The sequence below is a fragment of the Anabrus simplex genome, chromosome 1, assembly GCF_040414725.1.
Source record: "Anabrus simplex isolate iqAnaSimp1 chromosome 1, ASM4041472v1, whole genome shotgun sequence".
In the NCBI taxonomy this organism is placed as follows: domain Eukaryota; kingdom Metazoa; phylum Arthropoda; class Insecta; order Orthoptera; family Tettigoniidae; genus Anabrus; species Anabrus simplex.
Window position 1 is genome coordinate 587,334,331 of NC_090265.1, and position 270,112 is coordinate 587,604,442.

Sequence of the window (270,112 nt, forward strand, 5' to 3'; positions counted from 1 at the left end):
CCATGACTCAGAATATGTCCGAGATGCCCACTCCCATTCCATAGCAACTGGTATCCCGACTCTCAGGACCACTTACTAGGCCACTCAGCCGTTGCCCATGGTTCACGAACTAGAACGTGACTACAGTAACCCACAAACATGTTGCTTTATTTTTAAAGGAGATTCTAAATTCCATTTTTACATCTATAAACTTTTAAAGTTTTCAAATGTAGATACACACATCTTAAAAATTTACCCCCCTTTTCACCCACCATTATTTGGATTTTCCAAAAACGAAAAAATACCTGTTTCTTTATCTTTAAAGTAGATCCCGAATACCAATTTTAAGGTCTGTAATATCTTCGGGTTCTGAAATATAAGTAGCCTCATTAAAGGCATTCAATCCATTTTCACCCTTTTCCACCCTTCGTATTGGGATTTTCCGAAAACATAAAATACGCGTTTCTTTATTTTAAGGGAGTTTCTAAATACCAATTTTTACATCTATAAACTTTAAAAGTTTTGAGATAAATATACACTCATTTTAAATATTCGCCCCCTTTTTAACCCCCCATTAATTGGATTTTCCAAAAACAAGAAATACGTGTTTCTTTATTTTTAAGGGAGACCCCAAGTACCAATTTTCAGGTCTGTAATATCTTCAGTTTCTGAGATATAAGTATCCTAATTAAAGGCATTCAACCATTTTTTCACCCGTTATCACCCCTCCTATTGGGATTTTCCGAAAACAAAAACATACATGTTTCTTTATTCTTAATGAAGATTCTAAATACCAATTTTTACATCTGTAAACTTTCAAAGTTTTGAGATATAGATGAACTCATTTTAAAAAGTCACCCCCTTTTCACCCTCCCATTACTTGGGTTTTCCAAAAAAATACGTGTTTCTTTATTTGTAAAAGAAATCAAAAGTACCAATTTTCAGGTCTGTAATATCTTCAGTTTCTGAGATATAAGTACCGGTATCCTGATTAAAGGCATTCAACTCCTTTTTCACCCCTCCTATTGGGATTTTCTGAAAACAAGAAAATACGTGTGTTTCCTTATTTTTGAAGAAGATTCTATATAACAATTTTTACATCTGAGATATAGATTCACTCATTTTAAAATTTCACCCCTTAACGACGGAATATCAAAAAATTCTCTCTTAGCGAGCACCTACATCTTAATATGAATATATCCCCAAAATTTCATTTCTTTATGCCGAGTAGTTTTGGCTCGGCGATGATGAAACTTTCAGTCAGTCAGTCAGTCAGTCAGTCAGTCAGTCAGTCAGTCAGTCAGTCAGTCAGTCAGTCAGTCAGTCAGTCAGTCAGTCAGGACAAGTTATCTATATATATAAAACTAGCAAGATACCCGTGCTTCGCTACGGTATTATACTGAAATTTAGAATTGAATGCTTATTGTTTTATATATAATCCGCCGAAATCCGTGATCTGACTCGTTTTGTGAGAGAATCCGCCAAAATCCGCGATCTGACTCGTTTTCTAATAGATTACGGCAAGTTTCCTCACACTTTTCAATCTTTCTTTCCAGCAATCGAAATCGTACTTTCCAGGCTAGGTACAGGTATTCCACCCGGTCAGTTGGGTCCCTAAATCCTTGCCATCTTTTCCTATAAGCATTTTTAATATGGATCAAATCTTTCAGGAGATTCAGCGTGGTGTCGTCTTGGATGCCTTGGCGGTACTGAACCCCCGGCCGGACTGCATTCTTAGTCATTACCCGTCCAGGACCCGTTACCAACACGGTCCGCACATTTGACGACGGTCCAGAACATTATTATTATTATTATTATTATTATTATTATTATTATTATTATTATTATTATTATTATTATTATTATTATTATTGTTCTGGCCCCCACAGCAAGATGCAAGACCGCTACTTGGCGGTAAATTGCATCTGCTGCCGTCGTCAGTGTAGAGAATGTGACCAGCACCATTGTCGCGCGCAGGCAAGTGTGCGGGATTTCTGGCGATACTACTGACATACTTCCGTGCATTATTGGCCTTATTATAGAGGTGAACAATTGGACGGTCAGTCTCATTCCTATCGTTTATTTCAAATGTGTTTAAATTTTTATTTATATGCCAGGAGAATCTGCTGTAATCTAAGAACGTTCTCCGAAGGAAAAGATGGCTCTTGAAAACGAGCCCAGGAAACATAAAAAATGATCGGTTTATGATCAGAATAAGTTCATCGAAAATCTACAGCCTGTTTCCAGTCATTCGACAGGGTCAGGAATGGATAGAATAAAGCCCCCATCTAGCGGCGACAATAGGAATTCTGACGGCTGCCGAAACTGTCACTCCTCTGGGGCAATGATTACTGAATGACAAATGAAATGAAATTATATGGGATAGTGTTGCTGGAATGAATGATGACAGGAAAAACCGGAGTATTCGGAGAAAAACCTGTCCCGCCTCCGTTTTGTCCAGCACGAATGTCACATGGGGGGACCGGGATTTGAACCACTGAACCAAGCTGTGAGCGGCCGGCGCGCTGCCGCCGGAGTAACAGAGGCTCCTTATAAATACATTATGAACAGTAAAATCAATTGGTCTCACCTCCTTTTACACCCCACCACTGGTAAGTTTATTTACCCCCCTCCCCCCCCAAAAAAACAAAAGGAGGCGTGTTTCTTTATGTTTAAAGGAGATTCCAAACACCAATGTTCACGTCTATTACCTTCAGTTTTGAGATAAAAATAATTCACTCTTTTTCACTTTCACACTCCCCCCCTAAGTGAATTTTCAGGCAAAAAAGTACTTGTCTCTTGAATAGTAAAGGAACTTCTAAATACCAATTATCACGACTCTAAGTTCTTCAGTTTTTGATTTATGTGTCCTCATGAAAGGAATTCAACTTCTTTTCACTCCCGCCCCCCAAGATGATTTCGCCAAAAACGGGATTTTCTTTGATTTTAAAGGAGATCCAAATACCAATTTTCACGTCTGTAGGCCCTAACAACTTTAGTTCTTATTAGATGTAAGTATTCTCATACAATTAAGTCAATTAATTTTTCAATTCTTTCACCTCCCCCCCCCCATTCATTGGATTTTCCGAGAATGCATGTGTCTTTATTTTTAAACCAGATTCCAAATATCAAATTTCACGTCTGTACATCTTCATTTTTGAGATGGCAGTAGCCTAATTAAAAGAATTCAACACCATTTTGCCAATGGCCGTAGCCGTGTTGAAACACCGGATCCCGTGAGGTCTCCGAAGTTAAGCAACATTGGGCGTGGTCAGGAGTTCGATGGATTGCCACGCGCTGTTGGTGGGGGGTAAGAGAATGGAGGAGCGGAAAGGAACTGGCCACCCTACCGCACGTAAACTCCGGCTCAGGAACACCTCTGCGGAGGTTCGGACCTGCCTTCGGGCAGAACAACCCTTACCTTACCTTAACACCATTTTCAGTCACTTTTACACCCCCCCCCTCCACCCAAGTGGTATTTCCGAAAACTAAAAATACACGTTTCTTTATTTTTAAGAGAGATAAAAAATACCATTTTTCACTTCTGTAACATGTTAAGGTTTTTTTAGATATACTGTATAAATTCTCATTTTAAAATTACACCCCCTTTTTAGTTTCCAAAAACAAATCACCTATGTTCCTTTACATTTACAGGAGATTCAAAATACCACTTTTTACGTCTGTAACATTCTACGTTTAACAGATATTCTGTAGATATAGTCTTTCAAAAAATCATCCCAATTTATCACCCCTGTTTAACCGCCATTAGTTGGATTTACCAAAAACAAAAAAAAAAAATTGTTTCTTTATTTTTAAAGATCCATGTACAAATTTTCAGTTCTGTTATATCTTCAGTTTCTGAGATATATGTATCTCATTAAAGGGATTCAATCCATTATTCATCCTTTTACACCCTTCCTATTGGGATTTACAGAAAAAAAATACGTGTTCCTTTATTTTTAAAGGAGATTCTAAATATCAATTTTTACATGTGCAAACTTGTAAAGTTTTGATATATATATATATATACATTCATTTTAAAAATCCACCTTTTCAACCCAGTCCAACTATTTGGATTTTCCAAAAGCAAAAGAAAAGTTTCTTTTTGAAGGAGATCCCAAATACCAATTTTCGGGTTCTGAGATTTAAGTTTCCTCATTAAAGGCATTCAACCCCTTTTTCATCCCTCCTATTGGGATTTTCCGAAAACAAAAAATACATGTATCTGTATTTTTAAAGGAGATTCTAAATACCAATTTTTACATCTGTATACTTTAAAAGTTTTAAGATGCAGATACACCCATTTTAAAAATTCACCTCTTTTTTCACCCCCCATTATTTGGATTTTCCAAAAACGAAAAAAATACCTGTTTCTTTATTTTTAAAGTTGATCCCAAATAACAATTTCCAGGTCTGTAAGAACTTCAGGTTCTGAAATATAAGTAGCCTCATTAAAGGCATTCAACACATTTTCACCCTTTTCCACCCTTACTATTGGGATTTTCCGAAAACAAAAAATACGTGTTCCCTTATTTTTAAAGAAGATTCTAAATACTAATTTTTACATCCATAAACTTTAAAGGTTTTGAGATATAGATACACTCATGTTAACAATTCACCCCCTCTTCAACCCCCCCTTAATTATATTTTTTAAACAAAAGAATACGTGTTTCTTTATTTTTAAAGATCTAAAACACCTATTTTCAGACCTGTAATACATACAGTTTCTGAGATATAAGCATCCTCATTAAAGGCATTCAACCCGTTTTCACCCGTTTTCACCCCTTTTCACCCCTCCTATTGGGATTTTCCGAAAACAAAAAAATACGTGTTTCTTTATTTTTCATGATTCTAAATACCGATTTTTACATCTGTAAACTTTCACAAAGATTTGAGATATAGATACACTCATTTTAAAAATTCATCCCCTTTTCACCCTCATATTAATTCGATTTTCCAAAAAAAAAGTTACGTGTTTCTTTATTTTTAAAGGAGATCCCAAATACCAATTTTCAGGTCTGTGATTATTTCAGCTTCTGAGATATAAGTATCCTCATTAAATATATTCAACCCATTTTTCACCCTTTTTCACCCCTCCTATTGGGATTTCCCAAAAACAAAAGAACACGTGTTTCCTTATATTTAAAGAAGATTCTAAATACCAATTTTTACATCTGTATACTTTTAAAGTTTTGAGATATAGATACACTCATTTTAAAATTTCACCCCCCTTTTCACCCTCTTAGCGACGGAATATTAAAAAATCCTCTCTTAGCGAGCGAGCACTTACATGTTAATATGAATGTATACACAAAATTTAATTTCTTTATGTCCAGTAGTTTTGGCTCGGCGATGATGAATCAGTCTGTCCGGAAAAGTTACTTTATATATATAAATATAACACTGCCCTTGAGGTGGTAGAGGTAGGATCCCTCGCCGAGTCCGAGGGAAAAACCAACCCTGGAGTGTAAGGAGATTAAGAAGATATTGTCCTAAATAATAAAAACTAGCATTTTTTCATTCCTCTTGAGAAAAAAATGCTTCCTCGACAAACCACCATGATATTAATATAGAACTTCGGAAAAATCAAATTTTGTTTTTTGAAAATAGATTTGTTTGTGGTTTCTCGCCTATAGCATCTTCATTTTTTTAAACGTGACATTCTGGTTAATCCTCAATTACTACATCTAAAAATATAAGCAAAATATTAAGTGAATTATCCAATTAGGTTCTGAAAAATGAGGTCAGAATAAATTTTGTGTATTAATTGGCTAAGAAAGTACAGTAAATAATGCAATTCGAACAACAAACGTAATGCAAGGACCAAGCTTTTTGACTGAAGAGCAATTATTAAAAATAATATAGAAAGCTTCTGGAAATGTTTGCATGAAAACTGATACAGAGTTGAAGGAAGATATAATTCATCAGTTGGATCTAAAAATTAAAAAAGAAGATTTTATTTATTGCACAAAACCCTGTAACTTGCTGTAACTCCCCATGAATCATCCTGTAACAGTTGTTTTGGGTATCCCTAACAGAATCGAACGAACCCGACCACCTCATATTATACGTTCTTTGATGCTCTTTTCTATGTGTCCTGGAGAGATAAATCCAAGTGCCATACAATGTTGGTCGCAATCTTGACTTGGCAGGGCAAACATGGACATCTGGCGATACAAAGTTCAAAAGGACGGACGGCAGAGCGCTCGAGTGTAAAGCCTAGGGGAGGTTTTTGTGAAGGTTGCGCTTCATGTTTACTGAACATAACGAGCACCGGGGGATGAATACAACACGTGGAGAGGTGGAACTCATTAGAGACCCTGCTATTATATTCCAGAAGGTAATCCGGGCATCACAAGCACGTAACGTCATGTCATCCTACTGCTACAAGACATCCTCCTTGAATTCATTATTTAAGACTGCTCAAAAACTGGGCGTCTTTGTTGCGTTCTTTAGCATACTTTACACGTCCTGTTGCCTATTTGTTTATTTATTTATTTATTTATTTATTTATTTATTTATTTATTTATTTATTTATTTATTTTGCTAGTACTTTTCTGAGGTTTAAATTATTTTAGTTATTAACATCGTAGGTATACATAAATATATAAAACCTGTAGTTTTAAGAGGAAGTAGTGGTGGTGGTGATTATTGTTTTAAGAAGAAGTACAACTGGGCAATCATCCTCTAGTAATACTAATTAAAGGGGAAAAATGAATCGATCCAACACTTCGAAAAATGAAGGTATCTGCCAAAGAAAGACTAGTGCCTCGAAGGGCGTGAAAATGAAAGACTCCCTAGACCTCGAATGTTCTGATACCCTCAGAGTCGGAAAAGAACAAGAGTTGACCAAGGGAGGTCGGATAGGATAGATGAAAGTGAGGAGAATGACACAAGTAAGTGGAAGCAACGCCAGGACTCAGCTAAGGGCCTCGTGGTCACCAACCACTGCTACCAAGTTAAGAGCCCCTGGAGCCCGTTTTAGTCGCCTCTTACGACAGGCAGGGTATACCGCGAATGTGTTCTACCGCCCCCATTCACGGGAGGAGATTGGAGGAGAATCGGTTAACTATGAGAATAATGATCTCGGCCATGGAGTGGATTGAGACCAAGGTGAAGGTAGGCAGATTCGGTTTTTAATGATTCTACGCCGGGCTGAGTGGTGGTGGTGGTGGTGGTGATTATTGTTTTAAGAGGAAGTACAACTAGGCAACCATCCTCTATATAACACTAATCAGGGAAAATATTGAAGGGGTCCGCCACTTCGAAAAATGAAGATATCGGCCGAAGGAAGGCAAGGGCCACGAAGGGCGTGAAAATGAAAGACTCCCTAGCCCTCGCAAACCTAATAGCGTCGGGGTCGGAAGAGAACAAGAGCTGGCCAAGGGAGGTCGGATAGGATAGATTAAAGTTAGGAGCCTGACACAAGTTAGTGGAAGCAATGCCAGGACTCAGCTGTGGGCCCGTGGTAGCAAACCCACGCTTCAAAGTGGCTCAGACGGTTAAGGAGCTGGCCTTCTAACCCCGACTTGGCAGGTTCGATCCTGGCTCAACCCTGTAAGGCTCAAGTCCGGTGCTCAAATACATCAGTCTCGTGTTGGTAGATTTACATACATGCATACATACATACATCATCATTATAGACCGTTATGCCTTTCAGTGTTCAGTCTGCAAGCCTCTGCGAATTTACTACACGTCGCCACAATCCTCGATTTGCAACTAGTGCTGTGGCTTCATTTAGTTCCATACCTCTTATCTTTAAATCATTAGAAACTGAGTCTAACCATCGACGTATTGGTCTCCCTCTACTTCTCTTACCCTCCATAACAGAGTCCATTATTCCCCTAGGTAACCTATCCTCCTCTATTCGCCTCACATGACCCCAACACCTAACTCGGTTTAGGCGTACAGCTTCATCCATCGCGTTCATTCCTAACTTAGCCTTCATCTCCTCATGCCGGGTACCCTCCTGCCATTGTTCCCACCCATATTTACCAGCAATCGTTCTTGCTACTTTCATGTCTGTTACTTCTAACTTAAGAACAAGATATCCTAAGTCCACTCAGCTTTCGCTACCGTAAAGCAAAATTGGTCTGAAAACAGACCGATGTAAAGATTGTTTCGTCCGGGAGCTGACTTCCTTCTTACAGAATACCGCTGTTGATCTCAACTGCGAGCTCACTAGTGATGGGACATTCGATTCATTTGACTTAATCGATTCATTTGATTCCGTTCACGTTATTGCATCGATACAGTGATCCGATTCACGGCACATTAGTCACCGCTCCTACTGCATCAGTGTAGTATGTGCTGGTAAGACAGCAGCAACAGCATTCAGTGCTCGCAGCTGCCATCTGGTCTTCATACTATGAACTTCTTTCTTAGAAAAAATGCTAGTCACTCTAATACATCGAAGGTGTCCGGCGACGCAGGGTGGGAAAGGTTAGGATTAGGAAGGTAGCAGCCATGGCCTGAATTAAGGTACAGTCCCAGCATTTCCTGGTGTGAAAATGGGGAAACTACGGAAAACCATCTTAACGGCTGCCGACGGGGGATCCGAACCCATCATCCGCCGAATGCAAGCGCATAGCTACGCGATACTAACCGCACGACAACTCGCTCAGTCATTTTTGAAAATATGTATTTTTCTATCAGCTGTGGATTTTTTTTTAATCGTCATATTTTGTATAGGCTACCCGAGATGTACAGTAGTCCGCTGGTTTTTGATTCAACATACTGTTGGTTAAGTTACTGCGTCTGTCCACATATGATTGAAGTCTTGTGCAACGATGTGACATATGAACTGAGAGAATACTGAGTCGTTCTTCCCAATATAAAACAGGTACTTTTGAGTGGTCATGAGCATGACTCATAGTCATAGGGCAGGCTAGAGTCGAGTTTAATTGTCAAATGTCAACTATGTTATAATACTAAGATTCATTAAACTAATAAATAGTATAACCTAATAGCCTACCTACTTAATAGCTACTTCAGAATTATGATTGACTACCTTTTTAACACTCCAAATAAATCCATCTATTATTTAAACCTCCCTGTAAGAAGAGGATGAATGCAAATAGGTATTATTTTCAAATGAGCTAAGCTCGAGAGTCCATTATAGCATACGATTCTTTCAGGTGTAGCATGGCTCACTGTATGTCTCGCTGCAGCGGAAGCTCGGCTCTCCGTCATTGTCCAGTGAGCCGATAAGGAGTCGTGTGTATCTTGTGTCTCACTGAGCCACGCTCGTTCACTATTCTTTCGATTTGCCATGATTCACTGTATGTCTCGCTGCAGCGGAAGCTCGGCTCTCCACCAATGTCCAATGAGCCGATAAGGAGCTGTGTGTATCTTGTGTCTCACTGAGCCGCGCTCGTTCACGATTCTTTCGATGTACCATGATTCACTGTCTCGCTGCAGCGGAAGCTCGGCTCCCCGTCAACGTCCAGTGAGTGCGCCACTCTGCACTGTCCGCTGGGAGTAAGCTGAATCGTGTGCCGTGAGCTCGCCGTTCGTGTGAATCGATTCACTCGGACACTTGAATGAATCGATACACTGCTTCGAATCATGCATTCAGTAGCCAACACTAGAGCTCACTGCATTAGCATTACTGCACCTTGATTCAATCTCACTTACTATATTACCACCCTGGAAGAACACATAACCTAAATACTTAAAATTATCTACCTGTTCCAGCTTTGTATCACTAATCTGACATTCAATTCTGTTGAATTTCTTACCTACCGACATCAGTTTAGACTTCGAAAGGCTAATTTTCATACCATACTCATTGCACCTATTTTCAAGTTCTAAGATATTAGTCTGCAGGCTTTCAGCACAATCTGCCATTCAGACCAAGTCGTCAGCATAGGCCAGACTGCTTACTACATTTCCACCTAACTGAATCCCTCCCGGCCACTTCATACCTTTCAGCAGATGATCCAGGTGAAAGATTACAGCTTAGTGTCTCCCCTTACACGAAGATTACAGCTTTGTCTAAACTTTATAAGTACCCTGAACCAGGAACTCATTCTACCATCAATTCTCACTGCAGTCCAATTGTCAACATAAATACATTTGATTGATTTTTATAATCTACCCTTAATTCCATGGTCCCCCAATATGTCGAACATCTTTTCCTTCAGTACCCTGTCATATGCTTTCTCTAGATCTAAGAAACATAAACGCAAGTGTCTATTCCTCTCGTAACACTTTTCAATTACCTGCTGCAAACTGAAAATCTGATCCTGACTGCCCCTCTGTGGCCTGAAACCATACTGGTTTTCATCCAGCTTCCTCTCAACCACTGATCGCACCCTCGCTTCCAAGATGCCAGTGAATACTTTGCCTGGTATACTAATCAATGAGATACCTCGATAGTTGTTGCAATCCTTCCTGTTCCCTTGCTTATAGATAGGTGCAATTACTGCTTTTGTCGTCCGACTCGTTGGCTGAATGGTCAGCGTTCTGGCCTTCGGTTCAGAGGGTCCCGGGTTCGATTCCCGGCCGGGTCGGGGATTTTAACCTTAATTGGTTAATTCCAATGGCCCGGGGGCTGGGTGTTTGTGCTGTCCCCAACATCCCTGCAACTCACACACCACACATAACACTATCCTCCACCACAATAACACGCAGTTACCTACAAATGGCAGATGCCGCCCACCCTCATCGGAGGGTCTGCCTTACAAGGGCTGCACTCGGCTAGAAATAGCCACACGAAATTATTATTTTACTGCTTTTGTCCAATCTGAAGGTACCTTACCAACACTCCACGCTAATTTTACTACTCTATGAAGCCATTTCATCCCTACCTTTCCACTATACTTCATTTCAGGTCTAATTTCATATATTCCTGCTGCTTTATGACAATGGAGTTTATTTACCATCCTATCCACTTCCTCAAGCGTAATTTCACCAACATCATTTTCCTCCTCCCCATGAGCTCCGTGTTTCGTGACACCACCAGGAACATTTCACTTTACGGTGAGAAGATTTTCAAAATGTTCCCTCCGCCTGTCCAGTGATTCCCTGGGATCCATTATGATATCACCTGAATTACCCACAACACTGTTCATTTCCTTTTCCCCTCCCTTACTAAGAATCTTTATTACTGTACAGAAAGGTTTCCCTGCTGCTTGACCTAGGATTTCCAGGTTATTACCAAAATCTTCCCATGACTTCTTTTTGGATTCAACAACTATTCGTTTCGCTCTGTTTCTTCCATCTGCGTACAGTTCCCTGTCTGCATCGACCCTTGTTTGGAGCCATTTCTGATAAACCTTCTTTTTACGTTTACAAGCTGCTACTTCATCATTCGCCAAGACGTTCGATACACGCTTGCATGTGACACAGTCTATGACAGTGGTTCCCAACCTTTTGCGGCCCATCTCCCCTTTCTGGAGGTTAACTGACACCTATCGCCCCTTTTAATTTTCATTGTATGTCTAATTTTAATTTGAAGTAATGTGTAAATAATAAAGCAGTTTTATAATTTTAAACAATTTTACTACCATATATAAAAGTCACCAAAGCAGTTTTATCCGGTCACTCTGAAATACAATAGAAAAAATAAAATGTACATTTTTACAGAGTTTTAAGAACAAAGAAGTGAAATAATTAACTAAGATCATTGACGTGCATTTAAAAAATAGGGGTACATGTTTTCATTTTTAAATTGGAATCTGGAAAATTTGGGAAAGTTGACAGTTAAATTTGAAAAAATAAATAAAAGTTTGAAAACATTGTTATTGTTTTATTTTACCTTTTCAATGGCTGCCTTGTGCTTGGTGGATTTCAGTTAAAGCTTGAATATCCGGCTTTATGTTCGTCAAGTTCAGGCGCAAGTCTCCTTTGAGGCAAATGTCCGACGTATAGCTTTGTTTTGTGAGGAGCCGGAAAACAGAACTAAATCCTTTTTCAACTGAGAATGTTGACGGGAACGAAATGAAAAGTGATTCAGTTTTTCCCCACAGTTGTGGATAAGTGTCCATAAACTTCACTCAGGCTAACTCGTAACCGCTCTGCTTGAAAATGATTTTCGCCTCACAGCCATACTTGTGATCTAGAAACTCCGTCTGTAAAGAGTTATCAAGCTTATTCACAGCTTCAAACGAGAATGGATCTAGAATCTAATCCGGAATTTGTAACTTGGTCAAATATTCAATTCTTTATTCCATGTCAGTTTTTAACTGGTCAAGGTGATCAGTAAGAATTAGGATTTTGTCTTCTGGGAGTTCAGGAGTCTCGTTATTTGACACTGAACACCTTCTAAGGGTCAGAAACTGAATCAGCTCTTTACGACCAATATTTACCTTGTGAATATCAAACTTGGCGATGAATGATGAAATAATTCCGTTGGCCTTGATAAGGTTCATCTTGTTTCCTTGATGCCTTATAATGACTTCGTTCATTTTTTCAAATATATCTGTAAAGTACGCAAGTTCCAACTTGCGTTGCTTCAAATTCTCAATCAAAACAGGATCAGACGTATCGAGAAATTCAGTAACCGTATCAAATAATTCGAAGAAACGACGCAAACAGTTTCCTTTGGTATCACGGCCGTATGTAGAAGCAAGCGTTCGAATTCCTCGCCATTTTCATGGCAAAGTTGTCGGAACAGACGATCACTGAGAGAATTAGCTTTGATATTGTTGACTCCAGTAATAACCAGTTGTAGGGTTTCATGCAGGACATCACTCAACTTATTCGCAGCTAAATGTTGACGATGAATCACAGAGTGAATAGTCATGACCTCTGGCACTTCTTTCTTGAGGTGGGCTTGAAACCAAGCATGGCGACCTGACATGGCACGAGCACCGTCTGTTGCACAAGCGTTCCCGTTTGTTAGGGGAATCTCTTTTTCCTCAAAATAATCTTGCACCACTTCAAAAATCGACGATGCCTTCGTATCAGTGGTCAAAGATCTAGCAAACAACATTTCCTAGGTAATTTCCTTTTGTACATTGATAAACCTCACGTAAGATCATTAAATACAATTGCTTTGTTATCAATCTATGGCCCTGAGGTTCACTCAGTCTACACCAAAAATGAGTACCAGGTTAATTCCTGGGGGCGAAGGCGGCCGGGCGTAGAGCTAACCACTCTACCCCATCACGTGCCGCGGTTAACAATGGTGGAAGCCTTTACCTTCCACTCCTCCAAGGGCCTTCATGGTCTGTACGGAGGTGACTTTGTCTTTGCTTTTTTTTTTTATCAATCACAGTTGATTCAACAATCTGCAATGCAAATTTACTTTTTTCAACAAATTGGTCAGTTTGGATTCAACGTCCGTGGTCATTTCGTCAATTCGCCTGGAACCAGTATTGTTGCTCAAAGGAACCGATTGACGTATTACTAGGGCCTTCGCCTAACACGATTTCAACCATTTTTTTGGTACAGCACTATTTTAATTCCCCCCTTTAAATACTCATCGCCCCCCAATCGCCCCCCACTTATTTATTGCCCCCATGACAACCCAAATCGCCCACTCGGGGGCGATCGCCCCCAGGTTGGGAACCACTGGTCTATGAGTACGATGAAGAGACAGGGTTAGCTAAAGAACAGGGAAGAGAAAATCAGCAGTTCATCCGGAGGAAAAACGCCTGATTTTTTCGCAGCTTCCGTTATTCAGTCTCAGACAAAAAAGTGTCATAAAATGGCGCAAATAATTCCATATTATGTTAATCCAAGGTGTGTTCTACACTTGGGTATTAGGGATGCACGTAACAGTGTAATCTATTCGTCATAACGCACCCTTTTTTTTCAGTACAATACATTTTTAATATTTTTCAGTTTTCCTTGGTTTCCAGATAATTACTAAAAATATTTAATTTAAAACATTCAGCCATGTAATCAATGTGTTCAAATTAGATTTCTAGAGTATGAAATTAGCACGCTGTTAATATCCGAGACATTAAATCGCCAACACCTAAAGGTTGCGTAGGCCTACTTTGACTTCACACTCTTCTTCGTGGCGTCGTTTATTTCCACACATAGAATCATTAATAATGTTATTGTTTTTACAGTCCCACTAACTAATTTTGACGATGCGCCGGAATTTTGTCCCGCAGGAGTTCTTTTACGTGGTGTGGGTTACTGTAGCCACGTCCTAGTTCGTGAACCATGCGTAACGGCTGAGTCTGAGTGTCGCGATACCAGTTGGTACGGAATGGGAGTGGGCATCTCGGACATATTCTGAGTCATGGCCCTCCTATGATCAGGCGACTAGGACTATACAATCCACCGGTGGTCCATAACCCTTTAGAGGAGAGAATCTCACATGGACTATGTGTAAGTAGGATAGCATCCTGCTTAATGAATTTACCGAGCTCAAAACATTTTAAGCAAGCCTTGGTCCTATGGGAGTAACGGAGTTCCATTCACATTTGCCAGGCGACGGACTCCTTGGAAAGTCCCCCTATGGGTGGGGGCGGTAGAATAACACCGACGGTATCCCCTGCCTAACATCGAGGTCATCGCCTGTCGTAAGAGGCGACTAAAAGGGACCCCAGGGGCTCTAAAACTTCGTGGGTTGGCGACCGCGGGGCCCTTAGCTGAGTCCTGACATTGCTTCCACTTACCTGTGCCAGGCTCCTCACTTTCATCTACCCTATCTGACCTCTATTGGTCAACTCTTGTTCTTTTCCGACCCCGACGCTGTTAGGTTTGCGAAGGCTAGGGAGACTTTCATTTTCACGTCCTTCGTGGCCCTTATCTTTCTTTGGACGATATCTTCAATTTTGAAGTGTCGGTTCCCTTCCATTTTTCCCTTTGATTAGTGTTATATAGAGAATGGTTGCATAGGTGTACTTCCTCTTTAAACAATAATCGGGTCGAACTTAAAGTGGCTTTAACCTGTTTGGGAGTCACCCATATCTTACATTTCCATGAAGTCTTCAGCGATGTGTCTGGTGGTGGTGATGGTGGTTATTGCTTTAAGGGGGAGTACAACTAGGCAATTATCCTCTCTCATGCCATACTGTGACGGAATGTTCCGTCGAACGAGTGAAAGGTGCAAACATACTTTGACGGACACTTCCGTCCCGCGCACAGACTACATACAGTCGAACATTTACGTTACCGAGCCAGCGAGGTTTGATCTATAAGTTTTAAAATGTACCCATGTACTTCATTTTTATATCATAAACGGTTAACTTGCTCCTGGAATAAGGAAAATGAAACGCACCTCACCGCGTGTTATTTGTAAACAAATATGGTAGCGGCCTGGAGTGGCGCGGATGATATTATTCATGACTGGCTTGAGAATATTGATGTTGAGATTCACAATGAAATAATGCGAAGTGAAAATAATTCATCTTCGTATGATAATGGTGAAGGTGAATCTGATTCTATTTCCAGAGAGCAAGCGCTAACGGATAATTCAAGATTTGCACAAGATGCAACATCAGCAGGCAGGAACGTCAGTAATGATTCAATCAATCAATACTGATCTGCATTTAGGGCAGTCGCCCAGGTGGCAGATTCCCTATCTGTTGCTTTCCTAGCCTTTTCCGAAATGATTTCAAAGAAATTGGAAATTTATTGAACATCTCCCTTGGTAAGTTATTCCAATCCCTAACTCCCCTTCCTATAAATGAATATTTGCCCCAGTTTGTCCTCTTGAATTCCATCTTTAGCTTCATATTGTGATCTTTCCTACTTTTATAAACGCCTTTCAAACTTATTCATCTACTAATGTCATTCCACGCCATCTCTCCGCTGACAGCTCGGAACATACCACTTAGTCGAGCAGCTCTTCTTCTTTCTCTCAATTCTTCCCAAACCAAACATTGCAACATTTTTGTAACTCTACTCTTTTGTCGGAAATCACTCAGAACAAATCGAGCTGCTTTTCTTTGGATTTTTTCCAGTTCTTGAATCAGGTAATCCTGGTGAGGGTCCCATACACTGGAACCATACTCTACTTGGGGTCTTACCAGAGACGTATATGCCCTCTCCTTTACATCCTTACTACAACCCCTAAACACCCTCATAACCATGTGCAGAGATCGGTACCCTTTATATACAATCCCATTTATGTGATTACCCCAATGAAGATCTTTCCTTATGTTAACACCTAGATACTTACAATGATCCCCAAAAGTATCAACGCAGTAATTAAAACTGAGAGGACTTTTCCTATTTGTGAAACTCACAACCTGACTTTTACCCCGTTTATCAACATCCCATTGCCTGCTGTCCATCTCACAACATTTTCGAGATCACGTTGCAGTTGCTCACAATCTTGTAACTTATTTATCACTCTATAGAGAATAACATCATCCGCAAAAAGCCTTACCTCCGATTCCACTCCTTTACTCATATCATTTATATATATAAGAAAACATAAAGGTCCTATAACACTGCCCTGAGGAACTCCCCTCTCAACTATTGCAGGGTCAGACAAAACTTCACCTACTCTAACTCTCTGAGATCTATTTTCTAGAAATATAGCAACCCATTCAGTCACTCTTTTGTCTAGTCCAATTGCACTCATTTTTGCCAGTAGTCTCCCATGATCCACCCTATCAAATGCTTTAGACAGGTCAATCGCGATACAGTCCATTTGACCTCCAGAATCCAAGATATCTGCTATATCTTGCTGGAATCCTACAAGTTGAGCTTCAGTGGAATAATCTTTCCTAAAACCGAATTGCCTTCTATCGAACCAGTTATTAATTTCACAAACATGTCTAATATAATCAGAAAGAATGCCTTCCCAAAGCTTACATACAATGCATGTCAAACTTACTGGCCTGTAATTTTTAGCTTTATGTCTATCACCCTTTCCTTTATACACAGGGGCTACTATAGCAACTCTCCATTCATCTGGTATAGCTCCTCCGACCAAACAATAATCAAATAAGTACTTCAGATATGATACTATATCCCAACCCATTGTCTTTAGTATATCCCCAGAAATCTGATCAATTCCAGCCGCTTTTCTAGTTTTCAACTTTTGTATCTTATTGTAAATGTCATTGTTATCATATGTAAATTTTATTACTTCTTTGGCCTTAGTCTCCTCCTCTATCTCGACATTATCCTTGAAACCAACAATCTTTACATACTGCTGACTGAATACTTCTGCCTTTTGAAGATCTTCACATACACACTCCCCTTGTTCATTAATTATTCCTGGAATGTCCTTCTTGGAACCTGTTTCTGCCTTAAAATACCTATACATACCCTTGCATTTTTCACTAAAATTTGTATGACTGCCAATTATGCTTGCCATCATGTTATCCTTAGCTGTCTTCTTTGCTAGATTCAATTTTCTAGTAAGTTCCTTCAATTTCTCCTTACTTCCACAGCCATTTCTAACTCTATTTCTTTCCAGTCTGCACCTTCTTCTTAGTCTCTTTATTTCTCTATTATAATAGGGTGGGTCTTTACCATTCCTTACCACCCTTAAAGGTACAAACCTGTTTTCGCATTCCTCAACAATTTCTTTAAACCCATCCCAGAGTCTGTTTACATTTTTATTTACCGTTTTCCACCGATCATAGTTACTTTTTAGAAACTGCCTCATGCCTTCTTTATCAGCCATATGGTACTGCCTAACAGTCCTACTTTTAAGACCTTCCTTTCTATCACATTTATTTTTAACTACCACAAAAACAGCTTCATGATCACTAATACCATCTATAGAGCTCATCTGGTTTTATCAGCACCACATCCAGGATATTTTTCCTCTGGTTGGTTCCATCACTTTGTAATTGGGAACTTGAAAGTTAATAATCCTACTGATGTTACATGTAAGTCAGTTTATGAAATCCACTCTGTGGTAAAGAGAAGGTTAGGAGATAAGCCAACAGAACTGTAAGTGGTCAATTTCTACCCCACAATGCTTAGCTCTGTAAATATCTTCAAATATTTTCCATATTTCTCTCACACTGTTAATATACGCTTGACACCTCAGGGACGATATACTCACTACTCCCCATCAAAACTAACTCCAACTCAGAAGAAATTATAGCCATCCTGGCGATGCAGAGTGGTGCAACACGGGGATTCTGCAAGGATACCTCATTAGAAAACCTCAAATGAGAGGTTGCTTTGTATGTAGACACCTACTTTTTTAGTTAGTGTTTCATACATAACTTCTCGAAACCATAAATGTAAGGTAGAATGCTAAAAAAGTTATTTCTATGTGTGTAACATTCGCGTGTATATTGGTCAGCATTTCCATAAAATGACTAAAAAATAAATAGTATTAAGGGCACAATTTTTCCTAAAACATTTTAGGTCAAAGGGTTAACACTAATCAGAAGAGAGAAAATTACGATATCCACAAAAAAAGGAAGCGCCACGAAGGGCGTGAAAATGAAAGAATCCCTAGGCCTCGCAAAGATACTGGAATCCAGAAATGAGTCCAAGGGAGATACTCAGTTTCTTTGGTAGAATCAACAGAAATGGTCAGCTACCTTCCTATATTGAGAAGTTTTACAACCATATAGGAAAATTCACAGAGTTCATCAGATGTGTTGGAGTGTTTAGTACTGGAGATATTCTAGAAGAAATCATGCTGCATACTACTGCGAAAACCCCATAACACCAACAAACTTTCTCTGATCAACAGTGCACTCATCTGAGATCTACGGATGTCGGTGAGCTCAGTTTTCTTTAAATTCTGTATTTTGCTGCAATTTTTAATAATGAAATAAATCCTTTTCCACACTCATGTTCAAACTGGCATGATTTGCAACACAACGATACTATTTACGATATAAAACAATTCATAATACCATTTTTAACAAATCTTGACACGCAGAAAAGATAACATTCTCGTTAGTTTCCTAGGAAACGTTTGGAACAATTTAAATTGATATTGGCCTCGGAATTATTGCTGGGCGATGTAGTGGTGGTGGTGATTATTGTTTTAAGAGGAAGTACAACTAGGCAACCATCCTCTATATAACACTAATCAGAGAGGAAAAATGGAAGGGATCCGACACTTCGAAAAATGAAGGTATCAGCCAAAGAAAGACAAGGGCCACGAAGGGCGTGAAAAAATGAAATGTCGTATGGCTTTTAGTGCCGGGATATCCCAGGACGGGTTTGGCTCGCCAGGTGCAGGTCTTTCTATTTGACACTCGTAGGCGACCTGCGCGTAGTGATGAGGATGAAGAGGTGATGAAGACAACACATACACCCAACCCCCGTGCCATTGGAATTAACCAATTAAGGTTAACATCCCCGACCCGGCCGGGAATCGAACCCAGGACCATCTGAACCGAAGGCCAGTACGCTGACCGTTCAGCCAACGAGTTGGACACGAAGGGCGTGAAAATGAAATACTCCATAGCCCTCGGAAACCTAATAGCGTCGGGGTCGGAAAAGAACAAGAGTTGACCAAGGAAGGTCGGGTAGGATAGATGAGAGTGAGGAGCCTGGCATAAGTTAGTGGAAGCAATGCCCGGACTCAGCTAAGGGCCCCGTAATCGCCAACCCATGCTCCAACGTTCAGAGCTCCTGGGCGATGGAGATTATGAACTAATTATGCTTACCTTTCGTGGGGTCTAATAAAGGGTAACAACGTAATTATATTAAAAGAAAGTATTTTGAGTAACTTTAAGGTTAGGTAGTTAATTCTTCATAATTATTATCAGCAAACGCTGAATGGCTTTACTACATTGAATTTTGAAGGAAATCATAACATTCAGTATTATACAACTGCATTTACTTTACAGTTGAGAAATGAAAGACTAGAAATTATCTTTCTGCTTACCCTCCAGGGTTGGCTTTTCCCTCGGACTCAGCGAGGGATCCCACCTCTACCGCCTCGTGGGCAGTGTCCTGGACCTTCAGACTCTAGGTCGGGGATACAACTGGGGAGGATGACCAGTACCTCGCCCAGGCGGCCTCACCTGCAGTGCTGAACAGGGGTCTTGCGGGGGGATGGGAAGATTGGAAGGGATAGACAAAGAAGAAGGAAGGAAGCGGCCGTGGCCTTAAGTTAGGTAACTTTTTTTTTTTTGCTAGTTGCTTTACGTCGCACCGACACAGATAGGTCTTATGGCGACGATGGGACAGGAAAGGGCTAGGAGTGGGAAGGAAGCGGCCGTGGCCTTAATTAAGGTACAGCCCCAGCATTTGCCTGGTGTGAAAATGGGAAACCACGGAAAACCATTTTCAGGGCTGCCGACAGTGGGATTCGAACCTACTATCTCCCGAATACTGGATACTGCCCGCACTTCAGCGACTGCAGCTATCGAGCTCGGTAGTTAGGTTACTATCCCGGCATGTGCCTGGAGGGGAAGTGGAAAACCACGGAAAACCACTTCCAGGATGGCTGAGGTGGGAATCGAACCCACCTCTACTCGACCTCTCGAGGCTGAGTGAACCCCGTTCCAGTCCTCGTACCACTTTTCAAAATTTCGTGGCAGAGCCGGGAATCGAACCCGGACCTCCGGGGGTGGCAGCTAATCACACTAACCACTACACCACAGAGGCGGACTAGAAATTATCTACGAAATAAAAATACGCCAAGTTGATTTTTTTCTTTCTTTCTTTTCTGATACTTAACGTATCGAAGTAGCAAATGTACCATTGTCATGTGGTTCTGTTATCTGTACAGTCCACACCACGGCAGCATGAGAAATAGGCTCTTCAGTGGACTGTGATAAAGCATGTCTCTAAGGGCCTACGAAGCATCATACCAACTGGAGTGTATTGCGTTATGTGTTAAAACATTTCCGCTTCTCCACGTCGACATTACGCTGTTCTGTGAGGCATTGGTGGTGGTCATTGAGCCATGTCAGCAAGGTGGTTACGTTCCTGTAACCTACCTCGTTTGGCTACTACAGTAGAATTCCATTAGTCCGGCATCCCATAGTCCGGAACACCCGATGATCCGGCACCACCATTCCAGGATTTTTAATATTATTATCTCTTAATAATGATCTCTCCTGAACAATTTGTTGCATTTGTCGAAACCATTGGAAGTGTATTTTTCATTATTTCAAACTAAATAGTGCAAATGTATCTGATACAATCCAGTTGTTATGCACTGACTTACTTAAATATCTCTATCTCTGGATATATTCAGTCTGGAAGGCTGTGTGCTACACCGAGTACTGGAAAGCCAATCATATGGTAAAAAACCAGATTTTAAAAAATTGAATGTATGGGCCACGTTCAAAAACGGATGGGAACATGCCTTCAAAAATTGAAGCGGGCAGAAGGAAAAGAGAAGTTGTAGATGGAAAGTCTCTAAATGGTAAAGGAAGACTTACAGATAAAAATATCGATGAATTTCGGCATTATCATGGAATGACAATAAGAAACAACACGATTGAAAAGAGGAGTGTGTTATTAAACTAATGATTCTGCTGATCAACATTTTACTGCAAAACGCGGTGTTAGAGCTGTTTTCACTGTACGCCTTAACCTACATCGTAGTAAGAGGTACCGCCCGATAGTCCGACATTTTCGGTAATTCGGCACCGGGCCGGTCCCGATCGTGCCGGACTATCGGACTTCTACTGTATTCGATTTTGTCGTCCAGCACACTCTCACGGTGGCCTGAATGTGAAGATGGACTTTTCATTTACTTGAGTGTCTTGAACTGTGAACTTCATCAAGATGTGTGAGCCATCGTTGTGTGACAGCAGTCTCGAGGTGATTATTGACTTCCCAGATACTAAACTGTACATCCGGCATTGCCGTGCCATACTGAAGCAGGTCCGTCAAGGGGGAGAAAGAGTACAGAGTGGCTCAGCTAATTGTTTCACCTCAAATATCTTCTGTCAGTGACCGAGCGAGTTGGCCACGTGGTTAAGGTCGAGCAGCTGTGAGCTTGCATTCGGGGGATACTGGGTTCGAACCCCACCGTCGGCAGTCCTGAAGATGGTTTTCGTGGTTCCCATTTTCACACGAGGCTGTACCTTAATTAAGGCCACGGCCGCTTGCTTCCCACTCCCACTCCCAGCCCTTTCCTATCCCATCGTCACCATAAGGCCTATCTGTATCGGTGCGACGTAAAGCAAATTGTAATTGTATTCTTCTGACCGAGCGAGTTGGCCGCGCGGTTAAGGTCGCGTAGATGTGTGCTTGTATTTGGGAAACGATGGGTTCTAAATGCACCGTCGATAGCCCTGAAAATGGTTTTCCGTGTTTTTCCATTTTCACACCAGGCAAATGCTGGAGCTGTATAGTACCTTAATGAAGGCCACGGCCGCAACCTTCCCATTCCTAACCATGTGCTATTCTTGCGTCACTGAAAACCTTCGATGTTTTAGCGCAAGCTTGAAATCACTACTGTAGTATATACATGCTGACTTGTTGAAGATCGCGCAGCTGTGAGCCTGCATTCAGGAGATGGTGAGTTCGAATCCCACCGTCTACAGCCCTGAAGATGGTTTTCAGTGTTTTCCCATTTTCACACCAGGTAAATAGGGCTGTAGCTTAATTAAGGCCATAGCTGTTATCTTCCCCAGTCCTAGCCCTTTCCCATCCTTCCGTCACCGAAAACCTTCGATATGTTAGTTCCACCTTAAACCACTACGAAGAAAACTTATTGAAGATATAGTGACAGACGGTTTTCACATAGGTGAATGACCATGAGGGGCACATGGAAGGACGTGCAGTGCATGTCCCATGCTTTAAGAAGTAACGAAGCAGCAATACCAAGTTGCTTTTCTTAAATGGAACTATAGCTATTTTTTATTATTTTTTACAATTGACTTTACGTCGCACCGATATCCATCGGTCTTCTGGCGACAGTGGGATAGGAGAGGACTAGGAGTGGGAAGCAAGCGGCAATGGCATTAATTAAGCTACAACGCTATCTGCCTGGTGTGAACATGGGAAACCATGGACAACTATCTTCAGGGCTACTGACAGTGGGGTTCGAACTCACTATCTCCCGAATGAAAGCTCACAGTTGCGCGACCCTAACCGCACGGCCAATTCTCTGGGTAATTAGAGTTAAGACGGGGCGGTTCCCTAATTGTACTTCCTCTTACAACAATAACTACCAAATGTTTTCATTCCTCCCCTGAAGGGGGAGGTGGGCCTCCTAGACGGTGACGCCGTCTCTCAAGGGCAGGAGATTTGTATCGGAGAAGGTGATGCGCGGAGAAAATGAGGGCTCGCGGCCGTGGCCTATGCTGGGAACTGTCCCGGCATTCGCTTTAGTGCAAGAGAATGGAAAACATCGGAAAACCAGTCGCACGCCGGTCGGAGTGCACAGCTCTCGGACCATGGACCAGCCGTGGCCACTTGTGGACTGAGACCCACCCTGCATCCGCCGACCCAACAACAACAATCACCACCACTTTATCTCGTGTGCTGGTAGTCTGTCTTATAGTGTTCCAGTTAACTGGGGCTTTTATTGGGAAATAAAACGATCTCAGCTTAAATATTGAGTACTATCTGGACACCGGGCGAGTTAGCAGTGCATCCGGGAGATAGTGGGTTAGAATCCCACTGTTGGCAGCCCTGCATATGGTTTCCGTGGCTTCCCGTGGTTTCCCATTTTCACGCCAGGCAAATGCTGGTGCTGTATCTTAATTAAGGCAACGACCACTTCCTTCCAACTCCTAGGCCTTTCCTATCCCCTATCCCATCGTCGCCATAAGACCTATCTTTGTCGGTGCGACGTAAAGCCAATAGCAAAAACAAAACAAAACCATCTGGACAGTCGTTCAGGGCTGAAACGGAAAAATTAGATCGGCTTCAAGAATGGTCCGAATCCATTTTTCTTTCCAGTTTTCTCAAGAGGCTTACCGAAGGCCTTTCCAGTGCTGCAAACTGGTCTGAACTTGACTATCTTCCAGAAGGAGGCAGTTTTCAAAACCTCCGGAGAGTGGAGGAATATCTCGTGGTATTTTAACCTCAAAAGGGGAGCCTGGCCGAGGCGGAAGGACGTGGGTTCGAATCCCCGTCAGGAAGTCGTAAAATTTAAGAAATGAGATTTTCACTTCCGGAGGTGCATATGGCCCTGAGGTTCACTCAGCCTACACCAAAAATGAGTACCAGGTTAATTCCTGGGGGCAAAGGCGGCCGGGCGTAGGGCCAACCACTATACCCCCATCAATTACCGAGGTTACGGATAGTGGAAGCCTTTACCTTCCACCCCTCCAAGGGCCTTCATGGCTTGTTCGGAGAAGACTTTGCTTTGCTTTGCTTTTTATTTTAACCTTAAAACAGTTACCAATACTGCCACACCAACACCACCATCACCACCACCACGACTTCTTTTGTGAGAAACTCTTGTACCTTTCTTTACGAATGGTAGAACATCAATAATGTGTAAAGGTGTAGCCGTTGCTAAGTAACGGTCGTTTGGTCGACATGGCCGTATCAAGCCGTGTTGACTTAGTACTGTATGAGTGAACACACTGTTAACAGATAGCAAAATTCACAGAAGACTGTCAAGAGCGTGATCAGACGTCACGTTAGGAAAATGATAACTTCACACAGTGCTTCTGGGAGCTAGAATGTCAAGTCGCCAAGTCAAGTACACCATCTAGCGACTGGATCACTATTGACAGGTGAGCTGACTTTCGACACTAATCAAACTATTTGCGGTGAGAGTTATATTCTTCTCATATTCACATGGACTTGGCTTGGGAATTTTAATGTTGGATCCCCTTCTAGCCACCACATACTGCTCCTGGTGAACTTTCCATCAGAGGCACTGTGCTGGGAGCTAGGAATGTTAGGTGCTAAATTTGGGTCAAAAAGGTACAAAAAGGACGCAATACTTTAGTTATAAAAAGTGAAAATTTTAAATGTAAATATTACAAATTGTACCAAAACCAATAACATTACATATTAGGACATAAATTCACACCTGTATTCAAAAGGCGGCCTAAGAAAAAACACATACCGAGTTCGATAGCTGCAGTCGCTTAAGTGCGGCCAGTATCCAGTATTCGGGAGATAGTAGGTTCGAACTCCACTGTCGGCAGCCCTGAAAATGGTTTTCCGTGGTTTCCCATTTTCACACCAGGCAAATGCTGGGGCTGTACCTTAATTAAGGCCACGGCCGCTTCCTTCCCACTCCTAGCCCTTCCCTGTCCCATCGTCGCCGTAAGACCTATCTGAGTCGGTGCGACGTAAAGCAAAAAAACAAAAACAATAGAACGTACGCATTGTTGAAATTTTGCAATACACTGGCATTGTCTGTTTTGTTCAGAAAGCAAGTTAAAAGCACGAGCTTCACTTGCTGTCCTTTTAGTGGTGTTATTAAATGTTCAAAACATATCTGTTTTGCCTATCAGCGGTTTCATCTAGGAAAAAGATATGCTGGATTATTTGATTCTACTTGCCTGATCTGTTTTCATTCTTTCATGATGATTTTCGTAAGGTGCTCTTATCTGGAATAGACTTCCCTGTAAATTGCTGCAAATACGATTTCATAATATGTTGTAAAGCTTCAGAAATGTCTTTACAGTATTAGTAACAAACTCACTCTTGTTTCTTGAATTTGAAGGGACCAGTGCTTTACCAATAAACTGATATCGCAGTCCACCTGCACTACATTGTAGTTCCTTATTTTTCACCTGTATGCATTTTGATGGAATTACGTTCGCGTTTTTCATCAATTGTTATTGAAATATCACAAACATTGCAACTCAGAACGGACCAATCACTTTGAATATCATCTGTATTAAACTGTTTAACATACTGTAATCACGCATTTCTCCAGCGTTCGTTTTCTGTTCTGGCGTGCTGAATATTAACAACAAAGCAGAATGACAAAGACACCACCCTCTAGCCAAAGTGTACTCTGGACTGAAAAAGTACAAAAGTTTAAATTATTTTACCACTCCAGTACTGATTAACGGGATTGCTACGCAGCTGGTCAATTTGACTTCATCTTCCTCCTTTTCTTCCTGACCATTCAAGACTGCGCTGAAGCAAAAGTAATGTGATACCACTCTGAAGACAGTAAACTCTCACAAAAACATACAGAAGTAGAAGATTTGTCATTTTTTTTAAAGTCAACGGGAGAAAAATAGTTCGGCCTGGTGTCGGTAGATTTTCTGGCATGTAAAAGAACTCCTGCGGGTCTAAATCTCGGCACCTGGGTGTCTCCGAAAATCGTAAAAGTAGTTAGTGGGACGTTAAGCCAATAACATTACTATTATTATGGTAACTAAGGCTACACCATTCTTCTTCTTAGATTATTATTATTATTATTATTATTATTATTATTATTATTATTATTATTATTATTAGAGACCGGAAGTTAGACAAAATTCCCTTTTTTATATCTGGGTAGATACATCGAAGTGTCACATATGTACAAAAAATGTCTCCGTGCGTTTGGGAACGGTAGGACCATTTATTATTTTGCCTTTTTTGCCTACTTTAGATTCCACACACTATTTGATAGTTTAATGTCCATTTTTGCCTTTTTTAGTTGTTGCGGATATTTTTTTGCTGTTATTTACGTATTAAAATTAATCAATGGAAAGAAAAAAATATATAATTCCAATGCACTGTATTAATAATAGAGAAAAATCATTTTAACTTAAGAGATAAAAAATAATGTTTACACAAAACATATTTTCATATTACACACATTTGCAACTGTACTGAAATCTCCACAAGTCAAATGGTCGAGAGGGTTGCGAGGTCCCGTCTTACTTATGTAAAATTAAGTGCTGGTGGTGATTATTGTTTTAAGAGGAAGAACAACTTGGTAACCATCCTCTATTAACACTAATGAGAGGGGAAAAGGGAAGAGGAAAAATGAAGGTATCGGCCAAAGAAAGGGAAGGTCAATGAACAGCGTACAAATGAAAGACTCCCTAGGCATCGAAAATCTAATACCGTCGGGGTCGGTAAAGAACAAGAGTTAACCAATAGAGGTCAGACAGGAAAGGTAAAAGCGAGGAATCTGATACAAGTAAGTAGTAAGTGGAAGCAACGCCAGACTCAGCTAGGGGAACAGTCGTTGCCAACCCACACTCCCAAGTTGAGAGACCCCGGTCCCCACTTTAGTCGCCTGCTCTTACGACAGGAAAGGAATGCTTTGACGTTATTCTATAATCCCCGCCCACAGGGAGATGTAAGATTTAAGTACTAAAATTGATGCAGATGTTTGTTACGTAGTTTAAAGCATCTTTATTATTTTAGTGCCCATTTTTATCGTTATAAATGTCTATTTTAATTATTTTACTGCGTATTTCATAAATTTTAAGTGCTTATTTGCCTGCCTATTTTAGGAAAAATAAGTGTCTGAACTTCCGGGCTATTATTATTATTATTATTATTATTATTATTATTATTATTATTATTATTATTGCATACAAAAGTCGAAATTGTGTTCAGTTCAATTATTGTGTCAACTTGTCTGTTTTCTTTTGTAACTACACCACGAGCCGAGTTGTGCACGACTAGTATACAGCGGTGTAGTAAAAAAAAAAAGGGGTCCAAAACAGGAAATATCAAAATTTCTCCCTTAATATTAGCTGTATCGAAACACTACAGTCTGCACAAAACATTATTTTTTAATGTACAGTATATTTCATGCGTTTTACTTCACGATGAATAATAACGGATATATTCACGATTATTAGGTTTTTCACAAACTCTGAAATAACTCCGGAGATATTAGTTCAATAACCCTTCGCTGACAGCTAGATTTTTTTTTAGAAAAAAATGTTTGATGATATTGTAATCCTCACAAGGCAAGTGTCACATTCTTCATACCGAAACCTACCTTGCTACTTTGGTGATATAACCGAGAAGAACACATGCACAAATTTAGCGGCGTGTTTCTACTTAAAAGCTCCGAAATAAACCGCTAAATTACGCGTATAAGCAATAGGAAAGTGATACTATTCGCTACAGGTTGGATTGTACAGTTCTCGTGGTGGGAAAGCCAGCAGTGGAGCGGTGAGCATAAAACCGTGAATCAAGGTCCACACAACTCGCTAGCAAGGCAGGGATGTCCAGCTGCACCGCATTACCGTCTCGCCACATTAGATTCCAGTTTCGATTTCGGGACCTTGCTATGGAAACAGGCAGCGAATTTTTTCGAGTGGTCCTCTCGCAGCACGTCGTTTATGTCACCGAAGTTTCAAGCTAGGGGATGTGATACTTCCCTGTAGGACCGGAAGAAGATGGGGTTTCTCAACTTAATTATTATGAAAGCAAATCCACAGCCTGTTTCCAGTCAACGATCGGGTCAGGAATGGAATGAATGAAGCTCCCATCTAGCGGCGAGGATAGGAATTGTACCGGCTGCCGAAGCGTGTCATACTCCTCTGTGGCAATGATTATATAATGACTGACAGATGAAATGTAGTATCAAAGACCACAGGGAAAACTGGAGTACCCGGAGAAAAACCTGTCCCACCTCCGCTTAGTCCAGAACAAGTCTTACATGGAATGACCGGGATTTGAATCACGGAACCCAGCGATGAGAGGTCAGCACGCTGCCGCTTGAGCCGCGGAAGCTCTTTGGATTATACTCGTATCATATATTATTTTTCTATAACTTCAATTTTAAGATGATGGACAGTTCCATAGAAAATCTTTATAGAAAACCGTGGAAAGAGCGCCTATAGAACCATCCAATTCTGAAATTAAATTTCTATTTCAATAATAATCGTAAATAATCGTATGGCCTCAGCTACTATGTTGTAGACATTTTTATTTGTCTGCGTGTCAGTTTCGACGTTGCCGTTGATTCTACCAGACGGACGAGAAACTGGAATTCATTTGAGCGATTTATGGCTGAGTTTAAAATTTAATCAGGTAAACAAAAATTTGACACATATTCAATCGAGAGCCGAATAGATATGCAGAGACATTGTTTTATCTATGACGGGGATTATCATTCGCCCGGTCGCCAGGGCTGCGATCTTGTCTCCCGCCAAGCACTTTGCCGCAATGCGCTCCTCGGTGCCACAGGTTCCCCTCCCTTTGCAGTCTGCTGAGAGCTTTATCAGTGTAAGGTTCAGTTTAGTCAAGTGTTCACGTGTTTACTGCTCAGTGTGTTGTTCCAATGCCATTTTCATTACGTGAGCGTGTGTATACATAATATCTTCATAAAGTACAGGAAACTTGTGCGAAAACACACTATGACTCAGTGCCGGTCGAGCGCTGGCCGCATTACGGCAAAGTGCTTTGCGGGAGATAGGCTTGCACTGCAGGTGGCCGGACGAGTGACAATTCCCGTCATAGATACCACAGTGTCCCTGTATATTTCACCCCCTTCAAAATCCAATTACTCCTGCCGGGATTGAACCCGCGATCTTGACATTCGGACGCCGATACTTTACCACTGATCCGCAGAGGGAGCTAACATTTGTATACAACATTGCAAATGTCAGTAACAAGAATGTGCCCATGAATATATCACAACACAAACATTATTTTACTGGACAAATCAAGACTCTACAAAACAAACTACACTCAACTCTCGATTAACCGGAATAATGTAGGGTTAAGGCTTCCCGGATAAGTAAAATCGCGGTTAATCCGTAAAAAGTTTAAAATAGAACAGGCGTACTGAAAGTACAGTTAAAATGATAATAAACTATACTACTGTATTGTTTTTATTAACTTACCCAATACGTTGCAGTAAAAGTAGCACTTAGCGGAATATAGAAATGGAAAAATAAACAGCACTTTCAGTGAAACTAATAAGGCAAAGACAAATATTCACACTACCTAACATCAACGTCGCGCCATCCCTGCTACTATTACGATTCGGCAATATTATCCCGACCCTTTGTAATTCTGTATTACTGTAACTCATAACACTCGTGCATTTTTAGTGTATTTGATATCGCGGTTAAGCCGCAACGCAGTTGATCCGATTACGGTAAATCGAGAGTTGAGTGTACACTCATATACACTGACTGACAGAGCAAATGCAACACCAAGAAGGAGTGGTTCGAAAGGGATGAAAGTTGGGGAAAAAACAGAGACGGCACGGACGATTAATTGATGTTTATTTCAAACCGATATGCAGGTTACACAATGCGCACGGCATCGACTCAGTAGGATGTAGGACCACCGCGAGCGGCGATGCACGCAGAAACACGTCGAGGTACAGAGTCAATAAGAGTGCGGATGGTGTCCTGAGGGATGGTTCTCCATTCTCTGTCAACCATTTGCCACAGTTGGTCGTCCGTACGAGGCTGGGGCAGAGTTTGCAAACGGCGTCCAATGAGATCACACACGTGTTCGATTGGTGAGAGATCCGGAGAGTACGCTGGCCACGGAAGCATCTGTACACCTCGTAGAGCCTGTTGGGAGATGCGAGCAGTGTGTGGGCGGGCATTATCCTGCTGAAACAGAGCATTGGGCAGCCCCTGAAGGTACGGGAGTGCCACCGGCCGCAGCACATGCTGCACGTAGCGGTGGGCATTTAACGTGCCTTGAATACACACTAGAGGTGACGTGGAATCATACGCAATAGCGCCCCAAACCATGATGCCGCGTTGTCTAGCGGTAGGGCGCTCCACAGTTACTGCCGGATTTGACCTTTCTCCATGCCGACGCCACACTCGTCTGCGGTGACTATCACTGACAGAACAGAAGCGTGACTCATCGGAGAACACGACGTTCCGCCATTCCCTCATCCAAGTCGCTCTAGCCCGGCACCATGCCAGGCGTGCACGTCTATGCTGTGGAGTCAATGGTAGTCTTCTGAGCGGACGCCGGGAGTGCAGGCCTCCTTCAACCAATCGACGGGAAATTGTTCTGGTCGATATTGGAACAGCCAGGGTGTGTTGCACATGCTGAAGAATGGCGGTTGACGTGGCGTGCGGGGCTGCCACCGCTTGGCGGCGGATGCGCCGATCCTCGCGTGCTGACGTCACTCGGGCTGGGCTGCGCCTGGACCCCTCGCACGTGCCACATGTCCCTGCGCCAACCATCTTCGCCACAGGCGCTGCACCGTGGACACATCCCTATGGGTATCGGCTGCGATTTGACGAAGCGACCAACCTGCCCTTCTCAGCCCGATCACCATACCCCTCGTAAAGTCGTCTGTCTGCTGGAAATGCCTCCGTTGACGGCGGCCTGGCATTCTTAGCTATACACGTGTCCTGTGGCACACGACAACACGTTCTACAATGACTGTCGGCTGAGAAATCATGGTACGAAGTGGGCCATTCGCCAACACCGTGTCCCATTTATCGTTCGCTACGTGCGCAGCACAGCGGCGCATTTCACATCATGAGCATACCTCAGTGACGTCAGTCTACCCTGCAATTGGCATAAAGTTCTGACCACTCCTTCTTGGTGTTGCATTTGCTCTGTCAGTCAGTGTATATCTATTTATAAAGGGTGATACAGAAGTGACGGTAAAACAACGAGCGAGTAGGCAACGCGGTTCTCGTCACGTAACTGTGAGCTGGCATTCGGAAGTTGGGTTCGAACCCCACCATCGACAGCCCTGAAGATGTTTTTCCGTGGTTTTTCATTTTCACATCAGGCTGCACTTTTCTGAAGGTCAACTCCTTCCATCCCAGGACAAGCCCTGTCCTATCCCATCGTTGCCAAAAGACCTGTCTGAGCCGGTGCGAGGTTAAACCATTAGCAAAATAGTTGATGGTAAAACAGATAAGGATGAAACCTATGCAGTAGTAAGTACAATCAAGTGTCGGCAAACAAGGATCCTCATATGAACCGTTTGCGAGATACAAGCGAATTTTGGGCTGGCAATCCCGTTGGTTCGGCCTTATAGCAGCAATACCATGCGAATGGGAAGCTCCGCTACTGCCTTGTGTGTCTATACCCAAACTTATCGTGCCCTTTACACCTACCACTGCCATCCCGTGTGTTCTCATTTTTGAGAGCATGGTGTAACGACCACAGTGTCCTTAAATGAGTCTGGAATTACTTCTACTGTGCCAGCCTTCTCATTTTAACTTTTCTATCCGACCTCCCGCGTCAACTCTTGTTCTCTTCCGACCCCTATGGTGTTAGATTTACGAGGTCTAGTCAGTCTTTCACATTCACACCTTTCGTGATCTTTTTGTTTTGACGTAAAATAATCTATAGTTAGGGAACAGTACTTGAGCCAATGGCCGTTAAAAAACCGTGAAATTTTTAAGATCGAAATAGTTTCTAATGAACATATGCAATGGCAATGTTCAATAGCTCATCGATCGTAAAGAGGAAAGGCCATTGTACCTAGTAACAAGTTTTTTTTTTTTTTTTTTGCTAGTTGCTTTACGTCGCACCGACATAGATAGGTCTTATGGCGACGATAGGACAGGAAAGGCCTAGGATTAGAAGGAAACGGCTGTGGCCTTAATTAAGGTACAGCCCCAGCGTTTGCCTGGTGTGAAAATGGGAAAATACGGAAAACCATCTTCAGGTCTGCCGATAGTGGGGTTCGAACCCACTATCTCCCGGATGCGAGCTCACAGCTGCGCGCTCCTAACCACACGGCCAACTCGCCCGGTAACAAGAGTTTGACCTAGGTATAACTTCAGCTGGTGATGCAATAGTGCCGACATTTAATATAGTCTACAAAATCGCCGTGCCGCGCGGCTATCAATTAGTGTAGTTCTGGACTCCGGCGCGGTAGTATGTTGCGTACGGTATAATTTGATTCTTGTCAGTGAGTCCTAGAAGTAAATGGGAAAACAAATTAATAGTGAACATTTGAGAAAATTGTGGTGCGAAGAAGCGCGAAAAATGTATTTTTCGGAAAATATCGTGACATATAAAAAGAACGGCTTCATAAGTATCAAAAGGCATTGGGGAGGTTACAGTGGATTATGATAACTCCAAAAGTCCAAAATCACCAATGTCGAGCGTCAGAAGGCTTCTCACGATTCCCTCAATCTTCGAAGTGTCGGATCCCTGGTGTCGTATGAGTTGCGCCGAGTAAAAGTTGTGCCGTGTTAAAATCAGTAAAACTTGGGCCGTGGTCATTAATCATTCTAGGAACTAGAGGTCTTGTTTGGGAATTCCATAGGGAATGAAACAACGCTGATAGAATGAACATTTGCGACGGAAAACTGTAAATTTCAGTTATTGTTAAGATTAAAAAAGCTTCTTCATGACGCTGATGGAACGTGCTTCCCATCACTGCTCCGGGGGTTAAATCTACGATCACTTTAGATAGCGTTTGCTGGAAAAAGCTGGCGTTCAAAATATTATTTCTGATTTCTTCATATTTATATCAGCATCACTGTTTGAAACAATTTCATTTGTCATTTATTAATCTTTTATACCCAGGGGAATGCGACAGGCCTCGCCAGGGCACACAATTTCCTTTCTTTGGCAGTAGTTATGGTTCATTCTTGAGCCCTATCACTTCAGAAGGGGTGCATGTCGGGGAAATGTAGGGAGAGACAGTTTTTTTCTTTTCTGTTTTCACTGGTCATTCTTTATTCAACAAATTCGCTACATTTCATTTGCCATCCATTAACCTTTGTCCGCATAAGCACGTCAGATCTCGCATTCGGCAGTATTTTCTTCCTTTAGCGGTATTTCATTCTTCATTCATTCTATTCCTGACCCTGTCAGTTAGCTACAAACAGGCTGTGGATATTCTTCATAAGACTGAAAGACTGATTCCATGTTTCACACACTTGGTTTGTAAATTAAGTCAAACTACGTAGTTATACACATTTCACACACTGATATAAATACGATGCAGGTTTTCTAAATGTGGAAGAAACCAACATTGATAGAGTGAATACCGAGCTCGATAGCTGCAGTCGCTTAAGTGCGGCCAGTATCCAGTATTCGGGAGATAGTAGGTTCGAACCCCACTGTCCGCAGCCCTGAAAATGGTTTTCCGTGGTTTCCCATTTTCACACCAGGCAAATACTGGGGATGTGCCTTAATTAAGGCCACGGCCGCTTCCTTCCCACTCCTAGCCCTTTCCTGTCCCATCGTCGCCGTAAGACCTATCTGTGTCGGTGCGACGTAAAACAACTAGCAAAAAAAAAAAAAATAGAGTGAATAATATTTTTTATATATTAATTTCAAAATCTCAGTACTACAGATATTCACAGACATTTCTTGAACTTGGAAATAAGCCCCTGCGGTGCAGCGCAGGTAGCAGTTGGTTAAGACAGCTGTCAAACCACTTCTACTCCCGGCGGGGAATCTCCACGGCGCAAATTTTACTCGGCGCAACTTTTACTCGGCGCAACTCATACAGAACCGGATCCCTTTCCTTTTCCCTTCTGATTACCGATATTTTCATTCTTCGAAGTGCCGGGCCTCTTCCGCTTTCCCTTTGGATTAATGTTAAGAGAGGATGGTTGATTAGTTGTACTTCTCTTAAAACTTTCCCTTAACAACTGTATGATTTGCAATCAATATTGTCTGAATAGTTTTACTTCTACCTTTGTGTATTTCGTTTTAATATGCATTGCGCTTGTTATTTACTTATTTCACGCGATCAAGCCCAACAGACCACGCGCCTCTGCAAGTCTCCTCTTCCATCGTGTTTTATCCATCGTTGTCAATCGTCATCCGTTTATACCGGTATATATATCGCTGACTGTTGCATGTCCTCGTGGAGGCCATCACTCCACCTCCTCGGCCTACCGGACGGTCTCCTTCCTATGGGGATGAAATTCAGGAGCTTCCGTGGCCATCTGAAGTCTTCTATCCTAGCCACATGTCCAGTCCACTGCAGTCGCTTGCTTCTGATGGTCGCAGCTATGCTGGCATGTTGCTACAGTTCCTCTAGCTCACGATTGCGTCTGATACTCCATTTACTCGTATTTGCGTCTAAAACATCGAAGCAAAGATCTTTCGTCAAACGTTTCTCTCAAAAACGAAGAGTTTATTGAAGTCCTGCTTTCAGATACTTCATGTCTCACAGCCATATCTTGAACCCGAATCTTCCGTCTGGTTACCGCACCTTATAGAAGCTTCTTCCACCTCTTCTAGAAGTCATCTTGGATCTTTAACCTCAGTTTTCCTTTTTTCCCCCCTCAGATCTGCATGGACGCTAGGTTCTGGACCCTTGGATAGTGTTGTTAATCGTCCCACGTGACTTAGTGTCAGATACGTTGGGACCGTCTTGTCTGCTGTTGATGGCGGCTTCTATTCCTGCCAGTATCGTCCTCAGACTTTCCTCGTCCACTTGAGACGTGCCTGATACTTTTCTCAAGCATCGTTTTGATGTGCCCACCATTCGTTCCCACCGACCTCCCCACGAAGCCGCCCGTGGAACGTGGATGTAAACAAGCGTTTTCTTTATTATACTTCACTTCATACAAAGAGAAAAAAATAGTTAGGTCAATAGTTAGAATTCATACGCAGAGAAAATAAAACGGCATCGTTAATCCTCCGCAAAATCGTGTTCCTAACTGGACTCTGGTGTTGATTTACGCTTTGCATGACGAGTCCTCATTGAAAAGCACCCACAGGTATTTGAATTTGCGGACTCTCCTATAGGACTGATCTCCCACCCGCAGTGACTGTAGCTGTCGAGCAACTTGACCTTGCCTTCGAGTGATAACACTTGTGCATTTAATTTCTGGATGATTTTGGAGTAGTTGAGAACAATTATAATTTATAGTATAAAAATACTGTCGAGTATAAGGATGCATAAATACGTCGGTTTAAAGAAGCTATCCGAATACTGATCATTAGCAACTTGACATGAGACTTGCAACAATTTATTAAGCCATTATACGATTCCCTGTGAGTATCTATTCAATAGCATTCTTCCTGCTTTACTCTTGCAACTGTCGTAAAATATCCCCCTGTGGGTGGGGTAGGTAGAATAACATCCACGGTAGCCTGTCGTAAGTGGTGACTAAAAGGGGCCCCAGTGGATCTCAACTTGGGAGCGTGGGTTGGTGACCACGGGGCCCTACCATTTCATCCACTCGTGCCAGGCTCCTCACTTTCATTCACGGTATCCTATTCGACCTCCCTTGGTCAATTCTTGTTCTTTTCCGACCCCGACGGTATTAGATTTACGTGGCCTAGGGAGTCTTTCATTTTCAAGCCCTTCGTCGCCCTTGTCTTCCTTAGGCCGATTTTTCTTTAATTTTTCGAAGTGTCGGACCCCTTCCATGTTACCCCTCTGATTAGTCCCCCTGTGGGTGCGGGCGGTAGAATAACATCCACGGTATTCCCTGTCTGTCGTAAGAGGTGACCAAAATGGGCCCAATGGACTCTCAACTTGGGAGCGTGAGTTGGAGGTCAAACGGCCCTTAGCTGATTCTGGCATTGTTTCCGCTTACTTGTGCCTGGCTCCTGACTTTCATCTCTAATATCCGACCTCTCTTGGTCAACTCTTGTTCTTTACCGAACCCATCTGTATTACGTATGAAGGCCTAGGGAGTATTTCATTTTCACGCCTTTCGTGGCCCTTGTTTTTCTTTGGCCGATACCTTCATTTTTTGAACTGTCGGACCCCCTTCCATTTTTTTCGCTCTGATTGGTGTTAGTAGAGGATGGTTGAATATTTGTAGGTTACTTCCTCTACCGGGCGAGTTGGCTGTGCGGTAACGGGCGCGAAGTTGTGAGCTTGCATCCGTGAAATAGTGGGTTTGAGCCCCTCTGTCGGCAGCCCTCAAGATGGTTTTCCATGGTTTGCCATTTTCACATCAGGCAAATGCTGGAGCTGTACCTTAATTAAGACCACGACCATCGTCGCCGCAGGACCTGTCTGTGTCGGTGTGACGTAAAGCAAGTTGTAAAATATACTTACTCTTAAAACAATAATCACCACCACCAGCTGTCGTAAAATACCAGTTTGAACGTGTACGTCATTTCATTAGTAGAGAGTAGGCCTAGTATTAATCTGCTAATGTATTGGATAAACGCACGCAGGCATATTTCAGCTACCTCTCATGAGGGGCTTCCCCTTGCCAACATTTCTTTGTTATTTTCATCCCATCGTTATTTTCCCTACCCCTGTATACATTCAGTTTGTTTCCTTTCTTTCAGAAAACGGTGAAAGCAGAACAGCGGGAACTGTGCAATGTACTGTGATTTGTCTGGGGGAATTTAACGACCTATTCTGCGTGAAAGAGGGGGAAGATTTGTTCCGTTTGGTTGGCATAAGGGTGGAAATACCGTCATGGATTTCTATATTTAGCATGAGAAATTAGCTAATGATCTGGTAGAAGACGCGTGCAGTTACGGTTTATTATCCCCACCTTAGTCTCGAGACCCCCATTTAGATCCATTTAGAAACACACTGAACAGACGAGCACTCTACGAGAAGGGGGAAAATCTTTTTTGCCTGTCTGTGTTATTTATCCATAAAATAAGTAAAAAAATATCATCCCTAAAATGTAACATATTTCGTTAAAAGTAATTAGAAATTCAGTTCAGAGGCAATTCATTCTACAGTTTGATTCTCTCAGAAAAGAAATACATGACTCCAGTTTTGGTAGCAGTGAATAAAATGGTCGCTCGCTTGTTTCCTATTGGTTGTTAGGCGACAGAGTTGCCAGCTTGTATTACTGGAATCAGATGTGCCAAAGGCCTATGATATGAACACTTCGTAGTTTCAAACGTTATTATTTACTGAGAAATATACAGGTTGTCCGGAAAATAGTAGAGGAAGCTGATTTTGCTGTACGGGAGTGAAAGATGGCTAGACTCAGGATATCTTAATCATAAGTTAGAATTAAGACATGGCACTATCGAGAATGGTTGCTGGTAGAAACAAGTGGAAAGAATGGCAGGAGGATACTCAAAATGAGGAAATAAAGACGAAGTTAGGAATAAACTGAATGGATGAAACTCTACGTATCAACCGGCTTCGACGGTGGGGTTAAGTGAGGCGAATGGAGGAGGATAGATTACCAAAGAGAATGATGGACTGAACCTTGGAGGGTAAGAGAAGTAGAGGGAGACCAAGGTGACGATGGTTAGTCTCAGTTTTATTGATTTAATTACAATAGATGTGCAACTAAATAATGGGTACACTCTGCTTCAAGATACTGACCTGAAAATGAATTTGCGGAATTCTTTTTTTAAAAATTGCCTAATAGTTTAAAATGAGGCGTTGTCGCCTCATTTCTCGCCCAGTCGCACCGAACTACTGGACCAAATGAGTTGAAATTAAGTATGGATATACCGGTACCTCAAGTATTCAATTCAAATACAAGCCTATTTTAAATTTTCAATAATTAACTTTCTCTAAACGACGCCCATTAGTATGTGGATATTTACTGAATTTGTGCACGTTCCACTATAAACATAAATAATGAGCAGAATGTTTAGTCATACCACCAAATATAGGCCCGCGTGAGTACTTCAAATTCACTCTTCAGTTTCTTTGTAACTCTAAAGGTTCTCTAGGAATTCGCCTTCATGGGCTGAAGCACGCGTTCGAGGGCACCCGCTGGCCGAGCACTGTTCGCCTATAATAGGTATTTGGCCCGTTCTTGGTAGATCCCGCTAATTCAGACTAGACACCAGAGCGTGCGAATGTTGCTGCTTAAAAATTACACGTCAATGAAGAGTACAACTATCGTGCTGTCAACGACGGGTACATTCTCCTAGATATTGTATAGAGAGGTGAGTGTTCTCGGAGGACTTACCATGCCCTGGAGATTTCTCTCAACGTGACACCTGACTCAATGGACTATCCAAGGAACCTGGATATTAGTATATGAGTTGTGTGTATGTATTTTTCTGTGTACATACTGTAATAACAATACCAATAATAATAATAATAATAATAATAATAATAATAATAATAATAATAATAATAATAATAATAATAATAATAATAATAATAATAATTGTACCGGGCGGTACACCTCCACTCCGCTAATTTAAAATGTGCGCCAGTTGAAACTCCTCTGCTGGAGGAAGTCTGAACTTTATCTACGCTATTAATTCTCTACTTTCTCAGAAGATGTCACCACGTGGAAAATTTTGAGTTTTTGAACTGTGTCATTTTTGATGTGGTTTTGTTTCGCTTGAAGTAAGAAGTGTGAACTTTCTCTTCTAGAGGACACTACTGAAGATCAACAATAGTGCAACCTAGTGCGGAGTCAAAGAACTATTTTGTTGGAGAAATTTTTATTTCAAATGTTTGTTCTTTGCTAAATTTTTTTCAGTCTTTGGTTAAGTTGGCAATATTAACCCCTTCTTTCCCCTTGTTTTAAATCTAGCCTATCCCGAATTTCTTGAATTAATTTTCCACCAATTATGTGTTTCTTCTTAGTATTGTGTAGGGGGTTTATTGATCTACCAATAAAATCATCGCGGGAGGGTGTTTTCATTCCCCTAACGCCTAGAACCTTCTGCGAGAGTATTTAAACTGCTGATTTTAGGGTCTCCGGGCCACTTCTGTTCCATCTTTCAGTGTATAAAGTACATAGCAGGAGGCGGGAAGCGCCTCTTTCCTCGGCAGCGGTCATCAATAAGGTAATGGCCGATTAATAAATTCTTTCTTTGCTAGCTCAGCAGTTTAACTCTCGGGGCGGGTGCGAAGCGTTCCTCCATGTAACCTTTTCCTAAAATGTAACGATCTTTTCTTCTATTCTCTTTTAAGCTGCATATTGGGATAGAGAGTGCTAACCCTCTCGAGCTCCCACTCACATTGTCTTGAGGTGAACTTATTTTCTCAACCTATTCTTCGTTAATGTAAAACAAATTGCTCTTTTCTAAAGTCACCTCGGTAGTATGGGATTAGCCCTCGCATTAGTGGCCTAGAGCCAGATTAGGTTTTTAAAAACAAGTGTATTAGGAGTGCAAGATCGCCTCCTCTCAAATTGTTATTTTAGAGATCATGTAATTGCCCATTTTTATTTAATAGACCTCAGTAGGTTGGGTATTTTACCCCTGTGTCTATGTCCAGTGAGGACAACTTGAAGGTGGAGTTTGGTGTGGCCTGGGAGAGGCTTAAATTTTGAGAGCGAGTGGCTCTTTTGAAAATTGAGTGTTGTATGCCTCGTGGAGGCTTTTCTGTGTAATTTGGAGCAAGGGCTCCTAGGTATGAATGGGGTTTTCTGCCCCTCTGTTAAAACTCGTGTTTGGGGTAAAACTGAGCTGATTGCCCAAGCAGTGTAAAATCAGGGCGCGAAGCCCAATTCCTGTAAATATTGTAACTACCCTTTTTGATTTGCTACTTTGTACCTGCCATGCTTGTTATTTCTTTGTTTTTGAAAAGAAAATATAACCTTGTTAAATTTTAAATTAATTTTGCTTTCGTAGCTGGAGACCTATTCACACCCGCACCTTCTTTCACCTCTACCTACCACGGAAAACTCCGTAACAAGTGGTAGCAGAGCGTGGTTGAATGGGTCTCAATTTAGCCCCTTTTGACGGCTAAACATGGTTTGTTCCGAACTCTAACTATTTTCCCAGTTGCTGGAATTTTTTGAGTATTTCAAAATTGTTCTATCACCATGCCCGGCCCTCGCGATGTTCTCCATCTTAACTATTTGCGCAAGGAGGAGTTGATCTATGAATTGACTATTAGAAATGTACAATCTGGAGGCACGGTTGCAGTAGACACAAACAAGCTTAGAGAGTCCCTAGATTTGCCCATTTCCATCCCCAATTTGGGAGAGAAAGAAATTGACGACTCTCTTTCCACGATTACGGAGAATATTACTGGGCTAGCTTCTGTAGTTAGTTTTTTTGATGAAAATGATCCTTCTCCTAATCAAATTAAGCGTGTGCAAGCTAGGCTATATCATTTTTCGAATAGGGTTAACGATCTGTTGTCTCTAAAGTTGAATGACGTTCAGAAGAAGGAAGCTAGTACGCTGCTTGAAAATATGTCTGAATTATCTAGCAAGGTCACTCAATTGTTAACAGGGGAGGTTCCTCCCAAAAGCGATATACCCACCACAGTGAATGCAGGTAGTGAGGAAGCGCCTCCCAACGGAGAAGTTAATAGGATAACCGTTGCTGCTCAAACTATCCCTGCCCCATTGGACAACGAATCTGAACGTCGTGCATCATTGAGTAACATCCGTTCTGAATTAACTTCCTTGCCATTGAAACCTTTACCTACTATGTCACCCGGGTTTAGCAGCTTGCCTCATCCATTGGCAATGTTGCTCAGAGGTATCTCTAAGTTTTCCGTTAATACCACCAGTGATGTAATTTCTTTTTTAAGATTTCTAGTTGAATTTCAGGATCATGCCCTTGTGTTTTCTCTTTCTCCATGTCAAATTTTGCAAATTATCTATCCGTATGCTATTGGTATTCTCTCAGATAAAATCGTAAGAGCCATTGCCGAGCAATCATCTATTGAGGATTTCCATGCCCATTTGCTAGCTAACTTCATCCCGGCTAGGGCCAGGTCCTCCCTTATTCAGAAGTACTATTACCGTGTACAACGCTTGGATGAAAACTTGGCTGATTTCATACAGGACATTAAGTTTTATACTAGGGTGTTTGCTCTTCATTTCCCTGAGGATCAGATTGTACAAGCTATTGTGGAAGGGATTTCACCACCCTACAGGTCATATTTGTGTTTCGCGGCGTGCCCGCAAACTTTCTCTGAACTTGAAGCATTGGCCGTCTCAGCGGAAGGAGTTAGATACGCCGATTCTTTGCGTGTCGCGAAAGAACCCCCGCCTTCCTTTAGTAATACTCGGCCTCCACCTCGCCGACCAGTCAATCCCCGTAAATGTTATGCTTGCGGGTCGCCTGACCATCTGCGCAACAAGTGTCCACTGATCAAGTCAAGTGGGACAAGGAATGGAGCCGGGTCATCACAAGGCTGTTTTAAATGTGGGGCTTTCTCACATATCGCCAAGAATTGTCCCAATTCGAATAGCACCCCCTCCTGCTCAACTTCTGGTGCAAATTCCACCTATGCCAATAATAAAAAGTGACTAGTGGCTTCGGCTGAGTCGACTAATCCATCTTCCCGAGACTCAGCCCCGGGTAAACAGGTTGTAACTTCAGGGAACGAGCAATTTTCAAATTCATCTTTTGAAGGTCCCAAAGAGTGTCTTAGGATTGCGACGGATTCCCCCGCACCGGTCCCCTTTCTCAAAATTGAGTTAAATAACGAGCCTATAACAGCTCTCTTAGATTCAGGTAGTGTTTGTTCTATTATTTCGGCTGATTGGTATTCAAAATTGAAATCTGTTTGTAAGCTTCCTAACTATTGTTTGTTGGCGATCCAATACGTTTCGGCTAATTCCTCTCCATTAGAAATTCTCGGTTCCTTATATGTCAAAATTCGTATTTTTCAATTCACATGGAAAGTTAAATTGTTTGTGGCCAAGCATTTGTCTTCCCCCATTATATTGGGAGCGGACTTTATTTCTCACACTGGTCTTGTGCTCGATCTTCAGAGTAGGTCTTGCACTTTCAAATTTGCCTCTAATTGTAATATCCCTCTATTAAAGTGTAATTCTGCATCATGTTCTTCTATTTCGCCTACCCAGGATGAGATGTTGTTAGACCTTAGACATCTACCTGAGGAGCAGGCTGATAGTATTCGCAAATTGTGTCAGTCGTTTCCCGAGGTGTTCTCTGATACTCTTGGTGTTACTGACCTTATTGAATACAAAATTGAGGTCATGGATTCGATTCCTGTCCGTTTTCCACCTTATAGGCTATCTCCACCTAAAATGAAGGCTCTAAAAGAAATCATCGATCAGATGTTGAAGGACGGTATTATTAGGCCCTCTAAGTCAGCGTATTCTTCGCCTATTTTTTTAGTCCCGAAACCCCAAGGAGGCTTCAGGTCTGTCATTGATTACAGGGCTCTCAATCGGAAGGTGGTGTTACAATCTGTGCCCCTTCCCGACCTTCATTCTTGTTTTTCATGGTTTCGTAAGGCCAAGTTCTTTACTATCTTGGACTTGAATCAGGCCTATAATCAAATTCCCCTTGCCGAAGAGTCTAAACATCTTACAGCGTTTGCCACGGACTGGAATTTATACGAACATAACCGCGTGCCTTTCGGGCTCCCCACGGGAGCAGCTGTACTCACTAGGCTACTAGATAGGGTCTTCTCTGACATCAAATTTGAGTACTTATATCACTACTTGGACGATGTCGTCGTATTTTCAGAGACTTTTGAAGAACATCTAGATCATCTGCGAGAAGTTCTCGATCGCCTTCGTAAGGCTGGGTTAACTGTTAAGTTGTCCAAGGTTGCCTTTGCTAAGCCCTCTATGTCTTTCCTAGGGCATATTGTGTCACCGGATGGTGTAGCAGTCGATCATTCTAGAACACAGGCCATCCGTGATTTTAAACCTCCCAAGGACATTAAAGGTATCGCCAGGTTCATTGGTATGGTGAATTTCTTCAGGAAGTTTATTCCTAACTTCGCTAATAGAGCGGCGCCCTTAAACCTTCTTCGTAGGAAAGGCATCAAATTCGAGTGGGGACCTTCTCAACAAGCCGCTTTTGAAGATTTTAAATTAGCTCTTTGTAATGCCCCTGTACTTGCTATGCCTGATTTCTCGAAGAAATTCATTGTCCAAACCGACGCATCGTCGTCAGCGGTAGCTGCAGTCCTTCTTCAAGAGACTGAACTAGGGAGGCGCCCCATCGCCTATGCGTCTAGGACATTGTCGGCTCAAGAAGCCAAGTATTCCATCTATGAGCTCGAAGGTTTGGCAGTCTTATTCGCCTTAGAGAAATTCCGTCTCTATCTGGAACATGTCAAATTCGACCTGGAGACAGATAATCAAGCCTTAAGCTGGGTCTTAGGTAGGCCGCGTCGTACTGGTCGTATAGCCCGCTGGGCCATCCGTATTTCTGCCTTCCAGTTTGATGTTAGACATATCAGAGGTACCGAAAATGTTGTTGCTGATGGACTCAGCCGTATGTTTTCTAACGACGTCAAGACCCACGAACCGGTCGACAGTTCATCACCTTCCGAGTCCATACTATCTAAGGTTAATGCCATCCTAACAGATGCTCCCATGCTCTTTAGGGATATCGAGAAATACCAACGTGAAGATCCGACGCTGGCTCCGATAATGGAATCCCTTTCTTCTGGGGAACATGTTGTCCCTTATGTTCTGAGGAATGGTGTTCTATGTTGCCCTTCGAGGCATGATAAGATGATGAAAGTTGTTGTTCCAGCGGTTCTTGTACCTATGATCTTCAAGTATTATCATGAGACCCCATTAGGAGGACATCTTGGTATCTTTAAAACTCGTGAAAAGATTCGTGAAATGTTCATCTGGAAAGGTATGGACGGTGAAATCCGTAAACTAGTAAAGGCTTGTAAATCCTGTTTGCTTAGTAAACCGACCATGTCCACCAAGGTAGGCCTCTTGTCTTCTCAGCAAGCGTCGCGCCCCATGGAACGCCTGTATATTGATTATGTAGGACCATTCCCCCAGTCAAAGGGTAATGCCAACAAGTTCATCCTTATGTGTGTAGATGGTTTTACCAGATTTTCTTGCTTATTTCCGACTAAGCTGGCTACCGCTCAGTCTACCATTACTTGCTTAAATTCTATTTTTGCTTCTTTTGGTCCGTGCCAATATATTGTATCTGATAATGCTAAGGCTTTTACATCTAATTTATTTCGTAAATTCTGTTTTGACTTATCCATCTCTCATGTAACTACTTCTGCTTATTACCCTCAACCATCTCTGGCTGAACGGGTTAATCGTAATCTCAGGTCCGCACTTATTGCCTATCATCATGAAGATCATTCCAGGTGGGACACGTCCCTGCATTGGTTAGCTTTTGCTTTGAATTCGGCGGTTCATGAATCTCATAAGTTCACTCCAGCTTCCTTGATGTTCAAGTTTGTTCCCAACACGCCGCTCTCTAACCTTTGGTCTCTGAGTGACATTCTACCCGAGACAATAGATCCGGATAATATTAAAGATCTTTGGAAGAAGGCTAAAGCCAATCTTAAGGTATCTCATGAAAAGGTTAGGGAAAAGTATGATCGTGGACGGAGACCCACCACTTTGAAGGTAGGTGACCAGGTGATGGTCAAGAATTTTGTTCCCGCGGGCAAGCTTGCCCCCAGATTTCATGGGCCATGCATCATTCTCGATTTTCTTACGCCGGTTACATTGTTAGTAAGCAATCCAGCCACCGAGAGGATATTTAGGGTTCACCTGTCCCAGGTGAAACCGGTGTAAATTTTGTGTCAACTTGCTTCATATAATTTGATAGGAATATGAAGGTTATATTTTTTTTTGAGTTCCACTCTTAAGGCATTCTGCTCCTTCTATTTTATTTTATATGTAAGCATTTCTGTGAAACCTCCCCCGATTTGTTAAACTGCCATCCTGTCCTTGCCACGGCCATTACCACGCTCCCGTCTCCTGCTCCACTACACACAGTGGCTGACTTAGATGAAATGCCATGGATATCTGCACGCCGCTGGCCCCTCAATCTCTCTACATGCCTGTGCCCTCAAAAGAAACATGATGGTCCAACACAATTCTGCCGCCTAGCTTTAATGTTTCAGTGCCCCCGCAGCCGCGCGGCGCCGCGCCGCAACTGGGTTTGAGGAAGGGCCCCCTCGGCCCCAGCGAGGACGACATGTGCACGGCGAGCCGGAGCTCTCCTCCCGGCCAAGGCTGATGTGCGGCGCACGACCTGCTACTTGCCCGCAGCCTGTATATGTTCACCGCGGGCGCGGCGTGTTTCAACACCTCTGCTCCCCTCATAGTGCGGGCGAGCGGTATCTCAGGGTACTTGAGGGGTCCGAGCGGCCTCCTTTGGACGCAAGCTGCAACGGCTGGTCTGGCCACCCAACTTCATCAACCTCAACTACATGGACAGTTACGATAAGCAATGACTACACTCGGGAATTCAACAGCAATATTTGGTGGACATTGCAAAATTTTTCATCACTTTTAAGTATTAAAAGTTTATCCTCAGAATTCTACTTCTACAAACTTAAAAACTATTCTTCATCTGCAACAACAAAATTTTGAAACTAAATCAAACCAAATTAAGAAAATCTTATAAATTTTTTTTGGCAATTAATCTCCATATCTACATCTAAACTTGGACCTTGTTTTCAAACAATTTCATGTGTCACCCCGGGAGGAACTTTTGGGGGGGGGGGGAGGTCTGTACCGGGCGGTACACCTCCACTCCGCTAATTTAAAATGTGCGCCAGTTGAAACTCCTCTGCTGGAGGAAGTCTGAACTTTATCTACGCTATTAATTCTCTACTTTCTCAGAAGATGTCACCACGTGGAAAATTTTGAGTTTTTGAACTGTGTCATTTTTGATGTGGTTTTGTTTCGCTTGAAGTAAGAAGTGTGAACTTTCTCTTCTAGAGGACACTACTGAAGATCAACAATAGTGCAACCTAGTGCGGAGTCAAAGAACTATTTTGTTGGAGAAATTTTTATTTCAAATGTTTGTTCTTTGCTAAATTTTTTTCAGTCTTTGGTTAAGTTGGCAATATTAACCCCTTCTTTCCTCTTGTTTTAAATCTAGCCTATCCCGAATTTCTTGAATTAATTTTCCACCAATTATGTGTTTCTTTTTAGTATTGTGTAGGGGGTTTATTGATCTACCAATAAAATCATCGCGGGAGGGTGTTTTCATTCCCCTAACGCCTAGAACCTTCTGCGAGAGTATTTAAACTGCTGATTTTAGGGTCTCCGGGCCACTTCTGTTCCATCTTTCAGTGTATAAAGTACATAGCAGGAGGCGGGAAGCGCCTCTTTCCTCGGCAGCGGTCATCAATAAGGTAATGGCCGATTAATAAATTCTTTCTTTGCTAGCTCAGCAGTTTAACTCTCGGGGCGGGTGCGAAGCGTTCCTCCATGTAACCTTTTCCTAAAATGTAACGATCTTTTCTTCTATTCTCTTTTAAGCTGCATATTGGGATAGAGAGTGCTAACCCTCTCGAGCTCCCACTCACATTGTCTTGAGGTGAACTTATTTTCTCAACCTATTCTTCGTTAATGTAAAACAAATTGCTCTTTTCTAAAGTCACCTCGGTAGTATGGGATTAGCCCTCGCATTAGTGGCCTAGAGCCAGATTAGGTTTTTAAAAACAAGTGTATTAGGAGTGCAAGATCGCCTCCTCTCAAATTGTTATTTTAGAGATCATGTAATTGCCCATTTTTATTTAATAGACCTCAGTAGGTTGGGTATTTTACCCCTGTGTCTATGTCCAGTGAGGACAACTTGAAGGTGGAGTTTGGTGTGGCCTGGGAGAGGCTTAAATTTTGAGAGCGAGTGGCTCTTTTGAAAATTGAGTGTTGTATGCCTCGTGGAGGCTTTTCTGTGTAATTTGGAGCAAGGGCTCCTAGGTATGAATGGGGTTTTCTGCCCCTCTGTTAAAACTCGTGTTTGGGGTAAAACTGAGCTGATTGCCCAAGCAGTGTAAATCAGGGCGCGAAGCCCAATTCCTGTAAATATTGTAACTACCCTTTTTGATTTGCTACTTTGTACCTGCCATGCTTGTTATTTCTTTGTTTTTGAAAAGAAAATATAACCTTGTTAAATTTTAAATTAATTTTGCTTTCGTAGCTGGAGACCTATTCACACCCGCACCTTCTTTCACCTCTACCTACCACGGAAAACTCCGTAACAATAATAATAATAATAATAATAATAATAATAATAATAATAATAATAATAATAATAATAATAATAATAATAATATTTTTACAATTTCCTTTACGTCGCACCTAGGTGGTGGTGGTTATTATTGTTTTAGGCAACCACCCCCTATTAACATGAATCAGAGGGGAAAAATAAAAGGGACTCGACACTTCGAAAAATGAAGGTATCGGCCAAAAAAAGACAAGGGCCACGAAAGGCCTGAAAATGAAAGATTCCCTAAGCCTCGCAACGTAATACCGTCGGGTCGGAAATGAAAAAGAGTTGACCAAGGGACGTCGGATAGGATAGAAGGAAATGAGGAGCATCGCACAAGTAAGTGGGAATCATGACAGGACTCAGCTAAGGGTTCCATGGTCGCCAACCCACGCTCCCAAGTTAAGAGCCCCTGGAACTCCTTTTAGTCGCCTCTTACGACAGGTAGGGGATACCGTGGGGGGGGGATTACGTCGCTCCGACATAGTCAGGTCTTATGGCGACGATGGGACAGGAAAGCGCTAGTAGTGGGAAGCAATCGATCGTGGTCTTTATTAAGGTTACATCCCCCCGGCCCCGCGGTGTAGGGGGCAACGCGTCCGCCTGTCACCCGGCGGCCCCGGGTTCGATTCCCGGCCAAGTCAGGGGTTTTTAATTGTAAATGATTAATATCCCTGGCATGGGGACTGGGTGTTTGTGTCGTCCTTAACGTTCCTTTCCTCACATTCAACACTCTACACTTCCGCAATTCCACTTATACGCAGGTTCCTATCATATGTAGTGGCAAAAGATCTACAGAGGTCGACGCCACGAACAAATATATATATTTAAAAATGTACATCCTCAGCATTTGCCTGGTATGAAAATGGGAAACCAGGGAAATCCATCTTCAGATGTGTTGACAGTGGGATTCGAATCCACTAAATAATAATAATATATTATTGCGTTCTACAATATAAAGGACTAATATCTCAAATTCAAAAGATCAGTCTTGTGAAGAGCATCTCATGGATCACTTGAACGTGTTCAAAAAGCTATTTCTTCCTTGAATTGTACTGCAGGCGCGGGAGAAGAGTAAATGAACGTTAGAAAAAGTGTTCAAATCGAACCCAGGACTAAAGAGTATCCAGTTAATTACTGGTCTTAGGGAATCTTTTCTAGGTGAATGCTCCGAACATTTGGTACCAGATTCCAAACATTGCCCAATCACGTCAGATGACGAATACGATACTTCTCAGCCTAAAAACTAATTTTGACGTGGATTGCGTCCACAAAACATGAGAGACTTCTAGTTTCCTAATGTGATGCCACTTTTCGCAGTGAATGACACATGCAAATAGGTGAGTGCATAAAATTACATGATTTTAAGTGCATATTTCTTTAATTTTTGTGCATAATTTTCACATTTTTAGTGTATAATTGCACGGCTACTTGAAGCACTTTAGAGCATGAACATCCGAGCCCCACTTATAATACAATTTATTGGATGTGTGGGGGGGAGGAAGTCGTTGAGCACCCTACATCTGGACCTGGTAAAGTGCAACAATAAAGGATAATACGACTACTGGTAGGAGGGCATCAAGGCAATACTGGAAATATTACGCAGTGGATCCATGTATAGTTGTTGTTGTAGGATGAGACTGCGTATTCGATATAGTTTTTCCAGCTCTTTCTTGGTCCTGTCAGCTGACCTGCATACCAAGGCCAACTTGATGCAGTATATTTTCGGGCATTTGGCACCCGCAGAAGTTTGTTTGGACCGGTGCCTGTCGTGACCACAGCGCTTAAGAATGTTTATCTGGCGCCCTGGAGGATGTCAACAAGGTGAATATTTCCTTCACCCATCTTTATAGCCGTGTGTTCTTCTTCTAAAGAGCATTGTTATTATTTTATTGCTAGTTGCTTTACGTCGCTCCGACACAGATATGTCTTATGGCGACGATGGGATAGGAAAGGCCTAGGAGTTGGAAGGAAGCGGCCGTGGCCTTAATTAAGGTACAGCCCCAGCATTTGCATGTTGTGAAAATGGGAAACCACGGAAAAACCATTTTCAGGGCTGCCGATAGTGGGATTCGAATCTACTATCTCCCGGATGCAAGCTCACAGCCGCGCGCCTCTACGCGCACGGCCAACTCGCCCGGTCTTCTAAAGAGCACATGGCAACTTAGTTCTAGTCTCCGTATGACTTCAATCACTGTTCTTGGATTGCTTCTTTCCATTACGGTATTCCCAAGAATATTCTGAGACAGTACTGTACTTTACTTCGAATTCTGTGAACCATACCTAGTCGTAGTCCCATACTTCAAGCTATCCACAACAATACGGCCTATCTGAGCTGAGTTAGTGCACTATTCAAATTAAGAGCCTATTATTCCTAGAGTGAGTTCTGATATGTGTATGGAATACTGGACTGCATTTCAGTCGTGTGGTGTAGTTCCTGGCGTGTAATCGCTACGGTGAGTTGGTTGGCGTGAGTTATACTCTAGCAGCCATTATAATAAACCAGGGAATGTTCGTAATTTCGTTCCCCTTCATTATGTTTGTTATTTATGAAGTTTATTATTATTTTCATATGGGAAAACGCAAGCAGTGGGCTAAGGAGGCTATGAAAAAGGCTGTTAAGGCAGAATTTTTCACAATTTTCTTTATGTCGCACAGACACAGACAGGTCTTATGGCGACGATGGGATAGGAAAGGCCTAGAAGTGAAAAGGAAGCGGTGGTGATAGTGATCACTGTTTTAAGAGGAAGTACAACTAGGCAACCGTTCTCTATATAAGACAACGGGATTAGGCTAAACATTAAGTACCAACCGTGCAAACTGGAAATCCCGAGGGGGACAAAATTAGGTGCGGGGACGGAATTTGGCCCCCCTATCTAAGTTATTTTTGGATAGTTCACCATCGTCACCAAAAGTGCGCAAATTAAGTCTGACTTCAACTCGGGCGGAGCCTCGGGAAAAGTTAGTATTTTATTAAAGTAACTCAATTTCGAATGCAATTTCGGTGGATGTGGTAGTGGGAAGGCATTATGGAACATTAAACCTTCCCAAAATCTGGCATCTCATCACAGATTACTCTACGTTCTGAGGGGCATCATGCGAAGCTACTTTACTGTTCACGATATGTCGAGCGTTGTGTTGTAGTTGAGTGGTTTGATGGAAGGCGAAGCAGCTCATCCCTTGTAACCTAAAACCACAAACTTCCCTTAGCTGTATCGAGTTCATGAGGCAAGCAATTAAGGTTGACAGGGTGACATGTGAAGCGTATCTTTGTTTCAAGGGCGTCTCTACCTGAAATAACCTGCTCTAGGTGAAGATCGTTGTAAATATAGCGCCATCTCGGCGGCATGTCACTCCTAGAGTACTGCTGCGTCCAGTAACTTCGAGATTGAAACAGGATATAGCAGTTTCGTACATGTATATAAACAAAATTGTACTATATAACAAAATTTTCGTTTTTTCTCGGATTAGGTATCCTCTAAAGACTCAAGGCCAAATTTAGACATTAAAACAATTTTTTGTGTTTAACGGGCTCTTAGATAGTAAAACATGATAAATCTGAAAATATAATATTTTAGGTGGGGGTGGACTTTTGAAGGTTCTGTGGGGGGAGATTTTGACATTAATTTCTTTTCTGTTCAGTTTGATCTTATGGGACAAAATACGACATACGTGTAAAAAAGTTATTTTTGGAATATGATGATGTTCCTTGTTGTTTAAAGGAGCCTGACATCTAGGTCACCGGCCCCATTTTTGGAAAAGTTTGGAGATGGGTTCTAGGATTATTTTTGGTTTTATGTATAATACGCCCGGGACTACAGTATACCAAGTTTTGACATTTACACCGTGCAACCACCTATACCTTGTAATAGAAGAAGACATACCGGGCGAGTTGGCCGTGCGTGTAGAGGCGCGCGGCTGTGAGCTTGCATCCGGGAGATAGTAGGTTCGAATCCCACTATCGGCAGCCCTGAAGATGGTTTTCCGTGGTTTCCCATTTTCACAGCAGGCAAATGCTGGGGCTGTACCTTAATTAAGGCCACGGCCGCTTCCTTCCAAATCCTATGCCTTTCCTATCCCATCGTCGCCATAAGACCTATCTGTGTCGGTGCGACGAAAAGCCCCTAGCAAAAAAAAAGAAGAAGACATAACAATTATAAACACAAAAAGCAGAATGTATCATGCATGATACAAAAGGTCACCACTAGTTACACTAATTGTCTAAGCCAGGAAAAGATAAAACACATGACGTATCATTTATGATACATAGGGTCCCTAGCGGGTAAACAAAACACCTACTACCATTTCTTTATGGATGCAGTACTTTTGCATCCATCTCTTGGCACAGGCCAAAGCAAAACGTACCTTCCACCGATGTCCCAGTCTCATCCATGGCTGTGACTGTATGGAAGCTGCTGAGTAATGACATTCGGAGCAAAACCAGTGCGCCTGAGTGTTATGAAAGGTGTTGCTCATAGGGTGCTGCAATATCACTTTGTGGCCCAGTCAGGAAAGCAATGGCAAACTACATCACTCCTCATCTTGCCCTAAGTAGGCCTCATTTTGGCGCCACCATCGATTGTTGTGGTTTTCCCGTAACTGCGTAACCTTTGGTGGTGTTACTTGAGGATCCAGGTAGCCTCTGGGCTGATGACTTAACAGACACAGGTATACAAAAATCAAAATTAGTTTCAGTTCAATGTTTGTTTGTTTGTTTCAGTGTTTGTTTTGTTTTGACATCACGGGAAATCGGTCCAAGAGAATTTCTCGAATGTATTTAAGTTCTCGGATATTCGAGTGGTGCACTAGGCTTGATTAGCATACAGGGGCATAGTGGCTCAAAACAAGGAATGTCACATTTCTCCGTTACCATTAGCTTAATCGGAGCACTGTGCATGAAAAAAATTGTGCAAGATATAATTTCCTACATTTTACGTTACGATAATTATATGTTTTGAAGAACTTCCATAAATATCCCTTCAAACACTATTTCTATCTAAAAATAGCGCATAGCGAAAGTTATTTAAAACAGCTTTCAGTATTTTATATCAGGTATATTTTTACTCTGCTTTTGCTGGTGAGAACTACTGTATCTGCTGGTAGCACTTGGCCCTGGGTTCATTTAGCCTACACAAAAAAAAAAAAAGTACTAGGTTAATTCCTGAGGGCAAAGATGGCCGGACTTAGAGCTAATCAATCTAGCCCACTAAGTTTTGAGTTACGGATGGTGGAAGCCTTTACCTTCCACCCCTCCAAGGGTCTTTGTCCGGAGATGACTTTGCTTTACTGTATCTCCTGGTACTGGCTAGAATATACACTGAGAGGCCAAAAGTCACGAGAAGGGGTGTCCCATTAGAACATGTGCCCTGTATGATCCCTGAGTGTTGCTTCTAGCTGCGGGGTAGCTGAGAAGTCTGTCACAGACACCAGTGTCGTGAAGATGGCAACACGTCGCGAGTTAACCGACTCTGAACGTGGGATGATCATCAGCGCATTGCGGGGATTACAACCGAATTCGGGTTTCCGAGATCAACAGTGTCGAAGATGGATCTTCAATATCGCAGAGAGAATGTTACCACCCGCGTAAACCGCCGCACGGGGAGACCACAGGTGTTTAACGAACGGACATCACGTCGCCTCCGTAGAAACATACTGGCGCTCGACGGGCTACTGTCAGTCAGATCATGGCCCAATTGAATGTTGGGACACAGGAATCCATTTCTACCAGGAAGGTAAGGAGGCAACTGCACCGCATAGGCTTCACCAGGCGACGACCAACTCGTGTCCCTTTGCTGACACCTCGACATAGAGCTCAACGACGTGCATGGGCCCGCGAACATCGGCAATGAACAATGGAACAGTGACGGCGTGTGATATGGTCCGATGAATCCCGCTTCCAGTTGTATCCAGCTGATGGTCGCGTGAGAGTGTGGCGTATGTCCCATGAAGCTATGGATCTTGCGTGTCAACAAGGTGGTGTCCGGGCGGTTATGGTCTGGGCGGCATTCTCATGATCGCAATTAGGCCCCATTGTCCGGCTGCAGAGAACGTTGACAGGTGCACGTTATGTGGGCATTCTTTCAGATCATCTGCATCCCTTTGTGGCCCTAGCGTACCCTGATGGAGATGCCATGTTTCAACAGGACAATGCGTCATGTCACCGCTCTGTGGTGGCACGTAGGTGGGTGGAGGAGCACTCCAGTGAAGTTACGACCATGGATTCTTCCTCTAGTTCCCCCGATCTTAACCCAATCGATAATTTATGGGATGCTGTCGATGCTGGTATACGCTCCATGAATCCCACACCAACTACACAAGACCAATTGTGGGTAGCAGTGCAAGATTCGTGGGTTCCAGAATGATTCCAATACCTTGTAGAGTCGAAGCCTCACCGTATTGCTGTTGTTTTGAGGGCTCGCGGAGGAGGAACTCGTTGTTAACATCACACTCAGTGTCTTCCCATGACTTTTGGCCATTCAGTGTATATATTTTACAAGTTGCTTTACTTTTTACGTCGCACCGACACATATAGGTCTTATGGTGACGATGGGATAGGAAAGGGGGAGGAGTGGAAAAAAGCGGCCGTAGCCTTAATTAAGGTACTTCCCCAGCAGTTGCCTAATGTGAAAATGGGAAACCACGGAAAGCCATCTTCAAGGTTGCAACAGAGGTATTCGAACCCACCATCTTCCGAATCCAACACTCGCTTGGTCTGTATAATTTGCGTTGCTAAGTAAGTCAACAACTTTCAGGCAGGAGCAAGTTAATGTATCCTCATAGAGGTAAGGAAGTTCCTCACGGGGGTGAATTCCTACAACTTTTCTTCCTAACCACCTCCCAGCTGCACCTAATTCGTTCGAAGCCATCTTGGCAGGATCGGATTCTCCGGAACTATTTTTTTAGGATGCCCAGAAGTGCTTTATTAATTCATGTAAATTTTCATTTACATACTTACCTTTATACATCGCTTTATTTCGACTTCCGTTTATTAGCGTAGATTTAGGTCTATGCCGTGTGAATGTTATTGCTGTTATTATAATGGTTCACTGAATCATCATCATCATCTGTTTACCCTCCAGGGTCGGCTTTTCCCTCGGACTCAGCGAGGGATCCCACCTCTACCGCCTCAGGGGCAGTGTCCTGGAGTTTCAGACTCTTGGTCGGGGATACAACTGGGGAGAATGACCAATACCTCGCCCAGGCGGCCTCACCTGCTATGCTGAACAGGGGCCTGGTGGAGGGATGGGAAGTTTGGAAGGGATAGACAAGGAAGAGGGAAGGAATCGGCCGTGGCCTTAAGTTAGGTACCATCCCGGCATTTGCCTGGAGGAGAAGTGGGAAACCACGGAAAACCACTTCCAGGATGGCTGAGGTGGGAATCGAACCCATCTCTACTCAGTTGACCTCCCGAGGCTGAGTGGACCCCGTTCCAGCCCTCGTACCACTTTTCAAATTTCGTGGCAGAGCCGGGAATCGAACCCGGGCCTCCAGGGGTGGCAGCTAATCATACTAACCACTACACCACAGAGGCGGACATGGGTCACTGAATACAATTATTATTATTATTATTATTATTATTATTATTATTATTATTATTATTATTATTATTATTGTTATTATTATTATTGTTACCGTGTTTTAGCGGCAGTTATGCGTAGAAGAAGGTGCGGGTGTGAATGGGTTTCAAGCTACGAAATTATAGTGCATGTAAAATTAATTTAAAATTTAACAAAGTTATATTTTCTTTTCAAAAACAAAGCAATAACAGACATGGCAGGTACAATGTAGCAAAACAAGGGGAGTTACAATATTTACAGGTTTTGGGCTTCACGCCCTGACTTCAGCGATCAGCTCAGTTTTACCACAAACACAAGTTTTAACAGAGGGGCAGAAAACCCCATTCATCCCTAGGAGCCCCTGGCTCCGAATTACACAGAAAAGCCTCCATGAGGCATATGACACTCCATTTCCAAAAGAGCGATCCGCTCTCAAAATTTAAGCCTCTCAAAGGCCACACCAAACTCTACCTTCAAGCTGTCCACTAAGGACGTATTCACAGGGGTAAAATACCCAACCTACTGAGGTCTATTACATGAAAAGAAGGTTGATTACCTGACCTCTAAAATAACAATTTGAGAGGAGGCTAACCGCACTCCTGATACACTTTGTTTAAGACCTACTTGGCACTAGGCCGTTAATACAAGGGCTAATCCCATACTACAGAGGTGACTTAAGAAAATAACAATTTACATTACATCACGGAAGAATGGGTTTGAGAAAATAAGTTCACCTCAAAACCATATGAGTGGGAACTCGAGAGGGTTAGCACTCTCTATCCCAGTATGTAGTTTAGAAGATAGGATAGGTACCAGTAGTCTTTACATTTTAAAGGAAGGTTACATGGTGGAAGGCCTAGAACCCGCCCCGAAAGTTAAACTGCTGAGCAAGCAAAGAAAGAAGTTATTACTTGGCCATTACCTTGTTGTAGACGCCGCCGAAGAAAGAGGCGCTTCCCGCCTCCTGCTATGTACTTAATACACTGAAAGATGGAACAGAAGTGGCCCCGAGACCCTAAAATCAGCAGTTTATATCCTCTCGCGGAAGATTCTAGGCGTTAGGGGAAAGAAAACACCCTCCCACAAAAATTTTATTGGCTAGGGAAAAGAAACCCCTACATAGAGGAAGAAGAAACACATTATTGGTGGAAAATTAATTAAAGAAATTCGGGATTGGCTAGATCCAAAATAAGGGGAAAAAGAGGGGTATACAGCCAACTTAAACAATGACAGAAAGAAATTTAACAAGGAACAAACTCTTGAAATAAAAATTTCTCCAACAAAATAGTTCTTTGATTCCGCACTAGGTCGCACTATTGTTGATCTTCAGTAGTGTCCTCTAGAAGAGAAAGTTCACACTTCTTACTTCAAGCGAAACAAAAACACATCAAAAATGACACAGTTCACAAACTCAAAAATTTCCAGGTAGTGACATCTTCTGAGAAATTAGTAGATTAATAGTGTAGATAAAGTTCAGACTTCCTCCAGAAGAGGAGTTTCAACTGGCGCAACTTTTAAATAAACAGAGTAGAGGTGTACCGCCCGGTACAGACCTCCCCCCCCAAAAGTTCCTCCAGGGGTGACACATGAAATCAGTTTGAAACAAGTTCCAAGTTATAAGGTGAATATGAAAATAGATTACAAGATTTTCAGAATGTTGTGTGATTCAGTTTCACAATTTGTTGTTGCAGGTGAAGCAAAGTCTTTCAGTTTGTAGAAGTTGAATTTTTGAAGATAAACTTTTAATACTTGAAAGTGATGAAAAATTTGGCAATGTCCACCAAATATTGTTGTTGAATTCCCAAGTGTAATCATTACTTATAGTAACTGTTCATGTAGTTGATGTTGATGAAGTGAGGTGGCCAGACCGGCCGTTGCAGCTTGCGTCCAAAGGAGGCCGCTCGGACCCCCCAAGTACCCTGAGATACCGCTCGCCCGCACTATGAGGGGAGCAGAGGAGTTGAAACACGCCGCGCCCGCGGTGAACATATACAGGCTGCGGGCAAGTAGCAGGTCGTGCGCCGCACATCAGCCTTGGCCGGGAGGAGAGCTCCGGCTCGCCGGACACATGTCGTCTTCGCTGGAGAGGAGGGGGCCCATCCCCCTCCCCAGTCGCTGCACGGCGCTGCGCGGCTGCGGGGGCGCTGAAACATTAAAGCTAGGCGGCAGAATTGTGTTGGACTATCATCTTCTTTGAGGGTACAGGCTTGTAGAGAGATTGAGGGGCCAGCGGCGTGCAGATATTCATGGTATTCATTAAGCCACTGTGTAGAGTGGAGCAGGAGACGGGAGCGTGGTAATGGCCGTGGCAAAGACAGGATGGCAGTTTAATGGGTCGGGGCAGGTTTCACAAACATGCTTACATAAGAAACAAAATCCTATAGAAGGGGCAGAATGCCTAGAATTTGGAAACTCAAAAAAAAAAAATATAACCTTCATATTCCTTTCAAAATAATATGAAGCAAGTTAACACGTAAATTACACCGGTTTCACCTGTGACAGGTGAACCCTAAATATCCTCTCGGTGGCTGGATTGCTAACTAACAACGTAACTGGCGTAAGAAAATCGAGAATGATACAAGGCCCATGAAATCTGGGGGCAAGCTTGCCCGCGGGAACAAAATTCTTGACCATTACTTGGTCGCCTACCTTCAAAGGGGTGGGTCTCCGTCCACGATCATACCTTTCCCTAACCTTTTCATGAGACACTTTAAGATTGGCTTTAGCCTTCTTCCAAAGATTTTTAATGCTGTCCGGATCTATTGTCTCGGGTAGAATGTCATTCAGAGACCAGAGGTTAGAGAGCGGCGAGTTGGGAACAAACTTAAACATCAAAGAAGCTGGAGTAAACTTGTGAGATTCATGAACCGCCGAATTCAAAGCAAAAGCTATCCAATGCAGGGACGTGTCCCACCTGGACGGATCTTCATGATGATAGGCAATGAGTGCGGACCTGAGATTACGGTTAACCCGTTCAGCCAGAGATGGTTGAGGGTAATAAGCAGAAGTAGTTACATGAGAGATGGACAAGTCAAAACAGAATTTACGAAATAAATTTGATGTGAACGCCTTAGCATTATCAGATACAATATATTGACACGGACCAAAAGAAGCAAAAATAGAATTTAAGCAGGTAATGGTAGACTGAGCGGTAGCCAGTTTAGTCGGAAATAACCAAGAAAATCTTTTAAAACCATCTACACATACAAAGATGAACTTATTAGCATTACCCTTTGACTGGGGGAAGGGTCCTACATAATCGATATACAGGCGTTCCATGGGGCGCGACGCTTGATGCGAAGACAAAAGGCCTACCTTGGTGGACATGGTGGGTTTACTAAGCAAACAAGATTTACAAGCTTTTACAAGTTCACGGATTTCACCGTCCATACCTTTCCAGATGAACATTTCACGAATCTTTTCACGAGTTTTAAAGATACCCAGGTGCCCCCCCCAATGGGGTCTCATGATAGTATTTGAAGATCATAGGCACAAGAACCGCTGGAACGACAACCTTCATCATCTTATCATGCCTCGAAGGGCAACATAAAACACCATTCCTCAGAACATAAGGGATAACATGTTCCCCAGAAGAAAGGGTTTCCATTATCGGAGCCAGCGTCGGATCTTCACGTTGGTATTTCTCGATATCCCTAAAAAGCATGGGGGCATCTGTTAAGATGGCATTAACCTCAGATAGTATGGACTCGGGAGGTGATGAACTGTCGGCCGGTTCCTGGGTCTCGACGTCGTTAGAAAGCATACGGCTGAGTCCATCAGCCACAACATTTTCAGTACCTCTGATATGCCGTACATCGAATTGGAAGGCAGAAATACGGATGGCCCAACGGGCTATACGACCTGTACGACGCGGCCTACCTAAGACCCAGCTTAAGGCTTGATTATCTGTCTCCAGATCGAATTTGACGTGTTCCAGATAGAGACGGAACTTTTCTAAGGCGAATAAGACTGCCAAACCTTCAAGCTCATATATGGAGTACTTTGCTTCTTGAGCTGACAATGTCCTAGACGCATAGGCGATGGGTCGCCTCCCTCGTTCAGTCTCTTGAAGAAGGACTGCAGCTACCGCCGACGACGACGCGTCGGTTTGGACGATGAATTTCTTCGAGAAATCAGGCATAGCAAGTACAGGGGCATTACAGAGAGCTAATTTAAGGTCTTCAAAAGCGGCTTGTTGAGAAGGTCCCCACTCAAATTTGATGCCTTTCCTACGTAGAAGGTTTAGGGGCGCCGCTCTATTAGCAAAATTAGGAATGAACTTCCTGAAGAAATTCACCATACCGATGAACCTGGCGATACCTTTAATGTCCTTGGGAGGTTTAAAATCACGGATGGCCTGTGTTCTAGAATGATCGACTGCTACTCCATCGGGTGACACAATATGCCCTAGGAATGACATAGAGGGCTTAGCAAAGGCAACCTTGGACAACTTAACAGTTAACCCAGCCTTACGAAGGCGATCGAGAACTTCTCGCAGATGATCTAGATGTTCTTCAAAAGTCTCTGAAAATACGACGACATCATCTAAGTAGTGATATAAGTACTCGAATTTGATGTCGGAGAAGACCCTATCTAGCAGCCTAGTGAGTACAGCTGCTCCCGTAGGGAGCCCGAAAGGCACGCGGTTGTATTCATATAAATTCCAGTCCGTGGCAAACGCTGTAAGATGTTTAGACTCTTCGGCAAGGGGAATTTGATTATAGGCCTGATTTAAGTCCAAGATGGTGAAGAACTTGGCCTTACGAAACCATGAAAAACAAGAATGAAGGTCGGGAAGGGGCACAGATTGCAACACCACCTTCCGATTGAGAGCCCTGTAATCAATGACAGGCCTGAAGCCTCCTTGGGGTTTCGGGACTAGAAAAATAGGCGAAGAATACGCTGACTTAGAGGGCCTAATAATACCATCCTTCAACATCTGATCGATGATTTCTTTCAGAGCTTTCATTTTAGGAGGAGACAGCCTATAAGGTGGAAAGCGAACAGGAATCGAATCCGTGACCTCAATTTTGTATTCAATAAGGTCAGTAACACCAAGAGTATCAGAGAACACCTCGGGAAACGACTGACACAATTTGCGAATACTATCAGCCTGCTCCTCAGGTAGATGTCTAAGGTCTAACAACATCTCATCCTGGGTAGGCGAAATAGATGAACATGATGCAGAATTACACTTTAATAGAGGGATTTTACAATTAGAGGCAAATTTGAATGTGCACGACTTACTCTGAAGATCGAGCACAAGACCAGTGTGCGACATGAAGTCCGCTCCCAGTATGATGGGGCAAGACAAATGCTTGGCCACAAACAATTTGATTTTCCATGTAAATTTAAAAACACGAATTTTGACATGTAAGGAACCTAGAATTTCTAATGGAGATGAATTAGCCGAAACATATTTAACAGGAGATGAGTCATAGTCAGGGAGTTTACAAACAGATTTCAATTTAGAATACCAATCAGCCGAAATAATGGAACAAACACTGCCTGAATCTAAGAGAGCCGTTATAGGCTCGTTATTTAACTCAATCTTAAGAAAAGGAACAGGTGCGGGGGTATCCGCCGCAATCCTAAGACACTCTCTGGGGCATTCAAAAAAAGAATTTGAAGATTGCTCATTCCCTGAATTCTCGACCTTTTTGCCCGGGGCTGAGCCTTGGAAAGCAGAATTAGTCGACTCAGCCGAAGCCGCTAGTCACTTTTTATTATTGGCATATGTGGAATTTGCACCAGAAGTTGAGCAGGAGGGGGTGCTATTTGAGTTTGGGCAATTCTTGGCGATATGTGAGAAAGCCCCACATTTAAAGCAGCCTTGTGATGAACCAGCTCCATTCCTAGTCCCACTTGGCTTGATCAGTGGACACTTGTTGCGCAGATGGTCAGGCGACCCGCAAGCATAACATTTACGGGGATTGACTGGTCGGCGAGGTGGAGGCCGAGTGTTACTAAAGGAAGGCGGGGGTTCTTTCGCGACACGCAAAGAATCGGCGTATCTAACTCCTTCCGCTGAGACGGCCAATGCTTCAAGTTCAGAGAAGGTTTGCGGACACGCCGCGAAACACAAATATGACCTGTAGGATGGCGAAATACCTTCTACAATAGCCTGCACAATCTGATCTTCAGGAAAGTGCAGAGCAAACACCCTAGTGTAGAATTTGATATCTTGTATGAAATCAGCCAAGTTTTCATCCAAGCGCTGTACACGGTAATAGTACTTCTGAATCAGGGAGGACCTGGCCCTAGCCGGGATGAAGTTAGCTAGCAAATGGGCATGGAAATCCTCAATAGATGATTGCTCGGCAATGGCTCTTACGATTTTATCAGAAAGAATACCAATAGCATACGGATAGATAATTTGCAAAATTTGACATGGCGAAAGAGAAAAAACAAGAGCATGATCCTGAAATTCCACTAGAAATCTTAAAAATGAAATTACATCACTGGTGGTGTTGACGGAAAACTTAGAGATACCTCTAAGCAACATTGCCAATGGATGAGGCAAGCTACTGAACCCAGGTGACATAGTCGTTAAAGGTTTCAATGGCAAAGAAGTTAATTCAGAGCGGATGTTACCCAATGACGCACGGCGTTCAGATTCGTTGTTCGATGGGGCAGAGATAGTTTGAGCAGCAACGGTTACCCTATTGACTTCTCCCTGAGAAGGCTCTTCATCACTACCTACATTCACTGTGGCGGGTTGATCACTTTTGGGAGGAACTTCGCCGGTTAGCAATTGAGTGACCTTATTAGACAATTCCGACATAGTTTCAAGGAGCGTATTAGCGTCCTTCCTCTGAACGTCATTCACCTTTAGAGACAACAGATCATTAACTCTATTTGCAAAGTGATACAGCCTGCCTTGCACACGCTTAATTTGATTAGGAGACGGATCGTTTTCATCAAAAAAGCTGACTACAGATGCTAGCCCAGTAATATTCTCGACGATCGTGGAAAGAGAATCATCAATTTCTTTCTCTCCCAAATTGGGGATGGAAATGGGCAAATCAAGGGACTCTCTAAGCTTGTTGGTGTCGATTGCAACCGTGCCTCCAGATTGCACATTTCTGATAGTTAACTCGTAGATCAACTCCTCTTTGCGCAAATAGTTAAGGAGGAGAACATCGCGAGGGCCGGGCATGATGACAGAACAATTTTGAAAAACTCAAAAAATTCCAGCAACTGAGAAAATTGTTAGAGTTCGAATCAAAGCAATGTTTAGCCGTCAAAAGGGGCTAAATTGAGACCCATTCAACCACGCTCTGCTACCACTTGTTACCGTGTTTTAGCGGTAGTTATGCGTAGAAGAAGGTGCGGGTGTGAATGGGTTTCAAGCTACGAAATTATAGTGCATGTAAAATTAATTTAAAATTTAACAAAGTTATATTTTCTTTTCAAAAACAAAGCAATAACAGACATGGCAGGTACAATGTAGCAAAACAAGGGGAGTTACAATATTTACAGGTTTTGGGCTTCACGCCCTGACTTCAGCGATCAGCTCAGTTTTACCACAAACACAAGTTTTAACAGAGGGGCAGAAAACCCCATTCATCCCTAGGAGCCCCTGGCTCCGAATTACACAGAAAAGCCTCCATGAGGCATATGACACTCCATTTCCAAAAGAGCGATCCGCTCTCAAAATTTAAGCCTCTCAAAGGCCACACCAAACTCTACCTTCAAGCTGTCCACTAAGGACGTATTCACAGGGGTAAAATACCCAACCTACTGAGGTCTATTACATGAAAAGAAGGTTGATTACCTGACCTCTAAAATAACAATTTGAGAGGAGGCTAACCGCACTCCTGATACACTTTGTTTAAGACCTACTTGGCACTAGGCCGTTAATACAAGGGCTAATCCCATACTACAGAGGTGACTTAAGAAAATAACAATTTACATTACATCACGGAAGAATGGGTTTGAGAAAATAAGTTCACCTCAAAACCATATGAGTGGGAACTCGAGAGGGTTAGCACTCTCTATCCCAGTATGTAGTTTAGAAGATAGGATAGGTACCAGTAGTCTTTACATTTTAAAGGAAGGTTACATGGTGGAAGGCCTAGAACCCGCCCCGAAAGTTAAACTGCTGAGCAAGCAAAGAAAGAAGTTATTACTTGGCCATTACCTTGTTGTAGACGCCGCCGAAGAAAGAGGCGCTTCCCGCCTCCTGCTATGTACTTAATACACTGAAAGATGGAACAGAAGTGGCCCCGAGACCCTAAAATCAGCAGTTTATATCCTCTCGCGGAAGATTCTAGGCGTTAGGGGAAAGAAAACACCCTCCCACAAAAATTTTATTGGCTAGGGAAAAGAAACCCCTACATAGAGGAAGAAGAAACACATTATTGGTGGAAAATTAATTAAAGAAATTCGGGATTGGCTAGATCCAAAATAAGGGGAAAAAGAGGGGTATACAGCCAACTTAAACAATGACAGAAAGAAATTTAACAAGGAACAAACTCTTGAAATAAAAATTTCTCCAACAAAATAGTTCTTTGATTCCGCACTAGGTCGCACTATTGTTGATCTTCAGTAGTGTCCTCTAGAAGAGAAAGTTCACACTTCTTACTTCAAGCGAAACAAAAACACATCAAAAATGACACAGTTCACAAACTCAAAAATTTCCAGGTAGTGACATCTTCTGAGAAATTAGTAGATTAATAGTGTAGATAAAGTTCAGACTTCCTCCAGAAGAGGAGTTTCAACTGGCGCAACTTTTAAATAAACAGAGTAGAGGTGTACCGCCCGGTACAATTATTATTATTATTATTATTATTATTATTATTATTATTATTATTAAGGGGCTGCCTGGCCGAGGCGGTAAAGGCTTGCTCTGTGCGTCCGGAAGGACGTGGGTTCGAATCCCCGTCAGGAAGTCGTAAAATGTAAGAAACGAGATTTCAGCTTCCGGAGGTGCATATGGCCCTGAGGTTCACTCAGCCTACACCAAAAATGAGTCAATTCCTGGGGGCAAAGGCGGCCGGGCGTAGAGCTAACCACTCTACCCCATCACGTGCCGAGGTTAACAATGGTGGAAGCCTTTACCTTCCACTCCTCCAAGGGCCAGCATGGCCTGTACGGAGGTGAGTTTGCTTTGCTATTATTATTGTTATTATGTGCGTATGGACCCAATGGATCACGCAAAGCTCTAACGATTTTGTTTTCTGAGTTGCCAAACAGCTCTCAACCTTACTCCGTGGATCCTTTTTCGTTCTTCTGTCCACTTTGCTCCAGTCTTCTTTTTCAATTCGTTCTCTGATTGCACTTTCCATCCGTTAATTATTTTTCTATAGAGGCTTCTGTCCGCGGTGTCAGTTGAGTTCATCTTGGCTTTTTCCAGATCCTTCTTCACTTCCAGATTATTATTATTATTATTATTATTATTATTATTATTATTATTATTATTATTATTATTATTATTATTATTATTTACAGATCGCTTTACGTCGCACCGACACAGTTAGGTCTTAAGGCGACGATGGGATAGGAAGGTGCTAGGAGTGGTAAGGAAGAGGCCATGGCCTTAGTTAAGGTACATTCCCAGCAATTGCCTCGTGTGAAAATGGAAACCACGGAGAACATTCTTCAGGGTTGCCGACAGTGGAGTTCGAACCCACTATCTCCTGAATTCAAGCTCACAGCTGCGCGCCCCTAACCGCACGGCCAAACGGCCAATGTGGTCGGTACCAATTAGAAGCAGTTTTCACTGTCTCCTTTTGTCATTATAGCTCAGTGATACTCTATGCTCGGGAGCTAAGATGCCACACGATACGTTGATTTTTCTTTCTGAGCCATAGTCATTTGGGACTACAATGTGGTAAGTATTGATTTGACGGCGACGCACTGAGCACTAGGAATGGAGTGGGAGAACATGCCTCCGAATTTATTACTATGTTAAATTTTCATGGCACGAGCAAAGAACAACAAGAGTAAAAGAAAATCAATGGTAGTAATATTATCCCGAGGCTGAGCACCTGATCACAACTCACGGATTCTTTCCTTGTATAGTCACTCGAAAAAAGAATGAGCTCATGATATTGCATGTTCCCCACATTTAATATTTTATCAGAATTTCAATTATTATCTTAATACAATTCACCTCCCGTTTTGATACAAGCATTGTGGATGCCCACAGCAAACACAGCTATAGGTAAAGTTGTTTGTGAGAAAAATGAAGCTGGAAAAACTCACAATCTAAATCTAAAAATAGCCTTCAAAATCCCTTAAGGGCTTTGGCCTCCTGCCTAAGCAGGGACTTCGCTCGATTATACTCGTTAGGTAAGCAGTCCTAAGAAGTGCGAAAACACCTTCTGATGAACTTGTCTTGCCTTTTTTTTACAAGTTGCTTTACGCCGCACCGACACAGATAAGGTAGATACTCTGTCGGTGCGACGTAAGGCAAATTTAAAAAAATACTCGGTGCGCAGAGGTAATCCTATCTATCGGAGATGTGGGGCAACAGAAGACAAAGCGCATCACAACAAACAATGGTCAATGTAATGTTATTGTTGATCAATTTTATGAGCTTTCTATATTGTAGGCCTTCACATGTAGTTTTCTTTTGACTCTGTAATATTAGGGCGTCTTATAAAATTATTTATAGCGTAGACTCTAAGTTTCTTATTCTCCGTCTTTACATATCGATTTTAATTACATTTTGTTTACCCATTTTTCTCGTGATTCGGCGCTGATATGGAGTTATTAACAAAAATCCAAATTCAAGAATATCTCTGTGATCCTAGCCGATACGATAACAATGTATAAGACATAAATTGTCGGAAATATAATACTATATAAATTGAGTTATATAGTATCGATAAGACCACTAATAACAAATATTACTGATAATTAAATTTTAGGGCTTACCCTAAACTACCATTTCACTCAGCATGAATACAATTACTTACGGCCTAGATTACAGCGACTTATTCCCCGACTTTGCATACCGATTTTCATTAAGATAGGGCTACTAATAACATAGATATTTGAGAATTAAATTTTAGGCCTTCCCCTAAACTACCATTTTTCTCAGCGTGAATACAATTATTTATGACGTAGATTGTAGCGACGTATTACCCAACTTCGCCTACTATTTTCGTTAAGATATGACCACTAATAACATAAATATTTGACAATTTTTAGGCCTTCCCCTAAACTACCATTTCTGTCGCCGTGAACACAATTATTTATGGTCCAGATTATACCGACTTTGCCTACCGATTTTCATTAAGATACGACCACGAATAACATAAATATTTGAGAATTAAATTTTTGGCCTTCCCCTAAACTACCATTTTACTCATCGTGACTAAAATTATGTATAGCTTAGATTATAGCGACTTATTCCCTGACTTTGCATACCGATTTTCATTAAATTCTATTCAGCCGTTTCCTCGTGATGCGTGTACAGACAGACAGACAGACAGACAGACAGACAGACAGACAGACAGACAGACAGACAGACAGACAGACAGACAGACAGACAGACAGACAGACAGACAGACAGACAGACAGACAGACAGACAGACAGACAGACAGACAGACAGACAGACAGACAGACATTACGGAAAATTAAAAAGTGCGTTTCCTTGTTACTGTGGACACGACTGATACAGAAATACCATCCCTTTTAAATTCTGAACAATGTACAGACAAAACTCTTATTTTATATTTTATATAGATTTACAAAGCATTGTCATCTACGTTTCTTTTTCACTTGCCTTATTGCAAGCGTTCTGACGGCTGCCAAGAAGAAGGTAGAGTCGCAACAGGGTGGTATGTGGTTTGCTAAGTTTGTCCCAGTACTGCATTCTATTATCAACCACAACAATGTGCGTATTCCCGAACTTGTTTTCCTGCACATAGCTCAAGCAAGCTTGTAGTTTCAAGTGACTGTTGAAATCGTGATCATAGCCACACGGCATCCAGATTTACGTGGAGACCAAACCCCGACATGTTCTTACCAAAACCCACATGAATTGGCCGCGATTGAAACCATGGCCACCTTGGTGAGAAACCAGTGACTAGACCACTTGGCTATCAAGCCCCCTCGCAAATAACTCCGTTGCAGGTGACATGAAAACCTTCAATGTGTTAGTGCGACTTTAAACCACTAGAAAACAAATGTTGTAATAGACTGCAATATTATATCACGCAGAGGGATGAAAAACTATGGTACATACGATTGAAGCCAGTACATTAAAGCTAATATTGTAAAAAAAAAAAAAAAAAAAAAAAAAAAAAACCAGAACGTAATTAGAAGGAAGGGATTCAGATGTAGAAATCACAATCAGAACTGGCACTGCAAGAAGTGTGCTTCTGAAATTAAAACATCTTGAATGATGCAACCACAGCCTTCCATTCGAAACTCGCTGGCGTGTTGTGTTAAGGGGTGCTAATTTACGATGTCGAAATATGTATGTTAATGGCTTTATCATAAACCTACTGCAGGTCTTTGAAATGGGGATGACCGAGCAAGTTGGCTACGTGGTTCGGCTCACGTGAGCTTGCATTCCGGAGATTGTGGGTTTGAACTCTACCGTCGGTAGCCCTGAAGATAGTTATTCGTGGTTTCACATTTTCACACCAGACAAAACTACAGCTTAATTGAATCGCTTCATTCAGAAAGGGCCTCGGTCCAAAACAGTCATTTTTCGGGCAAACATAAAAACATTCCCCAGTTGTAGCCCTTCAGGCAAGCAACTCATTGTTGAAAACATCCTAGGGACATGAGCTACGAATTTTAGGTAAATATAATAAAGTATGAGAATATTATATTCTTTATTTATTCCTAAAAATTACAATCCTTGTATTAATCATTATCCGGTCGATTAGATTATCAGTTTGCATTTTTCTACCACTACGAGCGCCAATGTGAGTCAATGCAGAATTTGACCTAAGGCCTTATAACTACATTCGGTGTGAGCATTTTTCAAAAAACGCCAGAGGGTATTGAACCAAGGAACATATTACAGAAAGGATTATGTAAATAAGTTAATTTGGCTAGGATTTTAATTAAAAAGAAGACGAGTAAAGAAACAAGCGATTTTAGGATGTTTTCCGGAACTGCATTTATGCAGGAAGTGATATTAGAATTTTTTTTTAGTTTGACAGAGAATCACAATTCGAAACGTTTCCGGACCCTTTAGCCCTTCAACTCTCAGTAAAATTGAAGAAAATGCTTAATTTTACGTGTTTCGTAGTACGGGGGAACCTTACACTGTCTGCTAAGACACGCTTTCAACATTAATAATACTTTGAACCAATATATCACCCAAATCACATTAAAAATAACTGAGCAAGTGGCCGTGCAGTTAGGGTCACACAGCTGTGAGCTTGCATTCGAGAGATAGTGGGTTCGAACACCACTGTCGGCAGCCCTGAAGGTAGTTTTCCGTGGTTTCCTATGTTCTCACCTGGCAAACGATAGGGCTGTACCTTAATTAAGGCCACGGCCACTTCCTTCCCAATCCTATCCCTTTCTTATCCCATCGTCGCCATAAGATCTGTCTGTGTAGGTGCGGTGTAAAACAAATTAAAAAAAGAAAAACATTTAAAATACGTACTTTAGGTAGGTTACAACTCAGTTATGGATTGTGTAAGAGCATGCAGATGTGCAGTTATGTAATTTCCATCTGGGGCTGTAAAATCCTCTGCACCTAGGCCCCTTCTGCACAAATCACAAATATTTATCGGCAAAGTGCAAAAATATTAGAAACATGTCAAGATTAACACAATCATGTATTTTAAAATGCTAATCAGATATATTAAATATGATTCACAGCTACAGTTATTAATTACTGTAAGCTCTGAACTTGCCTGAGTCCATGGACTGAGGCCCCATCTGAACAAATCACGAACATTTATAGGCTAACAATGAAAGTATTACAAAAATATCTGGGTTAACAGAATATTGTATTTTAAAATGTTAAGCAGTATAAAGTATGTTTCACAACTACAGTTATAAGCTGGAATGCCTGATTGGGGTATGCCTTACACAGCTATCAATAAATGGAGAAGTAACAATTGTAGTGGGATATTGTACCTAATCTCAGTGGCGCCAATTTTTTTTTGGGGGGGGGGGGGGTAGAAAGTACCGCTCACCAATGTCTTAGGGGGCAGAGTACTATTTTTCCTCCGCCCCATAAAAGTGGAATTTGGTAGTCTTCGCAGGCTGCTAAGGCGTTAAATCTGAAGAAGGTGGTAGATGGGTTTATATCAAGAAATGAGATTAGAAAGCGGGTATTCCTTCAGAGAACTACATTTCCCAGTGGAAACTGTACATGCCGTACATCTGGTAGTAGAGCTTTTCACATTTCGTATCATGAAATGCATTAATTGCGTGTGGCTATTTCTAGCCGAGTGCAGCTCTTGTAAGGCAGACCCTCCGGTGAGGGTGGGCGGCATTTGCCATGTGTAGGTAACTGCGTGTTAATGTGGTGGAGGATAGTGTTATGTATGTGTGGTGTGTGAGTTGCAGGAATGTTGGGGACAGCACAAACACCCAGCCCCCGGGCCATTGGAATTAACCAATGAAGGTTAAATCCCCGAACCGGCCGGGAATCGAACCCGGGACCCTCTGAACCGAAGGCCAGTACGCTGACCATTCAGCCAACGAGTCGGACATGAAATGCATAATATATCGGTACAGTAATAGGACATTTATTAAGAAAATGTTTTATGAAGCAAGTTCTATTTTTTTTACTTGTGGTTATTTTTGATCGCTCCCCATATAAAACATTCCTTTAAAATATTTGCTGTATTGATGAATCAAGTTTTATTTTTCTGTTTACTTGTGAATATTATTGAAAATTCCGTACATAAGACACGTTCAAAAATGCATTTGAGAAACAAACTCTATTGTTCTGATTTTTCTGTTTGTTTGTGAATATTGTTATTATGTAGAAATGTTTGCATTAATCGTTATTCCTTCTGTGTTCATGTTAATCATGCCCCCCTCCCCACATTAATTACCTAAAATCGGTGCGCCTGCCTAATCTGTTGTGGTTGAACAAAGTAATATATTACAATCAGTTACTAGTGTGTACATCCACCAATAGATTGCAGCATCCTGGTTTTATTGAGAACAGGCTTGAGTTTGTGACTGAGGGCCTTTTCCATTGAATGGTGCTCATCGACTCTTCGTTTGCTGACTGCCATGAAGCCGGACGGAAGCCCCTTCAGCATGAATACATGCATTTAGGAGTTTACAAAAGGCTGATATGAAAATGTTTCGTAAAAGGAAATGTGGACTGAGGCTCCATCTGGGAGAAGCGTTTCAATTGAGACCTTACCCGCCTTCTACCCAGTCCTAGCCTTTTCTTATCTCATCGTCACCAAAAGACCTATCTGTGTCGGTGCGACGTAAAGCAAATTAAAAAGAAAAGAAGTTCCCAAGACTCTGGAGTACTAATATAGATTTAACTTTCGCCTGTAATATTGTCGTCAATCTCTTACCATATTACCATGTTATCACTCACATTACGGACTCATTATACAGGTACACCCACTTTTCCTGGAAGATGTGTAAATAGGTCTACAATTAAGAAATGTCACCAGTAAAATATTAACACTATACTAACTAGATAGTTTACTGAGTGGACTGCTCGTTACGCCTATGGAGCCAAGCTCTGCATTCGGGAGATGCATGGGTTCGAATCCCACCGTCGGCTGTTCTGAGAATGGTTTTCTGTGGTTTACCATTTTCTCTTCCAGGCAAATCGCAAGACAGTTCCTATTCATAGGCCACAGCCGATTCCTTCAATCCCCTTATCCAATTTCATTCGCCATCATTAATTTTATCTTCATTAGCTCCTCGACTGAGGTTGACATCAGGAAGGGGATCCGGCCAGAAGAAATATGCCAGATAAATTCATATCACCTCATCCCCGACCCCGTATCAAGAAAAGGACTAAGGAGTAGACAGACAATACCTATCACCTGGTACGTATTCTACTCAAAACGTGGGGCCGTGACCCCGACACAGCACTGTTCGAATTTCCTTTTGATTTTAGAGGATGTAGGAGGATGCTGAGATGCTTCGAGTTTCTTAGGCTTGTTGTCTTCTTTCTTTCTCAATCCATTTTCGGTCAAGAATTGTTCTTTTCCTCGGATTCAGCGAGGAATCCCACCTCTAACGCCTCAAGGGTGGTGTCGTGGAACGTGACACTTTGGGTTGGGGATACAGCGGAAGAGGAGGACCAGTACCTCGCCCAGGCGACATCAGCTGCTCTGCTGAACAGGGGACCTTGTGGGGGGATGGGAAGATTGGAAGGGATAGATAAGGCAGAGGGAAGGAAGCGGCCATTGCCTTAAGATAGGTACCATCCCGGCATTTGCCTGGAGAAGAAGTGGGAAAATACGGAAAACCACTTGGAAGATGGCTGAGATGGGAATCGAACCCTCTTCTGTTCAGCTGACCTCTCGAGGTTGAGTGGGACCCGTTCCAGCCTTCGTTCCACTTTTCCAATTTCGTGGCAGAGCCGGGAATGGCAGCTAATCATACTAACCACTGCACCACAGATATGCCTGTTATACACCATCATTTTTTTCTTTCATTTCAGTACTTCACAAGACAAGCTGTCAAATCTTCTCAAAGTTCGTTCAACATTGCTGAAGGTTTGACAAGATTTGAAACGGTTTGGCAAGGTTCGATAACATTTTGTTTTAACATGGAGGAAAGACAAACAGAAGTTCTGGTTCTTGGACTAGCAGAGGGATATACTCTTAAAACGAAGAGAATCGTGCAACAAAACAATTTTCATGGGAAAAATTTTAATGCGGTTATTTCCAACATAATATATTCAATGCTTTTACTGCCATAACGTAATTTCCAGAGGTTATGTTATATTATATTTACTCACATTAATTGAATAAGAAATATAGCAATGCAACGGAAATTCATGTTATTACATGAAAACCTATTAGGAATTCCATAATCTTTCTTTATTAGTGCCAGAAGTACCAACTTTCTTTCTTCTTCTTCTTTTTTCTACCGCTTATCCCACACCTGTGGGGTCGCGGGTGCGAACTGTGTCGCACATGTGGATTTGGCCCTGTTTTACGGCCGGATGCCCTTCCTGACGCCAACCCTATATGAAGGGATGTAATCACTATTGCGTGTTTCTGTGGTGGTTGGTAGTGTATTGTGTTGTGTGAATATGAAGAGGAAAGTGTTGGGACAAACACAAACACCCAGTCCCCGGGCTAGAAGAATTAATCAGAGACGATTAAAATCCCCGACCCGGCCGGGAATCGAACCCGGGACCCTCTGAACCGAAGGCCAGTACGCTGACCGTTCAGCCAACGAGTCGGACCCAGAAGTACCAACTTTACATACAGATATTTAAAAAACATGATATCTATATTCCTACTATACAAATATACAGGTCTATTATACAAACAATCACAGATAAAGCAACGATTCGAGAGGTAGATGAATCTTGCCCAGTATTGGGCGACGTCAATAACGTTGGGGGAAGCCGCAATCAATTCTTTGATAGTGCACATTCAAAGACATAAAACACACTGATATATATGTTGGATCGTCTGCTGCTCTCCGCAATCACAAAGTGATGAATCGCTTGAGGAACCCCACTTCTGCAAATTTACTTTTGTTCTGCCGATTTCTGCATGGAGTCTGTTAAGGGCTTTCCGGATTGTCCACTTCTCCTGGTGTCCACATGGAAGACTTTCTTTTGGCTCTATCCAGTTGGAAAGGTGGTTGATTCTTTCCACGTTTGGATCCTAGCATTCTCTGCTTTCCCCTCAATCTTAAATGATGTGCGGAGAAAACGTTTTCTAGATTTTATCCCCTGTGGTATCCATAGAGAGGATGTGCTTCTGAAGTAGATGATTGATGTCTTTCTTTGTTAGCTGCTTCCCTACGGATCTCACCGGGAGCAATACCAGCTAAAAGTTGGATCTTCTCAATGGGTGTAGGTTTCAAGCATCCAGTAATGATCGTGCAACTTTTGTTGAGAGCGGCGTCGACCTGCTTTGTATGGGCTGACCTGTACCAAACCGGATAGGCATATTCTCCAGCAGAGTAGCATAGAGCTAGAGCTGATCTAATTGTTTGCGGTTGTGTTCCCCAACTTGTTCCTGACAATTTGCGTAGAATGTTGTTTCTAGCAACTATCTTTTGTTTTAAGTTTCGGCAATGTTTCTTATATGTTAATGTGTGATCCAGCATAACTCCCAGGTGCATTGGTGTAAACCAGTGTTCCAGTAAGTTCCCTTTCCATAGTACTTTGAGTTTCTGAGAGGCTTCTGCATGCCGCAGATGGAACGCACAAATTTGAGTCTTAGATGGATTTCGTTTCAGTTGGTTTTTCTCATAATAGGTACCAAGCTTTTCTAATGCAGCAATTAAAGAGATCTCTGCTTCATCAAAGGTATCAGTTTGAGTAGAAAGTGCAAGGTCATCGGCATAGATAAAGCTTTTAGTATTTTCTGGTAATGGCCGGACGTTAGTGTAATTGTTGAAAAGAATAGATGCCAGTACACTGCCTTGAGGTAGTCCATTCCTTTGATTTCTCCATCTGCTTCGGCGTCCTTGGAGTTAAACAAAAAGCGACGATTTTTCAGGAAAGTAGCCATCATCTTGGTTACCTTGATGTCTGTAATCATTCCATAAAACTTGTGTAATAATACCCTGTGATTTATTGTATCGTAGGCGGTTGAGAGATCCACAAAAGCCACCCCAGTGATCTTCTTCATTTCAAATCCGTCCTCATTGGGCTGGGTTAGAAATAGAATCTGTGTTGTGCAACTGTGCAGCTCTTTCCTGGGCAGACCATATTGATGAGGGATTAGGAACTACTCCCATTAAGCGACTGAGCAACATTTTTTCCCATTATTTTGTATAAGTGGTAGAGTGATGAGGGTAGGTCTGAAATTTTTGGGGTTCGTAGGTTCCTTTCCAGGTTTCAGAAATGCGATCACTCTGGATTTTTTCTATATTAATGGAATTTTCAGGGAAGTAAAACAGTTGCTAAAGAAGCAAAGGTGGATCATTCCTTCTATTTAATATTGTATATTTCTCTATTCAATACGGAAAAATCATGACATTTTTAACTTTAAAAATTGCTGAAGAAGTTCAAAAGCCATGCCTGTTTGGTTGAACTGAAGTGTTTTATTTGCTCAATAATAATAATAATAATAATAATAATAATAATAATAATAATAATAATAATAATAATAATAATAATAATAATAATAATAATAATAATAATAATAATAATAATAATAATTGTTCCGGGGTTATCTGTGGAACGCAGAGGTGAAAGAAGGTGCCGGGGTGAATGGGTCTAACTACAAAGCCGAGATATGAATTAAAATTTCATTAAAGGTTATATTTTCGAAAATGGAAAAACTTAACAATTTTCAGCATAGAATTTCAAAATTTAACAAAAAACAACAAGTCAACAAATAACCGACAATCAGGTACAAGACCAGGAAAAGCCAAGATTCAGAACAATTCTAGGCCTTTACGCCCCTCGCTTTACAATTCCCTTGAGCTCCTAGCTCGAATATACCCAGCACAACACTTTCAAGGGCAGAAAACCCCTTCATTCAAGGAGCACCTGCTCCAAATTACAATATCAGGCCTCCCAGAGGCACTTTTACCACACAAGAAAAGAGCTGACACGCTCTCAGTTTTTCAAGCCTCTTCAAGGCAATAGCAGACTTTACAATTGCTTGCCAACAAGGCACAACTTACAAAAATGAAACCGGGGTACCTCGTACCCAACCTACTGGGCCTTAGAAAAAGAACAGGTTAAGTAAATGGCCCGAAAAACCAAAATGAATGGAGGCGAGTGTTTGCACTCCTACACATGCACTCTTAAAACCTAAAAGGCACTAGGCCTATGACACAGGGGCTATTCCCAACCTATGGAGGTGACCCGTATAAGAAAGAAATTTAAACATTACGGAAAAGAAAAATTCAGTTACCAAAACGTAGTCACCTCAAACCAAAATAAAGGGGAGCTCGAGAGGGTAAATCACTCTATATCCCCGAATTACAGTTACAAATTTAATTCAGTTTTTACATAAGCTGGCAGAAAATTACATATTTAAGAAATTAGGTTACATAGTAAAGGTTTCAGACCTTTCCCGCGGGTTAAACTGCTGAGCTAGCAAGAAATAAAGATGTTAAAAGGCCATTACCTTACAGAAGACCTGCTGCCTGATGAAAGAGGCACCTCCCGCCTCCTGCTACTCGTCCATACACTAGGTTAGATGTTAATCAAGTGGCCACGAGACGTGAAAATCAGCAGTTTATAAACCCTCGGGAAAGGTTCGAGACCTTTCATTAATAATCAAGCCACGCCCTCTTACTTTATTGGTCAATCTTGAAGGTATACTCCAAGTCGAAGAAGAAATACATGATTGGTGGGAAATTAATTACAGAAATTCGGGATTGGCTAAATTCAAAACTGGCGGAAAGAAAAGATAAATATTGCCAACCTACAAACGAATGAACGAAATTTAGTAAAAAAAAAACTTATGAGTACAGAATTTCTTCAAAAACGTTCCTTTACTTCGCACCAGGGTGCATGATCATAGTTTTTTAGCAGAGACATCTATGAGAGAATGTTCATACTTCTTGCTAAACGGGAAACAAAACAAGTAGAAAGGTACACAGTTCAGGAAACTTCACCAGAACAAAAAATTTTAGTGGCGCCATCTTCAGAGAAAATTTATAAGTTAGTCCAGTTTTAAGTTCAGAGTTTCTCCTGTAGAGGAGGTTTTATTGGCGCAAGATTTAAACGTGCGGCGTAAAGGTGTACCTCCTGCTACAATGATAATAATAATATGCGAAGGTCGTCGTAAATCGAAGATTGCTGACAGTATTTACTTATAGGTTACCACACGGTGAGAAACATAAAAGATGTCCATTTCCTTGAGATATTTATCTTGCGATCTCCTCGTATGATGCCGTTTTATTGTGGTACTCGTCGGAGTCTAATGAATATAGACAGGAATGCGCCTCTAACTTAACAATTAATGTACACACAACATCCCTCGGTAGCCTCCATGGCTCAGGCGGCAGCGCGCCGGCCTCTCACCGCTGGGTTCCGTGGTTCAAATCCGTGTCACTTCATGTGAGATTTGTGCTGGACAAAGCGGAGGCGAGGCAGGTTTTTCTCCGGGTACTCCGGTTTTCCCTGTCAACTTTGAGTCCATCAATATTCTCCAATATCATTTCATTTCATCTTTCAGTCACTAATCATTGCCCCAGAGGAGTGCGACAGGCTTCGGCAGCCGACACAATTCCTATACTCGCCGCTAGATGGAGGCTTCATTCATTTCATTCCTGACCCGGTCGAATGACTGGAAACAGGCTGTGGATTTTTCTACTGTACAACATCCCTCAGTCATGAAGAGGAAGCTAATTTTGTTGTATTGATTCCCAACATTCCCAGCGGCCTAGCATACACCGCTGATACTCAAATTCCATTGATCTATTCTGTCAAAGACTTGGCAATTCTTTGATCGATTAGAACATGTTCTAATTTCAAGATATTTGAATATTTCTCAAGTATTGAAAGCGATTTGACAAGTAAACATTTTAAGTATTGAAATGTCTTGTGAAGTCATGAATGTGACAAAAAATTGATCGTGTACAACAGGCTTTAGCGAGTCACAGGGGGTACGCGGGTTGAAAACTATTGTGAGCCCCTGGCTGAGTCGCAGCGCGCTCGTCCATGGAGGCGTGTTTGCAAGAAAATTTTGGACCATATTTATTTTTACGAAATGCCTTAATATTCTGTTGTAGGATGGAGTTGGACAGAACACCGTCCGCCCCTCTAGAAGAGCCGGTCACCACCAGGGATCTGCCCCTCACCAGGGCGCTGAACAAAGACAAGTGGCGCATCAAGGAGCGGGTAAAAGCCCCCAGCATTCTACAGTGTATATTCGGACAGAGGAATTGCGCGCGTTCAGTCTACTACTTCACTACTGGCCGGAAGGTGGACAAGAACAAGGTGACTGCATTATAATCATTATAGAATAAGTCTTAGACTTATCACAGTTTCTGGGTATGTTATAATTAGATATCAGATATGTATGCAAATTAATATTTTATTTGCCGGTATGTATAGTTCCAAACTCCACAAGGAAGTGAGTTTGAAGGTGAAATTGGACGAATTATTAAGTTTAATAGTGCATATACACTGAGTGGCCAAAAGTAATAGGAAGGCACTGAATGTGATGTTAATAACGAGTTGCTCCTCCGCGAGCCCTCAAAACGGCAGAAGTATGGTGAGCCATCGACTCTACAAGGTGTTTGAATCGTTCTTGAGGGATCTGGACCCACGCATCGTGCACTGCTACCCGCAATAGGTCTTGTGTATCTGGTGCAGTGTTCATGGAGCGTACACCAGTATCGACAGCATCCAATACATGCTCGATTGGATTAAGATCGGGAGATCTGGAGGGCCATTCCAGGGTCGTAAATTCACTGGAGTGCTCCTCCAGCCACCTGCGTGCTACCACAGAGCGGTGACATGGCGCATTTTCCTTTTGAATCATGGCATTTACATCAGAGCACTAGGGCCAGAAAGGGATGCAGATGGTCGGAAGGAATGTCCACATAATGTGCACCTGTCAGCGATCCCTGCAGTCGGACAATGGGGCCTAATTGTGACCATGAGAACGCCGCCCAGACCAGAACTGAGCCACCTCCTGCCTGGACACAACCTTGTTGACATGCAGGATCCATAGCTTCATGGAGTATACGCCACACTCTCACGCGCCAATCAGCTCGATACAACTGGAACCGGAATTCATCAGACCATACCACCCACCGCCACTATTCCATGGTCCATTGCTGATGTTCGCGGCTCTATGCACGTCGTTGAGTTCTGTGTCGAGATGTCAGCAAAGAGGCATGAGTTGGCCATCGGCTGGTGAAGCCTATGCGGTGCAGTTGACTCCTTACCGTCCTGGTAGAAATGGATTCCTGACTCCCAACATTCAATTGGGCGGTGATCTGACTCACAGTACCCCGTCGAGCGCCCAGTATGTTTCTACATAATGATGTTCAAGATCCACCCTCGACACTGTTGACCTCGGGCACCCGAATTCGGGTGTAATCGCCGCATTGCTATGACCCATGCTCCGTGCGCGATGATCATCTCATGTTCAAAGTCGGTTAACTCGCGACGTGTTGCCATCTTCACTACACTAGTGTCCCAGACTGCTCAGCTACGCCGCAGCTAGCCGCAACGCTTAGGGGTCATATACGGCACAGTTTCTAATGGGGCACCCCTTCCCGTGACTTTTGGCCACTCAGTGTATATGCATATTTGTATATATCTGAGATAAGTGCATACATTTCAAATTTCAGATTTATTGTGCATGTTTTCGACTTTAATTATGCACGTGTTTTACAAGCGGTCTTCAAGAAAATGTAAAGTAATAAATGCCATGAACTTTGCGATTACAAGAATGATTTCAAGGAAAATCAAGACAAGACCAACCGGATGGGCCCCGAATTCTAGTACTGTCCCATCACATCCGTCGATCTAGAGAGATCATTCTCCGCATTGAAGCTAATTTTAACAGATAAACGCCACAGATTTATCCATGAAAACTTGGTGAAGAATAAAGAGGAATTTGTATTTAAGTGTGTTTCTTCACGTTTGTGTTTTCCTACACGGTTTTCTTACAGCCATGCTAATTATGATTTAACATGTGTATTGATTAATACACTGTGGCCCAGTTTCTTCAACGAATGTTAAGTGTTAACACTGCTGTTAAGGAGACTTCACACATAATTTAAACAAAATGGTCGTCTCATCAAGAATTGTTAGCTCTAACAAATTGTTAATACTTGTGTTAAATTAAAATGGCTGCAGCCCTGTGTTAAACCTCTTAACAACTGCTAAAATGTCAAAATGAAGGCATGAAGAAGACGTAAGTTTGAAGCTTCTCTGATGTATGAAGACTATTTATAAACTGAAGAAGACAAATAACAACCCATACTAAGAAAAAACGACTTTTTAGACTTGTCAGAAGAAAGATTTCTACAAAGATACTAATTACCAAACCCATAATGAACAAGGTACTAGATGAAATTGAAAATAGGTTGGAGTTTCCAACAGATTGAAACTTATCAGTGTCTCCAGTGGATAATAGTTTTTATAAGGAGAGGTCAGACCCTGCGTCCAATCGTTAACGTGCTAATAAATGTACCCGTTGGGGGACACTCAACAGTAACTCGTGTATAAGGGTTTAGGTCAATACGCTTTCGTTTTCGAAAAAACTGAGGACAAGTGTCGTGAGGCAGGATCCACTTCGGACCAAGTGGAGGTGATAGAACACTTAAAGGCGAATACATTTCACTTAAACATGTTAGGTCCGCAACCTAATAATTTCCGAAAAATTGATGAATCCACAGATTCCAATGCAGAGCGCATATACTTGAAGAGCGCTTTATGTAATGAAACAAAAGACGCTCACTGCCAAACGCGTTCAGAAATTTCACGGAAATGTTTTAATTTGTCTTTAACAATTGTTTCTTAACAAGTGTTGGAAATGTGTTCGTGAAACAGGGGATTTTTAACCGAAGTGTTAAAATAATAACAGTTGTTAGTTAACATTTGCTAAGTCAAATTTAACACAGAGTTGGAGAAACCGGGTCTGTGTCTTATATGGCAGACGTATGCATATGTTTTAACAGTGAACACTAAGAGATACGTCTCACAAACTATGCACGGATTGTTTGTGCCAGTGGAACAGCTGCAGCTGTAAGTAGAGTGCGTTTTTTTTTGCTTTTCATTCAATTGTTTATTCATGATCATGATTTTACAGTATATTGGTGTGACAGAATTGCGTTAGTCTAGTAAAAGAGTGTTACATTTACATTTCATAATTAGTGTTTAATAGCATGAAAATAAGTGCATATTTCACCACTTTTTGCAGCATAGTTGCATGCTTATATCGGTGATTTATCTTTCTTTCTTTCTCAATCTGTTTACCCTTTAGGGTTGGTTTTTCCTTCGGATTCAGCGAGGGATCCCATCTCTACCGCCTCAAGGGCAGTGTCCTGGAGCTTCAGACTCTGGGTCGGGAGGTACAACTGGGGAGAATAACCAGTACCTCGCCCAGGCGGTCTCACTTGCTGTGCTGAACAGGGGCCTTGTGAAGGGATGGGAAGATTGGAAGGGATAGACAAGGAAGAGGGAAGGAAGCGGCCGTGGCCTTAAGTTAGATACCATCCCAGCATTTGCCTCGAGGAGAAGTGGGGAAACCACGGAAAACCCCTTCCAGGATGGCTGAGGTGGGAATTGAACCCACCGCAACTCAGTTGACCTCCCGAGGCTGAGTGGACCCCGTTCCAGCCCTCGTACCACTTTTCAAATTTCGTGGCAGAGCCGGGAATCAAACCCGTGCATCCGGGGTTGGCAGCTAATCACACTACCCACTACACCACAGAGGCGGACTTGGTGATTTATACAGCATATAAATCCGATATCTAGTTATAAGAAGACCTTGTATTTTAGGCAAAAACCTATTTTGTTCCTGAAGAGATAATTTAAAATGAAGTTATTTACACTTTTCAATTATTTATAAGTTTATAGTGCCTAAAATGCCTAAACTATTGCTAGAACTTGTTATTGCCTATATTCCTATAATTCATATGTTTATTCCTAAATCAATTAAAAGACAAACTTAAAATCGGAAAACTGTAAACCACACTTCCCGGAAGTCTTTTAGTAACCTCCTGCAATAAACACGCCCGTAGTCTGTATGTCACAGTCTCCATTGACCTGCTGGAAACAAAACTCTTCATTTCGTTCTGTGGGAATTTTGCAATGTTTACATTTGTTCAGTGGTGAATTTTGCCAAAAGCGTCAGCTTCCAAGTTGTCTTTAAACAGTAATTCAAGAGTGTCCTCATTTCACATCGGATGATAAAATAATATTCAGTGACGTTTGCAGCAAAGATGTGAGGGAAATTTGTTATATTTCCCGTAACGAGTCATTCCTTTAGCAAATAGAATTTTTAATTTATTGAGTGGCTCAGACGGTTGAGGCGCCGATCCTGGCTCATTGTCAGTCCCGTGGTATTTGAAGGTGCTGGAGTACGTCACCCTCGCGTAGGTAGATTTACTGGCACGTAAAGGAACTCTTGAGGGACTAAATTCCGGTACCTCGGCGTCTCTGAAAACCGTAAAAGTAGGTAGTGTGACGTAAAGCTAATAACATTATTATTGAAGCTGCCTATAATCTGTTTTTAAAACCTATTTTTTCATATTTGAGAGCCTATTTAGGCACTTAAAACAACACTTTAGCACCTAAAATTCCGAGGTATACTTATAACATTTTCCTCCATGGCAGGAAGATTGAAAAGACCTAATGTTTACACAATATCTTGAATATTTTCTATTTTATCTGGTTTTACTTTAAGGTTTTTAAGGTTTTCAGTCTGTTGAACACGAATATACAGTTATACTTTGAACAATTAATTGTTCATTTTTACAGGAACCGGTATTGTATAGTGTTCTAAATGTTAAATACTTTTTTAAATATTTTTGTTATTGGTTTAACGTTGTACTAACACAACGAAGGGTTTAGGAGAGGGAAGGAAGCGGAATATACAGCTCCCAGCATTTTCCTGGAATGAAAATTGGAAATAATGATAAACCATCTTCAGGGCTGCTGACGGTGTGATTTGAACTCACCATCTCCCGAATCCAAGCTCACAGCTACGCGACCCAGACCGCACGGCTATCTCGGTCGGTGGGTAAATCTCTTATTACGACATATAACGTTATAACGTCCTCTTGGTAGAATGTATAACTCTTTATCTTCTTTCTAAAGTATTTTTTCTCCATTTCATGCTTTCTAACAACGTATAGACTACGTCTTCTACCATGAACATTTTCAATGTGTCTACATCAAACATACCATGCACCCCGTATTTGATGTGTATGCAAGGAGGTATCCTCTGTCTGTCATCGTGGTCGTCTGAAAGCATGACATTCGTCATGCTGAAATGGAAGACTGCCGAGGGGCTCTGAGTTTGGGTGGGTGAGCTGGCGGGGGATGTTGAGTTTGGCCCACGGTCAGTGATGTCCATAAAAAGGTGGGTTGAGTTGGGCCCAGGGTCAGTTCGGAGTGCGGGTCGAATTGCCCCCCATGGAGCTGCCCCCAGTAGTCACAACTTTTGGAAATCGATTAAAATATACAGTTACAACAATAGGTTTAGGAAATCCGTTAAAATATACAGTTAAAATAAGTTTTGATTGTGGTGCAGAGTCCGTACTCAAAACTAGGTTAGGTTAGGTTTAGTTAATGAGTAATGCTTTAATCAAAAATGAATTTAAAAAAACCTTATTTCATGTTTGTTAAAAGGGCGTTTTAATTAAGACGTCATTATGGTAATCATTGAGTGGGGATGTAATAATTTCAATGCTTTTAATTGTTACTAAAATGTAATTTTGATGCTAGTTAATATTAAGGAGATTCAAATGAAAACGAGCTGCCGAACATTAACAAATGGAGACACCTACTCAACTGAACAGGGGCGCAACTAGACCCCGACTCTTCGAGGATCAACGGTGATACGCAGGGGAATGTTTTAACTGTGGGCCCAATTCGACCTCTTACAGTACTTCTGCCAGTTTCCTAACTTGTTTCTTCTTCAAAGATATTGGCGACCACATGCACAGTCCGAGCAGAGTCGACAGTAAGTAGCCCTGTCCACTCCTTTATATTGTGTAGCCACTACATCCTTCTTCGCCCTTTTCCTATTTTACCTTCGACTTTCCCTTCTATAATCATCTGTAGAAGGTAATACACTGATGGAAAATGAAATCCCAACACCAAGAAGATATTATTTTAGAGGAATGAAGTTTAGGCTTAGCAATTCTAGGTAACATATTTATTTGTTTACAGTTTCAATGTCACAGGGTAATTTCGCCCTCCATCGAGCTGTAGCTTGACGCTACTGGAAGTTGCAGAGAGCAGTGATTCGAAGTTAATGTGATGAACGCCACAGGACGTCTGGCTCGGAGCTGTCACTCAAGTAATCGATTTGTTACAGTTCGCTGTGTGACGCTGGTGTCGACTGAAACTCCAATGGGTGCGGCAGATGCAGTATGATCCACCACAGTCATGCGACGAATACGGCGGTCTTCCCTCTCCGTAGAGGCCTGTGTGCGGCCGGACTCCGGTTTTCTTGAGACAGTGCCTTCCCGTGACCATTGTTGCAAACACCGATGCACTGTGGATACATTCCTACCAAGTCTTTCTGCAATATCGTAAAAAGAGGATCCACCTTCTCGTGGCCCTGTTACCCAGCCTCGTTCAAACTCGGTAAGCTGCTAATATTGCCTTCTTCGTTTCCTTTAAGGTACATCTGACACACACGTACCTCACGTCAACACCGGACGATGACTGATGCTCACGAAGTGTCCAGTGCGTATTTAAAGCAGGGTGATAGTGGCGCTACTAGCACAACTCTTGACGACTAGAGCGCAAATTTGAATAGACGTCATCTTTCTGGCGTGAAAGAATTTTGCTTATTTAGCACAACTCCTTCTTGGTGTTGGGATTTCATTTTTTCGCCAGTGTATCTGGAATTCGGCAACATATGTCCCGGGTATACGTTTTCCCTTTAACTGTAAATAGCAGATCTCTATTCATACATATCACGACTTCTTCAATAGTCACTCCTGCAATCCACGGTGGTTTAAACATCCTGCAGTAATCCCTAAGCTAAAAGACGTCGATCTACTTCGTTTTAGCCATTTTAGCATCCATTTTTCAACACCATCTCATCACTTTCGCGTTTTCATGTCTATCCAACCTGTCAACTTTTGTTCTCTTTTGACTGCGACGGTATAACATTTGCGAAGGCTAGGGAGTTTTTACATGTTTGCGTCCTCCTTGGTCCTACTCTTTCACGGAAACCTATTCAACTCATTCCCTGTAGGATGAAGCTCTGAGGTTTCATCTTGGACACGTTACGTCGATGACCGTTTGAATCCAAATCCAATATCAGTAGATATACATTTTCAACTGCTCTTTTTCAATCCGTACATGCTTTAGTAAATTTTCTTTGATCCAGATCCGCGATGTTGGACAAGAGCCTTCACCGTTCTGGTACCCACCAGACACGGAACAGTTCTGCTACAAGGTGCTGGAGACCTCGTGGCGGCAGCAGATCCGTGATAAGGAGAAGAATCTGAAGTACTTCGAGCGACCCAACTACCGCACGAGGCAGAAAGAGGACCTCCTAGAGCGACTGTACATTCCCGAGGAGAAGGTTGATAAGATCGCTCACCCGGCGATGCTCGACATAGACCCTGACTTCTTCAGGATTATTGAAGGACGTCCAGAGCGACTGGAGAAGTTCGACATACACAAGTACATTGAAGATGTGCGTCAGTGTTTGAAGACCAAGTTACAGACAGGTGAGTACTGGAGACTTGTATTGTAGAATATTTCAGAAAGAAAATATACATACTGGAAATTTATGATTATTACTGTACTTGGAGGTGTCCGCCTCTGTGGTGTAGTGGTTAGCGTGATTAGCTGCCACCCCCGGAGGTCCGGGTTCGATTACCGGCTCTGCCACGAAATTTGAGAAGTGGTACGAGGGCTGGAACGGGGTCCACTCAGCCTCGGGAGGTCAACTGAGTAGAAGTGGGTTCGATTCCCACCTCAGCCATCCTGGAAGTGGTTTTCCGTGGTTTCCCACTTCTCCTCCAGGCAAATGCCGGGATGGTACCTAACTTAAGGCCACGGCCGCTTCCTTCCCTCTTCCTTGTCTATCCCTTCCAATCTTCCCCATCCCCTGCAAGGCCCCTGTTCAGCATAGCAGGTGCGGCCGCCTGGGCGAGGTACTGGTCATTCTCCCCAGTTGTATCCCCCGACCAAGAGTCTGAAACTCCAGGACACTGCCCTTGAGGCGGTAGAGGTGGGATCCCTCGCTGAGTCCGAGGGAAAAACCGAACCTGGAGGGTAAACAGATGATGATGATGATGATGACTGTACTTGGATTTTTATGAGACCAATCCATATTGAGATGTGGTTAGAATGTTTACGACCAGTTTGCTTTCCGTATGCCACCCTTCCTCCTTTCTCATGAAGGCTTGAGGCAGGCAATAGTTCTTTACATGCAGGGCTTGACTAGAATGGAAAGTACCCGAAGTGGGAACTCCATATGGCCAAGCGCATAGAAAATAAAAATAAAAATAAAAATATTGACGCGGCTCTCGCACCGTATAAGTCACTTACGTAAGTGCGAATGCCGAGCAGTGTTTGGCGTAGCGGTAAGAGCTCGGACTAGTAATTCGGTGGTCGTGGGCTCGGCACCCCGCATGAAGACTTCCTTTTTTCTATGGAGACGTTGAAACGACGATGTGGTTGTAAAACTGCGGCATTTATGACTTGTGCTAGATGCAGAAATAATTATTGTTTCCCCTGTTTCTACGATAAATATCATCCCGACACATGTAAAGCATCGAATGACAATGAATAAGTTTTGAATTTTCATGTACAAAGTATTTTCGTCATCATCATCATCATCTTCATCATCTGTTTACCCTCCAGGTTCGGTTTTTCCCTCGGACTCAGCGAGGGATTCCACCTCTACCGCCTCAAGGGCAGTGTCCTGGAGCTTCAGACTCTTGGTCTGGGATACAACTGGGGAGAATGACCAGTACCTCACCCAGGCGGCCTCACCTGCTATGCTGAACAGGGGCCTTGTGGAGGGATGGGAAGATCGGATGGAATAGGCAAGGAAGAGGGAAGGAAACGGCCGTGGCCTTAAGTTAGGTACCATCCCGGCATTCGCCTGGAGGAGAAGTGGGAAACCACGGAAAACCACATCCAGGATGGCTGAGGTGGGAATCGAACCCACCTCTACTCAGTTGACCTCCCGAGGCTGAGTGGACCCCGTTCCAGCCCTCGTACCACTTTTCAAATTTCGTGGCGGAGCCGGGAATCGAACCCGGACCTCCGGGGGTGGCAGCTAATCACGCTAATCACTACACCACAGAGGCGGATAAGTCTTTTCGTACTCGCTTTAATTACAATCCCTTGTTGAAAAGTCTGACAATGAAATTCCAAATTTTTACCTTTTCTGTGCCTTTTGAGTATAAATAAATAAATAAATAAAATGAATTATTCACCTCTTTGCTTAATTCGAAAATGAATAATATAAAAGTTGAGAGGAAAAATAAGAAGTCTCCACACAGAGAGTCGAACCCAGTAGTCCGAGCTCTTACTGCTACGCCAACTACTACTCGGCGTGCGCACTAACGTAAGTGGCTTATACGGTGCGAGAGCTGCGTCAACATTTTTATTTTTATTTCATTTTCTATACGCTTGGCCATCTGGAGTTCCCACTTCGGTTACTTTCATTTCTAGCCAAGCCCTGCATGTTCTATAAATTTGAGCGAAATCCGTGGTGACAAGTAGGGAATGCCCCCTTGTGAGCTCGATAGCTGCAGTCGTTTAAGTGCGGTCAGTATCCAGTATTCGGGAGATAGTGGGTTCGAACCACACTGTCGCCAGTCCTGAAGGTCGTTTTCTGTGGTTTCCCCATTTTCACAACAAGCAAATGCTGGGACTGTACCTTAATTAAGACCACGGCCGATTCCTATACACTCTTAGCCCTTTCCTATTCCATCATCGCAATAAGACCTATCTGTGTCGGTTCGACGTAAAGCCAATTGTAAGGAATATTCCTGTGCTGATTCTGCTAGGGATTCAAGACAGGATGTACTGAAGGAAAGTGATCGCAGAATCTGATGCCATTTAACCGAGAAAAGACGTGGATTATTATTATTTTGCACACTTTTGTGGTAATGATATTCAAGCAATTGTACAGATTTTAAGAAATCAAAGCACAATCAACCCTAATTTACACTACATTCTTACGCAGAATTTGAATCCATAAATTTCCGAACAATTCTAGTCGTGGCAATAACCACCGTCTTCTGCATGGTCTCGTAGATGTTGATGTTGACATCCAACTTCTTCAGTCCTTCCACCAGGATTTTAGGTATAGCAGCGGTAGTCGAAAGAATGTTTGGTACAATTATCACCTCTTCATAGTGCCATAGTCTTTGAATATGTCCTGCTAATTGTTTATACTTGTTGATTTTCTCGGTGTACTTTTCATGGAGGTTTCCGGTGTTCGGGATAGCTATGCCGATTTGAACGGCACCTTTTTTCCCTTCTCTAACACCATATATCCGGTCTGTTGTGGATAGTCGTCTTATCCGTGATAATTGTTCGGCCCCAGTACATTTTAATCCCGTCATTTTCGAGTACAGTTTGAGGGCTGAACTTACGGTAGGGAGGGCCAATGACCTAGATGTTAGGTCCCTTTAAACAACAAGCATCATTTTACAGTAGGGAAGTCTTTCATTAACGAGTCAGTATTCAATGGCAATTTCTTGGTGCAAAATCTTGGCAACCGAGTCGTGGCGTTCATTTTACTCCCTTCCTGAGAAGTGTGAGCATCCGGAAGTAATATGGTGGATGGTTTCTTGCGTTTGGCAGCGATATCGGCACGAGTCCCTCATAGCTGTTGGTCCTCTCACCACGTTTTTCAAATAGCTTCTGGTTGGATTGACTTGGTCTTATATAGCCAACATAAAACCTGCTGTTTCGGAGAACATTCGCCCTGCAGTCGGCCAGAAGTTCCATTATTATTATTATTATTATTATTATTATTATTATTATTATTATTATTATTATTGTGCAATGTACATGCTACCTCCGTTATATATAATGTCCTGTGGGTATGTTTTCTAAGTTGGTGCTGTTGTGAAACATTATGTCAGTTAAATTCTGACAGTTACTGAAGATGAATGTGGGCCAAATTAATCCGAAAGAGTCATACAATTGCTTTAAGATTTTAATGGACTAACAAAAATGGTGAGGGAACTGAGTCTAAATATATATTGTGAGGTCATAGAGTGCTGCGGGTGTCGACAGGAGAGGATTTCTAACTTTTAGTGAGAAGGAGCTTGGATTGTATCAGAATACTCTTCAATAGAAACAGGATTGCGATCACAAAATATCTGTAAATTCTCATTTTTGCAGTTTTAAAGAAATCTGCCATGAATTTTTTTGGGTACACATTTCCAAACTAAACTCGTATGATATTAGGTTTCATTTTCAAGGTCCTTCATGTTTATGCCTTAGATGTGTAATTGTTTAATTTATTTACGTAGTATATTAGTGATCTGAAGCAACAATAGCTACTTCCCTATTGGCCGAATATTTGAAAATAATGTAAATGGATGAAAACCAGAGCTTTTCTCTCAAAAGAATGTTTCATGGGTACTCACAGTTGTAGTCGACAAAACATCACGATCTTACAATTTTCGGCAATTATACACACTACGGTTATCACTTTTCGGGCTGACATTTATATAGAAAAATTGTATTATGCTATTTTATTTGTGGTCAACATGTCAAGGTGGTAACTGCACTCAGTATTTCTAATAATTTTACATTTTAAAATTAAGTGAACAAACACATCAGTAGGAACACTGTGGTAGTGTCTCATTTTGCTGACCTGCTTACAGTAAATTCCACACTGGTAAAAGGAGCTGATCACTGTCATCTTCACGCTTCCTCTCCTTGATTTTCGTGTCGGTCGCCGGATGTCTTCCTTTCAGGAACCATGAATTCACGTAATGCACAGGTTTGAAAATTCTTCGTGGAGGGTCAACCAACTTGCTACTGTATTCAGATGCAATGACGCTCTTGTTGGATTACATAAAATCAGCTTCATGGTCCGTATCGCACTTACACAGATTCACAACTAAGTCTTTTTTTATTTTCCACCTTGTCAATACACTAAATTTCTTAAGGCAACTTATTGGTTAAAAGTGGTACATGTTTCGTATATTATAAACATCTTCAGCCACATAACACTGTTTAGATGAAAAATTCATATAATGACAAAGTATCAATGCTTTAGAGGAACTACGAATCATGTACCACTTTTAACCAATAAGTTGCCTCAATCAATTTAGTGTATTGACAAGGTGGAAAATAGTAGTTGTGAAGCTCTTGTTGGAGTCATGATCAAGTTCATTTGTGAGGAGCCCCGGGGCTATACCTTAATTAAGGCCACGGCCGCTTCCTTCCCATTCCTAGGCCTTTCCTGTCCCATCGTCGTCATAAGACCTATCTGTGTCGGAGCGACGTAAAGCCACTAGCAATAAACAAAGATTAATATCTAGCACAATTAACAACAGAACATCGTTTTCTTTATACTGAACCACAATTCACACCATCATTCTTTCAGTCAGTATCAAACATAACATGCAGAACCATCAGAGTTAAATATATAACCCAATACTGTTTCAAGTACGAAGAAAACAATTTCCCCATATGTTTTGAAGTACGGAACACAAGTAGAATAAGAGCTAATAGATCAAACGAAATATATCTATATACATTGTACCTGTCCCGGGCATCGACATAGTGCCAAGTACAAAAATTATGCCTCACAAATATCTTATGGATGAAGAACCTCGGAGAATCAAACCCGGGCATCGAGGTCTCATCCTCTCTACTTTCATTACCGAGCTCGATAGCTGCAGTCGCTTAAGTGCGGCCAGGATCCAGTATTCGGGAGATAGTAGGTTCGAACCCCACTGTCGGCAGCCTTGAAAATGGTTTTCCGTGGTTTCCCATTTTCACACCAGGCAAATGCTGGGGCTGTACCTTAATTAAGGCCACGGCCGCTTCCTTCCTACTCCTAGCCCTTCTCTGTCCCATCGTCGCCACAAGACCTACCTGTGTCGGTGCGACGTAAAGCAAGTAGCAAAAAAAAAAAAAAAAAAAAAAAGTAAGTTTACTTTCATTCCGAGCAACGACTTCGCTCAAGAGCATATGGGTCACGGTCCTGTCCGACGAAAATAAAGTGGGCATGTAAAATAAATATCTTGAAAGTAGGGCACTATAGTGAGAGAAATACATTAATCTAATAAAGAATAAGAATGGATTTTTACATAGTTCAAATATAATTCTATTCACCGAGAGACCCTCTATGAAAAATCCTGTACATACATGAAATGCCAATTAAGTTGTCTGCATGGCAATTTTGAGATATGCTACTCTTGACTTATCGCATGGGTAATACCATCCAATGTCTTTATGAGTTAGTTATTCACTCTTGAATTACATTTTTTACATTCCAAAGTCAAACCCACTCAACTTCGCATATATTTCAGATTCACTGATAAATATTAGCGACTCTTCATTTCCAGTTTGATAATTATATCATTTGGATATTCACACTTCATTACAGAGGTCAATGACCCTGTTTGCCTCTATGGCAGATATACCATCGCCCTCCAATTATTACCGTAAAAGAAAACATAAATTACACAAATACAATACAATATGTCTAATTCTTAACCACTGTTGTATCATTGAATTTTCTGATGGTTCTTCGTATTTCCGAGAGTACGGTATTTAATATGTACGTTCCACATGAATCATTAAACTACCTAATCATGAAAACCCTGCAGTCGCCTAATAATAATGGTTCCCATACTATCTAATTACAAATTACTATACTACCACACATGTCTCTCCGGGACGACAGAACTTGTTACTAGTATTTACAATGTGGACATTACAACGCTGGTGAGCCTGTAACTTCAGAAATGAATCTCCAAAACAATTACATAGGACACAAACAATAAGATACATAATACGGTGGAACATATCTCCTGTAAACAAAGACAAATAAACTCAATGTTCTCCGGAGTCGGTGACCCCAGAAAGATCTTCTGGTATGGGCCCAAGAACTTCGGTACTAATCAGGTATCGAACCACGCCGTTCCGACTCGACGTATTAGCAAACATTCCCTAACTACGAATTTATTGTATAATAATACCCTACTTGGGAAGGGATCGCTATGCTACTGACTCATTAATATACACAGCCCTTCGATGATAACAACAAATTACTTCCAAGTGAATATTCCTGGACGAGGCGAGATATTCCATACTTCAGGCCCAAGCCAGCAAAAAATAAAAATACATGCGGAGGAGGTGAGAGACATCGCTTTCCCGTCATTTATCTCAAGAGGGTCATATGCCTCAGTCCACTGAGTGGACTTGCACAGCACTTTAGCAAAACAGCTGAGCGGCTACACATATCACCTCCAGAGCGAGCAGCTTAAATTCATTTCTATAGCGACCCTACTCTGGCAAATTATCCTCAACGGACATCATTCACGTAGCCTTATAATTCACTTTCTTCAGCAACTCCTTGCGCAATCGGCATAACTTTCCACTGGCCTATATTATAACTTATTATCATCCAGCCTCGTCTACTACGTAATTCTTATATTTTTCCCTACCACCGTCCACAACGCACATGTGATTCTAATATTCACCCTAATCAAATGCCTTTAGAGTATATCTAGATGATCCTTATCAATGGGAGACTCTGTTATAGCACTAACATACCCGCAACCTATCTAGGCCAAGTTCATACCCAGAGTCGTACATCTTCTGTCTTCTCATAACAGCCATCCTTACACTACAGGTGGACACTACCATGATGTAAATTTAATCTGTAAAGTACCAGGTCTCTGTTCATCACAACGTGATAATTGAATTTTAGGAAGACCTTAACAATTTACTTAATAGAAATACAATGGGAATCTACCCACTTATTTGAATTTCCCTCCTACTAGTACTTCACTAGTACATATAGCAACATATAAGACACTAATTTAATTTTAAATCATGCAGATCTCCAGAATAAATTCAGTGATTGTCTGAGAAATCACTCTGAAGACAAGCGATAAAAAACAAACCACACCACCGAGCTCGATAGCTGCAATCGCTTAAGTGCGGCCAGTATCCAGTATTCGGGAGATAGTGGGTTCGAACCCCACTGTCGGCAGCCCTGAAGATGGTTTTCCGTGGCTTCACACCCGGCAAAGGCCACGGACGCTTCCTTCCCACTCCTAGCTCTCTCCTGTCCCATCGTCGCCATAAGACCTATCTGTGTCGGTGCAAAAAAAAAAAAAAAAAAAAAAAAAAAAAAAAAAAAAAAAAAAAACCCTTTGAGACGTGCGTCTCTCATCATATACCTGCTATCATGAAATCGAAATGCATGCTGGCAAATTTATATACACGTTAAATAATCATATAAAAGCGACCATAAGGGTTTTTCATGCTTAAGACTATTGGATTGTATTTATCGTTAGGTTTATAACCTGCCATCATCCAGAGGCTACCATCAGTATGTTACTGTTTCATGACTGCCATCCCGCCAATAGAGAGTCCTGAATCCGTCTGGAGTCGTGCTGTCTTCATGATGAACTGGAACGTTGTCTTCTTACAGATCGCCAAACCGCCGAACTTCCGCGACGTCTTCTTAATTCTGGAATATCGCAGGCACTTAGACGCGTTCCCGGTGTCCGTCGTCTGGTCTTGGGTTCAAAGGGCACTCAGATGCATGTGAACAAATGATATACTTTGTATGGTATTATTTAAAGGTACTGTTTATTGACTTCAAAATACTGCATGATATGGTATCGGAGGGGTCTCTTCATATGTTCAGGAGGTAGACTACCCCGAATAGCGAGTATTGTCCTTAGAGGTTACTATTCAAGCCCTATTCATCATTGACGGCGTTCCCGATAATTCAGCTATCAACACACAAAATTCACTCCTTCATTTTCGTCTCTAGCTAGTACGATTAAGTTTATTTGGTTCTATAACCACTGGTAGCTTCATACGAGCTCACTATAACACTATGGTATTTTGTTCTCACTAAACACGGTATCAATTGCACACTGGCAAGCACAAATAGCGTGACCCGATCTATAACTGATGCCCATTTGCTTAGCCTGTTTAGAATATCAGTTGCAATAATCTTTTATGCTCATTCCTTCACAAGAAGGGCACTGATCACACGTAGTACTGCCGATACCACACACATATCAAACAATGATTATAGATATGCACACAAAGAAGCCACGCATCTGCGATGCACTTAATCTGCACCGTGACTTGATTCACACAAACCATGACATAGAGCCTAAGCCGAAATGTGCGAGGTGAAGTTCCTTAAATAGCTAACTAGTGGAGCTCGCTAGGGAAAGGGAACGCCCCTCTCACATTTACATATTCGGTCCGTTCGTAGTCATCTTTCAAAATCGAATGAATACTCAATTTGTAGTTCTTTACACACCCTATCTAATAAACTATTTTCATTCAAATCTGATCGTGCGTTTCAAAGTAATTACGAATGCATCTTTTGAATTTTAGGCGCGCGCTGTGGTGGTGACGGGGAATCCCCAGCTCTGAGTTAAGAAACCCCCAAGGGTCATCTTGTATTTATCACTGCAATGCAGCTCTAAGTGGCGTCATTAAAACTGCATCGAGAAGTAAACTACATTTTTACATCATTGGATAGTGCAAATTATGCGAAGTTTATTTATCCTTCTTATGTAGTTTTCCTGGGCTTGTGGCGAATTATCAATATTATTATTATTAATGATCTCGCCTAGCGTCGTTCGTATCCCGGACAGGGCAAAAATGCTATTTACAACGAAATACTTCACAAACTGATGCGGAAAACAGCACATATAACTTACTAGGCTTCCCAACATGTCTATTAACGTAGTATACTTGTGATTATGCTTGTTGTTTAAAGGGGCTTAACATCTAGGTCATCGGCCCAATATGGTATTGAACGGTTTCAATATTTATACTGGATGGTAGGAAACAACGTGAACCGTGTATATGAGCGTTAGAGGGTTGGTCATACTGATACATATTTTGAAAAATAAATTCGATATCTCACACCGTTGTCATTTTCTTAGCTGCTGAAATTAGCCAATCAGATCGCTTCACAGGCAAATTCAAATGGGCTTTGTGAGGCGGTGATGCTAAATTTGCAATTAGTTTAGACTGGCTTGAGAGCCATACCAAGAAATGAGCATCAAACACAAATATACCGTGAGTTTCAGCTGGCGTCATCGTACCGTACTTACTATGGCTCGATCCTGTCACCTCGGAATCTTTGTTCATATCTCTCCCATGGCGAAGTTCTTTTTTCTCCGCTGGTGTCGAATGGGCTTTCTTCCACCGTTCCAAAATCCGACGTCACCCTTTTAATGCACAGCATGGTAACCAAGTGATATTGTCACGGGTTTTCAAAAAGGCGACAGTGATTCGAATCCTGGTCATTGTATGTGAGAGTTTGAAATGAAGAAGCACATTCTTCTGTTTTTGATTTCACATACACTGGAGAAGCATAGATCGACAGAACCGGTCTAGAAAGCCAAGAATAACGGCCGAGAGGATTTGTCGTGCTGACCACACGACACCTTGTAATCTGCAGGCCTTCGGGCTGAGCGGCGGTCACTTGGTAGGCTATGGCCCTTCAGGGCTGTAATAGCATGGGGTTAGGTTAGATCGACAGAAAGTTAAATGAAGACATTAAAATTAGACAGATGATCTTCACCAATCAGAAAAGTAGTTCGCTTAGACAGACGTACTATTGAACACAAGTTATTTACTTCGAACACAGTAAGATTTACTAGGTAATATTTGTTACTCTGTTGACATTCAACACACAGTACCTTATTTCCGAATAATTTCAACTCTAGGAATCGAGTCTGAGTGTGGGGCGGCCGGCAATAATGCCAGTGAGAGATGATAATCGCGATGCGGTGGTGACAATGTGAACGCGACCAGTAGCCAGCAAAACAATAGCGTCGGCGAATTGTTGAGGTTCGCGATAAGGAAGCTCCTAGAAGAAGCTGGAAGCAATGGGCCAGGCACCCAGAATGATCTAGGAAGTGTAAATTTAACAAAGAGAGCAACCAGCGCACGCCAGTCAGTCTCCAGTGAGTCACTTTAGAGTGCGTCAATCACGAGTGAAGTAGTATGAGTCGGTCTATACACACCAAATCGCTACCCTTTAAATCCGGCGTTTAGAGATTTAAAAATGGCGTTAGGGAAAAACTGATAACGGGATTTGAAAGAGAAAGATTTCAGGGATTTTTTAAGGTTAAATTGAAAATTCGACTTTTTTTTGTCATAAATAGCAACTTTTCAGTCAGGACTCCCCTCAAGGACACCGATAATCCGCCACATATGTTAGATGAGAATTTTAGTGAAATCAATAGATTTTTAAGGTGACTAAGCATTTGAACGGAGTGGCGGCTTCGGTGGTGGGGCCACGTGAGGTGAATGAATGAGGACAGGTTACCTAAGAGAATAATGGGCTCGGTCATGGAGGGTAGGAGAAGCAAAGGGTGACCGAGGTGACGATGGTTAGACTCAGTTTTTGATTAAGTATGGAAGATATGTGTGTAACTAAAGGAGGCCTCAGGGCTAGTTTAAAACAGAGGATTGTTGGCGCTTAGAGTTTTGCAGTCCGAACACTGAAAGGCACAAGAGTGTACGAGGGTTGGAAGTTAAATAGTGGCAACACTGCTGTAGAGACGCTATGCAACGGAAAATAATATTGTCGCTGATTGCACGCGTTGGTTACATACCTACCTTACCTCGGAGCAAACGAACTCGCCCTTCCAACATCACCTGCGTGCGCACAAGCGAGAGAAACACAGTCAGTTGTGAGCTAGCGATCTAACGTAACGTTGTCACTATGTTTTCCAAACAGGAACAACGGAGTTGGATCAAGATTGAATGTGCCAGAGGTCGTACAGCACGACAGTGTCACCAAGGTCTTCAAGAGGCTTGCGGGGAATCTGCATTGCCTTGCAGAACAGTGGCACGTTGGGAGAAAGCCTTCAACGATGGTCGGCAAATTGCGGCGGACATTCATCGGGCAGGTCGTCCTACGAGTGAAGAAGAAGTGCATGCTCTTGCCGCGTTACTGGACAGTGATCGAAAGCAGACGATTCGTGAGCTTGCCCAAGATCCCATTGTCATGCAATTTTTCGTATGCCCAGGCGTTTCTTAAGGATGAGAAGCACAGTCATATGCGCTAATCCGGATTCTGTTTGTTCCTGTTTGGAAAATATAGTGACAACGTTACGTTAGATCTCTAGCTCACACGTGATTGTGTTTCTCTTGCTTGTGCGCAAGCAGGTGATGTGGGAAGGGCGAGTCCATTTGCTCTGAGGTAAGGTATCAATCAATCACTACTGATCTGCATTTAGGGCAGTCGCCCAGGTGGCAGATTCCCTATCTGTTGTTTTCCTAGCCTTTTCTTAAATGATCGCAAAGAAATTGGAAAATTGTTGAACGTTTCCCTTGGTAAGTTGTTCCAATCCCTAACTCCCCTTCCTATAAATGAATATTTGTCCCAATTTGTCCTCTTGAATTCCAACTTTATCTTCATATTGTGATCTTTCGTACTTTTAAAGACACCACTCAACCTTATTCGTTTACTGATGTCCTCCCACGCCATCTCTCCACTGACAGCTCGGAACATACCACTTAATCGAGCAGCTCGTCTCCTTTCTCCCAAATCTTTCCAGCCCAAACTTTGCAACATTTTTGTAACGCTACTCTTTTGTCGAAAATCACCCAGAACAAATCGAGCTGCTTTTCTTTCGATTTTTTCCAGTTCTTGAATCAAGTAATCCTGGTGAGGGTCCCCTATACTGGAACCATACTCTAGTTGGGGTCTTACCAGAGACTTATATGCCCTCTCCTTTACATCGTTACTACAATCCCTAAATACCCTCATAACCATGTGCAGAGATCTGTACCGGTACCCTTTATTAACAATCATATTTATGTGATTATCCCAATGAAGGTCTTTTCTAATAATAATACATAGGTACTTACAATGGTCCCCAAAAGGAACGTTCACCCCATCAACGCAGTAATTAAAACTGAGAGGACTTTTCCTAATTGTGATACTCACAACCTGATTCTTAACCCCATTTATCATCATACCATTGCCCACCGTCCATCTCACAACACTATCGAGGTCACCCTGCAGCCGCTCACAATCTTGTAACTTATTTATCTGTACAGAATAACGTCATCTGCAAACAGCCTTATCTCTGATTCCACTTCTGTACACATATCATTGATATATATAAGAAAACATAAAGGTCCAATAATGCTGCCTTGAGAAATTCCCCTCTTAATTATTACAGGGTCAGATAAAGCTTCACCTACTCTAATTCTCTGAGTTCTATTTTCTAGAAATGTAGCCACCCGTTCAGTCACTCTTTTGTCAAGTCGAATTGCACTAATTTTTGCCAGTAGTCTTCCATGATCTACCCTATCAAATGCCTTAGATAGATCAATCGCAATACTGTCCATTTGGCCTCCTGAATCCAGGATATCTGCTATATCTTGCTGAAATGATACAAGCTGGGCTTCAGTCGAATAACCTTTTACTAAACCCAAACTTCCTTCTGTCAAACCAGTTATTAATTTCACAAACATGTCCAATATAATCAGAAAGAATGCTTTCCCAAAGCTTACATACAATGCATGTCAAACTGACTGGCCTGTAATTTTCAGCTTTATGTCTATCACCCTTTCCTTTATACACAGGGGCTACTATAGCACTATAGCAACTCTCCATTCATTTGGTATAGCTCCTTCAACCAAACAATAATCAAATAAGTATTTCAGATATGGTACTATATCCCAACCCATTGCCTTTAGTATATCCCCAGAAATCTTATCAATTCCAGCTGCTTTTCTAGTTTTCAACTTTTGTATCTTACAGTAAATGTCATTGTTATCATAGGTAAATTTTAATACTTCTTTAGTATTACTCACATCCCCTATCTGGACATTATCCTTGTAACCATCAATCTTTACATACTGCTGACTGAATACTCCTGCCTTTTGAAGATCCTCGCATACACACTCCCCTTGTTCATTAATTATTCCTGGAATGTCCTTCTTTGAACCTGTTTCTGCCTTAAAGTACCTATACATACTCTTCTATTTTTCACTAAAATTTGTATGACCGCCAGTTATGCTTGCCATCATGTTATCCTTAGCTGACTTCCTTGCTAGATTCAATGTCCTAGTAAGTTCCTTCAATTTCTCCTTACTTCAACTGCCATTTCTAACTATTTCTTTCCAACCTGCACCTCAGTCTCTTTCCTTCTCTGTTATAATATAGTGGATCTTTACCATCCTTTACCATCTTTGAAGGTACAAACCTATTTTCACATTCCTCAATAATTGCTTTAAACCCATCCCAGAGTCTGTTTACATTTTTATTTTCCATTTTCCACCGATCATAGTTCCTTTTTAAATCTCCCTCATGCCTTGTTTTATCAGCCATATGGTACTGCCTAATAGTCCTACTTTTAAAACCTTCCTTTATATCACATTTATTTTTAACTACGACAAAAACAGCTTCGTGATCACTAATACCATCTATTACTTCGGTTTCTCTATAGAGCTCATCTGGTTTTATCAGCACCACATCCAAAATATTCTTCCCTCTAGTTGGTTCCAGCACTTTCTGAATCATCTGCCCTTCCCATATTAACTTATTTGCCATTTGTTGGCCATGCTTCCTGTCGTTCGCATTACCTTCCCAATTGACATTTGGTAAATTGAGATCACCTGCTACTATCACATTCCTTTCCATATCATTTCGAACATAGCTGATTATCTTATCAAATAATTCAGGATCATCGTCAGCGCTACCCTTTCGCGGCCTGTACACTCCAAAGACATCAAGTTGCCTATTATCTTTAGAGAAGAGCCTTACACACAGAATTTCATGTTTTTCATCCTTAACGTTTTCGTAGCTTATAAATTCTTCTTTCACCAGAATGAATACTCCCCCTCCAACCATTCTTATCCTATCTCTACGATACACACTCCAGTTCCATGAGAATATTTCTGCATCCATCATTATATCATTTCTCAGCCATGATTCAACTCCTATTACAATATCTGGTAAGTATATATCTATTAAATTACTTAATTCGATTCCTTTGTTTACAATGCTTCTACAGTTGTAAACCAACGTGTGATATCAGCGACAATATTAGATTCCGTTGCATGGTGTATCAAAACTATACCGAAACAAAAATCAGGGATGCTCAGCGTGTTATATTAAGAACGATGGCGCAGTCGGATTGGCGGACAACATTTTTCTTTTCGAGGAAATGTTAGACTTTTACATCCGAGCGCGCGATTCAAATTGACGAACTCACCGTATTAGCTATGTCAATGCACAAGACGCTGCCGTGCTTCAGGGGATATAAGGGGAAGGAGAGAGAGAGAATGCTCCGCGCGTATGCACAAGTTTTCTCGTTCGACTCGCACAGTATTGTCCTTATCTCTTACAGGCAATAACCACAGTTCGTTTATTAAACAGCCGAAACTGCACACATGGCACTAATTAAGACACACTTGCCAGTCAAGGAACGCACCAGATCGTTTCTTCTCTCGTTTGTTGGTCGCAGTAACGTTCTTTAATACAGTATTTAACATTCTTGAAGATGCAATGCTGCGGCCCCACGATTGTGTATTCCTTCACTCACAATATTGCAAATAGAATTAAATACTGAAGGAAGGAAACAATACGCCCAATGGTTTGATTACAATAGATGTTCAATATGCCCCCCTCCTACAGTTCACAACGGTGTAGTAGTGACCTTTGGACTCTGTTCAGGATGTGTGGTGTGTCGCGAACGACCTGAAAAGTTGTCTGTATGCTTAGTACAAGTTCATCTTCTCTTTCTACGGGGTTTGCATAGTAGTCAGTTTGTGTAGAACGAATTGTACACTGCCTACTGTGGCTGGGAAGCGACTATGCGAAACGAAGCAGAAACTTGTGCATTCGCATCGAGCATTACCTCTGTTCCCCTCCCTTCCCGTGCCTCCTCTGACGCACAGCAGCAGGCAGCGGCTGGCTCTCTGGCATAGCAAATATGGCAAGTTCGTCAAATTGAATCGGGCGCCCGAAAGTAATAAAGTAGCCCCATTTTTTTAAGACAAAGTTTTCTCCACCAATCCGATAGCACCATCTTTCTTAACAAAGCACGAACAGCATCCCTGATTTTCTTGTTGATATAGTTCTGATACACCCCCTATACCCATATGTTTTAATGTATACTATTATTATTATTATTATTATTATTATTATTATTATTATTATTATTATTATTATTATTATTATTATTATTATTATTATTATTATTATTATTATTTCAGGTTATTTCGAGGATGAAACATTTAAAATCGATGAGCGCTTTGAAGAAGAACAGAAGAAGATTGACAAAATTAAAGCGACCCACCTGCTATACGTAAAGAGTTTTGAAGAATTTCTTGCTAAAGATCATGAAGATGCCATGGCAGTCTTGAGGAAAGCAGATCGTGTTGCTCGCACTACTGAGGCTCTGGAACAAGAGTATTATTCAATGGTTCAAGAGTTTAACGGCTTAAGTAGTCGAATTTACGTATTGCATGACGATTGGCGTGATGTCAAATTATGTCAGAGATTTGTTTATCTGATAGGTCCTATTAAATGGCGTATGGAATACGACTACATTAACAGATCGGAGGGAGGAGAGCTTGAGTTACTTGGTGAGGGGAGTATCTCTTTCTTATGGGTCTACAAAGAGACTATGACTGACATAGGGTGTTCTCTTGAAGATCTTATTGATAAGTTTACTGAGGATATGGAGAACTCTGAGCCCCCGCAAATGCACTGGCTGAGCCCGGCCGAGGTGTTAAAAAAGATGGAGACTTTGGAGGAAAGGTGTCTGCAGGCTAATAAATACAGAATAAAACATGGAGACCCAATAGAAGAAGCCGAACAGAGACTAGAGATGGCGGAAAAGAAATTCCAAAAGATTCTGGATAGCACAATGTATAAGGTAAGTGGGCTAAAAATGAACATCTCTGAGGCTCACAGCTCATTTGGGTGGAGAGTTGGTGGGTAAAACTCATTCACAATATACTCTGCCTATCGTAAGAGGCGACTAAACGAGCTATTTCCGTGGGGCTCCGAAATTGAATTCGTGGGTTGGTGACCGCAAGGCCTCTAGCTGAGCCTGAAATTGTTTCAAGTAACTTGTGCCAGGTTCCTTACTTTTGGTTCCCTTAGTAATCTCTTGTTCGCTTTTCACTCTGACGGTATTAGGTTTGCAAGTCCACAGATTCTTAAGCTTTCATGATCGTCCCCTTTCTTTCTTCTACGAATGTTCAGATCTCTCTTTTTCCTCTTACATTAAGAGAAGATAATTTTCCAGTTGTACTTCTTAAAGTAATCTCCACCATAACCACCACCACAACCACCACCACAACCATTTTTAATGAGGTGAATTTTTTGAACAGATAAACTGAGTCTTAGGAAAGTTTACAGTATAGTTCCACAGATCTGCAAGAATTTAAATTTTATATGTGAAGCTAGACCCAAACTTTCTTGGTCCTATGCATGTTAAAAATAATTTTGAAATATTAAAATGAAGACAAACTGGTTTATACCGCTGACAAGATTTTAATGACAGTATTGAAAACTTTCACTGTGATTAATTGGAATTAAGAGTGTAGTGAGTATCGTACGGAAATCAGGCTTTTCAAGATCAAAGTAATGTCGATCGGGTAGAAACCTTAGATGATTGAGGCAGGTCAACGATTTCAAAGAATTCGATCTTATTTCATTTTCAGGGTGGCAGAATAGTGAGAGAATAATAAAATTTAGGATAGTGAGTTCGTAGACCAAGTTATCTTTATATCGCTCTGTTTGCAGATCGATCGATATAGTCGTATGAGAGTGAAACCTGTAGTCTGATACGTTGTACATTAGCTTAAGGAATGTACAGTCGCTCCAAAAAAGATGAGCGCATGTTATTATATGTTTTAATTATCAAAATATAATTCCCCTGTGAATACCCACAATAAACTTAAATCTATAGTTTCACAGATAGGTCTTATGGCAACAATGGGATAGGAAAGGTCTAGGAATGGGAAGGAAGTGGCCGTGGCCTTTATTAAGGTACAGCCCCAGCATTTGCCTGGTGTGAAAATGGTAAATCACGGAAAACTATCTTCAGGGCTGGGGCTCACAGCTGCGTGACCCTAACCGCATGGCCAACTCGCTCAGTCTGAGTAAAATATATCTGCGAGGAACTTATACAATATAATTCGCTCATTCTTTTATTTTATCGACTGTGCCTAAAGTCAGTCAGTGGCGGCTGGTGAGTGTTCTATAAGTAGTGCCAACGAATTCAAAATCTGTAAACAAATATTTGGAACTTGCAAGTACAGACAGTGCATATTTGCCTATGCAATGCTACATTAAATCACGTTATTTAACTGTGATATTTTTACAAGACAGTTCTTTTAATGAAGTGTCAATTGAAAAGAATGTATACGAGGATTGGGGCAATTTTTTTTTCTTGAAGATATGTGAGCGGATCACAAACTGTTATTTGTACCGCACCTCATTATCTTCATATCTTACTTTACTGATATCGCATTCCTTACGATGTCATAGATCAGTCAGTTGTGACTGGTTAGTATTCTATCTGCCTAACTTGACGTGTAGTTCATCCCGAACAGACAGATGGCACCTCATGTAACGGATGATTGCCCAAGCATTTCTTTCTAGCTTATCTTTGACTCATGTGATCTCTGATCTGGGACAATAATGGCTTCGATAAAAAAAATATGGAGACGTTAGTCTACGAGATGATTTTCATCTCATATAAATGGTATTTCAAAAAGATTCATACTTCACCTTGTATGGCTCTCTCAGTTCAGAGTCAATAAATATGATTACTTAGAATCAATTCAATTGATTTCTTCAATCTCCAGGTATTTATCCTATTTATCCTTCCTTGGCTTGCCATAGTTATGCTGGTTTTGTTTACTGAGAGATCCCTGTTCTGTGTATTATTCTTTTATTTATTTGCTGCAGACTTATTTCAGTGTCCTTCCTTTTTCTTCATGTCTGCTTATTATGTTATCCTTCCTACGTTCAGCGAAAGGTAGCACTAATCTGATTGTTTCATATGTGTGATGAGTTTGTTTGTGGTTTTTGATTGGAGACCTTTTACTTCTCTTCGGCTTCGACTTCTGGCTTGAGCTTATGTTCTGTAATATGGTTTAATGCTGATGCTGTACGATTTATGTTCGCCTTGATGTGCGATATGAATGCGTTCATGCGGCGTGTAAGTTATTTTGGTTATGGTGTCGACTGGATGAGCAAGGCCTATTTGCGGTGACCCAGATATCTGATCTGTGCTCTCAGATCAAGTTCATGAGCCATTGACTGATTCTTGTCATACTGTTACGATTCTTATCGTAACGTGTCTTGATTTATATTATTAATTGTGTTTCGCATATTTGGTCTCTGAGTGTGTGTGGGTGTGTAGTATGGTTATCGAACCTGTGTTATTCTTCAGTATCTTATCGATATTTGTTTTTATCATTATTCTTACTTTATCTTGCTATTGTTTCAGGCTTGCTCAGCCGGTTTACGTTCTTATTTCGGGATTTTACTCTCATTTTACTTGTTTCATTTGACTCACGTTTATTTGTTTCCGTAACTATGGCAACTCCTTTTTAACCTCCTTGTGTCCCATATTTGTTTTCTTTTCTGCCAGCATTGCTTCACTGGCGTTTTCGATTTCTGGGGATACAGTCTCTATGCAGATTGTTGAGAGCCATGTTTCTTTTTATAAAAGCCTTGACTTTATCTGGGGAGCCGTGATAATATTTTCTTGTTTGAAAGCTGCTACTTTCACCTCTTTATGACATCTGGCCCCTAAGAAATAAATACTGTGGAACACGTTTTAATTACTATTGATGGAAATGATTGAATACAATGGTATCACTTTTCACGATACCTCTGTTGCGACAGTGTAAAATTTCATGAGATCCAATTTGATTAGTCAAACGACTCGATTGCGATTGATATATCTTCACGAAATATGTACGTAAGTATTCGACTCCCTGTGTTTCCCATTTTGCTTGTTCTATGCCCATATCTTAATATTTTCTTGCCAAGCTTATGTTAATAAACTTATTCCTTTTTAGTTGACCTCTGCTCTACGTTATTGTCTCTCTGCTTTGGGGACATGCCTTTTAAACTTTGTTTCTCTAGTCGAAGAGGTCCAGATTCAGCACCTGGCAGTTTCTAGCCAGTTTCGACTGATCCACAGTAAATAAGTAGGTAGGTAGGTAGATGTATATTTGTCGCTAGGATGCTTATGGAGGCATAGTGTGTATATCGTGCGAGATGGAAGTACCCGTGTTGAGCAACGCGCATACAACAAAATAGCCGTCCTCCGGGGGGAGAATTGCGAAAGAATTTCACAGTGAATTGGCGGAAGCCTTTGGGAATAATGCCCTTCCATACCGTAAAGTAGCATGAGTGGTAGGAATGTTTCGGCAAGGACGTGTGGCAACCGGTGATCAGCATCGTCAGGGACGACCTGTCCGTGTGCGGACCGACGTGGCACGTGCTGTCATCGAGCAGCTCCTGGAGGAAGACAGACGATGGGCGCTAATGGTATTAGAGAGGGCATGTGGCATCGAGAAACGCACCATCTATAGGATAATGCGGACAGAGCTACACTTGTGCAAAATCTCATCGCGGTGGGTACCGTAGGCACTACGGAAGTTCAACAGTGGATGTGATATGCAACATGCTGCGACCACCTAGCACGCTGGCAACAGGACGGCGACCACTTCCTGGCACAAATAATCGCCTTCAATGAATTTTTGGGCCAGGGCATACGAACCGGAACTCAAACGTCAGTCCGCGGAGTGGCAACATGCCGAAACACCAAGGCGGCAGAGGTTCCATTAGAATCCTTCCTGCCGGGCAAGTTGGCCGTGCGGCTAGGGGTACGCAGCTGTGAGCTTGGATCCGGGAGATAGTAGGTTCGAATTCCACTGTCGGCAGCCCTGAAGATGATTTTCCGTGTTTTCCCATTTTCACACCAGGCAAATGCTGGGGCTGTACCTTAATTAAGGCCACAGCCGCTTCCTTCCCGGGCCGATGACCTTCGATCTTAGGCCCCTTAAAACAAGCAAGCAAGCAAGCTTCCTTCCCATTCCCAGGCCTTTCCTATCCCATCGTCGCCATATGACCTATCTGTGTCGGTGCGACATAAAGCAAATAGCAAGAAAAGAATCCTTCCTCCGTGAAATTGGTGGTGCTCGTCGCGTATGACGTCAGGGGATCATTGTGTGCCACTTCGTTACACATGACGGAACAGTGAGCGCAGATTACTACAGGGACTTTCTGGTACGACAGCTACGACGTGGCGGTCGAGAGAAACGTCCGGATCTTGTGGAGAGTGCAATCATACTGCACGACAACGCAAAACCTTATAACGCACAGTGTGTACGGCCGCAACTGCGGCCCTGGGGATGGAGAGAATTTGAGTAGCCGCCGTACTCTCCTGACTTTTCCCCTGTGACTTTCATTTTATACGGAAGGTAAAGGAACCACTATGTGGTAGGCGGTTTGCAACACGAGAGGACATTGTCAATGTTGTGCGACAACAGATGACCCGATTTACACATGGTGCGGCAAATGGTGATGCAAATGGTATTCATTGCCTCTCCCACATGGTTGGCAGCGTATGGTGAACGTTGCAGGGGACTACTCCTTGTCCTCAGACCCAGTTTTGTCATGTCAACTGTATGTGTGCTGTGCTGTGCTGTAGTATAGAAGGTGTGCTTGGCTGTAATTATTTTGCACCATGAAACCATTATTGTCCTGTACACTTACCGTTTTACATATGCAAGGACAATGTTCCCGTGTTCTTCAGTGTCCACACATGTAGTTCCCATGTTGTCCTTTCATCTTTATATGTCATATTTTCCAATCAGGCTGTTACCTGCAAGAAAGAAAATGGTTGCAATGACTTTTGCCCCGACCCTCGTAACTTGAGAAACTAATATAAACATTATTTTAATTAACATGCATTTTCTAAAAATTCCAATTTTAAGAAAATTATTGACCAAATTAACAATTTCTCAGAAAAAATAAATTATGAAGAAAACATATGTAGGGCCTGCTCACTGCGCCCCTCTGCTATTTAGATAAATACGGTACGTGGTTGTGCTAGACCAGCCTATGCTATTCTTCTCGCATTCCGACGGCAGGGTTCGGCACGATGAGCACCGAGGAATAAATAAGTGGAAACATAACATATACACAGGTAGAAAGATATCGAATAGAAACAAAATCAATGGAAGCTCCTATCAACCAGAGGTAACGGGGTGATAAATGAACACTTATCTACCATAGTTTGCGTGGACCGAATCGAAAATGACCAGAAACAAGAGTCATGAACTGAACTCGTGCCTTTATAATCCAAAGGGTTAAGATTTAAAAGGCTGCCCCTCCTACTCCTTCAATAACTGCGCCTAGTAGGAAACATTATTTATTAAATGTTTAAAAATATTTATTAAATAAACATTAGATCAAAATGATATCAATGGCCACACGAAAATCAGAAACCAATAAAATAATGAAAGAAAACAGGCCTCGAGATATAAATACAAAGGCCTATATACCTATGCACAACCATCATAGCGTCATTCCTACCCATAACATGATTCAGCCAACAGGTTCAACCTTCATAAATAAAAATATACAGAATATAGGTAAAGAAATTGTTGCCTTAGGAACAAAATAGACTTGTTGCATTACGCAGACCTCGGCCCAAAGCAATGTATAAGTTTCATATCCATATCAACAGGACGAGTATTTACAGATTACGACAAACGGTCATAAAATAGAAAGCAGCTCACAACAACAGTTTCCAACGAACTTCAACAAAAGATGGAAAGAAAAAATATGGCCGGACCAAAGATCAAAAGAAAGGGAGGGTCACGCGCAAGCATGGCGCCGGCGATAAGGTATACACAAGGAGTTGCTTAAGAAACACACACATACACACACAAAATTGCAAGTGGCCAAGAAAATGCAAAGATAAGAACAAACAAACATCACAACTAGGTAATGTGATATGTGTCCTACATATCTCACATTCGAACACTCACGCAATAGGTTAAAAGGGTCCAAGGAATAGGGAACGTATAACAGAGAACAAGGGTCAGAAAACAACAGCAAAAAATATGAAAGTACGGTTCATTAATGACCGTCTCGCACGGATATGCGAAGCCAAACCCACACATGATCGGAGGCCCAATTCACATCATCAATACGTATCTCCTCCCATTTACTACCTACACTTGCAATTAACATGCCTGTTTTTGTTGTGGTATATGGAGATGTTATATAAAAGAAAGCTGGTCTAGGGCTCTAATGTACGGGATGGCCACTATACACTGGTCTTATGGATGTAACTCTAGGGTGCTGGCACGCGACACCCGTGCAAGAGATGACCTGTTCTACGAGTAATAAGCGACCATCTACTGACGTAAGAGGCAACTAAAAGGGACCTAAGGGGCTCTTAACTTGGGAGAGTGGGTTAGCGACCACGAGGCCCTTAGCTGACTTCTGGCATTACTTCCACTTGTGCCAGGCTCCTTACTTTCATCTATCTTATCCGGCCTACCTTTGTCGACTCTTTTTATCTTTTCCGACCCCGAAGGTATTAAAATATTCGAGGACTAGGAAGTCTTTCATTTTCACGTCCTTCGTGGCCCTTGTATTCCATTTGGCCCATACCTTCATTTTCTGAAGTGTCGGATCCCTTCCATTCCCCCCCCCCCTCCGATTAGTGTTAATAGACGATGTGATGGGCTATTACTCGCTGACGAGTATGATTGTCTTCTTTAAAACTCAGTTTTATGGGTTCTCAGATGGCTGTAGAGGCTAATCCTGGAGCCGCAGATTCTACCTCATTGATGACATATATTTGGTCTGGCGGGGGCTAATCTTGTTCCCTAAGCCTTTCCTATCCCATCGTCGCCATAAGACCTATCTGTGTCGGCGCGACGTAAAGCCCCTAGCAAAAAAAATCTTGTTCCCCTCGACTTCCTCTTACGACAGTAATCACCACCACCAATATTTCCATTAAAAAGGCAACTTAATGTCGCTAACTCAGTACTTATTTAAACATGGGATACATACTTTCATGTCTGCCCCTTTGTTATGCATCTTGGTGAAAACTGTCTACCACTGGCTTCGACTATTCAGCAGCTATTTGAGGTGAAAAACTTAGGAAGGCCACCTTGTATACAGATATTTATTCATTTATTTATTTGCGTATTTATTTATTCTTACGAACAGAACTAACTAAATAAATAAATAATTCATAACTAAACTGTAGCCAGCTTAAGCATTTGAGTTTCCCATGTCTCACACTATTCAACAGAATATGGAGTGAGGGAGTGTTTCCATCTCGATGGCGTGAGGGAATTGTAATACCAATTTCCAAGCCAAGTAAAGATCCAAAACTTCTAGATAGATATAGGTCAATATGCCGTACAAATAACCTTTTTAAGCTATTTGAAAGGGTGCTTAACCGGCGTCTCGTGTTGGCCATCGAAAAGGAAGATGTCTTCTCTATCTAAAAGTGTGGTTTTCGCTCTCATCGGTCTGCCACCGATCATCTGGTCAGCTGCTGGGCCCGCAGTCGTTCCACCGCTCTATGTAGACGATTTAGCTTTATATTACAGCCCCGGAAGGGTGGCGTTTGCTGAGAGACAGCTACAGCAAGCTATTAATCCAGTCGATAGATGGGTCCTGCAAGATGGTTTTCGATTTTTAGCGGCGAAAACCTCAGTTGTATACTTCTGTCGACGTCGGCTTGTGCACCCTGAACCAGAGCTCCGCTTGCGAAACGTGTTTTACCAGTGGTAGATTCCTACAGATTCCTTTGTCTCCATTTTGATAAGGGACTAACGTAGCAGCACCACATAACTTAGAGGAAGGTTGCCTGCATGAAGAGACTTAACATGCTTAAGTTTCTCAGCGGCACTTCGTGGGGTGCAGACCGTGCGGTGCTGCTACGTTTCTACACGGCAACGGTGCTCTCCCGAATGGACGATGGTAGTGCGGTTTATGGCTTAGCATCAAAATCTACGCTAAGCCTTTTAAACGGTGTTCACCATAGTGGAATTAGGCTGACAACGGGAGCTTTCCGTACTAGCCCCATTCCAGCCTACTCGCTGAAGCGGGAGTTCCGTCTTTACGAATAAGGAGGCAGCAGTTATTTCTCACGTACGCTGCCAAAATTCGTGGAATGTCACTACATCCAAGCTATCAACGCATCCTTAGTACCCAATACCACCGGAGGTACCAAGACTGGCCGTATGCCATACGGATTTCGAACTGATAGCTTGTGTCGTGAATTAAATATAGATATCGGTGATTGTCTTGAATAGACTTTTGGCGAGGTACCTCCGTGGTTAGTTTCACGACCGGATATATGTCTAGATCTACTCCGTGGGCCCAAGGTGAACACGGATTCCTCCGTGTGTCGGAGGTGTTTCCAGGACTTCGTTCAACAGTATCCGGCCGCAAGACATATCTTCACGGATGGTTCTAATATCGGAGAAAATGTTGGTTGCTCTTTCGTCACCAATGATATGATCATGAAGATCTCGCTTCCTTGTGTATGTAGCGTGTATACTGCAGAGCTTTGCGCCATCTTAGAAGCTCTGCAATTTGCACTGGGTAACGAAAGAAACCATTTTCTTATGTGTGCCGACTCGTTAAGTTCTCTGCAATCTATTGAAACGTGTTTCTCGCAACACCCACTGGTGCAGCAGATTCTTGACCTATTAACCAGGTTAAGTGATGCTGGCACCAGAATCACTTTGGCGTGGCTTCCAAGCCACATTGAGATTGCGGGAAATGAACTTGCAGATGAGGGTGCAAAGGAAGCGGCACTTTTACCTCCAAGACTTATGAATGTACCTGCTAAAGATACTTCTTCTCAGCTACGTCGAACCATCTTGGCGTCCTGGGAATCGGAGTGGCTAGCTATCCGAACTCCTAACAAGCTGAGAGCAAATAAGATGACAACCACCGTGTGGCGGTCCTCTTTCCGGCCTTCACGGAGAGAGGACATAGTATTATATAGGCCGAGGATAGGTCACGGAAGATCTACGCACTCTTATATCCTAAAGAGGGAAGTCCCCTCTCACCCAGTGTGTTCTTGTGGTGCCGACTTCACCGTGGCCCACATCCTCACAGAGTGCGCCTATCTCTCTGGTCTAAGACGAAGCCTCGGCCAGCAGGAAACACTCGAACGCATATTAGCCGATGGCACGACTACTGCTGATCTCGTCATCCGCTGTATGTGCGACAGTGGATTAATCAAGGGTATGTTAACTAGAAGTGTTCTGTTCCTCAGGGAACGCAGATTACCTTTTGATTCGTTAGTGATTTTTCGGCTTATTTCAATAATTTTTTGCTTTATTTGGTGCTTTTTTTCAAAATTCCTTCGTTATATATATTTCTTTTAATTTTAAATTTCTTTCCCACTTGATTTATTCATAGAGGATGATTACCTAGTTGTAGTTCCTCTTAAAACAAAAGTCACCACCACCACCTTACAACCCATTTAGAGGCTTGTCCTTCCATGATGACTGCTGCCGAACCGGAGGGCTGATCAGTGCGAAGCCATCCCCAGCCGTATTCTTTGGATTTCTTGATTGGGTTCCCTAAATATTACCCAACTTAGTCCTTCCATAAATCTTGACTTAATACTCTCTTGATTTTTCCAGCTTGAAGGCATCAAAAAAGCTATTTTGGCGGACGAGCAACGTATGGAATACTTTGAAGAATCTTGTCAGAGACTCATAGATCTGTATACAGCAAGAATTGTGGCGGACGATGATACCACTAACATGTACAGTTTCGTGGAGAATGCCTACGAGGCAACAGTAGCAAAGAACGAACAAAAAATTGGGATGCTAGAGATGATGGATGCAATAAGCGATAAGTTTTATAGCTTGCTAGAAAAGTACACAGATCTGCCTCCGGTCATTGTATGGGACATTAAGACTCTGGTCTTCACGAACAGAGATAAAGCAGCTGAACGTGCGATGGACTACTACGACAAGCTACTACTGAGGCAGCGGCTCATGGAACAGTTCCACCGTGCTTTAGAACCTCCGCGGCAGAGAGTATCCACGAAGCCAGTCAAGTTTATCGCACCACTTCCGAGGCCAAAGCGCCCGCCTGCCGAGAAGGACATCACGCAAGATGATTTCTTCTTCCTAGAGCATTTTACAGACTACGTCCCGGGCGTGCATAATCCTAGAACATGGCTTGAAAGGGAGCAGAACTTGCGAGATCTTCTGGATGGATTGACAACTCATGGACGTAAAGAGGAGGAAGAAGAAGAACTGCCCAGGATACCACTTGTTACTACACGGGACCAAGTAAAGCCCAAAGGCAAGAAGAAGAAGAAAAAGAAGAAGAAATAAAGTAGTCATAGTAGCACAGAATTGTGTCGGGACCAAGACCTCGATCAAGGACAAATTTTCAATTGTTTCGTGGAAACAAATCTATTATCAGAACGATATGGAGCCAGGTAAGATCAACCTCCAGTGCAAACGATTACGCCACAAACATTATTTTCATAAAAGGAAATAGTCAACTAATTTCCTGTGCAATATTCCACAGTAATGGAAATAAGTTTGATAAAGAATAGACTATAAATAGGAAGGGGATAGTTGTTTACACGGGGGCTTCTCGTACTGAAGTTCTACATTTCAAAACTGAAGTCACGTACTGAATTCCAAACACTTCCTTAAAGTTCTTCTTTTACTAGAACGAGGCGTATATATACTAGAGCAAAGTCCTTAAAAAGTCAATTAGATTTTTGACACAGTCGGTTACACCAACCAAATCAGAGAATGGTCTGTTTTTGAGTCCATTTTCAAGAGGAAAGAAGGTAATATTTATTGTTGGTATCTACGGGTCATTGTCAATTATTTAGTAGACTTTTTATCGTGGTTGGAATGCCGGTGATGTATTGTTATTAATTTCCCCAAACAACTCGCTGCCATTTCTCTGCACGGACCTTTTGGAGAGGAGAATCTTCGGTAACACATGAATACTTATTCTTACTAGATGAAATTCTCAATCTCTTACGAACGCGCTCCCTTCCTCTGAAACTGTGAAGTTGTTTGGAATCCAAAGTTTAAATTATTGAATTCTAAATATATGAGTTAAAAGAAGATGATAAACATGAATCTTTGCGTCCATGTATTTAGGAGAGACAAGTTCGATTATGGTTAAAAATTACTTCTCTCATTATGGGAGTAATTTCTCAAAATTACAAGGAACCCTAGAAGTGTCACGACTGTGGTCTGAATAGTTTATTAACTGCCCTAAATTCTCCAAACGAACAGTACGTCACAAATTGTCACGATACGCCGTTATATTTGGGAATACACCAACTGATTAAATAATTACCATTTATTCCTCCTTGAAGATCAGAAAAACTGCTTGGTTGTGTTTTACGTATGTCAGTGTTTAGTCTCTTTTTCAGTTAATAAAATGTCTTAATTTTGTCTATTTTCCATTCTTTTCCATGTTGAGAAAACATAGACATACAAAAATAGGTAAAGGTTTATACCATATTTACATCTTGTGCAATGCTATCATCATCTTCTTCGTCAACCACATACCCATACTGCTGGAGTCACGGATGCGAAAGGGTCGTCCTTTTGTTTAAAGGCCAGATACATTTTCTGATGCCAATCCTATGTGGAGAATAGTATTCACCATTGCATGTATTTATGGAGGCTGTTAGTGTGATATATTGTGTGTATATCAAGAGCTGCGTGTTAAGAGGAATTACTGAGACGCGACTAAAGTCGCCGACCTACCCGCGAATCGAATCTTTCAACCGGAGTTCACAACTCTGATCATTCAGCCAGATAGTCAGCCGATCTTCTTCAAAGAAATATGGTTCTAAAAGGTATGTATTTATGTATGTATGTCCAAACCTTGTCCCTTATCTCTACGGCGCCGGGTATGAAGTGAGATGAACCTTCGTAGCGAGTTTTTACGACGAGATGCCCTTCCTGACGTCAACCTAATCAGAGGAGTTAATGAGATGACTACGCGGTCATGGTTCTAACAGGTGAAATATGATATTTAGATAGAAAATGGGTCCCGAATTCGATAAATTCGCACCGAGGAATTTGGCCTGTTAGGCCCCTTTAAACAACAAGCACCAAGCGCTGATATAGCTGAGACGGGCAACGCGTACCCAGCGGCATCCAAACAGTTCGGCAAACGTTTGATCTCGCTGGCCACACACTGGCCTAGCAGGGGGTAATTTATGACGGTAGTGGGCTTTAAACGGAACTTCGCATTCCCCTTCAGAAATCCTCACAGCTCTGTTGCCAATGCACCTCTTGTTAAATACAAGTCAGTCTCTTTTTTCAGCTCAGACAATTCGCACTTGCTTTGTTCTCTGTTTGAAAGTTTTGGATCAGAAGATACCGCGTGGGTATGCATTGAGCGTCAGGACTATATTCTGAGCTCAAGTTGGCTGGGTTGAATTAGGCTCAATCCGGTGGAATTTCAAAGTGTTCAAATACGCCAGCCTCATGTCGGTAGATTTGCCGCCAGGTAAAAGAACTCCTGCACGACACATGATTATTATTATTATTATTATTATTATTATTATTATTATTATTATTATTATTATTATTATCAGAAACGTGCAAAAGTGAATACATCCTACCTCATAGGCATGGTTCCAGAAAGGCCATCCGGTCGTAAAACTGAACAAAGTCTACATGTACAGCCGTACCAGAGCGATTGGAAAAAGGCCACAAAGAAGAGTGTTGTTTGACTCATCAGTCCATAGACTGGTTTGATGCAACCCTCCATGTCACCCTATCCTATACTACCTTATCATTTATACGTAACTACTACATTCATCCTATATCTATTCTAATCTGTGTGTCATATTCATGCCTTGGTCTACCTCTTTCTTATCGCCTGAGCTTCCTTCAAAGGCTAACTGAACAAGTTCTGGGTGTCTTAGTGTCTTATCATTCTTGTTGATTAAATTTCGCCAAATAATTTTTCTCTCATCAAATCTATCCAGTATCTCTCTATTCGTGATTCGATCTACCATCTCACCTTCAGCATTCTTCCGTAACACCTCATTTGAAAAGCTTATATTTTCTTCCTTTCTGAGCTGATTATTGTCTATGTCTCACTTTCACACAATGCCACGCTCCAGACGAAAGTCTTCAAAAACATATTTCTAATTCCTATACTTTATCAATGTTCGAACTGAGCAAATTCCTTCCTTGCTTATGTTATTCTGTTTTCTTTTATGGCTTCCTGAATTCTGCCATCGTTATTATACTACCCAAGTAACAATAATCATCTACTTCCTTTAAGACTTCATTCTCTAATCTAATATTTCCTGCATCACCTGACTTCGTTCGACTGCACTTCATTATTTGTGTTCTGGATTTATTTTCATCTTGTAGTCCTTCTCCTAGACTGTGTTCATACCATCCAGTATTTTCTCGCGATGTTCTGCAGACACAGATAAAATAACAGTATCATTGGAAAATCTCCGAGGTTTGATTTCCTTATCTTGAATTGTGATTCCCTATCCAAAATCTTCAACCCTTCTTTCTCGGTATCTGATCCCGGTCACATCTAGAATAGTAGGTGAGGGAGTAGGAAGAGTATGTAAGTGAGAAGAGCAGACTGGAAGATACATGATGGGGAATGCGAGATATAAGAGGTGAAAGGGTGGGGTGGGACTGACCCACCCCAACGTAATAAAGATTAAGCATGTCCGCACGCGGGGAAAGAGGAGAAGCAAGGATGGGTATGGGCAATGTGAAAGAAAGGTGACTCGTATACAACAGGCTGGACAGAAGATAAGAATGTGGCGGGTCACATGATGGACTGGCTTCCGCCTCATGTGATCTGCCACGCAAAGAATGGGAGGAAAACACATTGTCAGCTAGTTGCCTGTGGGGTTCGATATCTGACCACACGAGGCGGGGCTAGTAGTGGTGTCTACGGGTTGGACGGGCAGTTTTCCTTACCAGGGGAGATACCACTACCAGCCAGTTATTTTAATTTAGTTTCAGGTAGTAGAATAAGCTAGTTAGGATGTTAGTGTAGATTGTAGTTAATGGTACACGTGGTACTGGATATCCGCGCATGTGTGGGATGCTACAGAGTAGATTAAATAGATTGTAAATTTAGACATAGGGGGCAGCAGTGGCTTGTTACGTAACCGATGGTGTGCACTATGGTGGAAATAAAGTTATGTATGTATGTACGTATGACCCCGGTCACCATCAGAATCTCAAATAGCTCGGTCCAATCAATATTACTGAATGTCTTCTAAATCTACGAATGCCATGTACATGGGCTTGTCTTTCATAGTTCGATCCTCTTCTGAAGCCAAACTGATCGTCTCTCAACTCAGCTGTATATCCGAGGTGGTAAAGGTGTACTCGGTTCATCGGAAAGGATGTGGGTTCGATTCTCCGCCAGGAAGTCGAAACATTTGAGACATGAGATTTCAGTTTCTGGAGCGGCACATAGCCCTGGTTTCTGGATAATTTAGGCTCTGTGATGCTATTTACATTTAGTAACCATTTTTGAAGCATAACGTCCTGTGGGTATGGGCGATAGAGTACATCCACGGTGTACCATGTCTGTCGTAAAAGGTGACTAAAAGGGGGACCTCAGTGGCTCTCAACTCAGAAGCGTGTGTTGGTGACTACGAGACCGCTATCCCAGTCTATCGTTGCTTTTACTTGTGCCAGGCTCCTCGCTGTCATCTTTCCTATCGTCCGGCTCCATGGCTAAATGGTTAGAGTGTTTGCCTTTGGTCCAAGGGATCCTGGGTTCGATTCCCGGTCGGGTCGGCGATTTTCACCTTAATCAGTTAAGTTCGATAGCTCGGGAGCATTAGACGCGCAGGTCGCAATATGAGTCAACTCGAAAGACTTGCACTAGACCACTCTGGATGCCGCAACCACATTATCTAACCTCCCTTGGTCAACTCCTGTTCCCTTCCGACTCCAATGGCTTTAGGTATGCAAGAGTTAGGGTATCCTGCATTTTCATGCACTTCAAGGCCCTTCCGGGATTTTTTCGATAACTTCCTTCTTCGAAGCATCGGAACTATGATTAGTGTTAAGAGAGGATGATTACCCAATCACTCTTCCTCTTCAAAAATTAATCACCATCATCATCATCATAGTCACCATCTTCAGAAATGTTATCTTCAGTAATCGTTCAAGGAAGAAAATATAAAAATGCAGATGTACAAATTATGGGTAACATAATAAATGTCGATCATTCGCTCTAAATCAGAAGTAGTCATTGTTCTCTAACGTTTTTACAATATTAAAACAGTTTCTAGTTTCTTTGTTTTCATAGTAACACATTTGTCAGAGAGAAACCTCTTCATTCACCGCTTCATAATATAGTCAACCATGAGATTATTTACGTAGGCTAATTATATTCATTTTCACTTCTTTTATACCAGGCGAGTTGGCCGTGCGGTTAGGGTCGCGTAGCTGTGAGCTTGAATCCGGGAGATGGTACGTTCGAATCCCACTGTCGGCAGCCCTGAAGATGGTTTTCCATGGTTTCCCATTTTCGCACCAGGCAAATGCTGGGGGGCTATACCTTTATTAAGGCCACGGCCGCTTCCCTCCCTCTTCTAGACCTTTCCTAGAGCATCGTCGCCATAAGATCTGTGTCTGAGCGACGTAAAGCAAATAGAAAAAATTAAAAAAATCACTGCTTTTATAAACGGTATTCGAATTATCATATTGGCTATCTGAAGTGCTGTCAAACCCTTTGATGTGCTGCCATCCTAAGTAACTGACTCAATGGAAATATAAAAGAACACACCGCTGTCCATGGACGAGAAAAAACGGGTAGGTTTTAAAACATAAATACATGCAATGGACGGGAATTAATTGAAACTTTGTTTTCAAAAATCTGTTGCTTTCTTACGCGCGTGCGTTACCCCATAATTACATGTACGACATAGTTCTTAATAAACGTTGTGCTTGTTACGTCTACTAATAGCTAGTTTGTTAATAGTTCAACGTCACACAAACATATTTTAGATTTTCATCGACGCAGGGATGGGAAAGGTTCAGGATCGACAAAGAAGCGTCCGTGGCCTTAATTTATGCACAGCCACAAAATGTTCCTGGTGTGTAAATGGTTAACCAGAGAAAACAAACTTCAGAGCTGCCGACAGGGTGTTTCGAACACACTACCTCGCGAATGTATGCTCTCGTACACACTACATAAGAGATTAGCCAACTCATGCGGTATTTCTACTTGAAACCACAAGATTATAACAATTCCTGTGTGTTATTAGAAATTCAATCTTTAAATTTAATTAATGTGTTAATGTGGCCAAAAAACTAAAAATGGATAAATATGCAGTAATATGCGGTATATGAGTATTTTATATAAGTAACGGCGTCCGAAGCTGGAGGAAATGAAGAAAGGAAGGAACATAAGGAGATGAGATAAAAATAAGTTGAAGAAAAGGAGAGTTGCCAAAAAATAAATGAAAAGGCTGAAAGAAACACAATAGATGAAGAGTGGACAATCGTGAAGAATGAGATTCGTAATGCTAAGGAAGAAAGGCAAGATCAAGTAAGAATCGGTGGATAACTCAGTAGATACCAGACCTGATTGAAGAACGGCGAAAGTACCGGAATGTAAAAAATGAGGACAGAAAACAATAGAGGCGATTGAAGAATAAAGTAAATAGAAAATGCAGGATAGCTAACAAAATCCAGACTTCGAGAGAGCTTTGAGAGACCTATCAGGAACAAGGCGCCTGGAATTGATGACATGCCTCAGAATTACTGACTGCCTTAGGAGAAACCGGCACTGCGAGCTTATTTCATTTATTGTGTAAGATGTATGATGCAGGAGAAGTGCCGATTTTGGACAGTGAGAGATTTGGCCGTGCGGTTAGGAGCGTGCAGCTGTGAGCTTGCATTCGGGAGATTGTGGGTTCGAACCCCACTGTTGGGATCCCTGAAGATGGTTTTCCGTGGTTTCCATTTTCATTCCAGGCAAATACCGGGGCTGTATCTTAATTAAGGCCACGGTCACCTCCTTCCTACTCCTAGACCTTTCCTATCACATCGTCGCCACAAGACCTGTCGGTACGACGTAAAGCAAATAGTAAAAACAAATGTTGTAGACAGATATACCTAATCCCAAGAAAGTAGGCGCTGACAAGTGTGAAATCTACCGCACCATTAGTTTAGTATCTCACGTTTGCGTATTATTTACAGAAGATTGGAAAGGAAAGTTGAAGCTGAGTTGAGACAATATCAGTTTGACTTTAGAAGAACACGTGAAGTAATCCTGAAGTTACGTCAGATCTTAAAGGATCGAGTTAAGAAGTACAAGCGAACGTACATAGTATTCGTAGATCTAGAAAAGACATTCGATAATGTCGATTGGACCAAACTATTAGAGACTCTGGTGGTGATCGGGATCAGATACCGAGTAAGAAGGGTTACAATCTGTAATAAATTTAGTTTGCGGTGATAAGAAATGAGAGCTATAAATAAACAATCAGCAATCCACATAGGATTGAGGCAAGGCTGCATTTTGTCCTCTCTCCTTTCCACTGTTTATATAGAACAGAACTTGTATAGGGAATCACAATTCAAGGAAAGGAAATCAAAAGTTTGAGATTTTCCAACGATATTGTTATGTTATCTGAGTCTGTGGAAGAAATTTCTGGATGGTATGGTCACAGTCTTAGAGGAGTACAAGATGAAAAATAAATCGAAGACAAAAGAAATGGAGAGCAGTCGAACGAAGGCAGGTGATGCAGAACATACTAGATTAGGAAAAGAAAAAAAGAGATGCATATTGTTGCTTGGGTTGTGGAATAACTAACGATGGTTAGGGCATAAAAGTCAGGCTAGCATAAGCAAGGGAGGCTTTTCATTAGCAAATATATTTGCTCACTTTGAACATTGATATAGGAATTAGATGTTTTTGAAGACATTCGTCTGGAGCGTGGCATTGTATGGAAGTGAAACATGGACAGTAACGAGCTCAGAAAGAAACAGTAGCTTTAGAAATGTAGTGTTACATAAGAATGCTGAAGGTGTGATGTGTAGATCTAATCATGAATGAAGAGATACTGAATCGAATTGGTGTGAGGAGAACGATTTGCCAAATTTCACCAAAAGAAGACATACAATGATGGGACACACCCATAACTTGTTCACTTAGTCCTTGACGTACGTGGAGGCGGTAAGAATGGTAGGGGTAGACCAGGGCACGTATATGATAAGCAGGTTAGAGTAGATGTAGGATGTATCAATTACGAAAAGTGTAGCACAGTATAGGGTGGCATGGAAAGTTGCTTCAAACCAGTCTATGGATAAGGCACAAATGTGACAGACTCATATTCATTAATATAATTTACCGACAATGTTAATATTTTGATGGATACAAACACTTTCCATCAGATTCTGGAAATCTGTAGTTCTGGAGAGAGGGAATCTGTTCATGCGAGATTCCATTCACTCGTTTGCATTCTTTTCACGTGTGACAAGAAAAGTATTTCAATTTCTTTGCCTCTTCCCCAATGTTTTGGGGTCGGTACTTTGGATGGAATTCGCCCAGTCTTTACGGCCGGATACTCTTCTTGAGGCCAAAGTCTATGTGGAGGTATGTGATCACTATTGCGTGTTTCTATCATGTCTGGTAGTGTGATATGTTGTGTTTAAATGAAGAGATGTATATTGAGACAAACAAAAACACCCTGTCTTCGAGCAAGAAGAATTAACGATACAAACTCGCCAGGCTGGGAATCGCACTCGGAGCCCTCTGAACCGAAGACCAATACAGTGACCATTCAGCCAAGGAGCCAGGTATGCTATTTATACTATCTGATATTAATTCAAAACCTATTTTTTAATGGTTCATGGGTTACAAAGCAATTGTACCGAGCTTGATAGATGCAACCGCTTAAGTGCGGCCAGTATCGCGTATTCGGGAGACAGTGGGTTCGTACCCTATTGTCGGTAACCTTGAAGATGGTGTTCCATGGTTTCCCATTTTCACGCCAGACAAATGTTGGTACTGTACCTTAATTAAGGCCACGGATGCTTCCTTCTCCTAACGCTTTCCCGTCCCATCGTCGCCATAAGACCTGTGTCTGTGCGACGCTAGCCGCAATGAGTGGCTCAGACAGTTGAGGCGCTGGCCTTCTGACCCCAACTTGGCAGGTTTCATCCTGGATCAGTCCAGTGTTATTTGAGGTTCTCAGATACGTCAGCCTCGTGTCGGTAGATCTACTTGTGCGTAAAAGAGCTCTTGTGGGACTCAATTCCAGCACCTCGGCTTCTCCGAAAACTGTACTAGTAGTTAGTGGGGCGTAAAGCCAATAATAATATTATTAAAACAATTGTAATAATATCGTCTATGTTGAATCTTAGTTTTGTACAAGAACAGCAACAGCTATAAGGAAGTGTGGCGCGCAATTTCTTGTCCCATCCGATGTTTGTACACTCCTTGTCACAAAATGTGGTCAGATGAATATTTTCAAGAATCCAAGTGCAAGTACGCTTCTAAGGAAGGAGGGCTCCATGAAATATCTCGAGAGTCTGGAGCTCAAGATGTATTTATTTTTACTCTTTAGCCAATATCTGCAAAATTAAATGTAATGATAACAAATGTGCATAAATATAAAAACAGATCAAACACATCGGTGTTCATATCAAAACATTAATCACGTAACTGTTTTATTTTTGACCAGCAGCCTCCCAATATGTCGACTATCGGGTTCATCAGAATAACACAGTTACGTGCTGTGATTGTGCGGTCTATGATCGAATATATTACTGAAGATGTTTCAGTGTACTTTTCTGATACATAAAATCAAGCACACGCAAGTGCGATAAAATAACATTAAAACGACAAAATTGTAGCGATAGACAGCTGTTGATTGGTTGGGGTTCCTGACATTCTTAGCGCCTATATCGGATTACAGTAAGCTAAATATTCAGAGAGATTTCTCCGATAGTTAATACACGGGGCTTTATTAATACATTAGCAATAAAAGGACGTACTGTGATGGCTTGAGAAAGAGTTTAAATAACAATCCTTGCAAATCACATCACCTTCCTCACATAATAGAGGTTTTGCAAAAAGATGGACCAAATTTAATAAATTTGTGTTTTACAAAATATACATTGGACGTGAACAATCTTCATACCAATGAACAATGGAAGGTTCAAAGTTTTGTTGACCACCACCGCTTGGGCGGTGATAGTTGCGTACACGACTGCTAGGGTGATAGTTACGTACACTACCGCTAGGCTGATAGTTGCGTACACTACCGCTAGGCTGATAGTTGCGTACACGACTGCTAGGCTGATAGTTGCGTACACTACCGCTAGGCTGATAGTTGCGTACACTACCGCTAGGGTGATAGTTGCGTCAAACGGCCGCTGAGTAATCGCGCTGTCTCGCTTCACCATCAGTTGTGAATAAGATGGCTACTATGCAGCATAAGGTTTTCTGCGTTCTCGAGTTTGCAAAATGTGAGTCGGTAGTTACAGTACAGCGGGCTTTTAATCTCCGATTCGGCATTGAACCACCAACTAGGAAAAGCATGAATCGATGGGTTGTGCCAAATCACGATACTGGATGTCTCTGCAAAAGAAAAAGCCCGGGCCGACAGGGTGTGTCAGAGAATGATGTCAGACGAATAGAAGAAGGTTATGTTCGTAGTCCACGTAAGTCAATTGTCAGAGCTGGCAGATAACTATGAATATCCCCAACAACTGTATGGCGTGTTTTAAGACGGCGTTTGGTGTACAATCCATACCGCTTACAACTTGTGCATACTCTTCATCCGAATGAGAAAACCAAGCGTATTGAATTTTGTGGTGATATGCTAGAAATGATGGTAGACTACGTGTTTCTTTCGCGGATAATTTCTAGCGATGAAGCTACGTTCCGTCTTAGTGGACACGTGAATAAGCACAATACCCGCATATGGAGTCTGGAAAATGCTCATGTATCAATCGAACACGAGAGATACTCGCCGAAGCTAAACGTGGTCTGTGCCTTATCACGAACAAAAGTGTATGGACTATTCTTTTTTGCGGAACGCACTGTAAGAGGAATAACGTACCTGGATATGTTGGATGAACAGCTTTTTCCTCATCTTACCGAAGATCCACAAGGCTTAATTTTCCAACAGGATGGAGCTCGCCGCATTGTCACCTTGATGTCCAGGGACTGTTAAATAAATCCCTTCCTCGGCGATGGATAGGTCGCATAGGAAAGGAAGAAGTTTACACTTCTGGCCACCGAGATCACCCGATCTCACGCCATGTGACTTTTTTTTTCCAATAGGGCTATAGGACACGGTTTACGTCCCACTTCTACTAACTACTCGGGCCGACCTACGGAACCGTATCACTGCTGGGCTGCACTCAATAACACGAGACGTGCTTTCTCGCGTGTGGGACGAGTTTGGCTACCGCTTAGATGTTTGGTGTGCAGCACAGGGGGACACATTAAACATTTATAACCTGTAGTCAACAAAACTTTGAAACTTGCACTGTTCATTGGTATCTAGATTGTTCATATCCAATGTATATTTCGTGAAATACAAATGAATTAAATTGGGTCCAATATTTTAGTAACCCTGAAGAACTACGTTGATTCTTCCGTACAAAATTCCGCTTAGATTTTGTGACGGGAAGTGTACACCAGCGCTTATCCCACCTCATAAAGAGTATTTTTTCACTTTAATACAGTAAATGTTTCCTTCAGTGCCATATACCCGCAAAGTTTCGGACAGTGCTTATTCTTAACACCATTAAATTAGACTGACAAAGGAACATTTCCACGTCTTTAATTGTGAAATTGATTTCACTCTGGCCACTAAAAGTGTGTACAATTTCCTTACCAGAGAAAGAATCTTAATCCACCCGATTTTACCCTCTTCAGATCCAACGCTGTGTGCAGAAACAGGTTAAATTTTATTTCCTGGCTAACAATGCAATTCGAATTTCCAAACAGATTCACTTACCATGCACTCTGCACGCTTGTCTTCATGATCTCATCATCAATATTCTCCTTGGTGGCATACGAGCAGGGCTGAGAAGAGGGCAATGCTTATGTATCCTGCAGTTCCTGGTGCACCGAATGCATCAGATACATACTCCACAGTATTTGGGGTTGCCGCATTACGCAGGTGCGCACTCGTATTACAAATTCCTAGACCAAACAAAACAGACTTTTTAACAGTTAATAGTTTTTGCAACAGCCCCAAAAGGCCATGGCCTACCAAGCGGCCGCTGCTCAGCCCGAAGATCTGCAGATTACGAGGAGTCGTGTGGTCGGCACGACGAATCCTATCGGTCGCTATTCTTTGCTTTCTAGAACAGCACCGTCTCGAACCTGGTCTATGGATCTGGGCTTGTACAACTGACCACCGTCGATTAACATCGGCACACTGCGAAACGTGTGCAGCAATCTATCGATATATCAATTTCGCCTCGCGAAGTCCCACGATGCGACCACTCTCAAACAGCTGTACGAGGCACGACTGAAGCTTGACTATTACACACGCAAACATTCTACTCTCCAAGTGCACACGATAGTGTTTGGTGTGTGGCTGAACACGGCATAACGAAGTAAATGATACTGCGCCATCTGTAGGCCGATGAAATGTTCTTCAACTTCGATCCTCCAGCGTGCCACTATTGTATCCATGTTGACTCTTTAGCGTGTTGCAATTTCTTTCCGGCTTCAACTTCGATCCTCCAGCGTGCCGCTATTGTATCCATGTTGACTCTTTAGCGTGTTGCAATTTCTTTCCGGCTTCAACTTCGATCCTCCAGCGTGCCGCTATTGTATCCATGCTGACTCTTTAGCGTGTTGCAATTTCTTTCCGGCTTCAACTTCGATCCTCCAGCGTGCCGCTATTGTATCCATGTTGACTCTTTAGCGTGTTGCAATTTCTTTCCGGCTTCAACTTCGATCCTCCAGCGTGCCACTATTGTATCCATGTTGACTCTTTAGCGTGTTGCAATTTCTTTCCGGCTTCAACTTCGATCCTCCAGCGTGCCGCTATTGTATCCATGTTGACTCTTTAGCGTGTTGCAATTTCTTTCCGGCTTCAACTTCGATCCTCCAGCGTGCCGCTATTGTATCCATGTTGACTCTTTAGCGTATTGCAATTTCTTTCCGGCGTGTATCAATGTAATGTTTATATGTACAGCGTGTGTGTGCGTGCAATATTTGTATGTATGTACTGTATGTATATACAGAGTGTCCCAGGAGAAATGGTAAATATTTAGGAATATGACAGGAACGATAATGTGACGCAAAAACTTCATATGGACATATGCCGTATTACGAATGGTTTCCGAGATAGAACATATTTAATATACATTTGTTCTTGGGATAGCGGCGCGCACGTATGTGTCTTACCCACCCAACCTCTTTGATGTTTTATTCTAGCCCAACGTACCTCGTTTCTTTCAACCTCTTTCCTCGAGATCTCTTTCTACCATTAAACTAGCCCGTTGAACGCCCAGTTGTCCATAGTGTGAAGTAGTGCGAATAATTGAGAATGTATCAGAGAGAAACATCGGTTAACTGTGTTTTTACACGCGCTGGCTAAAATGCCGCACTTCTAAACTTGTATGTTTACGGTTTCTGTGATGGTAATGCTGCTGCTGCTGTCGGGGAATAGCGTCGACACTTTCCGACATGTCGAATTCCTTATCGTAGAGTGTTTTGCAGAGTTTTCAGCACATTGCGTGAAACAGGTATTCGTCCAAGTTCAACAACCTTTGCAGGAACAGCAACACATTGTTGAAATGGTGTAGCGTAGTCCTACTACCAGCACACGGTGACTTTCTGCACGTATCAATGTCACACGAACACGTGTATGGCGAACATTACATGCGGAAAACTTGTAGCCATTTCAAAACGTCAAAGAGGTTGGGTGGGTAAAACACATACGTGCGCGCCACTAGCCAAAAATCAAATGCATATTAAAATCTTTGAATATTCACCATTCTTCCTGGGACAACCTGTATACACACTATATATATATATTTGTATTAAAAGGACCAATCAAAATCAGGATTGTTGATGTGTTATTTTCTTCATTCTTCCAGATCGAGAGCATCAAGAAAGCTGTTGTGATCGACGAGAAACGTTTGACACGCATTGACAATGCTTGTAAGAATGTTATAGATCGGCATGTATCAAGATCTGTCGCGAACGACGATGCCCTTAAGCTGTACAGCATCGTGGAGAATGCATACGAGGCGACAATAGCAAAGAACGATCAAAATATAGGGATGTTAGATATGGCGATTGCAATAAATGAAAAGTTGTATAGTTTGTTACAGCAGTTTAGGGAAATGCCACCACATATAGTGTCGGAGGTAAAGACTGCGGTATTCTCAGCCAGAGAAGAAGCAATGCATCGTGCGATGAGGGCCACTAAACAGCTGAAGTACAGAAAGCGGCTCCTCAACAGACTGCAGCGTGCTTTAGAACCTCCGCCACCTCGGCGGACTACGAAGCCGGTCATGTTTAGGGCCCCATTACCGAAGAAAAAGGACAAAGCCGTCGAAGGAATAGAAGTCACAAAAGAAGATTTGTTATTCCTGGAAAATTTCACCGACTTCATTCCGGGTGTGCATAATCCTAGAGAATGGCTTGAAAAGGAGCAGAGTTTGCGTAATCTTTTGGAACCAAAAGAGAAGCCGCCTGAAACGGACGAAGTTGATTTGCCAAGAATACCACTGGTTACTACAAAGGGAAAAAGACAGATGAGAAGTAAAAAGGGGAAAGGATTGAAATAGTAAATTTCGTTACGGCTGAAATATAGGGTGGTCAGAGTTGCTCGAGTAAACTTGGCGTGAAAGCTAGCACCGAATTTAGCATAATTAAGATAGGAACAAATACTCTATCGTCATATCTGTCACCTCGGTTACCGGTATTGCGTTCTGAACCCGAACTGTTTACATTCCTCATTTTGTAGGAAACGTGTACGTCATCTACAACAGGTATAACAGCAACGGTTATTCGATATGTTCTCTTATTTCAAGAATACCTCCATACGGTAATTAAAGATCCATTCAGTGTACAAGGGTACACTACCGATAATTCTTTTTCGTTATGTGTGGTTCACACCTAGCTGGCCCTTATCTACAAACTACTGTCAACAAAATTCTCTTTCATGTCCAGACATTTCTTCTTGGTACATTCCTATCACCCCATATATCAGTATCATAAATAGAGACAGGCAAAATATATTTTATACTCTAATCATGGGTGCTAGCGTTATGGGACAAATGCATTTACGATTTGCAGTGTGTAGAATTTGTACAGAAGGCATCAATTTCTACGATTTTGTAGACACATAACGACGCTAAACCCAGATCATGTTCGATATTTATAAAATACGAAGCATTTATTGCGACGGTCAGTTTAATAACAACATTTCTAAGGTCGGTGGTGTATAGAAAGCAGGTATAGGCCTGAGGTAAACTGGCAAGAGTGCCAATCTCTGCTACTGAACGCATTCGAATTGTAACTTTGTTTCAAGATGGGAGGTGGCAAGTGGATGTCACCAATCGTTCTGGAGTCAAAGTGATGTCTCCAAAATTTAGAAAAATTCAGGGAGACACAAACTGTTGCTGACTGACAAAGGATAGGATGCTCACGCAAAATAGCTCTCAAGGAGGATCGGCATTTGCTACTTTCGGCACGTTGTGGGCCCACTGCTCTGCTATATCGTCCCACCAAGATCTTCGAAGGGCTACTGGCGTGAATGTGTCATATCTATGAGTACGAAATCGGCTGCACATAGCAGGAGGCATGTGCCAAAATCTCCTCTTAAACCACATCATAGGGCAGCTCGTGTGAGGTGGACAACAACTCATAACCCATGGCATCAGGAACGGTGGAAGTGTACTCTCTCCTTATGAGGTTGCCATAAGCTTGCACCCATAAACCAGGAGCAACTGGAGTCTGGAGATGATCTAGTAACAGATGGAGTCCATCACGCACATAGTCTTTCCTTAAATAATTTGAAAGTATTTGGAAATGTATCGAACATCTCCGTTGTTAAACTATTCCAGTTCCTAACTCATCTTCTTATTAACAAATATTTGCCTCAAATTTTCCTCTTGAATTCCAATTTTACCTTCATTTCATGATCTTTTCCTACTGCCTTTCAAATATCCCATTTAAGTTTATTTGTCTACTATTGTCATCCCATGTGGACTTCCGGCTGACAGCTCGAAACACACTCTTAGTCGAGCAGTTTTCCTCCTTTCTCCCAAATCTTCCCCGCCGAAAATTTGCAACATTTTCGTAATTCAACTGTTTAGTTGGGAATCATTCAAACAAATCGAGCTGCTTTGGATTTTTTTGCAATTCTCGAATCAAGCAATCTTTGTGATGGTCCCATACACTGGAACCATACTCTAATTGTAATCTTACCAGAGACTTAGATGCCCTATCATTTACTACAACCCCTATTACCTTCATACCAATATGAAGAGATCTGCAAATTTAACAGTATTTACAATCCAGTTTATGTGATTACCCTAATGAGATCTCTTTATATTAATACCTATGTACTTAGTCGTATCCTACATCTAAAACATTTCAGAAACACAATCGGAAACCTAAATCCATCCCCGAAACGTATTTTCTGCTAATTCCGAAGGTTAAAACATATTTCGAGACAGAGGCGAGCATGTAAGTAAATTCTGATTTTTATATATGAAATGTTGCGTATTTAGCGGTTAAAAATTAGTCGGTAATCGATCAAATGAACAAGAATGGTTTTCGAACTGGCCTTCCTTTTTATTTACTATAGGAAAGAATGTGTTTACGGCAAGGCCCGATATGTATGTTTATGTACATAACATTTTGGGAAGCATTTTTCACTTATTTTAATATCGTATAATAGCAAGTTCCCCTATGCTAAATTAATACATTGTTACGTAGAATTATTTACGGCTTTTCAAGTGGCTGTGACTGAACCACAATGCTACTCTTACCGTTGCAAGTCGATTGAGTGGCTCTCGGCAGAACAAAACACATCAAGAATTAGAGATCTGTTTCGAAGAGAGACTATTTTGAAGTGAAGATGGGGAAGAACAAATCATAACATAAGCATATCTTGTGGTGCAACTTATATTATAACATGCGCATTGCGGGACCTGATAAAGTCAAATTTAGATGACTGTTTTACACCAAGTAGTTCAGTGTATTCTACTATGTTGTATGTATTCATATTTATATCTGTCATGCCTTTATTATCAATAAACGACTTTGTAAAATTTTGCTTACACTGCTTCTAATTTGAATAAATATCTTCTTCTTCTTCTTCTTTTTGTGAACTATGAACAGACGAGAGACTTATATTAACAGGGTATCATTTACCACATAGCAATGGTTTACTGTAAGATGTTGGGATGTAAAAGATCTCTGGTGACACATTCGGTGTTTACCCGACAAAATTCATTAAATCTCAGCCATAGACGCCCAGGAGAGTTTCGGTTTACTCGGTCTGCCATCTAGTGGGGCTAGAGCAAAACGGAACGTCGAAATTGACGAGCAGACATCCAGATGGCGTCAAACTAAAATGTCTGCACACGGTAGCTGAGGCCATACGATTATTATTATTATTATTATTATTATTATTATTATTATTATTATTATTATTATTATTATTATCATTATTATTATTATTATTACTGTATGAGAAGAAATATCGATAAAATTGGCTACGCGATTTGGATCAAGTAGGTGTGAGCTGAGGATAGTTTCCTGTGGTTTGCCATTTTCACACCAGGCTATAACTTAACTAAGTCCAGAATCGCTTCCTTCCCAACCATATCCCATGTTTATTTTTATGCAAAATATGATCATTATTTAATTCCTTTTATCTTCAGTTTGAAACCGCTTCTACAGGGTCTTTCACTCAAAGTGGGGCCGGCCGGCCGGCGCAGCGCAGCGGGTAGGTGGGCGAGCTGGTCAGGCGAGCACATGGCAACTCGCTGAGCTTGGGGGTAGGAGAGAGCCCATATGAATCGCACGTACATGACAAGCACACATAATAACGCACAATCGTCCGCCTCCGTAGCGTAACGGTTAGTGTTATTAGCTGCCGTCCTCGGGGGCCCGGGTTCGATTCCCGGTACTGCCAGAAATTTAAGAATGGCAGGAGGGCTGGTATGTGGTTGAAATGGTACACGCAGCTCACCTCCAATGGGGGTGTGCCTGAAAAGGGCTGCACCACCTCAGGATGAGGACACGAGTTTACTTTAACGCACAATCAAAGTAAAATAATTTCTCACTTTGTCACAGAAGATGTTGAAAATGTCCTCCACCTGAATCTACACATTTCTGGCTTCATGTAAGGAAATTTTCATTCATACGCATTATTTCAGCTACCGAGATAGCCTCAAATTCTCTCGTGATATTTTGTTTGATTTCATCTAGAGTGTGAAAATTGGAGTGTTGACGGCAGTAACTGCAGACAGGATAATAGGGCCAATAGGTTTTGAAACCACAATCACTGGCCAGAGATATAGGAATGACATTCTCGTACCATTTTTTAACAATTGACGGACAATGAATGCCAATCTGGATATTTCCAGCAAGACTCGCCAACCGCGCATACGGCCAACGAGTCATTAAGTTTTATTGAGGAAATTTTTGACAACAGGGTAATTAGTAAACCATTGTGGCGCGCAAGAACCCCAGATATTACGGTGTGCGATTTTTATTTATGGGGATAACACTCTAAAATGCTAGCTGAAAATCAGCGACTGTATATTTCTTCTCAATTCACTTTTTTTTTCATAACTTCGCAACTTAAATACACGTTGGAAATTCTTTCTTTTTATTCCAGTAAACCACACAATAAAATTAATAGATCATTTGTGGTGACCGGCGCCAGATAATGGAATTCCCTGCCAGCTCAGGTCAAAGAAACTACCTCTTTATCAAGTTTTAAGGCCACCTACCGAGACTACCTGCTGAGGACAGCTGACTGAATTGTAGAAGTATGAATGTGTGCATGCCGGAGGATTAGTCAGTTTTAAGAGTTTTTTATATTAATTTGTTTTAATATTAACTTATAGTTAGTAATGCATTTAAATTCATTTTAATTATATTAATTTATGTAGTTTTAACCATTTTAAGTATCAGCATTTTATTTAAGATTTTAATTAGTATGCAGATAAGTGTAAGAGAGGGCCTCGAGTCCTAACTTCGCCGCTGAAAAACGGCAAAAATAAATAAATAAAATAAATAAATAAATAAATAAATAAATAAATAAATAAATAAATAAATAAACAAATAAATAAATAAATAACTCTTGTAATCATTTTGAAAATGTTTCCGACTGAAACAATAATACTTTGCGAATATTTGTTTTTGGAAATGAACATCTGACAAATTTTGTGTCCAAAAGCATTATCCAGGTTTGTCTGTATGCTTCCTAGAATCTGTTATGAGATCAAACGCAAACCTTTAAATATCTCAAAACTGAAAATAAACTGGAAATAAACGTTTCATTTGAGAAAAGGAAGAGAGAAGAAAGTTTAATATCCAGTCTCGGCAAAATCACAGACACGTAAACAGAATGGAAGCCAAACTATTACCGAAGCACGTGTGGAAAGCACATTCAGGGGGACTTGGGAAAAGGAAGCCCAGAGGAAGGTCATGTGGAACTTGGAACGGTACTAAGCAAGAAGGCGAGCGGAAATGAAAAGGTTGGCCGTCCGATCTAACACAAGATGTTTGGAGAAGAAGACGCCAAATATTAACTGTAAGACAAAGAAATATGTTTGAGTAAAATTCAGAGTATTGTATGGGGCAGAAATATGGAGTATTGAGCAAGTAAGTAAATAACTAGATGTAATATTAACAAGTTCTGGAAAATAATAATGGGTCTACCAGAATGCAAGATAATAACGGAGTTAGAATTCTATGTAAAGAATAAATATACTACAAAAAGATACAGGTAAAGACTTATTAATTCTTGTCTAAGATTAAAGAGGGGAAACGGGAAGGAAATATTGAACTTAGCGTTCCAATATCAGATGAAACATCTACAGATGATTACTGGGAAAAGAATATTAGAAGGATGCTAGACAGAATAGGAATGGGATGCTGCTGGGATGAATAGATCCAGAATGAAGAAAATATGTTGAATAGGAAGGTAACTGCAAGAATAGATGATAATGAGAAAAAGAACGTAAGAATAAAAGAACATTAATATAATTTTGTGAAATTATCAGAAGATTTACAATAAAGATAAAAGACTTGCAGATAAAGAAGTAAGATGTGGTTAATGAGTATGTACAAGAACGAAGGACAAAGAGAAAAGTATGACAAGATTCATTGTTTAATGTGCGGTGAAACAGTGGAAGAGGCACATTATGCTACTTAGGTTCCAAAATGGGTAAAAAATTTATTTGCAATAATTGCAATGTAAATTTTAATCTTATACCAGTTGTGTGCCTTTGCTGGCGGGACCTAGTGTTTACAGTGCACTATGTCTTCCGGTATGGGCTAGAGCAATTGTGTTACTTTCATTGATCTGTCTCAGCTTTATCCTTGGCTTTGACAAAATGAAAGTGACTGAGGTATGAGTGATACTAGCAATGCCATTCCTTCTGCAGCCAGTCCCTGCTATGAATGGTGTGAAAATATTGCTCATAGGGTCGGTTGGTGCATGCATTTCAGTGGGCTTGGCAGACTGATATGTAATAGCAACTTCTGGCTCGGCGAGGAAAGCAACGGGAAACTACCTCGCTCCTCATTTCCCTAGTACGCCTCTTCAGTGATGCCTAGGCCATCTATGACAGCTGATGGCGGAGCTGTTGAGGATCCAACCAGACTTCGGGCTGAGGACTAAACATACATACCAGTTGTATAGTATTATCTGAAGTAATTCCACATACTGTATATGAGTTGACTATGTTTGTAAGTACAGGAGATATTATAAGTAGAATTTTGTAAACAATATAAATTTATTAAGGATGAGCTGTGTGTTTGATAGAAAAAAATTGTTAGCGTAAATTGTATAATAATTTATTCTAGAAAAAAAATTCTTCTTCTCTTGTTAATTTAAAATTTAGTGCTTGACAATAATGTATTTTAGTGTACCATTTGCCACCGAGGTAGACACCTCATTTGCAAATAAAAATATTTTGATTTGATTTGACCTGTTAAGAGTTTGCAGGGAGACAGAATCACTTAGAATCAAAGGTCACCCATCCCAGGGAATAACAAGATAAGTCAAAGAATTAAAGTTCTCAGGGTAAACGTTTTTTTGCTCTTAAACAATATGAAATCACGGATTCACCAAATTTTGTCAAACTATTCTGCGTTATATGAAACAGCTTTTTAAATAATGTTTTTGGTTTGATTTTGATTAATTCAAAATAGTAATGAAGTACCTGCTTTGGATCGCGAATGAAAGTGACTTGTCCTATGTTGACGAAACATTATTTTCTGATGTGCACCAGTCAAAACCAAAGTGGTGTAAGACACATTTGTGAATTGTTACTTAGTAAGATTTAACAGTTCTATATAACGAAGGCAGCTGCGTAAATTCACTACCAATAATTCATTTACAATACAATATTGTCCACGTCCACAATAATAACAGAAAATATACTACACTTAAGATAAACTGACTTATCTGGTTGAATCCATTTTTAATAACAATATTCAGAACATTAACAAGATAACTCATCTGGTTCTTACCGGTGACTGTTTTGTGTTCGTAAATAATATGGAAGTAAAATTAGCCTGTTTTTCAGTATTATGACGAAATGACTTATTTCGTTAGTGTCAAAGAATAGAGAGCATTGACCTTAGTAGGTTACTGCAAAAATTGATTGTAATCTAAGCTTAAAATAGAGAAAGAGAAACAGAACTCCACATAATTGTCAAAGTATTGAACAAAGAGTGAGTGGATCGCACCGGGAAAGACAGAAAATTATTTTTATTATAAAAATGTGGCGAAGAAAAACCAATAAACACAATGTAAACATGAATGTACTTAATAAAACGGAGGATATATTTTTGTCGTAGAATATAAACTCGTTTAAAATCTAGGAATTAAAAATCTAATAATGTGTAAAGTGGGTATAAAACTATTTTGGATATGATTATAATACCGATATTTAATGTAGTTATAAGCAAACTAATTGCGATAAAGATTATTTAATACGCATGTATCAAACTGTTACAATAAACGAATACTCACTCCTTAGTTTCTGGTGATCCGGAACTACTGGAAGATTTTTCTTTTTTGTTGAGAGCAGGTATATGAGAACCCCAGGGCGAAAACTATGCCCTCTTCCTCATCCATGCCCGAGAAATACCGTACCGGATGAGTCGGAAAATCTCCATTGTGCTGCACTGGTGGGGGATAAAACAATCTGTCATGGAGGCGGTATGTGTCCCCATGTCAGAAAATAAGCCCCCTTATCGCTAATAAAATAGTAAAGATGACTGAATATAAAATCCTCCTTAGTCTGTCTAACGACCGAGGTATCCTACTCTCAAAACGGGTCGTAAGGACCACGAAACCAAACACTCGTTTCAAAGTTCGACCTGTTTTAAGTGGTTAACTCCCCATTTCGGCCAATTCCAAATTCAAGAGATACTCTCACTAATTAATACCAAAATTGAATCCCCGAACAGGCCAGTTTCTTACGAAGGTTAGCTTTACCCCATTCCCTCTCTTTAGTTACTAAATTTATTAACACCATTTGAATTTCAAAATTATTAGCTACGGGAAAAGAGAGTATTCTATTCTACTAATCACTAATGTCTGGTGAGCCGGAACCTGTAATGCAAAAGAACCAAGAAACTATCTTTAAAGAAAATAGTGCACTCTCCGCAAAACTTTGACATAGGATAGTAAAAGAGGACTGGATTATGCACGTATTTAGTCCACTTTGGAAGACTGTAAATTTATTAACTGTTGAAACGTTAATTCAAATACTGGCTGTCAAGTTTTCATACAATTGCAGTGGTAATGCCATCTTGTGGAGAGAAGTGGAAGCGAAAGAGAGAGAGAGTACATCTCATTTGACAACACTCAGTAAAATGTTAGTGTTAATGAAGTGTATGGTCTTAAACGTTGTAGGCCATCGTATTTAGTTTCTTTTCGGGTCGGCGATATCACGGCATTAGAGGTCAAGGGAGTCCTTCATTTACACCCCTCTTCATGACCCAAAAACCAAACTCCATGGCGCAACAGACCCGAAGGGCCATGGCCTACCAAGCGACCACTGCTCTGCCCGAAGGTCTGCAGATTACGAAGTGTCATGTGTCAGCACGACGAATCCTCACGACCATCATTCTTGGCTTTCTAGACCGGGGCCGCCAAATCACCGTCAAATAGGTCCTCAATTGTAATCACATAGGCTGAGTGAACCTCCTACCAGTCCTCAGATTCAAGTAAAAATCCCTGTTCTGGCCGGGAATTGGACTCAGCGCCTCCGGGTAAGAGGCAGACTACACCACGGGGCCGGCCCCTTCATGACGACTTTTTGGTATTATTTTTCTTTGCATATCCTTTCTTTTCCATTTCCATGGTTAACTTAATTAATACTACCTTCCTGATCTATTTGGTCTGATGATCACGCGATATTGTGCCTTATAGAAACAATCATGACAACGACCATCATCGTCATTTAACTCGTTACCATCACGACTGAACAATATTTCTATTTTAACGATGGGCTTTGCACTGAAAATTACGCCAATATCTCTGTTTGCATAGTCCAAGTGCTAAATATATATGACATAAATAATCGAAGCTTGTAGTGTTTATAAGTTTTGTTGCGTACAGTCTTAGAAGGAACCAATATTTCCTGAGATATTTGTAAGTTTGTGAAAAATGTTATTATAATAATATGTAATAATTCCTAAGTTGAAAGTGCATAAAATATAAAAGATAAGAAATTAAATTTTGCACAATTTACATTATGTACAATTTTCTGTACAGTTAATATTGACGGATATATTAGTCATTTCCTGTTTTGTTCCCCTTAGTATTGCTACACCACTCTGCATAGTAAAATAATCTATTGTACTCTCCGGATAACCCTGGACACAAATACTAAGTTTCAAGAAATTCTGTCAAGCTGTTTTCCAGTGATGTTCGCACAAACATACAAACAATCAAACAAAAATTGGACTGAACTTGTTTTCGACTTTTGTATAGGGCCTATCCAAACCGATATAAAAACGAAGTATGAAAATATGAAGTGTACAGACTGAATTGTAATTTTATTTTTATAGATTGCAGATGCCAAAGTGTACCAAGGGAAGAAACTGCAATAGATTAACATTCCTTCAAAGTTTCGCTATAATACAAATGACCACTTACTTGTACGCCTAAAAGTACCAACGTACTTTGTGAGTAATGTAGCCCGTTTCTGAAGAAAATAATTGGAGAAGGTATTACGTTTACGTAAGAGAAGATGCCCCGACCTTCATCTGTTTTCCATTACGTTCGTCACTCTGCATTCTTCTCTTTTATTTCTTTTGCTATTTGCTTTATGTCGCACCGACAGAGATAGGTCTTATGGCGACGATGGGACAGGAAAGGTCTACGAATGGGAAAGAAGCGGCCGTGGCCTTAATTAAGGTACAGCCCCAGCATTTTCCCCTAACCGCACGGCCAACTCGCCCGGCACTTTGCATTCTGTATTCCTTCATTGACTGCCGTTGTTCTCAGTCATCACAGCAGTTACATCCAACTCCAGAAGTCTTCAAGTTATTGACGTCCTGGTGTTCTACCGTGCAGGCCTTATCATCATATAGAATCGAGGTTATAAACGACTATTCAACGAGAATTAACTGAGTGACTTTTGTCAAAATGTTTGGAACTGCCCTGTACATTACTAAAATAATTATGTATTTTAGAGTATTTATTTAAAACTATGAAACTATGAAATGTAAATATTAATCTATTTTCTATAAAAAAGCATACATCTATATATATAAAATAACATGTCCTGACTGACTCACTCACTCACTGATTGACTGATTCATCATAGCCGAGCCAAAACTACTGGACATAAATAAATGCAATTTTGAGGATACATTTATATTAGGGTGTAGGTGCTCACTAAGGGAGCATTTTTGGATATTCAGGCGCTAAAGGGGTGAAAAGGGGGTGAATTTTTAAAATGAGGACATCTATATCTCAAAAACTTTAAAGTTCACAGACGTAAAAATTGGTATTTGGAATCTTGTTTAAAAGTAAAGAAACACGTACTTTTTTGCTTTCGGAGAATCCTATTAAGGGGGGTGAAAGATAGGGGAAAAGGGGTTGAACACCTTTTATGAGGAGACATATCTCAAACACTGAAGATGTTACAGACATAAAAACTGTATTTGGAATCTCCCTTGAAAATAAAGAAACACGTATTTTCGTGTTTTTGGATGATCCTATGAATGGGCGGTGAACAGGAGTGACAAATGGGGTGAATTTAAAAAAAAAGACTATATCTGCAACTTATCTCAGACACGTAACATATTACAGATTTGAAAACTGGTATTTGGAATTTCGTGTAAAAGTAAAGAAACATGATTTTTTTTTCGGAAAATCCCCTTAAGGGGAACTGACAAAGGGGGTGAATTTTTAAAATTAGCATATCTACAGTATATTTCAAGCACTTACCATGTTGCAGACGTGAAAATTGGTGTTAGGAATCTCCTTTAAAAATAAAGAAACACGTATTCTTTTGTTTTCGGAAAAACCCTTAAGGGAGTGGGAGGGGTGAAAGAATTGAAAAATTAGTTGAATTATTTGTATGAATATATATATATGCCGGCCCCGTGGTGTAGGGGTAGCGTGCCTGCCTCTTACCCGGAGGCCCCGGGTTCGATTCCCGGCCAGGTCAGGGATTTTTACCTGTACCTGAGGGCTGGTTCGAGGTCCACTCAGCCTACGTGATTAGAATTGAGGAGCTATCTGACGGTGAGATGGCGGCCCCGGTCTAGAAAGCCAAGATTAACGGCCGAGAGGATTCGTCGTGCTGACCACACGACCCCTCGTAATCTGCAGGCCTTCGGGCTGAGCAGCGGTCGCTTGGTAGGCCAAGGCCCTTCAAGGGCTGTAGTGCCATGGGGTTTGGGGGTTTGGATATATATATATATATATATATACACCGGTACCAAAAATCTACAGATGTTACAAACGTGAAAATTGGTATTTGGAATCTCCTTTAAAAATAAAGAAACACGCATTTTGGGGGGGGGGGAATCAACTTGGTAAGGGGGGGGGTGAATTCCTTTTACGAGGATACATCTCAAAAACTGAAGATGTTACAGTGGTGATAATTCGTATTTGGAAGCTCTTTTAAAGAAACGGGTACTGTTTATTTTTGGAAAATTCACTTGAATGGGGAGTGTGAAAGGAAGTGAAAAAAATGAATTCTTTTTCTGGAGAAACTTATATCTCAAAACTGAAGGTTACAGACGCGGAAATTGGTATTTGGAATCTCCTTTAAAAATAAAGAATCACGCATTTTTTGGAGGGAGGGATCAACTTAATGGCTTGGCGTGAAAAATGTTTTGATTTATTTTTATGAGGATACTTATATCTCAAAAACTGAAGATGTTAGAGATATGAACGTTTGTATTTGGAATCTCCTTTCAAAGTAAAGAAACACGTTTTCTTTTGTCTTCGGAAAATCCACTTAAGAGGGGTGAATGAATGAAAAAATTAGTTGAATTCTTTGTATGATAATACTTACATCTCAAGAACTAAAGATGTTAAAGACGTGAACATTGGTATTTGTAATCCTCTTTAAAAATAAAGAAACATGTATTTTTGTTTTCGGAAAATACACTTAAATGGGGATGGGGTTGGGGAAGGACCAATCAAGGATTTGAATTCTTTTTATGGGGATACTTATGTATATCTCAAAAACTGAAGATGTTACAGATGTTTGAACAGGTATTTGGAATCTCCTTTAAAAATAAAGAAACATGTATTTATTTTTTCGACTCACATGTACAGTTCTATGTCGCATGCTCGTCTTAGCCCCAAAAGGCAATACCAAAAACATAGTTTAAAAATAATTTCTGGGGTAAATGAAACTCAAATTTTGGGGTGAGTTTTTATACTTTACGAATTACGGTTAATGTCTTAAGTACAGTGCCGAGGAACGATCACTTTGATCAAATTACGAAATCCACGCGAGCGAAGCCGCGGGTAATTGCTAGTAAATAATATAATCCACATCTTATAAATAAAGTTGTAGGGGACCCGCTGGCTGTAATGTAATTTATTTCACGATATTTTGATACATGTATCCGTTTTAGGTCAACTCGAGATTGTACCAGTAGCTTTTAGTTTTCGTTTCTGTTTCTTTGTTTGTCTGTTTACTTTTTGGTTGGTTTGTTTGTTTGTTTTTGTTTTTGTTTGTTTGTTTGTTTGTTTGTTTGTTTGTTTGTTTGTTTGTTTGTTTGTTTGTTTGTATCACCATCATGGACAAACAGCTGAATACATCTCGACCAGACTTCATATTTAGTGTCCACTTATCCAGGAGCAGGTTTCGATATGTATTTCATTTATAAATCGCTGATCAGACTGAGGATTTTTACGAAAACTAGAAGAGCTTCTTCAATTTTCTCTTACACTATTAACTACATCTCGACCAAAATTCATATTTAAATTCCACTCAGTCAGGATCAGGTTTTGATACGCATATAATTTAAAAATCACTGAATAGAGTGGGGGCTTATTCGAAAACCAAATTTAATATTTAGAGTTTACTCATCCAAGAGAAGGTTTCGATATGCACGTAATTTAAAAATCACTGAGCAAACTGGGGTTTATAGGAAGGCTAGAAGATTTTTTTTTCAATTTTCTCTTATACTATTGATTATATGTAAAATCCGTAGATTATATGTGAAACAGTCCTGCAATTTAAATAATTTTTGTTATGTACATAATTTCACTTGCTCTTCAAATGACGGAGAAAATTACTATTTCCTTCGGGCTTCATGCTCTACAGCCAATGACGGACACCCTCGCAGACCTGCAGTTATTTGAAGGATCCATAAGAGGAGAAAGTCAGAGTATACATCATATTTCGCTCGGCTTGAAAATTAACTCCACCTAATGTAACTGAACACCGAGGAAACGTAAGGTAGAAATTTTCTCTTTGGTGGCAGTTTGTTTGTCTGGTTATATATCTGTTTGTATATTCCTAAATGTGGAAAAGTGCTGGAATTACTTCAGCCAAACTATGTATTTGGTATCTACTCACTCAGAACTGTGTTATCAGGTGCATATGGTATCATGGTAAGCATATGGAGTTGGTATTTGTAGGAAAATCATTCTCAAATATTTTCTTTAACATTACGTCTATCAAAAGTCTGTGTATAACAAACGTTTGAGAATATGTTATTTCCGTTATTTATACCATATACGTATTTATCGTACAACGGATAAAAATGCAGATGATTACGAAAAATTGAATTTTAGTCCATGTCCTGTGAGACATGTCGTGGATGTCACTTCAAGGTGGGTAACGGGAACAACTAAAGAGCCATTTTATTCTTTTCGATAGAACATATATTAAGGGAGGTATCATCAACGTCAGAGCGCCACGCAGTGGTGAGAGATGCAATATGCAACCTGAGAACCACGGAGAATTTCGCACAACTTCGGACCAGGAACTGTACCGTAAAATAACTTCGGAAATCGTTCTCATTCTCTCTCTCGAATTTGTTCAGCTTCTTCTTATTTCAAGTTACTGTCGCGCGTTTTTCGTAGGAAAATATAATTTTAACATGCCACATTAAACGTGTGAATAGAGCTATGTTACTTCGCATAAATTCCTGAAGGAAACATGTTATCCACTACAAATTCCCGTGCGAAGAACGGGTACAAATGCTAGTAGCTAAATAATTTTTTTGGATATAGTTAAATTTATTTATTTTTATCTATTTTAGTGGTATTCTATTTTGTATGCGCCCATTCAATTTTAAAGACCTAATCTCGAAGCACCGGGCGAGTTGGCCGTGCGGTCAGGGGCACGCGGCTGTGGGCTTGCATCCGGGAGATAGTGGGTTCGAATCCCACTGTCGGCAGCCCTGAAGATGGTTTTCCGTGGTTTCTCATTTTCACACCAGGCAAATGCTGGGGCTGTACCTTGATTAAGGCCACGGCCGCTTCCTTCCAACTCCTAGGCCTTTCCTATTCCATCGTCGCAATAAGACCTATCTGTGTCGGTGCGACGTAAAGCAACTAGCAAAAAAAAAAAAATTCTCGAGTTACGGAGTGATAAGGAGCCGTCTTGTCTTCAATTTGCATGTGATGTGGGGCCTGACGCACTCATGGCGTACAAGAGAAACAGGTTAAAGGTTATCTTGTTAGGCCGTCGGTCTGTGTGATCAAGTTGAGATACTGGCGCCAAGAAAATCTACTCGCTATTTGCTCTGGAAGCTATTGAACATGTTATAACATTAGGAGCACTAGAGCATGAGTGGTAAGCCGCTTATGAAAGATCGTGGTGTCTCCCTTAATGAAAGGTTTAACTCGATTACACTCTAATCCGCTTCCACACTAATTCCAGCTAGCCTGGCCACGGGACGAACAAAGGGCCATCCACCCCCTTTCATAATCTCTTGACATCCATTCGCAACGATTTTAAAGCTATGTTTGTCAATGTTTAGGACCACCCAGTAATGATGAACAAATGGTTCATGTCAACAGCCTCTGTTCTACCTTTTACGGAAAACATTGCAACGTGTGTCCAATATCATTAAGGCAGCTTTTCACAAAACTAATTACATTTTAGTAATTATGGAATAGACATTTAAAATTTAGCAACGAGTTATCAATATTATGATTATTAGCGCTGGGGTCTCTAGTTTTACGTGGAATCTGAATGACAAAAACATGGCTTTTCGAAGCGAAAAATCCCACAAGGGTTGGCCAGGTCTCAAACAGCAACCGACTTGATGAGATGTCTGTGACGATATATTGGTAATTCAATCATCAAGTACCCACATGTTAAAAATATACATTTATCAAATTACACCTCTGGTTAAAAGACTTTTAAAATATGTTTTAATTTAATTTTCAGGGCAATATTTCGTATTATTACAAGTGGAGTTACCCATTCTTTGTACTGTATTTTTTAAATTTGTTAATGAAGCTCATGCGGTAAGGAAACAATTTGCCTCCTGCCATCAGTTCACAGACTGTGCCAAACATGTTAGGTCTACGCATCACATCAAGTATTCAGCCTTGCTCTTATAGGGATCAACAGTCAGTGTTATAGAAGAGGGCTTGAACCGACACCGGTTGGAAGATACTCTAAAATTCTTGGTTAAGCTTGTTTGTGTAGTGAATTAAATAAGAAGAAAGCTAGGAGGAAAAACAACTGCATTTGCCAGGTGTGAAAATGGGAAACCACGGAAAACCATCTTGAGCGCTGCCGACGGTGGCATTCGAACCACTATCTCCCGAATGCAAGCTCACATCTGCGCTCCCCTAACCACACAGCCAAATCGCTCGGTAATAATAATAATAATAATAATAATAATAATAATAATAATAATAATAATAATAATAATAATAATAATAATAATAATGTGTGGCACCCTCACCAGGATTACTTGATTCGAGAACTGGAAAAGATCCAAAGGAAGGAAGCCCGGTTTGTTGCATTCTTTGAGCTGGGAAAACGTGGCAGTAAGGAGACGAGCTGCTCGACTGAGCGGTAAGTTCAAGGCAGTCAGTGGAGAGATGAGGTGGAATAACGTTAGTAAACCAATAAGCTTGAGTGGATTTTTTTTAATTAGGCTAAATCATAATACGAATTCGAGAGGTAAAAATTGGGACAAGTATTCGTTCATAGGCAGAGGAGTTAGGGATTGGAATAATTTATCAAGGGGAATGTTCGAGAAATTTCTAAGTTCTTTGAAATGATTTAAGAAAAGCCTTGATAAATAATTGATAAAGAAGCCTTAAGTGCGGAGCAGTTGTAAATGTACTACTACTACTACTACTACTACTACTACTACCACCATTGTATACATACGAACATATGCCTACTTACTCAACCAGGATTCGATACTGCATCCTTCAGCATTGAAGGTGTTCCCCTAACCAAACATGTTACGCAGCCGATGGATATACATGGCTTCTAATGAACAAAAATTAACCCTTAAATAAATAAATAAATAAATAAATAAATAAATAAATAAATAAATAAATAAATAAATAAATAAATAAATAAATAAATAAATAAATAAATAAATAAATAAATAAATAAATAAATAATGTTTTTGCTTTACTTATCAATAACTATTTTTTACGGTTTTTGGAAACGCCGAGATGCCGGAATTTAGTCCCGCAGTAGTTCTTTTATATGCCAGTAAATCTACCGACACGAGGCTGACGTATTTTAGCACCTTCACATACCACAGGACTGAGCCAGGGTCGAACCTGCTCAGTTGGGGTCAGAAGGCCAGGGCCTCAACCGTCTGAGCCACTCAGCTCGGCAAATACATAAACAAGTAAAGAAAGAGAGAAATAAAGGGGAAAAAGATAAATACAACGGTGTTTGGTTTCTGTGTGACTACGTCAAGTGTTTTCTTCATCCCGAAGGATTTATATCGCCAGTAAACACGGCTTCTAGCAAATAGATGTGCGTAAGCAGTTTTATTTTTCAGGATAATCTCTTCTCGCTGTGTTTGTAAGCACGCAGTTAAACTTTAGATGAGACGCAATTCTCAACCCAGTTGAACTTCGCTCCCGAGAAGGCTTATGAAACAGACTAAGTATTGTCGTCTGTTGATCAGCTGTGTTTATACAAGTTTATCGTATCTGCATATCATTATAGAAGCTGCAGCAGTATGTGTACATCTGATGACGTCGATGGGCAATGTACACAATACAAAATGTGCGTTCTCCATAATAAGTTCGTCGCTGTGATCTTGAGGCTATACTGTAGTTATTTCTTTCATTCATTCCTATTTTGAATTGGTCTAACGTCACCTCGACTCAGACAGATCTTACGGCGACGATGGTATAGCATCATGGAAAAGGGCTAGGACTGGGAAGGTACCGATCTTTTTACTACGGACCTGCGATATTATTTTCAAAGCAGTTCGCATTAATCTTTAGAAATGTTTCTATCATTCATTCCTAACCCAAAACGGGTGGGGTTACGCCCTCTCTCTGGCCAGAAAAAATGCTTTTTGTTGTTATTTTTAAACTAATTTAGGTGCATTTGGAAGATGGTCAGTGCCATTTCTATAGATTTGCGGTGATACCATGACAGGTTAAAATATCACTGGAAGTGGCAGCTAATCACACTAACCACTACACCACAGAGGCGGACTATTTATTTATTTATTTATTTATTTATTTATTTATTTATTTATTTATTTATTTATTTATTTATTTATTTATTTATTTATTTATTTATTCGAGGGGTAAGGTAATAATCCCGATCTTGCCCGAGAACAGGGATGGTGAACCTGTGCCACAAGTGTCTCTAGGTGACACGCAAATACGATTTCGGTGGCACGCCACAAGAACATAATAATGTTTTAATATATGTCTTGTACCACAGACAATACACATCTAGTAGTGTTTCGCGTGTAAGAAATAAAAATCGAAAATCTGAATACTAGTTCTATCCGGACGTGCAATATGGCAACACTGCTACACTGATAGGTCCGAAAGTCAAGTGAGATAACAGTATCGTTTTCTGATCTTTTTGTGTACGGACCTCGCAAACATGTTTTCGGTGCCGAAAAGAAGAGGAACTTAACGAAGGTGGTGACCGGATTTTTCAAGAACAGTGGACAAGGGAATTCGGACTGATAGAAAGATGTGTTGCCTGTGTTCGAAAACAATTGTATCCTTCACATTTAATGTACAGTAAAGCGCCATTCCGAGACAAATCATTCAAATGTTTGTTCCATGCTAAATGATGAAAGGAGAGAGTTCGTGTTACAAAATATGGAACATTACACAAAACATCCTACAGTAGTTATTTTGTATCATCTTTCCGGTCAAGGAATAATATCAGTGCGGCTCTTTCCATCTGAAGGGGTGGAGCGGGCCACCTAGAGGGTGATGCCCTCGCTCTGGCCAAGAGTTGCGGGCGGGTTGAGGAGGTTTGATGGATGAGGGAGGTGGTTAGGAGGATGTGAGAAATAGAGGAGATGGTAGGGGGTTGGGCCTCTTTACTGAGCTTTATTGAATGTGCATTTCCAAAAGTTACAGAGAGGAATTTATAAACATAAACAATATTTTCATTATTAGATAATTTTAAAGAGTATAAGGGGTGGGTTTTTTCTACGCCTGATGCTATACAAAATATTGTGCTATAAATACATCTAAGAATAAGGACGTTTGCAATACAAGAATTCGGTGGTTCTAATAGCATGCCGGTCTGAAGTGATTCTGGATCTTGGGCATTACAATGCGTCATTAAGATGTGATGCTATTGTCCATTTCTTGATGCTGAGAGGTGGTTGAGGGAATTTATACGGGAGTTTCTAAGGGTGTGAAGTTAAAATGAGTATTTAAGCCTGTATGGGTAGTGAGAAAATGGAGATTGAGGGTCTGATTAGCTGCAGCCTGAAGGTGTGTGAGAGCCAGGTGTCTATTGTATGGATTCCATCTGTCTCAGTGCATAGTAGAGCATGCATGGGAAACCGCTTTCTGACGGTGAGTTCTTGTAATATACTTCCTTATTAATGTCCGACACATTATTATTGAAAACTTCCCTAACAAACAAAAAATAATAAAGAGAATTAAAGGAATGCCAGCCTGCTGAACTGCTGTCAAGGATAGGTAGGTAAGGGTTATTCTGCCCGAAGGCAGGTCCGAACCTCCGCAGAGGTGTTCCTGAGCCGGGGTTTACGTGCGGTAGGGTGGCCAGTTCCTTTCCGCTCCTCCATTCCCTTACCCCCACCAACAGCGCATGGCAACCCATCCAACTCCTGACCACGCCCAAAGTTGCTTAACTTCGGAGATCTCACGGGATCCGGTGTTTCAACACGGCTACGGCCGTTGGCTGTCAAGGACAGAATAAGTGAAGAATGAGTGAAGACGTTTCGGAGCAACTGAAAGCTAATTTGGATACTCCCAGATGTATGCAGTATGATTTGATGAAAGCATGGATGTGATCTTCTTAGCCGGGGCCCCGGGTTCGATTCCCGGCCAGGTCAGGGATTTTTACCTAGACCTGAGGGCTGGTTCGAGGTCCACTCAGCCTACGTGTTTAGAACTGAGGAGCTATCTGACGGTGAGATAGCGGCCCCGGTCTAGAAAGCCAAGCATAAAGGCCGAGAGGATTCGTCGTGCTGACCACACGACACCTCGTAATCTGCAGGTCTTCGGGATGAGCAGCGGTCGCTTGGTAGGCCAAGGCCCTTCATGGGCTGTAGTGCCATGGGGTTTGGTTTGGTTTATGGATGTGGCCTTGCAAGCAAGGATAGCTTTCTTTTTCTGATTTCCTTGTGGAAATGTGATGAGGTAGAAATTAGTTAAATTGTTGAACAACATGGGAAGATAATGAAGCTAACGGAGGAAGTAAAGTCCATTGGCAATATTAGTACTTTTGATTTTTACATCTAATAATATTTATCTTTTTACGATTTTTTTACGTCGCGCCGATACAGATATAGGTCTCATGGCGATATAAAAGACTTACGAGTGGAAAGGACACCACCGTGGCCTTAATTGAGATACAGCCTCAGCATTTGCCTGATGTGAAAATGGGAAACCACGGAATGACGACAATGGGGCTCGAACCCACCATCTCCCGGATGCAAGCTCACAGCTGCGCGCCCCTAACCACGCAGCCAACTCACCCGGTAATAATATTTAATGATGAAGTGTGTTACAATGGAAGCTTATTATTTATTTACAAATAATAATAATAGGTATTCTCAAAACCTACATATTTAAAAATGTATTGTTTGCAGTATTTGCAAAATACGGCCATGGAACAAGCAATCAAATGTATTTACAACATATATATCCAATAAATAAGTAAATAAATTAAATAAATAACATATTATGAAACATCATTGAGAATTTGGGAAGGAGGTCGTGGGGGATGGAGGTTGTTGTTCTAGGTTGTAGTCATTCCTTAAAGGACAATAACAAGTGGCACAGTCAACAGTTGAGAATAATAAACCAGACTTGAAACGGCTCGCTTATTGGAAAAGGTTCGCCATCGCTGCCCTAGACCATGCATAGGCAAACCCTGAACAACTTGATATGCAACCCACAAAGCCAGCAAACACCACGTAGTTCGGAACGAAACGGTAGGTGGAGAAACGGACTGGCAATTGAGTGCAGACGGTGTTGCTGACCCTTACACAAAATACTGAATACTACATATTATGTTCTTTACACTACAGCAAACTAAATAATAAATTAGCCTACAAGATTTTACTCTTAATAATTTATTTCACAACCGTAATTATTTCACTTTCCAGCTGGAGCTGCACCGTTGCTTGATACTGAATCCAGACTTACGATAAGAAACAGTCGACCAAGTAGTAGTAGTAGCAGCATAACAGAAATACAGATTAATATACGTCCCATGTAGTGCTGGGCTAAGCAGTTGTTTTTAGAGCATGGTTGTCGCCGTTGCGCGCAGATAACCGTTGTGTAAAATAACGTACTTCTACCGACGTGTATACAAATAAGGTAGTGCATCAACCGTCCCAACAACGTCTCACGTCTGTCCTTGTACCGGCCAGCCAGTGATGCATATAATTCTATCCAATAAAAATACAAACGGATATAAAGGGATTGAATTCATTTACGTATTTCAGTCATACAGCATAGTCAATGGATACATACAGATTACAACGCGACCAAGACTGCGATTTTCCAACCACACTCAGCCGAGAAAAAGTTGTCTTACAACATTGATAATAGCTTCTTTTTTTTTCTTGGGAACATAAAATTCTGAAATGTATAACATGCTCACAGCTGCGCGCCCCTAACCGCACGGCCAATTCGCCCGGTGATAGTGGGTTCGAACCCCTTAATTAAGGCCACGGCCGCTTCCTTCCCAATCCTAGCCCTTTCCTATCCTATCATCGGCATAAGTCCTATCTGTTTCGGTGCGACATAGTCTAAACCAGACTGTAAAAAATGAGAATAATAACTTACAGGTTACATGGTGTACCGATAACTTTACTGATAGTTTATCCAGAGAACGAGAGAACTGTCACTCTGTTTACATTTAAACGATAAAACACGAAGACGAATCATTTCATACTCCTCAACGGAAAGTCTTAAAAATCGACTACATAACATAGAAATTACAAACATCTATGCGTGAATATCAACATAATTTACAAATTTATAACGAAATAATCTTAAATAACTGTACTTTCTGCGACCTGCAAGTGGAATAAAGCTCGTATTTCTCTTCCTTCTTTAAGCTGTGACAGTATTAAGCCGTGATTAATACATATGTTCTTAGTTGTTAGTAAAATGTTGGTTCTCAACTTCACGATCGCCTTTGTGAGTGTGTTTGTCATTACAGAGTCGGATTTGAAGTCATATTATGTTTTCGTATTAGTTTCAAATGATAAATATTAAGGCATCTAAAGATCCATTTGCTCTGTATTTCATGACTGAGTGGATTGTAATTAGAATAACTAACAATATTAACTCAAAAATACTCGACTAACTGTACCAGTAGCGTAGCCAGGATCGGCCGATGGGGAAATATAAGGGCACAGATACAAGTGAAGTTTGTTGATATTCATATTGTAGTGCACTACAAAATCTTACATTAAAATACAGAACAAGAACAGTTCAACAGTTTTAAAGCGAATGGTATGTTCAGTTTGCAATCTGAAATCCAACTTTCGAGGCTTCTTAGAAAATATATTCAACAAATCTGTTGGTTCTACAATTATGTCCTTGAATGTCTATTCAGTTTATTGCTTATTTTCAGTTCCTGTTTATTTTCCTTTTCTAAATTTTCATGGGGGGGCGGGGGGTAGTTTTAACCCCCAGTAACCTCCTCCCCCTTGGCTACGCCCCTGGAAGAATTTAAAGTAGCTGGGTAGCATTTTAACAGTTGAACGTTTAAATTAACGGCCGAATCAGCCCAGCAGTAGAAGCTTCATTCGAGAAGCTTAACCGGCGCGTTTTCTCGTCCCATGACCATCAGTTACACACAAAATGACTGTTCAAGGCTGTTCTGTATGCTTCTGATACTTGGTGTCCCTGTCGACGGAACATAAAGGTGTTAGATAATATCCACCTGAAAAGTTTCAGATCAGTCCTGCGCATCAAATGGAATGATTACGTCAGAAATACTGATGGACTTCAAAGGGCAAACTTATTAGATACTGAGGCAGTGGTCACAAAAGAATTAGTTACGCTGGACGCGACAAGTTATCCGGATGCAACACCACCGGCTACCTTAAAATATTTTGTACGGAGGATTACAGGACGGGAGAAGAAAGGTTGGCGGACATAAACTTCGGTTCAAAGATGTCCTGCAGCGTAGTGTTGACCTAGAGTAGGGCCTTTCAGGGTGCATGCACCAGTGCATTGCACTGAGCATAGTGCAAAAGACGACTTCGCTTGGTCGACCAGAGTGCAGATCCCCACTCCTCGATTTGGTGCAATAGCGCTGTCTCGCTCGCTCCGCCTGTCTCCCTCTTCCTCACTTGCTCCGTAGCGCTACAAATCCGAGCAGAGCTTAGCCGAATAGTCCACAGACGGGAGCGTTGGTCCGAGCCGAGCCAAGTGGGACCGATGCACTGTGCACAGGAACTCTGCGCCTCAGTTTTCACGCGTGAGATTTTAGGCGTTTGAGAGGCCCTGATCTAGAGTGTTTGGCTGGTGATCGTTTCAAATGGTGTAGCATAATTAATACATAAGCAAACTGACGCTTTCGGAAAGGAGCGCCTGCAGATAATGGATAACAAACGAGATGAAATGAAGAACAGGCAGGGGCCGATGACCTAGATGTTAGGTCCCTTTAAACAATAATCATCATCATGAAAATTAGGCGGAAGTGGCAGATCATTATGCACCAACAACGCCATAATATTCTTCAGTGCACCACCTATCACAGTCACTTCAAAACAAAACTGGGTGGTGGTGGTGGTGGTGGTGGTGGTGATTATTGTTCTATTGTTCTAAGGGGAAGTACAACTAGGCAATCATCCTTTATATAATACTAATGAGAGAGAAAAAGTGGAAGGAATCCGAAACTATGAAAATGAAGATATCGGCCAAAGAAAGACAAGAGCCACGGAGGGCGTGAAAATTAAAGGCTCCCTAGGCCTCGAAAACCTAATACCATCGGGGTCGGAAAAGGACAAGAGTTGGCCAAGGGAGGTCGAATAGGATAGGTGGCAGTGAGGAGCCTAGCACAAGTAAGTGGAAGCAATGCCATGTCTCAGCTGAGGGCTCCGTGGTCACCAACCTACGCTCAAATAGGGCCACTGTTATTCGCTTCTTACTGTAGGAAGGGGATACCGTGGATGTTATTCTGCACCCCCCCCCCACTCAAAGGGGGAACAAAACTGGGTTCAGGAAGCACACATGAGCACCCATTCCCACGAATGCTTCACATTTCATCACTCTTTCGTAAGAACCATCAAATTCAAACTGTTTCACTCTTAGGCTTTTAGCCTGCATATTAACACTGCTATGAATTCAAAGCAGAATATTAAACTAATTATTCATTGAAAATGTTTGAAATGGAGTATATTTTCAAATAGTATTGCGATCGAGATTTCAACTGTATCGTAGGAACAATTCAACAATGTCGTGATCATTATTAGAGGTAATAATATCCTTGAATAAAAATTGGACAGTCTTGGATTGCCTAACCACAACAAGAGGTCTTCCTTTGCACTAAAAATTTAAAGTAGGTTTAAATAATCAGAGATCGCACTCTGGTTTTCTGTCCCACGAGTGACACTAAAACTAACGACGGTGTTTGTCAAGTTGACGCGTATAGCGTTGTGAGTTCAGTCTTTATATACAATTAAAACTTCTCATCTGTGATCGAAACTAAGATTTTGGGAACTTGAGGATTACCCTCACCGTTGATCTACCGACACTGGTAGGCTACTCGATAAGATGTACCAGAAATACAAATATTAAATGAATGATGCTGTCAGGTGGAGACTCGTTCGCTGTGCGGTCCGCGCTCTCTAGATATAAGATGCACATCCAATAATGTCCCCAGCGGAGGTGATAATGAGATTCATCAACAAGCCGAGACCTCAGGTGCAGAGCTTTGCTTAGCAACTGTTAAGGTGAGCTCTGGCCCGAAGACCGATCCGCCTTCTGACACGAGCCAGCGATGTTCTCTTCGACTGAGGGGAGTATCATGGCGTACAATATTGTACTACATGAATTCTCTCTTCCTTCGAGAGGTAATTCATTGCCTCGTGCCGGAATTGCGCGTCGCATGTCTCGGCTAGTTGGTCAATCTCTTCTTGTGGTTGATCGCCACGCTGAGTTGGGGGCGTGGTTGGGGCCCCCTGTGGGAGGGTGGGTGGTTGGGGCCCCCTGAAATACACCAGCTAACCATCGCAGATGGAGCTCTGGGTGTTTGTGCATCATAAAATATGAAGGTAATGTACAATGTGTAGCATATAAAAGCATGGAGATGTGTCCGGAAGTGTGAATCTAATGTAATATGTGCAGCAATTATCCCCGAATATGTGAATGTAATGTAAAATGTGCAGCAAATAAAACTTCATTAATATTATGTTCTTGTCTCATTGTGTAGGCATACAATAGCCGTAATTGTTATTGGAGGTAATAATATCCTTCAGTCAAAACTGGACAAGGTTGGACTGCGTAACCACGATATAATTATCCGAGAGGTCATCCTTTCGACTAAATAAATAATTGGCATGCGACATGTTCATACAGGATGGTTGAGGTATTTTATCTCTCTCACCACATCTGCGCTTATGTTAAACCATCTCACTCGGTTTATTCGAGCACGTGTTGTTTTTCAGGAACATGCAAACCAAGCGAGGTAGTTTGTGCCAGGGAGAGACTTACCTGTAGATGATGTCATGCACTCAACGACTTTTTCAGAGAATGCACATTTTCCTGTGCGTTGAAAAGAGGGAGAATGAAACAATGCTCCTACAAATACCTGTACCATTTTGTCTATACAGCGGTGTATGCTAGCATACCAGCGGTAATTTATTCCCAACTCGACCACTGTCTGTTGCTAAAATACTCCGATCTTATATGTTGGCTTTAGCCCAACAGCAACCTTCTCCGTTAATTTTTGCATCCATTTTTTCCTACGACCATGACATTCATTGGACTTTTATGTTGATTTCATTCAGTAGCGTAGCCAGAATTTCGAGGCTTCTTAGAAAATAGACTAAACAGATCTGTTGGTTCTACCATTATGTCTCTGGATGTTTATTTAGTTAATTGTTAGTTTGTGTTTATTTTCTTTTTTTGGTAAAATTTCCATGGGGAGTTCTACCCTCCCCACCGTAACCCCCTCCCCCCTCCTTAACTACGCCACTGAACTGTACCTTATAACACTCAAGCCACTGAATCTGGGTAAGCACTGTTTATTCTCGCTCTTGGTGACGTCAGGCGTTTCAGTCAATAGCAGGGCAGCTCTCTGGAATGGTCTACCTGACCTATGAGTTACACTGGAAAACCCCAGTATCAAGACTCCAGTTTTGTATACGTACCGGTTGTGAAACTTGAAACGCCTCTTGCTCGGTGCTGGTGAAAAACGCAAATGAAGAGCCCCACTGCACTTGAAACTGGTATTTTCTTGCAACGGTTTCGTTCGACAACGGTTGTATTCCAGAAACGGTTGCGATAAGGCGGTTGCGTTGTATCTGTCCCAGCTCTACTTCTATCCACTCTCTGCGATTCCCTTCTCCTCTCCAGAGTCCACTCTGTCGTAGAGGATAAGTCTTCTAAACGACGAGCAGTTCGGCTTCAGAAGTGAGCACCCCACTACTCACTGAAGAGATCACCGAAAAATATAATCATAGGAAGCATACGGGAGTATGTTTTCTGGACATTTCGCGCACGTTTGACAGGGTATGGCAACAAGGCCTTATCTAAAAGCTCAACTTCTTGGTTTTCCGCTTCCTCATTTCCAGTTACCTAGCTAACAGGCATTACCAGGTTGAGGCCAATAACATCCTGTCGGACCCCCGTCCCATCAGTGTAGGGATCCCTCAGGGTTGGGTTCTCTATCCTGTGCTATTCAAGCTACATATGTCAGATATAACCCGTCCACGCCGCGCGAAAATCTATATGTACGCAGATGACACTGCCATATCCTCTGTCTCTTAGCAATCACCCAGAGTACAAATTACCTCAAGGAAGCCCTCTCCACTTTCGAACTCTGGCTTCGAAAGTGGAGAATCAAAATTAATCTTACCAGGAGTAGTGATACACTCGTTTCTAAACGCACCAAAGCTGACCCTAAACCACTGGTCTTTTTCGGAGAAGTGATCCGGTGGTTCAGTATCACGAAATGACTGGGTGTTGCTCTCGACAGACCCGAGTCCCAACTAAACTAATTCATCCCTTAGGATGCAGGCCACATTCTGGTCAGCTCGATTCCGTTCAACAAAGTACTACCACTTTCAACACATCTATGCAGTCTAGCTAATCACATTTGTCAGAAAATGCATTCAAGTCCCCACCAAGGTCGAAGGACTATAATCTAACGCGTGGTCTGTCCGTCAGCAGAGGGCCAGTGCCCATCATGAAAAGGGTGAGGCACTGATGGCACGAATTTTAGTAGACTTTCACTTTTGAGATCCTTCGGATCGTCAGGATTGATATTACGCTCCATAGTATGCAACGTAGGCAAAAGAAGAATACTGTAAAAGGTATGAGGCGCTGATGGTAACGTAGCCACACAGACGCACACGAGATGCTGTCAGTTGGTATAATTAATTTTATTCACGTATACCGTATTCACAAATTAACACACACATAACCTCAATCACAGTATCACAACAAAACACTTCATCTCGAGAATATCATCAAAGCCGCCATTATTTAAAAAAACTACCAATCGCTGCACATGGAGATTGCAACTTTGAAACACAGTTGAAGACAGATGACTACCGGCTGCCTACCTCGGCATGTCACCTAACACGTGGTCACAAGTATATTCTTGCTACACCATAACTCGTCAACCAATAACTTCCAAACAACAACTAACTTTTCTCGTCAAGATCGCCTCCTTATATATATATGTGCCTGGCCAGGCTTCTAGAAAGTTATATTACAAAATATATCTTCGTGAAAATTCTGGAGTGTCTAATATATAGGTTATAATGTACAGAATATTCCCAATCGTTCTCGTATCTATTACCATTCTGGAAGTTACAGCGTGTTTCACAATTATGGATTACAATTTATATATACAGGTAAGGATAAATCATAATATTAATTTACAGGTATTTACATTAACAGAACTGATATACATGTCTATATACAGCTGCACGTTTCATGACATAACCTCAAAAACAACGCCATCATATCGTATGTACACATTATGTAATAATATTAATAGTAATACTAAATGGATATAACACTTCACTGCTATACATACAATAATAATAACCGTAAAATAATAATAATAATTATTATTCGAGCTCGATATCTGCATTAGTTACCCATGGGTGAGAAAACATTGTTTTCAAGTGCGTCAATGGCACCAATTTTAGTAGACTTTCGAGATCCTTCGGATTTTCAGGATTGATACTACGCCCCGTGGTAAGCAATGTAGGAAAAGGAAGAATACTGTAAACCATTTCCTCTCGTTAGACAGTTTACTTTGGAATGTGAAACATGGTACTGCCAACGTTATGCCATAAAAAAACCTCTCTTTTTGGTCCTGGCTCAGGCCGGTGGTATTTGAAGGTGCTCAAGTACGTCAGCCTCGTGTCAGTAGATTTATTGGCACGTAAAAGAACTCCTGTGGGACTAAATTCCGGCACCTTGGCGTCTCCGGAAACCGTAAAAGTAGTTAGTGGGACGTAAAGCCAATAACATTATTAACAATCTCTATTTAACGGAAGTTCGAGTACAAACACCTCATGGTTCATTCTGGCATATAAAGGAGAGTGCTGGTTAGTTTCGCATAAGACCATCTATTTCATGCTGGCAGTTCTTTTGCCTCTGCATGTAAGATGAATTAAACTCCCTGTAAATATTTACGGTAATAGCCCAACTATAACCCTTCCATTTTCCTAATTTTCTTATTATGTTTAACTTTTGGATACTAGTGTATTATTCTTCGTTTAAGTGTTATTTGAAGGTGTGCTTACTAGTACTTCTCTCTTACTTCTTCCAATGTCCACAAGTCGTCAAACATTTCATTCGAACTTGACACATGAAAAATGTTACTGCACCGGGCTGTACGTCAGCACGTGCAACCTTCCTTCGCGCGCCGGAAGAAGACGACACTGGATGTTTTCCTACGGAAAATGGCGGTTTTTCTTGAGTGCAGCATTACCAGACCTTCAAATTTATAACCGAACCATCCTCAGCAGAGCACTTCGTTAAACACTAAAGAAAAAGAAAATACATGTAACGTTTTCAAGAGAATACTTGTATTTACGGATCCAATATTCACAAAGAAGTTCGCTATACAAAATATAACGACCCTCAACGATAGTGAGATAAAACTTACAGAAGAAGTACGACTGTAGATGTGCAGCATCCAATCGGTCACACTATTTCCTCTGATTTTGGTTTCATTTTCTGTTACATTAGAAATTGAGTTTATATTGAAACAGCAATTATTCAGCAGATCTTAAAATAGGGGTTTGGACTGGAAATCTATCAATCACAACACTTTAAAATTATTCTGTATTATACACGATAATTAAAGGTCTGCTACGGATGTTTAGAATTCATTTTTATCGTGTTATCTAACTAAAAAATTTAAAAAATTAGGTTTTATGTTTGACAGATAATATTTATCAATTTAAGTTTCATAAATCACATAACGTTATTACTCTGTGAATTATTGAAGAGAACTTCCTTTTCTAAAGAAATCTAGGTCTCTGTGTATGGAAAGTGTTTATTATGAATGAATCAAAATACGCATAAAGTCAATAAAATTCGTGAAGACTCTGCGACGTTTGCTGTCTTACCTTGAGTAACTTTCTTTCTTTCTTTCTTTCTTTCTTTCTTTCTTTCTTTCTCTCTTAATCCGTTTACCTTCCAGGGTTGGTTTTTCCCTTGGACTCAGTGAGGTTTCACACCTCCAGCGCCTCAAGGGCAGTGTCCTGGAGCGTCAGATCAGACTTTGGGTCGGGGGATACAACAGGGGAGGAAGACCAGAACCTCGCCCAGACAGCCTCTCCTGCTATGTGGAACAGGGGCCTTGTGGGGAGATGTGAAGAGAAGAGTGGAAGGGATAGACAAGAAAGAGGGAGGGAAGCGGTCATGGCCTTAAGTTAGGTATCATCCCGGCATTTGCCTGATGAAGAAGTGAAAAAACACGGAAATCCATTTCGAGGATGGCTGAGGTAGGAATCTAGCCCCCCTCTACTCATTTGACTTCCCGAGGCTGAGTGGACGCCGTTACCTTGAGTAAGAATTTTCAAAATAACTCAAACTATATCATATACAGGGCCTATATGCAGTAGTCAGATACACTATATTTCAGGATTTTGCTTGTAGACCTTCAGTTCTAAGGAAAAATACATTACACTCTATTTTACAGTATACCGGGCGAGTTGGCCGTGCGCGTAGAGGCGCGCGGCTGTGAGCTTGCATCCGGGAGATAGTAGGTTCGAATCCCACTATCGGCAGCCCTGAAGGTGGTTTTCCGTGGTTTCCCATTTTCACACCAGGCAAATGCTGGGGCTGTACCTTAATTAAGGCCACGGCCGCTTCCTTCCAACTCCTAGGCCTTTCCTATCCCATCGTCGCCATAAGACCTATCTGTGTCGGTGCGACGTAAAACCCCTAGCAAAAAAAAAAAAATACAGTATTGCCGTGGTACTATTGTTACCATATAAAGTTTTGAGAAACACAAAGTTTGAAATTATCATAGAGAGGGTGGGAGATAGATTCCGGTCCCATTGTCGGTAGCTCTGAAGATGGTTTTATGTGGGTTCTCCATTTTTCACGTCAAGCGAATGCAGGGACTGAATTTTAATTAAGACCATCGTCTCCATCAGACATCTCTCACTCTGTACCGCGTAAAAAAATAGAAAAAAATAAAACTCTCTGACATATTCTGTTACCTGTATGCAGTCAGTCTGTCAAGCGTCGTGAAATACGTTCCATACAAAAATTGAACTACTGGAACCCGAACGCCTCTACTAGTACACAATTGCTTATTCATGACACTATACCATACTTCATTGGAGGCGCTGCGGAGGCAGAACTCTAATGACACTATACCATACTTCATTCGAGGCGCTGCGGAGGCAGAACTCTAATGACACTATACCATACTTCATTGGAGGCGCTGCGGAGGCAGAACTCTAATGACACTATACCATACTTCATTGGACGCGCTGCGGAGGCAGAACTCTAATGACACTATACCATACTTCATTCGAGGCGCTGCGGAGGCAGAACTCTAATGACACTATACCATACTTCATTGGAGGCGCTGCGGAGGCAGAACTCTAATGACACTATACCATACTTCATTGGAGGCGCTGCGGAGGCAGAACTCTAATGACACTATACCATACTTCATTGGAGGCGCTGCGGAGGCAGAACTCTAATGACACTATACCATACTTCATTGGAGGCGCTGCGGAGGCAGAACTCTAATGACACTATACCATACTTCATTGGAGGCGCTGCGGAGGCAGAACTCTAATGACACTATACCATACTTCATTGGAGGCGCTGCGGAGGCAGAACTCTAATGACACTATACCATACTTCATTGGAGGCGCTGCGGAGGCAGAACTCTAATGACACTATACCATACTTCATTGGAGGCGCTGCGGAGGCAGAACTCTAATGACACTATACCATACTTCATTCGAGGCGCTACGGAGGCAGAACTCTACTTGAGACGATTTTTTTTACTGATTTGATTTCCTTGAATTACAAGCCATTGGGAATAATGTTGTGAGTCAACATCTTTTTTTGTTATTTTCTTACAATTTGCTTACGTTGCATCGACACAGATAGGTCTTATGGCGATGGGAGAGGAGAGGCCTAGGAGTAGGATGGAAGCGACCGTGGAGTTATTTATGGTACAGTCAATATTTGCCCGGTATGAAAATGGGAAACCACGGAAAACCATCCTCACGGCTGCCGACAGTGGGGTTCAAACCTACTACCTCCCTAAAGCAAGCTCACAGCTTTGCTACCTTAACCGAACGGCCAACTTGCTCGGCGGGTTCGATTCCGGGCCGGGTCAGAGATTTTTAACGCGTTTGGTTCATTCTTTCGAGTCGGGGACTTGATGCTGTCGCAAAAAGTTTCACTTCATACGCAGCCAACACTCCGCACTACTAACCATCACAGAAAAACACGTAGTCATTAGTTGATAAGAAATTTAATAACTTGACTTGTGTAAAAACAATGGTGTGGCACCGCATTTTCTATGCAGTACATCCTTTATGTTATAGGAAGTGGCAGAAATAATATCCTAATTTGAAGGGGGTGTTCAAAATAGCTCCGTAGGGAAGAGCTTTTGCATGACTGGCCATCCACATGGGCGTTTGTAAGACTAATTCTCTCTTAAACGCGTATCAAAAAATTTGTTCATTGGCTACCTACTGGTGTCAATGGTTTCACTAAATTTTCTAATCTCCACCTTGGAAGCCTTGCAGGCGGCCATGAACCGGGGATGACAGAGATGCTTGAGAGGCAGTGGTCTAGCACTGGGGATGACTTGGTACGATCGCGAAAGGAGATATGGGAGTGCCAGATGTACTTGAGGATGGTTTCCCATAACTTCTCTTCTACGGAGGGGTGGAAGTAGCTGGCAGAGGAATAGCCTTTCCATCTCAGGTTATTCTGTACTCTTGAAAAGAATACACCCTTCCACATAGGGTTGGTGTTGGGCCAAGTCCACACGTGCTACTCACTTGTCAGTTGCGATTCCACCACAGTGTGGGAAATGCGAGAGAAGAAGAAGAAGCTCCTTCTCACAAAACTTGCATTTGTTGAATTTGCGCCTTGGATTTGCAACACCTCATTTGTCCAATGTGACACAGGTGTCTTCGAGATTACTACTCGATAATACTAACCAGATTGTTTTTTAAAACAACATGCATTTAAACAAACTTCCGAAGTGTGGTAATAGTTAAGTGTACGTCTTGTTGACAGCCTCTCATCCCCGACAAACCTGTTAACCTCTCCACTGGCCTTGGCTTGCTGACTTCATTGCGGCATGATGATTGTATAATACATACATGTGGGCGAATCCAGCATTTAATGGCAATTGGGAAATAAATTAGATGTATTATTTTAAAGTTAAATAACCGGAAATTATTAGTAGACTTGTTAGTCTTTTATTTATACAGCTAGACAAGTAGTCAACAGAATGGCTACTTTGTTCAGAGAACTGGTTTTTACTGTATGCATGTCATTGTAAGTTATGTTCACTTTCTGCCTTACTGGGCGTGTAAAATATGATTTCAGATCTCGCGAGGTGTGTCAATGTTCAGCAACAATAACTCTCGAAACGCCCACTATCGTTTAAACTTTACGGTTCCAAAAGTAGCGACCTATGGAGGAAGATATAAAATGAAAATATACGTGAATAATGATGCACTTCCAGGTTATCTTAGAAACCTAGAACTTGGAAGCGGACAACCGGATAAGCCGCAAGATTTTTGTAAAAAAAACGTAAAGTGGGGTAAGCTGTGTCGAGATACGGCCATAAGTTACATTGAGTGGACAAAAGTCACAGAAAGGGGTGTCCCATTAGAAAATGTGCCGTGTATGACCCCTGAGTGTTGCGGCGTAGCTGAGCAGACACCAGTGTCGTGAAGATGGCAACAGGTTGCGAATTAACCGACTTTGAACGTGGGATGATCATCGGCGCACGGCGCATGGGTCATAGCATTGCGGAGATTACACGTGTATTCAGCTTTCCGAAGTCAACAGTGTCAAGTATAAATCTTCAATATCGCAGAGAGAATGTTACCACCCGTGTAAACCGCCGCACGGAAAGACCGGAGGTGTTTAATGAACGGACATCACGTCGCCTCTGCAGAACCATACTGGGCGCTCGACGGGCTACTGTCAGTCAGATCACCACCTACTTGAATGTTGGGAGTCAGGAACCAATTTCTACCAGGACTGTAAGGAGGCAACTGCACCGCATAGCATTCACCACCCGACGACCAACTCGTGCCCCTTTGCTGACACCTCGACACAGAGCTTAATGACCTGCATGGGGCTGCGAACATCCGTAATGGACCATGGAACAGTGGCGGCATGTGGTATGGTCCGATGAATCCCGGGTCCAGTTGTATCGAACTGATAGGCGCGTGAGAGTGTGGCGTATGCCCCATGAAGCTGTGATCCTGAGTATCAACAAGGTGGTGTCCAGGCGGGAGGTGGCTCAGTTTTAAAATATGTTTGCGCTATTCACAATCATCATGCTGTTAGACGTTAGAGTATGGAAATGGGGGTCCAGTAGTCGTATCTCGGCAGATTAATGCCACTTATAAATCAGTCTTCTAAATAGCGAAAGCATTTTGGTGCTATTCTCAATTTATGCTGATATGTGGTTCCAGAAACGATAAATAAATATTCCTAGATCGGGGGTATGTTGCAAATATACACTGACTGACAGAGCAAATGCAACACCAAGGAGGAGTGGTTCGAAAGGGATGAAAGTTGGGGAAAAAACAGAGTCGGCACGGAAGAATAATTGATGTTTATTTCAAACCGATATGCAGGTTACACAATGCGCACGGCGTCGACTCAGTAGGATGTAGGACCACGGCGAGCGGCGATGCACGCAGAAACACGTTGAGGTACAGAGTCAATAAGAGTGCGGATGGTGTCCTGAGGGATGGTTCTCCATTCTCTGTCAACCATTTGCCACAGTTGGTCGTCCGTACGAGGCTGGGGCAGAGTTTGCAAACGACGTCCAATGAGATCCCACACGTGTTCGATTGGTGAGAGATCCGGAGAGTACGCTGGCCACGGAAGCATCTGTACACCTCGTAGAGCCTGTTGGGAGATGCGAGCAGTGTGTGGGCGGGCATTATCCTGCTGAAACAGAGCATTGGGCAGCCCCTGAAGGTACGGGAGTGCCACCGGCCGCAGCACATGCTGCACGTAGCGGTGGGCATTTAACGTGCCTTGAATACGCACTAGAGGTGACGTGGAATCATACGCAATAGCGCCCCAAACCATGATGCCGCGTTGTCTAGCGGTAAGGCGCTCCACAGTTACTGCCGGATTTGACCTTTCTCCACGCCGACGCCACACTCGTCTGCGGTGACTATCACTGACAGAACAGAAGCGTGACTCATCGGAGAACACGACGTTCCGCCATTCCCTCATCCAAGTCGCTCTAGCCCGGCACCATGCCAGGCGTGCACGTCTATGCTGTGGAGTCAATGGTAGTCTTCTGAGCGGACGCCGGAGTGCAGGCCTCCTTCAACCAATCGACGGGAAATTGTTCTGGTCGATATTGGAACAGCCAGGGTGTCTTGCACATGCTGACGTGGCGTGCGGGGCTGCCACCGCTTGGCGGCGGATGCGCCGATCCTCGCGTGCTGACGTCACTCGGGCTGCGCCTGGACCCCTCGCACGTGCCACATGTCCCTGCGCCAACCATCTTCGCCACAGGCGCTGCACCGTGGACACATCCCTATGGGTATCGGCTGCGATTTGACGAAGCGACCAACCTGCCCTTCTCAGCCCGATCACTATACCCCTCGTAAAGTCGTCTGTCTGCTGGAAATGCCTCCGTTGACGGCGGCCTGGCATTCTTAGCTATTCACGTGTCCTGTGGCACACGACAACACGTTCTACAATGACTGTCGGCTGAGAAATCACGGTACGAAGTGGGCCATTCGCCAACGCCGTGTCCCATTTATCGTTCGCTACGTGCACAGCACAGCGGCGCATTTCATATCATGAGCATACCTCAGTGACGTCAGTCTACCCTGCAATTGGCATAAAGTTCTGACCACTCCTTCTTGGTGTTGCATTTGCTCTGTCAGTCAGTGTATCTATAACGGTTGGTTTTAGGGCCTTAAAAACATGGTTTTCGGTCCCGTAGGAACTTACCTAGTTTTGTTCTTCAGGTTGTCAGACTTAAAATAAGCTTTGTCTCGTCCTTGTAGGACAAATTTGATATTTTACCTATTTTTGCCTATGTTAATGTGCGTTACTGATTTTACGACATACAAACTACTTTAACGGGCCGAACTGAATAGCTAACACTGTAAATCTCTAGCCTTCTGAGTTCAAGTTGACGGGTTCGATTTTGGAATCAGTCTGAAGAGACAAAATTCCGGCACCTGGACGTCTCCAAAACCGTAAAAGTAGTTGGTCGGACGTTAAAGCAATACAATTATTATTTTTCCTCTTTAAACTTTTGTAGATGCTGAGCTACCGAGAATTCTATCCAGCAGGAGTCCTTTTAATGTGCTGGAAATCTACCGACACGAGGCTGGAGTACTTCACCACTTTCAAGTGCCACTGGACTAAGCCGGGATCGAACACGCCAGCTGAAGATCATTATGTGATTCCAATGTTATATAGTACCTTTAAATATTACAACTCACTCAACACAAGAGCATATAAGATGAAAGTAATTATGGAGATGTACCGAGCGAGTTGGCCGTGCGGTTAGGGTCCCGCAGCTGTGAACTAGCATTCGGTACATAATGGGTTCGAACCCCACTGTTGGCAGCCCTGAATATGGTTTTCCGTGGTTTCCCATTTTCACACCGGACAAATGCTGAGGCTGTACCTTAATTAAGGCTATGGCCGCTTCTTTCCCATTCGTAGTCCTTCGCTATCCCATCGTCGCCAGAAGACCCATCTGTGTCAGTGCGACGTAAAACAAATTTTTAAAAATGGAGATATCACTCAGATCACGCAAAAGACAATGACGGTAATTATGTTATTTTCTTTACGTCAAGCAAAGAGCCAGGATTGGGGTGGAAGCATCCGTGGCCTCGATTAAGGAACAATTCCAGCATTTGACTGGTATGAAAGTGCGAAACCACAGAAAATGTCCTTAGGGCTGCAGATGGTGGGTTCAGACCCCACCATCCGCCGAATTCAAACTTACAGCTACGAGGTCCATGTATCGAAGACAAGTGGATAGAATGATGATATCAATTCCTTCTGCACAGCTTACAGAGAATGTTTCCTACAATGCATTCACGGCATTAACTCATATTCATAAAATTTCAAACATATTGTACATTTTTGCACTAATCTATTCGATTAAAGGAGAGCCCCGGCATTTGCCTGGAACGAAAATAGTCGCTTAACGACTCGTACTACATAGCCAACTCGCTTATTATTATTATTATTATTATTATTATTATTATTATTATTATTATTATTATTATTATTATTATCCGGCCCCGTGGTGTAGGGTAGCGTTCCCGCCTCTCGCCCGGAGGCCCCGGATTCGATTCCCGGCCAGGTCAGGGATTTTTCTCTCCACCTGAGGGCTGGTTCGAGGCCAACTCAGCCAAGGTGATTAGAATTGAGGAGATGGCGGCCCCGGTCTCGAAATCCCAGGATAACGCCCGAGAGGATGCGTCGTGCTGACCACACGACCCCTCGTAATCTGCAGGCCTTCGGGCCGAACAGCGCTCGCTGGGAAGGCCAAGGCCCTTTCAAGGGCGTTCAGTGCCGTGAAGTTTTATTATTATTATTATTATTATTATTATTATTATTATTATTATTATTATTATTATTATTATTATTATTATTATTATTATTATTATTATTATTTGTGAATCCGTGGTTACAATATCGGTCTCCCGATCCCAGGATAACGGCTTCAAACCCAACAGAGGTAATCGGAATTCTGAAGGGCGGAAAAATTAATTTAGCACTCCATGCCCAATGATGACGCATGTGTAAGAACTCTGGTGACACATTTGGCATTTGCCCGACAATATTAATTAAAACTAGGTCATAGATCACGTGATGTAGTGGTAGCGTGTCTGCATCTTACCCGGAGGCCCCGGGTTCGATTCCCGCCAGTTCACGGTTTACTACCTGGATCTGAGAGCTGGTTCGAGGTCCACTCAGCCTACGTGATTAGAATTGAGGAGCTATCTGACGATGAGATAGCAGCCCCGGTCTAGACAGCCAAGAATTACGGCCGAGAGGATTCGTCGTGCTGACTACACGACACCTTGTAATCTGCAGGCCTTCGGGATGAGCAGCGGTCGCTTGGTAGGCCAAGGCCCTTCAAGGGCTGTAGTGACATGGGGGTTTATGTCATAGACCGCTCAAAAAGGTCTGTTTACTCTGAATAATAATAATAATAATAATAATAATAATAATAATAATAATAATAATAATAATAATACAGTACATCTTTGCACAAAAAAATTAACAAGATGGACCAATTATCGTGGAATTTCATTAGTTTCCATAACTTACGAAATTATGTCGGAAGCCCTCCTGAAATGTGCACACGTGCAAACGTGAAATCTAGATCCAGAAATTGGCGAATACCAAGGTGGATTCAGAAAAGGTCGATCCTGCGTAGGACAAATTATTATCCTGAAAAACCCGATGAAATATTTCCTCAGTACGTCAAACAAAACTTATCACATTTCTCGACTTCAAAAAAACATATGACAGCATAGACAGAATCCCTTTTCGAAATACGAACAGAATTTGGACTAGATCAAAAGACAACAAATATCATTAAAGAAACACTTATAGGGACCAAACATACATTATCTTTATAGACTGTTATGCCTTTCAGCGTTCCGTCTGCAAGCCTCTGCGAATTTACTGAATATCGCCACAATCCTCTATTTGCAACTATTGCTGTGGCCTCATTTAGTTCTCTACCTCTTATATTTAAATCGTTAGAAACTTGGTCTAACCATCGTCGTCTTGGTCTCCCTCTACTTCTCTTACCCTCCATATCAGAGTCCATTATTCTCCTAGGTAACCTATCCTCCTCCATTAGCCTCACATGACCCCACCACCGAAGCTGGTTATGCGTACCCTCCTGCCATTATTCCCACCTGTTTTTACCAAGAATCATTCTCGCTACTTTCATGTCTGTTACTTCTAACTTATTAATAAGGTATCCTGAAATCTAAGGTAAAATTTATGAGAGAATTGAGCAGAGAATTTCCAATAGACAGGAGTACAACAAGGATTATCTCCTTTACTCTTTAATTGTGTGCTTGAAACAGTTTAAAGAGGAATAGCGGAAAGCAGTGCACCATTACACCGAACCGGACCAAGACATAAAGGAATAGAATTGGACTGTTTAGCATCTGCAGACGATAAGGCACTAATTGGCCAAGACATCCCCGATGCACAAAACTAACTTGAACTCATGTAAGAACAAACAGCGAAAATTGGGTTACAAATTTTATTTGAAGAAACAAAATTTATGACAGACATTAAAACTGCCCCATCTGAACTCCAAATTCGCTCGAAGCACATCTCTCGAGCAAAATATTTTAAATATTTAGGTGCATGAATTACTGAAAATGGTAATGAAAAGAAATCTATTGAATTGCGACTCCAGAAAATGGATACTGCATTTAAGTTAACAAAAATACAACAACAGCAACAACAAAATTTCTCCTGCGCAAAATCTGACACTATAGTACAGTAATCAAACACAAAGCTCTTCACGCTTCAGAAACTCTCAATCTCCAACACAAAGCTCTGACAGGACAATTCAAAGTAAAGTAAACTCGTGTCCTCATCCCGAGGTGGTGCAGCTCTTTTCAGGCACACCCCCAAAGCAGGTGAGCTGCATGTACCATTCCGACCACATACAAGTCCTCCTGCCATTCTTACATTTCTGGCAGTACCGGGAATCGAACCCGGGCCCCCGAGGACGGCAGCTAATAACACTAACCGTTACGCTACGGAGGCGGACAGAACGTGAAAAATAAGAAAAATCCTAGGACTGAGATTCAAACCAAATACGGAAATATATAAAATAATCTCCATAATTACAGAAACAATGCACATGCGAAGAATGCAATTCATGGAGCACTTAGGAAAAATAATAATTATGACAGACATATTATTATTATTATTATTATTATTATTATTATTATTATTATTATTATTATTATTATTATTATTATTATTATTATCCAGGTGTTCTATATTGTACTAACATCATGTGCAATGCTTGATCGCACCCCCTGGTGGAATGTCAAACTTAACGGCTTCACTTAATCGGAAATTTCTCTATGGATGTTGGTAGTCTAAACCTATTTCCTTTTCATTATTATTTTGCTTACATATGACATAACATTTCCATAAGAATGAAAGGGCAGGTGGTCGCAATTAACATCATAATACACGAGGAGTATGTGCTGCTCGTATGACAGACAACATAGAATACAAGGGCTGCACCGTAATAAATACTGCACTTCCCCCCACGCTTTTGATCTTTTAATCCTGTCCCAGCTGTGTAGTTGTCAGAGGCCATTCACGATCGCTGCCGACAGGACTGCCGTTGTTAATCCATCCCGACGCGTTCCCACGGCCCTGGACCTTAATTCAAGCGAGCGAGCGAGCCAGCCCGGGTTGTCAAGGGTGGGGAGCAGGAAGATGTGCTCCCAAGGAAACAAACCTGCAGCACTAACATTCACCAGTCGGCTGAGCGTGCGCTGCGCGCATCTACTGCTGCCGGTGATACCCCAGGCTCGGTGCTGTCGGTGTCCCGTCATGTGACACGTGCCCCGATATGACTGTACTGTACGTGTACACTTCAGCCAAATCAAAAGTGGACCACTGTCCATGGGGGAATTACTTTTGCCGCGATAACCAGTGTTCAAAATATGAAGATTGTTAATTACTAGTTGATACGTGGATCTGTGTAGAGTCCTGCACGGATGCGGATATCCGTTAGTATCTCGGCGGATACAAACTGTATGGCAGTGCGGATAATTTTGCCGATAATCTCTAAGTAATGACGTTTATTGATTTTCACTAAGGTATACTCTTGTTTCTGCTTGTGGTTAGGCGACCCTTAACACTGATATGGAAGAATGGTGATATATAAAGAGCCTTGAAACCATAAAGCCGTGAGTTGACCTAAGCCTAACTGGCTCCTGCCCACAATTAGTGGAAGGGAGGAACAAAGGTCAATACGTTAGTACTTGTCGCAAGAGAAAATCGCTCATAAACCTGTGACTGAAGAGGGTCTGGTCCCAGGTGTCAGGCCTATTGTATCACGTTAATAGACATATCCGTTTCAATACCTTGGGTGTAATATACTGCAGTTAAATATTTAAATTATCCGCGGATAACCATTTTGCGGATACGGATAACCATTCGCGGATGCGGGTACGGATGAAGGAAGTGCGGATGCGGGTGTTATTTTGTATATACGCGCAGGGCTCTAGATCTGTGGCCTCGTTCACGGATAGAACTGTTAATTTTGAAATGAAATGGAACCAGGAGCGCCGTGTTTTGATCAATAGTGGGGGTGCTCTAATCCAGTGGTTTTTTAAACTTTTCAGTTGGCGTACCCCCCAAAAATCCAATTATTTTACCTTCGTACCCCCGAAGTAAGAGTATAATGCGATTATACCAGAAATAACAAATGGTTGTTGCTGGATGCCAAATAATATTAACTGCAAATCATTATATTCCGCAGCTCATTCCACTTGCTCAGGGTCCGTGCACGGACTGAGACATGAAAGAGTTGTGGTCGAGCATTTATGGTCGCATGCCCTTCCTGAAACCACGGAATTATCAACTGAAAATCCCACCCCAGCAACACCAAGAATCAAACCACGGTCACCGGGATGACAGGCAAGGAGCTCAGCCTCTACACCACCCTGTTCCCCAATAATGGCAATAATGTATATCAGGCATCGTCAATCGAGAGCGAAATGCCTTCGGAGCCAGTTTGCTCCCCGCTCTTGGGGAACGAGAGCAGCTTAGCGAGCAAGAAGGGGAAGAAGTAGGGGAAGTGCATGACGTAGTACGTACTGTAGGTCAGTGGCGGAAAGGTATAGCACATCTTTCCGGACAGGTTAGATTGCGACACGATACGCGTGAACTCATGAGAGGTGATACTATACTGAGAGTCAACTCAAGACCTTAGCGGTCCCTTTGATGTTAGTCAGACTCCTGGTCGGTGAAAAGGCTTCCGCAGCGCCAAATAGTTCCCTAGGTTTGTTACTTGTTCCTGAAGTCAGGAGCTTCCTTGAGTTTGGTTAGATATTCTGGTGAACTGATTTGACGAATTAAAAAATTTTGCCCTGTATATATACGGAAAATATATCACAGGTTGTATGTTATTCGGGTTCGTTACCAACTCTTATGTTTCATACGTAGATGGCTATGAATAGTTATTGTTCTCAGTGGTGTATGTAGCAAAATAATAATTTAATATGATATTGATATCTTATTGCACTGTGTACTTCGTAAGCTTTGTTCGAGTTCATCCATTGCTGATAAGTTCGCATAATATTTGCGACATTGAAGATGGGTCCAAGAAAACTGTTGGCAATACTGACTGAACAGCATGTTCAGTATTCACAATGGCTGCCAGCTGTGAGCAACACGTGTGTGATGCTGTGACGCTTGAGTCCCCTGTGAAATACTTTAAAGCTAACAAACGTGGAGAAAAATTAAGTAGGAAATCTAAACAAATTATTTTAAACGTTTACAGTAGCCTACGAGATTAGAATTCGCTGTGGACTGTGGAATACGTGGTGAATAACACCACGCAGCTGACCGGCGTTTCTGTGTACAGTGTTTACGTCGCTTGCGTGGAATTTAAACTCCACGGAAAATCCAAGTCTCCAGCGAAAGGTCGATGTGTCACTCGCCGTAAATAAAACAGGAAGGGCCCTAACACGGTATGGGAATAGGATCCTTGGCGTATATTATTATTATTATTATTACTTTGCTTTACATTCGTAACCGCCCTCTACCTGCAGAAATGTTGTCCTGAGGGGATCATGAGTTCGTTTTTACCTCCCGAATGACGAGACTACAATATTTACAACATTCCTGGAAACATTGTATTTTGCAATCGCACTCACAGGTGGTTTTTTCAGCTTTTTGAACTGCGAGAAACTGCCACTGACAGTCGTTGCACGGGAGCGGAATCGTATACTTATGTTGGAAGTCCCCATGTGCCTCACACAACTTGCATTATGAAATAAAAATAAACCTTGCTTCTCTTGCCTCGGTATTCGTCAGTAATCTGTAGGTTTCACAGGGTCAATAAAGGAATAAATAGGTATCGTACGTAATCAAAGTATAACTATGTGAAAGGATGTGATTTCGTTTGATGCTTCACTCTTTCAGAATGAAATACTTGTCAGACAGACGCACGGCGTTAATAAGCTGGTTGTGGCGGAGATGGAGAACGGAAACGGAAAGGGGAACAGGCGACGTGCTCACGTGCGGAAGGATACTTTTCCTAAGCTCTTGAGTTGAATTTCAGTATAGTGTGTTTCCGTCTTCATCCTCACACCACACGACGTTCAAATCTAATCTGCTAATGTTGCATTTTATATGGAAGAGACCGGGCGAGTTGGCCGTGCGCGTAGAGGCGCGCGGCTGTGAGCTTGCATCCGGGAGATAGTAGGTTCGAATCCCACTATCGGCAGCCCTGAAGATGGTTTTCCGTGGTTTCCCATTTTCACACCAGGCAAATGCTGGGGCTGTACCTTAATTAAGGCCACGGCCGCTTCCTTCCAACTCCTAGGCCTTTCCTATCCCATCGTCGCCATAAGACCTATCTGTGTCGGTGCGACGTAAAACCCCTAGCAAAAAAAAAAAAAAAAAAATGGAAGAGATTTCAGCACAGCGTAGGCCATCGACGCCAAGCAACTACGTGATGACGTCGCTGGGCAAAGGAAACCTCGTAACTCCTTCGGAGTAAAGTTTACAGAAGAAGTCCAAAACTGAGTGGTCACCAATGGCCGGAGAACTTTCCTTGGCATTTTCGTTGCTTAATGAGAGCCGAATTATTCGACCATTGGAGTCTTCTGTTGCCTTCTCAAGCAACGCGGCAGCCTTCAAAAGACAGATGGAGAAACGTGGTTTTCCCGTTTGTGGAATTACGAAGTTTTCATTGCCTAGCAACAATGTATATACGAGTATAATCATTAATGCAACAATTACCATTGTACTAGACTTCATACACCACTACTGAAATAAAAATTGAAATGAATGAGTGGATTTCGAAACAGAAATTGAAAAGGAGAGCACTGTAGCATGAGTAAGCATTTTTACATACCTAGTCAATGGGAGGTAAAAAAAAGGACACATATTTTAGGATGAATAGTTCGGAAAGGGGACTGTGTAGTGATAGACAAAAAAAATGAAATCAAAATAAGATTTTATTGAAAACGAGCAGTCTCAACTCTTTTCTGAACTGCTCACTGAAAACAATTAGAAGCTACGATAAATTTACGTACCGTACCTCCGTTGAGACGACCCCGCCTACCCCTAGTGGTACGCGAACCACACTTTGAAAACCACTGCTCTGACTACAGTCCAAAAAGGTGGAGGAAGGCTCCGGAAAATGTCGAAGTTTAACCTCATGTAAATGCAGTTTTAGGTGTTTTTAAGTGAGCAATACTTATTGGAAAACATAAACTATTGTTTTATTAGACGCTTTTTCAACAATAATGACAGAGTACAAATAAATTACCACATCAAACACATAAACGGTAAAGGTGTGTTTTAATCATGAAAAAGTAAGACACTTTAACATTATGTGAACTGAAAGGATGGAGGTTAAGGAAATACAAATTGTGTCTCCAAACTCTTAAGATGAGAAAGCAACATACAGTAATATAGACTTAGAATAATAGTAGTTAGTGGGACGGATCCCAAGATAGCGGGTTCAAACCCGGCAGAGGTAGTCGGATTTTTGAAGGGCGGAAGAAAGTCCATTCGACACTCCATGTCGTACGATGTCGGCATGTAAAAGATCTCTGGTGATATATTTGGTATTTACCCGACTAAATTAATTAAATCTCAGCCATAGATGCCCAAGAGAGATCCGGTTTACTCTGTCGGCCATCTAGCAGACCTAGAGTAAAACGGAACGTCGAAATCGACGAGCAGACAGCCAGATGGCGTCAAATCGAAATGTCTGCACACGGTAGCTGAGGCCATACGATTATTATTATTATTATTATTATTATTATTATTATTATTATTACGGGGATAGCGTAGATTTCAGAGGTGTAAGAAGGTGCCGGGGTGAGTCGGTGGACAGATAAAAGATCAAAGTATAACTTAAAACACTAAAATTTGAAATTTTGTTCTTTTCCATGTTGAGCTCGTCAGCTATCTGGAGCTATCACATATTTAAAAGATTTCTGTCATTACCTGGAGCTGGTGGGCCTTCCGAACGGCAGGCAATGCTTTCCCCTGCCACCAGTACGTATGATTTGAAATCCTAAAACAATCAGGTACTATAGAGAAAATTGTTGACATAATGATTTCGAAGAGATGAGTTTTGAATCTCAAAAGTTACACTATTTCAACGAGCACTTTTGCTCCACTCAGTTACACTCGAGGAGACTAAGCTCCAAAATTTACAACATTCCAGCCTCTCCAAGGCACAATTTTCTTATCCAAACACTACATAAACCTGCTCGACAGTCTGATCCACAATAGACTATGAGTAATAAGAAATTAAATAGAGGCAATAAGTACCCATTGTAAATGGCCTTAGTGGTCAAAAGAAAAGGTTTAAGAAAACGGCCATAAACAAAATGCTAGGAGGGGAAACACTTGCACTCCTTTGGAAATACACTTTGAAACACTTAAATCCTATCTGGGCTTATGGCCCGCAGTTACAGAGGCTAAGTATATACTACAGAAGGTGACTAGATGGTGACAAATATTATGTTCCCAAAAATAGAGTTTTAGAAAATCATAGTCACCCCCACACGAAGGTGAATGGGAATTAAACGAGGGTGAACACTCTTTATTACCTAAGTCACATCTTTCCCAGCAGGGATTCAAATAAATTCCGTAGCCTTGCTTGAAAATTTACATTTAAAAGATGATATTAAACTTTAGAAATTTACTTTAAGAAACCACTTTGAAACATTCCCCTCAAGGCAGCTATCTAGAGCTAGCACATATTTAAAAGATGTCTGCCATTCATTACCTTGAGCTGGTGGGCCTTCCGATGGCGGGCAAGGCGTTCCCCTGCCTGCACTACGTATGCACTCTAGACTGGAGAGATAAAGAAGATAACATGGCCCCAAAGCTCCCACCTACAGCAGAGGGGGAAGTTCCAGAACTCTCTAGGCTCTAGGAATCGGCTGAAGAAGTGACCCGCCGTTACCATGGCAACGTTAAATCAAGGATTCTAGATTATCGAAAAAGACCAATATTTGTGTCGATCCATAGTTTTCAGGGTCGCTGAGATGAACTGTGACAAAATTATAGATGTAATAAAAATTTATAAAATAACATGTCCTGACTGACTGACTGACTGACTAACTGACTGACTGACTGACTGACTGACTGATTCATCATCACCGAGCCGAAACTACTGGAGAGAATGAAATGAAATTTTGGGGATACATTTGTATTAGAGTAAAAGTTCTCACTAAGGGAGGATTTTTGGATATTCCGTCACTCAGAGGGTGAAAACGGAGGGGGGGGGGCGAGTGAATTGTTTCAATGAAGATGTTGCAGACGTGAAAATTGGTATTTGGAATCTCATTTAAAAGTAAAGAAACGTGTATTCTTTCGTTTTCGGAAAATCACTTAAGAGGGGGAAAGAATTGAAAAATTATTTGAATTGTTTGTATTAGGATACTTATATCTAAAAGAAAACTAAAGATCTTGCAGACGTGAAAAATTGGTATTTCGAATCTCATTTAAAAAGAAACATGTATTTTTTTGTTTTCAAAGAAACGACGTAAGTGGGTGGGGGGGATGGTGAACATAAGTAAAGGAGTTGAATTCTGTTTATGAGGATACTTATATCTCAGAAACTGAAGATGTTGCAGACGTAAAAGTTGGTGCTTTGAATCTTCTTTAAAAATAACGAAACGGGTATTTCTTGTTTTCGGAAAGTCCACTTAAGGAGGGAGGGGGAGTGAAAATAAGTAAAGGATTTGAAATCCTTTTATGATGATACTTATATATCAAAAACAGAAGATGTTACGGGCGTGAAAATTGTTCTTTTGGAATTTCCTTTAAAAATAATGAAACAAATAATTTTTTGTTTCCGAAAAATTCACTTAAGGGGTGAAAAGAATTGAAAATGGGAGTGAATTTTAAAATGAGTACCGGTATATCTCCGGTATATGTCAAAAACGCAACATGTTGTAGACGTGAAAATTGGTATTTGGACTCTTCTTTAAAAATAAAAAAAAAACATGTATTTTTGTTTTCGGAAATTCACATAGGTGGGGTGAGGATTGCGGAAGGACAGATAAAGGGGTTGAATTATTTTATGGGGATACTCATATCTCAAAAGCTGAAGATGTTACCGAAGTGGAAAAAGGTATTTGGAATATCTTTTAAAAATAACGAAAACCGGGCGAGTTGACCGTGTGGTTAGGGGCGCACGGCTGTGAGCTTGCATCCGAGAGATAGCGGGTTCGAATCCCACTGTCGGCAGCCCTGAAAATGGTTTTCCGTGGTTTCCCATTTTTACACCAGGCAATTGTTAATTTTTATTTTTTTTTTGCTAGGGGCTTTACGTCGCACCGACACAGATAGGTCTTACGGCGACGATGGGATAGGAAAGGCCTAGGAGTTGGAAGGAAGCGGCCGTGGCCTTAATTAAGGTACAGCCCCAGCATTTGCCTGGTGTGAAGATGGGAAACCACGGAAAACCATCTTCAGGGCTGCCGATAGTGGGATTCGAACCTACTATCTCCCGGATGCAAGCTCACAGCCGCGCGCCTCTACGCGCACGGCCAACTCGCCCGGTCAATTGTTAATTAAGGCCACGACTGCTTCCTTCCAATTCCTAGGCCCTTCCTACCCCATCTTCGCCATAAGGCCTATCTGTGTCAGTGCGACGTAAAGCCACCAGCAAAAAAGTATTAAAATAAAGAAACATGTTTTTTATGTTCGTTTTCGACTTGAGAGAAGACTGTTTCTCTCATGTACAGTTCTAGGCCTATGTCGCATGATCGCCCCCAAAAGCAATATCACAAACACGATTTACAAAGAGTTTCTGAGGTAAATGAAATTCATTTTTTCGGTGAGCTTAGGCTATGTTCTTTAGGGATTTTCAGAAAATGTCTTAGTACAGTACTGAGGAGCGATTACTTTTAACAAATTACGAAATTCACGCGAGCGAAGCCGCGGGTAACTGCTAGTGCTAGTATAATAAGAAAAGAGAAACTGAAAGTCTTAAGTCTTTTGTACACAATTGTAAATCTTTGCAGTACACCAACAGGGGGTGCTGTACACCCCCACAAAAATTTTGCGAGGTGCACCTTAGCACCCTCTGAGTCGGCGCCCCTGAATGGAATCTTTACTGTGGATATTCGAGAAAATTCACCAATCCAGATTCAACTAAGCTACCGTATACACGTATTTCCGCTCATAACTTAACTACTTACGCACTATGCAATACATATCATAAGGCCGAATAAGGATACATTATGATTACAATTGTTAATTATTACTGGAAACACCAATTCGATTAAATTACAATTATGCACAATATACAAAAATGATTACTGTCTGACTCCGTGGCTGATCGGTCAACGAAGTGACGAGCAGCTTAGAAGGCCGCGGGTTCGATTCCCGGCCGGATCGGGTGCTTTAATGATTAACAGGGATGATCAATTTTTCAGTGGTCGATGTTTGTGTTCTTCTTAATACAAGTCTCTTTATCTGCAGTTCTACACAAAACGCACCACTCTACTAAACACCATAGAAACAAGCAATTATTGAATACATCCTTCACATAAGGAAGGGCATCTGATCGTAAAACTGGGCCAAATTCAGTGCCAGTGATGAGAAGAGGATACAAATATTATTACAATATGATCAAATGCAGGGTAGGTTATTATTGCACTGCTGAGCACTTATTGGAAATCAAATCATATCTTCCAAGCGTATTCAATCAGCTGACAGCTTCTTCGGTGGTGTTGTACAAATCGTGGATAGATCCTTGAAACCTCCTTGGTGGACTTAAGTGTGATTACATAGAAGCTTTCTGATATATATTTTTCGCTTTTTCCCAGTCGTTTTGGGAAAGAACTAACGTTATTAAACTTCGTTTTACGGTCGGATGCCCTTCTTGACGTCAACATTACATGGAGGGATGAACTTATACTTACTGTAGAGTGTTTCTGTTATGGTCGGTAGTGTGATATGTTGTAGGCCTATGTGGATGTGCTTTAAGACGATCGCAGACACTCAATCCCAGAACCAGACGAATTTTCTATACGCAGCTAAAATCTTCCACCCGGGCGGAAATCGAAGCCTGGGCCCTCTGAATCGAAGGCCAGTACGCTGACCATTAAGCCAAAGAGCCGTATGTAACAGCTTTTTGACAGATGGCAACTGATAAATGAGCAGAAAGTCGGGCTGAGTGGCTCAGACGAAAAAGCGCTAGCTTTCTCAGCCCAAATAGGGGGTTCAGTCCTCGAACCCGACTCAATGCGGTGGTATCTGAAGGTGCTCAGATACGCGAGCCTATAGTTGGTAAATTTACCGTCTCCTGTGGAGGAAATAATATGGCATCTCGGCGTCACTAAACCCCCCGAGAGCAGTTAATTGGACGGAAATCATCATTGTTGTGAATTCTGGTCTGAAGGTTACAAAGTAGTTCAATCGACCTCGAGGAGCTGATTGATGTTAGAGGCTGCAAATCTGGCCATGAATGACAATTTGTAATACGGCTGATGTAACGAAGTTGACAAGCTGACCACGTATCAGCACAAGGTCCACAGACGATTTGACTGTACAGGTGACGTAGTGGAGTTTTTAAATGGCTCCTCAAATTATAGGTTACACTTCAGTAATAATAATAATAATAATAATAATAATAATAATAATAATAATAATAATAACAGTCTCATAGTTTTATAGCTCTCCCATACCCTTGGCTTACTGACGGAAGGGTGTAGGAGAGGACTGGATATGAGTGTTTAGCATGACGAAATACTTCACTGTTATTATTGTCATTTCAGTTTCCTCGGTATTAACATGAAGACACCACTTCCAAAACAGCTTCCTTCCCCTTTTTAGAAAAAAATGAGATAATGGCGGTTTTAATCTCTCAACAAACTCTTCTAACAAATCTGTTTCCCATTTTGTGGTTAAACTTGCTCTTTCCTTGCATAATTTTGCTTCAAAGATAACGTAATTTTTCAAACTCTCTTCTTCCACTCCCCAAAACTATTTCTTTCCATACATAAATTATTTTCAGAACTTCTTCAATCCGTAAACAAGATTACTATTATTTGTTCTTTGGGTTTCAAAACTCTCTCCATCCTTCTATTAATTCTTCCTACAAGATCAATTTTAAGTTCATGTTTTCAATAATTACTAATACTGTATAAGCTGTATTTCTATCACGTCTTTGTAGACGACGAAAAAATGTAATGATCCGTCAAAATGGAGGAAAAGCCAAGAGAAATATAAGAGATAACGATACCTATAATTTTTAATTCCGAGGGTGGGAGTCCTACTGCTTTGAGCAATTTCGAGTAAATTGAATAATACAATATAATGTCAATATTAATTTTTTATTTATTTTCAATAATAATAATAATAATAATAATGTTATTATATTTACATCCCACTAACTACTTTTACGGTTTTCGGAGATGCCGAGGTATCGGAATTTAGTCCCATAAGAGCTCTTATACATACATGTAAATATACCGCCAATAGGCTGACGATTTGAGAACCTTCAAATACCACCAGACTGAGACAGGATCGAACATGCCATGCTGGGGTCAGAGGGCTAGCGCTTCAACCGCCTGAGCTACACAACCTGGGTATTTCTTTTCAGATATAGGCCTGCTTCTCTGGCTAATCTTCCATGATGTAATCTAAAGTAGTGTGTTTATGGTTGTGGTGATTTGACAATACAGGACATACAAAAAATCGACTCCCGGCTCGGCCACGAAATCTGAAAAGTGGTACGTGGATTGGAAAGGAGTCCACTCAGCCTCGGAATGTCCACTGGGTAGAAGGGGGTTCAATTCCCACCTCAGCCATCCTCAAAGTTGTTTTCCATGGTTTCCCACTTCTTCAGGCAAATGCCGAGATGGTACCTAACTTAGGCCATAGCCGCTTCCTTTCCTCTTCCTTGCCTAACCCCCCCACAAGGCCCCTGTACAGCAAAGCAGGTGAGGTGGTGATTATTGTTTTAAGAGGAAACAAAACTAGGCAACCATCCTCTATATAACTCTAATATAAGAGGGGAAAAAATGAAAGGGTCCGACACTTTGAATAATGAAGGTATCGCCCAAAGAAAGACAAGGGTCAGGAAGGGCGTGAAAATGAAAGGCTCCCTAGACCTCACAAACCTAATATCGTCGGGGTCGGAAAAGAACAAGAGTTGATCAAGGGAGGTCGGATAGAATAGATGAAAGTGACGAGCCTGACACAAGTAAGTGGAAGCAATGCGTGGACTCAGCTAAGGGCCCCGTGGTCATCAACCAACGCTCCCAAGTTAAAAGCTCCCGGGGCCCCTGTTAGTCCCCTCTTACGACAGGCAGCAGATACCGTGGATGAACTCTACCGCCCCCACCCAAGGGTGAGATGTAACGGGATTTAATGACGATATTACGCCAATCTAGCAACCAAAAAGCGAAATTAATATCACAAATAATGTCACATGACATTGTTTAACCACTTAATTTTGGACTTGATACCTTTAGATCACATCATTATTAACACATGCACGGCCGCTTCCTTCCAATGCCTAGGCCTATCCTATTCCATCGTCGCCATAAGACCTATCTGTGTCGGTGCGACGTAAAACCACTAGCTGTTAACACATGATTGTAATCTCACACAAAATAATAATTACTAGAAGATCTAAAACTGCCTCCTATAAAAGCACGTGATAAAAATTCTAACACCATGGCTATTCCAAAATATAAGCACGAGGTTTAGAAAATGTACTGAAATTGCTCCAATAGAAATACAGCGATATTGAGAGGTTGAAAAACAGTAACTTGTACTTGTGTACAAGGTACTCAGATTTACATTAACTAAGAGGATTAACAGAAATCAGATTACTTACAGAATTAAAACAAATATCTTCGCGTTTAAATACGAGGGGCGTTCTATATTGTTTCACACTTTATTTTTGGTACGTCCGGGCATGGTTCACATTTCACTTTTGAAGGTGGTGACGTGTAACTAGTGTCTTGTTCCACCGTTTGGGAGCAGCACACGCACAGGGGCCAACGAATGCACTCGTCGTAGCCTTTTCATAACAACACTGTCGGCATAGGAGCAGACAACATGGAAAGCAACCGTCAGGGACAGTGCTATACGATTGGTTCCTATGGAACGAAGACGTGACCACTGCAGAAATTCATCGGCGCTTGGTGGCAGTCTGTGGAGAACAAGTGCCGTCACGGAAAACAGTTTAAAGCTGGGTGGAAGGTTGGAGAACAGGGCGCACAACGGTGGACAAGGGAACCAGGTCTGGAATGAATGTGACAGTGTCAACACCAGCCAACATTGCCCGGGTCGAAGAGGCCATTCAAGGTAAAGAATGCATCACATGGAGGCAGCCACGGGAATTAGCCGAAACACTCTGCAGCGGATCGTGCATTGCCACTTACAGTTGGGGAAGGTGTCATCCACGTGGGTGCCTAGACTCTTGTCTGGAGACGAAAAGCAGAGGCGTGTGGACGTGTTCAGATAACTTTTGCAACGCCATGATCAAGATCCAGCCGACTTCATGGCTAGGCGTGTGACCGGTGATGAGACATGGCTCTATTACCATGAGCCACAAACGAAACAACAATCGATGCAATGGAAGCATAGGGGCAGTCCACCGCCGAAGAAATGTCGAACAGTGCCATCAGTTGTTTGGGAACATGAAGAAATCTGTGCGTGGTCGCCGTTTTGCGGATTTTGCAGAACTGGACACAGCTGTCAATGCATGGGTACGCAGCATTGCGAAAGAATTGTTTCAGGAAGATCTGGAGAGACTGACACATCGATTGCAAAAGTGCGTACAGTTACAAGGAGATTATGTCGAGAAGGTGAACGTAACAACTGATGTGTAATGAACTTCATTTGGGTAGAAAAAATCAAGTGTAAAACAATAGAGTACGCCCTTCGTATTTTCCATCCCGAAGACTGATTGATTGTCTGCCTGATGGAGATGACTTGTAGGATACTGATGCCTTTACATCCTGAGTCTGTTGCCTCGGCTTTAATCGTTTAACGCTTCATGCTGGCAAAGGTGATGTCCATATTTTTATCCGACCACAATCACGTCCGTCCAATGTCGGAAGTTTGCAGTAGTCTCGCTTCGACTATAGTATTGGGTCATCTTATCTCTTGCAGTAATAGATGTTTTCAGAATCACCTGAAACTTGAACAAAAATAATAATTAACAAAGTGTCTACCTTGCTAACAGGCACTAGATGTACGCACTTAATACGTACTTTCAGTAACTTAGATGTTGAATTTCTGGAAACCAGCATGAAAATAGCGGTGAGTACGAGAGTATGGCCGCTCATATATGGACTCGTAAAGAACCTGTCCAAAAGTTAGTTATATTACACTCCTTACAAAGTTCGTTTCGATATTCGACAGCAACCAGTGCCTTGAAATGGGGATGTCCGATAATAAATTCAAAACATTCTTCTTCGTCTTCTTCTTCTTCTTCTACTTCTTTTCCTACCACTTTTCCCACATCTGTGGGGTCGCGTGTGTCAAATGTGTCGAACATGTGGATTTGGCCCTGTTTTACGTCCGGATGCCCTTACTGTATGCCAACCCTGTATGGATGTAATCACTATTGCGTGTTTCTGTGGTGGTTGGTAGTGTATTGTGCTGTGTAAATATGAAGAGGAGAGTGTTGGGACGGACACAAACACCCAGTCCCTGAGCCAGAAGAATCAATCAGAAGCGATTAAAATCCTCGACCTGGCCGTGAATCCAACCCAGGACCCGCTGAACCGAAGGCCAGTACGTTGATCGTTCAGCCAAGGAGTCGAACAACAAATTCAAAACAATATGCTGTTATTAATTAGCCAGGCTCTATTCTCAATAAACATTATCGCATGTGCGATCATCTGTGCGTAGTAAGTATTATAAATGGATCAATATTTTCGCGAAGGTAATTTTTAAAATAAAAGCCTTGTAACCACAATTACGACATTTTGCAGATGAACCACTCAAATATGACAAAAAGCTTGTTTAATCCAATGGTTCATCGGACATAATACATATATATATTTTAGGCACATACAAACGAAAGTCGTTTGTTTTGAAAAACTCAGAGTTATTTTAAATAACTTTATTTACATTGCACCGACGCAGTTAGATCTTATGGCGACGTTGGGATAGGAAAGGCCTAGGAGCAGGAAGGAAAACACAAACGGAACTGTACTTTAGTATGTCAGATCACTTGATTTAGACAACACAAACAGAACTGTATTTCAGTATGTCAGATCACTTGTTTTGGACAACACAAACGGAACTGTACTTTAGAATGTCAGATCACTTGGTTTAGACAACACAAACGGAACTGTATTTTAGTATGTCAGATCACTTGTTTTGGACAACACAAACGGAACTGTACTTTAGTATGTCAGATCACTTGGTATAGACAACACAAACGGAACTGCACTATAGTACGTCAATTTTTTTCTTCGGACAATTTAAATGGACTTGTACTTTAGTTCGTCACAAATTCTTCGGACAATACAAATGGAATTGCACTTCAGTATGTAAAATCATTTGTTTTGGACAACACATACTGAAGTGTATTCTAGTATGTCAAATCGTTTGTTTGGAAAACACAAATGGACTTGTGCTTTAGTATGTCGAATCATTTGATGGAATTGCGTTTTGTGTGTCAAATCGTTTGTTAGAAAAATACAAATGAAACTATGCTTTAGTCTGTCTAATATTCTGTTTGGAAAACACGAATGAAATTGTACTTTAGTATGTCGAATCATAGTGTTGGAAAATACAACGTACAGTACTTTAGAAGTGCAAATGGTTGGTCTGGAAAACAAAAAATAATAGACCAATACGTTAATATATGGATTCGTTGTTTTGGAAAATGGAACTTTAGTATGACTAACAGGTTTCTTTTGAAAAACACAAATGGAACTGTAGTATGACTAACAGGTTTCTTTTGAAAAACACAAATGGAACTGTAGTATAACTAACAGGTTTCTTTTGAAAAACACAAATGGAACTGTATTTTAGTACAAACCATTTTTATTGAATTTACACATAGTGTCTATAAAATTACGTCATAATGATGCTTTCTTCTACAATCGTATGGGATGTGAAAATACTTCTGTACTTCAAAATATAAAGTACGAACTTTAATGATCTAAATGAATTTTTAAATGATACTTATACTTTTACATTGTCGGGCTGAGTATCTCAGACGGTGGAGCGTTGGCCTTGTGAGCCCGACTTGCCAGGTTCGATCAAGGTGCTCAAATTCATCAGCCCCGTGTCGGTAGATCTATTGGCACGTAAAAGAACTCCTGCGGGACAAAATTCCCGTACGTCTGTGTCTCCTAAAACCATAAAAATTTAGTTAGTCGGACGTAAAAACAGTAACATTATTATTATTATTATTATTATTATTATTATTATTATTATTATTATTATTATTATTATTATTATTATTATTATTATTATTATTATTATTATTATTATTATTATTATTTCCTACTTATCTAAACTTGGTAGATTCTTTTCTGTTATTTCCAAGCTTTGTTCATGAGAAGTGTTAGGAAATGCTAATTTTGGTCAATGGTTAAATGAATGAAAGTAAGTGATATGGATGCGCTTTTGATTTATACATATATTAACCGGGGCTTGTTCATACGAAGAATGATAAGGCTTCCTCCGAAAACAGTAAAAGTAGTTAGTGGGAAGTAAAGGCAGTAACATCGTTTTTTCGAGGAAATGTTCTTTTTTTATGCTAGTTGCTTTACGTCGCACCGACACAGATAGGTCTTATGGCGACAATGGGATAGGAAGGGCATAGGAGTTGGAAGGAAGCGGCCGTGGCCTTATTTTAGGTGTGAAAATGGGAAACCACGGAAAACCATCTTCAGAGCTGCCGACAGGGGGATTCGAACCAACTATCTCCCGGATGCAAGCTCACAGCCGCGCGCCCCTAACCGCATGGCCAACTCGCCCGATAGAAAGTGTTCTAAATGTTACATTCACCAAGGTGTTTGATTAAATAAGGTAATTATTCTATGAAGGATTATAATTTTCAGGGCATTAAAATAAATTGGTGGTTTGCTATTCTGTACGAATTAAAGTGAATGGGTCCAAAAAGACAGTGTTTAAGAATATTGTTCAGTGCCGACTAATTACTTACTCGTGAGGAATATCAGGACTTGGAAGGCCGTTATCGGGATGAAAAAATAAGTTAGGCAAGCAGGAGATTAACCTCCCTGCCCCTGGGCTCTGGAGAAAGGGGGTGCGTGTGAAAATGAGGACTTAATTGCTGCGTATAATATGATTTACGAAAGTGGAAAGTGGTATTAATTGTCCCGAAGGATATATTTCAATTTCCCTTTCGTTATCCAATTATCCGCTGGACCGCTCTCACGCATGTACACCCTCTCTATTTACCCACGAGGACGCTGGCAGCCTAATGCGCTCCATGATAGCTAAGTCGCAGTATCATCGACTGAATCGAATTCCAACAGTTTTCTCATTTTATCGACAAATTCCTTAAAGGTCTAAGGGAAGGGGCGTGAAAAAAAAAACACTTTCCTTTTATAAAATGATTCTATTTATTTATTTATTTATTTTACTGTTTCAAGGATCCCACGAGCTAATGCTCGTATTGGGACAGTACATTGAAATGTGAAATGTATGGCTTTTAGTGCCGGGATACCCCAGGACGGGTTCGGCTCGCCAGGTGCAGGTCTTTCTATTTGACTCCCGTAGGCGACCTGCGCGTCGTGATGAGGATGAAATGATGATGAAGACAACACATACACCCAGCCCCCGTGCCGTAGGAATTAACCAATTAAGGTTAAAATTCCCGACCCGGCCGGGAATAGAACCCGAGACCCGCTGAACCGAAGGCCAGTACGCTGACCGTTCAGCCAACGAGTCGGACAGGACAGTACATTAAAGAGCTGGCACGGTTACAATCTTAAAGACAAAATGAATTATTGATAATATAGAGCTGATAAAAATTGATAATAATTTAAATCTAAAAGCAACATTTTTCAAGGATACAATTGTGTGTTTAAAAGTTTGCATAAACGGACGCATATAGCTCAAAATGAAACCTGATAATAAGTTCATCTAAACAGAATTAAATTTTGTCCATAAATGTTTCTTAATACATCATCATCATCATCATCATCATCTGTTTACCCTCCAGGTTAGGTTTTTCCCTCGATCTTAGCGAGGGATCCCACCTGTACCACCTCAAGGGCAGTGTCCTGGAGCTTCAGACTCTTGGTCGGGGGATACAACTGGGGAGTATGACCAGTACCTCGCCCAGGCGGCCTCACCTGCTATGCTGAACAGGGGCCTTGTGGAGGGATGGGAAGATTGGAAGGGATAGGCAAGGAAGAGGAAAGGAAGCGGCCGTGGCCTTAAGTTAGGTACCATCCCGGCATTCGCCTGGAGGAGAAGTGGGAAACCACGGAAAACCACTTCCAGGATGGCTGAGGTGGGAATCGAACCCACCTCTACTCAGTTGACCTCCCGAGGCTGAGTGGACCCCGTTCCAGCCCTCGTACCACTTTTCAAATTTCGTGGCAGAGCCGGGAATCGAACCCGGGCCTCCGGGGGTGGCAGCTAATCACGCTAACCACTACACCACAGAGGCGGACCTTCTTAATACATATTTCTTTTAAATTTATTGACATTCTGACAAACGTTTATCGAGTCTGGAATGGAATTAAATGATATTATAGCCTTATAAAATACACCATTGCCTGCCTCTGTAGCGTAGTGGTTAGTGTGATTAGCTGCCACCCCTGGGGGCCCGGGTTCGATTCCCGGCTCTGCCACGAAATTTGAAACGTGGTTGGAGGACTGGAACGGGGTCCACTCAGCCTCGGGAGATCAACTGAATAGAGGGTGTTCGATTCCCACCTCAGCCATCCTCGAAGCGGTTTTTCGTGTTTTTCACACTTTTCCTACAGGCAAATGCCGGGATGGTACCTAAATTAAGGCCTCGGACGCTTCCTTCCCTCTTCCCTGCCTATCCCTTCCAATCTTTCCATCCTCCCACCGGGCCCCTGTTCCTCACAGCAGGTGAAGCCACCTGGGCGAGTTACTGGTCCTTCTTCCCAGTTGTATACCTAGACCCGAAGTATCAGGCTCCAGGACACTGCCCTTGAGGCGGTAGAGGTGGGATCCCTCACTGTGCCCGAGGGAAAAATCAACCCTGGAAGGTAAACGGATTAAGAAAGAAGACAATACGCCATTAGTTCCATACTTCACTGTATTCATTCTACGGACATGTAAGTTTCCAGATTGCCGTGTTGCATGATCATGAATAGATGATTTAACCGATGTATTTTATTTTACCACGAGCCAAAATATGTTTAATTTTGGTGGCAAGTGGTACCAAAGAGTATGCAATGGATAATCTAACTGGAGAAACGCCTGTTGATGAGTATATTACTTGTCTGGACATTAAGAATGGAAAGCTATAAAGGGCTCTGAGTGCCAGAATTTGAAGTTCTGCTATTTGAACTTGAGTGCAGCAACTCCATACAACATTAGCGTATTGTATGTCTCTCGGTCCCTGGTCTAGAAAGCCAAGTATAACGGCCGAGAGAATTCGTCGTGCTGACCACACGACACCTCGTAATTTTCAGGCTGAGCAGTGGTCGCTTGGTAGGCCAATGCCCTTCAAGGGCTGTAGTGCCATGGGGTTTGGTTTGGTTTTATGTCTCTCGGTCATGGCCATCCATCAGAGGCTGCCATCTTAAGTAACTTCACTTTTCCAGTGCATACATGTAAAATCATAGCAAAAATAAGAATACTGGACGGAAACAAATGAAAAACGTATCGAAATTATAATAGTACTGATCATTTAGACCTATTCTGGCTTTTTAAAATTAATATTTGGGAAAAGTTTCTCTGTTAAATCAATGTACAAATGCTTTAACATAGCTAATCTGTTGACCAACGGTCTATGGTGAAATTTGTTTCATCTCTCTTAAAGCATGATTCAGAGGAAATATCATATTCACTGATGAGATTACATTAATAAGACGATAAGCAGGTGTGTCCATTGGGTTTATATCTAAAAGCATGAGTAATTAAAAAAACGTTAATGTATATATTTCATACAGTTAAGCTGTGACTTAAGTGGATATGTTCTGTTTCATGTCAGCTCATAAACCACGTATTCTCTCTAAAATGCACCTCATAAGGATACCTTCGGGTACCCCAGCGGTTTTTTCTTAATCTGTTTACCCTCCAGGGTTGGTTTTTCCCTCGGACTCGGCGAGGGATCCCACCTCTACCGCCTCAAGGGCAGCGTCCTGGAGCTTCAGATTCTGGGTCGGGGATACAACTGGGGAGGATGACCAGTACCTCACCCAGACGGCCTCACCTGCTATGATGAACAGGGGCCTTGTGGGGGGATGGAAAGATTGGAAGGGATAGACAAGGAAGAGGGAAGGAAGTGGTCGTGGCCTTAAGTTAGGTACCATCCCGACATTTGCCTGGAGAAGTGGGAAACCACAGAAAACCACTTCCAGGATGGCTGAGGTGAGAACCGAACCCACCTCTACTCAGTATACCTCCCGAGGCTGAGTGGACCCCGTTCCAGCCCTCGTACCACTTTTCAAATTTAGTGGCAGAGCCGGGAATCGAACCCGGGCCTCCGGGGGTGGCAGCTAATCACACTAACCACTATACCACAGAGGCGGACTATAACACTTCTTTCCATACAGTATTCACTGCGCTTCCACCATTCGGATATAGGCCTAACTAGAACATTTTTAAACGATCTTGCCCGAGATAATGCAACATACAATTGGCCGTGACAGAATACTGGTTCTGGTAAGTCGGCATCCATTTTTTCAAGAGTTTGTCCCTGCACTTTATTACTTGTAATGGCCATACAGAAGGCTAGTCGACTTGATACTGGGCGAGTTGGCCGTGCGCCTAGAGGCGCGGGGCTGTGAGCTTGCATCCGGGAGATAGTAGGTTCGAATCCCACTATCGGCAGCCCTGAAGATGGTTTTCCGTGGTTTCCCCATTTTCACACCAGGCAAATGCTGGGGCTGTACCTTAATTAAGGCCACGGCCGCTTCCTTCCAACTCCTAGGCCTTTCCTATCCCATCGTCGCCATAAGACCTATCTGTGTCGGTGCGACGTAAAGCCCCTAGCAAAAAAAAAAAGTCGACTTGATACCTTCCCGTCTCTGCGTACATCGATGTTCCCTATTAGCAGCATGTAAGTTATTGGGAGAGTTCTGCCACCTGATGAGTATTTAGAATATGGGGAAGGTCAGAGAATCAAAGAGTATATAGCACAGAATAATATTCTTCAATGATGAGAGGATGTGAATACTCTCTGGCTTGACAAGCAGTAATCAAACATGACTGTATGCAATGATATTACTACCTTAGAATGAAAATCACATCGCTTAGCAACCTACTGTATTGCGGGTAAGCCTTCGCCTGCAATTGTTAGAGTAATCATTTAATTACAGTATTTTATTTTATGACTACTCAAAGCTGCCTGAACTTAAGAGACCTACGAATGTCTCATGACTCACCGGCAGGTAATTCCGGAGATAATAAAACAAAAATTGAAGCAAATCGGTCCAGTAAAATGGATGGACGGATTTTCTAGTTAACGCTTTTATTATTATTATTATTATTATTATTATTATTATTATTATTATTATTATTATTATTATTATTATTATTATTATTAATCGTATGACATGAAATGGCACATCATACACAAATTTATGAAGCGAATTATATAAAGGGGTTAAATCATTTTTCAACCATTTCCGTATTTTCCTCGTTTCACAGCACTTTCGATTGGTTTTAAACGGTCGTGTCTCACGCTTCTGGTTGTGTTTGTAATGGATGTACAAATTTTTGAACAGACGGATCTCACTGAGATTTGTATAGATACATAGGTATAATGGATCTGAGGCCCAACTATTACCATATTGTATTATTGATTCTGAGAATATTATGTCTACAAAAATTAAATAACAGATTGTTTGATTGTTTCCCCTCAAAACTGAAGCCTGTGTATGATGATGATGATTATTATTACTATTATTATTTATGTGAAATTAAATTATTTAATTAATTTCACTTTATTTTAGTTAAAGTTTGTACCTTTTTAAAAGGGCGAACGGATGTCATGATTTTGAAATGAAATACAAACTCGTTATACAGTTCAACATGAAATTTTGTTTGATACAATATCTGTTTATAGCTGACCAATGAAGTACCAACATGAAATCTCATTTATTTTGTATAATTTAGGTTTTAAACAGTTATTTGCATTTCCCTGAAAATGTACTTAATGTGACCTATGTCCTTTCAAAAATGATTCATATAATTACATAAATATAGTAGCAGTTACCCGCGGCTTTGCTCGCGTGGACTTCGTAATTTCATAAAAGTAATCATTCCTCGGTACTGTAGTAAGACATTATCTGAAAATCCCTATAAAGTATAAAAACTCACCGAAAAATTAGTTTCATTTACCCCAGAAACTCTTTGTAAACCACGTTTGTGGTATTGGCTTTTGGAGCTAAGATGACCATGCGACATAGAACTGTACATGTGAGAAACTGTCCACTCTCAAGTAGAAAAAGGAAAAGTTTATTTTTAACGGAAATTCCAAATAGCTATTTTCCAAGTCTGCAACATCTTCAGTTTTTGAGATATACGTATCCTCATAAAAATTAATTCGACTCTTTTATTACTTCTTTTCACTCCCGTTAAGTGCCTACTCTGCAATCCTTGATTATGAGCCTGCTGGACCGTAGGTATCGCATGGGTTGTTACTGGTTCACGAACCACGAGTACTTTTTGATCTTTGCGTATGATACAAAGTATGTCACCCTTTCGTATCGTAAACCTGAAATAAATGTAATTAAAAGTAAAATCTTCTAATTTATTACTTGTTTTCTGCAGTCTAAAGTACATATAAACCATAATCTAATCAGTATTTGGCTAAGAATCACCAATCGCAGCGCACTCATTTTCCATTTGTGCCTTCATCTACCAGTTCGTTTCGAAATACGTACGATGTGTTGGCTTTGCTGGTTGCCTATCATGTGCTTTGGGATTTGGCAAAAAATGCTGGAGATCCACGATGCCATTATGAATCGGTAATTGTAGATTTTCTCCATCTTGTAAAATTTTAAATGATTCCAGATAGAGATTTATTAGTCGATAGCTTCGGTAGCTTGGAGCTCAATTTCAAGGTGTTTACGTAGTAAGCTTACAACTTACACCTTAAAATATGGCAGACCAATTTAATCAGGAACTTCTTCAAATAATTTTGTGGCATGAAACTCTAAACGTTTTCGATTTCCAGTTAAAGTACATTACCTTACTTAGTGCTGTCGCAGTTCACGTCAATTAAATACTCTGCACCACTTCTCACGCTACTCGGAGAAATCTGAGACACGCGTCATGGCTACTGAACTTCGTGATGTAAGGCTAGAATGAATACATCGCCAGTTAGTTTCTTTGCCGTTTGACCCAAGTTAATAAAGGGAGATGAGTGCTATTAAGTGGAGCAGCTGTCGCCAAGTGAAGTGCGTTCCGCTTTGTGTGACAAAGAGAAACACCCAGATATACCGAATATGACGCTCGAAGACAGCAACCTTCCTTTTAAAAGAGGCATATGGCATGCTGCTGGTGTTTTAATGATGTATTTTCAAAGGTAATGAGCCTGCGATTTGGGTACCATGGAAACGTATAAAGAAGCTTGCATATCAAAAACCAGTCTCTTACGTTTCTCGGATTCCTTCGTCATCACGACCAGATTTTCTAGCTACCTCAGTGGATCAATGGCAGAGAGTTCGACTGATGATCCTAAATTCGTGGGTTCGATCCTAATGTTCAAACATCTTAGCACGCTATGCCATTGTAAGTATCTATGACGGTGCACTCCGTGTCGCCCGATAAAATTAGAATTAACTCAGCCATAGGAACCATTCAGTAGAATCGGTTTCCGGAGACACCAGGGTGCCAGAATTTTGTCCCGCAGGAGTTGTTTAACGTGCCAGTAAATCTACCTACACGAGGCTGACGTATTTGAGCACCTTCAAATAACGACCGGACTGAGCCGGGATCGAACCAGCCAAGTTGGGGTCAGAAGCCTAGCGCCTCAACCGTCTGAGCCACTCAGCCCGGCAAGTAGAGTCGTGTGTTGTATGTAGATTAAGAGAAGTGTAACAGGACAAGTCCCCGAGCCATAAGAATTAATCATATGCAGTTAAAATACGAGGCTTGGGGGGAATCGAACCCGGTGTCCTCTGAACTGAACAACAAACAAATATTTTAAACATTCACATATGGAGACTGAAATCAAACAAGAAGAAAAATTTTCAATAGGGCTATAATAGCATAAAAATATCTTTTTCTTGTCATTGATTTGAATTCATCAACTTTTATCAATTTGTACGTGGGAACTCGATCGCGTTGTGTTGTATTTCCTGCTTGACCTTCCTCTTGGTCGTGCAAGGCGGCTTTCGCGTGAAAGTTGCGCAACTACATATTGTATAACATGCTGTTACTTAATAGTCTGATGCTGAGTTTAAAAACAAGAAAACAAATCGGAGAGAACACTGACCACTCATTAACATCTCAGAAACGACTTCCTACTTCATTTTTTGCGCTACAATATTGGTGTCCGGACATTTCGTACCACGGTCATTCTGTACCACTTGATATTTGAGGGCATTTCGTACCACCTACAGTAAGATCTTTATCTGCCAGCGAACAGTTTTCCCGTAATCTCAAAATATTTAAGCCAGGTCAATCCGTACCACTTGATGTCAAATTGGAATTCCATTTCCACACCAACGGGCGTAATGAGCATGACAGACACCCTTTAGAAATCCGAAACAAAAATAATTTGCAACATTTGCTGAAGAAAACTTCTATATTATTTTAATAATTGCCCTTTAAACTATAATTATCACTTATGTTTACGTGGATATCAGAAAAAAGTCGATTTTTAGAAATATAAACCCTGAAACAAAACAATACAATAGAAATATACATTGTATTCGGACGCAATATGGATAATATTTATAATTAATGAGAAATAAATGCTATGAAATGGTAATGCACAAGTCTCACATGGCGTCACCGGGATTTGAACCACGGTATCCAGCAGTGTGAGGCCGACGCGCTGCCGTCTGAGCTACGGAGGGTCTGCGAATGATGAACACGAGATAAAATTTAACACGTGTGTCAGTCAGATCAGCTGTGTCCGATGGAAGGTTAACGTCAGCAGTGGTCTCACCGTGCGGAGCTCTTGCGCACCTAGTGGACAATGGATATACAAATGAATACATGCAGTAGGATATCGTTTTTACTTCGCAATACTTCCCTTCTCTTTCAAGTGGTACGAAATGTCCTAGAAGCACGATCTTGGGACGTTTAAGTGGAAATACAGACAAGGCACCAAAGAATATAACGATGACAAGTTGGATACGTCGTACGAGTCCAGTGCCTATAAGCTTACATACGGAAGATGGTTTAGTCCGCCTCCGTGGTGTAGTGGTTAGTGTGATTAGCTGTCAACCCCGGAGGCCCGGGTTCGATTCCCGGCTCTGCCACGAAATTTGAAAAGTGGTACGAGGGCTGGTACGGGGTCCACTCAGCCTCTGGAGGCCAACTGAGTAGAGGTGGGTTCGATTCCCACCTCAGCCATCCTGGAAGTGGTTTCCCGTGGTTTCCCACTTCTCCTCCAGGCAAATGCTGGGATGGTACCTAACGTAAGGCCACGGCCGCTTCCTTCCCTCTTCCTTGTCTATCCCTTCTAATCTTCCCATCCCCCCGCAAGGCCCCTGTTCAGCATAGCAGGTGAAGCCGCCTGGGGGAGGTACTGGTCATCCTCCCCAGTTGTATCCCCCGACCCAGAATCTGAAGCTCCAGGACACTGCCCTTGAGGCGGTAGAGGTGGGATCCCTCGCTGAATCCGAGGGAAAAACCAACCCTGGAGGGTAAGCAGATTAGAAAGAGGAAAAAAAAAGAAGATGGTTTAAACTGTGATTTCCTATTTGCTGGCAAATACTGAGGATATCCCTTAATTAAATTCAAGGCCGTTCCATCCCCATTATGCTTGAATCGACGAAAATCTGTACGAGTCGCTGAAATGTTAAGTAGGTAGAAGAAAGAAAAATATTAATGAAGGAAGGATGCAGTTGCAAAGAGTTGATTGGCATTGCTTATTGATGGGAAAAGGACAGTAGGAGGACCGATACAGAGTTGGCTTGACACCATTCATGCAAATCTAAAAATTGGACGCCCTCATCCTGACAGCACACAATCGTGTAGATTGGCGACAGAGAGCAAAAAAAAAAGCAAACCCCGCTAGTATGTGGGATAAATGCTAAGGAAGAATAAGAATAAGACGGATGGGAAAGGAATACCAAATCAATACAGTTAAGACACTCCATCAGCCTTTAGGAAGTACCTAGTCTAGACTTACTTGCATTCCTTTCAGGCTTTGCATTGGACTATAATCGCTTTGAATTAGATTCACTTCTTTAAAGCACAATTGTAAAGTTGAACAATAACGTAGTTCCCATCAATATTGGCCTAATTACCGAGCAAGTTGGCTATGTAGTTCGGATCACGTAGTGGTGAGCTTGCATTCGGGAGATGGTGGGTTGGAACCCCACTGTCGGCAGCCCTGAAGATGGTTTATCGTGGTTTCCCATTTTCTAACCAGGTAAATGCTGGGGTTGTACCTCAACTTAAGCCCACGGCGCTTTCTTCCAAGTCACTGTCCTATCCTGTTCCATCGGCGTTAATTAGCCCACCTGAATCGGTGTGAGGTTAAAATATTGGCAACTGTTGGATCGAGTGGGGTGGCCGCGCATCTTAACACGCTACGGCTGCTTTCGGTAGAAGAGTATGTTCTAACCCAACCGTCGGCTGTCTTGAGAGTGGTTTTCTGTGGTTTCCTACTTTCACTTCCAGGCAAATGCCGGGACAGTTCCTATTAATGGGCCACAGCCGATTTTTTTTCCACCTCCTTCCCCAATTTCATTCACAATCATTAATTTCATTTTCATTAGCTCCTCGACTGAAGTTGGCATCAGGAAAAGCAACCAGGATGGCATAAAAGTTCCAACCCACCTCATCCCCGACCCCGTATCAGGAAATGGGGCTATGGGGTAGACATGCATACACTGATGAGCTACCGGGGGAGTTGGGTTCGAATCCCACTGTCGGCAGCCCTGAATGTGGTTTTCCGTGGTTTCCCACTTTCACACCCGGCAAATGCTGGGGCTGTGCCTTAATTAAGGCCACGGCCTCTTCCTTCCCATTCCTAGCACTTCCCTGTCCCTTTCGTCGCCTAAGACTATCTGTGTCGGTGCGACGTAAAGCAAAACAGCAAAAAAACTGATGGGCTATTACATTACGACCGCCGGGTTGAGTGGCTCGGACGGTACAGGGTTCTGCCCTCTAAGCCTAACGTGCCAGGTTTGATCCTGGCTCAGTCCGGTGGTATTTGAAGATGCTCAGATACGTCAACCCCGTGTCGGTAGATTTATTGGCAAGTAAAATAACTCTTGTGGGACACAACTCCATCACCTCGGCGTTTTGGAAAAGCGAAAAAATGTAGTTAGTGGGACATAAAAACCAATAGCATTATTATATTATGACTACCCCCACCCGGGAATATTTATTGCACCTGTAGCGCGGAGAGGTACACGTGATACTCTGGCAGCATGGTATATACGGTATAGGCTCGCTGTAAGTTGTGTTTCCGGCATCAGAATGGGGAAAGCGTGCATCCCTCCGAATTTGATAGCGGTTAAATTGCGATGGTACGGCGCCTTGGTACGAGCATCTCTGAAACGGCACAGTTCGTTGTCTGCCCTCATGCCGCTGTTGTGAACTCGAATCGAGAGTGGTACAACGGTGGGCAAACAACGACACGTCTTTCAGCCGTGTATGTCGACAGGGGCTCATCGATGCTGCTAGAAGCCAGCGTAGGCTGTCGTATATTATTCGGAGCGACTGCAGAGCCACAGTTCGAGAAATCGCCAAGAAGGACAATAGTAATGACCAGGGCAATGTTTCGCAGCGCCCGGTTCAGGGAACACTGCTGTGCATGGGACTGCGGCGTCTAAGAACCAATCGTACCCCAATCATGAAAGCACTCCATCGATCACAGTGCATATGGTGGGCGCAAAATCATCAACACTGGACTGTGGATGATTAGGAAAAGGTCGCCAGGTTCAATGAAGCTAGCTTCTTGGTTCATCACATCGACAGCCAAAAGCGTGTACGTTGATTAGCATCGGCGGGTATAACAACTGGTTGCACTGTTGGGTGAAGACAAACTGGTGGACGAGGTGTGATGGTCTGGGCGATGTTTTCATGGGGCATTCTGGAGCCCATTATTCCAGTACACCAATCTCTGGCATATGTCCGATTCCTGGATGTTATTGAGAACCAAGTTTGTCCGTTAATATCAACAGTGGTCTCTGTTTGTGAGAGGATGGTTCCTCCAATAACAATTATCACCATCGTCACCACAGTCATCTACTGGCCGACGACTGGAGTGCTATTAAACCACTTGATGGCGCCCTATGTTGGGCAAGGCCAGAAAACTGCAATAATGTCAAACACAGAATGACGTTCGAGGTAAGCTTGACTTAAAATGGCCGTGATTCTAAGACATTGTTATACTCCTTTATGGTATGTAGGCAACAATTTTCTAATGATGCATTTTAGTAAAGGCGGGATTCCACTGAGGCAACATATGGGCGACATGGAGAATGCGACAGTGACGCATGCTGCAGTAGAATTTCAATTGTGGACCACGGCGCGACATGTAGCGTGCGGCTGTCTGCAATGTGACATGTTGCGATCTGTCAAACACTCTGGTGCCGCATGCCTCAAGAATATGCTTGTCGAACAGTCTTGCCCGGGATCCGACAATGTGTGGATCGGTGCTACAATTTCCGTGCGGCAAGACAGAGTCAGCTATTGAAAACACCGTGAATTTAATTGAGGATTGCCACAATGCTCCGAAATTGTGGAATGTAACTGTGGGTGATTATAAAAACAACAGTGTTAAGAAAGGATACGTTGAAACGGCTATCAGAAAAATATGACTGCAGTGTCCAGGAACTGAAGACAATTAAAAAAAGCGTTCAGACATCCACCGATAGCATAAAAGAGTTCAGAAAATGAAGCTAGTGGCGTTTCTCTATTGAGAGGAAAAATGTGGTTCGGGTAAAATCTACTTAGCTTTCTTTTTGACATCGAATCTCCGAGGAAAACTAATTCAACGTCAGGTGACAGTGAGGAACGTGAGGTGAATTGATTGCAGGCCACTGCTTTCCTTTAATAAATAAAATAACTGCTTATGAACTTTTGTAAGTAAGATTGTGATTTATTCAATGCCTGCCTGGCTGAGTGGCTCAGACGGTTGAAGCGCTCGCCTTCTGACCCCAAATTGTTAGGTTCGATCCTGGCTCAGTCCGGTGGTACGGTATTTGAAGGTGCTCAAATACGTCAGCCTCGTGTCGGTAGATTTACTGGCACGTAAAAGAACCCCTGGGGCAGTAAATTCCGGCACCTCGGCTTCTCCGAAAAACGTACAATTAGTAAAGGGACGTAAAGCCAATAACATAATCATAATAATAATATATGTATAATATTATTGTAAAATAATAATAATAATAATAATAATAATAATAATAACAGTACATCTCCGTGTATTTGAACGGAGCGCTTTTTAGTAGGGCATCTGTGATGTAAACCCTGAACTGTATATTAGAAGAAGTTCGGAAATTTAATCTTCAGATGTCTCTACTGTCGACTTATGTGCCCCTCTGGTGGGAAGACGGATAATTAATTTTTAAAGCATTTTTGTATTTCCTAAGTTTGTAAAACTGAAATGTTTTTAGATTGTTTTTTATGCTAAGGTTATTAGCACTTCTATTCCTTCTTCCTGAAATTTTAGCCAATTAGAAATTTTGGTCCTATATATTGCAACCTTACCACCCACGCCATTGCCCCATAGAACCACATGACAGCATGATAATCCCCATAATATCGGGCTACCGCCATATAGCACCATACGCCAAGGCGTTCGATGGTATGGGACCTTTTTAGTCTACAGTCAAATGCCACCTCATCTAGGAAAAACGCAAGAAAGATACTCTTCAAAATGATGGGTGAGCAAACGCTCTTTCGACCGTGCAAGGATCAACTTCACTCCTCCTTTCCATAAAATGAAACCAACGGCCTCCCAGGGCCACGGTGCGTTCACGACAAAATATCAAAATATAAAACATAACTAGCTTAAAGGCATAAATGAACGGAAGGAAATTTAGGATGCAATGTTTTTCGGCAAAATGACAGGCTAACAAAAGTTAAATTACGTATTTATTAATCCTTCATAAATCATAATTAATTAAAATTTACCCTGAATAATCATAATATAATCAATATAATCAATATAATATACAATGTCCGATGGACTAAATACAAAATTTTGAAATATCGAAGTTGATTTCTCCATTCCCTCTTTCTGACATGACGATAAGTATTACGTTAAAATTGGTATAACATATATTTTTTAAAATCAGAAATATCCTTGTAAATGCGACGGTTATCATTACAAACTTTCTTCACTATCAGAAGATACAATTATCTATACAACCAAAAAATTGAAGATAACTTGGAGTGGTCGCCTAGCTAAATTAATTATACTACAAAATAAATAAACAAAAGAATAAGTGAATACTAGTCGAATGAAATCATAATCATAAAAAATTAACTGATGTCGGGTCCAGAAATCGAACCCACATCACAATGAATCCAGTGACAAAATAACGAGATAGAGCTCGTTTTGTCGTCCAAATAAAAATGTAAAACACAACTTGAAGAGCGTATTTAAAAGAAAAAATATGTACACATACTTTAAAAGGAACTATAAACAAAATACGCATGCAACTGGCTGTATAATGAAAAAGAAAAATAAATTGTGTGACAAAGAAAATCCAAGCTATGCCTCAGAGTTCGAACCGATGATAACCAGGATGGCATCGACAAACGGGTCTATAAAAACTCCCTTTCTCAGTTAATCATAAGGTCAACAAATCAATAATAATACTGGCGTTTCAGTTGTTTAATTTCATTATAGAATTAAACATGAAAGAGTTAAAAGAATCCTTTAAAATATAATCGGTTTTATGCGGACTTCCCTGCATTCAGTCTTAGTGGACAGGCTTTAGCAATACACCTGGCAGTGGCCCTTTACGAAGGGACGAGCTCACTCATTCCCCTCTACATCATAAATCCTACAACGTCCAGCCATGGCAAGTACTGGCCGGGCGTGACAGACCAAGTCTTGTCAACAGCTCAAGGCGAGACCAAATCGTCTCCCTTAGAATCCATCATTGGTAAATAATCTCATTTCAACTGATATCCTCATATCATATTCCAAAGCTCCACTGGCTTATTAATTCACTGCCCTATCACAATTCTTTAATTCAATATCAAGCCACTATTCGTCTTCTCAATTTCACATCCATAGACTTAGAATGACCGGGTTCACATCCATCCGATTACAGAAAATATCACAGCCTAGGTTTTCCTACAGTTTAAACTCAGACAAAAAAATCAAATATGGATTTAAACATATCCATAATGTTATTCTCATATACAAAGAGGGAAATATTTGACATTAAAGGAAAACACTAATCTCAATGGGAGGGCGTTTTTTCGCTGTCCAGGCTTGTCACAAGTTACGCATATAATTAATACAGCCATCTACATATTATTATCATGCAAATTACGAGAAAATAGGAGTGCCTTCCTATCTTCATGGTATAATCCGATAGTTCATTTTGAAGATATCACCATGCATTACCACGATAGGCTTGAATATCCCGTAAATAAAATATACATATCACGGTTTGAAATTATCAATAATACAATCTACATTTTCTTCACCTAATCTAAGCACTCTCAGACTAACTAATATTTTTCCACAAAATCACGTACATGCATTACATTAGATATATTTTTTTAGGCCCATGTAATAGACTTTCAAATTCCATCTAGATTAATATAAACGATATGAAGACCACTCACAAGTTCTCTCTCTAATTCAAGAATACATGCAATTTACATTTCTAAGCTAATTTATGTGATCTGCATATTATATAATCGTGCTTTTATTTAGATAAAATTTTATATTTTTGTACTTATCGCCATGTCGTGAAATCCGTGGTTCAGGCCTAGGAAAAGGCCCTTATCGTCGTTTAAGCTCTCATGGCGTTGACGTTGGTCACAGGTTCGTATCCACTGCTATTCCTGCTGAGCACGTTCATAATCCCGGGTCCTCTTCTGCACTATAACAACTTTAATGATGTTAACATATGTTGCGTCACTTTAAAAAATACTGTAACACAATTCGTGCGGTCAAGTTACTTAAACACTTTCAATATTATCATTTGTACAACATTATAATAGTTTGAAGATGCAAAATGTATCTTTTCATCCTCAAATACAGGTGAGGTCAGAACACCGGCGAACCGTGGGTCTGCCTTGAATCTTTCGCGTCAAGTGGCTACTGTGTCCACATGGCTGCCCTTTTTATAACCTAAGCCCTACACGCACAATAGACGGCGTCATTCCCCACCATTTTTAAAAATTAATAGTTCTACATGTCGTATGACATCGGTAATGCGCTCAAATGTGTAACTCAGACTCTTAAGTAGTCTTGCTATGTGCGTAACCTGCATCGATCGGCCGTTTGTTTAAATTTTATTATCAAAATAATGCCTTTACTGAATCCCCCGTGAGGGTTCTGCGTACATAGTGAGCGTGCTGGCGCTATGGTTATATATTCCATTGATCGCGTATTTTTCTACACGTTAATATTTTATAAACAACTGGAATTTTGGCAGAGGTCTATTATGAAACCATATGACATCCCGAGGTTCCCCATACTAATTGTTATGCATATCTCGAAATCATACCATACACATGAAGCTTGCAAGTTGGCATCGCCGCGTTCGGCCATGTTTTCAGCGGGTGGAGTTCTTAGTATTGATTTTCTGTCCTTGTCATTCTTCATCTCTCTCTCTCTCTCTATCTGGGGATTCCTTCAGTTACGACGGAGTCGTGTTTATCAAGTTAGAAGTGTTGTGTAAGCATGTGCAACCTAATGCAACTTTCTGTAATATGTACAAGGGAGCTTAAAAAAATTTCACTGCCTAAAAGAAATAAATAAATATGTACATGACCGATACGGTCACAATATATATTGTAGCCAATCCAAAGTGGGGGTGTGTACAGGCCATCGGCCTAGAGAGTTTTGGAACTTTCCCCTCTGCTATATTGAACCCTTGAAGTTAGTAGCATAATGGGTTCAATATAAGCTGGGCGCTTTTGAGCCATTTTTTCTTCTTCGCTCCAGTCCAGAGTGCATATGTTAGTGGAGGCAGGGGGAAGCCTTGGCCGCCGTCGGAAGGCCCACCAGCTCAAGGCAATGGCAGACATCTTTTAAATATGTGATAGTTCCAGGAAGCTAACTCGAGGGGAAGGTTTCAAGATTATTTCTTAATCTAAATTTCAAAAGTTTAACATCATCATTTAAATGTAAATTTTCAGTCAAGTAAAATGACGGTACTCAAATCCCTGCAGGGAAATATAAGAACTAGAACTAGAACTAGAACTAGAACATTTATTGAACATAACAGGCGACTTCGCCCCTATACATGTTCACGTGCAGAGTAAAATAAATAATAAAGAATAATAATAATAATAATAATAATGATAAGGATAATAATAATAAGAATAATATAGTATTCTTCTAGCAGTCATTAGCTGTCGCAGTCACTCACTCAATGTTCAAACATGCTCATCCAGTGTCCTTATTGTGCTCTGTACTTGCGTCACATTATTGTTCCTGACCTACACCTAATCAATAAATCAAACAACACTCAGCATTTCAGCACTTGCATTCCAGCCAACTTTAAAACAAACAGACCATGCAACCCCTTATCATTACCCAACTCCACCTAACTAAGTACTCGACCCCTATATTCTCTAATCCATTATAATCCTATCATACTATCCCCTTCCCTTATGTACATAACTCTTCCACCCCCCTATTCCCTTGTACACCCTCTAACTCACCCTCCTTCATTTTACTCTCACAGGCCTTTTTTGTCGCACATAAATACCTGTTCAATTCACTCCCTTTTTCCCACTGTTTAATAATCCATCTCAGGGTTGCTTTCTCATCCCCTCTCCCCAATATTTCCCGATGCTCGGCACTCAATAATCCATGTCTTATCTCCCTCGTTACCTCACAGTCACTTAGCAAGTGAAATTCATCATTCACATCTCCGCAAAGTACACACCTTGTTTTATCCCTCCCCTGTATCCACCCTGTATTCCTTTGCAAACCTAAAAGCCACCACATCATCCCATACCGTTTTGACCTATCAACGTATCTAATATTCAACCCTGCTATCTCCTCTACTTTCGTCAAAACAGTCAGCGAGTTTCTCAGTCTGCTTTCCCCCAATAATTTCTGCCTATGGATATCTCTAATTCTCCTTTCCAGTATCTTCATCCCTCTCACTTCTGTCTTCGACCAAACCTCCCCCCACAGGTGTCCTAATCCTATCCTCTCCAAATATCCCTTTATTTTTTCTAACCATCCACCCCTATACATGCTCTTACATTGGTGTTCATACGCTGGCTGTAATACCCTCCCACCTTCCTGTCTTTTTAAATTCATCCAGTATCTAACTATTCTTTTCACACCCTCTGATTCCAAATCCTCCCCACACATTAATTCCGCCCCTACATTTGCTGTACACCTCGGTAAGCCCATTACTAACTTAGCAAACCTACTAACAATCCTTCTTAGTTCCTCTCTTTTCTCATCCAGCCCCCAAACTTCTGCGCCGTATAATACCCTTCCAAAAATGACCGACCTTAACACTAGCCTCAGTGTTTTATAACTGATCCCCGGGTATTTGGCTAGCAAATTTCTGACTGAGGCTAAGGCTGCCAATCCTCTATATTTCACCCTTTTGATCTGGTCATTCCACGTTCCTTTATCATTAAAAATAACTCCTAGATATTCCAACTTCCTTACCTGTTCCAGTCTTTCTCCCTGAATTACCCATTTACCTTCTATCTTTCTTCTTTTGTCCACCTGGACTACTAATATTTTAGACTTATTTCCATTAATTCTCAATCCCCATTTCCTCGCAAATAGCGTCACTGACTTTAAGGCCCTATTCATCACCCCTGAAGTTATCGTCATCAATAACAAATCATCCGCAAATATCAGTCCTGGTACCTGTAAACCATTCATCACCGGCACAGCCCAATTTTCTGCCCCAAACCCCTCTAAAATATCATTTATAAATAAAATAAACAGTATTGGCGATAACTTGCATCCTTGTTTTAAACCCAACTCGTACTCTAAGGGTCCACTCAGTCTCTCCTCTCCCAATTTTACACAAAACCTGACAACCCTATATATTCCTTCCACTGCCCTCAACATCTTCTCCGAAATCCCTAGCCTGCCTAATTTCTCTAATAGGGCCTCTCTATTCACCTTGTCAAAAGCTTTCTCAAAATCTATTGCTGCTACATAAACCGTACTTTTAGCCATATTCTTATACTTTTATAGAATAGTCTTTACTATCATTATATTATCCAATGTTCTTTTCTTTTTCCTAAATCCCCCTTGGTAATCTGTCAAAATTTCATTTTCTTCCGCCCACCCGCTTATTCTGTTCGCTAACACCCCAGTATATATTTTACTCAAAGAATCCAACAGAGATATACCTCTATAATTGTTCACATTGTTCCTACTACCCTTCCCCTTGTATATAGGGCATATAATTCCTGTTTCCCATTCCTTAGGGTAATTACCTCCCTCAAATATCTTATTGAATAGTTTAACCATGCCCTCTATCATTATCTCATTTTTGCTAATTTCCTTCCAAAACTTGTTATTTATACCATTACATCCCCCGGCCGACTTCGCTCTGGCTCTGCCTATCACTCTCAGAATTTCCTCCCTTGTGATTTCTTTATCCAGGTCATAAATTGCCACTCTCCTATTCCTCCAAATTACTTCTTCTCCCGAACCTCTCCATCTTTCATCCCCCTTTTTCCCTAGTAATTCATCAAAGTGTCTGACCCATTGCACTTCCTCAATACTCGTTTTCTCTATATTCCTTCCACCCTTAATAATTTTATTAATCTTGTCCCAAACTCTCTCAAAATTATTTGTCTTGCAGTCATTATTTATGGCTTCCATTTGTCCCTCTAACCACGTCTTTTTGTCTCACAAATTTTCTTTTTATACTCCTTCCTCAATCTACAGAAAAACTCCCTTTCTTGGCTCCCACCTTTACTTCTATATTCTCCTAACGCGTCCATCACCTTCCTCCGCATTCCTTCACACTCCCTATTAAACCATTCTTCTCCCTCTTTCTTATTTCCCTTTCTAGCTTTCGCCCCTTGCGCTATTATCTTTATTGGATGTAGCAGCAATTCCAAGGCTCTATCAGTATTATTCTCTTCTAACGCCCCTTCCCACCCATATTTCAGAAGTTGTAACTCCTCTTTTACTACCCTATTCCAATCCCGGCCCACCTTCTCTGTCCATTTATACTTATTATAACCACTCCCTCGTTTATCATTTGTCTCATCTTCCTTCATTGTACACTTCTCTTCCCCCCTTTTCAGCATAACCCTCACCGGGAAATGATGTGATTCAATCCAGTCTCTTATTTCCATTCTTACAACATCCTCAATCATCCCTTCCGAACTTAAAACCATATCTATCACACTACCACCCTTCTCAGTAACATATGTCAACTTCCCCGTCCTGTCACCCTCTATCCACCCATTCAGAATATACAAATTTCCCACAGCACACATCTCTAGGAGCTTCTCTCCATAACTATTTGTAATTTTGTCCTCACTCCTTCTACTTTCCAAGAAACACATTCCATCCTCCCTACTATATACTGGGCTCTGTTCCCCTATTCTCGCGTTCCAATACCCGAATAACAACATATCCTCTTCACCTGGAAACATTCCTCTTATCCTACCAATATCTACCAATAACTCTTCAAAAAATATTTATTTGCATATGCTGAATTACTGGGATGGCAGTAAACAAAAGCTAGATTTATTTTCTTCCTCCTTCCCTCACCCCCTCCCATATTCAATCTCAACCATATGGTTTCTATCATATCTGTCTCTATATCCTCTACTCTTTCACTAATTTCTTCCCTAATTAGAACTATCATCCCTCCTGGTGCTCGTCCCTTATTCCTCTCTTTTCTTCTATATTTATATTTTATCACAAACCCCTTCCATGAAATCTCCCTCCCTGTTTCCAGCCATGTCTCCAAGAGTGCCACAACATCGAAACTTTCTATTACTTCCCGAACTTTCTTGTTTCCTAATTTGTTCCTTCACAGGCCAGAGTAAAGTGTAGCTTCCACCAAAGTCCCAGTCAACATCCATGGCTGTGACAATATGGAAGTTGCTGGGGTACGGGTAGTGCTGAGTAATGACATTCAGAGCATGACTAGTGCATCTGAGTGTTATGAAAGGTGCTGCTCATAGGGTCAGTTGTGCTGCAATAGTACTTTCTGACCCAGTGAGGAAAGCAATGGCAAACTACCTCACTCCTCATCTTGCCTAGTACGCCTCATTTTAGTGCTGCCATTGGTTTTTGGGGTTTCCTCATAACCGCATAACCTTTGGTGGTGCTATTTGAGGATCCAACCAGCCTCTGGGCTGATGACCTAACAGACAGACAGTCCCTCAATATTCACACATCCTATTTTCCAATATAGTTATAACTTTCCCTCCCTCCTTTCTACGTCTCCCCCTCTATTCTTACTTCTAGTAGTTATCGACCTCTCATCCCTTATCTCCATTCCTCCTTCTTTAACCAACCTATACCGTTCCATGCCCTCTGTATCTTCCATCCCTTTACGTACTTTTCCCCATATGTCTTTTAAGCTCCTACTTCTGATTTTACTCATAATTTTTTTTACCTTCCTGTCGATCTGTCTCCTCGTGTCCTTTCTTGTTCACTACACCACTGCACTCTGCTCTCACCGATTCTTGCTGCTCACCCCCACTCACCTCCTCACTATTTTGGACTTCTGAATCCACCTTCCCTTGTCCTTTCTTGCTCACTGCAACACTGCACTATACTCTCCCAGTTTCTTGCTGCTCACTCTCACCGTCCACTTCACTATCTTGATCTTCTGTCTCCCGGCTGCACTGCCCATTCTCTTCTGAGATGCTCTCCTCTCCTGCCACGTCTCTCCTCCTCTTCTTTTCTTCTTTCTTCTTCCCATCTTGCCTTGTCATCTCACCACCCTCAACCCTCTCGTTTTCGTCCATCTCCTTTAGCTTCGTCACTGAGTGTACTCTAACCCATCGCCCGTTTGTCACCTCCAGCCTCAGATCTCTTATTCGGGCCTTTAGCCCCTGGTTCCTCGCTCTCCATAGGTGCCTATTCAAGATCCTCATATTTTCACTTCCTTTTCTTCCCATCTCTCTTTTCACCCTTATTTTCTGTCCCTGTAAATTCTTACTGTTACCTAACACAATTCCTGCCATTAAGGTAGATAAAATTTTTACCCTAATTGGCCTCCGACCTTTAGTTTTACCAATTCTCTCTACATCGTCTATGTCATCACTACTGAAGTTTATCTTCATTATATCACGTATAACTTCGATCACCTTGTCTATCAGTTCCATCTTGCCCTCCCTCACATCTTCCTCAACTCCATATATAAATATGGCTTTCTTCCATCTCTCCTGCTTGTACTCCTCCTCTTCTTTCTTCATCCTCATCATCTCCTCTTTCAAATATTTCACTTCCCCTCTCAATAACTCGATTTCTTTCTCATTATTATCAACTCTTCTGCTTGATTCCTCCGTCCTCGTTTTCAGCCATTTCTTCATGTTGCCTATCTCCTTTCTCTGCTCCTCCATCATGTCCTTTATTTCCTGCACTTTCTCCCACTGGCATTTCTCCTGCATGACTTCACTCACAACCACCCTGAGTGCGGCCAAATCCTCTGTGTTATATTTTCCACTGGTATTTGGGGCTGGGTTTAATTCCACCCCCCCAATAACCAGTAGCACCGCTATCACTGCCACTACCAGCACCGCTTCACTCATTTTTAATCCGTCCTTACTTATCACCAATCCATTCCTGTTCTCCTTCTTCCGCTTCGCCTGCCATTTGCCAATAGCGGCCCGGTACTGCTCGATGCCAACCATGTTCAACGCACGCACTACTCTACACAACCTCTCTCCTCGACCGCTCGAGCTAGACTGTGTGCAGGGAAATGTGTAAATTAGGGAATAAAGAGTGTTCACTCTCTTTTAATTCCCATTCAACTTGGTATTGGTGGGGGGTACTCTGTTTTTCTAAATTTCTAAATTGATAACACTATTTTGGAAGTTAATATTTTCGCCATGTAGTCACCCGCTGTAGTATAGGCTTAGCCTCTGTAATTTCGGGCCATAAGCCCATATAAGATTTGAGTTGTTTTAAAAAGTGTATGTCAAAAGAAGTGCAAGTGCTTCGCCTCCTAGCATTTTGTTCATGGCCGATTTTCTTAAAACTTTTCTTTCTGTACATGTAGGCCATCTTATTGCCCCTGTTTAATTTCGAACCATTCATAGTCAATTGCAAATCAGACTGTCGAGCGGGCAAATACTGTTCTCAAAGTGATCTAATATTAAATTTGGATTAGAAACTTGTGTTTGTGAGAGGCGTGACTGTGGTAAATTTTGGAGCTCAGTCTCCTAGAGTGTAAATTGAGTGGAGCAAAGGTATGAAATGAAATGTCGAGTGGCCTCTGAAGAGGCCTGGTGCAGGTCTTTTGATTTGACACCCGTAGGCGACCTGCGCGTCGTAATGAGGATGAAATGATGAAGAAGACGGCACATACACCCAGTCCCCGTGTCAGGGGAATTAACGAATTATGGTTAAAATTCCAGACCCTGCCTGGAATCGAACCCGGGACCCCTGTGACCGAAGGCCAGCACGCTAACCATTTAGCCATGGAGCCGGACGGAGCAAAGGTGCTCTTTGAAATAGTGTAACTTTGGAGCTGCAAGCTCATTTTGCAAATTATTGTTTAAGTTAAACCTTTCCTGTAATCGGAGTTGACGAGCTCATCATTTTCCATTCAACTGTTATTTGTTATTGTTCATTCAGATTATTTATTAAGTTTAAAGTCGGAAAAAGAAAGGAAAGAAATAAAATTCCAAATTTTAGTGTTTTAAATTTTGCTCTTATATTTTCTCTGCCCGCCCATTCAAGCCCGCACCTTCTTATACCTCTGCGTTCCACAGAATCCCCGGTACAATAATAATAATAATAATAATAATAATAATAATAATAATAATCATCATCATCATCATCATCATCTACGTATCAGTAGTGTATCGTATGACATTTTCATTCCTATGGATTTCTCGTAAATACATTGTTTAACAGCATAACAACAAACGGTTCTCGTTTCCTACACTGTTATCATACAACAATTAATCTACATTTTTTCATAAAAAACCATTCGCCGCTACTCTAATTATGCAAAGTCTTCGAACACTGTTTTATCAGTTTTTTTCTTCCTCACTATGTCTGCTTATTGTCAGAGTTGCCACGAGTTATCTTTCATTCTCCTGGTATAAGTTTAATTAGAAATGTGAACTGTAAGGGGGTAAAGTAATCAGAATATGGTTAGGATATTCTACTTAAAACTAATACATTTTAATTTAAAAATTTATGAATAAATTCGAATGAACAAGAAGCTTCTGAACTTCCCGTACCTCTAAGCATACCGATCCTGCCATGGTGCACGGCTTTCATCTGATAAAGTACTCCCTAAACTCATTCCTTAATGGCTTTTTCGCCTCTTGAGAATTCTGACGTGGTTTGTTTGCCAAGGGCTCCATGTCTTTATCAGCTTGGATCACACCGCGCCATGCACTCTTCCGGAATGATGCGTGAGATTCTAGGTTGAGAAACTCGGAACAAGTACATCAAGGAATTATAGTTGTCACCAGCAGCCAAAAGTCGAAGGGTAAGCAATAGTCTGACTTTTGGCGGTATTGCTTCACGAAGCTTGGTATCGGATTTTACAATCATCGGTCCAACCTTGTCTAACAACTATTCAAAATTTTTCTGGCTTATCCGTGTAACATTTTTGAAATGCGCTTTGTCTTCAGCTAACAACTTCTCAAATAATTCATGGTGTACTGAACTTAATTTGATCGAACGAATATTATTCTCCATTCCACTAGCGGGGTCGTTTTCTCCTACGACCGTGCTGAATAACAGTTATACGCTGCCGCCGCAATAGTCTGCAAAGACATCCTCGTCGGTTATAATCGGTTGAGGAACTGTTGCCTTGGTTTGCCTTGATGGAATATCGTTTGTAGTTGGCGACACGTCTCCACAAGTAACGCATGCTACACACGGCAACACATGTAGCATACCACATCTTCCACTGACAACAAGCTGCATGCTACAAAGAGCAACATCTGTTCCTAGCCGCATGCTACATGTCACCCTTTGCCGCTGGCAGTGGAATTGTACCTTGAGGAATCAGTAAAACTGTAGTAGCATGTACGGAGAGCTGCCATATTAATGTACTCAGGGCATAAACAGAATAATGGTTTTATCACTCGATTTTTACTGCCTCCGTAACGTAGCGGTTAGTGTTATTAGCTGCCGTCCTCGGAGGCCCGGAGTCGACTCCCGGTACTGCCAGAAATTTAAGAAGGGCTGGTGGTTGAAATGCTACATGCAGCTCACCTTCACCTCTTCTTTTAAGCCACTCTCTCAGCCATTCTCTTCTTTGTCTATTCGCCTCACATAAGTGCATTTGAAAACATAGCCAACCAATACTTTATCAACCCTTTTCTTAATGATCGGGTATACGACATTTTGACCAAGCATCGTGCTACTACGAGTATCAACACTCTACTGTGTGTCAGTAGCGTAGGCAGGATTAGCGGATGGCTGGATTGGGGGGGGGGGGTATAGGTATAGTTACAAAATTATGCTAGAACATAATGAAGGTGCTTGTGCGTGTGTGGTGAGAGCAAGAATGACCGTCTCTATAAGGACACTGATACATGTGAATTATGCTGATATTCAGATTGGAGTACACTACAAAATCTTATATTAAAAAACAGAACCAGAACAGTTTTACAGCTAATGGCTTACAATCTAAAATCCAACTTTCGAATCTTCTTTGAAAATAGATTCAGCAGATCTGTTGATTTTACAATTATGTCACTGTGAACATTTATTTAGTTTATTGTTTATTGTCAGTTTCTGTTGATTTTATTTAAGTAAACATTCCATGGAGGGATTCTAAACCCCAGTAACTCCGCCCCCACCCCCAGGCCCCTGGTGCGTGTAAACGGTCCATACTCGGAATCGGTAGAGTAGACGGGAGAGTGCACTCTACTTGCTACTCTGCTAGCATCACTACTCTACCCATGTAAACCAGCCTTTAATTAAGTTTGAATTCTAATTGAATAATGCTTAAACATTCGGCTTATAGGTCACAACCCTCTGGGAATAAGTACAGTATATACTCCAAAGCATTATTTATTATCATGAAAAGTTCATTGACGCGCACGTTCCGTCAGAAGACTGGCAGACGAATTTGAATGGCTGAAGACAAATCACGGAGCTGACGGAGCAGCGCTGAAGCTGGCTCGTTAATTACTAGGTAAACAACACCCCTGCTTCTGTGGCTCCATCATTCCAAGGAGGTGTTTGTCTGGTTCTTGATAAGCAGATCATTAGCACCATGGACTGCTTCATAAACAAGTCTACTGCCTTCCAGTCTAAGCTCAATAAGAAAGGTAAATACTTGGGAGACGTTACAGATTTGAAATTTCAAAGCATATACAATAAACACGTTAAGATAATAGTGCAAGAACTAACAAACGAACAGATTGGCAGGTAAACTTCTCAAATAACTTCGAGATAGGGATAGCAGTGCGAGGAGTCAAGCAACAACAGATTATTTTCATCATTTATGGGCTACGTCTCGACAGTATACCGACTTGTACATTCTGTAAAAGTGGATACCTAGCTGATCGTCCTGAACGCCTTAAAAATTATTATTTTGATTTGTTGTCGTGGACTTTTGTGTTCACTGTGATATCTCTCGCTGCTCATGTGGCAAGTTAGAGTTTTGTTTCGAACACGTTGTGAACGTCATTATGTCAATTTTCTGAAGTAATCAAATAAATTCCAGAGAAGTTCGCTCTCTGCGCCTCTCTTTACATTCATTTCCTAGATGTTCTACAACACACATGGTGAATCAGTTGGTACTGACGCCTTCAAATGGTCCTGAGTAGACGTAGCTCTTGCGACCTCGCACTCAGGTAGTTACTTTTTAGAGTAAAGATTTATTTATGTGCTCCTGTCTCTAATTTCTCAGCTGAAAGGTCATTTTTTGCCTTTACAAGTGTAAAAAATGATTTTCAGTCATCCGAAACTCAAAAACGCTGGGTCCATTGCCGTGCTTGCCAATGAAAATGATTCAACTGTGTGATTGGATTATGAAGGTGTCATAGACAAATTTGCTAATAAAAAACCAAGATGGAAACACTAAGCTGCTGTTTACTCTCACTTTCAGGTGCGTACATATCAATATTTTGAGAAATGGGATAATAGTGCAATATTTCCTGGATCAATGGACGCTGCAGTAGTCAAATTCGGCCCTGAAAGTGAGTACTGTTAAACTGACGACTACTTTGTATTCTGAAAGTATGTGATTTAGCGATGAGGGTCCACTGCCGCAGATTCCCTACTCTTCCCCTAAATAGTTCATTTTTTTAATTTTAGGAGTCTGAGACGTCGTAGCCAACAGCTCAATGCTCTTTCTGGATAATACAGATAATCCACTGCGTTGCCGTAGAGTCCGTTCTAGCTGTACTGGCTGCTGTACTCATCGTTGACATGCTAGTATTGCACAGTTTCAAAAGTAGTACCATTTGCGGATATGAGGAGGGATGACCACGTGCTTCTACAGGAATAAGGTAAGGAGCTTTGGTAGAGTTCGTGTGCCAGCATTGCGACGGAGTTTTTGATTCCTTGATTTGGTCTCTTCAGTCATCTAAAAACTGATAATAATAGGACACATTGATGAACACTGAACACAATGGCTATATTCGTTCTACCTATGATAATGACGATGAGTCGTAGTAGAAGGGACAGGACACGTCTCAAGTAACAAGTGAGAATTATAAATGTAATGGTATCATTCAGGGGCGCCGACTCCCGGGGGGAGGGGAGGGGGCCGGGATTCTACGGTGATCGACCTCCCCCCAAAAATTTGTGTGGGGGTGTTAACACCCCCACAAACATGAAGGAGAAAGATAAGAAAGAGAGTAAAGAAGGGGATCTTAATTTTTCGTTGTATTTCTTAACCCTAGCAATACCAATGTACTCGTATTTTTGTTCCGCGCATTACGAACGGTGGGGCTACGGAGCCCACTAGGAACCTTTTGTTTACTTTATTCTCCATCGCAAATGAGGTATATGAATGTTTTATGAATTAGATCTGATTCATCCAACACTTCTTCAAAGTTATTTGATTTCAAAGTTATTTAGGTTGCTAAAGATCACTTTAACTACCCCCGTTTTTACATGTACATTAGAACCTTCTTTATTTGCCCTGAGAAGATTAAAAACTTACCTGCGGAGTAACAAGACGCAAGGAAAATCGAACAACGCAATAGCGCATTCCATAATCAAGAAAAAATTGAACCTCGATACTGTGACGAATAGTTTCATCAAACGATCGACTGTTCGCAGGAACAGTCTCTTTATGAGTGAGAATTAGAAATTCCGCAAAGATTTTAACTGTATCCTAATACTTACGGCTTTCAGTTTCTCTTTTATTATTATACTATCAATAAGTGCCAAATTTGAGGCAATTTACTTCCTTTTTTAACTGCAAAATGACCTCGAGGGGTTGTGAGATGGACAGTAGGCAATGGTATGATGATAAACGGGGTTAAAAGTCAGTTTGTGAGTTTCACATATAGGAAAAGTCCTCTTAGTTTTATTTACTGCGTTGATGGGGTGAACGTTCCTTTTGGGGATCATTGTAAGGACCTAGCTGTTAACATAATGAAAAATCTTCATTGGGGTAATCACATAAATGGGATTGTAAATAAAGGGTACAGATCTCTGCACAAGGTGATGAGGGTATTTAGGGGTTGTAGTGCACCCGTCCACCTCCCGAGTCCCAGACTAGCATTTATCTCAGGGGTGTCGGTTCATTATTTATATCATCAAATATAAATATAACGGCATAATAGAACACGGGGATGAACGGAGCAACTTAAAATTAAAAGGGGGAAGGCTCGATTGTAACTTGAATTTAAGGACTCCATGATAGGACTAGGAAGTGACTGTTACTTTAAAAAGGGCATCATCTAACTACAATAAAAAGATTATGAGAGTGGTTTCCTTTGAAATAATTTGCCAGAAGGAGCGGTTTATTACGCCATTTGACGTATAAAACTTTGATACACGTGGCAACAATATTTGAATTTACACACATGTTACATATATAAATCACTTGCCATACCGCAAGTGGTATCAATATCTTGCTGCGTTGCTTCTGAAATAAAATGACATTTTGGAGGTATAATTTACGGATCGATTCCATTTGAATCGAACCGTTACTCAAGGATATAGCTTCCTTCTATCGGGAGCCCGAGCATAACCCATGTTACGGTCGGCTTCCCGATTTAACTAAGATGATGTACTCCGGCTATATACATTTTTCCGAGACCGGTACTCGGACTGGGTAATGTTTCTCGTGAAGTGCGAAAACTGGATTCCACGGACAGTTCCTATCTTACGATATCCAGCTGATGCCATACCAATGAATTAGCATTTACATTTTATTTACATGCGATCTGAATTGTTACCAGTTAGCCTCAGTAGACTACTGACACAGATGAGATAACGAGAAGCGGTGGGAAATACCGTGGCCAGTGACCCCCCTCGCATCGCGAGCGAAGTAAACAAACACGCAAGTATGACTGTAACTTCGTCCCGTACGGAAACCGTACAATAAAAAGATACCAAAAGACTCTAATATTATCACTCTCATTGTTCAAACATACGAATAGAGGGACGTTGTCACCAAATAATTTAATCCACGAAATTATCATCCTTGAAATTATTATTATTATTATTATTATTATTATTATTATTATTATTATTATTATTATTATTATTATTCCTCAACGGTTCCTGGCACTGTCACGTCTGATTAATATCATCATTATTATGCGGGATGCAAACACAAATGGTTATAACTGTTATTATTATTATATCCCTCTCGTGGTTATTATTATTATTAATGAATAGGTGACCCAAGATATTATTATTATTCACGTCACTTAAAAGGTTATTATCATTAATGAACCGGTCACTTACGCCAAAACATATATATTAAGATATCGGTCGCAATTACAAACATTTCACTGATCAACCAACGACATCATTACAGTTATTATTATGACAATTATTATTAATCTGACCGCGATGATTTAACATCGTCCTTACATTGTTATTATTATCGGTTGCATATTCTCAATTAGATTCCCGTTTAACATCGTTATCAACGCTCATTTAATTAAGGCGGTCCAATCCTTTATCTGCAATATTTATTATTATTATTATCACGACATCATGATTGTCCTCACTCGTTATTACAATGAATACAATATACGACCATTTCTGTGGAATCTGAACTCTCATTATCCTTAGATCCGTTGTATCTCAACGAATAACTGTGCAGTCTATTTATTTCGTACATGCTGTCACGGGTTCGAATTCTACCCGCTGCGTAACTCAGTATTTCTCTGTGACACTGCCCGTACATTTTACACTCATATCAATATCCTAAGTGTCTCTCGTACGGAATTTATTTTTCTCTCTATCTCAATATTCCTCGATTCATTTATTTATTCCTCACAGAATTATCAACTGACTTATTTATTCATTTCGGACATCGTACGACCTTTTATTATCTGACTGCAAATTCTTTCACATTTTCTATCTCATTTGGATCTATGCCTTAGTTCATTCTCCACAAATAATCGTAACATCTTGAAATTATATTTACCAAAATTTGACAATCATGGTCTCGTAATATTAGCACTACATGTTCCGGCTAATGAATCGCAACTTCAAAACGCGACATTTATACGTAAAAAAAATTGGACCGTAATTTAAACCACACGTTCATTAACATGTACGGATTATTAACACCGATCTACATTTCAATATTATTAATCGATCAAATTAAATTATCACGCACTTTAATTCCAAATTAAAACGACCTCCCGTCATTAAATGATTCCCAATAAACTCAACACTTGATCACATAAATTATTATTATCTCCAAATCATATTTAAAAAAGAAATATCTTCTTTAAAAAAATAGTTATATTATTTATTTATTATTATTATTAATATTTAAAAAAATAATAAATTCGCCTGTAATACGGTAGTCCACTCTTATATGTTTAACGCATAACCCATTTTACAAACTCCATTTATTCTGGCACTAATCACTCCAGATACGACTTACTTGGAAATATTATATTAATCGCATCTCACAAATTTAACAACTTCACTTTGAAAATATGACCATATTAATTTCAACAAAACACACTTGGTATGGCGAAGCTGGATTTTCCTTCCATGTCATTAAATGGCTCGTTAAAATGACAAAACATAAAAGCACATCTCGGGTCTTATTTAACTAGCATAATCAAAATCAAATGTAAAGAAAATTATCGACTACAAAGAAAATCTGAATGCATGCATGACTTAACGTACTACACTATATATACAAATTTACATCTCCAACAAACTGAATACATAAAAGACCCGATTATTTACATTATTATGATTTACTACTGTCCGTGCTACAAATTTAGGATGGGGTCGTTAAGCGACCCATCTTGTTACAGAAGGTAACCAAGTATGACCAAATTATTCCCATTTTTCCCATCACGATAACATTTCCCAAATATATTTTACAGTTTAGTACTCATCTTAGTTATCGGTATTCCATTGCAGCTTTGCAGACGAGAGGCTTCATCCAGCCCCTCTCTGCGTTTTACTCCTCCATCCTTGATGGCGTAGTTTCACAAAAGATTTCCTGGCACATTATTATTATTTTACACTCATATCTTGATTTCCACAAACCTTCACCATTTACTACGTTAACACTGTATACTTTAATTTGGATACAACAAATTTCTATCCTAGACCCAAGAATTTAATATATTTACACTATTTAATCTTCGTCCACCTGCCGCACAATGGACCTGGACACGTACGACGAGGTGTCAACTATTTCGCCCGTCGCGATACGCCCGATTTATACGGCATTCTTGACGTGTTCATTACATCGGTTCGGTATAGCTAAGTACAGGCTACTACTTCCTTAAAGTACTGTTCGTCACACAGTCTATTATGTACGTACTTATGGTGATATATTTTATACTACTCTCTTGCAAGATAATTACTTTACATCACTGATATTCACAAATAACAAACACTATCCTACGTTAACTATTTCCAGATTTAACATGTTGCTTGAGCGCGATCACACTTTACAAACACTGGCGGATGCTCGCGCCATTAAATGACTGTACGTCCGTAGAATTCTAAGTTACCGGCGACCAACAGTTCAGCTCCCGATATTCAATTCACGTGTGCTGGCGACCGTCAATTCAGCTCCAACGATTCAAGACAAGTGGCTGGCGACCGTCAATTCAGCTCCGTATATATGGATGAAGCCTTTTTCCCGCGGATTTGTTGACGTCATGCCCCTTAGGGAGGGGGTGGATTTTTAATATCGGTACTTGCACTCCGAATTGGAAGTTAAAATTTACATCAAATTAATCCACTCCGCTAGCATATCTGCTGGATAAAATATGAACTCCAGGTGATCACAGATTTAGGAGATATGGATGGATTTCGCTCCTCACATTTCGCGCCTTCGTAAGCGTCCCTGACAACGTGGTCTCCTTTCAGCCAATGAGATTCAAGCTGTCCGGTTTCCAAGAAATCCAGCCTTCAATTTAATTAATTTGCCATTAAGTATTGATTATTTTTCCATGCGTGACATCTAATAAATTCAGTACATTCATCCGCGTACTCATATTAATTTATTACTGAATACTTTTGTAATTACGAAAATATCTCATCCATCATTCCTTAAGATGGTATCACTGAGTCTCCCATCAAATTTTTACTATTGGCCGGCAAGCGGTCACGTGATTTAAATCTCCACCTGCTCGAACTTAGGCTAGCGAACGTACACTCGGCCGCTGTAATTTTCCATGAGGTCATGGAATTTCCGTCCTACCAAAAATATCCCAAGGTCTTACTCATGTGGTGGGTTTTCTTTGTATGATTCTCCCCCTTCCTCTTTCTGACCAAGACTTATTTGTGGACTCTGTATTTCCTTGTACGCCAACTAATGATATTCCCTGCTGTGAAGTAGCTAAAAGTTGTCGTGTTGAGCTAATCCGTCAGGCTCCAGTCTGTCGTCCTTCCTTCGCTCTGATTTCAACATTACATAAACGAAATATTTTCAAATACACTCCTCTGTATTTCAATAAATGTCTCATATTATTTTACCGATCAAATCATGATTGATTATGGGCCTAAGTCACTCGGGTTCATCTTCCTCTTGCCCAGGTAAAAAAAAATCTAGTGAGCATCATGAGATTTTTTTTTTATGATGTGTCCATATCATCACTATCATGATTTGACATCGGATCCTCTGTTCTGCGACGGCTATTGATTTCGTCTCTCAACATCTGGTTCCTGACCCTTAACTCCTCGTTCTGTCTTTCGATTTGATGGATCGTATTGACAAATTCCTGCACGTCGCTGTCTATCTCTCCACACTCTGGACATGGCCTTGCTTCAATTGGTGTATGGATTACTTGGACTTCTTCTTCCCTTCCGTCATCTTCTTCATCCTCTTCTTCGACATCATCTTCTTCCGGCTCGTCATCTGCTTCCTCTCGTTCATCCTCTGCTTCTAGTCACATCTCTTTGTTTCCTTGTCCCGAATCGAACGTCGGTGCATTCGGGTTCAAGTCGCTGCCACCTATCCTTGCTCTTTGGAATTGCAAGCTCTCCGCTCCTGTCGCTTCCTCATCACGGCCCCGATCATGGATCGCCTCCTTCCATTTTCTTTTATTCAGCTCTTCTATATACCGCCTAGACTCTTGATATCTGTCATCCTTCTCCTGACGAGATCCTCCCTGGTAATATCTCGGGTTCCCTTGATTCCTAGCTGGATACGGCCTATAATTACTTCTCTGGAATCCACGGTATCCCCTGTCAGCTCGAAAGTTCCCTTGGTTGGTTTGCCGGTTGCCTTCCGCAAAATTCCTTGGTCTCGTCCATTGTCGCGGCTTCCACTCCGTATTATATGCTCGACGAGGTTCTGGATCAGTACTAGTTCCCTGGTTCTTCGTACTAGTGGTCTTCGGTTCGATTGTCCGTTCGATATTATTCACCTGTTGGTCCCTGCTCCTAATTTGTCTTGGGTTCGAATGATGCGTTGTGAGGTCTAATTGACGTAATAAAGCCTCCGCATCGACAGCTGTCTGGACATTTGACGCTATCATCATTCGTTGGACCTCGAATGGCAATTGTTTTCCAATGGCGCTAATCAATTCTGTTTCGCTCATTGGATTATCAAGCTCTCGTAGCTTGTGAAATTGTGCCACAAAGTAATCTGAGAATTTCGTGGGTGAAGATGTTGAATATCGTCTGGAGTATACTTCCAGCCTTAACTCCTGCTGTTCCTGAATACTCCAGAACTTTTGGAGAAAAGCCCGCCGAAATCCTTCAAAATCTTCAAAAGTATACAAGAAAGCCCTGAACCATACAGCTGGTGCTCCGTCTAGGAATTTCTCGACTGTTCGCAGTTGTCGCTCTACTGGTATTTTATTCTCATTTATATAACCGGCGATTTCCCGGATGAAACCTTTCGGGGTGATATGCCCACGGGCATCGAACTTTGGTGGCTTGTCATCAGACATCTTAATGACGTGTACCACCGATGTCGGGATAGCACTTGATGACGTAGACGACCCATCTCTGTTTTCAAACTTGAAACCGTGTGTATCAGCATGGGATAGGCCTCCTTTCTTATGAATCCCCTGGTTATCATGGGGTTCGTATTCGCGATATTGGAGGTTAAAATCTTGGCTAGACGCTGATGGTTCCAACCTAGCCTTCAACATCTCCAAGTCTTTTCGGATGTCATCCATTCCGTCGGGATTACAACTGGCTATTTCTTTTGTGCCGGAATTTTGCCCATTATACGCCTTGCATTGTTCTAATAGGCGAACTTCCGTGTCGGCAAATGATTGGCCCTGTTCGATTAGATCTTCCGTCCGCTGGAATAACGCTAAGTTTGCGTCTTCGCACTTAGTTATTCTCTGGCTACGGTCTTCTAAATTTATAGTTAGTTCTTCGACTTTGTTTTTCAGTCCTGCTACGATGACAAGTGTACGTGCGGCTTCCCCACGTAACTCGTTCATGCCCTTGTCATGCTTGTCCAAGGTGCCAGCTATCTGCGCGCATTTTTCTTCTACTTGTCCCCGGACGATGTCATTCTCCTTCCTACACTCATCCCGAACTTCCTCTATGTGTGATTCTATGTCTTTTTTATCAGTTAATCGCAGAGCGGCGAGTTCCTTGACACTAGCGTTCAATTTTTCCTTAATTTCTGCGCGTTCCATTTGAGCCTCATCTCTAACGCGGTCAACCTTTTCATTAACGATGGTAATGTACGCATCCATGTGCACTTTTAATTCGTCTTTCGCGAAGTGACATGCTTCCTGGACTTGAGTTAATTGGTCCCTAAGTTCCTGTCCCATCGCTACGCTCGCGGCCTGAACTGCATCTATTTGTGCCTTGAGTTCTGTTTTATTAATTTCACACGCAGCCTGTACTCGGTCGATCTTATTCTCTAGTGAAACACTCGCGGCCTGTACTTGGTCGATTTTGTTTTCTAATGAAACACTATTAACCTTCATTTGTTCTGCAAGTTCATGTTTAGTTGAAACATTATCAGCCTGCATTTGATCAACTTTATTTTCTAATGAAACACTATTAGCCTGTACTTGATCGAACCTACGTTCCATGTTCAGAGTTAAGTTCCGCATTAAATCCTCTAACGTGAGAGCTTTCATCTCTCCCTGTCCTTCTACCACCATGTCCTGGGATCGCTCCCCACCGTCGTCAGACATTATAACTTTTCTTGAGAAAGCAAAAGAGCCGATCGGCCTCTCGCCTTGCTGCACACGAAGGAATACGCTATTGGGTCTAGGCCCTATCCTATGACATTATACCCCTACACTAACTTTCATTTAACAAAAAAAAATTTTGACTATAAAACTTGTTTACATTTGCAGGTCATTCAACTTGAATGCTGGCTTGCGCCTAAGATTTCACAATAAACCGCTCCAATATAACAACAACAACAACATTAAAAACAACGACGAAGTTGGAAATCTCCTGCCCTGAAATACGTTAATTTTAATTTATACCATCTCAACCTCTTTTTAACTAATAACTTGAACTGGTGCTCAGTAATATTTTTACCATTTCAAGCCTTCCTAAACAGCTGTTTATAATATTCATCTCATGTCCAATGACATTTAAATGGAGTCCTGAATAACAAAAAAAAAATATTAAATTCCATATGGGAAAAAGAGAAACATCAAATCTTCGAGCTTATTGAATTTTGAATCATTGCCAAACTTGAAGAGATTAGCAATGGATTATATTAATACACTAGTCAAATCTAGCTCCGTTCGAAACTAACCTTACTCTAGCATGATATTACGTTACAAGTGAACACACACTTGACCGTGATGCGGTCATCAATTAATAAAATTCAAAAATTTAAAAATATAAAATTTTGAAAAAAAGTATAAAAATATAAAAATTGATTAGCAATAAAATTGGCCTCTCTGCCGTTCTTCAAGCAACACTTTGCCGTTCTTAAAGCCCCACTTTGGGCCAGCCATTTTGCACCCGTCCACCTCCCGAGTCCCAGACTAGCATTTATCTCAGGGGTGTCGGTTCATTATTTATATCATCAAATATAAATATAACGGCATAATAGAACACGGGGATGAACGGAGCAACTTAAAATTAAAAGGGGGAAGGCTCGATTGTAACTTGAATTTAAGGACTCCATGATAGGACTAGGAAGTGACTGTTACTTTAAAAAGGGCATCATCTAACTACAATAAAAAGATTATGAGAGTGGTTTCCTTTGAAATAATTTGCCAGAAGGAGCGGTTTATTACGCCATTTGACGTATAAAACTTTGATACACGTGGCAACAATATTTGAATTTACACACATGTTACATATATAAATCACTTGCCATACCGCAAGTGGTATCAATATCTTGCTGCGTTGCTTCTGAAATAAAATGACATTTTGGAGGTATAATTTACGGATCGATTCCATTTGAATCGAACCGTTACTCAAGGATATAGCTTCCTTCTATCGGGAGCCCGAGCATAACCCATGTTACGGTCGGCTTCCCGATTTAACTAAGATGATGTACTCCGGCTATATACATTTTTCCGAGACCGGTACTCGGACTGGGTAATGTTTCTCGTGAAGTGCGAAAACTGGATTCCACGGACAGTTCCTATCTTACGATATCCAGCTGATGCCATACCAATGAATTAGCATTTACATTTTATTTACATGCGATCTGAATTGTTACCAGTTAGCCTCAGTAGACTACTGACACAGATGAGATAACGAGAAGCGGTGGGAAATACCGTGGCCAGTGACCCCCCTCGCATCGCGAGCGAAGTAAACAAACACGCAAGTATGACTGTAACTTCGTCCCGTACGGAAACCGTACAATAAAAAGATACCAAAAGACTCTAATATTATCACTCTCATTGTTCAAACATACGAATAGAGGGACGTTGTCACCAAATAATTTAATCCACGAAATTATCATCCTTGAAATTATTATTATTATTATTATTATTATTATTATTATTATTATTATTATTATTATTATTATTATTCCTCAACGGTTCCTGGCACTGTCACGTCTGATTAATATCATCATTATTATGCGGGATGCAAACACAAATGGTTATAACTGTTATTATTATTATATCCCTCTCGTGGTTATTATTATTATTAATGAATAGGTGACCCAAGATATTATTATTATTCACGTCACTTAAAAGGTTATTATCATTAATGAACCGGTCACTTACGCCAAAACATATATATTAAGATATCGGTCGCAATTACAAACATTTCACTGATCAACCAACGACATCATTACAGTTATTATTATGACAATTATTATTAATCTGACCGCGATGATTTAACATCGTCCTTACATTGTTATTATTATCGGTTGCATATTCTCAATTAGATTCCCGTTTAACATCGTTATCAACGCTCATTTAATTAAGGCGGTCCAATCCTTTATCTGCAATATTTATTATTATTATTATCACGACATCATGATTGTCCTCACTCGTTATTACAATGAATACAATATACGACCATTTCTGTGGAATCTGAACTCTCATTATCCTTAGATCCGTTGTATCTCAACGAATAACTGTGCAGTCTATTTATTTCGTACATGCTGTCACGGGTTCGAATTCTACCCGCTGCGTAACTCAGTATTTCTCTGTGACACTGCCCGTACATTTTACACTCATATCAATATCCTAAGTGTCTCTCGTACGGAATTTATTTTTCTCTCTATCTCAATATTCCTCGATTCATTTATTTATTCCTCACAGAATTATCAACTGACTTATTTATTCATTTCGGACATCGTACGACCTTTTATTATCTGACTGCAAATTCTTTCACATTTTCTATCTCATTTGGATCTATGCCTTAGTTCATTCTCCACAAATAATCGTAACATCTTGAAATTATATTTACCAAAATTTGACAATCATGGTCTCGTAATATTAGCACTACATGTTCCGGCTAATGAATCGCAACTTCAAAACGCGACATTTATACGTAAAAAAAATTGGACCGTAATTTAAACCACACGTTCATTAACATGTACGGATTATTAACACCGATCTACATTTCAATATTATTAATCGATCAAATTAAATTATCACGCACTTTAATTCCAAATTAAAACGACCTCCCGTCATTAAATGATTCCCAATAAACTCAACACTTGATCACATAAATTATTATTATCTCCAAATCATATTTAAAAAAGAAATATCTTCTTTAAAAAAAATAGTTATATTATTTATTTATTATTATTATTAATATTTAAAAAAATAATAAATTCGCCTGTAATACGGTAGTCCACTCTTATATGTTTAACGCATAACCCATTTTACAAACTCCATTTATTCTGGCACTAATCACTCCAGATACGACTTACTTGGAAATATTATATTAATCGCATCTCACAAATTTAACAACTTCACTTTGAAAATATGACCATATTAATTTCAACAAAACACACTTGGTATGGCGAAGCTGGATTTTCCTTCCATGTCATTAAATGGCTCGTTAAAATGACAAAACATAAAAGCACATCTCGGGTCTTATTTAACTAGCATAATCAAAATCAAATGTAAAGAAAATTATCGACTACAAAGAAAATCTGAATGCATGCATGACTTAACGTACTACACTATATATACAAATTTACATCTCCAACAAACTGAATACATAAAAGACCCGATTATTTACATTATTATGATTTACTACTGTCCGTGCTACAAATTTAGGATGGGGTCGTTAAGCGACCCATCTTGTTACAGAAGGTAACCAAGTATGACCAAATTATTCCCATTTTTCCCATCACGATAACATTTCCCAAATATATTTTACAGTTTAGTACTCATCTTAGTTATCGGTATTCCATTGCAGCTTTGCAGACGAGAGGCTTCATCCAGCCCCTCTCTGCGTTTTACTCCTCCATCCTTGATGGCGTAGTTTCACAAAAGATTTCCTGGCACATTATTATTATTTTACACTCATATCTTGATTTCCACAAACCTTCACCATTTACTACGTTAACACTGTATACTTTAATTTGGATACAACAAATTTCTATCCTAGACCCAAGAATTTAATATATTTACACTATTTAATCTTCGTCCACCTGCCGCACAATGGACCTGGACACGTACGACGAGGTGTCAACTATTTCGCCCGTCGCGATACGCCCGATTTATACGGCATTCTTGACGTGTTCATTACATCGGTTCGGTATAGCTAAGTACAGGCTACTACTTCCTTAAAGTACTGTTCGTCACACAGTCTATTATGTACGTACTTATGGTGATATATTTTATACTACTCTCTTGCAAGATAATTACTTTACATCACTGATATTCACAAATAACAAACACTATCCTACGTTAACTATTTCCAGATTTAACATGTTGCTTGAGCGCGATCACACTTTACAAACACTGGCGGATGCTCGCGCCATTAAATGACTGTACGTCCGTAGAATTCTAAGTTACCGGCGACCAACAGTTCAGCTCCCGATATTCAATTCACGTGTGCTGGCGACCGTCAATTCAGCTCCAACGATTCAAGACAAGTGGCTGGCGACCGTCAATTCAGCTCCGTATATATGGATGAAGCCTTTTTCCCGCGGATTTGTTGACGTCATGCCCCTTAGGGAGGGGGTGGATTTTTAATATCGGTACTTGCACTCCGAATTGGAAGTTAAAATTTACATCAAATTAATCCACTCCGCTAGCATATCTGCTGGATAAAATATGAACTCCAGGTGATCACAGATTTAGGAGATATGGATGGATTTCGCTCCTCACATTTCGCGCCTTCGTAAGCGTCCCTGACAACGTGGTCTCCTTTCAGCCAATGAGATTCAAGCTGTCCGGTTTCCAAGAAATCCAGCCTTCAATTTAATTAATTTGCCATTAAGTATTGATTATTTTTCCATGCGTGACATCTAATAAATTCAGTACATTCATCCGCGTACTCATATTAATTTATTACTGAATACTTTTGTAATTACGAAAATATCTCATCCATCATTCCTTAAGATGGTATCACTGAGTCTCCCATCAAATTTTTACTATTGGCCGGCAAGCGGTCACGTGATTTAAATCTCCACCTGCTCGAACTTAGGCTAGCGAACGTACACTCGGCCGCTGTAATTTTCCATGAGGTCATGGAATTTCCGTCCTACCAAAAATATCCCAAGGTCTTACTCATGTGGTGGGTTTTCTTTGTATGATTCTCCCCCTTCCTCTTTCTGACCAAGACTTATTTGTGGACTCTGTATTTCCTTGTACGCCAACTAATGATATTCCCTGCTGTGAAGTAGCTAAAAGTTGTCGTGTTGAGCTAATCCGTCAGGCTCCAGTCTGTCGTCCTTCCTTCGCTCTGATTTCAACATTACATAAACGAAATATTTTCAAATACACTCCTCTGTATTTCAATAAATGTCTCATATTATTTTACCGATCAAATCATGATTGATTATGGGCCTAAGTCACTCGGGTTCAGTAGTAAGGATGTAAAGGAGAGGGCATAATATGCCCGCTCCTTTACTATATTATAACTCTCTGGTAAGACCCCAAATATAGTATGGTTCCAGTGTATGGGACCCTCACCAGGATTACTTCATTCAAGAACTGGAAAAATTCCAAAGAAAAGCAGCTCGGATTGTTCTGGATGATTTCCGACAAAAGAGTAGCATTACAAAAATGTTGCAAAGCTTGGGCTGGGAAGACTCGGAAGAAAGGAGACGAGCTTCTCGACTAAATGGCATGTTCGGAGCTGTCAGTGTAGAGATGGTGTGGAATGACATCGGTCGACGAATAAGTTTGAGTGGTGTCTTTAAAAGTAGGAAAGATCACAATATGAGGATAAAGTTGGAATTCGAGAGGACAAATTGGGGCAAATACTCGTTTACAGGAAGGGGAGTTAGAGATTGGAATAACTTACCAAGCGCGTTCAATAAATTTCCAATTTCCTTGCAATCATTTAAGAAAAGGCTAGGAGAACAACAGATAGGGAATCTACCACCTGGGCGACTGCCCTAAATGCAGATCACTAGTGACTGATTTGATTTACAGTATCATTCTAAGAGAAAACTAGACTATTATGTCTTACAACCTTAAGATTTCAGGGACACAATTTGTATTTCTTTAGCTTCCATCCTTTTAATTCACATACATTTAAAATGTAAGATCTCTTACTTGTTCATTAAAATACACCTTTATATTTTATGTGGATTTATGTGAACTTTTGTTTGTTATTGTTGAAAAATCTCCTGATAAAACAATAGTTCATGTTTTCCAACAAGTATTGCTGATTCAAAAACTCCTGAAACTGCATTTATATGAGGGTTAAATTTTGACATTTTCCGGGGCCTTTCCCCACCTTTTTTTGAACAGTGAGTTAGAGCATCCCCACTAATTTTCAAACCCCGGCGCCCCTGTATTGTTGGTTTATGCAGAAGAGACCTTTCCCCATTCTCTTATCTAAGTAACAATACCAACCGTACCCATGTGTCACATAGTATAACCCAGATTAAAACAACGCTGCAATGTCGCTTTCTTTAAGAGAAGTCGGCGTTCTTTGACACGAAGATTGTGCTATTTGAGCCGAATTACTGTAGAAGGTGCAGGCTGGGGTTCGTCTACTTTTTCGCCAGTACTCCACAGCTAAGAAAAGATGGGTGGACATTATTATCTAACATAACAACTGGTATTCGACAAACGTGAGACAGACTGAAATGCACAGGGCGGTGTGAACAGGCTGAAGGATGTCCCACCTCCATACATTTGGCAATACCGGATTCCGTTGTATTGCTATGCACCAAATAAACAAACAAACAAACAAACAAAAACATAACTTCATGGCACGACAGCCCCGAAGGGCCATGGCCTACAAAGCGACCGCTGCTCAACCCGAGGGCTGGCAGATTACGAGGTGTCGTGTGGTCAGCACTACGTATTTTCTCGGCCGTTATTCTTGGCTTTCTAGACCGGGGCGTCATCTCACCGTCAGATAGTTTCTCGATTGTAATCACGTAGGCTGAGTGGACCTCGAACCAGCCCTCAGATCCAGGCAAAAATGCCTGATCCGGCCGGAAATCGAACTCGGGGTCTCCGAGTAAGACGCAGGCATGTTAACCCTATCCCACGGGGCCGGCATGTATTGCTGTGCACACTGTCTTAAAACAGAGAAAGGGAAGGGGGTGGGGGAGTCAACAATTTTAGGGGAGGGGGGGAGGTCATGTTCTGAGCCAAACATTACAACATCACCTTTGCGTAAAAGTAAACTCGCGTCCTCGTATTCATCGAGGTGGTCAGTGCCAAGGGCGCCCATACCCGGGGGCAGGGTGGGGCCCCGCCCCCCCCCCCTCCAGCTCTCAGGGAAAGGCAAAAATCTAATGTAGTCAGCTGTTTTCCTTTCAAGAAAATGATTTGAAAGTCAGTATTACGTAGAAGTTGTAGTACCGTCCCCCACGAACAGGCAGGGGATACCGTGAGTTATTCTACCGCAGAATACAAGTCGTCATTTATCTTCCAAAATATTAAAAATATTACGTAACCCCAGGTCTGGGCCCCTCCCTACAAACTGTCATATGGGCGCCCATGGGTCAGTCAGCTCTCTTCAGGCACATCTCAAATGGAGGTGAGTTGCCTTTATCTTTTTAAACACATACAATCCTCCTGCCAATGTTAAATCTCTGGCAGTAGTGAGAATCGAACCCGGACTTCCGAAGACGGCAGATAATATTGCTAACCGTTACGCTACGGAGGTGGTCATCACCCCTCTGTACTTCAGTGGGTCCAAAACCTGTCCGATAAGCAGTATTACTGTGGTCTCTATAGAATGTGTGTGTTGAATTATTAGGGCTATGGTACGGGTAGATGGCGAGGAACTTGTCCTATCACTTTCCTGGATAATGTGGAATATGTTGGGAGGAAAGAACGCATAGCCGCCTCACTGAGAGATGATTAATATTTACACTTTTAATGTGAAAAATCAGAAGCGATTTTCTACAGATACATCAGCGATAGCTGATCCTACCGAAAAGAAAAGGTAAAAAAGGTTTGAAAGAAAATTTATCAAAATATTTCTAACTTATCGAAAAATGAATAATTGTTGAAGTACATACACAAAGTGCTTAGGAGCGTAAACGGTACTTGAAACTAACACTGCCACTAGACTACTTTCTGTCACACTAGAACGTGGGTCATCTGGTAAGCAAGCGGAACACTTAATCACGTTTCTCTAAATCCCCAAACGAAGACGACATCAACAACAAAAATTTTATGTTCACCGTACAAGTTAAAAGTACGATTTGATCATTTTGTGGCCTCTGGCGATGACCACTTTTCACGAGAGTTTAATCCTGATGTAAACATGGTATGTCCACGCCTCCGCCAAAGAAAGAGTTGTGATTCGCTGAGCGTGTAGTTCCGACCTCCACCCCATCATCGTCACGTGATCGGACGTACAGGGCTGCGCATAGCATACGACAACAGTGCGAAGATCTGAACTTCTGAATAACCGACTAAGCACGGATTCTGTTCACTTAGTTTATTGAACACATTCACAATGCACTGCCTTCTGAGCGGTTTTCCTATTTTGTGCTTCACTATACGCGATCGTCCTACCTCTTGCTCCATTTCTCTCACTATGAATACTGACACTGACTGCTGCTGCAAAATGCAACACCTTATCACTGCGCTGTACGGCTTGGGACTTACAACCACTACGGGGAGACTTCCTGAATTCACCACGCCTTGTGCCTTAATTTCTCGTTATTTAATCACTTTATAAAAAGAACATATATATACCGGTATATATGGCAACCATATTTTAATTTGATTACGTACTCTTCCAAATTTTCTAAATGTAATAAACAAAAATCAAATAAAATTAATGCGACGTACTACTTTTCTTTCGCATACAGTCGAGTGGAGTGCGACGGTTGCTTCTCCAATCAACTACGTCTATGTCCACGTGCAAAGGCAAGGTGCTCCGCTTATTTGTTTACATCAGAATTAAACTCTCGTGAAAAGCGGTATAGTGAAATGCAACTCTTATCACCTACAGAGCATCTATCTTCCAATTCAAATGTAGATGTTTCTCACACCACTCAAAGGAAACTTACCATCGTTCTACTGTGGGCTATGTTCTCCAATAGCAGCTAACAGTGTACACACGAACTAGACCTTCAATCAATCAATCAATCAATCAATCAATCAATCAATCAATCAATCAATCAATCAATCAATCAATCAATCAATCAACCAATCAATCAATCAATCAATCAATCTGTCGAATGTTTTCAAAGAACTTTGAAATTTATCGAACATTTCCCTTGATAATTTATTCCATTCTATTACTACTCGTCCTATTAATTAATATTTGCCCCAATATGTCCTCTTGAATTGCAACTTTACCTTCATATTATGATCTTTCCGACTTTTAAAAGTTCTGCTCAAACTTATTCATGTACTAATGTCATTCCACGTCAGCTCACCACTGACAGCTCGAAATATACCGCATAGTCGAGCATCTTGTCTCCTTACTCCCAAGTCTTCCCAGCCCAAAGTTTGCAACACTTTCATAACACTACTCCTTTGTCAGAAGGCACCCAGAACAAATCGTGCTGTTTCCTTTGGATATTTTCCAGTACTCCTAGCAAGTAGTCCTGGTGTAGGACCTCGTGTGGCGCTTTCAGCGATATCGACATCATTGAGCTTTCGTGACCTCGAAGCGGGGCGGGTTACTTCTTTGATAATTCCAACTAAAATTTACAAAGTCTTTTATTAATTTTGTGGAAAACTAATTTAGAAAGGCCATGAGAGATTAATGAAGCGAATGAAGTTGGAAACGATGGACACGGGGCGAGGTCAGTCAGTCACTTTCCATGTGTAATGTTCAATTATGGAGATGTGGTAACTCGTTCTCAGCTGTGTTCTTGCATTGTCCGTTCGAGACTGGGTGGGGCAACAACAGGTCGACGTGGGTGCCTGTACACTTGTCCTGCTACGGTGAATCAGCATCGAGCGGTTCTTTAAAAGGCTATGGGAGTAACTGACCGCTCAGCTCGGCTTCCACTCCTGTTGTTTTGGAGTCTGGGGCTATAGTGAGGTGATCATCTGTGGAACAAAGGAGCCGTGGAGACTCTTCAGAAAGTGAACTTTCGGGAAATGTTTACGTGTTTAAAACTTACCTAATAGAAGCTACAACTTGAATTCGTAATCAGAGTTGTTGTACGATTTTTGTCAGATGTCCCCATCAACAGCCATGACACAGGCGTCACCAAAGATATAAAAATCCGTAACTTGGATTATTATTATTATTATTATTATTATTATTATTATTATTATTATTATTATTATTATTATTATTATTATTATTATTATTATTATTATTATTATTATACATATATTAACATTATAGACTTTTTTCAGTCTGCAAGCTTCTGTGAATTTACTAAACGTCGCCACAATCCTCTATTTGCAACCAGTGCTGTGAACTCATTTCGTTCTGTATCTCTTATCTTTAAATCGTTAGAAACTGAGTCTAATCATCGCCGTCTTGGTCTCCCTCTACTTCTCTTACCCTCCTTATCAGAGTCCGTTATTTTATTAGGTAACATATCCTCCTCTATTCGCCTCCCATGACCCCACCACCGAAGCTGGTGTATGCGTACAGCTTCATCCATTGAGTTCATTCCTAACTCATCCTTTATCTCCTCATTCCGAGTACCCTCTTGCCGTTGTTCCCGCCTGTTTGTACCAGCAATTTTCTCACTACTTTCATGTCTGTTACTTCTATCTTATGAATAAGATGTCCTGAGTCCACCCAGCTTTCGCTCCCGTAAAGCGAAGTTGGTCTGAAAACAGACCGATGTAAAGATAGTTTCGTCCGGGAGCTGACTTCCTTCTTACAGAACACTGTTGATCGCAACTGCGAGCTCACTGCATTAGCTTTACTACACCTTGATTCAATCTCACTTACTATATTATGTACCATCGTGGGAGAACACACAACCTTAATACTTAAAATTACATACCTGTTGCAGCTTTGCATCACCAATCTGACATTCAGTTCTGTTGAATTTCTTACCTAATTATATCAATTTAATCTTCGAAAAGCTAATATTCATACCATACTCATTACACCTATTTTCGAGTTCCAAGAGATTAGACTGCCAGTGGTTCATGGTGTGGGTTACTGTAGTCACGTCCTAGTACGTGAACCATGGACAACGGCTGAGTGGCCTAGTAAGTGGTCCTGAGAGTCGGGATACCAGTTGCTATGGAATGGCAGTGGGCATCTCGGACATATTCCTTGTGCTCAGGCGGCTAGGACTATATAATCCACCGATGGTCCCTAACCCGTTAGAGGAAAGATCCTCACTTGGACTATGTGTAAGTAGGGTAGCATCTTGCTTCATGAATTTACCGAGCTCAGAACATTTTAGGCAAGCATCAGACCTATGGGAGTAACGGAGTCCCACTCCCATTTGACAGGCGAGGGACTCCTTGGAAACAACTCGGCAAACGAAATTGAATTCGATGAAATGGAAATTTTAGTGCCGGAAGATCCCAATTGAATTCGATGGGGAGCTATTATTATTATTATTATTATTATTATTATTATTATTATTATTATTATTATTATTATTATTATTATTATTATTATTATTATTATTATTATTATCCGGACAAATGACCATAAAAATTTTAAATTTAGAATGTATTCCCAAAATTGTATTTCATTTTCATTTTCCAACTCTTTTCAAAGCAACAACAACAAAATGTACAATGAATAACGCATTACAAAGGCAAGGCTTTAGAGGTTGATAATTAACAGGACAGAATGAACTCCCATTCTGCAAGCCTTGTCGGTCTTAGACATATCATAGTGCACCCGCCCCTACCTAACTGGCACCGGCATGAGATCTACAGGATCGCTAACAGGTCATGAAGTAAGAAATAAATAGGCGCTGAACAAAAGTAAAGCTTAGAGGCGTACAAGGGAGGAGAAGCGGGGCATATAACTAAAAATGAGAACACCTTCGAATTAAAATATATGACTCACAAACCGGTTTATTGAACCTTAATGATAATGGGAAATGATGCATTAAATTACCCTAATGAATTACATTAAAATTTACAAATATTTGTTGTAGGTTGTTTGTGGAACTCAGTCCGTTATACGTGATAGAAACGAGTACGTTATCGCGAAGCGATGTATCGTGACATATAGCGAATGGAAACTTTATCATAACACTGAGGCTATATTATCGCTAACACATAAAACTAACATGCGTCCGACCACACGTCTGAGCAATCCCTATTCTAATAAAGACCTAGATTTCCCAATGAAATGACAAAAAAAAAATGAAAATACACACATATGATACAACACCTGGGATCGAACCGACCCTCGCTATTCTAGGCATCGTCGAGCTGATGGACAGAACCACCACTGACCTTATGTACAACCACACATGACACAAAAACACATACATGGTACATGATATGCAAGAAAAACACGTAAAAGGCACTTGATCTTCCTTCTGACACTGTAGGCCTCCAATGCCTACGTTGAGCATCGAACTGACAACCTCTTGCGATGAAGGCAGGGTCCTGTAATCCCTATCTAATTATACTCGTACAATTAACAACGATTCATTGGTAAACATTACCATCATCGGCCGGGTCGTGTGTTAATTATTTCACAGCTCTGCCGTGTTAGGTAGATCACATTATTTCGCCGTTCAAAGAAACCAACTTCCCTTTTAACAGCCAGGTCCTTCCTTCCTCCGCTTACGGGACATTCAGACAAAAAATACACGCTGGGCCAAGGCCAGACGGTGGTTCACCCTCCCCTAGAGGTCAACACCCACATTAACAGGCGTAACATTCCCTTTCAAAAGGAAACTGTAACACATCACTCGGACGTACTTCCACAATAAACTGCGGTCTTAAAATGACTCGCGCAACTCACCTTAAAATAAACACACATCTACCCAGCAGTATCATATCATTCTTACAACGCGATTCCCGTCTCATAATGGTAATCTTTGCCCGATTGTTATTATTATTATTATTATTATTATCGTCGTTCTACATAGCCTACCCGCTACCTTACTTATACGTGGCCGTCGCGCGGAATCTATACAGCAATTACAACACAATTAAGCACTCGCGCGGCAATTAACATCTGATTACTGACTGCTAATTAATCGATGGTCGGCACACGGCTACTCTATCGTCACACGGCAATACATGCATTAATTAATTACTTTTCACCCGAATCGATGTTTAATACACTTATTATGATCACTTCCTGGCATATTTAATCACAGAATCAATTTAAACTTATCACTCCTTATCTAAGTATTTCAAAGGGTGGAAATTTTGAGGTTGTCACGTTGGCCGCTGGGTCTCGTAGTGACGTGCCTTTGCATACCGCAGTACTTACCGTTTTATATACCATGCACTTATCAAATTAATGAATACTCTAATAACTACTCTCACTGCACTCCCATAAACTAATTATTACTGGTCTTCTGACGCAAATAAACAACAGAATCTCCCAAGAAAGAAATAATTGAATGAATCACTATCCTAAGCCAAGCTAAAGTATTCTATTCCCTTAATTATTTACACTCGATTACTCAGACCTGTAGTCGGTTTCCTAAGCTAAGAATTAATTACTACGCGCCCATTCCGGCGCTCTATTTCCACAGGACTACATCTTTAAATCCCTTATAGCGTCAGTTTACAATAAATATTCCCATCCCTTCTATGCATGCCAGATATTAGAACTTTGTACTCATCTCTATCACATGATGATGCCTTCGTCAACTCGGGAAGTCCATCCTGAGTTTACTCCTCCTCCATGGGCACCACGGTGATGATTTCCATTAATATTCCATCTTGAAGTTGCTGAGCCATTGTTTGATGATGTTGGAGCCGCTAACACTTAATCCTGCACAGACACAACGACACTGTTTAAATCACACTCCGGTTAACAGCGTTCCATGTGAACGTCCGGTCACGATCTCCTATGCGACTACGTAAGATTCTTATATTATAGTAATCATAATAATATGACTTTTCACGTCACGGTTTTCCAAAAAGTTAATACTGGCGTCACAGAGATCAAACTAAACACTGTTTATGCAAATTGGATTATTTCACCTTAAATAGGAATTAATTTCTATTGAACAAAGACCTAACGAGGGCTCAACGGAGCGTAGCTGCGCCGTCAATAAACCGCAAACCCGGACTGACGCTTGTCCCGTCCTGCAGTAGTTTTTACTAGGGAGCGGTACCCCTTCCCCTAATTTGCGTAGCGCCTATTCCCGGCGTACTCGAGGTAAAATAGTGCGGGTGACCGGTGACCAATATCTAGTTGGTGCGATTGAGACATGACCACTCAATTATCCTTCGGTGAATCTCTTTAAATTAATTAAAATCTGTTCTGCTTCCCCTACCACACGGGGTGAAGTCCCGATCTCGAGGAGCTGTCGTGAGACTAAACAGATGGCCCCAGTACTTTTCCACGCAGAAACAACACAGTATTCTTTCTTCGGCTGAAAGTTATCACGGAAGAGGACATTAAACACTCTAAATAAATGTCCCAATGACATTTATCCCTTTTAAATCGGGAGATGAGCCCCTAATTAGAGTTTTATTAATTTTCTATCTCGTAGGTAATTAAGTTGGCCAGTCCGATTCCAAGATGGCTCCTATATTCCGTTTCGAAAAAGTTAGTTTCCCCTCATTCTGTGAGTCTTGAGGAGGGATGTCTTCTCTCGAGTGGTGTCACAGGGAATCCCCATTCGTAACCCCTCCCGGGTCTAAGTTGGCTTGGCTTCATCTACGGGGCCCCCGCTACACAAAGGATAATACTGCGCAATAAGTCGCAGACAAAGAAATCTCGTAGAATAATTTTAAAATACACAATTTATCTATCTCAATGGTATGAATATTAATTAGTTTCGGTATGACCTCTATTAATGATATGTATATTAATCATTTTCAGCGTTCTTTCCTTTTAATAGCATTGCGTGCGTAATTATGGAGATCGATATCAACCTAAGGTCCTTGGATCATGCCCCTGTCGGGTTCATATTCCCCTCTCCCCGAGAAGAAATGGGTACAGGCACTGGACACATTTCGTCGCTAAATATTCAATTGGCAATATCGATTCACAACAGTTTCCAAATCTTTCCTTCCTGGCGAAGTTCCTGGTTCTCTCTTTCTAAATAATATGCTATCTGACGCAATGCTTCTCTGTAGTTCTCCAGGTACTGACATTCTGGACATTCTTCATCCCCAAGATCTCTCTGTGAAAACAAATTCTCCAAATAATTGACTTCTTCGGCTTCCTCATTTGGTCCCGACTCTTCATCTGACACGTCACGTCGATCTTCTTCTCCGTCTTCCTCATCGTCTTCTTCTTCCGTTGCTCCAAGTTCTTCAGCGTTGTCCACGTCTTCTAAGTTGCCTCCGGACGTATGGTACAACTTCAGATTTGACGCGTTGTAGATGGTTTCGGTCGCGCCGTCCATGCTTTGCACCTTGTACGCGTTGTTGTCGAGGTTCTGGATGACTCGGTAAGGACCGATGTACAGTTCAGCGAACTTGTGGTAGAACTTGTTAGGTGGATCGGAAACTGTTGGTCGTTTAACGAGAACAAGTTCCCCTACGCGCAGTGGTCGATGGTACCTCTTGTTACGGAGACGACGTAATCTTCGTTCTGCTTGGGCCTTCAAATGTTTTGCTGTCTCCTGTATGCATAGCTCAACCGATAGCCTAGGATCCTGCGGACATTTTAAGACGTCGTGCCATGGTCTCTTCGGAAAACTGTCGAAATGAATCACTGACGGAATTTGGCCAGTAGATTCATGGATAGTGCCGTTGATACTTTCTGTGATAACAGGAATCACGTCCACCCAACGCCAATGTTGTCTAGGACAGTAGATACGGCAAAATTTTGCGATTTCTCGCATTATCCGTTCTGCGGGATTCGACTCCGGATGCCTAATTGAACTTAGATGATGTTTGATGTTTAAGTTGTCGATGTCTCGCTTGAAGTTTCCCGATGTGAACTGCGACCCATGATCAGTGAGAACACATTCGGGCTTGCCCATACGTGGTATGATTTTAGTTTTCAACTGATTTATGACGGCTCTAGTGTTTGCCTTCTGGATTGGACAGAGAGTGACGAATTTTGAAAACACATCCACGCATACCAAAATGTATTGAAGCCCTCTCTTTCCCTTGGGAAGTGGTCCGTAAAAGTCTAAAGCGAACAGTTCCCGAGGTTTACTTGGCAACAACGGCTTCGGTTTTTGCTTAAGTAGGTATGGATTGGGTTTTACCCGTTGGCAAATGTCGCAAGTAAGGAGTACCTGCTGAACAGTTTTCCTCAAATTTTTCCAGATGAAAGTTTCCCGAAGTGTAGCAATCACTTTATCTCTCCCTGCGTGACCTGTAACGTGATGAGCGAGCCAAACTAAATCAACCTGCAACGTCGTTGGAACCACGATCCTGAATTGCGTGTGGTCCTCGTCCACGAATTTATGCAGCATGCCATTAAAAAATTGGTACTTCTCGGATCTTTTCTGAAGTTCACGGTATTCCTCCGTCCCTGGCTGTACTCTACGTTGAAGGAAATCGATCAATTTCTTCATTTCCGGACATTTCTGCTGTTCTTCACCTATAGTCCGCAGCCTTTCTATGATTTCGCGGTCCCCTTGTTCTATCAACTGTATTTGGTTAACCACGGTAGGTTCCGGATCTGGATTTCTACTGAGGGCGTCTGCAATTACATTTGCCTTTCCGGCGCAGTGCTCAGCTGTAATGTCGAATTGCTGCACAAACAAGCACCACCGGCTGACTCTCTCGCTTGTTAATGCAGATTTCATCATGAACGTCAGAGCTTTGTGATCCGTCCTTAACACAATTGGATACCCATAAATGTATTTCTTCCAATGGTTAAGAGCGGTCACGATCGCGAGCATCTCCAGTTCGGTCACGGTGTATTTCAACTCATGCGACCTTAATTTGCGACTCATGAAAGCCAAATAGGTGATCCTCTGTTCGGGTTCAGGCGTCTCTTGATATAGGACTGCCCCAACTCCTATAATCGACGCATCAGTTTGCACAATAAACTTTTGTGTATAGTCCGGATATCCTAATTTTACACTATGGGCCAACAGATCCTTTGCTTTAGCAAATGCTTCATCGCAGGCGAGGTCCCACTTCCACCTATTGTTTTTCTTAAGGAGATCTTGTAATGGTGCAACTATACTGGTGTAGTTCGGACAATGATCCGCGAAAAAGTTACAAATTCCTAAAAATTGCCTGACATGTTTCACCTTCGTCGGCTTTGGAAAATTTTGAATTGCCTTTAATTTAACAGGATTGGGCATAATTCCTTCTGAGTCGATCACATGACCTAAGAATAGGATACTCCTTTGGCAGAAATTAGACTTGGGTAGGTTCACCTTGAAGTTGTTCCTTTCTAAATCAGCTAATAGTTTATCAAGTTTCTCCAGGTGCTCTGGCAAAGTTTCTGATGCAATAAGGATGTCATCCACGTACCTCACCGTAAACTGTTTAACTTCGTCACTGAGGTTACGATCTAGTGCCCTAATGAGCGCTGACCCTGCTGTTTTCAACCCAAAGGGTAACCGGTTAAAAACGTAGGTTTGCCCATCAAACAGAAACCCGGTCAAAATTTTGGTGGCTGGGTCAAGTTCAACGTGATGAAATGATGATGTCAAATCAACTCCAGTAAATAGTTTCATGCCCCGGAACTTCTTAAGGACCTCTTTTATACACGGGGCCTGGTCATACTCTGGGATTAATCGCTGGTTTATAGCTCGCGCGTCGAGGCAAACCCGCAACGAACCGTTGCCCTTCTCCACCACGACCAACGGATTCAAAAATGGTGTAGGTGATTTTGATATAATTCCGTTATCTTCCATCTCCTGTATAATTTTCTTCACTCCAGCGTGAAACTTTTCAGGTATCGGATATGGTCGTTGCCGGAATGGTTCCCAATTGTTGACGACTAAGGAATATTTGAAATTTGGAATTTTTCCTGGACGTGAACCAAATACATTTTCGTGTCTCTCTATGACTTTCTGTAATGTGCCTTTGTCTTCCTCCCCTATCTTCGCTTCGTCGATCTTTTCTTGGACTACCTCCGCCAATGATGGTCCTTCATTCTCCGCTTCTAACTTGAAAATCATCCCTTCAAACTCCTTGATCATCTCGTCCCGATAGGCATCCCAGTTTGGGAAGCAATCTCCTCCTTCATGCTTCAATTGTTCTATCTCCATGGTCCAAATTTTCTCCTCCCCGTGTTGTCCTTCGAAGTCGTTCAACCTTACATCTCCCTGAATTGAATCGTTCCTGAATCTAATTTCATTCTTGTCCATGTCAATGACCGCCTTGAATTCCCGAAGAAAATCAGCTCCAATGATGATATTATATTCCATTCTAGTCAGAATTATAAATGGATGTGATATGAGGTTGTTCCCAATTTCCAAATCTAGATAGGCCTGGCTATTGCACGTAGTTGTGCGGTCCGGAATTATTCCTCGAACCTTAATATTCGAAATCGGAATGATTGGAATATGTTGTTTCGATTCCAGTTCTTTAACTAGTACTTTAGATACCACGCTGACGCTCGCGCCTGTGTCTACAAAGCAACGAACCAGCAACTGGTTGACACGGACATAAATAACGGGTAACGCTCTAATTGGTTTTGGACATGCCTGAACGGGATCTTCAACGAGATCATCGGGCTGGACTATCCAAGATGCGATGGTCACGGACGTCCACGGTTCCCCCTTTGCGTCGGTAGTCCTCGAAAATCCGACTATCTCCTCACTAGGTTTTCCTAATTTTTTTTATCTGACCTCCGCCTCCACTTGGATATGGTGGTGCGCGGGGATCACGATTACTGGCACGGTTCGCAGCATTATGTGCCTGTAGTTCGAGGCTCTCTGCCCCTCGACATTCATCCGACTTAGCAAACTGCTGCATCGAATCTTTCCATCTATCGTTTCCGGCCTGGGTATCTCGCAGATCTCTGACGTAACGGCGTGACTCATTTCTCCTGTCATTTAGGTCACCCCGATAGTATTCTCGCGGTTTGTTATTTTGTCGACCACGGTTACCCCAGTATGAATTGGGTGTTCTCTCGTAAGGTCGTCGCCCTCGTGCGCCGATCTGTCCGTGGTTGTACCTCCCTGACTGATACCATTGACTCCTACCCTGCTCATTTCGATACTTCCATTGGTGGTTTTCCCACTTCGGAGATCGCCAATCCCTACTATTCCTGTTCTGGTTGCCTATCTGAGCATCAGTCTGAGTACTTGTCACCTGAGTACTCCGGTTTACCGACTGATCTCCCTCTCGAACGTTTAACGTGTTGACGGCTTCTACGTTTCTAGCTCGACCGTGCCCGATATGAGATGTCTGATCCAACTGTCTTAACACGTGCTCGGCTTCCACTGCCGTACGAATATTTGCCGCAATCAACATGCGCTGGACGTCAGCTGGGAATTGCTTTGTGATGGCGGTTATTAATTCACTTTCAGTCGGCGGGCTGTCCAGTTCGCGCATCTTCACCAGCTGGGACGTGAAATAATCGCAGAACGTTGTGGGTCCTCCCGAAGCGTACCTCCTCGAGTAAAGCTCTAACCTAAGCCCTTGCTGCGTGTCCAAACCCCAGTATTTTTCCAGAAATAGCTTCTTAAAGCCTTCGTAGCTATCAAAACAGTAGCGGAAAGCTTTAAACCATTCAAGGGCCTGGTCTTCCAAGAATTTTTCCACTACTCGTAATTTCCTATCCGCTGGTACCCGATGATCCGCCATGTAATCATCTACCTCGCGGAGGAAACTTTTTGGCGTAGTCCTAGTGCCTGGTTTGAATTTTTTTTGGCTTATCGTCCGCCGAACGTAAGAGGCTATACATAGGTAACGAATTTTGGCAAAGCAAGTTCGACGTCCTCTCGTCCATCGCCGGTAACTTATATTCTTCATTGCCAGGTAGTTGTTCCTTGAACAGACTGTATCCTAACTGGTGCGATCCGCTACCTAATTCCATTTTCTTCATTCCAGCTGTTTCCATTTTGAAATGTGGTTCATCCTGAATGTCTAATTTCTTCATTCCCTCTATTTCTTCGCGAAGTGCGTTAATTTGTTCTTCGTGGATCTCCAATTTCACCATCATTTTCGAGCCTTTCTCTTCGCTCCACTCGTGGATCTGTTTAGCAGTCTCTCCTACTATTTGTCCTGACACTTCCTTCCGTAACCTGCCAAAGGTTAGTTTCGTATCGGACTGCGCTGCTTGCGATACCGACGTAATCTTCTCGTCCAGGGCCTCGATTACCGCCAATGCTTTCTCCGTCCTTTCTTCAACGATCCTGATATTTGTCTGATTGTCCTCGACCTGCTCCCTTATCTCTTCGATTTTCGTGTCGCGGTCATTCGCTTTGGACCTGACCTGTTCCATTTCACCATTCAGCTGATCGATTTTCCCTTTGACATCCACGATTTCGCCATTCACGCGAGTTATGTCTCTCTCGATACTGGTCTCAACCTGATCAAGCCGCTCAACTATTCCCTCGACCTTTATTTCAACAACGGCATTGAGCTGAGAAACCGCGTCTATTTTATCGCTTTGTTCCTTAGCCCCCTTTTCGCATTGTTGTTGAACCTCCTGAATTTTGTCCATTAAACTACTGCATTTCTCCTCGATCATCTTACAAGTCTCGGTTCGGTTTTCTTCCAATTTAACCTCAAAATGTGTTAATTTACCGTCAAAGTTCTCTAATTGGTCTCTGACCTCCGCACGCCCCTGCTTGCATTCATTCTCAAGCGTCTTAATATCGTCCTTCACGCTGTCCCTGATCTGCGCACTATTCTCCTCCATCTTATTTTCAAGCGTCTTAATATCGTCCTTCACGCTGTCCCTAATCTGCGCAATGTTCTCTTCCATCCTATTTTCAAGTGTCTTAATATCGTCCTTCATTTCCTCCCGATTCGCCTTTAAATCGTCCTTCACGCTATTCTTCATCTCCCTAATCTCCTCCATCAAAGCCCGCATGGCTTCACTATCCATGTCGCTATCCTTTGAGATGATAGGACCCCCCTCGCTAACGTCGGCATCAACAATCCACAACAATATAATTATTATTTATTTTAAAAGAAAAGATTCCTCTATCCAAACTTTACGTTCTTCCAGCTTCAAATAATTTTTACTTTAATCGTCATTGCAAATTAAGCCTCAAAAACGGCTATCATTGAAGCTGCCTAACTGCCTAACATCATTAAGGTTCATGAAATTTATATGAAAAGCAACGGGGAATTTCCGAAAATGATTATAATATTAGCCCTCAAATTCAGTTAATAAAGTTGCCGGTTGACCTGTAATTCTAAAACTGGGCTCGATTTTAAATACCAACACCTGTGGTATAGTGCCAGTAAATCAACCCATGCCTTCAGCATTGAGGTCCTTCAAACACACAAAGTCATCAGAATCTCAAACTGAACCCATGAAATCAACCTACTGCCACTTGAAAAAGAAAAGTAGGCGTGAGGTTACCTCTTCTCATCCACGGTTATACTAACGTAAAATATATTTCCTAATAGCAGGTTGTTTGGTGAAGAAACACACACCACTGGCTAATATCCGTGAATAGATATGCACTAAGAAAGAGCCACTATTCACTTCGAACCTCACTTCTGGGAAATTCATTTTATTGTTTCCCCGGGATTCGAACTAATCCCCTTGAATTTTGGATACGCCCCTGCTTACGCGAATGTCATGGCTCTGCCCATATCATTGGACCATGACTATGTTCTCATTCATAAAACGATTTAATATTGACATCAAGGTGTCACTTATTAAACTATAATGAACTGGGCCTCGCGTGGAAATGTCAGAAGCAGACACGGGTTACCAAAATAATCATGCCCACTCCTGGAAGCCGCACAAGTATGCCTTGCCTAATACACAACACGCCCCTATCTTCGCATTAATATTATGCGATATGTGGGATAATTATGCGCCTAGTAAACATTAAAATACGCTCATTAAACCGTGAAACATGTCCCACCTGGAGCGTCATTTTATATAGCCACACATTAGATGTCATTTTATATGGCGCTACATTTCCTACATCTGGGTAGCCCTTATTTACGGACATATCGAGCCCCCACAGTTCACTTACGCCCTTTTATCTGGCATCACGTTGGACGTGCCATTTTGTATATGTGCGCGTCACGTGGAAATGTCAGATAATATAAATATACGCGCCTATTTAACAGTAAAACACGTCCCACATTGGGCCGCCATTTTGTATATGCACCCGCCCCTACCTAACTGGCACCGGCATGAGATCTACAGGGTCGCTAACAGGTCATGAAGTAAGAAATAAATAGGCGCTGAACAAAAGTAAAGCTTAGAGGCGTACAAGGGAGGAGAAGCGGGGCATATAACTAAAAATGAGAACACCTTCGAATTAAAATATATGACTCACAAACCGGTTTATTGAACCTTAATGATAATGGGAAATGATGCATTAAATTACCCTAATGAATTACATTAAAATTTACAAATATTTGTTGTAGGTTGTTTGTGGAACTCAGTCCGTTATACGTGATAGAAACGAGTACGTTATCGCGAAGCGATGTATCGTGACATATAGCGAATGGAAACTTTATCATAACACTGAGGCTATATTATCGCTAACACATAAAACTAACATGCGTCCGACCACACGTCTGAGCAATCCCTATTCTAATAAAGACCTAGATTTCCCAATGAAATGACAAAAAAAAAATGAAAATACACACATATGATACAACACCTGGGATCGAACCGACCCTCGCTATTCTAGGCATCGTCGAGCTGATGGACAGAACCACCACTGACCTTATGTACAACCACACATGACACAAAAACACATACATGGTACATGATATGCAAGAAAAACACGTAAAAGGCACTTGATCTTCCTTCTGACACTGTAGGCCTCCAATGCCTACGTTGAGCATCGAACTGACAACCTCTTGCGATGAAGGCAGGGTCCTGTAATCCCTATCTAATTATACTCGTACAATTAACAACGATTCATTGGTAAACATTACCATCATCGGCCGGGTCGTGTGTTAATTATTTCACAGCTCTGCCGTGTTAGGTAGATCACATTATTTCGCCGTTCAAAGAAACCAACTTCCCTTTTAACAGCCACGTCCTTCCTTCCTCCGCTTACGGGACATTCAGACAAAAAATACACGCTGGGCCAAGGCCAGACGGTGGTTCACCCTCCCCTAGAGGTCAACACCCACATTAACAGGCGTAACATTCCCTTTCAAAAGGAAACTGTAACACATCACTCGGACGTACTTCCACAATAAACTGCGGTCTTAAAATGACTCGCGCAACTCACCTTAAAATAAACACACATCTACCCAGCAGTATCATATCATTCTTACAACGCGATTCCCGTCTCATAATGGTAATCTTTGCCCGATTGTTATTATTATTATTATTATTATTATTATCGTCGTTCTACATAGCCTACCCGCTACCTTACTTATACGTGGCCGTCGCGCGGAATCTATACAGCAATTACAACACAATTAAGCACTCGCGCGGCAATTAACATCTGATTACTGACTGCTAATTAATCGATGGTCGGCACACGGCTACTCTATCGTCACACGGCAATACATGCATTAATTAATTACTTTTCACCCGAATCGATGTTTAATACACTTATTATGATCACTTCCTGGCATATTTAATCACAGAATCAATTTAAACTTATCACTCCTTATCTAAGTATTTCAAAGGGTGGAAATTTTGAGGTTGTCACGTTGGTCGCTGGGTCTCGTAGTGACGTGCCTTTGCATACCGCAGTACTTACCGTTTTATATACCATGCACTTATCAAATTAATGAATACTCTAATAACTACTCTCACTGCACTCCCATAAACTAATTATTACTGGTCTTCTGACGCAAATAAACAACAGAATCTCCCAAGAAAGAAATAATTGAATGAATCACTATCCTAAGCCAAGCTAAAGTATTCTATTCCCTTAATTATTTACACTCGATTACTCAGACCTGTAGTCGGTTTCCTAAGCTAAGAATTAATTACTACGCGCCCATTCCGGCGCTCTATTTCCACAGGACTACATCTTTAAATCCCTTATAGCGTCAGTTTACAATAAATATTCCCATCCCTTCTATGCATGCCAGATATTAGAACTTTGTACTCATCTCTATCACATGATGATGCCTTCGTCAACTCGGGAAGTCCATCCTGAGTTTACTCCTCCTCCATGGGCACCACGGTGATGATTTCCATTAATATTCCATCTTGAAGTTGCTGAGCCATTGTTTGATGATGTTGGAGCCGCTAACACTTAATCCTGCACAGACACAACGACACTGTTTAAATCACACTCCGGTTAACAGCGTTCCATGTGAACGTCCGGTCACGATCTCCTATGCGACTACGTAAGATTCTTATATTATAGTAATCATAATAATATGACTTTTCACGTCACGGTTTTCCAAAAAGTTAATACTGGCGTCACAGAGATCAAACTAAACACTGTTTATGCAAATTGGATTATTTCACCTTAAATAGGAATTAATTTCTATTGAACAAAGACCTAACGAGGGCTCAACGGAGCGTAGCTGCGCCGTCAATAAACCGCAAACCCGGACTGACGCTTGTCCCGTCCTGCAGTAGTTTTTACTAGGGAGCGGTACCCCTTCCCCTAATTTGCGTAGCGCCTATTCCCGGCGTACTCGAGGTAAAATAGTGCGGGTGACCGGTGACCAATATCTAGTTGGTGCGATTGAGACATGACCACTCAATTATCCTTCGGTGAATCTCTTTAAATTAATTAAAATCTGTTCTGCTTCCCCTACCACACGGGGTGAAGTCCCGATCTCGAGGAGCTGTCGTGAGACTAAACAGATGGCCCCAGTACTTTTCCACGCAGAAACAACACAGTATTCTTTCTTCGGCTGAAAGTTATCACGGAAGAGGACATTAAACACTCTAAATAAATGTCCCAATGACATTTATCCCTTTTAAATCGGGAGATGAGCCCCTAATTAGAGTTTTATTAATTTTCTATCTCGTAGGTAATTAAGTTGGCCAGTCCGATTCCAAGATGGCTCCTATATTCCGTTTCGAAAAAGTTAGTTTCCCCTCATTCTGTGAGTCTTGAGGAGGGATGTCTTCTCTCGAGTGGTGTCACAGGGAATCCCCATTCGTAACCCCTCCCGGGTCTAAGTTGGCTTGGCTTCATCTACGGGGCCCCCGCTACACAAAGGATAATACTGCGCAATAAGTCGCAGACAAAGAAATCTCGTAGAATAATTTTAAAATACACAATTTATCTATCTCAATGGTATGAATATTAATTAGTTTCGGTATGACCTCTATTAATGATATGTATATTAATCATTTTCAGCGTTCTTTCCTTTTAATAGCATTGCGTGCGTAATTATGGAGATCGATATCAACCTAAGGTCCTTGGATCATGCCCCTGTCGGGTTCAATAGGTACATCATCTTTGACATGCATATAGCAAGACTAGCTTGTCTTTGACATAGTCTTTGGTACAGAAAACTGGTGCAGATAATCTTGGTATAAGAGAATCGTCAGTTTTAACTCAAGAAAGCTTCCTTACCAGTTCAAGAATACAAAGTAGAGGTGATAGAATTCCTGAATTTTATTCCCAATGACCAGACGGCCCATGATTTCACATTTTCATAAAGTTCAGTCCGAAGGAAACGCTAAAACTATTTAGCATGGCATACGCTGCCGTTAATCTAAGGCAGCCATTCCCAAATTGTGATCCGCGGATCCCTGGCGGGCCGCGACGATAATCCAAAGGATCCGCAATAATAATGTAAGTTGTAAGTACTTAAAGAGCGAAATTTGATTGTACACGCACAATTCATAGACCATTATACTAAATTACGTAACTGTGTCTCACCATTGTATAACTTACATACAGTAGATTATACGCAACTCTCATCTTGGCGAGTTGGCCGTGCGGTTAGGGGCGCGCGGTTGTGAGCTTGCATCCGGGAGATAGTAGGTTCGAATTCCACTGTCGGCAGCCCTGAAGATGGTTTTTCGTGGTTTCCCATTACCACACCGGGCAAATTCTGGGGCTGTACCTTAATTAAGGCCACGGCCGCTTCCTTCCCACTCCTAGGCCTTCCCTATCCCATCGTCGCCATAATACATATTTGTGTCGGTGCGACGTAAAACACATAGCAAAAAAAAAAAGCACTATTATGTTCTGTGGCTAAGGGGTCCTTGAACATGCAAGCGAGATGCTCGGGGGCCCTCGGGGACAACAGTTTTGGAAACACTGCTCTAAGGGGAAGCAATAACACTACAGAGATAGGAATGATCTAGAACACAGGAGCATAAGCTCATACTACACGGCCATAGAATAAACATGCTTAAATAGAAATGGCCGGAAACGAAATATGCTGGGATGCTGAACCACTCAAGCAATCCCGTCGCATGACTTGCCATAAAACCTAATAGAGCAGAAGGCCCGGTGACACACAGGATACCGGGCGAGTTGACCATGCGGTTAGGGGTGCACAGCTGTGAGCTTGCATCCGGGAGTTAATGAGTTCGAGCCACACTGTCGGCAGCCCTGAAGATGTTTTTACGTGGTTTCCCATTTTCACACCAGGCACATGCTGAGGCTATACCTTAATTAAGGCCGCGGCCGCTTGCTTCCCACTCCGAGCCCTTTCCTATCCCATCGTCGTCATAAGACATATCTATGTCGGTGCGACGTTAAACAACTAAAAAGAGACACACAGCCCATATTAGGGCCTACGTTAGTTACTAAGACTGAAAGAAATTACTAGCCAAAATTTCGGAGAAAAGTTTAGAAAAATTAAGAGAAGCTTCGTCACCAAAAAGAAAAAAATGTGAATGAGGGATGCACACTCGTACATCCTGATTTCACGATACCCACTAGGGTAAGTACAGTCCGTCCTCAGACAGCCAGGAAACTACATATTACAACTTAACTGAAATAAGAACCCCTACATTTAAAACTAAGATAATAGCGGCATACCCTGTTACATTCTCGAGGGAAACGATGGTTCATCGCAATATCGTTTTCATTCCGCGTAGTGACCTTGCACCTACCGATACTTTACTCTAAAAAGACGACAATCAAAATTAATCTTGCGTTCGTCACAACTTTTGAAATGAAATGGCGTATGGCTTTTGGTACCGGGAGCGTCCGAGTACATGTTCGGCTCGCCAGGTGCAGGTCTTTTGATTTGACACCCGTAGGCGACCTGCACATCGTGATGAGGATGGAATGATGATGAAGACGACACATACACCCAGCCCCAGTGCCAGCGAAATTAACCAATGATGGTTAAAATTCCTGACCCTGCCGGGAATCGAAACCGGGACCCTTGTGACTTAATAAACAACTATTAATAAGTTGGTGTTTTTCTAAAAGAAGCTGTGTTCAGCCGCGGTCAGTTGTATGTCACGTTGTCCAGGGTGCGCTGCTTTGACGGTATCAAAGTTAAAATTGTACAAGGTCCTAATCAGGGAAAACCGATTGAGAATTGTAGCAACAGTGGCTTACAAGGAGGTACTTCGACAATAATGGCATTTGCAACCTTTGTTAAAGCCAGAGGCAGTTGAATGTAATAAAGAAACAGGCATATTTTTAAATACCAAAATTAAAAGTACAAATATTAAAATAAATAAAAGGAACATATGGGGCAACACTCAGAGGTGGGGTGGGGGTGGGGGAATGCCCCTTGCCTTGGGAGTAAAGTCCAAATTCCTGCAGACGCTTCCGTATTCAGTAATTTCAGGTTTCAACACAATTAGCGAAGCCATATGCTTCTAGAGCCTATTGTATTAAGTTCCCGGTCTAGAAAGCCAAGAATAACGGCAGAGAGGATTCGTCGTGCCGACCACACGACACCTTGGTAGGCAAAGGCACTTCGGGGCTATTGCGCCGTAGTTTTTGATTTGGTTTTTTAATTGTATTAAGTTGCTGACGGACGTTTCTACTTCTCATAGATAAATGACAAGTCTAAGGTGTTATAGATATTTGCCAAAAGGGTATAAAATGAATCATGATGGATAGAAGGAGTAAATAATATATTGTAGTCAATGCAAGGAAGGTTTTTCGTAAGAAAAGAAGTTTGTATATCTGTTAGCTATAGCATGTACGTAAAAGACACTTAGACATTAAATGGTGCAAAAGGAAAGAGAACACAAGCTTTCGAAATGTGTTACTGCAAAAGAATCTTAAAGGGAAATAGGTAGATCAGCTCATAAATGAAGGTATACGGACTGGGGAGAAGAGAAGGATTTGACTTGACAAAATTTAGCTAGGATAAGAGAATGAATGAAAGACATATCTGAAACATCCAGATGATTAGTTAGTTTTGTGTGGTGCGCAGGAGGGCAAGAGGTGGTGGTGATGATTATTGTTATAAGAGGAAGTACAACTGGGCAACCATCCTCTATATAACACTAATCAGAAGAAAACAAAATGGAGGGGATTGGACACTTCAGAAATGAAGGTTTCGCCCAAAGGAAGACAAGGGCCCCTAAGGATGTGAAAATGAAGGACTCCCTAGGCCTCGATACCTAATACCATCGGGGTCAGAAAAGAACAAGAATTGACCAAGGGAGGTAGGACAGGTTAGATGAAAGTGAGGAGCCTGGCACAAGTAAGTGGAGCAATGCCAGGACTCAGATAAGGGAGTCATGGTCGCCAACCCACGCTCCGAAGTTCAGAGCCCCTGGGGACCAGGAGGGTAAGAATGGCAGGGAAAGGCCAAAATATGAATGCAGAAGACAGATTAGAGTAGATGTAGGCTGCAGAAGTCACCGAGTGATTTAAACGTTTTCACGGGATAGGGTAGTCTATACACTGCTGATGGAAGCAAGAAGAGCGTATCACTGGAGATAATTTTCTTCTTTCCAGCTCATGGCTAGTGTATGGCCATACCGAGCTACTGTTGAGTCTGCCGGACTTGACTCCTTCTGTTCGACTTTCCTTAGCTAATTCCTGTCTTTGCCGATCATGACACTATTCCTTGTACGATTTCTGCAGAACATTATTCTTTTCCATTTCCATGGCTATTCCATGTATTTTCCCTGTTCTCTTATCCTTCGAGGAATCGAGACTATTACTCTTTCTTTAGTCATCTCCTGTGACCAGTAGCGGCGATTGGGGGAGGGCGAGGATGGGGGGGGGGGGGCGGGCCCCCTCACTTTGTGGAGAAAAATATTTTTTAATTCCATTTTCACCACTTGAAACTAGGAATTATTTTAAAGAAACGCATTTTGTACAGACCCTGTTGTCTTATCAGCTGATTATTTCCTCTAATGTATTTAATTATCAAGAAAAATACTCAGCGGAAATACGCATAAAGTGTGGTTCGTCGCGGCTAACCGAATTGTACGGCGCCACAGCAAGCAGTGGAGACCCGCGGAGCGATGTTTAGCATCTTCGGCGACGAAGGGTATCAGGGGTATATACTGTATTTGGTAAGGTCACCTGCTTGCCACGCTCATTCGTCAGTCTGGCAGCTCCACTCAGTCAATATGTATGTTCGTTTCTATCTAGTGACTGCTACTTTGTTAGTGTTAAATTACTTTTAAATTGTATAATCGCGCCGTACTTCTATTTAATTGTAATACATGTGAAATTGCTGTTCCTTTAGTGAAAGTTTTATTGTAAATTGTATTATTACCGCGCTTGAGTTGGTGGACTGTCAACCATGGAAATTCACTCAGAGAGCTTCAAACACTTACCATTTCATAGCAATTTATTTCAATGTTTATGTCTTCTCCCCCACCCCCACGCGATATCTCTTGGACCCGGGGACCTTTTGTTGCCTATAAATGTTTGTGCGCACTCCCCCCCCCCCCCACTTCTAATTCCCAATCACCTCTACTGCCCGTGACTTCGATGTTAGTGACCCTATCACTCAAGCAATAGCAAACGGAACGACACAGGTAAAGGTATGAGATATTCCTTGCAGAACAATGTAGATTAATTCCTACTATAGAGGAAATACTAGTTTTTAGATGGTACTCCTTCATTCTTTTTAAGTTGATGTGCCTATTTTTCCTCTTGAATATCTATTCTTCTTCTTCCATATATTTACTACATTATGGTCTTCAGTCTATTGTTAACCAGTAATATCCTACCTCAATTTCGATGTACAAGCTAGTTACATGCGAGGTCAGTGTAGTATCACTCATAAATTGAGCGCAGATCTGCTTCAGCAGAATAATACATAAACCAAGGTTTCTGTTTCCGCTATTTTAACCCACGGTACAGTAGTTGTCACACAGTAACTCGCCGAGTACGTGCTCTCTAGCTGCAGATACAGTAGTGTTGTATGTGTTTGCCCTGCTGCACTCGGCTTGTTCTGATAAGGTGCGACGTGACGCTGCATGCAATGGAATGACCCAAATGATTCCTAATTCAGCACAAAGTTAACATTTATAATAATAATAAGAAGTGACGCCCGAAGAAGTAGTGAAAAATGGGGCCCTACCTATGAAGAATTCTAATACTGAAGACGGAACAGACGCCCAGTCCCCGAACCATGACAATTAACCAATGAAGGTTAAAATCCCCGACCCGGCTGGGAATCGAACCTGCGTCCCATTTAGCTACAGAGCCGGATATAATTCGTAATAATAAGTGCTAGAGGACCCGTTCCGCTCCGCAGCAATCGTTATAAATAGGTCAGATAACTCGTCGTAATATGCCTGTCGTACTCACAATATTGTTTTGCCTGCCCCTTTTTTGAATGGTTTATGAGAAGCGCGTTATGGTATGCCGCAGTTCGTAGTCAAAATTCATCCATTTTAATGTCATCATGCCGTCTGTTTGGTGAAAACCTATCCATATATTCGCTTTATTTTATCCTGCAGTTCTTAATGTAAAGCTTGGTATTGTGTCGTAGAAGAGAATGGTATTTTTAATCGCAGCTCTTCTATATAGAACGGTTGTCTTCTTGCTAGTGGCTTTACGTCGCACCGTCACAGATAGATCTTATGTCGACGATGGGATAAGAAAGGGCTAGGAGTTGGAAGGAAGCGGCCGTGGCCTTAATTAAGGTACTGCCCCAGCATTTGCCTGGTGTGAAAATGGGAAACCACGGGAAACCATCTTCAGGGCTGCCGACAGTGGGATTCGAACCCACTATCTCCCGGATGTAAGCTCACAGCTGTGCACCCCTAACTGCACGGCTAACTCGCCCGGTAGAATGGTTGTCTTATGAGCTCATAGCTTAGTCTCGAAATAGCGTTTTTTGCCAGGCAGAGAACTTTTTTAAGATACATTGACTTCATTCTTTCTAGTGTAGCTTCGATAGGTGTTCCCAGGTAATGTCACGGCCAGTGTATGCCCAAACGTAGATATTTTTCTCTCTGCAGCATGTAGGTTAAGTTATTAGAAACGCTCTGCCATCTGTTGAATATATTTGGAAGCTGAGAAAGGTTAGAGAATCAAAGAGTATCTAGCAGGGGATAGTATTCTTCCGTGATCAGAGAAAGTGGCTTGACAGGTAGTAATCAAACATGGCTGCATGCAATGCCATTAATAAGGATAAAAATTATATATATCAGAATGTTAATGAGCGTGTTAATCGCGTAGCCACCTGCTAAGTACAGAATGTATTGTGGGTTAGGGTAAACCTTCGCCTGCAATTATTGGAATGATCATTTAATGATTTGATTTTATGATTACTCCAAGTAGGCTGAACTTAAAGACCTATCAATATCTCATGACTCACCGGCAGGTAATTCCGGAGAGAATAAAACAAAAAAGAAGCAAATCGGTCCAGCAGAACGGAGGGACAGATTTGCCAAAGCCGTTTTAGTAAACCCTTTTAATATAATTATAATAATAATAATAAAAGCTACGCCTTGTCACTGCAACCATTCTTTCCTATTTCCCGCCTCTCTCTCCCATCACCGACCAGACTACGGCTTTACCGTGGCTTTACGGCTCTACACTCGGAAGGCGGTGGGCTGGTCCCACCGTCGGCAGTCCTGAAAATGATTTCCCATGGTTTCCCCATACTCCTCACTTAGGCGAATGCTGTGGCCTACGAACAGATCCTTGGAGGAGTGGAAGGTAAAGGCTTCCAGATTTGAAGCTTCGGCGCTTAGATAGAGGGGTCTGTCCTTTTCTCGGCCTCATTTGCCCCCAGGAAATAACCAGGTATTCATTTCTGGTGTTAGCTGAGTGAACTTCAGGATCATGTACCTCCCCAGAAGTTCAAAAGTTGTTGCTAAAGTAGGTACGGTATATTCGACACCGTGACGGGGAATCGAAATCACGTTCGTCTGGGTGAATGGAACACGCACTTAACGCCTCAAGTGAGTTGACTACATTGTACAGGTCATGTAGCTGTGAGCTTTCATTCGGGAGATAATGGGTTCGAAACCCACTGTCCGCAGCTCTGAAGATGGTTTTCTATGGTTTCCCCTATTTCACGATTAGGTACATACATATATACATACATTACAGAATGTTTTACCTTTCAGCGTTCAGTTTGCAAGGTTCTATGAATGACCTCCGGATCGCGACAATCCTTTATTTGGAACTAGCTGTGTGGTCTCGTCTAGTTCCACATACATCACCTTGAAATTATTAATAACTGAATCTAACCATTATTTCATTCGTCTCTACCTGCTTTTCTTACCCTCTGTGAAGCAGTCGATTATTCTCGTAGGCAGCCCATTCTCCTCCTCCCATATTCACCTTTCAAGACTCCACTGTACTTGACAAGGAAGATGGAAGCTTGTTATCCAGTGAGGAAGCATTTCACTATCTTGAGACGACCATGTAGTTGTTAAGAAAAACAAGAAGAATGTGATACCGTCCAATTGCTGTCTTTAAAACTTTGCGAGATTTAGCGGGGGGGAAGAAAGATTCTCAGCTCTTTTTTTTTTTTTTTTTTTTTTTTTTTTTTTTTTTTTTTGCTAGGGGCTTTACGTCGCACCGACACAGATAGGTCTTATGGCGACGATGGGATGGGAAAGGCCTAGGAGTTGGAAGGAAGCGGCCGTGGCCTTAATTAAGGTACAGCCCCAGCATTTGCCTGGTGTGAAAATGGGAAACCACGGAAAACCATCTTCAGGGCTGCCGATAGTGGGATTCGAACCTACTATCTCCCGGATGCAAGCTCACAGCCGCGCGCCTCTACGCGCACGGCCAACTCGCCCGGTGCTCTGATTTCTGAAAGAGTTATTTTCCTAAACTGTAGGCCTACTTTTGTGCAATACTTTACGTAATTTGTAAGACGTGTGATACAAAATAATACAGTTCTGTATTTATAATCAATCTTTTTCGTAAATGATCGGCTATCCGAAAAAATCATTTATCTGAATACCCCCACTTCCCAATTTTTCAATAATCGATGCCCTACTGTATTTTTTTTTAAATCTCCACACTGCGAGTACTCTTCTGTAATTGTTCCTACCTGTTTGCAGGCCCCGATTTACGAATGGGCTGACTGGGCATTTGCCCAGGGCGCCAGTTTTTGAGGGGCGGCGGCCGGCGGATTGAGTAATTATGGCCTGCGTGAATTACGTCTTAAATTCATTACGCTCAAATTACTTTTACATTCCACAAATTATTCCAATTATTTTATTAGACTACATAAAACACTTTAAACTATTCTAACTTTAAAACCTGAATATAATCTGTATATTTAAATGTTATGAAGAAAACGTGTCTTATTTCTAAAATTATTTACTTACATACAAACTACAAAACTGAACCAACGGCTTTTTAAATACAAATAAAAACAGCTTGATTCTTATTTGGGTGTTATCTTTATTTGGCTTGATAAGTTTAATTATGAGAATTAATTGTATTTGCATAATGTGCTGTTTTAAAAACTCATAATCTTGACAACTGCAATATTTCATTTTTAAACAATTATTTTTTTAGAGGAACAGGAAAACGAGCAGAGGGGCGGGCGGCTAAATATTGTTTGCCCAGGGCGCTAACTACTTGAAATCGGGGCCTGCCTGTTTGTACCAGCAATCATTAATGTATGAGTTATTATTATTATTATTATTATTATTATTATTATTATTATTATTATTATTATTATTATTATTATTATTATTATTATTATTACTTACTTACTTACTTACTTACTTACTTACTTACATGCTTCTTCTTCTTAAGGAGAGCGATTGAAGTTGAATGCATAATGTCATTTCGGGCGTTTTTTTCTCTTTTCTGTCGCTGTTTTTATTATTAGCTATGTCAAGTCCCCAGAGAGGTTAGTTCCCGACGTGAATTGTATGACAGTGTTACGAATAGACATCGGGTTTGTATGCAATGTTTGCCGAAATGTAGACCTCCAAGCTGTTGTCTTATCAGCTGATTATTTCCTCTAATGTATGGCGAATTGTATGGCGCAACAGCAAGTAGTGGAGAATCGCGGAGCAAGGAAGTGCGTTTGAAGGTGAAACTGGATGAATTATTAAGTTTAATAGTGCATATTTATTGTGCTTGTTTACGACTTTTATTATGCATGTTTTAACGTGCTTTACAGACAGTCTTCAACAAAATGTAAACTAATTTATGCCATGACTCTTTAGGCAATGAAACTGGCACTTCTCAAGACACACCTCCAAATCATATCAGAATCAATCAAGAAGCTAGAAACACGTGGACTGCGTCTTGGTGATTCGCTGAACAAAATGGACAACGCGAAGAGTATCCCGGGAAACCTCGGAATCCGTCTGAAAAAAAAGTATCGTGATGTCCTTAAACGAAATCCGGACTAGGCCATCATGATAGCTATAAACAAATATTTGGCTGGTTATGATAATGTGGATCTACCAGAATGTTTAACAACTACACTCGCTCCCGAATTCAAGTATTGTCCTGTCGCATTCGTAGATGTAGAGAGATCATTCTCCGCATTGAAGCTAGTTTTAACAGACAAACTCCACAGATTTAAATCAGAAAACTTGGAGAAGACTGTTGTAGTGTACTGCAAAGCAAATTATGGACAAGAAAAGTAGGGTGTGCAGTGTAAACTGAAACAAGAATATGTATTTATTCACGTATGTGGATTTTTACACGGTTTTCCTAAAACCTTACTGATTGATTTATCATGTGCATTAACTAATACACTGTGTCCATACTGTTTTAACAGTGAACTCCGATAGATTAATACGTCTCACAAAATATGTACGGATTGTTTGTGCTAGTGGAACAGCCGCAGCTAAGTAGTGCGATTTTTGTATTTTATTTAGTTGTTTATTCATGATCATGATTGTATATATTGATGTGGGTGAATTGCGTGTGCCTGGTTTTCATTCCATACAAATGTTTAATAGAATGAAAATAAATGCATACTTAAATTTCACCACGTTTTGCAGCGGAGTTATACTGGTGATTTATACAGCATATAAATCGGATGTCTGGTTAGGAAGCACCCACTCCATAGGCATAATTTTTACTTTATATGAACTTATCAACATCTCATACTCGTATTGCCGTTCCCAGTGTGATTATGTTTCTTCCGTTCTTTTAACATGAGGTTATATGTACAGCCCTGCGCGGATATACAAAATAATATCCGCATTCGTAAAATGGTTATCCGCGGATATTGTAAATATTTAACTACGGTATGTTACACCCAAGATATTCAAACGGATAGATCCGTTAACATAATACAATAGGCCTGACACCTGGCACCAGAACCCCTACAGTCACAGGTTCATGAGGGACTTTCTCTTGCGACAACTATCGACGTATTGAACTTTGTTGCTTACTTCCATTAATTGAGGACAGGAGCCAGCTAGGCTTAGGTCAGATTTTCGGCTTTATGGTCTCAATGCTCTGAATATATCACTACTCCCCCATACCAGTGTCACGGGTCGCCTAACCACAAGCAAAAACAAGAATATACCTGAGTGAAAATCAATAAACGTCATTATTTAGAAATGATCAGCAAAATTATCCGCACTGCCATACAGTTTGTATCCGCCAAGACACTAAAGCCCGGTTCACAGTAGATGTGCCGGGCCATTCCGATCAAGACTGATCAAAAATCGCTTATATTAAATTAAATGGAATCGTTCTCACTGCACGTTCGAGCCGTGCAAGGAAAGATCAACTGACCATCTCATTAGCGATGGGTGATATTTTACGATCTGTGATTTTGTCACTGATACCTAAAAATCACGAGTAACGACTGTTACTTCCTACGCCGTCACTGTTATCTCCCGTGATTTAAAGGTTTCTCTCCAACGTGATTATCGCGCGCCCTCATAACGCCATATACCGAACTAGTGAATGTTGCTACATAAACTGTGACTATGACCAGCCGTGATATCACAACATGTGCTGCCGTAACGGTATCCACGTGAAGCGATGTGATCGAGGAAGAAGGAGCATCACCATCATTGCCAACCGTATGGACATTTGTAATTTAATTTTTTTAATAAAGTCAACTTATCGGAAGTACACTGACTGACAGAGCAAATGCAACACCAAGGAGGAGTGGTTCGAAAGGGATGAAAGTTGGGGAAAAAACAGAGTCGGCACGGAAGAATAATTGATGTTTATTTCAAACCGATATGCAGGTTACACAATGCGCACGGCATCGACTCAGTAGGATGTAGGACCACCGCGAGCGGCGATGCACGCAGAAACACGTCGAGGTACAGAGTCAATAAGAGTGCGGATGGTGTCCTGAGGGATGGTTCTCCATTCTCTGTCAACCATTTGCCACAGTTGGTCGTCCGTACGAGGCTGGGCCAGAGTTTGCAAACGGCGTCCAATGAGATCCCACACGTGTTCGATTGGTGAGAGATCCGGAGAGTACGCTGGCCACGGAAGCATCTGTACACCTCGTAGAGCCTGTTGGGAGATGCGAGCAGTGTGTGGGCGGGCATTATCCTGCTGAAACAGAGCATTGGGCAGCCCCTGAAGGTACGGGAGTGCCACCGGCCGCAGCATATGCTGCACGTAGCGGTGGGCATTTAACGTGCCTTGAATACGCACTAGAGGTGACGTGGAATCATACGCAATAGCGCCCCAAACCATGATGCCGCGTTGTCTAGCGGTAGGGCGCTCCACAGTTACTGCCGGATTTGACCTTTCTCCACGCCGACGCCACACTCGTCTGCGGTGACTATCACTGACAGAACAGAAGCGTGACTCATCGGAGAACACGACGTTCCGCCATTCCCTCATCCAAGTCGCTCTAGCCCGGCACCATGCCAGGCGTGCACGTCTATGCTGTGGAGTCAATGGTAGTCTTCTGAGCGGACGCCGGGAGTGCAGGCCTCCTTCAACCAATCGACGGGAAATTGTTCTGGTCGATATTGGAACAGCCAGGGTGTCTTGCACATGCTGAAGAATGGCGGTTGACGTGGCGTGCGGGGCTGCCACCGCTTGGCGGCGGATGCGCCGATCCTCGCGTGTTGATGTCACTCGGGCTGCGCCTGGACCCCTCGCACGTGCCACATGTCCCTGCGCCAACCATCTTCGCCACAGGCGCTGCACCGTGGACACATCCCTATGGGTATCGGCTGCGATTTGACGAAGCGACCAACCTGCCCTTCTCAGCCCGATCACCATACCCCTCGTAAAGTCGTCTGTCGGCTGGAAATGCCTCCGTTGACGGCGGCCTGGCATTCTTAGCTATACACGTGTCCTGTGGCACACGACAACACGTTCTACAATGACTGTCGGCTGAGAAATCACGGTACGAAGTGGGCCATTCGCCAACGCCGTGTCCCATTTATCGTTCGCTACGTGCGCAGCACAGCGGCGCATTTCACATCATGAGCATACCTCAGTGACGTCAGTCTACCCTGCAATTGGCATAAAGTTCTGACCACTCCTTCTTGGTGTTGCATTTGCTCTGTCAGTCAGTGTATCAAGTATTTATAAAAATTGAGCGCATTCCTTCTGAACATAAAAATAACTTAAACCTCATCATCGCTAGTAATATCAATTTTAGAAAATTGTCATGTTGACTCGTAGTGTGGTATTCTTTTTTAAGCGTGCGTTCAAATTGCATCGTGATTTATGGGACTCCCATAGAATACTAACGAATATGTGTAAATAATAATGTTTCATTGGCATATTTTGTGGTGATTTTTGTGTTTTATTTGCTCTATTTTGGATTAATTCAGTTTCTACTAACAACTAACTTTGATGCAAAATGTATGATGTTTGTGCGTCTAGAAGTAAGTTGGCAACGCTCGTGTTCTGTACTGGAACAAAAATGCAGGTTGTTTATGTGTAAGTCCTTCTTATATTTTCTTATAAATATTTACAGGGAGAGGCAGTCACAATAACAAGGCTCTCTCGTGATCACAAGCTACAAGTAACAAGCAGCGCACGTGATCGTGATCACGTCACGATAAAAAATCACTGATATCAGAAAATCACGGTATCAAATCACACTGTGACTCACATATCACGGTATCGCTCATCGCTACATCTCATCGGTCTCCATCCGATCTGAGACCGGAACGGCTCCGTTGCGATCATCAACGCGATCATCCAATGGGAACGCGTGAAGGGCCAAGGGCGAAGAGTCAAGTGGATGCCGCTCCTCACTTTTGCGATAACCATGGACGACAGAAGATTAATATTGAGTGCGTGCGTATCAAGAACGGTATGATTAATGGCACAAAAATATAGCAAGTTCTTTAGCCGGCGTGATGCGTTGTCGGAACGAAGTATTCATCTGTTGTATATCTGCTCCAAAGAACCCCAACAACCGCATAAAATCATAATGCGACATACGAAAGTACTGGTAGAATTTTGATTCGTCGTCAACTAACTCTCGAAATAAGGTGAAAATTTCTCCTTCTCTTTTTCACTTTGTCAGCATTTGATGCACCCTGAACCTCCGACTGGGACATCTCCTCTTCTTCATCCAAAATCAAGACAATTTTAATCAATGATTCGACTGAAAAAGACCTTTTAATTTTGGCTCTACTGTTTACGGGGATAGACTGAACAGAAAAGGGGGATCAAACGTAGATCGGCTCGACCGCGTCACGTATAGCGTGAATCGGTCTAATGGATCCACGCCTGGATCGTGACCTGCTCAGAACGGCCCGGCACATCTAGTGTGAACCGGGCTTAACTTCGCGGTTTAAATCCGAGCAGAGCTCTAGTTATATGGTGTTTTATGATAAATTTTTTCTTATCAAATCAGACTTTAAAATACAAGGAGATTAACGGGTCAGCAGCATGACCTCAAATATTGATATGAGGGGCAAATTATCGATATGCTAGCGTAGAGATTAATAATTTTCTTGACTTGTGTTATTGGGATCAGCAGAAATTGCTGGAAACGATGAAGTCAGCGAGTTTCTGACAGCATGATGAAGTGTAGATCTGTTATCGGCTGAATGCAGGGTCGCGACAGACTGTGTCACACACGTGGAGACCGGAGGACGCACAGCTCAGCTGCTCTGTTTATAATCCCTTCCTACCGATTCCAGGCAAAGGCGTCTGTTGGCTAGAATATTACAAAAAACAAGCTGTGCAGTTCAACGAACTTGCGTTCTTCCCTTTTAGCACCGCAATGTCCGGTTCCTTGGCTAAATGGTTAGCGTGCTGGTCTTTGGTCACCGGGGTCCCGGGTTCGATTCCCGGCAGGGTCGGGAATTTTAACCTTAATTGGTTAATTTCGCTGGCACGGGGGCTGGGTGTATGTGTCGTCTTCATCATCATTTCATCCTCATCACGACGCGCACGTCGCCTACGGGAGTTAAATAAAAAAACCTGCATCTGGCGAGCCGAACTTGTCCTCGGACACTCCCGACACTAAAAGCCATACGCCATTTCATTTCATTTACTGCAATATATCGGCCACTTTATTTCATATTTGTTTTTTACGACCCACGCTCTAATTTCTCGTTGGGTACCAAAGGTTGCAATTGTTTGATTATTTGCTTGCTTCTTTGATTGCTTATTTTATTTGAGTGATGATTTATTTCTCTATAGTGAAAATAGTACTAAGCGAGTAGTGAAGGTGGTGGTGGTGATTATTGTTTTAAGAGGAGGTACAACTGGACAACCATCCTCTATTAACCCTAATGAGAAGGGGAAAAACTGAAGGGGTCCGACACTTCGAAAAATAAAGGCATCGGCCAAAGAAAGACCAGGGCTACGAAGGGCGTGAAAATGAAAGACTCCCTAGGCCTTGAATGCTCTAATACCGTCGGCGTCGGCAAAGAATGACCGCCTCTGTGGTGTAGTGGTTAGTGTGATTAGCTGCCACCCCCGGAGGCCCGGGTTCGATTCCCGGCTCTGCCACGAAATTTGAAAAGTAGTACGAGGGCTGGAACGGGGTCCACTCAGCCTTGGGAGGTCAACTGAGTAGAGGTGGGTTCGATTCCCACCTCAGCCATCCTGGAAGTGGTTTTCCGTGGTTTCCCACTTCTCCTCCAGGCAAATTACGGAATGGTACCTAACTTACGGCCACGGCCGCTTCCTTCCTTCCTTCCTTCCTTCCTTCCTTCCTTCTTCCTAGTCTATCCCTTCCGATCTCCCCATCCCCCGCAAGGCCCCTGTCCAGCATAGTAGGTGAGGCCGCCTGGACAAGGTACTGGTCATTCTCCCCAGTTGTATCCCCGACCCAGAGTCTGAAGCTTCAGGACACTGCCCTTGAGGCGGCAGAAGTGGGATCCTTCGCTGATTCCGAGGGGAAAACCGACCCTGAAAGGTAAACAGATGAGGAGAAGAAGAAGAAGAAGAATAAGAAGAAGAAGAAGAAGAAGAAGAAGACGTCGGAAAAGAACAGAAGTTGACCAATGGAGGTCGGATAGGACAGCTGAAAGCGAGGGGCCTGGAACAAGTAAGTGGAAGCAATGCCAGGACTCAGCTAAAGGCCCGATGGCTGCCAACCCACGCTCCTAAGTTGAGCCCCTGAAACCCCTTTTAGTCGCCTCTTACGACAGGCAGGGGACACACCGCCCCCACCCACATGGGGTCGTTTGCAAGACGTCAGGTTTCTGAGGCGTATGCTACTGCTGGCTTCACAAAGGCTCTGTAGGTGCGTATTTTCGAGTTCCTCGACAGAAGCGACGACTAGAGTTTGGAAGGTTTCCAGCTGTTTCTCTAGTTTTAACTTCTGTTGTTTTAGAGAATTAACTGGCATTCACTATATTTCACATGTCTTAAGTTTTATTTTATTTTGCTTCTTTAATTGTAAGGCTGCCTTACAGACAAAGTTCAATAATATCTCAAAGGAAGAGAATATTTTCTTACAATATATAACAGAGTGAGAATTTTAATGTAAGAATACTGTAGGTTACTTAAAAAAGCAAGGAAGAAAAGAAGGTAGAGAGAAGAAATGACAAAGGCATGGGATTTGAAGAGACAGAATGGATGGGCTACTTGAACAACTGTACAGTGACACTGGAAGTGGTCTCGTTAAATTGTATACTCGAGTGGGTATGATCAGAAGAGGTAATAAGAAGAACAAACTGCTCAGAGACAATAGTGGAGAAGTTGGTGTACGGCTCTTTGAAGAACACTCATGTGTGTAGATATCGCTGTCGAATAAATTTGAAAAACACTTCACTTTTAGAAGCAAAAACGAGCTGAAGCTGGAGAGTTGGAGGGTAAATGTCTCGTATATATGTCGAAAAGATAGAAGACAGGAACAAATAGGGAGGATAATTATAAGGAGAAAGAAGGAATTGTGTCGGGTAGGACTACTACCGAACAGCTTCCTTGACTTCAAATAAGAGGCTAGAGTTGTAAGAGCTCCAAGAATGGACAATATTAATGCAGGGTTAGTGGAGGTAAATGTAGACTTTTTCACCGAATTGTTATACATGTACACTCGACACTATGCCACTGAGATATTGAGTAGATCTGAGGGGCACATTTACGTGACAATCATTTCCTGAGGACGTTCATTACATTACAATAAAGTGAACTTTGCTATGGATTAGAAAGCTTTACGCTAAATTAGAACCTAAGGAAAATAATTTTACTACTTGAGGATGACTGACGATCGACTAACAAATAGAATATGGAATGTTATTCGATCTAAGGCAACAAAGCCGAGATGGTTTCAGGAATGAGAAAAAGCTCTGAGGAAGATTTGTATTTCAGACCAAGATATTCATGACAGGAACGCATTCAGAAGATTGGTGAACAATTATCAAGGTTGCAAAATAGCATCAACTTCCAGAAGACGGAAGGGACCTTTGTCTGAAGAGCATAAACAGGCACTCGTCGCTGGGCTCAAAAGATACTGGCAGGAAGTCAAAGCCGAAACAAAAACAAGACCTAGACACTAAAATGAAGTTGGTTGTTACCACGCAGTCCATAGAGACTCAACTCGATGAATTTAAAAAAAGGTTACTAACTGTACCAAACATGCTTTTGACGTAGACGTTGTGTAAATTTTACAAGCGCGTTTACGACAAATCAATGAAATGCATGCGATTTTACGGATGTTTTTAATAATATATAATTATAAACCACTTTTAGTTGCTAAACAGAAGAGTATATCAAAAAACTCTTGAAAGATAGGAAATCAAATAAATCATTCAGCTCCCTTCTTCAATTTTCTATTACTTGTCGGACTGAAGTAAAACCACAAGCAAATACTGTGTATTACATGTACATAGGCCTATGCCGTAACTTAATTTACACAAAAGCTAAGTCTGAAAACCGTGCCAAAGTCGTGACAGGACACGGTTAGGTAACGAAATTTCCTTCCATTTCAACTGAATTGATCTTTATAAAGGAAATAACGTTGCTTTCCCTTTTCAGAGGAGTTCTTTCAGATTTTTCTTGCTTGCTATACGTGCATCCTAGTTGAATTCTACTGTATACATACGAAATGGAAGAAATAGGTCAAAGGCAGGCATTTATACAAGTGGAGGCACATGCTTCCCCTAGTGCACCGTCACTGCATTGTCCTACACAGGAGGCTTGCAGTGGTGTCTCAACGGAGCGCTAGCGCCAGCGTCTTGTAAAGCGGTAGCATTCCAACTGATGAGCCTACTGCTACACTGGGGCGAAACGCTGGTAATTTCTCGATTGAAAAAAGCCTAAAGACTTAAAAAGCTTAATATTTTAAATAAGTCCTTATTAATAAAATGCTGCGTTCGTTATTTAACATCAGCTACCTAATAAATGCATTATTCAAACCTGCCACAATTCTACTTACTTAATAATAAGTCTAGAGCCCGGAATTTTATGCACTAATAGGTTAGAATGCAAACTTATTGAAGCGAGAAGCAAGTATAGTCTACCTTCAGAACGATTATGCTATGGGGTTTGCATAAACATTAGAGGTACGGCCCATCAGAACCCCTATAATTTATATTACTCTTTCTACAATATGGAAGAGCGGGTGGCCGCAATTTCCTACTAACCAAATTAGTTTTCAATCTAACCTATCATCGCATGAAAATCCGGGCTTTAGAATAACCATACAGATTTACAATCCTACAGGAAAAAATGCTTTACTTACTCCCGCAAATGCAACACTACTGATTTCCACAATACGAGAGTGGCAATACGTAATGGTAGGCCTACATAGAACCAACCTGTAAGATTAACAGTAACTGTAAGACGTCGTATTGGTAAATAGGGTCCCTAAATTGTATGGTTAGTGACACTTAATCGAACCCAACAGATAGAAAAAAAACTATAAATCAATACCCTTAGTATTAACAGGGGAGAAAGAGTAAGGTTGTACACTTAGTGTATACGCTTGCATGGCAAGAAATACACTGTATGTCCAAAAGTCACGGGAGGAGAGTCCCATTAGAAAATGTGCCGTGTATGACCCCTGAGCGTTGCGGCTAGCTGCGGCGTACCTGAGCACTCTGTCACAGACACTAGTGTCGTGAAGATGGCAACAGGTTGCGAATTAACCGACTTTGAACGTGGGATGATCATCGGCGCACGGGGCATGGGTCATAGCATTGCGGAGATTACACGCGAATTCTTGTTTCCGAGGTCAGCAGTGTCCAGGGTGGATCTTCAATATCGCAAACAGAACATTACCACCCGCGTAAACCGCCGCACGGGAAGAACACAGGTGTTTAACGAACGGAAATCACGTCGCCTCCACAGAACCATACTGGGCGCTCGACGGGCTAGTGGGAGTCAGATCACCGCCCAGTTGAGTGTTGGGAATCAGGAACTCATTTCTACCAGGACTGTAAGCAGGCAACTGCACTGCATAGGCTTCACTAGCCGATGACCAACTCGTGTCCCTTTGCTGACACCTCGACACAGAGCTCAACGACGTGCATGGGCCCGCGAACATTGGCAATAGACCATGGAACAGTGGCGGCGTATGGTATGATCTGATGAATCCCGGTTCCAGTTGTATCGAGCTGATGGGCGCGTGGGAGTGTGGCGTATACCCCAAGAAGCTATGGATCCTGCGTGTCAACAAGGTGGTGTCCAGGCGGGAGGTAGCTCAGTTCTAGCCTGGGTCGCGTTTTCATGATCGCAATCAGACCTCATTGTCCAGCTGCACGGAGCGCTGACAGGTGCACGTTATGTGGACATTCTTTCAGACTATCTGCATCCCTTTTTTGCCCCTAGAGTACCCTGATAGAGATGCCATGTTTCAACAGGACAATGTGCCATTTCACCGCTCTGTGGTGGCACGCAGGTGGTTGGAGGAGCACTCCAGTGAAGTTACGACCATGGATTGGCCCTCCAGATCCCCTGATCTTCATCCAATTGAGCATTTATGGGATGCTGTCGATGCTGGTGTACGCTCCATGAACCGCGCATCAACTACACAAGACCAGTTGTGATATCACCATTTCAATGGAGAGTGATTTTATATGCTGGTTTCATTAAATAACAATAACTAAAACAGCAAGGATGTATTGACAAATTTTCTACCAGTATTTGAGAAATAAACGTAAAATGATAACGAGAGCTAGAAGTTATCGATCGGAGATATCTTCTAATGGACTACAATTGCCTGATGTCTGGACGGACCATGGGTCAACAGCCTGGAAGACTAACTCATTTAAACTTTTTGCTAAATTATCGATTTTTATCCTATAGTAGTGACACATGTGAATACATTCAATCGAACATAACGAGCGAACTCGATAGCTGCAGTCTCTTAAGTGCGGCCAGTATCCAGTATTCGGGAGATAGTGGGTTCGAATCCTAGAACCCCACTGTCGGCAGCTCTGAAGATGGTTTTCTGTGGTTTTCCATTTTCACACCAGGCAAATGCTGGGACTGTACCTTAATTAAGGCCACGGTTGCTTCCTTCCCACTCCTAGCACCTTCCTGTCCCATCGTCGCCATGTGTCGGTGCGACGTAAAGCAACTTGTAAAGAAAAAAATCGAACATAACCTTTATTAACCTCTGATAGGGATATATTGTAAACAGGGGGTGGTCATCAGTAGCGGCGATTGGGGATTAAAAGTGGCGTGGGTGGGTGGGTGGGTGGGGGAAATATGCAGACAATAAACAGTACCCGGGTTTGTGGGATATAGCGGACGGGGGTGGGGATTGGGGATCATATACATCAAAACTGAAGAAACAAGCTACAAAATGGTTTTTGATGCTCTCTGAGCGAATTTCGTCACAGAGATATAGGTTGAGAGTTCTTAATCTGCTTACCCTCCAGGGTCGGTTTTTCCCTCGGACTCAGCGAAGGATCTCACCTCTACCGCCTCACGGGCAGTGCACTGGAGCTTCAGGCTCTGGGTCGGGAGATACAACTGGGGAGGATGATCAGTACCTCTCCCAGGCGGCCTCACCTGCTATGCTGAACAGGGGCCTTGCGGGGGGATGGGATGACTGGAAGCGATAGACAAGGAAGAGGGAAGGAAGCGGCCGTGGCCTTAAGTTAGGTACCATCCGGGCATTTTCCTGGAGGAGAAGTGGGAAACCACGGAAAACCACTTCCAGGATGGCTGAGGTGGGAATCGAACCCACCTCTACTCAGTTGACCTCCCGAGGCTGAGTGGACCCCGTTCCACCCTTCGCATCACTATTCAAATTTCGTGGCAGAGCCGGGAATCGAACCCGGGCCTCCGGCGGTGGCAGCTAATCACACTAACCACTACACCACAGAGGCGGACGTTTACCAATTTAAGTGGTAATAACCTTTTTTTAAAAAAGATTTTGATCCAACACTACACAATAAAACTTTCACCAATGGAACAATAGTACGCATTTATTACAGTTAAATAGAAGTACAGCGTGATTTTACAATTACCATCTTTTAGTATTTGACTGTACACTAAGAAACTAACAGACACTAGAGAGAATGCCAGACTGACGAATGCGCGTGGCAAGCGGGTGAACCATACCTCATTGTCCATGACCTTGGCAATATATATATATATATACACCCCCTGCTACCCTTACAGTATGTGCAAAGTCTCCACTACTTGCTGTGGCACTATGCAAATTGGTTAGCCGGGACGAACGACTTTTTCTGCGCATGCCCGCTAATAATTTTGTTAAATATTAAAGAAAATAAAGAAAAGAGTTAGCTGAGAAGACAACAGGGCATGTACTCATTGCTTTTTTTAAAAATAATTCCTATAATTTCTAGTTTCAGCCCGCAAAATTGCGAATGCAAAGATAATATTGTACCATTCTGTTAGTTATAAGAATGGATATTTAACGCTGATAAAATAATGCGCAACAGGACGCTAACTGTGAGGGCGTGATGCTATATGGAGAGCGGGAATCGGGAAGGGGATTCCCAAGGCAAGGCGTGGTCAGGTGCGACGAAGAAAGAATATGTGAGGAAGAAAGAAAGAGAGATGGGAGTTGTCTGGGGGAGAGACATGCCACCTTAACAGAGAATTTCAGCGGGAACCGACAGGCTCACCACGCTATGGAAATTGAGTCATAACTCCTATATTTGAAGGTTTTACAAGAAAGTAATAAGTTGGGAATCGGTGCCAGAATTTTCTGAAGCCATAGATACCTCAAAGTCTATTAATATATAGTTGAATAAATAACTACGTGGGAGGCCGACTGCCGTGAGAAAATGTTTCGAGGCCACATGCCAATCTCAAGTTGTTTCCCGGGACTTCCCAGCGAGTCGCGTGGGTTCCTGGATGCTATAAGAGCAGAGAAAGGTGGAAGGAGGTGAACAGTCCATGATAAGACCGCTGTCCGTGTATGTCGCGTTCTGCTGATACTCGCGCCAGAAACCTTTGTTTATGACAAAGACGGTGATTACTTTAATGCAGTTGCGCTAATGTTCATTCAATGAATCGGTGATCCGTAAACCTTTCAGTAATTATTCAATCATACGAGTGTATTTAGAAGTTTCACAGTGAGGTCGCAAGAGCCTAATTAACCGACTGTAGACAATGCCGTACGTGTAGACTTCATCATGAAGAGGTACGGGTAACCACGTAAATATAGTGTGAAGTGCGGAAGAAGTGCAAGTATAAACTAAAGTCATCTGTGTTATTCCTGCTATACGTATGGGTATGAATCAGTCGAGCATGAGATAATGACAATTTGTTCGACCGATTAGGTTGCTGATTTCAGATAGTAGATATTGCCTATATACATTCGTGCGCGGTTAAGTAGTTAAAGGGGAACATTGACTTTAACGTCGCAGATCGCCAGTACTGATTTTTGCATCGAAAATTAAATAAAAGTACCGAGAATGCTGTGCTGTTAATAAATTAGGCATTTCATTCCAGTGAAGACTCGTGCTGTGTTTCGAGAGACGTGTGAGACGTGACCTGCCGACCACAACCTCAAGAAGAAGGCCTCATGAACGAGCCACCCCTCAAGAAGACGGCTTCATGAACGAGCAACCCATGGAGACTGGACGCAGAGAATCGACCCAGGACCACATCGCTACCATGATGGGCTGAGCAGGCAGCTTAACCCCGACGGAGGGAGAAAGAGGTCTCCAAGATGATAGATAAGTGAACAGTAATTAATATATGTGTAGGGTTGGGGGGTTGTTATGCAGAAATACGGTGATTAATTTGTAAATATAGTAAGGAGTAGGATTACGGCCCATTAGGACATTTATTAAGGTATTTCCTTTATATAATTTAGGTTAAGGCATACACATTTTTATTTTATTGTCTATAGTAAGCAAGGATTAAGGTAGTTTAGGATAGTATGACGGTACACATAGTTGTAGGGAAGGTTATGTTCGAGCTTAAATCAATGTTTCTTAGTGCCCGGCATCAGACGATATCTGCTTGTATTTATAGGTTAATCATGATAGAGTACCCTTATGTTGGCAAGGGAATCCGTCTGCACAATGTAGAGCACGTATGCGGCCAGGATTTAATTGTTTACTCCATGTTTATATTGTGTTGGATTGAATGTGAGGATAATGAATATAACCCGTAGGCTATGTCTCATATATTTGCGACCCTTTGTACTATGCCAAGTAAGGGATTGAACCCAAGACTTGAGGGTTAATTGGAACACGTCGCATTAGGCGGACGGCGAGATGGATATGTATAACAATGTGTAATACTCCAGGTGGTAGAATCGAGACCCCGGGCGGTCTGTCACGGACATTGGATAGTGCAGACATGTATGTTGATTTCCTCACTGATTTATGGTGGCGAGTTTCGTCATGTGTTGAGACAAGGTCAAGGTAGAGCTGAGCTCCGCATGTTTGGAAACTAAGTTATGTTTTTGTTTTGTTTGTGCGAGGGGTGCTTCACGGCCTATGTCTTGGAGGTCGTTTCCCTTGCCTGCACCGCAGGGAGTCTCGCTGCCATTTTTAAAATACAAGACGAGGGCTGGAATTCCTTCCCGCAGGCGAGACGGGCATGTGACGAGGGTTTCATTCATTCATCCTTGCTTTCTCTCATACTTTATTAACTTTGCTTATAAATGGTAGGGCGGTAGATGGAACGAGGCACTAAGAAAACTTGCTTAAGCAGTAAATTTTGTAAATATAACGTTTGTTTGAATGGACCTTGGTTCATATCCATAAAGGAGTGATATTTCATGCGAGGCTAGAAAGGTTATGTCTGTAGTTGTAGGTTCAAACTTATTATCTTGTGTGTGCATTTTCCCAAATATGTGTGGGGATCTTTTAGTGGCGTTATTTCTGCATGACAAATTCTCACCCTAGCATCATATACGTTATGTGCAGGTACAGCGTGGCTGTTCCGAGTAAGGACACATTTGTTTCTTGGATTCACTTATCGATTCTCAGCACGACAAACCAACCAGATAGCGAATAATTTTTTTTGTTTGATGTTTATCTTATTGATGATATGAGCCTGTTGGGCATCCATTTTAGCACGATTAGTGCAATAAATTGTAATATAAAGGAAAAGAAATGTTGAGTTAAGAATACACAACTTGTGCTCAAAATGTCAGTAGGTGCGTTTGTGTTCCTCATTTCGTAGTTTAATGTAGTATTGAGTTCCCCATGATCCTCTCGTCATAAGAACCCAAGATTAACGACCCTTTTCTGCCGATGGTAGCTGAGCTGGTGCCCTTATGCAAGAACAAGAAGAGCAGGTAGGTATCATCTTGCAGTATTAATGTGCCCCGTAGGGTACATATAAAATGGCGCCCAACGTGGGGCGAGAGTATCATGAGGGAGGTTAACAATATCGCCGGTAACGTACTAATTTGATTTGTTGTGTGTGACGAGAGTATAAGATGCAGACGCTACGAATATCCAAGTTAGGATACAAAACGTGGCTGAATGAGAGTGGATCATTAATTATGAGTTTTCTTTGATAAATGAGGAACGGAAACAGAGAAGCCAGTAGTTTGGCAATAAATCTGTTCAAATTTTCAGTGCGGTATTTTTTTAACAGTGAATATTGTACATGTCTTGGTGTCGATATTCTGTCTTATATTTCGTAATCATAGTGAGAATGATTTTTTTTCAGGACTGTGATCTGGTAACTAACCATTGCTATGCAACACACTGTTATGTAGATTTTAAACTATAATTGTTATTTGCATTTATTCAAAATTTGTCAATTTGTGGTTCATATGTATAATGACAGAGCATAAGTTGATGGATAGAAATTTAATGAAACTTGGAGTTATGGTGTCGTGCGGAGAAAGACCTCAGATTTCTCTCCGGAAGGGTTGGCGTATTCTCATTGTAATAGAAATGTCGCTGACATTTGAAAGTTTTCGGGAGTTATTGATGGAGGAGTTAGGACAAGTCAAAGCGCAGATCGCTGAAGTCAGGGAAGAGCAGAAGGTGGAGATAGCTGCCGTAAAATCACAGGTTAATGATGTAAGTGAAAAACAGATGAGTAAAATTGAGGAGCAAAAGGTCGAGTTAGAGACTCAGGTAGCTGCGATAAAATCACAGGTTACTGACGTAAGTGAAAAACAGATAAATAAAACTGAGGAGCAGTTAATAGGACTAGAAACTCGTACGAAGGAACAATTAACGGCTTTAGAAGAACACACGAATGCTAAATTAGACCGGTTAATGGCGGACAATCAACAGACGCAGACGCGGCTCGGGGAATTAGATGAGAAATTAGAGAATGTACGCATTTGCTGTCGGAAAAATACAGAGGAGTTGAAAAGGCAAGTGTCAAACTTGAAAGAGGAAACTGAAGAGCAAGTCGTTGCACTGAAGAAGGCAGTTGAAGTGCTAGAAGAAAGGACGATGAATAATGAGGGTGCAATTGAAGGGACTAAAGCAGAGGTGGATAGTTTGAAAGCTCGGGTAGAACAATTAGACTCGATAACGGTCGGTAATCAGCAGACACTCGTTAGTGTGGTAGAAGCAGGTCAGAAAGTTGAAAATACACACCCCAGCTACATAGCAAGTGTGAGGAATGTTGAGGACACAGTTAATGTAGAAAGGCAAGGCGAAGCGACCCTAGCTTCTCAGATAACCAACGAGGGGGAGAACAGCGCCAGTATGTCTGAGGCGACTAATGCTGCCACGATGACAGATGAAGGTGACAGCCTCCACGGAGCAGAAGTGAAAGGGAAGTTCAAGGCCGACAGAGCTAATTTAAGGCGTGAAAGAAGTCCAGCTGAACAGCGTACCAAACAAATGACGGCAGACTTGAAAGCGAATCCAAATCGACCCACACTACACAAAAATGCCAGCCGACGGAAGAAAAGGAAGAAAGGTTTGCAACTTACGTTGAACGGACGTTACTCTAAATCGTACCGAGGGTCGAGTAAGAAGAGGAGACGGCAAAGAAGAGAAAGGCGGCTCCATAGAAGAAGAAGGAGATGGATACTGGTACCGCGTGCGAGATGTAGGACCAAATCACGAAGCAAGAAAGACCGGTATTATTATGGGAATTCCGGTAGAAAGCGGAAGAAGAAAAGGAACCTTGAACTCTAAGCTCAAGAAAACGGAGCTGGAGATAGTAAAGTGTATCTCACCTAATGGACCCGCATTGCTACAGGGTGAATCGGAGACAGATTAGACCAAGAGGGCTGGCGTCGAGATTAAGTTGTATCATATGTAAATGAAATTTTACCATAGTTATAAGTACATGTAAATACTATATAATTGTATGCAAGAAACTTAGAAATTACTCCAACACGAGAATGAAGAGATGGAGGAAGAAGAGGACGATGATGTAGGAGAAGAAGAAGAAGAAGAAGAAGAGGACGAATAATAATAATAAGAAGAAGAAGAAGAAGACGTAGTTGGCACAGACGAAGTACCGGAAACGCACGACGGTGAAAGTGAAACCCTTGACCACAATCCGAATGAAGTATACCTAAACGTAGGAATGGTAGAAGAAGTTTCGCCGCAGAGCAGCGCAATAATAGAAATGGCTGCAGTGGAGTGCACTGAATGCTCGGGAAATAATAGAAAATTCTTGGCGTTGTTGGATACATACTATAGAATTCGAAAGGAGCGTGAGGAGCTACTGGAACAAGTTCGGAAAACGCCACAGGATGGCTCGGAATGAATGAAAAAGCCACGCGAGCGTTAAATATCAGACGCAAAGAAAAATACAAAAAAATAAGATTTTTTCATATTTTCCTTTAGTGTGTGGGGAAGCAAATGTACCATTCTGTTAGTTATAAGAATGGATATTTAACGCTGATAAAATAATGCGCAACAGGACGCTAACTGTGAGGGCGTGATGCTATATGGAGAGCGGGAATCGGGAAGGGGATTCCCAAGGCAAGGCGTGGTCAGGTGCGACGAAGAAAGAATATGTGAGGAAGAAAGAAAGAGAGATGGGAGTTGTCTGGGGGAGAGACATGCCACCTTAACAGAGAATTTCAGCGGGAACCGACAGGCTCACCACGCTATGGAAATTGAGTCATAACTCCTATATTTGAAGGTTTTACAAGAAAGTAATAAGTTGGGAATCGGTGCCAGAATTTTCTGAAGCCATAGATACCTCAAAGTCTATTAATATATAGTTGAATAAATAACTACGTGGGAGGCCGACTGCCGTGAGAAAATGTTTCGAGGCCACATGCCAATCTCAAGTTGTTTCCCGGGACTTCCCAGCGAGTCGCGTGGGTTCCTGGATGCTATAAGAGCAGAGAAAGGTGGAAGGAGGTGAACAGTCCATGATAAGACCGCTGTCCGTGTATGTCGCGTTCTGCTGATACTCGCGCCAGAAACCTTTGTTTATGACAAAGACGGTGATTACTTTAATGCAGTTGCGCTAATGTTCATTCAATGAATCGGTGATCCGTAAACCTTTCAGTAATTATTCAATCATACGAGTGTATTTAGAAGTTTCACAGTGAGGTCGCAAGAGCCTAATTAACCGACTGTAGACAATGCCGTACGTGTAGACTTCATCATGAAGAGGTACGGGTAACCACGTAAATATAGTGTGAAGTGCGGAAGAAGTGCAAGTATAAACTAAAGTCATCTGTGTTATTCCTGCTATACGTATGGGTATGAATCAGTCGAGCATGAGATAATGACAATTTGTTCGACCGATTAGGTTGCTGATTTCAGATAGTAGATATTGCCTATATACATTCGTGCGCGGTTAAGTAGTTAAAGGGGAACATTGACTTTAACGTCGCAGATCGCCAGTACTGATTTTTGCATCGAAAATTAAATAAAAGTACCGGGAATGCTGTGCTGTTAATAAATTAGGCATTTCATTCCAGTGAAGACTCGTGCTGTGTTTCGAGAGACGTGTGAGACGTGACCTGCCGACCACAACCTCAAGAAGAAGGCCTCATGAACGAGCCACCCCTCAAGAAGACGGCTTCATGAACGAGCAACCCATGGAGACTGGACGCAGAGAATCGACCCAGGACCACATCGCTACCATGATGGGCTGAGCAGGCAGCTTAACCCCGACGGAGGGAGAAAGAGGTCTCCAAGATGATAGATAAGTGAACAGTAATTAATATATGTGTAGGGTTGGGGGGTTGTTATGCAGAAATACGGTGATTAATTTGTAAATATAGTAAGGAGTAGGATTACGGCCCATTAGGACATTTATTAAGGTATTTCCTTTAT

At 41.6% G+C, this 270,112-nt stretch overlaps 1 protein-coding gene across 1 annotated transcript; it reads left to right on the forward strand.

Annotated features, from left to right (window-relative positions):
- Positions 1-24,343: 24,343 nt before the first annotated feature.
- On the forward strand, positions 24,344-128,167 carry LOC136857162 (uncharacterized). Its single transcript, XM_067135593.2, has 5 exons — positions 24,344-24,476; positions 76,732-76,939; positions 84,033-84,378; positions 100,097-100,761; positions 124,997-128,167. Exons 2-5 carry the CDS (start codon positions 76,733-76,735, stop codon positions 125,690-125,692), a joined length of 1,914 nt encoding a protein of 637 aa, XP_066991694.2. The 5' UTR covers positions 24,344-24,476; position 76,732; the 3' UTR covers positions 125,693-128,167.
- The last annotated feature ends 141,945 nt before the right edge of the window (positions 128,168-270,112 follow it).

Coding starts and splice junctions, on each gene's coding strand:
- LOC136857162 (XM_067135593.2), top strand. CDS start 76,733: ATGGAGTTGGACAGAACACCGTCCGCCCCTCTAGAAGAGCCGGTCACC. Junction 84,379..100,096: donor GAAGACCAAGTTACAGACAG/GTGAGTACTGGA, acceptor TTATTATTTCAG/GTTATTTCGAGGATGAAACA. Junction 100,762..124,996: donor TGGATAGCACAATGTATAAG/GTAAGTGGGCTA, acceptor TCATTCTTCCAG/ATCGAGAGCATCAAGAAAGC.